Source organism: Oryctolagus cuniculus, chromosome 16 (assembly GCF_051225735.1).
Source record: "Oryctolagus cuniculus isolate XC-2025 breed Fujian yellow rabbit chromosome 16, ASM5122573v1, whole genome shotgun sequence".
Taxonomy (NCBI): Eukaryota; Metazoa; Chordata; class Mammalia; order Lagomorpha; family Leporidae; genus Oryctolagus; species Oryctolagus cuniculus.
The window spans coordinates 17,567,551-17,784,172 of NC_142882.1; the positions used below are offsets into that span (position 1 = coordinate 17,567,551).

The 216,622-nt window shown below is 42.1% G+C and overlaps 8 protein-coding genes, 2 long non-coding RNA genes and 3 pseudogenes across 26 annotated transcripts; 2 read left to right on the forward strand and 11 right to left on the reverse strand.

The window, feature by feature from the left end:
- Positions 1-27,558: 27,558 nt before the first annotated feature.
- Positions 27,559-32,068, reverse strand: LOC100343359 (olfactory receptor 7E178-like). Its single transcript, XM_089315592.1, has 2 exons — positions 31,960-32,068; positions 27,559-28,595 (listed from the first exon to the last, which is right to left on the reverse strand). Exons 1-2 carry the CDS (start codon positions 32,066-32,068, stop codon positions 27,559-27,561), a joined length of 1,146 nt encoding a protein of 381 aa, XP_089171718.1.
- A 4,125-nt stretch (positions 32,069-36,193) lies between these two features.
- LOC149121558 (olfactory receptor 7E178-like) lies at positions 36,194-37,249 on the reverse strand. Its single transcript, XM_089315593.1, has one exon. The coding sequence runs from the start codon at positions 37,133-37,135 to the stop codon at positions 36,194-36,196; it is 942 nt and encodes a 313-aa protein (XP_089171719.1). The 5' UTR covers positions 37,136-37,249.
- Positions 37,250-46,130: 8,881 nt separating this feature from the next.
- On the reverse strand, positions 46,131-51,937 carry LOC100346077 (olfactory receptor 7E178-like; annotated as a pseudogene).
- An 11,701-nt stretch (positions 51,938-63,638) lies between these two features.
- LOC149121559 (uncharacterized) lies at positions 63,639-103,709 on the forward strand. 13 transcript variants are annotated; one of them, XR_016223345.1, is made up of 5 exons: positions 63,639-64,054; positions 67,941-68,009; positions 84,867-84,924; positions 94,596-94,676; positions 103,528-103,709. It is a non-coding gene; the product is annotated as an uncharacterized LOC149121559 (long non-coding RNA). The 13 variants fall into 13 exon arrangements; XR_016223340.1 differs by lacking the exon at positions 84,867-84,924 and having other exon boundaries at positions 63,641-64,054; positions 94,593-94,676; XR_016223342.1 differs by lacking the exon at positions 84,867-84,924 and having other exon boundaries at positions 63,641-64,054.
- Positions 68,816-72,037, reverse strand: LOC149121560 (olfactory receptor 7E24-like). The gene has a single exon (XM_089316349.1). It carries the CDS (start codon positions 71,819-71,821, stop codon positions 70,841-70,843), a length of 981 nt encoding a protein of 326 aa, XP_089172475.1. The 5' UTR covers positions 71,822-72,037; the 3' UTR covers positions 68,816-70,840.
- On the reverse strand, positions 96,076-99,281 carry LOC100347372 (olfactory receptor 7E178-like; annotated as a pseudogene).
- Positions 103,710-108,048: 4,339 nt separating the features above from the next.
- On the reverse strand, positions 108,049-108,987 carry LOC138845728 (olfactory receptor 7C2-like). Its single transcript, XM_089316019.1, has one exon. The coding sequence runs from the start codon at positions 108,985-108,987 to the stop codon at positions 108,049-108,051; it is 939 nt and encodes a 312-aa protein (XP_089172145.1).
- Positions 108,988-122,138: 13,151 nt separating this feature from the next.
- On the forward strand, positions 122,139-195,469 carry LOC149121561 (uncharacterized). Of its 5 annotated transcripts, none has more exons than XR_016223352.1 (5): positions 122,244-122,786; positions 184,668-184,748; positions 193,157-193,350; positions 194,087-194,156; positions 194,972-195,469. It is a non-coding gene; the product is annotated as an uncharacterized LOC149121561 (long non-coding RNA). The 5 variants fall into 5 exon arrangements; XR_016223350.1 differs by having other exon boundaries at positions 122,246-122,786; positions 184,665-184,748; XR_016223353.1 differs by lacking the exons at positions 193,157-193,350; positions 194,087-194,156; positions 194,972-195,469 and adding an exon at positions 188,933-189,230 and having other exon boundaries at positions 122,260-122,786; positions 184,665-184,748.
- On the reverse strand, positions 130,900-131,880 carry LOC149121562 (olfactory receptor 7E24-like). The gene has a single exon (XM_089316282.1). The coding sequence runs from the start codon at positions 131,878-131,880 to the stop codon at positions 130,900-130,902; it is 981 nt and encodes a 326-aa protein (XP_089172408.1).
- Positions 143,054-143,944, reverse strand: LOC100343862 (olfactory receptor 7E178-like). The gene has a single exon (XM_017338775.4). It carries the CDS (start codon positions 143,942-143,944, stop codon positions 143,054-143,056), a length of 891 nt encoding a protein of 296 aa, XP_017194264.4.
- On the reverse strand, positions 178,692-183,878 carry LOC138845729 (olfactory receptor 7E178-like). Its single transcript, XM_070059227.2, has 3 exons — positions 183,852-183,878; positions 182,728-182,890; positions 178,692-179,737 (listed from the first exon to the last, which is right to left on the reverse strand). Exons 1-3 carry the CDS (start codon positions 183,876-183,878, stop codon positions 178,692-178,694), a joined length of 1,236 nt encoding a protein of 411 aa, XP_069915328.2.
- On the reverse strand, positions 186,602-189,844 carry LOC149121563 (olfactory receptor 7E178-like; annotated as a pseudogene).
- Positions 195,470-204,192: 8,723 nt separating the features above from the next.
- LOC100342849 (olfactory receptor 7C2) lies at positions 204,193-205,140 on the reverse strand. Its single transcript, XM_089316020.1, has one exon. The coding sequence runs from the start codon at positions 205,129-205,131 to the stop codon at positions 204,193-204,195; it is 939 nt and encodes a 312-aa protein (XP_089172146.1). The 5' UTR covers positions 205,132-205,140.
- Between the last annotated feature and the right edge of the window lie 11,482 nt (positions 205,141-216,622).

Here is a 216,622-nt window from a genome sequence, read left to right on the forward strand (position 1 = left end):
AATTCTCTTTCAGTGCTGCATCTTTTCCCAGCTTAGGAATTAAGGTGATGCTGGCTTCATAGAAAGAATTTGGGAGGATTCCCTCTTCTTCGATTGTTCTGAATAGTTTGAGAAGAATTGGAGTTAGTTCTTCTTTAAATGTCTGGTAGAATTCAGCAGTGAATCCATCTGGTCCTGGGCTTTTCTTTGTTGGGAGGGCCTTTATTACTGTTTCAATTTCTGTCTCAGTTATGGGTCTGCTTAGGTTTTCGATGTCTTCCTTGTTCAATTTAGGTAGGTTGCATGTGTCCAGGAATCTATCCATTTCTGATAGGTTTCCCTGTTTGCTGGCATACAAGTCCTTGTAGTAATTTCTGATGATTCTTTTTATTTCTGTGGTGTCTGTTGTTACGTTTCCTTTTTCATCTCTGATTTTATTGATTTGGGTCTTTTCTCTTCTTGTTTTAGTTAGTTGGGCCAATGGGGTGTCAATTTTGTTTATTTTTTCAAAAAACCAGCTCCTCGTTTGGCTGATTTTTTGGAATGTTTTTCTTGATTCAATCCTGTTGATTTCTTCTCTGATTTTAATTATTTCTCTTCTCCTACTAGATTTGGGTCTGGTTTGCTGTAGGTTTTCTAGATCCTTGAGGTGAATTGAAAGCTCATCTATTTGGTGCCTTTCCAATTTCTTGATGTAGGCACCTATTGATATAAACTTTCCTCTTAACACTGCTTTTGCTGCGTCCCATAAGTTTTGGTATGTTGTGCTGTTATCCTCATTTACTTCCAGAAAGTTTTTGATTTCTCTTTTGATTTCTTCTATGACCCATTGTTCATTCAGGAGCATGTTGTTCAATCTCCATGTGTTTGCGTATGCTCTAGGGATTCCTGAGTTGCTAATTTCCAACTTCATTCCTTTATGGTCTGAGAAGCTGCATGGTATGATTCTAATTCTTTTGAATTTGCTGAGACTTGCTTTATGGCCTAGTATGTGGTCAATCCTAGAGAAGGTTCCATGTACTGCTGAGAAGAATGTAAAATCTTTAGCTGTAGGATTGAAAGTTCTGTAGATATCTGTTAGATCCATTTGGGCAATAGTGTCATTTAAATCTACTGTATCCTTGTTGATCGTCTGTCCTATTGATCTGTCTATTTCTGAGAGTGGAGTATTGAAGTCCCCCAGTACTATTGTATTGGGGTCTAAGTCTCCCTTTAAGTCGGTTAACAAATCTTTTAGATAAACCGGTGCCCTGTAGTTAGGTGCATATACATTGATAATTGTTATATCTTCCTGTTGAATTGATCCCTTAATCATTATGTAGTGTCCCTCTTTGTCTCTCTTAACGGTTTTTGTGGTAAAGTTTATGTTGTCTGAAATTAAGATGGCTACGCCCGCTCTTTTTTCATTTCTGTTGGCATGGTATATCTTTTTCCAGCCTTTCACTTTCAGTCTGTATGGATCTTTGTTGGAAAGATGTGTTTCTTGTAAGCAGCAAATAGATGGGTTTTGTTCCTTAACCCAATCAGCCAATCGGTGTCTTTTAACTGGACAGTTCAGGCCATTTACGTTCAATGTGACTAATGATAAGTGGTAACTTTGCCCTGCCATTTGCCAAAGATAAGTTCTAATATATGCTTTGAATTCCCTGTGATCTTTTGCTGTGAGCTTTCCTTCCTTGGTTTCCTTCCTTTACCTTCTTTCATATTGATGACCGTGTTTCTTTGTTTCTGTGTGTAACACATCTTTAAGCATCTTTTGCAGGGCTGGACAAGTGGCAACAAATTCTTTCAATTTCTGTTTGCTATGAAAAGTCTTTATTTCACCTTCATTCACAAATGATAGCTTTGCAGGATATAATATTCTGGGCTGGCAGTTGTTCTCTCTTAGTACCTGGGCTATATCTCGCCATTCCCTCCTAGCTTGTAGAGTTTCTGATGAGAAGTCAGCTGTGAGTCTGATTGGAGATCCTCTGAGAGTAATCTGACGTTTCTCTCTTGCACATTTTAGGATCTTTTCTTTATGTTTCACTGTGGAGAGTTTAATTACCACGTGTCATGGTGAGGATCTCTTTTGGTCGTGTTTATTAGGGGTTCTGTGGGCTTCCTGTACTAGGATTTCTCTGTCCTTCTCCAAACCTGGGAAATTTTCTGCTAATATCTCACTAAAAAGGCCTTCTAATCCTTTCTCCCTCTCCATGCCTTCAGGAACTCCTAGAACCCGAATGTTGGTTTTTTTAATAGTATCCTGAAGATTCCCGACAATATGTTTTAGATTCCTTTCCTCTTCTTTTCTTTGGTCTGACTGTATCCTTTCCTGTTCTCTGTCTTCTAAGTCCGATATTCTCTCTTCTGCTTCACCCATTCTGTTTGTAAGGCTCTCTATTGTGTTTTTCATTTGATCTATTGAATTCTTCACTTCAGTCACTATCCCAGTTTCCTGTTGTACTAGTTGTTTCGTTTCATTTTGATTCCTCCTTAATATTTCATTTTCACGAGAGAGATTTTCTATCTTGTCCATTAAGGATTTCTGTAGTTCAAGAATTTGTTTTTGAGAACTTCTTAATGTTCTTATCAATTTTTTGAGATCTGCTTCTTGCATTTCTTCTATGTCATCATCCTCATAATCTTGAATTGGGGTGTCTTTTTCATTTGAGGGCGTCATGGTGACTTCCTTGTTTTTTTGTTTTTTGGTTTTTTGGTTTTTTTTTGTGTGTGTGTGTGTATGAGTAGCCATTAGCAGGTGCATCTTCTTTTTTTTTTAACTTTTATTTAATGAATATAAATTTCCAAAGTACGATTTATGGATTACAATGGCTTCCCCCACATACCGTCCCTCCCACCCACTACCCTCCCCTTTCCCACTCCCTCTCCCCTTCCATTCACATCAAGATTCATTTTCGATTATCTTAATATACAGAAGATCAGCTTAGTATACATTAAGTAAGGATTTCAACAGTTTGCTCTCACACAGAAACATAAAGTGAGAAATAATAGATGATTTTTTTTAAATGATGATGAAATCAGATCAGACCTATTGTCATGTTTAATCCCAGTGAGAGTCAAATTGGGAGTTGATAATTTCTTTCTTTCTTTTTTTTTCCAGAGGATCAGTTTAGTATGCATTAAGTAAAGATTTCAACAGTTTGCACCCCCATAGAAACACAAAGTGAAATATATTGTTTGAGTACTCGTTATAGCATTAAATCTCAATACACAGCACATCAAGGACAGAGATCCTACATGAGGAGTAAGTGCACAGTGACTCCTGTTGTTGACTTTACCAATTGACACTCCTGACTTCCTTGTTTTTATTACCTCGGTTTTTGCGTTTGTTATTTGGCATATTGGAGATATTTGGTTTCTTCACTGTGGTGCTTTTTCTTGTTATACTATGACTCTAGATTAAGTGGACTATCTGTTTTTGATGGAGCCTTAGGGCTTGAGATGGGTGTGGCCTGAGAGCTCTGTTTGGTGTGCCAAAGGTGACACTCCCAGGTTAGGCGTGGTAAATCTCTCTCTCTCTCTCTTTTTTTTTTTTTTTTTTTTGATTCAAAAGCTGAACGAAGTTGGAGGTAGTTAGCAGGCAAATGATATACCCACAGGAGCCAGAGATCAGAAGCTCTTTCCCAAGGACCACACAGGGAATCTGTTCTGCCCTCAGAGTGGGCTCAAATTCTCCTTCAGTCTCCCACTGGGTTGCCAAAGTTACGGAATTGTAGCGTCTCTGGAGAGTGCTCACGTGAATTCCGTGAGTTCTCTCCCCCACCGTCTCTTTTTTCACAGTCTCAGTTCAGTAGCTCCACAAATTTACTAGGTCCTAATCTCCTGTTAATTCGCCCCACCCAGAGTCAGGTTTTTCTGCTAGGCTCAGGGCCGGTGCAGACCTGAGGTCGCTCTGCTTATGACATATGTCTAAGATGGCGCCTGCTCTTTGTCTTGCTCGCCCTTGAGAGGTGAGCGGAGAGAGAGAAACCCGTGTCCGTACCAGTCACCTTTTTTTTTCCTCTCTCTCTCTTCCAGTTAGCCTGGTGAAGTCCCCCCCCCCGGGGGTCGTTCCCTCTAGTCTCCTCTCTCCGCTTGCCTGCCGGTGTCTCGGTCTATTGAGGTTCGGCTCACCTCGCGTTCCAGCGCTGGTGTGTTGAGTCTGCCGCTGGTGTCCCGAACTGTGGGCTCCCACGCTCTCCACGCAGGTCCGCTCCCCTTCCAGCGCCGATGTGTGGGCTCGGAGCCCTGGACATCCCAAGTCTCCCGCTGTTGTCTGTGTGGCACCCGTTCCCATATTTGGCAGTAGAAATGGAACCCAAGACCCCAATCTTGTCTCTCTTTGAGATCAAATGAGGTGATTACAAGAGTTGGGGAGAAAATGGATGACTGAAGTGTGGGGTGGGGTGGAGAGAGAGAGACTCTGATCCCATGTCTGCTCTCTCTGTGAGCTCAGTCACCTTGTCCCACTGCTGCCTGCTGTGATTTACCAAGAAACCCCAAAGACAAAGCACGGTGAGCAGGGCCGTCAGCCTGGAGTGACAGGAAAGAGAGATGAATGGATGGGTTGTCAGGGGGAGACTGGGCATGCTCGTGTCTGCAGTCAGACAACCTGACTCGGTTGTGGTTTCACCCATTTCTACATCACAGCCTGGTACAAGTTGCAAAAAACATTGTGCTCCTCTCCTCTTCTGTAAAACAAAAGTAGCATCTGCAACATAATGTGGGGGAGTACATAGATGAGAAGAAGCAGGTTGAATAGGACATAGAATTCAGAGCCTGGCCCATAGGAAGCCCTCAGTAAGGTTGGAGACTTTATGGTTACTGCATCCTCCTCCTCCTCACCTTCATGATTACGTGTGAGTGCTCGGAAATTCAGAGACTCCTTTGCTCCTATCAAGAAGAAGAATCTAGTGGGAAGAATCAGTGTGGAAGGAAAGAAAAATGCTCAATAAGTTGAGACCCTTGAGAACCAAGAACATGAACTTCACAATTATCTAAGCTGGAACTTTGCCCACTGGTTCCTTCCCATCCATCTACTCCAATTGTTCTGTTTGTCCCAAAGATGTGGAGATCAAGGCTGATATTCCCACCTCCTTCCACTGTGTCCCTCAGCACTCACTGAAGCATGGCAGAAAGAGCTGGGTCCACTGCTTGCTTCTTGCATGGTATGCGGAAAAGCCTCAGGTTCTGTACTCAGGGGTGGAAGGAAGACAGACAGGTTGGGCCTCCTGACACACAGATGTTCAAGAGGACCAGACATGAGTAGAGAGCCACTGCGTTTGGCAAGTCAAGTTCTGAAGTCACTGGCTCATTATTTGCACTTGTAGGACTCGGGGTGGGGGTGTGCACAAGGCACAGAGCTCCTAATTAGCCCATAGGTCCATGTCACCCTCATCTCTGAGGACTTTCTGATATCATTGGAAGAGGAAAAGGAGAAAAGCAAGTGTACCCAGAACCTGTTCACAGAGAGCTCACCCATTGGTGCTCCTTGCTGCTGACTTCCAAGTTGTAGGATCTTTACATCAAATTCAGTTTCTGGTTTACATTTTCACACCTCAATGTAATATTATATAAATTATAAAAGTAGGATAATTGGGTTTTCTGTGCCAAGAATCTGATGCCTTTACCATTTTCTTAGTTTCAAAACACAAATTCCTACTTTTATTTCCTAAGCCGTTGCTTGGATTGATATTTCATGTCTGGGGACCTCTGGGCCTTTTACCAGTTTGATTTCGTCTTCATTTCTGAGTTGTGTCTCTTATGGAAGTAAATTGATATATTATAAAACTATTGATAATCACATATTTACTTGTTATTTTATACTTAAGTAATATAGGAGCAACAGGAAGAACAGATACTTCAAAATGTTTGTTTCAAAAATTAAAACTAATGTTCATGATATCTGTCTTCTGTAAAATTTTTGAGAGACCCCATGTATATAAAATATCTTCAGTTATTTTTGAGGTGTAGCAAATGGTTGTGTAAACGTGATGACTAGCCCTATAAAGAGAAAATGTTAAAGAAAATCAGAATTCTCACTTATGGTTTAGGAAGTCCCTCTAAAAACCTAGATTATACACCTCATGCTTTGGGGCTGAGACTTTTCATATTGATCCTGGTCAATCTGGTTACCCCAACCACATTGCTGGTCCTAAAGTCAAGGAGACAAGTTTTCCAACATTCCCTCCTGCATCCTCTGTGTCCCAGAGGACTCATGGGACTGGGCTCCCTTGCTGAGGGGCATGACTGGGGGGTGAGGGTCCACTACCCCATAATGCCCAGTGAGCAATGAGGACTGAGGCTTTCTCTTCAAGACTGTCAGGAAAACAGCCAGGCCTGGGCCTCCTAATGCATGTGCGTCTTGGAGAAAGACATACACATACTATTTTACTGGCCTGGGACCAACATTCTTTTTAATATCTAATTATTCTTTTAGTATTTATTAATATTTAAGTGGCAGAGAGAGACAAAGAAATACAAAGAACTTCCATCTACTGTTCACTCCCCAAATGCTCACAACAGCTGGTTATGGCTCTGGCTTAACCCTGGATCTAAAAACTCAACCCAATTCCCCACATGGGTGGCAGGAACCCAACTGCTTAAGCTCTCAACTGCTACCCTGCAGTGTGTCGATTAGTAGGAAGTGGGAATTCGAACTGGGGCTGTGGCTGTAACCCACACACTCTGCTTAAGGTTGCAGGCCTCTCACTGGGCTCCCTTGCTGTGGGGCATGACTGGGGAGTGAGGGTCCATTTCCCTTTCATGTCCATTGGGCAATGCAGGCTGAGGCTCTCTCCTCAGGACCGCTAGGAACACAGCCAGGACTTGGCTTCCTCTTACAGGTGACTCAGGGGAGAGACACCAGTACAATTTTTACTAGACTGGAAACAGTGTTCTTATTTAAAATATGTTTCATTTGAATGGCAAAATGAGACAAGGACAGAGAGGGAGAGAATTTCCATTGACTGATTCACTCCCCCAACGTCATAAGAGCCAGTGCTAAGCCAGGCAAACCCAGGAATTCCCATGTAGGTGGCAGAGACAGAAATATCTGAGCCATTGTCTGCTTCACCTCAGGGTGCATATTAGCATGAAGCAGAGTTAGGGCTCAAATCCAGGCACTCAGTTATGGGATGCATGCATCCCAAGTGGCATCTTAACTGCTGTGCAAAACACCTTCTCCTGGGACCAGCATCTTAAAGACTGATTATACAGGTTGATATCTTTCTCATAGGTTCTTTTTTTATTTTTATTGCTTTTTAAAAATTAAGGTATATAAATTTCATATATACAGATTTAGGAACATAGTGATACTTCCTAGCCTGCCCTCATTCCCACCCACACTCCCACCCTTCCTCTTCCTTCTTCTCCTAATCCTTTTCTTAATTTTTACAATGATCTACTTTCAGTTTACTTTATATTCATAAGATTATATGTTCAACAAATAATAAGAAAAAAACCTGTTCCTCAACAGTAAATACAAGGGCTGTAAACAATTGTTGAAGCTCAAAATGTCAATTTCTTTCCTATACATTACATTTTTGGTACTCTAATACTACAGTTCATGGAAAATACATGTATTTGTATTTTTGGGACTAGTTATTTCACTAAGTATAGTGGTTTCAAGTTGCATCCATTTTGTTGCAAATGATAGAATTTCATTCTGTATTACAGCTGAATAGTACCATAGTGGATATTTACCATAATTTCTTTATCCAGTCATCAGTTGATGGACATCTGGTTGATCCGATATCTTATTGTGAATTGAATTGCAATAAACATAGGGTACAGAAAACTTTCATATGCTGATTTCATTTCATTTGGGTAAATTCCCAGCAGTGGGACTGCTAGGCCATAAGGCATATCTGTTTTCAGCTTTCCGAGGTATCTCCATACTGACTGTCACATGGCTGTACTAGTTTACATTCTCAGCAACAGATTAGGGTACCTTCTCCCCTACATCCTCACCAGCACTTACTGTTTGTTGATTTCTGTATGAGAACCATTCTAACAGAGCTGAGGTAAGGCCTCACTGTGGTTTTGATTTGCAATTCCCTGATGGTTAGTGATCCTGAACATTTTATTTCATGTGTCTGTAGGCCATTTGAGTTTCCTCTCTTGAAAAATTCCTGATCCAGTTCTTTGACCATTTCTCAACTGGATTGCTTTGTTGTTGAGGTTCTTGAGCTCTGTGTAGATTCTGGGTATTAATCCTTTATCAATTTCATAGTTTGCAAATTGTCTCTCCCCCTCTTCATGGAGGAACGACACAAGACCCTGCACTGTTCTTTTGTCTGCTCGGCCCTCCCCGGGTTTGCTGCTGGTTTTTCCCGGGTGGGCTACTGTCCCTTCCACCTCCGTGGAAGGGCGGTTCCCCCTGGCCGCTTTCCCCACTTCCGCAGGGGAGCAGCACACAGCCGGCCGGCTCTCTCGGGGGCTGCACAGGTGTTCCCTTAGATGTTCCCCTTAGATGTTCCTCTTAGATGTTCCTGTTGCATGCCATCTCTCTCCTCCTTTATAGTCCTCCTCTGCCAATCCCAACTCGGCTGCCCACACGCCGAGCACGCTGCTCTCCTCCAATCAGGAGCAAGTCCTACAGTTTATTGGCTGAACTGGAGGCAGCTGTGTAGAAACTGTTTTCTCCTCTCCCAGCGCCACACTGTGGGAGAGCAGATGCATAGAATAAGTCTTAATTCCAGTAGCAGTCTAGTCCGGGTTGCTCCCCACAGCAAATGTTTTCTTCCATTCTATAAATTCCCTCTTCACTTTGTTGTTTCTTCTGCAGTGGAGAAGCTTCTCAGCTTGATGCAATCTCATTTGTCTATTTGGCTGTGATTGCCCGTGCTGTTCTTGAGCACTTTAGAGACTAAAGATTACTTTTGATGTTCTAGAAGCACGACAAGATTGTATATATATTTTTCTTCTTCCCAGCATGTTACACAACCCATAAACCATCTGCTCTCAGCCAAATGTTCCTACAGAAGAACTGCCAGATGAACAGATGTTTCTCTGTATTGTGTAGTTACACAGTGTCTATCATACTGCTCCATGGTGTATCCATGATCATATAGTCCAAAGGAGGAACCATGGTTTCCCTTCTTCCCACACAATCTATGATGTCACAGACAGTGTTAGCCATTCTGTGTCCAAAGGAAACACATGTTCCCACTGGCTTCCAGTGTTTGCTCATCAAGTAAGTGCTCATTTCCCATCAGAATGTATTTTCTTTAGATATTTTTCATGTGTGTTATCAGTTCATTATGTCTTCAATGTAATATACTTTGGGCCACAGTGATATCAGGAAGGTGATGGAATAGGAAGCTCCAGGTCCTCACTTCCCCCATTGACGCAGGACTTAGCAACATATATGGACCCAATTGCCTTTGTGAGAATGCCACAAACACGTTAAGAGATTGTATCATCCAGGTAGTGCAAAGCCAAGGAGAACTGTGTCAAAATGGATAAGAACATTTATTGCATTGGCCCACCAAGATCCTCCAAGTCCCTGAAACAGCTAGGCAGAAGAAAATATCCAAATACTACAGTCTGTCTTGGAAGGGGCAGAGAAGGTAGAGTGTTCTTCTGTATTCTCGGGGCTGCCTGAGGAACTGGTTGATACCCTGGCTGACTTGGGCACTAAAGTGCCCAGATCGCTAGATCCCCGCAGATTCCCCCAGAGAGTCAATCACACCAAAATGCAAAAGCAAGGTTTATTCGGGAGTACAAGCCGCAGCCAGGACCCCATCCAACCTACCAGCACAACAGAGGCAGGATGGAGGTCCCGGCCTTTGTTTTAGGAGTGCTTTTAAAGGAAAAAACCACAGGGTTACATCAGCGGGGGCTTACAGTATGGGGGCTTTTGGTGATTGGACAGGGCTTTTCTGGGTTGTTCTTAGTGGAAGGGGGGGCTCCATTTGGCTTGGGTTCAGGGAGTTACTTTATTTAGCAATCTCTACTGAGCTGTCCTTGGTCTACTGAACTGCCCTTTGTTAAGCTTTGATATCTCCGGAATGCCTGCTTTTACAAGGACTCGGGTCTGCTATGGGAAACAGAGACTGCTTTTTATTGTTTTAAAATGGAGTCACTTTGGCTCTTCAGGCACTAATGGTAGTTACAATGTTAGGTGGGTACAAGTTCAAGAGCCACTGAGAATAATAGAAGGCCCCTAGTTACATACCTTAGAGGAATTACTGTACCACAGACACCAGCTAAAGGAAGAGATGATAAGCCCTTGAGAATTATGGCAGACCTCTTTAAAGGAAAAGTACAACACAAGCCCAGAGAAGATGCCTCCCCCAAAAAGATTTGAGGGTCCCCCAGAATCTCTGAAAAATCTAGCGGCAAAGGCCTCTCCGTGCATAAAGCCAATCCATAGGGACTAGGAGAACCTGATTTTTTTTAACTTTTATTTAATGAATATAAATTTCCAAAGTACAACTTATGGATTACAATGGCTTCCCCCCCAATACCGTCCCTCCCACCCACAACCCTCCCCTTTCCCACTCCCTCTCCCCTTCCATTCACATCAAGATTCATTTTCTATTATCTTAATATGCAGATCAGCTTAGTATACATTAAGTAAGGATTTCAACAGTTTGCTCCCACACAGAAACATAAAGTGAAAAATAATAGATGATTTTTTTTCAAATGATGATGAAATCAGATCAGACCTATTGTCATGTTTAATCCCAGTGAGAGTCAAGTTGGGAATTGATAATTTCTTTTTTTTTTTTACAGAAGATCAGTTTAGTATGCATTAATAAAGATTTCAACAGTTTGCACCCCCATAGAAACACAAAGTGAAATATATTGTTTGAGTACTCGTTATAGCATTAAGCCTCAATGTACAGCATATTAAGGACAGAGATCCTACATGAGGAGTAAGTGCACAGTGACTCCTGTTGTTGACTTTACTAATTGACACTCCTGTCTATGGCATCAGTAATCTCCCTATGCTCCAGTCATGAGTTTCCAAGGCTATGGAAGCCCTCTGAGTTCTCCGACTCTTATCTTGTTTAGACATGGTCATAGTCAAAGTGGAGGTTCTCTCCTCCCTTCAGAGAAAGGTACCTCCTTCTTTGATGACCTGTTCTTTCCACTGGGATCTCACTCGCAGAGATCTTTTGCCAGAGTGTCTTGGCTTTCCATTCCTGAAATACTCTCATGGGCTTTTCAGCCAGATCCGAATGCCTTTAGGGCTGATTCTGAGGCCAGAGTGCTATTTAGGACATCTGCCATTCTATGAGTCTGCTGAGTATCTCACTTCCCATGTTGGAACACTCTCCCCTTTATTCCATCAGTTAGTGTTAGCAGGTACTAGACTTGTTTATGTGCTCCATTTGACTCTTAGTCCTTTCATTATGATCAATTGTGAACTGAAATTGATCACTTGGAGTAGTGAGATGGCATTGGTACATGCCACCTTGATGGGATTGAATTGGAATCCCCTGGTATGTTTCTAACTCTACCATTTGGGGCAAGTCAGCTTGAGCATGTCCCAAATTGTACATCTTTTCCCTCTCTTATTCCCACTCTTATGTTTAACAGGGATCACATTTCAGTTAATTTTCAACACTTAACTGTATTAATTACAGAATTAAACCAGTCATATTAAGTAGAATAGACAAAAAAAACTACTAAGAGGGATAACGTATTAAGTTGTTCAATAACAGTCAGGGCTATGCTGATCAAGTCACCGTTTCCCTAGTGTCCATTTCACTTCAACAGGTTTCCTTTTTGGTGTTCAGTCAATTGTCACCGATCAGGGAGAACATATGGTATTTGTCCCTTTGGGACTGGCTTATTTCACTCAACATGATGTGTTCCAGATTCCTCCATTTTGTTGCAAATGACTGGATTTCGTTGTTTCTTACTGCGGTATAGTATTCTAAAGAATACATATCCCATAATTTCTTTATCCAGTCTACCGTTGATGGGCATTTAGGTTGGTTCCAGGTCTTAGCTATTGTGAATTGAGCTGCAATAAACATTAGGCTGCAGACCGCTTTTTTGTTTGCCAATTTAAATTCCTTTGGGTAAATTCCAAGGAGTGGGATGGCTGGGTCAAATGGTAGGGTTATCTTCAGGTTTCTGAGGAATCTCCAGACTGACTTCCATAGTGGCTTGACCAGTTTGCATTCCCACCAACAGTGGGTTAGTGTCCCTTTTTCCCCACATCCTCGCCAGCATCTGTTGTTGGTAGATTTCTGAATGTGAGCCATTCTAACCGGGGTGAGGTGAAACCTCATTGTGGTTTTGATTTGCATTTCCCTGATTACTAATGACCTTGAACATTTTTTATGTGCCTGTTGGCCATTTGGATTTCCTCTTTTGAAAAATGTCTATTGAGGTCCTTGGCCCATCTCTTAAGTGGGTTGTTGGTTTTGTTTTTGTGGAGTTTCTTGATCTCTTTGTAGATTCTGGTTATTAACCCTTTATCTGTTGCATAGTTTGCAAATATTTTTTCCCATTCTGTCAGTTGTCTCTTCACTCTCCTGACTGTTTCTTTTACAGTACAGAAACTTCTCAATTTGATGCAATCCCAATAGTTAATTTTGGCTTTGACTGCCTGTGCCTCCCGGGTCTTTTCCAGAAACTCTTTGCCTGTGCCAATATCTTGAAGGGTTTCTCCAATGTTCTCTAGTAACTTGATGGTGTCAGGTCGTAGATTTAGGTCTTTAATCCATGTTGAGTGGATTTTTGTGTAAGGTATAAGGTAGGAGTCTTGCTTCATGATTCTGCACGTGGAAATCCAATTTTCCCAGCACCATTTATTGAATAGACTGTCCTTGCTCCAGGAATTCGTTTTAGATCCTTGATCAAATGTAAGTTGGCTGTAGATGTTTGGGTTGATTTCTGGTGTTTCAATTCTGTTCCATTGGTCTATCCATCTGTTTCTGTACCAGTACCATGCTGTTTTGATTACAACTGCCCTGTAGTATGTCCTGAAATCTGGTATTGTGATGCCTCCGGCTTTGTTTTTGTTGTACAAGATTGCTTTAGCTATTCGAGGTCTCTTGTGCCTCCATATGAATTTCAGCACCAATTTTTCCAGATCTGAGAAGAAGGTCTTCGGTATCTTGATTGGTATTGCATTGAATCTATAAATTGCTTTTGGGAGAATGGACATTTTGATGACGTTGATTCTTCCAATCCATGAGCATGGAAGATTTTTCCATTTCTTGGCATTCTCTTCTATTTCTTTCTTTAAGGTTTTGTAATTTTCATTGTAGAGTTCTTTAACGTCCTTGGTTAAGTTTATTCCAAGGTATTTGATTGTTTTTGTAGCTATTGTGAATGGGATTGATCTTAGAAGTTCTTCCTCAGCCATGGCATTGTCTGTGTATACAAAGGCTGTTGATTTTTGTGCATTGATTTTATATCCTGCTACTTTGCCAAACTCTTCTATGAGTTCCAATAGTCTCTTAGTAGGGTTCTTTGGGTCCCCTAAATAAAGAATCATGTCATCTGCAAAGAGGGATAGTTTGAGTTCTTCCTTCCCAATTTGTATCCCTTTAATTTCTTTTTCTTGCCTAATAGCTCTGGCTAGAACCTCCAGAACTATATTGAATAGCAGTGGTGAGAGTGGACATCCCTGTCTGGTACCAGATCTCAGTGGAAATGCTTCCAACTTTTCCCCATTCAATAGGATGTTGGCTGTGGGTTTTTCATAGATTGCTTTGATTGTATTGAGGAATGTTCCTTCCAAACCCAGTTTGCTTAGAGTTTTCATCATGAACGGGTGTTGTATTTTATCAAATGCTTTCTCGGCATCTATTGAGATAATCATGTGGTTTTTCCTCTGCAGTCTGTTAATGTGGTGTATCACATTGATTGTCTTGCGCACATTAAACCATCCCTGCATACCAGGGAAAAATCCCACTTGGTCTGGGTGGATGATCTTTCTGATGTGTTGTTGCATTCTATTGGCGAGAATTTTATTGAGGATTTTTGCATCTATGTTCATCAGGGATATTGGTCTGTAATTCTCTTTCAGTGCTGCATCTTTTCCCAGCTTAGGAATTAAGGTGATGCTGGCTTCATAGAAAGAATTTGGGAGGATTCCCTCTTCTTCGATTGTTCTGAATAGTTTGAGAAGAATTGGAGTTAGTTCTTCTTTAAATGTCTGGTAGAATTCAGCAGTGAATCCATCTGGTCCTGGGCTTTTCTTTGTTGGGAGGGCCTTTATTACTGTTTCAATTTCTGTCTCAGTTATGGGTCTGCTTAGGTTTTCGATGTCTTCCTTGTTCAATTTAGGTAGGTTGCATGTGTCCAGGAATCTATCCATTTCTGATAGGTTTCCCTGTTTGCTGGCATACAAGTCCTTGTAGTAATTTCTGATGATTCTTTTTATTTCTGTGGTGTCTGTTGTTACGTTTCCTTTTTCATCTCTGATTTTATTGATTTGGGTCTTTTCTCTTCTTGTTTTAGTTAGTTGGGCCAATGGGGTGTCAATTTTGTTTATTTTTTCAAAAAACCAGCTCCTCGTTTGGCTGATTTTTTGGAATGTTTTTCTTGATTCAATCCTTTTGATTTCTTCTCTGATTTTAATTATTTCTCTTCTCCTACTAGATTTGGGTCTGGTTTGCTGTAGGTTTTCTAGATCCTTGAGGTGAATTGAAAGCTCATCTATTTGGTGCCTTTCCAATTTCTTGATGTAGGCACCTATTGATATAAACTTTCCTCTTAACACTGCTTTTGCTGCGTCCCATAAGTTTTGGTATGTTGTGCTGTTATCCTCATTTACTTCCAGAAAGTTTTTGATTTCTCTTTTGATTTCTTCTATGACCCATTGTTCATTCAGGAGCATGTTGTTCAATCTCCATGTGTTTGCGTATGCTCTAGGGATTCCTGAGTTGCTAATTTCCAACTTCATTCCTTTATGGTCTGAGAAGCTGCATGGTATGATTCTAATTCTTTTGAATTTGCTGAGACTTGCTTTATGGCCTAGTATGTGGTCAGTCCTAGAGAAGGTTCCATGTACTGCTGAGAAGAATGTAAAATCTTTAGCTGTAGGGTTGAAAGTTCTGTAGATATCTGTTAGATCCATTTGGGCTATAGTGTCGTTTAAATCTACTGTATCCTTGTTGATCGTCTGTCCTATTGATCTGTCTATTTCTGAGAGTGGAGTATTGAAGTCCCCCAGTACTATTGTATTGGGGTCTAAGTCTCCCTTTAAGTCGGTTAACAAATCTTTTAGATAAACCGGTGCCCTGTAGTTAGGTGCATATACATTGATAATTGTTATATCTTCCTGTTGAATTGATCCCTTAATCATTATGTAGTGTCCCTCTTTGTCTCTCTTAACGGTTTTTGTGGTAAAGTTTATGTTGTCTGAAATTAAGATGGCTACGCCCGCTCTTTTTTCATTTCTGTTGGCATGGTATATCTTTTTCCAGCCTTTCACTTTCAGTCTGTATGGATCTTTGTTGGAAAGATGTGTTTCTTGTAAGCAGCAAATAGATGGGTTTTGTTCCTTAACCCAATCAGCCAATCGGTGTCTTTTAACTGGACAGTTCAGGCCATTCACGTTCAATGTGACTAATGATAAGTGGTAACTTTGCCCTGCCATTTGCCAAAGATAAGTTCTAATATATGCTTTGAATTCCCTGTGATCTTTTGCTGTGAGCTTTCCTTCCTTGGTTTCCTTCCTTTACCTTCTTTCATATTGATGACCGTGTTTCTGTGTTTCTGTGTGTAACACATCTTTAAGCATCTTTTGCAGGGCTGGACAAGTGGCAACAAATTCTTTCAATTTCTGTTTGCTATGAAAAGTCTTTATTTCACCTTCATTCACAAATGAGAGCCTAGCAGGATATAATATTCTGGGCTGGCAGTTGTTCTCTCTTAGTACCTGGGCTATATCTCGCCATTCCCTCCTAGCTTGTAGAGTTTCTGATGAGAAGTCAGCTGTGAGTCTGATTGGAGATCCTCTGAGAGTAATCTGACGTTTCTCTCTTGCACATTTTAGGATCTTTTCTTTATGTTTCACTGTGGAGAGTTTAATTACCACGTGTCATGGTGAGGATCTCTTTTGGTCGTGTTTATTAGGGGTTCTGTGGGCTTCCTGTACTAGGATGTCTCTGTCCTTCTCCAAACCTGGGAAATTTTCTGCTAATATCTCACTAAAAAGGCCTTCTAATCCTTTCTCCCTCTCCATGCCTTCAGGAACTCCTAGAACCCGAATGTTGGTTTTTTTAATAGTATCCTGAAGATTCCCGACAATATGTTTTAGATTCCTAATTTCCTCTTCTTTTCTTTGGTCTGACTGTATCCTTTCCTGTTCTCTGTCTTCTAAGTCCGATATTCTCTCTTCTGCTTCACCCATTCTGTTTGTAAGGCTCTCTATTGTGTTTTTCATTTGATCTATTGAATTCTTCACTTCAGTCACTATCCCAGTTTCCTGTTGTACTAGTTGTTTCGTTTCATTTTGATTCCTCCTTAATATTTCATTTTCACGAGAGAGATTTTCTATCTTGTCCATTAAGGATTTCTATAGTTCAAGAATTTGTTTTTGAGAACTTCTTAATGTTCTTATCAATTTTTTGAGATCTGCTTCTTGCATTTCTTCTATGTCATCATCCTCATAATCTTGAATTGGGGTGTCTTTTTCATTTGAGGGCGTCATGGTGACTTCCTTGTTTTTATTACCTCGGTTTTTGCGTTTGTTATTTGGCATATTGGAGATATTTGGTTTCTTCACTGTGGTGCTTTTTCTTGTTATACTATGACTCTAGATTAAGTGGACTGTCTCTTTTTGATGGAGCCTTAGGGCTTGAGATGGGTGTGGCCTGAGAGCTCTGTTTGGTGTGCCAAAGGTGACACTCCCAGGTTAGGCGTGGTAAACCTCTCTCTCTCTCTCTCTCTTTTTTTTTTTGATTCAAAAGGGAAGTAATTCCACACAGCTGAACAAAGTTGGAGGTAGTTTGCAGGCAAATGATATACCCACAGGAGCCAGAGATCGGAAGCTCTTTCCCAAGGACCACACAGGGAATCTGTTCTGCCCTCAGAGTGGGCTCAAATTCTCCTTCAGTCTCCCACTGGGTTGCCAAAGTTACAGAATTGTAGCGTCTCTGGAGAGTGCTCACATGAATTCGAGAACCTGATTTTTTAAATACTCAAATCTCAGCAGAGAACACGGTAATGCATACAACAGGGAAATATAGCCCAGTCAAAGGAAACCTTTACATCTCCAGAAATAAATTAGAAAACCTTCCTAAAAGATATGGAGTTATTGAATCTACTCACAACTAAATAAAAAAAATCCTCTTTAAAATGGTCAAAAGCTGAGGCCAGTGCTGTGGTGCAGTGGGTAAAGCCCTAGCCTGAAGCACTGGCATCCCATATGGGTGCCAGTTCTAATCCTGGATACTCCTCTTCCAATCTAGCTCCCTGCTATGGCCTGGGAAAGCAGGAGAAGATGGCCCAAATCCCTGGCTTCCCTGCACCCACGTGGGAGACCAGGAAGAAGTTCCTGGCCCCTGGATACAGATCAGCATGGCTCCAGCCATTGCGGCCATCTGTGGAGTGAACCAGTGGGTGGAAGACCAATCTCTCTCTTTCTCTACCTCTCTCTCTAACTCTGTCTTTCAAATAAATAAAATAAATCTTTAAAAAATAAATAACATAAAAACTAGTCAAAAACTAAAAGATGACACAGATAGACAGCTTAAAGCCAACAGGAAAACATGAATCAAATGAAAATAAAAATAAAGACACAGGGCCAGTACTGTGGCATAGTAGACTAAGCCTCTGCCTGCAGTGCCAGCATCCAATATGGGTGCCAGTTGGTGTCCCAGCTGTTCTTCATCTGATCCATCTCTTTTCTACGGCCTAGGAAAGCAGTAGAAGATGGTTCAAGTGACCCCTGCAGCTAAGTGGGAGACCTGAAATGAGCTACTGGCTCTTGGCTTCAGATTGGCCCAGTTCTGGTCATTGCAGCCATTTGGGGAGTGAACCATTGGAAGGAAGACTTCTGTTTCTGTCTCTTCCTCTAACTCTACCTCTCAAATAAATACATAAACTCTTTTTTTAAAAAAAAAAAAAGACACTTAACAAAGACAGAAACAGAAATAGTGCAGATGAAGAATAACCAAACTAGAACATTAGATAGAGTGGTCAACAGCAGACTTTTCAAGTAGAAGAAAGAATCAGTAAACTATTTTACTTTTCAAGTAATTTATTTATTAAGTTATATCATTCTTTTTTAACACTGTGTTTCAAAATAGCTTTAACAGTGGAGGATGGCCCAGGTCCTTGGGCCCCTGCACCCACATGGGAGACCTGGAGGAAGCTCCTGGCTCCTGGCTTTGGATTGGCACATCTCTGGCCATTGCGGCCATCTGGGGAGTGAACCAGTGGTTGGATGACCTCTGTGTGTGTGTGTGTGTAACTCTGACTTTCAAATAAAATAAATAACGTAAAAAAGCTTTAAAATTACAAAAATAAAAATGTGAGGTAGTAAGAGGCCCCAAGTACCCCTCACCCCGTAACCCCTATTACCTCTCATATTAACATCCTCATTACAATTAATGAACCATACCAAGATTCCCCTATTTTTTAATCCAAAAACCTTTTATTCTCTCCATCTTCATAGCCTCTAGTAATCAACATTCTATATTCCTATTGAATTGGGTTTTTTTTTTTTCACATGAAATTTTCAAGTAAAAGGAATACAGAGTAAGAATGAAGAGAAGTATAGCAGAGAACCAATTTGAAGAAATAATGACTGCAAATTAAAACTTCCCAAATTTGAGGAAGGAACTGGACATACACATTCAAGAAGCTCATTAAACTGCAATATTAATAAAGCCAAAAGACTACCACAAAAAATTATAATGAAACTGTCCAAAGTCAAAAAAAGGTGAAAATCTGAAAGCAGTGAGTGAAAAGTGACATTACATAAAATGAAGCTGCTTAAAAACCAACAACAGAGTTTTTTTATCAGCATAGTTTTCAGCACATACCTACAGTGCTTTAAAAATTCTTAACTCAGTCTTAACACCAGTTCAAGAAATGAGAATCTCTGGTGGTGAGACACAGACCTGGATTTGTTAAAGCTCCCTGGGTGATTCCCTAAAGATGAGCAGCAATGTGCATCCCCACAGACACTAGCACAGATAAAGAAAATAGATAAAAACTGTGTATGGAAAGCACATATGAATTATGGTAAAGAGGCAAGCATTAAGGATACAAAAAATTGTTTATCCAAGATACCTGGATTATTAATTACATACTGAAGAAGGCTCCATAATATAAAAAAAAACTCAGGCATGAACTGGTTAAGATGTGCAAAGTTTTTTTTTAAGATTTATTTATTTATTTATTTGAAAGAGTTAAACAGAGAAAGGAGAGGCAGAGAGAGAGAGGGAGACAGAGAGAGAGGTCTTCCATCCTGTGGTTAACTTCCCATTGGCTGCAATGGCCAGATCTGTGCTGATCCAAAGCCAGGAGCCGAGATTTTCTTCCAGTTCTCCCATGCGGGTGCAGGGACCCAAGGACTTGGACCATCTTCTGCTTTCTCAGGCCATAGCAGAGAACTCGATCAGAAGAGGAGCAGCTGGGTCTAGAAATGGTGCCCATATGAGGTGCCGACACTTCAGGCCAGGGCATTAACCCGCTGTACCACAGCACCAGTCCCTAGATGTCTAGTTTTGCTGCCTTGTCCAAACTCCCATCCAATGGAGGGCACAGGGACTGAAATTAGACTTTTATTGAGGAGCCTCTGCATAGTGCTCTCGATGTCCCTGCTCCTTAGACTGTGGGAGTGACCACACTGTACACCACTGAGGCCACTGCACACTTCCAGAGAGAAAGTGACAAAACTGAAATCAGGTACACCCCAAGGCCTGTTCCATAAAGCAAGGAAACAACCAACAGGTGAGAGTCACAGGTGGAGAAGACTTTGGACTTCCCACCTAGTGATGGGACTCTCAGAATGTAGGAAACACGTTCATAGTAAGAGTAAAGGATCCCTGAGGGGAAAAAAAAACCTACATGATACCAGCAAAATAAACAAATGGGTGATGGTGTCAAGGCAAGTGAGGTTGAGAAGGTGAGAAGGGTCACAGAGAAAAGAGAAATTTCAACATCCTTGAAGCAGGTAACTTGCAAGACCATCAAACTGTGCAGCAGGGAATCCAAAAGGCTGGCCACAACTGACACTGAAACTAAGAAGCCACAGCATTGGGGGTTCATGATGATCTGGTAAGGCAATGGGTGACCGATGGTGACAAACTGGTCATAGGCCATGACAGTCAAAATCAAATCATCCATGCAACCTTAGATGATGAAGAAAGACGTCTGTGTCAGGCCGCCCACATAGGAGTTGACTGTGCTATGAGTGTGAACACCCACAATCATCTTAGGAACTGTGGAGGAGCTGAAACCCATGTTAGCCAAGAAGAGGCTACAAAGGAAGAAGTACATGGGGGTGTGCAGGTGGGAGTCTGAGCTGATGGCCAGGATGATGAGCAGGTTCCCAAGCACCGTGATCAGGTACATGGATAGGAACAGCAAAAGACACTGAGGGGCTGCAAGTCTCAATCCTCTGTGAAGCCCATGAGATGGAAATCTGAGACATGTGTGAGATTTTGTTTTCCAATGTAACCCATACTCCTTCTGGAAAAGAAAACAGTATTGGTAAAATGATGCAGATGAATGGTCACATAGCACTTGTATATATTTTCATTTCAGCTGGTCATGGGTATAACACAAAGGTAACTCGTAGGTGTGTGGAATAAATGAAATGAAAAGTTTTCTTGCTGCAGTGTGATTTTGAAATTCCTATTTTGATTCATGATATGTATCTTCCACAAAGTTTTTTTAATTAATTTATTTATTTGAAAGAGTTACAGCCTTTGCAGCTCATGACAAGAGCCTAGGGTGATTACTGATGCAATAACCAAGAGTGTCAATTTGTTAAGTCAACAACAGGAGTCACTGTGCACTTACTCCTCATGTAGGATCTTTGTCCTTAGTGTGCTGTACATTGAGATTTAATGCTATAACGAGTACTCAAACAGTACATTTCACTTTGTGTTTCTATGGGGGTGCAAACTGTTGAAAGCTTTACTTAATGTATGCTAAACTGATCTTCTGAAAAAAAAAAAAGAAAGAAAGAAAGAAACTATCAATTCCCAACATGACTCTCACTGGGATTAAACATGACAATAGGTCTGATCTGATTTCATCATCATTTAAAAAATCATCTATTATTTTTCACTTTATGTTTCTGTGTGGGAGCAAACTGTTGAAATCTTTACTTAATGTATACTAAACGGATCTTCTGTATATTAAGAGAATCGAAAATGAATCTTGATGTGAACGGAAGGGGAGAGGGAGTGGAAAGGGGAGGGTTGTGGGTGGGATGGACGGTATGGGAGGGAAGCCATTGTAATCCATAAGCTGTACTTTGGAAATTTATATTCATTAAATAAAAGTTTTTAAAAAAAAAAGAGTTACACAGAGAGGAGAGGCAGAGAGAGAGAGAGAGAGAGAGAGAGAGAGAGAGAGAGAGAGAGAGAAAGGGGTCTTCAATCCTATGGTTCGCTCCCCAATTGGCCACAACAGCCGGAGCTGTGCTGATCTGAAGCCAGGAGCCAGCGGCTTCTTCCTAGTCTTCCACCAGGTACAGGGGTTCAAGGACCGGGACCATCTTCTACTGCTTTCCCAGGCCATAGCAGAGACCTGGATTGGAAGTGGAGCAGCTGGGTCTTGAACCAGCGTCCATATGGGATGCCGGTGCTTCAGGCCAGGGCATTAACCTCCTGCACCACAGTGCCAGCCCCATTTTAAAACAGATTTTATTTATTTGAGAGGTACAATCACAGACACAGAGGGAGAGACAGAGAGAAAGATCTGTTATCCTCTGGTTTACTCCCCAAATGGCCACAGCAGCCAGAGCTGAGCTGATCTGAAGCAAGGAGCCAAGGGCTTCTTCCAGATCTCCCATGAGGGTAGCAGGGGCCCAAGCACTTGGGTCATCCTCCACTGCTTTTCCAGGCCATAGGCAGAGAGCTAGATCAAAAGTTGAGCAGCCAGGACACTAACCAGCGCCCATATAGGATGCCAGCTCTACAGGTGGAGACTTACCCTACTACACAATAGCACCTGCCCCCACAAAGTTTTTGAAGACCTCCTCGTATTTACACTTTGGACTGTTCGACGTCTGTTACCTCTCTCAGTGATTTCAAACTCAGTCTTCTTAGGGATCATCCATGATTGGCTTCTGTGTTATTCAGCTCCTTTTATACTCAACCTGCTTCAGAGAAACTCAACTGAACAATGTTAGGCAACCAAGAACATTTGGAACTGACAAATATATGAACATAAAGGAAATTAGCAGCAAAACACCTTAATTTTCTAAACAATGGTGCATATTCCCTTGATTCAGAATGTTTATAAATATTCTATAAGAGCTGCCAGTGCTTTTTCTAAACACTAAATTGAAATAGACAGTTCACAATTAGGAAATGTTTGTGTCCATTGTCATCCAAGTTCATTTGTATTTGGTTTTTTCTGTTCCGTGCTGTGTAGATGTAAGTGCTCATTCAGATACTGTTTATCTGCTTTTTTGAGGGGCAGAGACAGGGCCTGAGAAAACTCTCATCCACTGGTTCATTCCCCCCAAAGCTGCAGTGTCTGTGGCTGGTCCAAGACAGATCTAGGACTTGGAATTCAATGCGGATTTATTTCCCACATGTGTGGCAGCAACCCAGTTACTTTGCCCATCCCTGCTACATTCCGTTGTCTGCATTAGTAGGAAGCTGCAGTCAGTAATCAGAGCCAGGAATCAAACCTCAGTACTCCACAGTGGGGGAGATGGACATCTTCACCACCAAGCTATGGGCCAAATCCTGTTTGTCCTATACAATCATTCAATATGTAACTCCTCACCTTGTCTTTGGTGGGTTTCACATTTTGATAAACAGTATCTTAGCTGCAAACACATAGTCATGAAATCAACACCTATAAATATAGCATTACTATGTTCTGCATTTGTCAATGATTGGAAATAAGGCACTTTGAAGTTAACATTATTCTCCCAAGATGGGTTCCTGTTTTCAGTTCCTAAGCCCTTGCTTGGGTTGGTATTTTATGGATTGGAGATTTATGGGCATTTTAAATAGATTTGTTTTTAATTTTAATAATTTATTTATTTACTTAGGAAGGCAGAGTGACAAAGAGAAAAAGAGACAAAGAGCGATTGATCTTCCATCCATTGGTTCACCCCCAAAATGGCCACAGTGGTTGGGAATGGACCAAGCCAGAGCCAGGAGCCAGGAGCTTCTTAAATATCCAAGTTTCTGAGCCATCTTCTGCTACTTCTCCAGGTGCCTTAGCTGGCTCGGAAATGGAGCAGCTGGAACTCAGAGTCTCACATGTGGGATGCTGGTGTCACAGGCAGCAGCTTAACCCACTGTGCTACAATGTCAGTCCCACTTATCTATATTTTAATCTTTTAAATGAGTCTTCTTCTAAATTGTGTCTTTACTGAATTATTTTGATGTATTGTAAGACTATTATTACATATTTATTTAGCACCTTATGATTAGTTACTTAGGAACAGCTGAAAGAAAGACAAGGAATAATTTTTAAAAGTTCATAGGAAATAGAATTGAAAGAAAAGATCAAAATAGGTATTTCTTTGTTTTTTTGAAGGACCCCATACATGTAAACATATATGCATTTAACCTTGTGATGCAGTAAATAGTTATGTAAACATGATGAGTTACTCTTGAAAGCAGCACTATAAAAGGAAAGCAGAATTTTCACTGAGTTCAGAATTCTACCCATGCTTCCAATAGTCCGTCTTGCAAGCTCTCTTACAGAACTCACAGTATGGGCTCCCTTGCTGTGGGGCATGAGTAGAGAGTGAGGGTCCATTTCCCATTCCTGCCCAGTGAGCATAGAGGGCTGAGGCTCTCTCCTCGGGACTGTTGGATGACGTGCAGCCCTGCCTGCTCTAATACACATGATTCTGGAAGGAGAACACACAGGTACAGTCTTCTGTGTGCTGAGACTAGTAGTCTTTTTATTTATTTGTATTCACTTGAAATGCAGAGAGATGAGACAAACAGGGAAAGATTGCTGGATCACTGCCCAAATGCCCACAACAAATGTTCCCAGCAATTTCTTTTTTCTGCTTACCAAGGTAGTACCCATTTCACTCCATAATGCATTTTCTTTGGATTTTTAATGAGTGTTGTCAGCTCATTAAGATTGAAAAATATGAATTTGGCCACAGTGATATCAGTGACATACAGAATAGGAAGCCCAGGTCTTCATTTCCCACATGATGGCAAGACTTAATATACAGGGACAAAATGCCTGTGTCTGGCCTCTAACAAACCAGCTAAGAGACTGCATCACCCTAGGTGTGCACAAAACCAGCAAGAGCTGTGTCCAAGTTTGTAAGAGAGCTCCCTGCATGTGTACAACCAGGCCCTCCCTGCCCCAGAGGCAGTATGGCAGAGAGAAAATCCTCAACTCCTAACATCTCTCATGGAAGAGAAAGAGCAGGTGGAGTGTTCAAAGTCCTGTCTTCTCAGAAATGCCTGAGGAAGGAGTTGATACCTGGCCTGACTTGGGCACTTTTGGTAATGACAGTGCTACATGGGAAACAGTGAACAAGGAAGGGCACCTAGGGACAACCCCCATAGGAATTGCAGTGCCACAGGCAGACACCAACTGGAGGAGGAAATGACACACTCTTGAGGACAATGGCAAAACTCTCTAACTGCAAAACCACATACACACACAAGCCCACAGATGATGCCTCCCCAGAGAAGGCTTGAGGGTTCCCCAGGATGTCCAACATGTCTACCAGTAAAGGTCTTTCCCTTCATGAGGCCAATCTGTAAGGAACTGGACAGCCTCATTTTTCTTTTCTTTTTTTTTAAAAGATTTATTTTATTTGAAAGAGTGACACAGAGAGAGGAGACACAGAGAAAGAGAGAGAGAGGTCTTCCATCCACTGATTCACTCCCTGATTGGCTGCACTGGCTGGAGCTGTGCCGATCCGATGCCAGGAACTTCTTCCAGGTCTCCCACACACATGAGAGACCATCTTCTGTTTTTCCAAGCCATAGCAGAGAGCTGGATCAGAAGTGAAGCAGCCAGGACTTGAACTGGCACCCATATGGGATGCTGGCACTGCAGGTGGCTGCTTTACCCATTACACCACAGTGCCAGCCCCTCCTGATTTTTCTAAGACTCCAGTCTCAGCAGAGAACACAAGCAATGCATAGAAACAAATAAGGCATGAAGGAACAAATTTCATCTGCAGAAATAAACCACCTACCCTTCTTTAAATAAATGGAGATATTTGATTATCCCACAGCAAGTTCAAAATAACCATCTTAAATATTGTCAGCATGTTAAGAGATAACACAGACAAATCATGAAAACTATGTATGAACAAAATGATAATAAAGAGACATAAACTATAAAAAAAACAAATACTGGAGATAAAGAATAACTAAATGGGAGTAAAGAAATACAATGTTCAACAGCAGACTGTATCAAGGAGAAGAAAGGTTCTGGCAATTTTTTACCATCCAAATTATTTTTACTGACAGTTATACCTTTAAAGTTTTTATATCCGAATAGATTTAAATGTACAAAACAAATTATGAGGTAATAATATAGGGCATGCCCATATGCCCCTCATGCCTTTTCCTTCACTAACATCTCATATTAGTTGCTTTGTCCCAATTAATGACTCATACCCAGCTTCCCCTGTTTTTAACTCCAAAAAGTGTTTAGTTTACACTCACTGCTAGACTCAGCTAATCAAAACTTTTTCAGACTGAGTTGTTTTTTTTTTCCAACTATTATCAAAAGAATGGAGGAAAAAAGAATGAAGAGAAGTAAAGAGGCAGAGAGATTTAAGGGATAGTATGGGTAGACCAAGTATACGTTCTGGGAGTTCCACAATAAGAAGATGGAGAGCGTGTGGCAGAGAACCAACATGATGAAATAATGACTAAAATGTAAAACTTCCCAAATTTGAAGAAGGAAGTAGACAAACATTCAAGAAGCTCAATGAACTCCGATTATAATAAATCCAAAAGACTTAACACCAAAACAAATTATAATCGAACTGTGCAAAGTCACACAAAGAAAGAAAATCCTGAAACAGTGAGAGAAAAGTAGCTCATCACCTACAATGAAGCTCCTAAAGAATTGTTGTCAGTTTTCATCATACACTTAAGATCCTTAGAAATTCTCTTCTCAGTATTCATACACTTGAAGAAATCAGAATCTCTGGTGGAGAGGCCCAGGCCTGAGTATTGCTAAAGCTCCCTGGTGTTCCCTAAAAATGAGCAGCACTACATATTCTCACAGATAATGAAGGGTGACACACATGTGTGTAAGATACATATGAATTTTGGAAAATATGGAAACTTTAAAAACACAAAAGGAGGGGCTGGAAATGTGGCAAAACAGGCAAAGCCACCACCTGGAGTGCCAGCATCCCATGTGGGCACCAGTTCTAGTCCCAGCTGCTCCACTTCCAATCCAGCTCTCTGCTGTGGCCTGGGAAAGCAGTGGAGGATGGCACAGGTGCTTGGGCCCCTGCACCCATGTGGGAGACCTGGAAGAAGCTCCTGGCTCCTGGCTTTGGATTGACACAGCTCTGGCCATTGTGGCCAACTGGGGAGTGAACCAGCGGATGAAAGACACATCTCTCTCTCTCTCTCTCTCTCTGTCTCTTTCTCTTTCTCTTTCTCTTTCTCTTTCTTTTTCTCTTCTCTTTTTCTCTTTCTCTTTCTCTTTCTCTTTCTCTTTCTTTCTCTTTCTCTTTCTCTTTCTCTTTCTCTTTCTCTTTCTCTTTCTCTTTCTCTTTCTCTTTCTCTTTCTCTTTCTCTTTCTCTTTCTCTCTCTCTCTCTCTCTCTCTCTCTCTCTCTCTCTCTCTCTTTCTCTTTCTCTTTCTCTTTCTCTTTCTCTTTCTCTTTCTCTCTCTTTCCTGCCTCTCCTCTCTTTGTGTAACTCTGACTTCCAAGTAAATAAATCTTAAAAAAAAAAAAAATGAAGCCAGCGCCATGGCTCACTTGGTTAATCCTCTGCCTGCAGCACTGGCATCCCATATGGGCGTCGGTTCTAGTCTCGATTGCTCCTCTTCCAATCCAGCTCTCTGCTGTGGCCTGGGAAAGCAGTGGAAGATGGCCCAAGTGCTTGAGCTCTGCACCCTTATGGGAGACCGGGAGGAAGCTCCTGGTACCTGGCTTCAGATAGGTACATCTCCAGCCATAGAGGCCATTTGGGAAGTCAACCAATGGAAGGAAGACATTTCTCTCTCTCTCCTCTCTCCCTCTCTCCCTCTATCCCTCTCTCGCTCTCTCCCTCTCTAAGTTGCCTGTCAAATAAATAAATTAAAAAAAAGAGTTGTTCATCTGTCTAGGATGTCTGCATTAGCAACAGGAACCTATAGTATCATAGGATTCAGACATCCTGTGGTTAACATGAACAAAAATTCTATAATGCTCTCCAGCAAAAACACCAAAAGAGGCCACTTTAAGGCACACGTATGGAGAGAAAAGAGCCTCAAATGCCATGGAATGAGGGAGGTGAGATGTGTAGTTCTAGAACTAAGCTTTGCTGCTTTTCCAACCAGTACTCCAAATGCACGGCACAGAGACTGTGTTGCTGAGGAGCCTCCATATGGCCCTCTTGATGTCCCTGTTCCTCAGGCTGTAGATAAAGGGATTGAGCATGGAGGTGACCAGAGTGTACACCACTGAAGCCCAGGCACCCTCCCCCAGAGAAAGTGAGAAATTTGAACTGAGATAGACCCCAAGGCCTGTTCCATAAAATAAGCAAATGACTGACACGTGAGAGCTACAAGTAGAGAAGGCTTTGTACTTCCCACCTGGTGATGGGACCCTCAGAATGGAGGAAACAATTTTATAATAAGAGAAGAAGAGTGCTGACATAGGGAGAAAAGCATATACGACACCAACAAAACATACGAATATGTCATGAATGATGGTGTCAAGGCAGGTGAGGTTGAGAAGCTGAGAAGGGTCACAGAAGAAACTGGAAATTTCAACATCCTTGAAGCAGGTAACTTGCAAGACCATCAAACTGTGCAGCAGGGAATCCAAAAGGCTGGCCACCACTGACACTGAAACTAAGAAGCCGCAGCATTGGGGGTTCATGATGACCTGGTAATGAAGAGGGTGGCAGATGGCAACAAACCTGTCATAGGCCATCACTGTCAGAATCAAATCATCCATGCATTCAAAGATGATGGAAAAAGACATCTGTGTCAGACAGCCCACATAGGAGATGACTGTGCTGTGAGTGTGGATGTCCACAATCACCTTGGGAACCGTGGTGGAGGTGAGACCCACATCAGCCAAGGACAGGTTGACGAGGAAGAAGTACATGGGGGTGTGGAGGTGGGAGTCTGAGCTGACAGCCAGGATGATGAGCAGATTCCCGAGCACCGTGACCAAGTACATGGACAGGAACAGCCCAAACAGGAGAGACTGCAGGGTTGGATCCTCCGAGAATCCCAAGAGATGGAATTCTGAGACACGTGTAAGATTTTGTGTTTCAATATAACCTGCATTCCTTCTGGAAAAGAAAATAGTGTTTGTAAAAGGAAACTGATGAACAGGCACTCAGCACTCTGTATATGTTTTCAACTCAACTAGTCATGTAGATAGTTCAAGAGTACCTCTAAGGTTTATACAATAAACAGAATTAAAAGAAAATGTTAACCTGGTGCTATACAGTTTTGAAATTCATAATTTTTATGATGTGTTTTGCCTTCTTATTTACCCTGGTAAGCATACAATTTCTTCCAGTCTTCTCAAGCGTAACACACTCAGGCTTCTTAGGGTGCTTACATGATTGGTTTTCATGTTATTCAGCTCCTTCCATGCATATCTACTTTAGAGACACTCAAATGAAAAATTTTAGAAGACCATAAACATTAGAAGGACTAAGTCCATGATCACAGTCAATTGTAACTTATTCTTTGAATTCATTTTTAGTTTATTAGTTTTTAGCGGATTTAATTTAGTTCATAGATACAATATAATGATATTCACTCTTCATTCCCTCCTCGCTCACTTTCTTTCCTTTTTGAGATAATATATTTTTAATCTAAAATATGTTATTCTATACTTTCAATGATCAGTGATTACTTTAACATTTACTATCTATGGGTGAAATGGTCATCTTTCCATTCAATTACTATTTATATCACTTGCCTATATTTCTGTAGAACTAGGGTCTTTGTGCTTTTCTACTTGCTAAATTTTCATTTGGTGAAGCACTGTTTGCTTTTAAAAAGGAAGAATAAGGCTGGTGCCGCGGCTCACTAGGCTAATCCTCCGCCTAGCGGCGCCGGCACACCGGGTTCTAGTCCCGGTCGGGGCACTGGATCCTGTCCCAGTTGCCCCTCTTCCAGGCCAGCCCTCTGCTGTGGCCCGGGAGTGCAGTGGAGGATGGCCCAAGTGCTTGGGTCCTGCACCCCATGGGAGACCAGGATAAGCACCTGGCTCCTGGCTCCTGCCATCGGATCAGTGCGGTGCGCCGGCCGCAGTGCACTGGCCGCGGCAGCCATTGGAGGGTGAACCAACGGCAAAGGAAGACCTTTCTCTCTGTCTCTCTCTCTCTCTCACTGTCCACTCTGCCTGTAAAAAAAAAAAAAAAAAAAGGAAGAATGAAAAGTGTCCCTATTTGGAAAAACATTCTTGCTAACAGTGTGCTGTGTACCTTATTTTCTTGTAACCAACAGTATAGTTTACTTGACTTGAAATAATTATAATACCCTTAATAGCTACAACTGCATTATCTAATCACCAAATTAAAGTTGGGTATTCACAATCAGGAAATATTGCTGGGTATCAGTTGCCCTCTAGGGTTTTTATCATTCTTAGCTCTTCTGATTGCCCTCCTTTGTAGATGGAAGTAGTCATTCAAGTATTGTGTGTCTGCTTATTTTGAGAGGCAGAGACACAGACAGATAGAGATTTGAGAATTTCCCTCCACTGGTTCACTGCCCCAAATGACTACCATGGCTGTGATTTCTCCCATGAAGAATCTTTGTGAGATGGAATTCAATCCAGGCCTTCCACATGTGTGGCAGTAGCCCAAATATTTGATCATCACCACTACTTCCTATCATCTGCAGTAGCAGGAAGCTGGATTGAGGAGCCAGATCTGGGAATCCAACCCAGACATGCCAGTGTGGGAGGTGGGCATCTTAACCACAATGCTATATGCCCACTCCCATTTGTCCTTTAGCATCATTTACTATATAACTCCTTTCATTTGTTTTGTGGACTTCAAATATTGATAAAAGTAGTTTATCTCTGTACACATAACCACATGACATCAGTGACTTCCAATGTAACACTACTACACTAGGCACCTGACAGTGATGTAAAATAAGGAACTTTAAGGGCCATCGGCATTTTTCAAATATTTTAATATGCAACCCTTATAACCTCAGTTTTTTTTTTCTTAAAAAAATGCTATATAGATGATGTTTGCTTTAAACTTGTTTAAAGCTTTTATTCTGTTTCTTTTCATGGCCTGGTCATTCTGCTTTTGGTTTTTCTGATCAAAAACCTTCTTGCCTGTAGTTGAAGTAAGGGAGCTCAGGGAAGACCCAGCACCAGCTTTGAGTTCCCATCATCCTATGTAGAATTCAAAGATTTTCATGACGCCATTTCCTGATGGTTGGATTACAGTTCTCTAACTTCAGCTGCCTAAAGGCAATGCTAATGCATTCCTTGGTCTTGGAACCCAAGACCCAAACCGCATGCCTCTTTCTCAGATTAAGTGAGTGATTTCAAGAGTTGGGGACAAAGTGGATGGCTGAGGTGAAATCTTGAAATGAAAGGGAGAGAGAGAGAAAATGAGAATGAAGCCCCAGAATGACCCTGTGCTTGTTCTTTCTCTTATCTGTGCATTTGAACTCAGCCATACTTTACCTACTGCTGCTCACTCTGCTCTACCAAGAAACCCCATGGTAAGATCACAATGAACTGGGGTCCCTTCCTGGAGTGACAGGAAAGAGAAAGAGATGGCTGCTATATCAGTGGGGAATATTGGACATGCTCCCCGTGTCTACAAACTACCCACGTGTCTCAAACATGACTTCACCCTTTTCTACCCCACAGCTTTCGACAAGTTACACAAAAACTCAGGGCTCCTCACCTCTTCTGTAAGATAACAATAAATGTGGGCAACAGAACATGGTTTTATGTTGATGCAATGAAACAAGCTACTTAGAACCTAGGGTTCAGAGCCTGGCACTTAGGAAGCCCTCAATAAACTGTGTGATGTTAGGGTCACGGCATCCTCCCCCTCCTCCTCACCATCACCTTCATGACATTGCTGAGTGCTCAGGGGACAGTTTTAGGTATGCACAGGCTGCTGTCATGAAGAGACATCCAGTGGTTCTGAGAATCACTGTGGGAGGGAAAAATTCAAAATGAGAAATCTCAGACCCTGATGAGAACCAAGAACATAAACTAGCACAGGCCTCTGAGCTGAAACTGTCTATGGTTTCCCTCCCAGCTGTCTACCCCAGCTGTCCTGCTTGTCCTGATAATTAGGAAACAGTGTTCCTGACAGCCCCATCAACTTCCACTGTCTCCCTCGGCACTTACTGGGCTGTGCTGAGTCTCAGCAGAGGCATGATCAATGGTGCTGGTTCCATTGGTGCTCTTCTGCCTGGAGTTCAAGGGAGCCTCAGGCTTTGGACTCAGGACAGGGAAGGAGACAGACTCAGTCTGGGGCTTCGTGATGCAGACACTCACATGGGGAGGAGTGGCCATTATATTTCCACTGCAATGTCATTGTCTGTAGGCTGTGGCTCATTGCTTGCGCTGAGAGGACCTTGGGGGCTCAATGCACAGAGCTCCTAATTAGCCTGTAGGCCCATGTAGCCCAGACTCTGATGACTTGCTGATGCTAATGAGAGACATAGGAGAAAAGTAAGTGCACCTGGAATGTTCTCCAAGGACCGCTCACCTCAAATTCTTGCTGCTGAATTCCAAGATGCAGGATCTTTACATAAAATTCAGACTTCTGTCCTCCATGTTCACAAATCCCAATGTGATTCTTTGAGTCCATTGCAGCAATATGAAAAGCATGGAGAATTCCATTTTCTATGCCAAGAATCTGAGACTATCTGCATTTTTTCAGTTAACATTAGTCTCTAAAGACAATTCCTATATTCATTTCCTAAACCCTTGCTTTTGCTGGCATTGAATGTGTTGAAGATTTGTGGGCATTTTAATCATTTAAATGGCTTTCTCTCAATTGTGTCTATGGTTGAATATATATTACCAAGTAATTGATAATTACACATTTATTTGATATTTTATGCATGGAGCTGCAGTATGAAAGGCTGGATATACTTCAAGAATTTGTAGAAATGCAGGATTAAAACAAATTTCAAAATTTTTCCCTCACACTTTTGAAGGGCCCCATATGTATAAAAATATCTTCATTTAACCTTGTGATACAGTAAATAGACATGTAAACATTCAGACTAAGAAACATTGTAGGGGCCAGAGCTGTAACATAGCGGGTCAAGTCACAGCCTGCAGCACCAACATCCCATTTGGGCACCTGTTCAAGTCCTGGCTGCTCCACTTGTGATCTGGCTCCCTGCTAATGCACCTGGAAAAGCAGTAGACTATGGCCTAAGTGGCTGAGCCCTGTCACATGTGGGAGACCCAGAGGAAGCTGCTGGCTTCAAGCTCAGGCTGGCCCAGCACTGGCCATTTTGGCCATTCAGGGAATGAACAAGCATATGGAAAATATTCTCTCTCCCTCTCCCTCTGCTGCCCTCCCTCCCTCCCTCCCTCCCTCCCTCTTCATCTCTTCCTCTCTTCCTGTCTTCCTCTCTTCCTCTCTTCCTCTCACTCTCTCTCTCTATCACTTCTTCTCTTTCTTTAACTCTGTCTTTTCAAATAAATAATCTTTTTTTTTTTAAAAAAAAAGAAACACTGGAAAAGGAATGCAGAATTCTTACTGATAGTTCCTGAATGCTACCCATGAACCAAGATTTAGAATTCAGGTGTTTGTACTGATACTTTTCTTTTGGGTGACTAGTCAGTCTAATTATGTCAATTGCCCTGCCCATGAGGAAAACATACTTCCTACAGTACCTCTTGCATCCACTGTGTCCCACAGATCTCACCTTCTGGGCACCCCTGCTGTAGGACATGTCTGGGGAATGAGGGTCCATTGACTTGTCTTCCCAGTGAGCGATGAGGGCTGAGCTATCTCCTCAGGACAGTTAGGAAGACAGCCAGGTCTGGGCATCCTAATACAGATGACTCTGGAAAGAGAAGACACAGGCACAGTATTTCCTAGTCTGGAACCAGTATTCTTATTTAAAAAGTCATTCTTTGTATTTGAATGACAAACAAGAACAGAAAGACAAAGGGAGAAAACTTCTATTGACTGATTCACTCCCCAGCCCACAAAACCCAGTGCTGAGTCAGGCAAAGCCAGGAACTGATGATTCATCCTGGGTCTGCCATGTAGGTGGCAGAGCCAGAAATACTTCACCCATCATCTGATGCATCCCAGGGTGAACAGTAACAAGAAGTAAAAACTGGAAGCAGAGCAAGGACTCAAACCCAGGCACTCAAAACTAAGATGCCTGCATCCCCAGTGGCATCTTAACTGCCCTGCCAAATGCTTGCCCCATGCACTAACATTAAGATTGCACAGGATATTTTCTCAGAATTTCTTGAGCACTTAAGCACTGAACAGTGGGTCTCTGACGTTGGTGTGTAAGCACCACAAGGCTGTGCATCTATCTATCTTCTCCCCAGCACATTACACAACCCATAAAATGATCTGCTCTCAGCCACATCTTCCTGCAGAACTGTCAGTTGGGTGGGTGTATCTCTGCATCTTGTAGTTACACAGTTTACCATACTGCTCCATGGTGTATCATCAGTCATGTAGTCCAAAGAAATAACCATGATTTCTCTTCTTCCAGCAGAATCTCACTATGATGTCACAAACAGATGTAAGCATTCAACAAATGCTGCCAGTACAGAGGCCTCTGATGTTTGCTCTCCAAGTAAATGATCATTGCACACCAGAATGTATTTTCCTTAGGTATTTTAATGTGTGTTATTATGTCATTAAGGCTTTAATGCAGTATACTTTGGAGATTAGTGACATCAAGAAGGTGATGATATAGGAAACTCTAGCTCTTCATTTCCCTCATTGGGATTGGATTTACCAACATTTTGGACCAAATTGCCTTTGTTAGAACTCCACAAACAGTTAAGAGATTGTGTCAGCCTAGATGAGTGCAAAGCCAGGGAGAAGTGTATCAAAATATGTTTGTTCAGCACTCTGGCCTCAGAATCAGCCCTTAAAGCATTCAGAACTGGCTGAAAAGCCCATGAGAGTATTTCAGGCATGGAAAGCCAAAACACTCTGGCAAAAAGAAAATGACCTAAGTGAAAGATCTCTGTGAGTGAGATCCCAGTGGAAAGAACAGGTCATCAAAGGAGGTACCTTTCTCTGAAGGAAGTAGAGAACTTCCACTTTGACTATGACCTTGTCTAAATACAATGAGAGTCGGTGAACTCGGAAGGCCTCCATAGCCTTGGCAACTCATGACTGGAGCCTAGGGTGATTATTGACACCATACACAAGAGTGTCAATTTGTTAAGTCAACAACAGGAGTCACTGTGCACTTACTCCTCATGTAGGATACTTAATGTGCTGTATATTGTGAGTTAATGCTATAACTAGTACTCAAACAGTATTTTACACTTTGTGTTTCTGTGTAAAATGTTGAAAGCTTTACACTTTGTGTTTCTGTGCAAACTGTTGAAAGCTTTACTGAATATATGCTACATTGATCTTCGGTATATAAAGAGAATTGAAAATGAATCTTGATGTGAATAGAAGGGGAGAGTAAGGGGAGAGGGGAGGGTTGTGGGTGGGAAGGAAGTTATGGGGGGAAGCCATTGTAATCCATAAGCTGTACTTTGGAAAATTATATTCATTAAATAAAAGTTGAAAAAAAACACGTTTGTTGCATTTTCCCACTACAGAGCTCCCTGTCCCAGAAACAGCATAGCAGAATGAGAAGAATCCCAGCTCCTGGGAGGGAGTTCCAATCTCTCATGGAAGGGAAAGAGAAGGTGGAGTGTTCATCCCAAGTTCTGTCTTCTCAGGGCTGCCTGAGGAACTGGTTCATACCTTGCCTGCCTTGGAGCTCCCATGGTAATGGCATTAAATAGTACTAACTGCCCTGAGAGGTAGTGCAGTACCACAAACAGACACTAGGGAGAGGTTGAGGCAATGAGCTCTGGAGAACAAAGGCTAACCCCTTTAATTGCACAAATCTCACACAGAAGCCCAGGGAAGTTTTGGGTGTCACCCACAATCTTTAGACATTTGTTGTGAAGGTCTTTCCCTGTTGGAAGCTCATACATAAGGACTGGGAGATGCTTTTTCCCCCAATGCTCAAATATCCATGGAGAGTACGAGAAAGCATGGAAACAGGGAAATCTCACCTAATCAAATTAACAAACTGCATCTCCAGAGATAAAGTACTACATCTTCCTAAAGGAATGAAGATATTTCATCATCCCACAGCAAACTCACAATAACCACTTAAATATTATCAGTATGCTAACAGATAACACAGATGAAACATAAAAAAAAGCAATCAAGAAAATGATGAACTAGCAAAATGGTAATAAAAATACAGAGACATAAACTCTAAAAGGAAAAATGAGCAGAAATACAGAAGATGAAGAACACCATACCTTTATTGGGATATTCAGTGGAGTGTTCAGCAGGTATCAAGAAGAATCAGTGGCTTTTTTAACTTTTCAAATAAGTTTTATTGACAGTTGTACATTTTTAACATTTTATTTCAGAATAGGTTTAAATTTATACAACATAGATTGTGAGGTAGTCATACGAAGAATTCCCCTACACCCCTCAGCTCATCATTTCCTGTATTAATAGTTCATTAATGTCTTTGTCACAATTATGGATCCACACACAGCTTCTCTTAGTTTTTCTCCAAAAGCCTTTTATCGCTTCATTCCTCCCACTCTCTGGTTATGTATGAAAAATATATAAAAAATCTATAATATGCCTCATTAAAAGGACCAAAAGAAACAATAACCAGACACAAAATCTGCAGAGCACCAGCCTCACACATCATGTATGGAGAAAAGTGAGATTTATAGGTCGAGAGCTTCATTTTGCTGCAGCTCCCACCAAGAGTCCAGACGCATGGAGCAGGGACTGAGATGAGCCTGTTTTCCTGAGGAGCCTCCACAGGGCCCTCTTGATGTCCCTGTTCCTCAGGCTGTAGATAAAGGGGTTGAGCATGGGAGTGACCACAGTGTACACCACTGAGGCCAAGGCACCCTTTCCGGGAGAAACTGAGAAAGCTGAGCTGAAATACACCCCAATGGCTGTTCCATAAAATAAGCAAACGACCGACAGGTGAGAGCCACAGGTGGAGAAGGCTCTGTACCTCCCACCTGGTGATGGGACTCTCAGAATGGAAGAAATGATTTTATAGTAAGAGAAGAGGATCCCTGAGATAGGGAAAAAACCATATATGATGCCAACAAGATACCTGACTATGTCATTGGTGAAGGAGTCAGAGCAGGCAAGACTGAGAAGTTGAGAAGGGTCACAGAAGAAATTAGAAATTTCTACTTGCTTGAAGCAGGTAACTTTTAATACCATCAGATTATTCAACAGAGAATCCAAAAGGCTAGCCACAAAGGACGCCAAAACTAAGAAGCTACAGCGGCCAAGATTCATGATGGCCTGGTAATGCAAGGGGTGACAGATGGCGACAAACCGGTCATAGGCCATCACGGTCAGAAGCAAATCATCCATGCATGCAAAAATGAGAAAGAGAGACAACTGTGTCAGGCAGCCCACATAGGAGATGACTGTGCTGTGAGTGTGGACATCCACAATCATCTTGGGAACCGTGGTGGAGGTGAAACCCACATCAGCCAAGGACAGGTTGACGAGGAAGAAGTACATGGGGGTGTGGAGGTGGGAGTCTGAGCTGACGGCCAGGATGAGGAGCAGGTTCCCGAGCACCGTGACCAGGTACATGGACAGGAACAGCCCAAAGAGGAAGGACTGCAGTTGTAGATCTTCTGAGAAGCCCATGAGATGGAATTCTGTGACACGTGTGATATTTTGTGTTTCTATATATCCTGGAATCCTATTGGAAAAGAAAACAGTGTTGATAAAAGGAAGCACACAAGCAGGCAATCAGCACATTTTATTATTTTCAGTTCAACCAGTTATGTGTATAGCACATGGGTAACTCTAAGATTCTTAGAATAATTGAATTAAAGAGACAAATTTTGGTGAAATACAATTTTTTAAAGATTTATTTGTTTATTTGAAAGGCAAAGTTATAGAGAGGCAGAGACAGAGAGAAAAAAGAGAGGTCTTCCATCCACCAGTTGTTCCCCAGATGGCTACGACAGCCAGAGCTACACGAATCCGAAGCCAGGAGCTTGGAGCTTTTTCCAGGTCTCCCATGCAAGTGCAGGGTCCCAAGCACTTGGACCATCTTCTACTGCTTTACCAGGCCATAGCAGAGAGTTGTATCAGAAGTGGAACAGCCGGAACTTGAACTGGTGCCCATATGGGATGGCAACACTGCAGGCAGTGGCTTTTACCCGGTACACTGCAGTGCCAGCCCCCATAATAATTTTTTGACAGTGATGAACTCAATCTTCTTACAGCTTTTTCATGATCTGTTTTTTAAATTTTTATTTGAAAGTCAGAGATTGTGAGCCCAGGGAGGCTCTATTCAATATGAAGCAGAGATTTTTTTTTTTTATGCCTCCTCTGTGCCAAGCAAATAATAGGGTCTGAAGAACCAAAAAAGGTGGGGGGGGATGTCATTATTCCCAAAATACACTGCTTATATGTTTACGAGGGTATATTTGTACTCTAAAAGGTTTTGTAGGAATGGAATTAAAACTATCAATTAATTTTAATAGAATTGAACTTTGGGGTATAAAAGTCTTGTCGTAATATGGGGAAATGTATATTATGAAAAACTTGTCATGATTTATTTTAGGCATGGAAAGCCAAGACACTCTGGGGAAAAAAAAAAAAAAAAAAGAAGACCTAAATGAAAGATCTCTGTGAGTGAGATCCCAGTGCAAGAATGGGGCAATCAAAGAAGGAGGTACCTTTCCTGAAGGGAGGAGAGAACTTCCACTTTGACTATCAGCCAGTGAGAAAAAGATTGAATCAGCAAACTCAAAAGGCTTCCATAGCCTTGGCAACTCATGACTAGAGCCTAGGGAGATTACTGACGCCGTAAACAAGAGTGTCAAATTGTTAAGTCAACAACAGGAGTCACTGTGTACTTACTTCTCATGTGGGATCTGTCCTTAGTGTGTTGTCCAATGTGAAGTAACGCTATAACTAGTACTGAAACAGTATTTTACACTTTGTGTTTCTGTGTGGATGCAAACTGTGAAATCTTTGCTTAATATATACTAAATCGATCTTCTGTATATAAAAGTAATTGAAAATGAATCTTGATGTGAATGGAATGGAGAGGGAGATGGGAGGGGTGCGAGTGTGAGGGAAATTATGGGGGGGGGCATTGTAATCCATAAACTGTAATTTGAAAATTTATATTTACTAAATAAAAATAAAATAAAATAATAAAAATAAAAAAATTGGGGACAAAATAAATTCTAATTTTTCATTCCATTTTTCCATGAATGTTTTAAAGTTCTAGTACAAGGATAGCAGTAACAAGTCCTGCTACAGAAATAGGAATGAGCAAGGTCAAGCAGCTTATATTTTAGTGAGTGAAATGAAGATCAACCTTAAAATGGGAATAACAATATCTAAATTTTCTTTTGTCCACTTTTGATTCATCTATTGCATATACATCACATAAGAAGCTTCTATAAATCCATTCATTACTTAAGGTATCAACTCAGGTACAATGCCCGTGTCAAAGATCCTGGGAACATCCTCTATGCACAGGAATAATCAGTGGATTGGTCAGGATTCAAAACTGCATGGTCATTGGATCTGATGCATCTCCATTATCTCCCAACCATCAGAATGTATTAAGCAGAGTTCCCTAAGTTACAACATCAGGTACCTTTGAAGTTGGTTGTCAATCTCTTCACAGACTCTGCATGGGAAATGGGACCTAACCCCTCATCTTAATGTCTCATATTGATAGTAAGTGGCAAGAATAACGAGAACTGGAGGAAGTTGAAAGCTGAAGTGAACTCTCAAGAGAAAGATCTTCCCTGAGTTACCCTGTGCCTGTTCATCTGTGATCTTTGCCTTTGAACTCAGCACCCTTCCCTGGCTGCTGCCCACTATGGTCTACAAAGAAACCCCAAAAGAAGAGCACAGCAAACAGGAAGTCTCTCCCTGGAAGGACAGAAAAGGGAAATGACTTCTTGGGTCGTCACAGGGGAATACCCGCCACGTTCCTTGTGTCTGAAATCAGACCACCTGATTCAGAATTGCCCGCTGCTGCTGCTACCTGACAACCGGATGTGAATTCTATGAGAGTGTGTAGCCCCTCTCCTCCTCTATAAAATAAAAATGTGGGCTATGTGATGAAATGAAACAAGCTATTCAGGACGTAGAGTTCAGACAATGGCACTTAGGGCCTGTGATGCTTTGGTTACTGATATCCTCATCCTGAAACTCATGTTCACGTTGGGTGTTCAGGGGTAATTTGTACAGACTCATTTGCTGCCATCATGAAGGAGATGCTGGTGGGAAGAACAATCGGTGTGAGAGGAAAGAAAAACACTGTCTGACCCCCTTGAGAACCAAGAGCATAAACCTCACAACTTCCTGAGCTGAAACGTAGCCTGTTGGTTGCTTCCCGTCTGTCTTTCACAGCAATCACTTCATCCTAGTGATGAGGAAACTGGTCCCGACATTCCCAGATCCTTGCACTGTCTCCCTCTGTACATACCAGGCTGGGCTGAGTCTCTGAAGCATGACCAAGGGTGATGGGACCCCTGCTCCTCTTCTTCAGGGAGTGCAATGGGAGACTTGCGTCCTTTACTTGGGACTGGAAAGGGGACAGTCAGGCCGTGCCCTCCTGATGCTGATGCTCCCTGTGGTAGGAATCAGCATGGAGCTACTAGAATTCCCCTGGCAAAGTCAAGGTCTAAAGGTGCTGGCTCATTATTTATACTTGGAAGACCCTGGGGACTCAGTGCACAGAGCTCCTCATTAGCCATGGTCCATGTTATCCCAGTCTCTGAGGCCTTGCTGATATTAATGAAAGAGGAAAAGTTAAGTGTACCTGGAAACTTTTCAGAGTGAAAGCTCGCCTGTGCTCCTTGCTGCTGATAAGTTACATGATCTTTATGTAAAATTCAGACTTCCATTTTGAATTCCACAACTCAGCGTGTGATTGTTATGTCTGTAAATTCATTGTATTAAGGATGATACCTGAGGAGAATTCACTCTTCTTTGCCAAGAATCTGATTCTAGGTCCTCATTAGTCTCTATAGACAAGCTTCCTATGTTCATTTCCTAATCACTTGCTTGGGTTGGTATTTTGTGTCTTGGCAACTTATAGCTTCTTACTGATTTGAATGAGTATGTCTAAGTGTGTCTCTTATAAAATTACATTGACATAAATTATTGATGCTTCCATGTTTATTTGGTAACACACCTCAGTACTTTAGAAGCAGCAAAAAAAGGGTACTTCAAAAAGTTTTTAGAAAAAAATGTAATTAAGGGGTGGGCACTGTGGAATAGCGGGTAAAACTGCCACCTTCAGTGCCAGCATCCCATATGGCACTGGTTCGAGTCCTGGCTGCTCCACTTCCTATCCAGCTCTCTGCTAATGCCTGGGAAAGCAGTGGAAGATGGCCCAAGTGCCTGGGCCCCTGCACCCACATGGGAGACCCAGAGGAAGCTCCTGGCTCCTGGCTTCGGATCACCACAGCTCCGCCCATTGCAGCCATTTGGAGAGTGACCTCTCTCTGCCTCTGCCTCTGCCTCTGCCTCTTTGTAACTCTGCCTTTCATATAAATAAATAAATCTGGGGGGAAAAAAAGAAAAACACAATTAAAAGAAATGTTCATAATATACATTTTGCATGAAATTTAAAAATTGCATATGTATAACAATGTCTTCTATTGTTCCTGTTGTATGGTAAATAGTTGTGTAAATGCACTGAGTCACTCTGTAAGGAACCAGGGTAAAAGGAAAGCAGTATTTCCACTGGTTCTTGTCACCTGGATTATAAAATTTGGAGCTCATCTGTCCAGCTGTCCAAACTACCCTGCTGGCCCACATATGAGGAAACAATGATCCCAGCAATCCCTCCTGCAGCCTCTGCATCCCACAAAATTCACTGGGCAGGGCTCTCTCGCTGTGGCCCATGACGGGCAAGTGAGAATGCATTTCCATTCCATGCTCAGTGAATAGTGAGGTCTGAGGCTGTCTCCTCAGGACTTTTCAGAACACAGTTGGGCCTTGACCTCCCAAAACAGATGCATCTGGTAATGGATACACATCTATGATTTTTCTTGGACTGGGACCAGCAGTCCTTTTAAAATTTTTCATTCCGTTTTATTTATCTGCAAGGCAGAGAGAGGCAAAGGTAAGATAATGATAAATTATCAGACAATGATAAAACCCATCTTGTAGCCTCCTCCCCAGGTGCCCCCAATAGCTAGGACAGGGCCAGGACTAACCCAATGCATACAAGTTAGTATGGGTCTCCCACATAAGTAGAAGGAACCCAAATACTTGAGCCATCATCTGCTGCCTCCCATGAAGTGCATTTGCAGGAAGTGGATTAAGAAGCAGATCTGGAACACAAATTTATCACCTCAGTACAGGATTCAGGCATCACTTTGCTAAATGCCCACCCCTGGGAGCAGAATTCTGAAAGTCTAAAAGCACAGGCTGATATTTGACACTCATGTGATCTTGAAAACTTTAAGTGCTAACATCTGTATGCACCAAGGTTATGCAATGACCAAGCTGCCTTTCAGCTGAACCCCCATCAAATTGTCATGCTCTCAGATTCTCCTGCAGGACAACTGTCTCTGTGTTTGTACTGATAGAGTTTCCACCCATACTGCTTCATGATGTATCCACAGCCAACTAGTCCATAGAGGTGATCCTGGTTTCTCTTTATCTGCCAATGTCACAACATTTTGTGGCAAAATTCACAAGTGATTCCAGTAGTGTATGATTTTTGTGCATCATGTAGTGTTCATTTTGCTCCAGAATGTATTTTCTTTAGATTTTTTTTATGAGTGTCATCAATTCATTAGTGGTTAAAAAATACAATGTTGGCCATGCTGATATCAGTAAGACAAAGGAATAGGAAGTCAGTCCAAGTTCTTCATTTCACCCACAGAGTCCTGACTTAACAACATCCATGGACCAAATTCTCTGTAAGAACTCCACAAGCCGGTTAAGGCTTTACATCAAGCCCCCAGGAGCACAAAGCCAAAAGGAACTACCTCAGAGTGAATGGCAGCATTCTTTGTGTTTGTCAGCCAAGGCCCTGCCAGGCCCAGAAACACCATCTCAGGATAAGCAGAAAACCCCCAACTCCTAGCATCTGTCTTGGAAGGGAAAGAGAAGATGAGTTATCATCTCAGGGGCTACCTGAGGAAGTGCGTTATACCTTACCTGACTTGGAGTTCTAATGGAAACGGCAGTGGCCTATGGGTACCAGATTAGGAGCAACTGAGAACTATGGAAAACACCTAGTTATCCTCCCAGAGCAACTTCAGTACCAGAAGCAAGACACCAGGCAGAGATGATGATGTGCTCTTGACAAAAACTATAAACTCACACACAGCCCAGAGAAGATGCCTCCCAGCAAAGGTTTGAGAGTCCCCAACAATCTCCGTGAAGGTCTTTCCCCATATGAATCCAGTCCAGAAAACTTGGGGAAGGTGTTTTCCCCAGTGATCACATCTAACCAGAGAACAAAAGGAATGCATAGAAACTGGGAAATATGACCCAAAGGAACAAATGCTTCACCAGAAATAAGTTACTAAACCCTCTTTAAAGATATGGAGAAGGGGAGGCATCGTGGCGCACTAGGTTAAACCTCTGCCTGTGGCACTGGCATCCCATAAGGGTGCCGGTTCTAGTCCCGGTTGCCCCTCTTCTGATCCAGCTCTCGGCTGTGGCCTTGGATAGCAGTACAAGATGGCCCAAGTGCTTGGGCCCCTGCACCCACATGGGAGACCAGGAAATAAGCACCTGGCTTCTGGCTTCAGATCGGTGCAGCTCCAGCCGTTGCAGCCATGTGGGGAATGAACCAACAGAAGGAAGACCAGTCTCTTTCTCTCTCACTGTCTGTAACTATACTTGTCAAATAAATAAAATCTTTTTAAAAAATAAAGATTGGAGATATTTGATTTTTATTTTTTTTAATCTTTTATTTAATGAATATAAATTTCCAAAGTACGACTCATGTGTTACAATGGCTTCCCCCCCATACCGTCCCTCCCACCCACAACCCTCCCCTTTCCCACTCCCTCTCCCCTTCCATTCACATCAAGATTCATTTTCGATTATCTTAATATACAGAAGATCAGCTTAGTATACCTTAAGTAAGTATTTCAACAGTTTGCTCCCACACAGAAACATAAAGTGAAAAATAATAGATGATTTTTTTTAAATGATGATGAAATCAGATCAGACCTATTGTCATGTTTAATCCCAGTGAGAGTCAAGTTGGGAATTGATAATTTCTTTCTTTTTTTTTTTTTTACAGAAGATCAGTTTAGTGTACATTAAGTAAAGATTTCAGTCGTTTGCACCCCCATAGAAACACAAAGTGAAATATACTGTTTGAGTACTCGTTATAGCATTAAGCCTCAGTGTACAGCACGTTAAGGACAGAGATCCTACATGAGGAGTAAGTGCACAGTGACTCCTGTTGTTGACTTTACCAATTGACACTCCTGTTTATGGCATCAGTAATCTCCCTATGCACCAGTTATGAGTTTCCAAGGCTATGGAAGCCCCTTGAGTTCTCCGACTCTTATCTTGTTTAGACACGGTCATAACAACAAATTCAAAATAATCATCTCAAAGACTGTCAGCTAGCTAAAAGATGACACAAAGAGATCAACTGTGCAACCAGAAAAAAAAGGAATAAATGAAAATAAAGGTAGCAAACTATAAAAAAGAAATAAATTTTGGAGATAAAGAATACAATAACTCAGTTGGAATATTCTATAGAGATTCAACAGCAGGTTCAAGTACAACAAAGAATCAGTGTACTTTTGGACTTTTCAAATAATTTATTTACTAACAGTTATATCATCATTTTTTAACACTTTATGTCAGAATAGTTTTAAATATACAAAAAATTGTGAGGTAGTAATACATAGAGTCCCCATATACCCCTCATCCTATGTACCTTATTACATCACATATTGATATCTTTGTTACAGTGAACCACACCCGTCTTCCAAATTATTATAAAGACTATTTATTTATTTATTTGAAAGAGTTAACAGAAAGAGGTAGAAAGAGAGAGAGCGAAAGAGAGAGAGAGAAATCTTCCATTCACTGGTTGGCTTCCCAAATGGCTGCAATGGCTGGAGCTGGGACAGGCCAAAGCCAGGATTCAGGAGCTTCTTTCAGATCTCCCATATGGGCACAGGGGCCCAAGCACTTGGGCCCACCTCCACTGCTTTCCCAGGAGCATTAGGAGGGGGCTGGACTGGAAGTGGAGCAGCCAGGGCTGAAACTGGCACCCATGTGGGATGCTGGTGTTGCAGGCAGCAGCTTTACTCGCTGTGCCACAGTGCTGGCCTTGTCCCCTATCTTTTCATCCCAAACACTTTCACTTATTCCATGACTCCCAACCTCCAGTAATCAATATTTTCATGTTCAGATTCAGATTTTTTTATTTGAAATTATCTAGTCACAGGAGCAAAAGAAAAATAATGAAGAAAAGTGAATAAAACTAGAGGGATGTATGGGATAACATAAGGAGATATGCCCTATATTCCATATGCCTTATGGAAATTACACAATAAGAATAAAGAAATGGAGTATGGTAAAGAGCCATTTTTAAGAAACAGTGACTCCTATTTGGAGGTTCCTACATTTCAAGAAGGAAGTCCATATACACATTATAAAAGCTCAGTTAACTCCAACTAAAATAAATCCAAAGGACTACCACTAAGCCAAATGAGAATCAAAATATCCATGTTGCAGAAAAAAAGAGAATCCTGAAAGCAGCAAAGGAGAATTCACTTATCACATACAATGAAGCTCCTAAAACACTACAGACTTTTCAGACTATCTCTAGGATACCTTAAAAATTCTCACGCCAAGGGCTGGAGCTGTGGCAAAGTGGGTTAAGCTGCTGCCTGCAGCCCTGGCAACCCATATGGGTGCCAGTTCAAATCCTGGCTGCTCCACTTCTGTTCCAGCTCCCTGATAATGCACCTGGGAAAGCAAAGGAGGATGCCCCAAGTGCGTAGGCCCCTGCCACTCATGGAGGTGACCTAGAAGAAGCTCCTGACCCTGGCTTAGGCCTGGCCCATCCCTGGCCATTGCAGCCATTTGGGGAGTGAGCAAGTGGATAACAGATCTCCCTCGCTTTCTCTAACCACCCCGCACCCCGTGTGTGTGTGTATGTCTGCCTTCCAAATAAATCTCACTTCATTCTTCACAGAAGTCAAAAAAATCAGAATCTCTGGTGGCAGGACCCAGGCCTGATGTTCGGTGAACAACCCTGCTGAAACAGGAGCAAAGACAGGGGTCCACACTGAAAACCAGCACAAATAAGTTACATAGGATCAAAATGTGATGAAAAGTATAGAAGAATCATGGAAAAGATGTAAACTAGAAAAATGCAGAAAGGGTTGTTCATTTGCCCAGGATTCCTGGATCATCAATAATAAACTGCAGAGAGTTCTGCAGAGCTAAAGTAGGATTCAGGCATGCAATGGTTAAGATGTATAAAAAATCTGTAATACTCTCCATTCAAAAGTGCAAAAGAAGCATTATTCAGACACAAAATTTAGGGAGACGAGAGCCTCATACATCATGTAGTTAGAGGTGAGACTTGTACTTCTAGATGCTTAGTTTTGCTTCCTTTTTCAACCTGCAGTCCAAACGCATGGCGCAAGGACAGAAATTAGGCTGTGTTGCTGAGGAGCTTCTGTATGGCTCTCTTCAAGTCCCTGTTCTTCAGGCTGTAGATAAAGGGGTTGAGCATGGGGGTGACCAGAGTGTACACCACTGAAGCCCAGGCACCCTCCCCCGGAGAAAGTGAGAAAGTTGAATTGAGATAAACTCCAAGGCCTGTTCCATAAAATAAGCAAACGACTGACACGTGAAAGCCACAGGTAGAGAAGGCTTTGTACTTCCCACCTGCTGAGGGGATTCTCAGAATGGAGGACACAATGTTATAGTAAGAGAGGAGGATCCCTGTGATAGGGAGAAAACCATAGATGATGCCAACAAGATATCTGAATACGTCGTTGGTGAAGGAGTCGGAGGGAGTCAGGCTGAGAAGCTGAGTAGGCTCACAGAAGAAATTAGAAATTTCCAGTTTCTTGAAGCAGGAATCCCTTAAGACCATCAAGTTCTGCAGCAGGGAATACAGAAGGCTGGCCCCAAAGGACATCAAAACTAAGAAGCCACAACGGCCGGGATTCATGATGGCCTGGTAATGCAGGGGGTGACAGATGGCAACAAACATAGGCCATCACAGTCAGAAGCAAAGCATCCATGCATCCACAGATAACAGAGAGAGACATCTGCGTCAGGCAGCCCACATAGGAGATGGCTGTGCTGTGAGTGTGGATGTCCACAATCATCTTGGGAACCATGGTGGAGGTGAAACCCACATCAGCCAAGGACAGGTTGCAGAGGAAGAAGTACGTGGGGGAGTGGAGGTGGGAGACTGAGCTGACAGCAAGGACAATGAGCAAATTCCCGAGCACCATGACCAGGTACATGGACAGGACCAGCCCAAAGAGGAGGGGCTGCAGCTCTGTCATCTCTGAGAAGCCCATGAGATGGAATTAGGAGACACATGTGACATTGTGTGTTTCAATATAACCTGGGAATCTTTGAAAAGAAAATAGCATTAGTATAGGAACAAATGGCTCATGGCCCTTGCCTATATTTTCAACTCAACCCATTATGGGTATAGCACATGAGTAACTCTAACGTTCTTAGAATAAATTGAATTTAAAAATTTGGGGGGACAATACAATTTTGAAATTCTTAATCTTTTGAGGTGTGTTTTACATCTTTTTCAAGACCACCACCTCTGTTTCACACTTGGAGACATGCAACCTCTGCCATCTTCCTCTGAAGTGACAGACTCAGTCTTCCTGGAGCTCCTTCTGATTGGTTTCTGTGTTCCTCGTCTCCATCTATGCACACCTGCTTTAGACACTCACCTGAGTTGAGCACTGTCTGTGATCACAACCAAATGCAACCAAGTCTTCTCTAACAGAAAAGAATAACAAGTGCATTTTCCCCCTGCAGGACATCATTCTAATTCAAGGAAATGAAGAGCAATCGAATATATCTTATTTTCTTCTCAGGCCATGACAAAAGCTCATTTGACTGAAAATATTTATAAATACTCTATAAAGTTAGGACTGCATTATCTAGACTCTAAATTGCACTTGCTTTTCGTGATTGGAAGCTATCGTTGTGTGTCAGGGTTTCATAATTTCTGGTTTCCCTCCATTGTCTCTTTTGCTCTAAAAGGCTGACACACAGGGAGACTCCCCAGATGCCTGCACTGTGTGTGGCAGACCAATGCAGAGGCTGGGAGCTGGAACTCAATCCAGGTCTCCCACATGGGTAGCAGGGGCCTGATTGCTTGTGCTGTCACCTCTTCCTCTCACAGTCTGCACTGGCAGGAAGCTGAGTCACAGCCCAGAGCCAGGAATCCAACCCAGGTACCCCAGGTGGGAGGAGGACATCTTAATCACTCCTGTTTGTCTCTTTAAAGTCATCAAGTACATCCATCCTCATCACCAGTGGATGGCAGACGTTCATAAGTATGCTTTAACTAAATGCACATGACCATATGAAACCACTGACCACAAATGTTATATTAGTGTATTCTTATCTGTCCAATATTTAGAAATAATGGACTATTTAGAAATACCTGAATTTTTAAAATTTTATTCATGTTTTTATCTATCCCCTTTGCTCTCATGCTCTCATCTACCCTGTATGATCTGCTATGTAAGAGCTATATCTTCCTCAAATATTGTTTCCATTTTTCCACTCTTTTCTATAGAGACCTGGTAAGACTGCTTTATAGTTTTTATGATCATAAGTGCCCTTATTTAAGTTGAGATATTTGGTATCAGAGAAGGCCAAGGCCATTGGAGTCCCAAACTTCCTGTGCATAATTCAAATATTTTCATTTTATACCTTTTTGATTCATTGGTTGTAATTCTCTAATTCTGGCTGCCTAAAGGAAACTCAACTTTATTATATTAATAGTCCATACTGTCATTGAATCAAGAAAAGAATTGTAAAACAAAGAATGCCAGAAAAGAATGTAAATGCACTTGAGCAGTTTCCTTATCTATAAATGAGGAACAATAATTGTTCACATTATAAGTCTGTGGGAAAGGAGCTTCTGTAAGTATTTTACTACATTCTTTTTCATTTTTCATTTTATTTGAATCTGGGCTGCCTCCAGGGTACACATGAGCAGGAATTGGATCAGAAGTGAAGTGGTGGAGACCTGAACCAGGTACTGTGACACTTGTTGCAAGCTTCCCCACCTGAGGCTTCATTTTCTGCAGCAAAATACAAGCTCCTTGTGCCAGTACTGATTTAGGGATCCTTAAATAGTTTTCTTTAAAACTTACCTGTTAAGTATTATGGGGCTCAGTGGAGTAGTGTGCTATATCTGCTGCTCCTGAAATATACTAGTGTGAATTGATGTTCTGTTTTATTTTCTCTGTGAAGTACATTGGTCTCCTTCAAACACTTCAAACACTGTCCAATCCTCACTTGAGAAGTCAACATTTAATCTGTCTACATGTTAGTATGACCATGTTTCCAAAATTTCTGTGCTTCTCTCCATACCACACATAGGAATATTTCTCGAAGATGTGTGTGTGAGATTGTTTGAGTTTCAAATTTGATGAAATTTCAATCTTATTAATAATCAGCTGCATCTGCTGTTCTAATACAATATCAATCATTATGAACTCTTTCCTCTTTAGATAGACCGTCAAATATTTCCTTGTCTAATGTCTGGTAGTAATTCTTCCATGAAAACTCACTAAGAAATTTCATCTTGTGAGGGGAATAATAATTCCACTTGGTTCAAGTGGAGAATACGTGGCCCTGGGAAGTGATTGGAAAAATCGGCGTTTTAGTCCTGTGTCAGTTACCTACAACACTCAACAATGTGTATAAATCTCTCCACCTCTTTGTAATTGTGTTGTCCACTAGACATAGGAAGAATACACCCATATCTGTGACAGGTTAGCACCAAGGGGAAGTTGGAGCTAAAACACATCACTGTTGTGCTTCTTCTAAATACAGATTCTGTCTTTACAGAAATAGCAGCTTTGTTGATAGATGTCATCCTCAAAGGTCAGCTGAGGCTGCAATGATGACAACTCTAACAGGGGTCTCACCTTGGGCAAAAATGTCTCCCTCCTCCCTTCTCTCTCTACGTTTTCCTTTTATTATAGATCAGACCATCTCCGCCTTAATTTTTCAATACTCATAAACAATGGTTATGCTATAGATTCTATTAACTGAAATTGCATGTGTCCTTCACAGAGACAAAAAGTGCATAGTATTCTGAGTTTCTATATCTATTTCACATTCCTGAAAGGGGAGAAGGTAATGACAAGAAAGCACCAAGTGTATTGAAGCCACACAATTATACCCAATGATTATGAGCCAGGCAAGGCTTTCCTCTATATGTTGCAGAGATTTTTTTATGCCTCCTCTGGACCAACCAACAAATGGGATCTGAGGAATCAAAAATGAAAGATTGCCATTCTTCCCAAAATGCACAACTTATATATACATTTGTGAGGATATACTTACACTGTAAAATTTTTTGTCAGAATGAAAATTATTTTGGGTTCATGTTAATGCAAAAATAGTTTTGGATATAAAATTTTTGATAATATGTGGAAAATGTGTATTATGAAAAACTTGTGCATGGATTTAAAAAACAGGTTTGGGTCAAAATGAATTCAAATATTTCATTCCATTTCTCCATGAATGTTTTGAAGTTCTCAAACAAGGACAAGAGCAGCAAATCCTGGTACAAAAATAGGAAGGCACAGTATCAAGCAGGTTATATTTTAGTGAATGATATGATTATCAACCTTAAAATAGTAGGAACAGTATCTAAAATTTTGCTCCCCTTTGATTCATCTATTGCATATAGATCACATAGGAAGCTTCCATTATAAGTTCATTCATTACTCAATGAAGTATCAACTCAGATGACAATGCCCCATGTCAAAGATCCTGAAAACATCCTCTACACACATGAATAATCAGCAGATTGGACAGTATTCAAAACTGCATGCTCTCTGGATCTGATGATTAAAGGTCTACACTGTCTCCCAGTCATCAGAATGTGTTAAGCAGAGTTCCAGAGGTTAAAACATTAGGTACCTCTGAGATCCATTGTTATTCTCTTTCATTTTCTACAGTAGAAATAAAATCCTCATACCTCATATTAATGTCTCTTTTTGAAATTAAGTAGGATGATTTATAAGAGAAGTAGAGGAAGTTGAATGCAAAGTGAAATGACTCGAGAGATATCTTCCCTGAATGACCCTGTGCCTGCTCTGCCTGTGATCTTTGCTTTTGAATTCAGTCACATGTCATTGGCTGCTGCCTGCCATAATCTACAAAGAAACCCAAAAAAAAAGAGTAAAATTAACAGGCGGTCTCTTCTTTGAAGGGACAGAAAAGTGAAATGACTGCTTGAGTCATCAGAGGGGAATATGGATTACATTCCTTGTCTGAAATCAGCCCAACTGATTCAGCATTGGTTCCTCCTTCTTCCCTGACAACTCTTGATTCAAGTCCAACAAAAGTGCTGACTCCTCTCCTCTTCTATAGAATAAAAGTTTGTGCAGCGTAACTTGGGAGATTGTATAATGACATGAAACAAGTGACTCAAGATGTAGAGTTCAGACACTGGCAGTCATAAAGTTTTCAATAAAATTTCAAGATGCTTTGGTTACTGCCACCCTTCCCATCACCTTAATGATCTTGTTTGGGTGTTCAGGGATAGTTTATACAGACTCATGTGCTACCAACATGAAAGAGATAGCAGTGGGAAGAAGAATAACTCATTTCAAGAAAAACTCTGAATTAGAGCTTTGAATCCCTCTGAGAACCAAGAACATAAACCTCACAAATTTCTGAGCAGAAATTTTGCCTGATTCCTTCCCATCTGTCTATCCCAGCAGTCATTTTCATCCTGGTGATGAGAAAGCAATGTTCCTGACATTCCCAGATCCTATTCCTTCTCACAAGAACCAGCAGGCCACAGAAACGGGGATTCATGATGACTGGGTAGTGCAAGGGGTGGCAGATGGCCACAAAGCGATCATAGGCCATCCAGGTGAGGAGAAGTGTGTCCATGCCCCCAAAAACCATGAAGAAGTACATTTGAGTGATGCAGCCTGCGAAGGTGATGGAATAGCTTTGAGTCTTGATGTACTGCAGCATCTTTGGGATGGTTGTAGAGATGAAACAGATGTCAGCCAAGGACAGTTTGGAGAGGAAGAAGTACATGGGCGTGTGGAGGCGGGCATGGGACCCAATGGCCAGGATGATGAGCAGGTTTCCAAGCACTGTGACCACAAGCATGAGCAGGAACAAACCAAATAACAGAGGTTGGTGCTTTGAGTCTTGAGAAAAGCCCAGGAGTAAAAATCCTATAATACTTGTTCAATTTCCAGTTTCCATGTAGTTGACACATCAGCTAAACAATTCAGGAAGAGAAGGCATGTGAAATAGACAATGAGCAGCCTCTCAATTCTCTCTGAATTTTCAATTCTTGAGGTGAAGAATTGAGAAAAACAAGCTTACTGTTACAAAACTTAGGAATTCTATAGTCTGTCACTTGTTATAGGCAACATTTTGTAATCTCTGTCCGTTAGCCTCTGGGACACTCATCTATTTCCTTTGGTTTTGTGTGTCTGTGTTGTTTTATTTTAGAGGCAGAGTTATGGAGAGGCAGAGGCAGAGAGAGAGGTCTTCCATCCACTGGTTCACTCCCCAGATGTCCACAACTGTCAGAGCTGTGCTGATCTGAAGCCAGGAGACAGGAGCTGCTTCCTGGTCTCCCACATGGGTGCAGGTGCTCAAGCACTTAGGTTATCTTCCACTGCTTTCCCAAGCCATATCAGAGAGCTAGATGGGAAGTGGAGCAGTCGGGACTCGAACCGGTACCCATATGCAATCTGGCGCTGCAGGTGGTGGCTTTAGTCACTATGCCACAGCACTAGGCTCTCACCTATTCCCTTTATCTCTGACTTAGAGTCAAGGACTACAAACAGCAACTTTAGATCTTAGGAATAAAATAGTCCACATCTTTGCTAACACATAAGAGGCCCAGTGATCTAAAGGAAAGTTATAGGCCATCTTGCTTGTTTGGGGCACATCTGAAACCAGAAAACCACATCTGGGTATTAAGAAAACGTGAGAGCAAGGACAACATCTAGATAAAATATTGCAGGATAAGTAGGATGATGACTTACTTCCCAAGGTAAAGAAAGGAAGAAAAGGAAGGGAGAGGAAAGGAACATGCATATTAGCAGGAAACTAGGATTAGGAGCAGAGCCAGAACTCAGCCCAGGCTCTGTGATATAGGATGCAGGCATCCCAAAAAGCATCCTAACTAATCAACTCATCAAATGCCCACCTGGCTTACTTATTTTAGTGAGCACACATGCAGAGATCCTATGGGCCATGGCCAGGATTCTGGTGTTCCCTGGAACGTAATCTGCATCTTAATATCATCAACAGCATTGCAAAATAAAGCAATTCCATTCCCTACTAGGTCTATTGCAGGGACTTCCTTCCAAGTGTCAATCCTGATAACACCTCTTTCTGAAATGAACATCAAGCTGCATCACTCTCCTCCTACAACCTTGAGATGTCTTTCTGGTGCTGCCTTTCTGATTCTGTTCAGGATTTTATAGGAAAAAAAAAATCACTAACAAGGTGGCTGGCTTACAAATGACAGAAATTGCATGTGAGATTTCTAAGAGTCAGGGAGCCCTCTCTTATTTATTCTATTTCCTTAAGCACTTGTAGATCCACACAAAAATAAATTTATCCTTTATTTCCATGAAGTTATAAAGTTTCATTATATAGTCCATGTGAACATTCAGGTTTTAGAACTGTTTTCATGAAAGTAATCATTTGGCCAGAAAAAGGTTCTATTTCTGGGATAATCAAATACTGTTCTTTCAGTCTACATTAAAAAGTTGAGACAATGAAAAATGTACAGTGGAAAATATAATTGTGCAGTGCAGCACTGTAGCACAACACTTGCATTTCATCATCCATTCTGGCTGCCCTGCTTCCAATTCAGCTCCCGGCTAATACACCTGAGAAAGCTCTGCCACCCACGTAGAAGACCCCTATGGAATTCCTGGCTCCTGGCTTTGGTGTAGCCCAGCCTTGACTATTGCAGCCATTTGGGAAGTGAACAAATGGATATACAATCCCTCTCTCTCTCTTTCTGTGCACGCTCCTGTGTCTCCCCCCGCCTTTGTCACTATGCCTATCAAATCAATGAATCTTGGTATATATTTAAAAATAGCACCAGCCAAATGATGATTCAAATGAGTCATGACATTAGGGTTAGCAATGTTTATCTTAAGTTGCCCATGTATTAGAAACTTTCTGCCTACATTCAGATCAAAGGTTAGACATCAGAAGCTGGAAGGTTAGTCATCTTTGTTCATACTAGCCCCTTTGTCCACGCACCAAACAAGTATGCCCTATTCTACTTCTACTGCCTAGAGTCCGAGGGCAGTTGTGCTGAACTATGTTGGGAATTACAAAAGAATGAATGCAGCAGCTTGTCAGTCACTGAAAAAGTCCTGGAAACCATTCTGCAAGAAGGGAGTCTTGGGCCAGGCTATGTGGAGGCTGTTGGGATATGAAGATTAAGGGTGTGTGCCCTTTGTATTCATGGTCCGGCCTCCCAGGTGTAAAGATAGATGCAGAAAACAGTAATTGTAACATAGAAAATTAAGTGCTAAGGGGGATTATAGTGTGGAATACAGAGAGGGGCTCTAAATTGAGCCTGGGGCTATGGAGTCATGGAAGCATTCCTGGAGGAAGGGCTACCTGGGAAAGTAGCTATTCAGAGAAGGGTTGAGTCAGGACTCCCTGGAAGAGAGAAGAAGAATGGGAGATGTTTGAAAAAGGAGGCAGTAGAGGCCAGAGGGTTCTGGCAATTTGCTCTTGCTTAAGTAGAAAGTGGTAGATGAGAACGATAAAGAATGATGTTGGATAGATGGGCAGAAATGACATCTCTAAGAACCTGGAAAGAGAAATTGCACAGAGAATGGTGATGTGAAGAGAGTACAATTAAGGGGGAGGGGACAGAGAGAGAGAGAATGAATGAATACAATCAAGGGACTAATGTGATATGAATTACAATTATTGCTGGTACCTGGAGGGAAAGATGAGTTTGGGGCAGACATAACATTTGGGGAGTCCTCACATCATTTGAGTTGAAGGGACCCACTGAAGAATTATGTTGCCTAAGAAAGACAAGCACCAAGAGAGGTGCACAAGGAAATCAAGGGAAATCATGGGAAAGGGATATTGTGGGTTCCAGTGCACCCCTGCCATCCCCCAAGAATTAAGGCAGGGGATGTCAAGAGGGAAGGTGGTGTTAGGCTTACCTGTGTCCTTCCCTTTCCCTCCCTCACACCCCAACCCAAGAATTTCTATGCCACAGTCCAAGATGCTAGGGAATTCAGCCTCTGCTTTCTTGAAGGAATCTAATAAGAGCCCTGGATAAGAGTTAAGAGGGAAGGGGAAGCACAGATCGTTCTGGAAAGCAGGAAATGTCCCTAAGCAAGTGTGGGTCACAGAATTCAGAAGGCTTGGGTAGGGTAATTGATGAACAACTTAATATGTTATCCCTCTTAGTATTTTTTTTGTTCTACTTAATACTTTTGGTTGAATACTGTAATCAATACACAATTATTCTTAAGTGCTGAAACTTAACTGAAAAGTGATCACTGTTAAATATAAGAGAAGGAATAAGAGAGGGAAGATATGTGCAATTTGGGACATGCTCAAGCTGACTTACCTCAAACGGTAGAGTTAGAAACATACCAGGGGATTCCCATTCAATCCCATCAAGGTGGCATGTACCAATGCCATCTCTCTAGTCCCAATGATCAATTTCTGTTTACAATTGATCATAGTGATAGGACTAAGAACCAAAAGCATCACATAAATAAGAATAGTGTCTGCAAATACTAGCTGATAGAATAAAAATGGGAGAGAACGATCCAACATGGGAAGTGAGATACACAGCAGACCCATAGAATGGCAAATGTCCTAATAGCACTCTGGCCTCATAATCAGCCCTTAAGGCATTCGGATCTGGCTGAAATGCCCATGAGGGTATTTCAGGCATGGAAAGCCAAGACACTCTGGGGGAAAAAAAAAAAACCTAAATGAAAGATCTCCGCGAGTGAGATTCCAGTGGAAAGAATGGGTCATCAAAAAAGGAGGTACCTTTCTCTGAAGGGAGGAGAGAACTTCCACTTTGACCATAGCCTTGTCTAAATATGATCAGAGTCAGTGAACTCAGGGGGCTTCCATAGCCTTGGCAGCTCATGACAAGAGCCTAGGGTGATTACTGATGCCATAAACAAGAGTGTCAAATTGTTAAGTCAACAACAGGAGTCACTGTGCACTTACTCCTCATGTAGGATCTCTGTCCTTAGTGTGCTGTACATTGAGATTTAATGCTATAACAAGTACTCAAACAGTATTTTTCACTTATGTTTCTGTGTGGGAGCAAACTGTTGAAATCTTTACTTAATGTATGCTAAACTGATCTTCTGTATATAAAGAGAATCAAAAATGAATCTTGATGTGAATGGAATGGGAGAGGGAGTGGGAAAGGGGAGGGATGCAGGTGGGAGGGACGTTATGGGGGGAAGCCATTGTAATCCACAAGTCGTACTTTGGAAATTTATGTTCATTAAATAAAAGTTTAAAAAAAGAGAGAGAGAATAGATCTAGAAGGGTCCAAGACTTTGCTGTTAAAAATTTACAGTTCTATCAGGACCTTGGGGCATCCATCTGTGCAACTTGGACTGGAAATCATAACACTAGACCATGTGGTCCAGGGTAGTGAAGTGGCCAACAAATTCTAGCACCTCTCGTCATCTTCCTAACCATGCCCACTAACAAAACAAAACCAAAGAGAAAACTCACTACACAATGGCAGCTATTACCAAGCAGTCTAATCATTCTTCCTTCCCAGAAATTACTTTCAGCAAGTCTTTCTCCATGAACATTACAGATTTTACCTTACCTTATACTTAACAAAAGGCAATGCCCTTTCCCCTCCCATAGTTTCCTCAACACTTACCAGGCTATGCAGGCTCGGCAGCATGAGCCCACACAAAGCCAAATGTCTAGAATCTCTTTCTTTCATAGAGGGTGGATGATAGACAGAAGGTCTGGCCCCCAGAAAAGTGGAAGACAGAGCCAGGCATGTGCCATAGGGCCTGGATCACTTCTTCTGGAGATGATGTGAGTATCTTCTGTGTGGGACCTTGAAGACTATAAGTTAGTGAGTTCCAAGTTGTGTCCTGGAGGCTGTATCCCCTCTGAAGCTAATTAGACAAATTGATCAGTGATGTGTTCATTCTCTGATTATTTTGGCTCCACAAAGACAGGGAATCTAACCTGCCAATTCATTATCCCTGGGAGACTAACACTGAAGACATCTGTAATTTCTCTCTCCTACGTTCTTCACCTCTGGGAAAAATTAATCTTACTTGGATCACTTCTTTGTGACAAATATGGCAGCATTTTTTGGCTTGTAGATTCCTAATAAGATGATGGTTGAGTAGAAAAAGTTCCAGGATTCACTGGAGCAGTGATGTCAAAATCTAGCCTAAACCAGGACTGCCTCAATATTTGTGGTTTTTTAAAGATTTATTCATTTATTTGAAAGTCATGGTTACACAGAGAGAGACGGATAGCCGGGGGCGGGGGGGGGGGTGTATTCCATCTGTTGGTTCACTCCTCAATTGGCCAGAATGGCTAGAGTTGCACCTATCCAAAGCCAGGATCCAGAGCTGCTTCCAGTTTTCTCACGCAGGTGCAGGGACCCAAGGACTTGGGCCAACTTTTACTGCTTTCCCAGGCCATAGCAAAGTGCTGCATCGGAAGTGGAGCAGCCAGGACTCAAACCAGCACCTATATGGGATGCCAGCACTGCAGGTGAGGGCTTTACCCGCTATGCCACAGCGACACCCCCTCAACATTTTTTATACATAGATCTTTAAGGCCCACTCCAAAGTTTCTGTCTCAGGAAATCTCAACTTGAGTCCATCAAGTTTTATGTTGGACAAGTTTCAAATTTGATGGTTCCAACGACAATCCTTTGAGAACCACCATCACAAATTTAGGTTTATCAAAAATAGCAACTAGGGCTCTGTCAACATATGGCTTCCCACTCAATCCCAGACTTATCTTGTCAAGTTCTTCAGAAGACCTAAGAGTCTATTTGTTTAAAAATTACAATAGGTATGGGCAATGTGGCCTAGTAGGTTAAGCCACCACTTTGGAAACCAGCATCCCATATTGGAGGGCCTGGGAATTGAGTCCCAACTCCATTTCCATCCTGCTTCCTATTAATGCACACACTGGCAGGCAACTGATGATGGCTCAAGTGCCTTGGTCCATGCAATCCACGTGGGACCACAGAATGAGTTCTGGCCTCTTGGCTTCATCCTGGCCCAGCTCCAGCTCTTGTAGGCATCTAGGGAATGAAATAGCAGATCCAGGATTCTCTCTCTCTCTGTCTCTCTAACTTTTAAATAGATAATGTTATTTCTTTTAATTTTTATGTAACAAGGTTGTTATTTTCCTTTATTTCTTTTTTTAGTGTTTGTATTTTAATTTTCAATTAGTTTTTAACAGATTCAGTGTGATTTGTAGATAGTTCTAATAACAATGATATTCCATTCCTCCCTCCATCCCTCCCTAACCATCCCATACATCCTTCTCCCTATCTCTTAATTAGTTTTTGAGATAACATCTTTAAAATTTACATTACAGTAAAAAGCCTTAATACTTCATCAAAGAAGAAGTTTAACAAGTACAAAGCAAAAAGACACTAGTGGGAATATAGACAATGACTATAAATAATAACTGGAAAAATGAACATTTCACCCATATAGAGTAAATGTTAAACACAAATAAAAATTAGATGTTTTATTTCTTGAACTTTTGGTTAACACTTTTAACACTTTTCTATGGTTATATGTGTGTGTTTGTGTACACAGATATGTAACAAAATGCAGCATTTTAACCATTTTCAAAAATGTTTCTTGGGAGCCAGTGCTGTGGTGCAGTGGGTTAAAGCCCTGTCCTGAAGCCTCAACATCACATATGGACACTGGTTCTAGTCCTGGCTGCTCCTCTTCCAATCTAGCTCTCTGCTATGGCCTGGGAAAAAAATGGGGGATGTTCCAGGTCCTTGAGCCCCTGCATCCATGTAGGACACCTGGAGGAAGCTCTTGGCTCTTGACTTCAAATCGGTTCAGCTCCAGCTGCTGCGGCTGTCTTGGGATTGAACCAGCAGATAGTGGACCTCTGTCTCTTCCTCACTCTAACTCTGTCTTTCAAATAAATACAATGAATCTTTTTAAAAAAAGTTTTGTGAGTTATTTTGATTTACTTGCACAGCAGTATGACAAAGAGAAATCTTCCATCCACTAATTGACTCCCCAAAATGCCTACAACAGCCAGAGCTGGTCCAGACTGAACCCAGGGGCCCAGAATTCCATCCTGGTCTCCTGTGTGTATGGCAAGGGCCCAAGCACTTGGACTATCATCTGCTGCCTCCCAGGTTGTATTAGCAGGGAGTTGGATGAGAAATGGAATAGCTAGGGCTTGAATAGGCACTCCACAATGCAGGCACCCAAGAAACTGCTGAACCAGCTTTGCCACAATGCCAGCCCCTATTGTAACCATTTCTTAGTGGATAGTTCAGTGGCACTAGACACATTCCAATGTTGTACACTGTTGCTGTGGATTCATTCTGGGAGGAGAAGCACAGTGGGGGCAAGAGGCGTGGAGTCACAACACAGACCCCGGGAGTCAGGTGAAAGTGGGCTAGAGGTAAGCAGCTTGCAGACTCATTTATTTCAGTTGGTGCAGCAGCTTCTATAGCCAAGGCAGCCAATCTGGTCAAGGGGTGGTTTATGCCCTAACCAATCACTGCCTATTGCCAGGCATGCTCCTTTGCCAGTTGGGTTCTGAAGCCATTCCTGAGTAACTGACACTCACTTGCCAGTGGCCATCTTGGCACAGCCTTCTCATTCCACCACATTTCCCCCTTTTTGTTTATTTTTGAACAATGGGAGGCACAATCCTTGGCCATACCATTGTTGACCCCGTTTCTATGTGGTCTCCTCATTTGGCTGTGCCTGTCTTAGGTTGTACCCCAGGGGATCTTACCTGTTGTTGACTAACCAGCCCTCAAATTGGGAGACCACAGGAGTGCTTGCTCAGATGGGGGTAGGAATGAGGAACAATGGTAATCAGGAATGGCAAGACTGCACGCAGGCTGTGGGCTTTTCTAGTGGCTGACTGGAGCTAAGTGGGGTATAAAGCAGTAGCAGATTTGGCTGTGGGCAGTTCCTCAGGGCAGGATGATAGGGCAGCAGCTTGACAATCAGTAGCAGGTGCATCCACTAACAAGGCGGACTCTCAGTCTTGTTCAGTTGGTCTGGTTGACTGTAAGTTACAGGCTTGATGTTTCTGGCTGGTAGCCAAATGGGCTGTCCCACATTCTCTGGAAAGACACAAGCATATCCTCGGCCCTTGGTTAGCAGAAGCCTTTTTATGGGTGTTGTAATCCAGGGCCTGAATTGCGAATCCACTCTGACATTAATGGCAAACATGTGGGTGGGATGGGGTCTAGTGGCTGCCCTGAGAGCCCGGGGTACCCGGGGACTGCCACAAATGTGGGGATCCTGACTGGTTGCAGATGGGATGACCTCACATGGCTTAGCACTTTGAGGTTTTCTAAGTTCATCCCATGGATATTTGGGGGATGGCTGGCTAGGCATTGCGACATTTTCTGATGGCATGTCATTTTCACTGTCAGAGCTCTCTCTCCCTAAGTTATCAACTGGTGCCTGTGAGGCAGCAGCCTGGAGGGGCAGGCTCTTATCACTCATGTATTCATTATGTTTGGTAATCTGTGTGGATTTCTGAGAGGGGGGTATCTTTCCCATGTTTGAGTACTTAAGAGTGGTGCACCACACCAACTCTAGCCAAAGGAAAGACACACACAGCACTGCTGCCATAATAAAACAAATTCCTAGCACCTCAGTGGCTGATGGCATTATGCAGGGGGGTCCCTACATTAGATGAACAGACAGTGGTGTATCAGATCGTAAGTATGTCCAGTGCTTAGAGGGGAACTCCTTGATTCGTTTGGTCAAGGCCATATGCCCACGCAGTGTATCAGGAGCTCACCTCTCTCGAGTGAGGGAAGATGACTTGGCTCCAAATTCTGGGATGATCAGTCCCTTATGTGAATTCGCCGGGTGAACCAAAAGTAAAAGAAGGAACCGAGGGGCCGGTGCCATGACTCACTTGATTAATCCTCCACCTGCGGTGCTGGTATCCCATATGGGCACCAGTTCTAGTCCTGGTTGCCCCTCTTCCAGTCCAGCGCTCTGCTGTGGCTCTGGAAGGCAGTGGAGGATGCCCAGTGCTTTGCCCCCACACCCACATGTGAGAATAGGAGGAAGTACCTGGCTCCTGGCTTCAGATCGGTGTGGCATGCTGGCTGTATCGGCCATTTGGGGAGTGAACCAGCAGAAGAAAGACCTTTCTCTCTGTCTCTCTCTCTAACTCTGCCTGTCAAAAAAAAAAAGGACGATCCGAGAAGTGGCGTTACACTTCTGGGTGGTGTGTACCTAACCTAGGTACACAACTGAGGACAAGGGCAAGGAAATGGGCATAGGAGGGGGTTCACCCTCACAGAACTGAACAGCACACAAAACACCGAGGGGCCTACTTGCTGAAATCAAGGGGGGACCTCGCCAAGTCCGACACACTGTCTCTCATTCATGTTGGGTGCCAGATGTTGCTGTGGATCCGTTCTGAGAGGAGTAGCATGGTGGGCACAAGAGGCATGGAGTCATCACACAGACCCCAGGAGTCAGGTAAAAGCAAGCCAGAGGTGAGCAGCCCACAGACTCCTTTATTTCAGTTGGTACAGCAGCTTACATAGCCAAGGCAGCCAATCCGGTCAAGGGGCAGTTTATGCCCTAACAATTCACAGCCTGTTGCCAGGCAACCTCCATTGCCAGGTGCTTTCTGAAGCCATTCCTGAGTAACTGACACTCACTTGCCAGTGGCCATCTTGGCATGGCCTTCTCATTCCACCACAGTACACTGTCCTCTATCCAGTTCTTTTAGCTTTTCATCATCCCAAGCAGAAGTCTGTACACCTTACAAAAAACAACTGCCCATTCTCTAACTCCAGCCTCAGGGCAGCCTCTGTTCTACAGTAGTGTCTGAGAATTCTCTATCTGGGTTCCTCACTGAAGTGGAATCATACAATATCTGACATGTTGTGTCTGTTTTATTTCAGTTCCATCATGTTTTCAAGGTTCAACTATGGTACTGTATGTATCAAAATGCCACTCTTTCTAAATTTTTTGTTTCATTATGATAAAATTCACATCAAATCTCTCAAGATACTAATTTTTCAAGCTTTACTGAGGTATAATTAACAAATAAAAATCATAGATTTTGATGTTGTAATATACCTATAAGTTGTGAAATTATTATTACAATCAAGTGGACACCTCACATGAAGACCATTTGTGTGTGTGTGGTGAGAACATGGAAGATGCAGCAGAGTACCTGTGTCCAGCACTTGACTCTGGCTCCTGACTCCAGAGTCCTGCAAATGCAGACCCTGGCGGGTAGCAGTGATGGCTCAATTGATCAGGTTCCTGCCACCACATGGGAGACCTGGATTCAGTTCCTGACTGCTGGCTCCTCCTCCAGCTGGGCTGGTGCAGCCATCGGGGGAGTAAACAGAGTTGATGGCAACTTTCTCTGTCTCTGTCTCTCTCTCTCTCTCTCCTTCTCACGTGAACAATAATTTAAATTTTAAAAAAGGAAGCTCTCCCTACCCCAATTAAACATTTATAAGTACACTTTTTTTTCTCCTCAAATACCACAAGGAAGCAGCTCCACTAAAAAGTAAATTTTCAGTAACTGGTGCTCTCAAGGGATGAATCTAGAACTCCTGAGGTTGTTTTAGTCCATCACTGAGGAAAAGAAAAAAGATAACAAGGACAGAGAGAAAAAGCTGTTTCTCCATATACATCTGTTTCTCGCATGTCCTAGAGCTAAAAAGGGAAAATCATCTAAAATTTGCTTTATATAATCTTCATAGAAACTCGTAAAATTAATTTTATTTTAATTGGCAGTTATATGTTTATGGGAAAGAGTGCAATGTTTCAATGCACATATCCATTGTGGAATAATTAAATGGGGCTAATGAATGTATCCATCAGCTTATTTCTTTGTGGTGTTGTAACCAGGCAGAAAATCCATGGGTTCTTGTCAACTGCTTTTGCCAATGGAACATACCTGCAATGGTTTGCTCTTGGAGTAGAGAAGATTATATTTAAATCTGCACAATACAGCCAGCACTGCAGCTCACTAGGCTAATCCTCCACCTGCGGTGCCGGCACCCAGGTTCTAGTCCCGGTTGGGGCGCCGGATTCCGTCCCGATTGCTCCTCTTCCAGTCCAGCTCTCTGCTGTGGCCCAGGAAGGCAGTGGAGGATGGCCCAAGTGCTTGGGCCCTGTACCCATATGGGAAACCAGGAGGAAGCACCTGGCTCCTGGCTTCAGATCAGCACAGTGCGCCAGCCGCAACGCACCAGCCGTAGCGGTCACTTGGGGGGTGAACCAATGGAAAAAGGAAGACCTTTCTCTCTGTTTCACTCTCACTGTCCACTCTGCCTGTCAAATAAATAAATAAACAAATAAATAAACAAATCTGTACAATTCAGGCACAAGGCCGATAACTAAATACTAGGCTCCCAGAGGAGCTGGAAGTTACAGGTCCTGGGGCTTACTTCTAAGGAAGTTATACATATTCATTAAGTTTAGGGAAGTTCCAGGCAGAGTTATGCACTTCAGAAAGGAGTAGGCACACATGCCTGCCAAGGTGTCATGTGTGTTACATTATTTCATGTTCATCTGGTGTTGAAGATTTAACATAAAGAGAGGGGTTAGCTTCATATCAGGAAGGTGATGGTGAGGGGCCAAGCCCGGCTTCAGCACAGGTGCCACAAAGCGGCCACAGCTGAATCAGACTTGCATGCTTCTCCTGCATGAAATGTGTTAACCACTGAGTTTGGCTGCATCCAATCAACGGCCTCCCCCTGATCCTTCCCACCCCTTTATTTGCAAGAACACCTGGTTATTCTCAGCAAGCATTTAGCCAACGCAAGGCTACTTGTTTTGCTTCTGTGGGGGCAGAAGTGTGTTGAGCTCTCCTGCAGTTTATAACTGATGGAATCAAAAGGGGGAAAGGGGGTCACTGTCGTCTGGCTACTTCCGGCTTCATTGGGGTCATGAGCCCTAAAGGGCTTCAAGCAGGATGCAAATGAACTTTAAGGACTGGGGAGCAGGTTCCCATGGAAACGAAAGGTCTTGCAATAGGAGGTCCGGCTCGGGCTTTCTTGGCTACAAATGAAAATGGTTGGAAAACAAAGAAGATGGAGACCAAATAAGCAGAGAACAGGAAAGCAGATGGGTAAGTCAGCCAAACCCAGCAGAAGCTGGAGAACTCCATCCACCAGTCGCATGAGGTTTCAGTAGTCCTTACTCCCACTTGTTGACTGTCCAGTTGGTCGGTCGACTTCATGGCTGGACATGTTTACCCAAACTCAGCAGGGCTGTTGGGTCACACAGACTCCCCTTGTTTCTGCCTGGAGAAAGCTCTAAGGTGATCTTAACTTGTGGGATGGCTGCATATAATGCTGGCCAGTGGTCGCCCTCAAGGAGGCCAAACCTCGGGATGATGTGGTTAAGTCTTTTTTTTTTTTACTGAATTCCGTAGCTTTTTTAGATTTGATTCAAGTATGCTTCCAGCTGACTGGTAAAAATATCCAGAACTATTACCAAGTACTTAAGTCCCCTGGCTTGTCAACATCACAGTAAAATCAGTTTGCTGACCCCCAGGTAGTTGTCCCCAGAACTGTGAGCCTGGGACTTGGGGCACTTATGTTTTGGGCTTTAAAAAAAAAAGATTTATTTAGAAGGTAGAGTGACAGAGGGAAGGGGAGAAAGAGAGAGGTTTACTATCTGCTGGTTAACTCCCCAAATGTCCACAACTTCTGGTGCTGGGCCAGACTGGAACTGCCTCCAGATCTCCCACATGGGTGCAGGAACCCAAAAGTTGAGTCATTGTCCACTGTTTCCCAGGTGCATTAACAGGCAGCTGGATTAGAAGCAGAGCAGCCAGGACACGAACTGGAACTCAGATATGGAATGATGGCATTGCTAGCCACAGCTTAACCCTCTGCACAACAATGCCAGCCCTACTCCCATCTCTTTGGGGTGGTTGTTGGTGTTTGCACACAACATACACTTTTGGGTGATTCCTTGTTTCCAGTCAGATTGTTTGAGAGTCATTGAAATACAACTCCTTTCCATAATGAGTATGGTCACATGTAGCCTCAACAATTTGAAAGGCACAATTGTCAGGTATAGAAAACATGTTTGTCAGGATTATAATACCAACTTTTCTACACTGATGGAAGCCCATATGATTCTCTTCAGTGAGTGTCTGAATTAGTATCAGTAGGGGCAATTGTTAGACAAGCTAAAAATTGGAATGAGTGCCATCTACAGGTAGGAGATTTATATAGGAACATGTTGGCTGCTTCATCTGCTGGCTGATTGCTGCCCCTGACAACACATAACTGCTGCTTCAGTGAGCCCTTTACTATCACCAGTAACTTCAGTATTAGAGTCCCCACGTGTTGTTTCTTTATTGTCTGCCATTAGAAGTCCCACTTGCCTTCCAAATAGCTTCTTAAGCATGTGGAACCAGAAACGCACACCTGGAATTGGGCTAAATGTGTATGTTTCTCCCTGAAGGCCAGTCCAAGGGCACAATCTCTATTCATACTCCATGCCCATTCCGTAACTGGATTTTTTGTTTTCTAATTAGGTTTTCTGGGTTCCTTATATATTCTGGATAGTAATCCTTTGTCAGAAGAATAGCTTAAATATTTTCTCACCTTATGTTGGTTGTTTCTTCATTTTGTTGATTGCTTCCTTGATTGTGCAGAAGTTTCTTTCTTTGATACAATCTGATATGTTTTTGCTTTTCTTTTTTGTGCTTTTGGGATCTTATCACCCCCCCAAAAAAAACATTGCCTGTGGTATTATATTGAAGTGTTTCCCTTTTCTTTCTAGCAGTTTGATAGTTTTGGGTCTTACATTAAGATCTCTGATCCATTTTGAGTAGATTTTTGTATAGGAGGAAGGGAACATCTTAGTTCAATTAACTGCATATGGATATACAGTCTTCCCTTGCCAGTAACTGAAGAGACAGTCCATGCTCCAATGTGTGTTTTCAACAACTTTGTCAAAGTTGACTATAGATTCATGGATTCACTTTTTTGATCTCCATTCAGTCCCTTTGTTCTACATGACTGTTTTAATGCAAGTTCCATGCTGTTTTAGTTGAAATAGCTCTGTGGAATGTCCTGAAATCTAGTATTCTGGTTCCTCCCTCTTTGTTGTTTTTGTTCAAGATTGAATTTTATAAATTTTTAATAGTTGCATGAAAAATGTAGTTGGTATTTTCATGGAGACTGCATTGAATCTGGAAACCTCTTCAGAAAGTATGGACATTTTAATTATATCTTGCAAATCTTTTTTGTTTTGTTTTCTTTACCTCTTTCAGTAGTGTTATGTAATTTTCATAGTAGAGATCTTTCATACCCATGGTTAAATGGATTGCAAGGCATAACAATTTTTTGTAATTACTTCTTTCTGGTGCAGTTCATTATTGGTATATAGAAATGCTACTGAGTTTTGCACACTGAATTTGTACCATGCAACTGAACTTCTTTTTCAGTTCTACTAGTCTCCTGGTGAATGTATTCAGCTTTATTTCCCTACAAACAGGGGCAATTTGATGTCTTCCTTTCCTATTTGTCTGCCTTTTATTTCTTTCCCTGGCCTAGCTGTTTTGGCTAAAACTTCCAATGCTATATTGAATAAGAGCAGTGAAGGTTGACAGCCTTTTCTGGTTCCAGATCTTAGAGGACATGGTTTCAGCTTTGCTCCTTCCAGGATCACGTTGGCTATGGGTTTGTCCCATCTGGCCTTTACTGTGTTGAGGTGTATTCCTTCTATACTTAATTTATTTAAGATCTTCAGTCACGAGTGGATGCTGAATAGTGCCAAATGCTCTCTGCATCTACTGAGGGGATCATATGAATTTTGCCTTTTTTTCTGTTGATGTGATATATTAGTTATTGACTTGCATAGGCTGAATATTTCTGAATCCCTGATAGAACTCATACTTCATCATACTAAAGGACTTTTGTTGGTGTGTGTATTGAATGCCAATTGTTAGTATACAGCTGAGAAATTTTGCATCTGTGTTCATCAGGGATATTGACCTAGAGTTTTTTTTTCTGTTGTGTGCTTGACTGGTTTTGAAATCAAGGTAATTCTAGCCTCATAGAATGCATTTGGAAGGGTTCCCTTCCTTTCAATTACTTGGGAGTACTTTGAGATTAATTGCCTTTTGTTCTTCCTTAGGAGTTTGCTAGCATTCAGCAGTGAAACCATCTGGTCCTGGGATTTTCTTTGTCCAGAGACTTCTTGTTACACTTCCATCTCACTACTTTTTATTGATCCATTCAGGTTTTCTTTGTTGTTCAATCCTGGTCAGTTATAGGTGTAGAAATCTGTCCTCCTCTTCAAAGTTTTCCAATTTGTTGGTGTGTAGTCATTCATAATAGTCTGTAATGGCTCTTTATACTTCTGTGGTGTCATTTGTAATGTCTCCTTTTCCATCTCTGCTTTTATTTATTCAAGTCTGCTTTCTGGTTTTACTCTAGCTAAAGATATATGTTTTATCTTTTCAAAAAACCAAATTTTTTACTTCATTAATCTTTTCTATTTTAGTTTCCTATTTTATTTATTTCTGCTCTGATGTTTATTTCTTTCCTCCTAACTTTGGGCTTGGTTGTATCTTGCTTTTCAAGGTCCTTAAGATGTAGTTAGGTTGTGGTATTTGTGTGTGTGTGTGTGTGTGTGTGTGTGTTGGTGCTTACTGTTATAAACTTTTCATTAGAATTGCTAGAATTGCTTCTGATATGTCATAAGTTTTCAGCTGTTGTGTTTCTATTTTCATAAGATTCAAGGAATTTTTAAATTTTCCTTATTTTTCAAGGACCCACTTTTCATTTAGATGCAAGATGTTCCATTTCCATGTATTTGGATAACTTCTAGAGTTGTTTTCTCTTTGGCTGACCATTTCTAGTTTTACTCCATTGTGGTCAGAGAGGATAATGTGATAGGATTTTGATTTTTTTGAATTTGCTGGGATTTGTTTTGTGGCCTAATCAATGGTGTGTCCTAAAGACTATTCTTTTTTTTTTTTTTTTGGACAGGCAGAGTGGACAGTGAGAGAGAGAGAGACAGAGAGAAAGGTCTTCCTTTGCTGTTGGTTCATGCTGGTGGTAAGAGGATGTATCCTGTTGTGGTTGGACTTAATGTGCTATTTTTGTAAGAATCATTTGGTCTATAGTATAGTTTAATTCTGATGCTTGTTTTCCAATGATCTGTACACTGACAAAAGTGGGGTGTTGGAGTCCCCTCAAAGTCAGGGCAGGCTCAGAAGGATCCACAGTACGGCTGGGCGGGAGTTTGGGACAAACATGCAGCACTGCTCACACCCACCAAAACCAGAGCTTGCACTGCCCTGGTGGGGGTTGAGGAAGTAGGGGACATGGTCCTGTATCCACAGAGGTGATCACTCCTTCTTAAGGTTTTGGGAATAGGACCCACTTTGCTGTGCAGAACCACCTGACCAGTGTAGTGCAGGACACTGCTTAGGCTAAAATGTTGGTCGCTGCTGCTGCAGGGTCTAGCTAGGTTTATGAGGCTGTGCTCCTCTTGCCTGAATGGTGGAGTGACTGTGGATGCCCAGGGATGAGGATATACAGGGGTTTCTATCTCCTACAGCAGTACAGATTCCAACTGTGGCTCCTTTCTCAAGATGGTGTCATGGAGCAAGCATTTGGTACCAGTTGGATTCTCAAATTCCCAGCAAGACTGAAAAGCATAAACATTACAGACCTCTGAGCTGAAAGCTGGCAGCCAGTCTTGCTTTCCCACCCATCTGATGTGAACTGATACTGGGGAAATATGTTCCTGACAATCCTTCACACCCAGCATCTCCCAAAGCACCCTGCAGTCCGTGCTGCCTTGCTCAGGGGCACGGCCAAGGAGCACAAATCTGTTCTCCCTCCTGTGTGCAGGGACCCATGGGGGCTGAGGCTCTGTCCTGAGGACTGGCAAGAAGACAGGCACGGGAATGGACCAGCTAACACCTGTGGTGGCTCCGGTGATGGGCCGGCTAACACTCATGGCACCTCCGGTGATGGAAAGCACAGGAACCATTCCCGCTGGATGGACTGGAAACCTGAAGAGTGGGAGGCACGTGCTATTGCCTCATTCAGTGTTTGGACAGGAATGGCATTGTGGTGTAGCAGGTTAATCTGCCTGCCACCTGGTATCTCATCTCAGTACCAATCAAGTCCAGGCTGCTCCACTTCTGATCCAGCTCCTTGCCCGTGCACCTGGGAAAGCAGTGAATGATGGTCTGAATGCCTGGGCCCGTGACACTCACATGGGAGACCAGGATGGACTTCCAGGCTACTGGCTCTGGACTGACATAGCCCAGCCATTGCAGCCTTTTGGGCAGTGAACCAACAGACAGAAGATCTCTCTCTCTCACCCTCTCTCTCTCTCTCTCTCTCTCTCTCACTCACTCTCTCTCTTTCTCTCTCTCTTTCTCTCTCTCTTTCTCTCTCTCTTTCTCTCTCTCTTTCTCTCTCTCTTTCTCTCCCTCTTTCTCTCCCTCTTTCTCTCTCTCTTCCTTTCAAATAAGCAAACCTTCTTTTAAAAAAATTAAGGTTCTCACCTGCCAGACATACTATGTCTGGAGAGTTATGTTTGCACAATGAAATAGGACATTTGCTGTTTTTCCCTCACATGAAGAATGTTCCTTTTTTTAGTTGTAAAAATTTATTTTATTTGAAAGGAAAATACTGAGAGATTGAGAGAGCAATGTTCTCCATCCACTGGTTCACTCCCTAAATGCCCACAGCAGCCAAGGCTGGGCCAGGCCAAAGCCAGAAGCTAAGAATTCAGTCCACATCTCCCACGTGTGTGGCAGGGACCCAACTGCTTGAGCCATCACCTGCTGCCTCCAAAGATGCACATTAGTAGGAATTCAGAATCAGAGTGGAGCTAGGATTCAAAACCAGGCCCTGCAGTACAGGCATCCCAAATGGCACTAACACCCACCTCAAAAGATGAGTGTCATCAACAGAAATGAGAAGACCCTAAATTCTGCCTCGTTTGTGTTTATGAGAAGACTGATATTGAAAACTGGCTTGATTTCTTGAACACATGAAAAAAATTATTTTATTCAAAAGGCAGAGTTACAGAAAGAGAAGGAGTGACAGATCTTCCATCCACTGATTCACTCCCCAAATGGCTGCAACAGCTGGAGATGGGCTAATCCAAAGCCAGGAGCTAAGCACTTCTTCTGGGTCTCCAACATGGGTGCATGGGCCTGAGCATTTATGCCATCCACCGCTGATTTCCCAGGCCATTAGCAGGAAGCTGCATCAGAAGTGGAGCAGCCAGGACTCGAACCAGCACCCTATGGGATGCCAGTACTGCTGGCAGAGGCTTAACCTAACATGCAACAGTGCCGCCCCCTTGTGCACATTTTTAAATACTCCTATCACAGCTCATCCTCTACCTTTGCCCCTTGTCATGATGTATTCATCAGTCAAGAAACAGAAACAAATCCAGTTCTCATAATGGAGAGAACGGAATATGGGCAATGGGTCCAATAGCTACTGCAGGACAGAGGTAAAGAGGGAAAAACATGTGAACAGAAATGGTAACTAAAGGGACTCTCTCCAACAATGAGGCCTGAGTGGGGAGAGAAGAGATGAGTGAAATGTACCACACTTCATATGTAGTTAAGGTTAGTGACCATGAGTGACCTTTTATTAAAGAAAGGTGGAAAGTAGAGTAGTGATTTTTTTAAGAGCTCCAACCTGGGGCCTGCACAGTGACACAGCAAGTTAAAGCCCCAGCCTACAGCGTTAGCTTCCCATATGTTGAGAGGAAAGGTTGTGGTAAGAGAAGCCCAAAAGACATGGAGATGATGATAGATGCCTTCACATGCTGTGACCTGAGGACTGATTCTAGACATCTTGAAGCTGCCCATTTCAGTTCTAGGAACACAAGGATGGCAAGGGCAGTGAGATTAGCTAATTCTGTTGAGAGTTCTCTGCAGAGCTCTCTTGATGTCCCTGTTCCTCAGGCTGTAGATGAAGGGGTTCAACATAGGGGTGACCAGGGTGTACATCAGTGAGGCCACAGCACTCTCTCTGGAAGAGGTGGAGAATGATGCACTGAGATACACGCCTAAACTTGATCCATAAAATAAGCAAACGACCAACAGGTGTGAGCCACAGGTGGAGAAGGCTTTGTACTTCCCGTCTGGGGATGGGACTCTCAGAATGGAGGACACAATTTTATAGTAAGAGAAGAGGATCCCTGAGATAGGGAAAAACCCAAATACAATACCAATAAGATACATGACTATGTCATGGTTGAAGGTGTTATCACATGTAAGATTGAGTAGCTGAGAAGGGTCACAAAAGAAATTAGAAATTTCAACTGCCTTGAAGCAGGTAACTGGTAATAATATCAAGTTGTGCAGCAGAGAATCGAAAAGGCTGGCCACAAAAGACACAGAAACCAAGAAGCCACAGCGGCGGGGGTTCATGATGACCTGGTAATGCAGTGGATGACAAATGGCTACAAACCGGTCATAGGCCATCACAGTCAGAATCAAATCATCCATGCATCCACAGATGAGAAAGAGAGACATCTGTGTCAGGCAGCCCACATAGGAGATGACTGTGCTGTGAGTGTGGATGTCCACAATCATCTTGGGAACCATGGTGGAGGTGAAACCCATGTCAGCCAAGGACAGGTTGCAGAGGAAGAAGTACATGGGGGTGTGCAGGTGGGTGTCAGAGATGATGAGCAGGATGATGAGCAGGTTCCTGAGCACTGTGACCAGGTACATGGACAAGAACAGCCCAAACAGGAGCGACTGCAGGGCTGGATCCTCTGAGAAGCCCACGAAATGGAATTCTAGGACACACGTCAGATTTTGTGTTTCAACAGAGCCTGTGCTCCTTCTGGAAAAAGAGAGAGGGATGGAAAAAGGAGACATGGGCCCACAGTGTTTGCATATAGTTATTCTACATATAGTTTTAATTCAGCTAATCATGGGTATAACATCAGGGTAACTCTAAGGTCCACAGAAGAAATATAATTAAAAGAATGTTTTTTAGAGCAACTTTAAAAAGTTAAGAAACCCAGAACATTAGACATAACTAGTCCATGAACATAGTCAAATGCAACCAAGTCTTTTAATAAAAAAGAATAGGAAATGCCCTTTTGTCTTCAAAGATAATATTCTAAATAAGCGTAATTAAGAAGCAGTTAAATATACTTTATTTTAACAATAATACAAATTTCATTGACTTATTTGTGCTCTAAATGCCAGGACTGTGTTATGTCAACACTAACTTAATGTTGATCATTCATGATTGGAACATACTGTTGTGTGTTAGTTATCTTTTAGAGGTTTCATCATTCTCCAGTTTTCTGCTTTCCCTTTTGTATCTCCTTTTTGTTTAATAGGGAAACACACAGAGAGACATGGATAGGGAGGGAGAGGGAGAGAGAGAAAGAAAGCAAGCACACCCATCCATTGATTCACTCCTAAATGCTTACAATGTCTTTGGATGGACTACTACAGAAGCTGGGAGCTGGAAATTGATCCAGGTCTCCTACATGGGTTACAGTCACCCAAGTACTTTAGTCATCACCACTGCCTCCCACAGTCTGGGAGGAAGCTGAGTAATCAACAATAGCCAGGAATCAAGCTCAGACACTCCCTTGTGGAGGGGGTATCTTAACCATGTTGTGGGCACACTGTTGTGTGTCTGTCTGCCATGTGATCCATAACTTCTATCCTAGTCACTGGTGGGGGTCAAATTTTGATAAATGTGGTTTAGTTAAGTGCACATAATCATACAAAAATCAGTGATCAAGTGTAACTTTAGTGTATTCTGCACCTGTCAGTGAACAGAAATAAGGATTTTTTAAAAGAAATGTCTGAATTTTCAAAAGCTTAAACAGGTAATTTTTGTATTTTCCTCAAGATATCAGTAAATTATCTTGTGTTTGAGAGGTGTATCTTATTTAAATATTTTTTAAATTTTTCTTTTTTCATAACAACCTGGTAATGCCGCTTTACAGTTTTTATGATCATAAACCTTCCTATTTGCCGTTGAAGTGTTTGGTATCAGAGAGCACACAAAGTCAACTTTGAGTCCCAATCTTCCTATGCATAAAGAAAATATTTTCATATTGACCTTTCCTTATTCATGGGTTGTAATAACATAACTTTATCTGCCCTAAGACAACTGTAGTTCATTACTGTAGCAGGAGAAGCTGATTGAACTGAGAAATATATAAAAGAGAATTCCAGGAAGTAATGTAAACATACTTGTGCAGATTCTTCATCCGTGAAATGGATGTTTGCCCTACAAGACTGTTGGAAGGAAGTTTTCTTCAATCTTTTTATCTTTCTTTCTTCATTTTTCATCCTATTTGACAAAGAGGTATCTTTCCCCCACTGCTTCACTCCCCAAATGCCCACAAGAGCTCAGGCTGAGGCTGGAGCCCAGAACTCCATCCAGATCTCCTAAGTGATGTCAGAAACCTGAGTACTTGGGTCATCATCCGAGTCTGTCATGCATGTTAGTAGAAAGCTTGGTCAGAATCAGTAACTGGGACTCGAACCAGGTACTTCTCTAGGAGAGACGAGTTTCCCAAGCTGAGGCTCAACCAAGTGCACCACAACGCATGAACCTTCTTGTCAGTATTAGTTTGTGCATCTCTAAGTAGATTTCTTTAAACCTCACCTGAAAAGTACGTGAAGGTATCTAGTATACACACCTACTACCCCTGAAACAGACTAGGGTGCACTGAAGTTGGGTTTTAAGCCCCTCTGGGATGTACATTCACTTCAAACATTTCATCTGCTTCACGTCTTTAGCTGGGAGGGGGCATCATCTAATTAGTCCGTGCATTATTATGACAAGCTTTTGAAAATATATGCCCCTCTCTTCATATCACACAAGTGAGGATTTCTGGATGAGTAGCAAAATTGGATGCATGTATGGTTTTGTCCAACACCTGTTTGATATTCCAAAAAAAAATCAAGTACATCTTTGATAAACCAACTAACTATATATTTGATACACCATCTATCTATCTGTATATCTATATCAACTCTATATTAGTATCATCAAATGTTTTTCTGTGTAATATCTAGTAGTAATCCTTTCCTAATAACAAGAAATTTCATGTTGTGTGGGAATGTTATTTCTACTTGGCATAACATTATTTCTGCTTGCTGTATGGAGGGAGTAAGGAAATCAGCATCATTCACCTACAATACATGCCAACACATGTGTAAATCTCTCCACCTCCCCGTGATTGTATTGTCCACTGGACACAGGAAGAATAACACCCATATCTGTGACAGGTTATCATCTAGGAGAATGGAGAGCACAAGCATTGCCTGTCCCCTTCTCCTGTGCATTTGTGCTATCTGTGAAACACAGTTCTGCCTTGATTTTTGAATACTCAGAAACAAAAGATTTTGCTGTAGATTACATTAATTGCCATTACAGGATCCATGTGTCCTTCACAGAGATGCAAGCACAAGCTATTCCATGGTCTCTAGTTCTGTGGGACTTTCCTGAAAGTGATCTTCAAGAAAGCACCAGTGTGTTAAAGCCACACTGATGACAGCCAGTTATTGCGAGCCATGGAAGGGTCTACTGAACGTGTAACATAGATCTTCATTGCTGATGCCTCCACTCTGCCAAGGAAGGTACAGCATTAGGGCATTAAGAAAGGAAAGGGAGTGGCTGGCACCATGGCTAACTAGGCTAATCCTCCACCTTGCGGCAGCGGCACACCAGGTTCTAGTCCCGGTCGGGGCACCAGATTCTGTCCCGGTTGCCCCTCTTCCAGGCCAGCTCTCTGCTGTGGCCAGGGAGTGCAGTGGAGGATGGCCCAAGTGCTTGGGCCCTATACCCCATGGGAGACCAGGATAAGTACGTGGCTCCTGCCATTGGATCAGCGCAGTGCACCGGCTGCATGGCGGCCATTGGAGGGTGAACCAGCAGCAAAAGTAAGACCTTTCTCTCTGTCTCTCTCTCTCTCTGTCCACTCTGCCTGTCAAAAAATAAAAAATAAAAAAATTTAAAAATGAAAGTTTCATTCTTCTCAAAAATACATGTTCACATCCATATTGAAGTTTCAAAGCCTTTTTAGATAAAAATGTGTTTATTTTACAAAAAAAGCATCTGTAAAAATTATAATGTATGGAAAATAATGTATTATGAAAAAAATCTATGTGGATTTCAAAAGCAGTAATTCATACTTTTCATTCCATTTTTCCATGAATATTCCGAAGTCCTCTCATTGGAGGACAAGAGCTTTGTTGGCTCTGTAGATGAGGTCCCAACTCAAATGACAATGCTAACTCTCAGAGATGCCAACAACTTGGAGTGGAGCAGATAGGATTCAACACTACATTGTCAGCATCTGAAATCTGATGTATTCAACTTCTTCATTATCTCTTCCTGCTCAGAAGGACTTAAACAGAGCTCCAGTGATCTAAACTACAGGAAACTCTGAGGACCGTTGGTAATCTCTTTCCAGTTCTGCAGTCAGAAATGGAAACCAACACCCCATTTTATGTCTCTGATTGAGAAGACTTTAGTGATTACAAGAGTGGTGAGCAAGTAGGCAGAAGAGAAACCCAGGTGTGGGGTCAGGAGAGCCATTTCCTCTGAGTTATCGTGGGCCTGGGCTCCTGTGATCTTAGCCTTTGAGCTCCGCCACACTTCACACAAGACTGCCCACAATCGACAGAGAAGCCCATGCAAAGAACACAGTGGAAGGAAAGTGAAACTGCTGCTGGGGTCACCAGAGGGGTAGAGTGGCCATGTGCCCTGTGTCTGATTCAGATGTGGTTTCAGGAGCCAGTGTATTGACTAAAGCTGCAGCCAGTAGCCCTGGCATCCCATATGGGCCACAGTTCAAGTCCTGGCTGCTTCACTTCCAATCCATTTCCCTGCTAACACACCTGGCAAAGCAACATAAGATGATCCAAGCCCTTGGGCCCCTGCACCCACAAGGGAAAGCTGGATGGACTTCCGGACTTCAGCCTGGTGCAGCCCCAGCTTATGTGGCCATCTCATGAGTGAATCAGTGGATGGAAAACTTTCTCTCTCTGCCTTTCCCTCTCTGTAACTTTCAAATATAATAACTTTTTTTTACAAGGTGGCTTCAATTCTTTGTACTTGACTATCAGATACAAGTCACAAAAAAGTGCTGAGCTCCTCTATGCAACAGAAATTGGGAGATTGTGCAGATGTAGTGAAACAGCCTACTTGCAACAGAGTTCAGAGCCTGATACTTAGGAAGCCCTCTTAACGCCCATGATGTTATGCTCCCTGGCATCTTCATCATCACCTTTATGATCATGTTTCTGTGTTCAGGAGACAGTTTAGAGATGCATTTGCTTCTGTCACGGAGAGGACTGCGAGGGAGAGAGAGTTAATACAGGAGGAAAGCCAAACTTGGAAAGAGATATCTGGGACTCCTGTGAGAAACAAGAACATAGACTTCACAGTCCTCTGGGCTGAAGCTTTGCTTATTGGTTCCCTCCCACAAGTCTACCCCAACTCTCACTTTTCTTCTGATGAGGAGAAAACAATGTTCCTAAGAGTCCAACCTCCTTCCCTGCTATCCCTCCGCACTTACTGGGATGCACTGGGTCTCAACTGAGGCATGACCATGGGTGATGGCTCCACTTCTCCTCTTCTGCCTGGACTGCAATGGAGGGAGCCTCAGGTTCTGCACTCAGGACTGGAGACAAACTTGGGCAGGGTCCTTGTGCAGATGCTCACAATGGGAGTGCAGCCACTATATTTCCACCAGGAAGGCCAAGGTATGAATGTGCCAGTTCATTATTAGGACCTTGGGTGCTCAATGCACAGAGCTCCCAATTAGCCAGCCAGGCCATGAACCCTAGTCCCTGAAGACTTGCCTATATTCATGGAAGAGGAATAGGAGAAAATAAGTCCACAAGGAAGGTCACCTGTGCCCTTTGGTGCTGACATCCAAGTTGCAAAATCTTTACATAAAACTCAGCCTTCTGTTTTCAATTTCACAGCTGAATATGTGATTTTCTTTGTCTCCCAATCCATTTTATTCATCATGAAACCTCAGGAGAATTGTATGTTGTATACCAATAATCAAATACTTTTCTCACTTTCTCGGTTAGCATTAGTCTCTAAATAGAGCTTCCTATTTCATTTCCTAAGACTTTGCTTGGGTTTGTATTTTATGTCTTGGGAACTCACATGCTTTTTACTAATTTGAATTAGTCTTCATCGCCAGGTTGTGACTCTTATTGAATTATACTCAAGATTACAAAACTATTGATAGTTACATATTTCTTTGTCCTTATACTTCAATACTTCAGAAGCAGTAGGTGAAAAAGCATACTTCAAAAAGTTTGCAGAAAAATGTAATTAACTGATAAGTTGATAATATGTATTTTGTGAACTTATGAAAGATCCTACATATGTACAAAAGCATTTCATTTTGGGGCTGGTCAGTCTAGTTATTCCAACCATCCTACTGGTCTGGTATAGGAGGAAAAATGTTTCAACAGTGCCTCATGGGTCATCTGTATCCCATAGAACACACTGAGCTGAGCTCTCTTGCTGTGGGACGTGACTGGGGAATGAGGTCCCATTGCCACATCATTCCCAGTAAGCAATAAGAGCTGAGGCTCTCTCCTTAGGACTATTGGGAAGACAGACAGCCCTGGGCCTCCTAATGTGGATGAATCTGGGAGGAAGAGACAGAAGTACAATTTTTACTGCATTAGTATCAGGAGATTTTAAAAATTATCACTTTTATTTAAATGTAGAGGGACAAAGGGAGACAAAGAGTTCTTCTATTCACCAGGTCACCCCAAAAAACCCATAGAACTTGGCCAGGAAAAAGCCAGGAGCTAAGAACTCAACATGAGTCTCCCACACAGGAGGCAGGAATGAAATTAATTGAGCTAAAATCTGCTGCCTCTCTATGAGCACTTTAATGGGAAGAGGGAACTGACAGAGGAGCCAAGAGACAAACTCAGGTTCTTCAGTACGGGATGTGGGCATCCCAAGGGGAATCCCAACCACTCTGCCAAATGCCTGCCCTTGGCACCAGCATTCTGTAAGGCTGAAGACAGGCTGATCTGTCCTCCTGTGTGGTCTTGAGCACTCTGAGATGTACAGTGCTTTTGGTGGTGGTCTATGAGCACCACAGACTGACTACATCTCTCCAGCATATCAGACAACCTAGCAAACCATCATGCTCTCAGCCAAATTGTCCTGCAGGAGAGCATTCCGAAAGGCAGGTTTTGTCTGCCTCCTGTATTTATTCCTATTCCACCATACTTCTCCATGGGGGATCCATGGTCATCTAGCCGAAAGAAGTGACTCTGCTTTCTCATCTTTCAGCAGAATCTCTCCAGTGCCATCACAACCAGGGGCAGCCATTCTGGGTCCAAATGCACCAGATGTTCCCAGCGGCTTCTGATGTTTTCTTATCACTTAAATGCTCATTTCACTCCCAATTGTATTTAGATTTTTGCAAAATTTTATTTAAGGTCTACAACTTTCATGTATTTGCTGTATACAGATTCATAAACATAGTGATACTTCCCAACCTAGCCTTCTTCCTGCGCACACTCCCACCCTTCTCTTCCCTCTCCTGTTCCCATTTTTACTTTTTACAAAGATCTATTTTCAGTTAACATTATACTCATAAGATTTACTCTACACTCTGTAAAGAGTTCAGCAAATAGTATGAAGAAAAAATCCACTGTTCCTCAACAGTTGAGACAAGGGCTGCTCAAAATCATTGCCTCTCAAAGTGTCAGTTTCACTCCTATAGATTACATTTTAGGGGCTCTCCTAGTTAACAGAGATCAGGCAGAATGTGGTATTTGTCTTTTTGGGACACCCTCATTTCATTAAGTATAATGGTTTCTAGTTGTATCTGTTTTGTTGTGAATAACAGGATTTTAGTATTTTTTTAACCACTGTGTTGTATTTCATAGTGTGTACACACAATAATTTCCTTATTGAGTCTTGTGATGATAGACATCTGGGTTGATTCCATCTCTTAGCTGTTGTGAATTGAGCTGCAGTGAACATGAGGGTACAGGTAATTCTTCCATATGCTGATTTCTTTTGGTTTGTTTAAATTCCCAAGAGTGGAATGGCTAGATCATATGGTAGGTCTATATTCAGATTTCTGATGTATCTCCATACTGTCTTCCACAGTGGCTATACCAGTATATATTCCCACCAGCAGTAAACAAGGATGCCTTTTGCCCACATCCTCACCAGCATTTGTTGTTTGTTGATTTTTGTATGAAAGCCATTCTAGGCTGGCGCCATGGCTCAATAGGCTAATCTTCCACCTAGCGGTGCTGGCACACTGGGTTCTAGTCCCAGTCGGGGCACCGGATTCTTTCCCGGTTGTCCCTCTTCCAGGCCAGCTCTCTGCTGTGGCCCGGAAAGGCAGTGGAGGATGGCCCAAGTGCTTGGGCCCTGCACCCCATGGGATACCAGGAGAAGCACCTGGCTCCTGCCTTCAGATCAGTGCAGTGCACCGGCCACAGCACGCCAGCCGTGGCAGCCATTGGAGGGTGAACCAACAGCAAAAAGTAAGACCTTTCTCTCTCTCTCTCTCTCTCTCTCTCTCTCTCACTGTCCGCTCTGCCTGTCAAGAAAGAAAAAGAAAGAAAGAAAGAAAGAAAGAAAGAAAGAAAGAAAGAAAGAAAGAAAGAAAGAAAGAAAGAAAGAAAGCCATTCTAACTGGGGTGAGATGGAACTTCATTGTGGTTTTGATTTGCATTTCCCTGATGGCTAGTGATCATGAGCATTTTTTCAAGTGTCTGTTGGCCATTTGAATTTCCTCTTTTAAAACAAATGCCAGTCTAGGTCCCAGCGCTGTGGCACAGGAGATTAATCCTCTGCTTGTGGTGCCAGCATTCCAAATTGGTTCTGATTATAGTCTCGGCTGCTCCTCTTCCAATCCAGCTCTCTGCTATGGCCTGGGAAAGCAGTAGAAGATGGCCCAAGTCCTTGGGCCCCTGCACCCACATGGGAGACCTGGAAGAAACTCCTGCCTTCAGGCTTTGGATTGGCACAGCTCTAGCCATTGCGGCCATTTGGGGAGTGAACCAATGGATGGAAGACCTTTCTCTGTGTCTCTCCCTCTCACTGTCTGTAACTCTACCTGTCAAATAAATAAAAAATCTTGAAAAAAAAAAAAAAAGAAAAATACCAGTATAAGCCCTTGCCCATTTCTTAGCTGGATTGTTTATTTTGTTGTTATTAGGTTTCTTGAGTTCTTTAAAATTCTGAATGTTAATCTTATCTGTTGCATATTTGCAAAGAATGTCTCCCATTCTGCCAGTTGCCTCTTCATGTCGTGGAGTGTTTCTTTTGCAGGGTCAAATTAGTCTATTTTTGCTGTGATTCCCTGTGTTTCTTGTGTCTTTTCCAAGAAGTCTTTGCCTATGCCAATGTCATGCAGAGTTTCCCCAGTGATCTCTAGTAATTTGATGGTATCAGGTCATAGATTTAGGTGTTTGATCTATTTTGAGTGAATTTTTGTGAAAGTGTCTAGTTTTTGTGTAAGGGGGTCTAGTTTCATAATTATGCACGTGAAAATCCAGTTTCCCCAGGACCATTGTTCAAGAGACTGTCCTTGCTCGAGAGATTAATTTTAGTTCCTTCATCAAAGATGTTGGTTGTAGATGCATGGATGATGTCTTGAGTGTCTATTCTGTTCCATTGGTATACACATCTATTTTCTTTTCCAGTACCAGGTAGTTTTGATAATAACTGCCCTGTAGTATGTCTTGAAATCTGGTATTGTGATGCCTTCAATTTGTGTGTGTCTTATAAAATTGCTTTAGCTATTCAGGGTCTCTTTTGTTTCCATATGAATGTTAGCATCATTTTTTCTAGTTCTGAAAAGAATTTCCTTGGTATTTTCATTGGTATTGCATTGAATCTGTAAATTGCTCTTGGTAATATGGACATTTTGATGATACTGATTCTTCCAATTCATGAAAATGGAGGTTTTTCCATTTTTTATCTCCTTCCATTTCTTTCTGGAAGGTTTTGTAATTTCTATCATAGAGGTCTTTAACCTCCTTGTTTAAATTTATTCCAAGGGATTTAATTTTTCTCCTATCTATTGTAAATGGAATGATCTTAGAAGTTCTGTCTCAGCCATGACATTCTCTTCATATAGAAAGGCTATTCATTTTTGTCTGTTAATATAGTATCCTGCCACTTTACAAACTCTTTTATGAGTTCCAATAGTCTCTTAGTGATTCTTTGCTTCCCCTATCTATAGAACCATGTCATCTGCACATAGGTATAGTTTGACTTCTTTCTTCCCAATTGGCATCCCTGTAATTTCTTTTTCTTGGCTAATGACTCTGGTTGAAACTTTATTGAATAGCAGTGGTGAGAATGGGCATCCTTATGTTTCCAGACCTTAGTTGCAATGCTTCCAACTTTTCCCCATTCAATAAAATGCTGGCTGCGGATTTGTCATATATTACCTCGATTCTGTTGAGGAGTGTTCCTTCCATACACAATTTGCTTAATGTTTCCATCAAGAAAGGGTGTTGTATTTTATCAAATGCTATCTGTGCATCTATTGAGATAATCATATGGCCTTTGTTTTTCAGGTTGTTAATGTGATATATATCACACGTATTCATTTGTATATTGAACCACTCCCTGCATACCAGGAATAAATCCCACTTGATCTGGGTGATTGATCTTTCTGATGTGTTGTTGGATTCAATCAGTATTTTGTGGAGGACTTTTGCATCTATGTTCATCAAAGATATTGATCTATAATTCTTTTTTTATTTTTTTATTTAGTAAATATAAATTTCCAAAGTACAGTTTATGGGTTACAATGGCTCCCTCCCCATAATTTCCCTCCCACTCGCACCCCTCCCATCTTCCGAACCCTCTCCCATTCCATTCACATCAAGATTCATTTTCAATTATCTTTATATTCAGAAGATCAATTCAGTATATATTAACTAAAGATTTCATCAGTTTGCACCCACACAGAAACACAAAGTGTAAAATACTGTTTCAGTACTAGTTATAGCGTTACTTCACATTGGACAACACACTAAGGACAGATCCCACATGAGAAGTAAGTACACAGTGACTCCTGTTGTTGACTTAACAATTTGACACTCCTGTTTATGGCATCAGTAATCTCCCTAGGCTCTAGTCATGAGTTTCCAAGGCTATGGAAGCCTTTTGAGTTCGCCGACTTCGATCTTATTCTGACAGGGTCATAGTCAAAATGGAGGTTCTCTCCTCCCTTCAGAGAAAGGTACCTCCTTCTTTGATGGCCCCGTTCTTTGCACTGGGATCTCACTCACTGAGATCTTTCATTTAGGTCTTCTTTTTTTCTTTTCCAGAGTGTCTTGGCTTTCCATGCCTGAAGTACTCTCATGGGCTCTTCAGCCAGATCTGAGTGCCTTAAGGGCTGATTCTGAGGCCAGAGTGCTATTTAGGACATCTGCCATTCTATGAGTCTACTGTGTATCCTGCTTCCCATGATGGAGCATTCTCTCCCTTTTTGATTCTATCAGTTAGTATTAGCAGACACTAGTCTTGTTTGTGTGATCCCTTGGACTCTTAGACCTATCAGTGTGATCAATTGTGACCTGAAATTGATCACTTGGACTAGTGAGATGGCATTGGTCCATGCCACCTTTATGGGATTGTATTGGAATCCCCTGGCACGTTTCTAACTCCACTTTTTGGGGCAAGTCCGATTGAGCATGTCCCAAATTGTACATCTCCCTCTCTTATTCCCACTCTTATATTAAACAGGGATCACTTTTCAGTTAAAATTTAAACACCTAAGAATAATTGTGTGTTAATTACAGAGTTAAACTGATAGCTAGTGATCCTGAACATTTTTTCATGTGTCTGTTGGCTGTTTGGATTTCCTCTTTTGAAAAATATCTATTGACGTCCTTGGCCCATCTCTTAAGTGGGTTGTTTGTTTTGTTGTTGTGGAGCTTCTTGATTTCTTCATAGATTCTGGTTATCAACCCTTTATCTGTTGCATAGTTTGCAAATATTTTTTCCCATTCTGTCGGTTGCCTCTTCACTCTCCTGTTTCTTTTGCAGTACAGAAACTTCTCAATTTGATGCAATCCTAATAGTTAATTTTGGCTTTGACTGCCTGTGCCTCCAGGGTCTTTTCTAGGAAGTCTTTGCCTATACCTATATCTTGCAGGGTTTCTCCAATGCTCTCTAATAATTTGATGGTGTCAGGTCGAGGCTTGCAATCCCGTGGGGGAAAACAAAAAAGTTCACCAGGCTAACTAGAAGAGAGAAGGAAAAAAAAAAGTGACCGATACGGACACGAGTTTCTCTCTCTCCACTCACCTCTCAAAAGGCGAGCAAGACAAAGAGCATGCACCATTTTGGACTTATGTCATAAGCAGGGCGACCTCAGGTCTGCACCAGCCCAGGAGTGGAATGGCTAGATCATATGGTAGGTCTATATTCAGATTTCTGAGGTATCTCCATACTGTCTTCCACCTTGGCTGTACCAGTTTACATTCCTACCGACAATGGACCAGGATACCTTTCTGCCCGCATCCTCACCAGCATTTGTTGTTTGTTGATTTCTGTATGAAAGCCATTCTAACTGGGGTGAGATGGAACCTCATTGTAGGTTTGATTTGCATTTCCCTGATGGCTAGTGATCCTGAGCATTTTTCAAGTGTCTGTTGGCCATTTGTTTTCCTCTCTTGAAAAATGCTAGTCTAGTTGCCGGTGCCATGGCACAGTACATTAACCCTCTGCTTGAGGCACCGGCATCCCAAATGGGCGCCGGTTCTAGTCCCAGATGCTCCTCTTCCAATCAAGCACTCTGCTGTGGCTTGGGAAAGCAGTAGAAGATGGTCAAGTCCTTGGGCCCCTGCACCCACATGGGAGACCTGGAAGAAGCTCCTGGCTTCTGGTTTGAGATTGGCAAAGCTCCGGCCATTGTGGCCATTTGGGGAGTGAACCAATGAACAGACGACCTTTCTCTCTGTCTTTCCCTCTCATTATCTGTAATTCTGTCAAATAAATAAATAAAAAATCTTTAAAAAAAAAAAAAAGAAAAATGACAGTCCAAGTCCTCTGCCAGTTTCTTAACTGGATTGTTTGTTTTGTTTTTATTAGGTTTCTTGAGTTCTTTAAAAATTCTGGATATTAATCTTTTATCTGTCACATAGTTTGCAAAGAATGTCTCCCATTCAGTCAGTCGCCTCTTCATGTAGCTGAGTGTTTCTTTGGCAGAGGAGAATTGGTCTATTTTTGCTGTGATTCCCTGCGCTTCTTGTGTCTTTTTCTAAGATGTCTTTGCCTATGCCAATGTCATGCAGAGTTTCCCCAGTGATCTCTAGTAATTTGATGGTGTCAGGTCATAGATTTAGGTGTTTGATCTATTTTGAGTGGATTTTTGTGTAAGTTGTCTAGTTTTTGGGTAAGGTGTCTAGTTTCATAATTCTGCATGTGGAAATCCAGTTTCCCCAGGAATATTTGTTCAAGAGACTGTGCTTGCCCCAGGGATTGATTTTAGTTCCTTCATCAAAGATGTTGGATGTAGAAGCATGGAGGATGTCTATAGTGTTTATTCTGTTCCATCTGTATACACATCTACTTTTTCTCCAGTACCAGATAGCTTTGATAATAACTGCCCTGTAGTATGTCTTAAAATCTGATACTATGATGCTTTCAAATTATGTGTGTCTCGTAAGATTGCTTTAGCTATTCAAGTTCAAGACATCAGAACCTCTGGTAGTGAAATCCAGCCATCAGAATTTTTAAAGCTCCTTAGAGGGTTTCATAAAAAGGAGCAGTCATATGCATCCTCATGGATAATGAGATCAAATAAGTTAGAAGGATATGAATGGAAATGTGCATGGAAAGTACATACAAATTATAGAAAAGATATCAATTTTAAATAACAAAAAATCAAAGTATATTTTCTTTTTCCAGGATACCTGGATCATCCATAATGAACTAGAGAAGGCTCCATAGGTACAATATGAGTCAGGTATGCAAGGGTAAATATATAATTTTTCCATAAACAGAGAGAAAAACAGGAAATCTCAGTTACAAAAGAAGATGAATGAAAGCCATGAGAGCCTCAAGTGTGATGTGATGAACCAGGTGAGATATTAGGGTCTGGATGCTGAGTTTTGCTGCCTTTCCAATCTGTGCTCTAAATAGCTTGCTGACTGAGAAGTCTCCACATGGCCCTCTTGATGTCCCTGTTCCTCAGGCTGTAGATAAAGGGGTTGAGCAGTGGGACGACCACAGTGTACATCACTGAGGCCACTGCACACTTCCTGGAAGAAAGTGAGGCTGCTGAACTGAGATACACCCCGAGGGGTGTTCCATAAAATGAACATACAACGTGAGAGCCACAGGTGGAGAAGGCTTTGTACTTCCCACCAGCTGATGGACTCTCAGAATGGAGGAAATGATTTTGTAGTAAGAGTGGAGAATCCCTGAGATAGGGAGAAAACCATATATGATGATGCCAACAAAATCTATGGCTGTGTCATGAGTGAAAGTGTCAGAGCAGGTAAGGGTGAGAAGCTGGGAAGGTTCACAGAAGAAATTAGAAATGTCAGCAACTTTCAAGCAGGTAGCTCTTAATAGCATCAAATTCTGCAGCAGGTATTCCAAAACACTGGCCACAAAGGACCTGGAAAGTAAGAAGCCACAGCGGCAGGGGTTCATGATGACCTGGTAATGCAGTGGATGACAAATGGTGACAAACCGGTCATGGGCCATCACGGTCAGAAGCAAATCACCCATGCACCCAAAGATAATAAAGAGAGACATCTGTGTCAGGCAGCCCACATAGGAGATGGCTGTGCCGTGAGTGTGGATGTCCACAATCATCTTGGAAACTGTGGTAGAGGTGAAACCCACATCAGCCAAGGACAGGTTACAGAGGAAGAAATACATGGGGGTGTGGAGGTGGGAATCTGAGCTGATGGCCAGGGAAATGAGCAGGTTCCCAAGCACTGTGACCAGGTAAATCAAAAAGAACAGCCCAAAGATGAGATGCTGCAGGGCTGGATCTTCTGAGAAGCCCATGAGATGAAATTCTGAGACTTGTGTGAGATTTTGTGTTTCAAAACAACCTGGACTCCTTTTGGAAAGGAAAATAGGATTGGTAAAAGGAAACAGATAAACAGGCACCCAGCACTCCATATGTCTTCAAGTCAAGTATGTATGGATATAGCATGAGGGTAACTCTAGTTTTCACAGAATAAGTTGAATTCAAAGAAAAGGGTTTTCTTGTTGTAATACAGTTGTGAAATTCATGCATTTTTTGCTTGATACAAACTTTCCCTGTAGCTTCTAGAACTCCACTTTCATATTCACACTCAGCAACCAAATTCTGTCTCCTTTCTCAGTGGTGACAACTCAATCTTCTGAGAGATATTATGATTGGTTTCTGTGCTACCTCTCTCTATGCAAAAGCTTTAAGGAGTCTCACAAATATTAGAAAGCCAAGAACATTAGACCTCACAAGTCTATGACCATAGTAATATGCAATCTAGTATTTATGAAAAAAGTCTAATTAAAGGAACTTTAAAAACAGTTAATTTTTTTTTATTTTAAGACAATGGTACAAATTCAATGCATTCACAATTTTTATAAGTCATCTATAAAGCTATGAGTGTATTGTCTGAACCCCAAACTAAGGTTGATTCTTCACAACTAGGAAATACTGTTGTATGCCTGTTGTCTTCCAGGGATCTACTCATTCCTGGCTTTTATGACATTCCTCCCTTTTTGGATGTGTGTGCTCACTCTAATATTGTTTTTAGCTCATTTTTTTTTTGACAGGCAAAGTTAGAGAGAGACAGAGAGAAAGGTCTTCCTTCCATTGGCTCATCCCCCAAATGGCCACTACAGCCAGTGCACTGCACCGATCCGAAGCAAGGAGCCAGGTGCTTCCTCCTGGTCTCCCATGCAGGAGCAGGGCCCAAGTGCTTGGGCCATCCTCCACTGCCTTCCCAGGCACAGCAGAGAGCTAGACTGGAAGAGGAGCAACCGGGACAGAATCCAGCACCCAGACCAGGACTAGAACCTTCGGTACTGGTGCCGCAGGTGGAGCATTAGCCTAGTAAGCCATGGCACCGGCCTTTAGCTCATTTTCTTAGAGAGCATGCTCTCATTCACTGCTTCACTCCACAGATGCCTGTGATGGCTGTGGCTGGAACAAGGTAGAGATTGCGAGTTCTTATACTCATCTCAATCCAGGTCTCCCCTGGTAGAGACTCAACCATTTGACAACTGCCTGCCAGAATCTGTATTCACAGGAAGAAAGAGTCAGGAACCAGGGCCAGTAATCAACCCTAAGTACTGTGTGGGAGCTGGCACCTTAACCACTATGCTATTTACACTCACTCCTTTTTGCCTCTTAGTGCCATTTAATATATAACTCCAGTGCTTGGCTTTGGTGGACCTCGAATTTTTGTAAAAGTCATGGACAAATACACATAGTCATATGAAATCAATGACCACCATTGGAACATTAGTGCGTTCTGTACCTGTCAATGATTAGAAACAGAGAACTGTTAAGAACTACTTGATTTTTAAAATTTTCTGCAGGTTTCCTGTATATTCCCCTTAGAATCTTAATAAATGCCTGATATGAGAGCTGATTACTTTAAACATTTCTGAATTTTTATTATGTGTTACTTAATGGCCTGGCAATACTGCTTGATTGTTTTTCTGATCATAAACTATTTGAAGTGAGTGATATCAGGAAAGCTCCAAAGGCAGCTCTGAGTCCCAGACTTCCTATGAATAATTCAAGAATTTTTATCTCACCACTTCCTGGTACATGAATTTTTCTAACTTCAGCTGCCTAAAGACAATGCTAGTTTATTATTTTGCTAGGTTATACTGTCTTTGAATGGTGAAAAAATGTGAAACAGAATTCCAGAAAATAATGTAAAGACACTCAATAGTTACCGCCTCTGCAAAATAGCAATAATAATTATCTCCCTTATAGAGCTTCAGTTATTCTTGAGGTATAGCAAATGGTTGTGTAAACATGATGATTAATCCTATAAAGAGAAAATGTTAAAGAAAATCAGAATTCTCACTTATGGTTTAGGAAGTCCCTCTAAGAACCTAGATTATACACCTCATACTTTGGGGCTGAGACTTTTCATTTTGATCCTAGTCATTCTGGTTACCTCAACCACATTGCTGGTCCTACACTCAAAGTGACAAGGTTTCCAACATTCCCACATTCCCTCCTGCATCCTCTGTGTCCCTGAGAACTAATGGTGCTGGACTCCCTTGCTGAGGGGCATGACTGGGGAGTGAGTGTCCATTGCCCCTTCATGCCCACTGGGCAATGCAGCCTGAGACCCTCTCCTCAGGACAGACTTTGTTTCATTTGAATGGCAAAATGAGACAAGGACAGAGAAGGAGATAATTTCCATTGACTGAATCACTCCCCAAACGCCCATAAGAGCCAGGCTGAGCCAGACAAACCCAGGAATTCCCATGTAGGTAGTGGAGACAGAAATACCTGAGCCATTCTGTGCTTTACCTCAGGGTGCACGTTAGCAAGAAGCAGACAATGGAAGTAGAGCTAGGGCTCAAATCCAGGCACTCAGTTATGGGTTGCCCGCATCCCAAGTGGCATCTTAACTGCTGCGCAAAACATCTTCTCTTGGGACCAGCATCTTAAAGACTGATTATACAGGTTGATGTCTTTCTCATAGGTTCTTTTTTATTTTTATTGCTTTTTAAATTTTGCTTAAGGTATACACATTTCATATATACAGATTTAGGAACATAGTGATACTTCCTAGCCTGCCCTCCCTCCAACCCATACTCCCACACTTCCTCTTCCTTCTTCTCCTAATCCTTTTCTTAATTTTTACAATAATCTACAGTTTACTTTATATTCATAACATTGTATTTCAACCAATAATAAGAAAAAAAACCTGTTCCTCAACAGTAAATACAAGGGCTGTAAACAATTGTTGAAGTTCAAAATTTCAATTTGTTTTCTATACATTGCATTTTTGGTACTCTATTACCGCAGATCAGGGAAAACATGTATTTGTCTTTTCTGGGACTAGCTTATTTCACTAAGTATAGTGGTTTCAAGTTGCATCCATTTTGTTGCAAATGACAGAATTTCATCCTGTATTACAGATGAATAGTTCTCCATAGTGGATATTTACTATAATTTCTTTATCCAGTCATCAGTTGATGGACATCTGGTTGGTTCGCTGTCTTATTGTTAATTGAGCTGCAATAAACATAAGGTACAGATAATTCTTACATATGCTGATTTCATTTCATTTGAGTAAATTCCCAGCAGTGGGGTTGCTAGGTCATAAGGCATATCTGTTTTCCGCTCTCTGAGGTATCTCCATACTGACTTTCACATGGCTGTACTAGTTTACATTCCCACCAAGAGATTAGGGAACATTTTTCCCTACATCCTCACCAGCACTTACTGTTTGTTCATTTCTGTAGGGGTACCATTCTAACAGAGCTGAGGTAAAGCCTCATTGTGGTTTCGCATTTCCCTGAATGCTAGTGATCCTGAGCATATTTTTCATGTGTCTGTTGGCCATTTGAGTTTCCTCTCTTGAAAAATGCATGTTCAAGTTCTTTGACCATTTCTCAACTGCATTGCTTTATTGTTGAGAGGTTCTTGAGCTCTGTGTAGATTCTGGGTATTAATCCTTTATCAGTTTCATAGTTTGCAAATATTTTCTTCCATTCTATAAGTTCCCTCTTCACTTTGTTGTTTCTTCTGCAGTGGAGAAGCTTCTCAGCTTGATGCAATCCCATTTGTCTATTTGGCTGTGATTGCCTGTGCTGTTGTTGAGCACTTTAGAGACGAAAGAGTACTTTTGACGTTCTGGAAGCACCACAAGGTTGCATATATATTTTTCTTCTTCCCAGCATGTTACACAACCCATAAACCATCTGCTCTCAGCCAAATGTTCCTACAGAAGAACTGCCAGATGGACAGATGTTTCTCTGTATTGTGTAGTTACACAGTGTCTATCGTACTGCTCCATGGTGTATCCATGATCATATAGTCCAAAGGAGGAACCATGGTTTCCCTTCTTCCCACACAATCTATGATGTCACAGACAGTGTTAGCCATTCTTTGTCCAGACTGGCTTCCCACTGGCTTCTGGTGTTTCCTCATCAAGTAAGTACTCATTTCCCATCAGAATGTATTTTCTTTAGGAAATGTGGAGAATGATGAAAGCCACGAGAGTCTCAGACATGAGAGAGGTGAGATTCTTGTGTCTAGATGTCTAGTTTTTTTAAGATGCATTTATTTGAAAGAGTTACACAGAGAAAGGAGAGGCAGAGAGAGAGAGGTCTTCTATCCTATGGTTCACTTCTCCTTGGCCACAATAGCCAGAGCTATGCCAATCAGAAGCCAGGATTTAGGAGCTTCTTTTGGATCTCCCATGTGGGTGCAGGGGCCCAAGCACTTGGGCCATCATCTACTGCTTTCCCAGCCCATGGTAGAGAGCTGGATGGGAAGTGGAGCAGCTTGGTCTCAAACCAGTGCCCATATGAGGTGCCAGCACTTGAGGCCAGAGCAATAACCTGCTGCAACACAGCGCCAGCCCTTAGATGTCTAGTTTTGCTTTCTTTTCCAACCTCCCATCCAAGGTAGGGCACAGGGACTGAAATTAGACTGTTTTATTGAGGAGCCTCTGCATAGTGCTCTCGATGTCCCTGCTCCTCAGACTGTGGGAGTGACCACACTTTACACCACTGAGGCCACTGCTAGGGAGAAAGTGAGAAAGCTGAAATCAGATACACCCCAAGGCCTGTTCCATAAAGCAAGGAAACAACCAACAGGTGAGAATCGCAGGTGGAGAAGACTTTGTACTTCCCATCTAGTGATGGGTCCCTCACAATGTAGCAAATACGTTCATAGTAAGAGTAAAGGATCCCTGAGTGGGGAAAAAACCTACATGATGCCAGTAAAATAAACGTATATGTCCTGGTTGATGGTGTCAAGGCAGGTGAGGTTGAGAAGCTGAGAAACGTCATAGAAGAAACTGGAAATTTCAACATCCTTGAAGCAGGTAACTTGCAAGACCATCAAACTGTGCAGCAGGGTGTCCTTTTCACTTTAACAAGTTTCCTTTCTGGTGCTTGGTTAGTTGTCACAGATCAGGGAGAACATATGATATTTGTCCCTTTGGGACTGGCTTATTTCACTCAGCATGATGTGTTCCAGATTCCTCCATTTTGTTGCAAATGACCGGATTTCATTGTTTTTCCTGCTGTATAGTATCCTATAGAGTATCCCTTTAATTTCTTTTTCTTGCCTAAAAGCTCTGGCTAAAACTAACAGAACTATATTGAATAGCAGTGGTGAGAGTGGACATCCCTTTCTGGTATTCAATGGAAATGCTTCCAACTTTTCCCCATTCAATAGGATGTTGGCCGTGGGTTTTTCATAAATTGCTTTCATTATATTGAGGAATGTTCCTTCCATACCCAGTGTGCTTAGAGTTTTCATCATGAAAGGGTGTTGAATCTTATCGAATGCTTTTTCTGCATCTATTGAGATAATCATATGGTTTTTCTTCTGAAATTTGTTAATGTGGTGTATCACATTGATTGATTCGCGAACATTGAACCATCCCTGCATACTAGGTTAAAATCCCACTTGGTCTGGGTGGATGATCTTTCTGATGTGTTGTTTCATTCTATTGGCCAGAATGTTGTTGAGGATTTTTGCATGCATGTTCATCAGGGATATTGGTCTATAATTTTCTTTCAGTTCTGCATCATTCTATGGCTTAGGGATTAAGGTGATGCTGGCTTCATAGAAAGAATTTGGGAGGATTCCCTCTTTTTCAATTGTTCTGAATAGTTTGAAAAGAAATGGAGTTAGTTCTCCTTTAAATGTCTAGTAGAATTTAGCAGTGAATCCATCTGATCCTGGGCTTTTCTTTGTTGGGAGGGCCTTTATTACTGTTTCAATTTCTGTCTCAGTTATGGGTCTGTTTAGGTTTTCGATGTCTTCCTGGTTCAATTTAGGTAGGTTGCATGTGTCCAGGAACCTATCCATTTCTGATAGATTTCCCTGTTTGCTGGCATAAAACTCTTTGTATTAATTTCTAATGATTCTTTTTATTTCTGTGGTATCTGTTGTTACATTTCCTTTTTCATCTCTGATTTTATTGATTTGGGTCTTTTATCTTCTTTTTTTTAGTTATTTGAGCCAATGGTATGTCAATTTTATTTTTTCAAAAAACCAGCTGCTTGTTTGGTGGACTCTTTTGTAATTTTTTTTTGGATTCAGTCCTGTTGATTTCTTCCCTGATTTTAATAATTTCTTTTCTCCTACTAGATTTGGGTCTGGTTTGCTGCAGTTTTTCTAGATCCTTGAGATGAATTGAAAGCTCATTTATTTGGTGTCTTTCCAATGTCTTGATGTAGGGACCTATTGCTATAAACTTTCCTCTCAACACTGCTTTTGCCATATCCCATAAGTTTTGATATCTTGTGGTGTTATCCTCATTTACTTCCAGAAACTTTGTGATTTCTCTTTTGATTTCTTCTATGACCCAGTGTTCATTCAGGAGCATGTTGTTCAGTCTCCATGCATTTGCATACTCTCTAGGGATTCCTGAGTTCCTAATTTCCAGCTTCTTTCTGCTGTGGTCTGAGAAGCTGCATGGTGTGATTCTAATTCTTTTAAATTGGCTGAGACTTGCTTTATGTCCTAGTATGTGGTCTATCCTAGAGAACGTTCATGCACTGTGGAGAAGAATGTAAAATCTTTAAATGTCGGATGGAAAGTTCTGTAGATATCTGTTAGATCCATTTGGGCAATAGTGTCGATTAAATCTGCTATTTCCTTGTTGATCTTCTATCCGGATGATCTGTCTATTTCTGAGAGTGGAGTATTGAAGTCCCCCAGTACTATTGTATTGGAATCTAAGTCTCCCTTTAAGTCCCTTAACATACCTTTTAAATAAACTGGTGCCCTGTAATTAGTTGCATATACATTTATAATAGTTACATCTTCCTGTTGAATTGAACCCTTAATCATTATATAGTGTCCCTCTTTGCCTCTCTTAACATTTTTTTGTGTTAAAGTTTATTTTGTCTGATATTAATATGGCTACACCTGCTTTTTTTTGGTTTCTGTTGGCATGGAATATCTTTTTCCAGCCTTTCACTTTCAGTCTGCATGCATCTTTTTTGAAAAGATGTGTTTCTTGTAGGCAGCAAATAGATGGGTTTTGTTCCTTAATCCATTCAGCCAGTCTGTGCCTTTTAACTGTAGTGTTGAGTCCATTAACGTTCAATGTGACTATTGATAAGTAGTGACTTTGCCCTAGGAATGCAGAATTCTTACTGTTAGTTCCTGAATGTTACCCATGAACCAAGATTTAGAATTCAGGTGTTTGTACTGATACTTTCCTTTTGGGTGACTACTCAGTCTAATTACCCCAAGTGCCCTGCCAGTCCTGCCCATGAGGAAACCTTGCTTCCTACAGTACCTCTTGCGTCCACTGTGTCCCACAGAACTCACTGGGCTTGGAGCCCTGCTCTAGGACATGTCTGGGGAATGAGGTTCCATTGCCTCTTCATGCCCAGTGAACAATGAGGGCTGAACTCTCTCCTCGGGATGATTAGGAAGACAGCAGGTTTGGGCATCCTAATACAGATGACTCTGGAAGAAGACACAGTCACAGTTCTTCCTAGTCTGGAACCAGTATTCTTATTTTAAAAGTCATCCTTTATATTTGAATGACAAAAAGAGACAAGAACAAAAAGACAAAGGGAGAGAACTTTTGTTGACTGATTCACTCCCCAAAGGCCCACAAGACCCAGTGCTGAGTCAGGCAAAGCCAGGAACTGAGGATACAATCTGGGTCTCCCATGTAGGTGGCAGAGCCAAAAATACTTGAGTCATTATCTGCATCCCCGGATGAACAGTAACAAGAAGTAAAAATTGGAAACAGAGCAAAGACTCAAACCCAGGCACTCAAAATAAGATGCCTGCATCCCAAGTGGCATCTTAACTGCCATGCCAAATGCTCGCCCCTCAGACTAGCATTAAAGACATCACAGGCTGGCTGGTGCTGCAGCTCACTAGGCTAATCCTCTGCCTGCCTCACCAATACTCCGTGTTCTGTCCTGGTTTCTCCTTTTCCAATCCAGTACTCTGCTGTGGCCTGGGAGGGCAATGGAGGATGGCCCAAGTGCTTGGGCCCTGTACCCACATGGGAGACCATGAGGAAGCACCTGGCTCCTGGCTTCGGGTTGGCACAGCACACCAGCCATAGCCACCATTTAGGGAGTGAACCAAGGGAAGGAAGACCTTTCTCTCTGTATCTCTCTCTCACAGTATACCACTGCCTGTCAAATAAAAAAAAAGACTGCACAGGCTATTTTCTATGAATTTCTTGAACACTTTAGGTACTGAAGAGTGGGTCTCAATATTGGTGTGCAAGCACCCCAAGATTGTGCATATATCAGTCTTCTCCCAGCACGTTACACAAACCATAAAATGATCTGCTCTCAGCCACATTTTCCTGCAGAACTGTCACTTGGGTGGGTGTATCTCTGCATTGTGTAGTTATACAGTTTCTACCACACTGCTTCATGGTGTATCATCGGTCATGTAGTCCAAAGGAATAACCATGATTTCTCTTCTTCCAGCAGAATCTTCCTATGATGTCACAAACAGCTTTAACCATTCAACAAATGCTGCCAGTAGAGAGGCCTCTGATGTTTGCTCTCCAAGTAAGTGATCATTACACACCAGAATGAATTTTCCTTAGATATTTAATGTGTGTTACCATGCCATTAAGTCTTTAATGCAGTATAGTTTGGAGATTAGTGATATCAAGAAGGTGATGGAATAGGAAACTCTACGGCTCATTTCTCCCATTGAGATTGGATTTACCAACATTTTGGACCAAATTGCCTATGTTAGAACTCTACAAACAGTTAAGAGATTATATCACCCTAGCTGAGTGCAAAGCCAGGAAGAAGTGTATCAAAATGGGTTTGTTGCATTTTCCCACTACAGAGCTCCCTGTCCCAGAAACAGCATAACAGGATGAGGAGAAAACTTCCCCCTGCTGGAAGGGAGTTCTAATCTCTGAGGGAAGGGAAAGAGAAGGTGGAGTGTTCTTCCAAAGTTCTGTCTTCTCAGGGCTGCCTGAGGAACTGGTTCATACCTTGCTGGCCTTGGAGTTCCAATGGTAATGGCATTGAATGGTACTGGCTGTAGAGAACAATGGAAGGCACCTCTGTGCAGCCCTCAGAGGAAATGCAATTCCACAAAGTGACACTAGGGGGAGGAAGAGATGCTGGCTCTGGAGAACAAAGGCTAACCCCTTGGACCCCTGCACCCATGTGGGAGGAAGCTCCTGGCTCCTGGCATTGGATTGGCTCAGCTCTGGCCATTGCAGCCATTTGGGGAGAAGCCAGTGGAATGGAAGACCTTTCTCATTCTCCCTCTCACTCTCGCTCTGCCTCTCTCTGTAACTCTGTCTTTCAAATAAAAATAAATCTTTAAAAAAAAAGTGTAGCCCCTTTAACTGCACAAATCACACATACAGAAGCCCAGGGAACTTTGGGTGTCACCCAGAGTCTCTAGACAGTCTGCTGTGAAAGTCTTTCCCTGTAGGAAGCCCATCCATAAGGACTGGGAGATGCTTTTTCCCCCCAATGCTCAAATATCCATGAAGAGTACGAGAATTAATGGAAACAAGGAAATCCCACCTAATCAAATTAACAAACTGCATCTCCAGAGATAAGGTACTACATCTTCCTAAAGGAATGAAGACATTTGATCATCCCACAACAAACTCAAAATAACCACTTAAAGATTATCAGTATTCTAACAGATAACACAGATAGAAACAAAGCAATCAGGAACATGATGAATTAGCAAATTGGTAATAAAAATACAGAGACATAAACTCTAAAAGAAAAAAATGAGCAAAACTGTAGAAGATGAAGAAAACAATAACTCTATTAGAATATTCAGTGGAATGTTCAGCAGAATATCAAGAAGAATCAGTGGCTTTTTTAACTTTTCAAATAATTTTTATTGACAGTTGCATATTTTTTAACATTTGATTTCAGAATAGGTTTAAATTTGTAAAACATAAATTGTGAGGTAGTCATAAGAAGAATTCCCCTACATGCATCACCACATCATTTCCTGTTTAATATCTCATTAATACCTTTGTCACAATTATTGATCCACAACCAGATTCTTTTATTTTTTGTCTAAATGCATTTTATTGCTTGATTCCTCCCAGCCTCTGGTTATGTATGAAAAATGTATAAAAATCTAAAATATGCCTCATTAAAAAGACCAAAGAAAAAATAACCAGACACAAAATCTGGAGAACACCAGCCTCACACATCATGTACAGAGAAAAGTGAGATTTGTAGGTCTAGATGCTTCATTTTGCTGCAGTTCCCACCAAGAGTCCAGACGCGTGGCACGGGGACTGCGATGAGCCTGTTTTCCTGAGGAGCCTCCACAGGGCCCTCTTGATGTCCCTGTTCCTCAGGCTGTAGATAAAGGGGTTGAGCATGGGGGTGACCAGAGTGTACACCACTGAGGCCAAGGCACATTTTCCAGTAGACACTGAGAAAGCTGAACTGAAATACACCCCAATGGCTGTTCCATAAAATAAGCAAACAACTGACAGGTGAGAGCCACAGGTGGAGAAGGCTCTGTACCTCCCACCTGGTGATGAGACTCTCAGAATGGAAGAAACAATTTTATAGTAAGAGAAGAGGATCCCTGAGATAGGGAAAAAATATACATGGTGCCAACAAGATACCTGACTATGTCATTGTCGAAGGAGTCAGAGCAGGCAAGACTGAAAAGTTGAGAAGGGTCACAGAAGAATACTATACCGCAGTAAGAAACAACGAAATCCAGTCATTTGCAACAAAATGGAGGAATCTGGAACACATCATGCTGAGTGAAGTAAGCCAGTCCCAAAGGGACAAATACCATATGTTCTCCCTGATCGGTGACAACTGACTGAACACCAAAAAGGAAACCTGTTGAAGTGAAATGGACACTATGGGAAACGGTGACTTGATCAGCATAGCCCTGACTGTTAATGAACAACTTAATACATTATCCCTCTTAGTAGTTTTTTTGTCTGTTCTACTTAATATGACTGGTTTAATTCTGTAATTAATACACAGTTATTCTTAAGTGTTGAAAATTAACTGAAATGTGATCTCTGTTAAACATAAGAGAGGGAAAAGATGTACAATCTGGGACATGCTCAAGCTGACTTGCCCCAAATGGTAGAGTTAGAAACATACCAGGGAATTCCAATTCAATCCCATCAAGGTAGCATGTACCAATGCCATCTCACTACTCCAAGTGATCAATTTCAGTTCACAATTGATCATAATGAAAGGACTAAGAGTCAAAGGGAGCACATAAACAAGTCTAGTACCTGCTAACACTAACCGATAGAATAAATAAAGGGGAAAGTGATCCAACATGGGAAGTGAGATACTCAGCAGACTCATAGAATGGCAGATGTCCTAAATAGCACTCTGGCCTCAGAATCAGCCCTAAATGCATTCGGATCCGGATGAAAAACCCATGAGAGTATTTCAGGCATGGAAAGCCAAGACACTCTGGCAAAAGATCTCTGTGAGTGAGATCCCAGTGGAAAGAACGGGGCCATCAAAGAAGGAGGTACCTTTCTCTGAAGGGAGGAGAGAACCTCCACTTTGACTATGACCTTGTCTAAACAAGATAAGAGTCGGAGAACTCAGAGGGCTTCCATAGCCTTGGAAACTCATGACTGGAGCATAGGGAGATTACTGATGCCATAGACAGGAGTGTCAATTGGTAAAGTCAACAACAGGAGTCACTGTGCACTTACTCCTCATGTAGGATCTCTGTCCTTAATGTGCTGTGCATTGAGATTTAATGCTATAACGAGTACTCAAACAATATATTTCACTTTGTGTTTCTATGGGGGTGCAAACTGTTGAAATCTTTACTTAATGCATACTAAACTGATCTTCTGTAAAAAAAAAAAAAAAGAAATTATCAATTCCCAACTTGTCTCTCACTGCGATTAAACATGACAATAGGTCTGATCTGATTTCATCATCATTTAAAAAAATCATCTATTATTTTTCACTTTATGTTTCTGTGTGGGAGCAAACTGTTGAAATCCTTACTAAATGTATACTAAGCTGATCTTCTGTATATTAAGATAATTGAAAATGAATCTTGATGTGAATGGAAGGGGAGAGGGAGTGGGAAAGGGGAGGGTTGTGGGTGGGAGGGACGGTATGGGGGGGAAGCCATTGTAATCCATAAGTCGTACTTTGGAAATTTATATTCATTAAATAAAAGTTAAAAAAAGAAAAGTTGAGAAGGGTCACAGTAGAAATTAGAAATTTCTTTTTTTTTTTTTACAGGCAGAGTGGACAGGGAGAGAGAGAGACAGACAGAGAGAAAGGTCTTCCTTTTGCCATTGGTTCACCCTCCAAAGGCCGCCGCGACCACAGTGCTGCAGCCGGCGCACCTTGCTGATCCAAAGGCAGAAGCCAAGTGCTTCTCCTGGTCTCCCATGGGGTGCAGGGCCAAAGCTCTTGGGCCATCCTCCATTACACTCCCAGGCCACAGCAGAGAGCTTGCCTGGAAGAGGGGCAACCAGGACAAAATCCAGTGTCCCAACCGGGAATAGAACCTGGTGTGCTGGCACAAGGTGGAGGATTAGCTTATTGAGCTGTGATGCCAGCCAGAAATTGCAACATCCTTGAAACAGGTAACTTTCAAGACCATCAAACTGTGTAGCAGGGAATCCAAAAGGCTGAACACAAAAGACACTGAAACTAAGAAGCCACAGCGGCAGGGGTTCATGATTACCTGGAAATGCAGGGGGTGACAGATGGCGACAAACCAGTCATAGGCCATCACGGTCAGAAGCAAATCATCCATGCACCCAAAGATAATAGAGACATCTGTGTCAGGCAGCCCACATAGGAGATGACTGTGCTGTGAGTGTGGATGTCCACAATCATCTTGGGAACCGTGGTGGAGGTGAAACCCACATCAGCCAAGGACAGGTTGCAGAGGAAAAAGTACATGGGGGAGTGGAGGTGGGAGTCTGAGCTGACAGCAAGGACGATGAGCAGGTTCCCAAGCACCGTGACCAGGTACATGGACAAGAACAGCCCAAAGAGGAGGGGCTGCAGTTCTGTCATCTCTGAGAAACCCATGAGATGGAATTCGGAGACACATGTGACATTTTGTGTTTCAATACACCCTGGAATCCTTCTGAAAAAAAAGTGTTGGTAAAAGGAAGCACACAAACAGGCAATCAGCACATGCACATGTTTTCAGTTCAACCAGTTATGTGTATAGCACATGCTTTAATGTTCTTAGAATAATTGATCTAAAGAGAAAAATTTTGGTGCAATACAATTTTTTATAAGATGTATTTGTTTATTCGAAAGGCAAAGTTATAGAGAGGCAGAGGAAGAGAGAAAAAGAGTTCTAAGAGTTCTTCCATCCACCAGTTCCTCCCCAGATGTCTACAAGGGCCGGAGCTGCCTCGATCCAAAGCCAGGAGCCTAGAGCTTTTTCTGGGTCTCTCATGCAGGTGCAGGGGTCCAAGCACTTGGGCCATCTTCTACTGCTTTCCCAGGCCATAGCAGAGAGCTGTATCAGAAGTTTAACAGCCTGAAATCAAACCAGCTCACATACGGGATGCCAGAACTGCAGGCAGTGGCTTTTACATGCTACACTGCGGGATTTAGGCATTGCTGTGCTAAATGCCCACCCCGGGAGCAGAATTCTGAAAGTCTAAAAGCACAGGCTGATATTGACACTCATGTGATCTTGCACACTTTAAGTGCTAACATCTGTACGCAATAAGGTTATGTAATGACCGGGCTACCTTTCAGCTGAACCCCCATCAAATTTTTGTGCTCTCAGATTCTCCTGCAGGACAACTGTCTCTGTGTTTGTACTGATAGAGTTTCCACTCATACTGCTTCATGATGTATCCACAGCCAACTAGTCCAAAGAGGAGATCCTGGTTTCTCTTTATCGACCAGAATCTCCCAACATCACAAAAGGCTGTAGCCATTTTGTGGCAAAATTCACAAGTGATTCCAGTAATGTATGATTTTTGTGCATCATGTAGTGTTCATTTTGCTCCAGAATGTATTTTCTTTAGATTTTTTAATGAGTGTCATCAATTCATTAGTGGTTAATAAAATACAATGTTGGCCATGGTGATATCATTAAGAAAAACGAATAGGAAGTCTCAGGTATTCATTTCACCCACAGAGTCCTGACTTAACAACATCCATGGGCCAAATTCTCTGTAAGAGCTCCACAAGCTGGTTAAGGCTTTACATCATGCCCAGATGAACACAAAGCCAAAAGGTTCTTCCTCAGAGTGGATGGCAGCATTCTTTGTGTTTGTCAGCCAAGGCCCTGCCAGTGCCAGAAACACCATCTCAGGATAAGCAGAAACCCCCCAACTCCTAGCATCTGTCTTGGAAGGGAAAGAGAAGATGTGTTGTCCTCTCAGGGGCTACCTGAGGAAGTGCATTATACCTTGCCTGATTTGGAGTTCTAATGGAAATGGCAGTGGCCTATGGGTACCAGATTAGGAGCCACTGAGAACTATGGAAAACACCTAGTTATCCTCCCAGAGGAACTTCAGTACCAGAAGCAAGACACCAGGCAGAGATGAAGATGTGCTCTTGACAACAACTATAAACTCACACACAGCCCAGAGGAGATGCCTCCCAGCAAAGGTTTGAGAGTCCCCAACAATCTCCGTGAAGGTCTTTCCCCATATGAATCCAGTCCAGAAAACTTGGGGAAGATGTTTTCCCCAATGATCACATCTAACCAGAGAACAAAAGGAATGCATAGAAACTGGGAAATATGACCCAAAGGAACAAATTGTTTCACGAGAAATAAGTTACTAAACCCTCTTTAAAGATACGGAGAAGGGCAGGCATTGTGGCACACTAGGTTAAACCTCTGCTTGTGGCACTGGCATCCCATAAGAGTACCGGTTCTAGTTCCAGTTGCCACTCTTCTGATCCAGCTCTCGGCTGTGGCCTTGGATAGCAGTAGAAGATGGCCCAAGTGCTTGGGCCCCTACACCCACATGGAGGGCCAGGAAATAAGCACCTGGCTTCTGGCTTCAGATCGGTGCAGCTCCAGCCGTTGCGGCCATTTGGGGAATGAACCAACAGAAGGAAGACCTCTCTCTCTCTCTCTCTCTCTCTCTCTCTCTCACTGTCTGTAACTCTACTTGTCTAATAAATAAAATCTTTTTAAAAATAAAGATTGGAGATATTTGATTTTTAAACAACAATTTCAAAATAATCATGTCAAAGACTGTCAGCTAGCTAAGAGATGACACAAAGAGATCAACTGTGCAACCAGAAAAAAAGGAATAAATGAAAATAAAGGTAACAAACTATAAAAAAATAAATTTTGGATATAAAGAATAAAATAACTCAGTTGGAATATTCTATAGAGATTCAACAGCAGGTTCAAGTACAACAAAGAATCAGTGAACTTTTGGACTTTTCAAATAATTTATTTACTAACAGTTATATCATCATTTTTTAACACTTTGTGTCAGAGTAGTTTTAAATATACAAAAAATTGTGAGGTAGTAATACATAGAGTCCCCATATACCCCTCATCCTATGTCCCCTATTACATCACATATTGATATCTTTGTTACAGTGAACCACACCCATCTTGCCCAATTATTATAAAGACTATTTATTTATTTATTTATTTATTTGAAAGAGTTAACAGAAAGAGGAAGAAAGAGAGAGAGAGATCTTCCATTCACTGGTTGGCTTCCCAAATGGCTGCAATGCCTGGAGCTGGGGCAGGCCAAAGCCAGGAGTCAGGAGCTTCTTTCAGATCTCCCATATGGGCACAGGGGCCCAAGCACTTGGGCCCACCTCCACTGCTTTCCCAGGTGCATTAGTAGGGGGCAGGACTGGAAGTGGAGCAGCAAGGGCTGAAACTGGCACCCATGTGGGATGCCGGTGTTGCAGGCAGCAGCTTTACTCACTGTGCCACAGTGCTGGCCTTTTCCCTTATTTTTTCATCCAAAACACTTATTCCATGACTCCCAACCTCCAGTAATCAATATTTTTACATCTTTTTCAAGACTACCACCTCTGTTTCACACTTGGAGACATACAACCTCTGCCATCTTCCTCCACAGTGACAGACTCAGTCTTCCTGGAGCTCCTTCTGATTGGTTTCTGTGTTCCTCTTCTCCATCTATGCACACCTGCTTTAGACACTCACCTGAGTTGAGCACTGTCTGTGATCACAACCAAATGCAACCAAGTCTTCTAACAGAAAGAATAGCAAGTGCATTTTCCCCCTATAGGACAACATCATTCTAATTCAAGGAAATGAAGAGCAATCGAATATATCTTATTTTCTTCTCAGGCCATGACAAAAGCTCATTTGACTGAAAATATTTATAAGTACTCCAAAGTTAGGACTGCATTATCTAGACTCTAAATTGCACTTGCTTTTCATGGTTGGAAACTATTGTTGTGTGTCAGGATTTCATCATTCTTAGGTTTTCTGGTTTCTCTCTGTTATCTCTTTTTCTCTGAAAGGCTGACATACAGGGAGACTCCCAAGATGCCTGCACTGTGTGTGGCAGACCAATGCAGAGGCTGGGAGCTGGAACTCAATCCAGGTCTCCCACATGGGTAGCAGGGGCCCAACTGCTTGTGCTGTCACCTCTTCCTCTCACAGTCTGCACTGGCAGGAAGCCGAGTCACAGCCCAGAGCCAGGAATCCAACCCAGGTACCCCAGGTGGGAGGAGGACATCTTAATCACTCCTGTTTGTCTCTTTAAAGTCATCAAGTACATCCATCCTCATCACCAGTGGATATCAGACGTTCATAAGTATGCTTTAACTAAATGCACATGACCATATGAAACCACTGACCACAAATGGTATATTAGTGTATTCTTACCTGTCCAATATTTAGAAATAATGGACTATTTAGAAATACCTGAATTTTTAAAATTTTATTCATGTTTTTATCTATTCCCTTTGCTCTCATGCTCTCATCTACCCTGTATGATCTGCTATGTGAGAGCTGTCTCTTCCTTAAATATTGTTCCAGTTTTTCCTCTCTTTTCTATAGAGACCTGGTAAGACTGCTTTATAGTTTTTATAATCATAAGTGCCCTTATTTAAGTTGAGATATTTGGTATCAGGGAAGGGCAAGGCCATTGGAGTCCCAAACTTCCTGTGCATAATTCAAATATTTTCATGTTATACCTTCTTGATTCATTGGTTGCAATTCTCTAATTCTGGCTGCCTCAAGGCAACTTGACTTTATTACATTAATAGTTCACACTGTGATTGAATCAAGAAAAGAATTGTAAAACAAAGAATTCCAGAAAAGAATGTAAATGCACTTGAGCAGTTTCCTCATCTGTAAATGAGGAACAATAATTGTTCATGTTATAAGTCTTTGGGAAAGAAGCTTCTGTAATTATTTTACTGCATTCTTATTCATTTTTCATTTTATTTGATTCTGGGCTGCCTCCAGGGTGCACATGAGCAGGAATTGGATCAGAAGTGGAGTGGTCGAGACCTGAACCAGGCACTGTGACACCGGTTGCAAGCTTCCCCACCTGAGGCTTCATTCACTGCAGCAAAATACAAGCTGCTTGTGCCAGTACTGATTTAGGGATCCTTAAATAGTTTTCTTTAAAACTTACCTGTGAAGTGTTTTGGGGCTCATTGGAGTGGTGAGCAGAATGTGAATAACAATAAAGAGATATAAAAAGCAAACAGAGGGGCTGGCATTGTGACATAACAAGTTAAGCTGCCACCTGCAACACTGGCATCCATATAGGGGCAGTTCAAGTCCTGGATGCTCCATTCCCCATTCAGCTCCCTGCTAATGTGCCTGGGAAAGCAACAGAAAGTGGCCCTAGTAGTTGGGTTCCTGCCACCCATATGGGACACCTGGATGAGGTTCCTAGATCCTGGTTTAGGCCTGGCCCAATAATGGCCATTGTGGCCATTTGGGGGAGTGAACCAGCAGATGGAAGATTTCTCTCTCTCTCTCTCTCTCACTCACTCTCACTCTCCTTCTCTCTCTCTCTCTCTCTCTCTCTCTCTCTCTCTCTCTCTTTCTTGCTCTCCTATCTCTGTAATTCTGCCTTTCAAATAAATAAATCTTTTTTTAAAGCAAATGGAGAAATAGTGATAAATAACACGGTGGGTATGTGAAGTGTTCAGTATAGTGCTCAGGAGCACTCTATGAGAGAGGAAACGTCAGTCAGCTTAAGGACTGAGCCCCTGGAATTACAAAATCAAAGGAACCAAAGGGAAAGAATGAAGATAAGTAGAGAGCACAAGAGGGTCTCACAGGAGACTGTCAGCAGAGCAATATATTCATAATGCAAGTTCCACAATAAAAAGAAAAGGAAATAAGCATCCAGTACCCAGCCCTGTGTCTATGTTTTGGATTAGAGCAATTTACAAGTGAGGTTTCTATTCTTGAGATCCATACATTTCAGCAATATTTCTTAGTGGCAAAAAAATCAACCTTCTTAGCATTGTTTCATTGTTCATTTTCTTTCCTGTATATAGTTAACTTTAGAGTCACTCAGCTAAAGAGTGTTAGAAGAACAGGAATATGTGTGATAAGTTCATGATTGCAGTAAAATGTTTAAGACAAAATATAAACAGCGTCATTCCACCTTTCATCCTAATCAGAGGAAAATAACTTTCAGCCCTGTTTTATTCAAATACTATGCAAAAAATCCCAAATATAAAATATTGATCATTTCTATTGATTGCTGGGGGTGCGTTATCTGGACTTTATAAAATTCAGGGGCCAGTGCTGAGGCATAGCGGGTAAAGCCAACGCCTGCAGTGCCAGCATCCATATGGGCGCTGGTTCGAGTCCTCGTTGCTCCACTCCTAATCCAGCTCTCTGCTGTGTCTTGGGAAATAGTCGAAGATGGCCCAGGTGCTTGGGCCCCTGCACCCATGCGGGACCTGGAAGAAGGTCCTAGGTCCTGGCTCCTGGCTGCAGATCAGTGCAGCTCCAGCCATTGCAGCCGACTAGGGAGTTAACCTGCAGATGGAAGACCTAACTCACTCTCTCTCTCTCTCTCTCTCTCTCTCTGCTTCTGCCTCTCTATAATTCTGCTTTCCAAATAAATAAATCTTTAAAAATATATTAAATGCAGTGTTCATAATGAGAAAGTTTTTTTATGCTCCATTCATCTTCATAAATTTTCAACATTTTTCTAATTTTGTGCTTTTATGAAACGAGATGCATACTCAAAAAAGCAGGCTACCTTTTAAAATTCTTGTCCAATATTGATCCTAACCAGGACCTGGTCTACTTTAAATTTTAATAAGTGGCCGGCACCCTGGCTCACCAGGCTAATCCTCCACCTTGTGGCGCCAGCACCCCGGGTTCTAGTCCCAGTCGGGGCACGGATTCTGTCCTGGTTGCCCCTCTTCCAGGCCAGTTCTCTGCTGTGGCCAGGGAGTGCAGTGGAGGATGGCCCAAGTCCTTGGGTCCTGCACCCCATGGGAGACCAGGAGAAGTACCTAGCTCCTGCCATCGGATCAGCGTGGTGCTGCCACGGCCATTGGAGGGTGAACCAACGGCAAAAAGGAAGACCTTTCTCTCTGTCTCTCTCACTGTCCACTCTGCCTGTCAAAAAAAAGATTTAATATGTATACTTGGACCAAATACACAAAATCATACATTATCACTGATCCCATAGATGGCATTAGTGCATGGTGCTATCTGAATCATTAAAGAATAACTAGCACTTAGGAGGTATTTTCTATTTTTCATTTTTCTGAAAAAATTATTTATTTGAAAGGCAGAGTTACAGAGAGGCAGAGACACAGACAGGGATCACCCATCCCCTGGTTCACTCCCCAAAAGGCCACAACTGCTAGAGCTGGGCCAGGCCAAAGCCAGGAGCCTGGAATTCCATCCAGGTCTCCACACTGATGGCAGGAGCCCAGGCACTTGGGTCATCACCCACTGCCTTCTCAGGTACAGTTGCACAGAGCTGGACCAGAAGTGGGCAGCAAGGACAGGAACCTGCAGTCACATGAGATGCTAGCATTGGGGTTGGTGATTTAACCTGCTGTGCTACAATACTGGCCCCGGCATCACTGTGTTGAATGATGTTTGTGGATGATAGAAAGCTTGGGAACTGAATCTGGGTCCAGATGAGGACTCTGAAGTGACTGGGAGGCCCTCAGAGACATCACTGGCTTGGCCAAGGCTAAGAGCTCCAAGCTTCTAACCTGGTGACCTTGCAGAGAGGCCTAATCAAGAAGAGAGAAATCTCTGGCTGTAGCCAGAGTTCTCCATTGCTGCCTGGAGGCACTGTGGAAATTTCCCTTCATTGAGGCCAGAATCTGTAACCCTGAAGTTTCCTAATTCTCGGGAAGGTCCTTCAGAAGCATTTTCTGCTTAGCCTAAAGCTCTCCTGTGGTCAGATCACCCAAGGGTCTCTATCCTAAAGCAGATGAGAATTTCTTGTTGAATAAACAGAACCATGAGGTGTCATCTAAATGGAAAATGTCATCTTATGAGCCTATGCTCATGGGTATATTGGAAGGTGAGAAAGTGGAGGGAGGTAAAGTGAGTCATGGTAAGACTTCAAAGGTCTTTTATTATGTTCATTTTAATTTTAATTAATTTTAACAGACTCAATATGATTTGTGGATGTAAGTCTAAGAATATAATGAAATTCCCCTCCCTCCCTCCCTCCATTTCTCGCTCCTTCCTACCGTCCTTCCTTTTACCTTTCTTCTTTTTAGTTTTTGAGATGACATATTTTAAATTTACATTACAGTACACTGGCTTACTACTTCACTGAATATGAACCTTAAGTAAAAAGCAAAAAAATCTGGCTTAGTAGGAATGTAGATAATAGCTTTAAACAACAATTGAATGGAAACATGACCATTTCACCCATATTCGCGGTTTTTTGTCATTTAATCATTCATAATTTTTTCAGTAAAATAAAACCAATGACAAAGTAACACCTAAATATTTCCTGTGTGTTTATAAAATAATTAAGTTCATTTAGACTTTAAGCCATTTCCTCCAAACAGTTTATGTACATGAATAATTTTATGCATATTGCAATGCAAATAATCATACATACATTTTGTGTACTATAATAGTTATCACAGATCATGAAACACATATGTATTGGTCTTGTGGGGACAGGCTTATTTCACTAAGTATGATGATTTCCAGTTGCATCCATTTTGTTGTGAAAGACAGAATTTCATTCTTTTTTACAGCTGAGTGATATCTGGCAGTGTATACAACATCCACATTAGCAGGGAGCTGGATCAGAGTCAGGATTCAAACCCGCACCCACGTGGGACACCAGCACCACAGGCAACAGCTTTACCCACTACACCACTGCACCAGCCCCAAGTATAATGTTTAATTCATATAGACAACATGCTCACATAAGGTAGCTAGGTTTCCATTGCCTTATGCTTTCTTTGTATTTGGAACCTATAAGCTCCTGTGTTCTACTCCTTCATAAAATGCTGTTGTGAATGATAGTCACCCCACTGTAATGTAGAGCACTAGAATTTCTTACTTCTCTCTCACTATATTTTGGTACCCAGTATCCAATCGCCCAAATTTTCTCACAGCTGTATCCCAGGTACCTAGAAGATCTGGTACACTATAGATTCCAGTAAATATTGTCGAGTGAATGAATTTGGTAAGAAACAGCTCTGGTTAATGGTAAAGTGAATTCACTTAAAAGCAGTAGTTTCTGAATCTCACTTGAGTGATTGTATTAATATGTAGGAGTGCAAACTCCAACCAAGGTGTAGTAATGTAAAAATGTAAAGGGAAGGGAAGAAGTGAGTAGAATAAGGGTAACAGGAATCATCATACGCTTCACACCAAGTACTCACAGGGTACTTTTGACCAAAGATGGAGAACAGAGTGGGTAAGCATCAAAACTCTGTACAGTTCAGAGGCGGCATATTTTTGTCCCACTGGTGTGACTTCCGGCAGCTCCCAAATCCAGGAACAATGTTCCCATCACTGAACATGGAGTTTGAACCCGAGAAGACTTTGTAAAGCTCTCTTAATGTCCGTGTTCCTCAGGCTGTAGATGAAGGGGTTCAACATGGGAGTGACCACAGTGTACATCACCGAGGCCACCATGCCCTTCCAGGAAGAGGACGAGGCATCAGAACTGAGATACACCCCAAGGCCTGTCCCATAGAACAGAGAAACCACAGTTAGATGAGACCCACACGTGGAGAATGCCTTGTATCTTCCACCAGTCGACGGAATTTTCAGAATGGAGGAGACAATTTGCATATAGGAGAAAAGGATCCCTGAGAGGGGAACAAAGCCAAGAAGAGCAGTCACCACGTAGAGCAGGGTGTAATTGATGAACTTGTCAGAGCAGGCAAGTACCAGGACCTGAGCAAGTTCACAATAAAAGTGTGCAACTACCCTTCTGGTGCAGAAGGACAGCCTCAGCATCAACAGGGTCTGGATCAGGGCACACGACAGACTTATGCACCAGGACACAAGAACCAGCAGACCACAGAGACGGGGATTCATGATGACTGGGTAGTGCAAGGGGTGGCAGATGGCCACAAAGCGATCGTAGGCCATCCAGGTGAGGAGAAGTGTGTCCATGCCCCCAAAAACCATGAAGAAGTACATTTGAGTGATGCAGCCTGCGAAGGTGATGGAATAGCTCTGAGTCTTGATGTCCTGCAGCATCTTTGGGATGGTTGTAGAGATGAAACAGATGTCAGCCAAGGACAGGTTGGAGAGGAAGAAGTACATAGGCGTGTGGAGGTGGGCATGGGAGCTGATGGCCAGGATGATGAGCAGGTTTCCAAGCACTGTGACCACAAGCATGAGCAGGAACAAACCAAATAGCAGAGGTTGGTGCTTTGAGTCTTGAGAAAAGCCCAGGAGTAAAAATCCTAAAATACTTGTTCGATTTCCTGGTTCCATGTTGTTGACACATCAGCTAAACAATTCTGGAAAAGAAGGCATGTGAAATAGACAATGAGCAGCCTCTCAATTCTCTCTGAATTTTCAATTCTTGAGGTGAAGAATTGAAGAAAACAATCTTACTGTTAAAAAACTTAGGAATTCTAGTCTGTCTCTTGTTATAGGCAACATTTTGTAATGATGACCAATCTCTGTCCATTAGCCCCTGGGACACTCATCTATTCCCTTTGGTTTTGTGTGTGTGTTGTTTTATTTGAAAGGCAGAGTTACAAAAGGCAGAGGCAAGAGAGAGGTCTTCCATCCACTGGTCCACTCCCCAGATGGCCACAGCTGCGGGAGCTGTGCCGATCCGAAGCCAGGAGACAGGAGCTTCTTCCAGGTCTCCCACATGTGTGCAGGGGCTCAAGCACTTGGGCTACCTTCCACTGCTTTCCCGGGCCATATCAGAGAGCTAGATGGGAAGTGGAGCAGTTGTGACTTGAACCAGTGCCCATATGCAATCTGGCACTGCAGGTGGTGGCTTTAGTCACTATGCAACAGCACTGGACCCTCATCTATTCCCTTTATCTCTGACTTAGAGTCAAGGACAACAAAAAGCAATTTTAGATCTTAGGGATAAAATAGCCCACATCTTCACTAACACATAAGAAGCCCAGTGATCTAAAGGAAAGGTATAGGCCATCTTGCTTGTTGGAGCACATCTGAAACCAGAAAACCACATCTGGGTAGTAAGAAAATGTGAGAGCAGGGACAATATCTAGATAAAATATTGCAGGATAAGTAGGATGATGACTTACTTTCCAAGGTAAAGGAAGGAAGAAAGGGGAGGAGGGAGGAGAGAGGTGTGCATATTAGCAGGAAGCTAGGAATAGGAGCAGAGCCAGAACTCAGCCCAGGCTCTGTGATGTAGGATGCAGGCATCCCCCCCAAAAAAACATCTTAACTAACTACTGCATCAAATGCCCACCTGCCTTACTTATTTTACTGAGCAGGTGGGCCATGGCCAGGATTCTGGTGTTCCCTGGAATGTACTCTGCATGTTCATATCATCAACAGCATTGCAAAATAAAACAATTCCATCCCCTGCTAGGTCTATTGCAGGGACTTCCTTCCAAGTGTCCAGCCTGATAACACATCTTTCTAAAGTGAACATCCAGTTGTATCACTCTCCTCCTAAAATCTTTTTTTTTATCTTTTATTTAATGAATATAAATTTCCAAAGTACGTCTCATGGGTTACAATGGCTTTCCCCCCATACCGTCCCTCCCACCCACCACCCTCCCCTTTCCCACTCCCTCTCCCCTTCCATTCACATCAAGATTCATTTTCGATTATCTTAGTATACAGAAGATCAGCTTAGTATACCTTAAGTAAGGATTTCAACAGTTTGTTCCCACACAGAAACATAAAGTGAAAAATAATAGATGATTTTTTTTTAAATGATGATGAAATCAGATCAGACCTATTGTCATGTTTAATCCCAGTGAGAGTCACGTTGGGAATTGATAGTTTCTTTTCTTTTTTTTTTTTTTACAGAAGATCAGTTTAGTGTACATTAAGTAAAGATTTCAACAGTTTGCACCCCCATAGAAACACAAAGTGAAACATACTGTTTGAGTACTCGTTATAGCACTAAGCCTCAATGTACAGCACATTAAGGACAGAGATCCTACATGAGGAGTAAGTGCACAGTGACTCCTGTTGTTGACTTTACAAATTGACACTCCTGTTTATGGCATCAGTAATCTCCCTATGCACCAGTCATGAGTTTCCAAGGCTATGGAAGCCCCTTGAGTTCTCCGACTCTTATCTTGTTTAGACAAGGTCATAGTCAAAGTGGAGGTTCTCTCCTCCCTTCAGAGAAAGGCACCTCCCTCTTTGAAGACCTGTTCTTTCCACTGGGATCTCACTCACAGAGATCTTTTTGCCAGAGTGTCTTGGCTTTCCATGCCTGAAATACTCTCATGGGCTTTTCAGCCAGATCCGAGTGCCTTTAGGGCTGATTCTGAGGCTCACAGAACACAACCCAACTATTTGTTGCCTACAAGAAACACATCTCTCTAACAAAGAGGCATGCAGACTGAAAGTGAAAGGTTGGAAAAAGATATTCCATGCCAACAGAAACCAAGAAAAAGCAGGTGTAGCCATATTAATATCAGACAAAATAAACTTTAATACAAAAACTGTTAAGAGAGACAAAGAGGGACACTATATAATGATTAAGGGTTCAATTCAACAGGAAGATGTAACTATTATAAATGTATATGCACCTAATTACAGGGCACCGGTCTATTTAAAAGATATGTTAAGGGACTTAAAGGGAGATTTAGATTCCAATACAATAGTACTGGGGGACTTCAATACTCCACTCTCAGAAATAGACAGATCATCCGGACAGAAGATCAACAAGGAAACAGCAGATTTAATTGACACTATTGCCCAAATGGATCTAACAGATATCTACAGAACTTTCAACCCTACATCTACAGACTTCACATTCTTCTCAGCAGCGCATGGAACCTTCTCTAAGATTGATCACATACTAGGCCATAAAGCAAGTCTCAGCAAATTTAAAAGAATTAGAATCATACCATGCAGCTTCTCAGACCACAGCGGGATGAAGCTGGAAATTAGCAACTCAGGAAACCCCAGAAAGTATGCAAACACATGGAGACTGAACAACATGCTCCTGAATGAACACTGGGTCATTCAAGAAATCAAAAGAGAAATCAAAAACTTTCTGGAAGTAAATGAAGACAACAACACAACATATCAAAACTTATGGGATACAGCAAAAGCAGTATTGAGAGGCAAATTTATAGCAATAGGTGCCTATATCAAGAAATTGGAAAGGTACCAAACAAATGAGCTTTCAGCGCACCTCAAGGACCTAGAAAAACTGCAGCAAACCAAACCCAAATCTAGTAGGAGAAGAGAAATAATTAAAACCAGAGAAGAAATTAACAGGATTGAATCCTAAAATCTTGAGATGTCTTTCTGGCACTGTCTTTCTGATTCTGTTCAGGATGCTGTTGGGAAAAATTACTAACAATGTGGTTGGCTTACAGATGACAGAAATTGCATGTGAGATTTCTAAGAGTCAGGGAGCCCTCTCTTATTTATTCTATTTCCTTAAGCACTTGTAGATTCACACAAAAATAAATTTGTCCTTTATTTCCATTTTCCATGAAGTTATGAAGTTTTATCATATGGTCCATGTGAACATTCAGGTTTTAGAACTATTTTCATGAAAGTAATTATTTGGCCAGAGAAAGGTTCTATTTCTGGGATAATCAAATCTTATTCTTTTAGTCTACATTAAAAAGTTGAGACAATGAAAAATGTACAGTGGAAAACATAATTGTGGAGTGCAGCATTGTAGCACAACACTTGCATTGCCATCATCCATTCTGGCTGCCCTGCTTCCAATTCAGCTCCCAGCTAATACACCTGGGAAAGCTCTGCCACCCACATGGAAGACCCCTATGGAATTCCTGGCTACCAGCTTTGGTGTGGCCCAGCATTGACTATTGCAGCCATTTGGGAAGTGAACTAATGGATGGAAGGTCTCTCTCTTTCTCTCTCTTTCTCTCTCTTTCTCTCTCTCTCTTTCTCTCTCTCTCTTTCTCTCTCTCTCTCTCTCTCTCTCGTGTGTTTGTGTGTGTGTGTGTGCACGTGCACGTGCCCCTCTCCCTCTGACACTCTGCCTTTCAAATCAATGAATCTTGGAAAGGGGAGGGTAGTGGGTGGGAGGGACGGTATGTGGGGAAAGCCATTGTAATCCATAAATCGTACTTTGGAAATTTATATTCATTAAATAAAAGTTAAAAAAAAAAAAAAAACAAATAAAAATAGCACCAGCCAAATGATGATTCAAATGAGTCATGACATGATGGTTAGGAATATCTTAAACTGCCCATGTATTAGAAATTTCTGCCTACCTTTGGACCAAGGGTTAGACATCAGAAGCTGGGAGGATAGTCACATTCATCCTAGTCCCTTTGTCCATGCATCAAATGAGTATGCCCTATTCTACTTTTACTGCCTAGAGTCAGAGGGCAGTTGTGCTAAACTATGTTAGGAATAACCAAAGAATAAATGAGGGCTAGCGCTGTGGAGCAGTGTGTTAATACCCTGGCCTGAAGCGCCAGCATCCCATATGGGTACCGGTTTGAATACCAGCTGCTCCGCTTCCCATCCAGCTCTCTGCTTTGGCCTGTGATAGTAGAAGATGACCCAAGTCCTTGGACCCTTGCATTCACATGGGAGACCCGAGGAAGCTCCTGGCTCCTGGAGCTCGCTCGCTCACTCTCTCTCTGCCTCTCCTTTTTCTGTGTAACTCTCACATTCAAATAAATAAATAAATCTTTAAGAAAAAGAATGAATGAGGCAGCTTGTCAGTCACTGAACAAGTCCTGGAAACCATTCTGCAAGAAAGGAGTCTGGGCCAGGCTATGTGTTAGCTGTTGTTATATGAAGATTAAGAGTGTGGCCTTTGTATTCATGGTCCAGCCTCCAAGGTGCAGAGATAGTTGCAGAAAACAGTAATTGTAACACAGAGAATTAAGTGCTAAGGTGGATTACTGTGTGGAATACAGAGAGGAGCTCTAAATTGAGAAGAGGGATGAGAGATGTCTGAATGCAAGAAGCAAGAAGCAAAGTGTTCAGGCACTTTGCTCTTTTTTTTTTTTTTTTTTTTTGACAGGCAGAGTGGTCAGTGAGAGAGAGAGACAGAGAGAAAAGTCTTCCTTTGCCATTGGTTCACCCTCCAATGGCCGCTGCGGGCAGCATGCTGCAGCCAGCGCACCGCGCTGATCCGATGACAGGAGCCAGGTACTTATCCTGGTCTCCCATGGGGTGCAGGGCCCAAGGACTTGGGCCATCCTCCACTGCACTCCCTGGCCACAGCAGAGAGCTGGCCTGGAAGAAGGGCAACCGGGACAGAATCTGGCGCACCGACCGGGACTAGAACCCGGTGTGCCGGCGCTGCAAGGCGGAGTGTTAGCCTAGTGAGCTGTGGTGCTGGCGCACTTTGCTCTTAAGTAGAAAGTGGTAGATGAGAACAATCAAGAATGATGTTGGAGAGATGGGCACAGATGACATCTCAGAACCTGGAAAGGGAAATTGCACAGAGAATGGGGCTGTGAAGGGAATACAATACAGGGAGGGCTGGAGAGAGAATGAATGAATGAATACAATCAAAGGACTAATGTGATATGAATTACAATTATTGCTGGTACCTGGAGGGAAAGATGAGTTTGGGGCAGACATAACATAGGGGGAGTCTTCACATCATTTGAATTGAAGGGACCCACTGAAGAATTATGTTGCCTAAGAAAGACAAGCATCAAGAGAGGTGCACAAGGAAATCAAGGGAAATCACGGGAAAGGGATATGGTGGGTTCCAGTGCACCCCTGCCATCCCCAAGAATTAAAGCAGGGGATGTCAAGAGGGAACATGGTGTTGGGCTTGCCTGTGTCCTTCCCTTTTCCTCTCACAGCCCAACCAAGGATTTCTGTACCACAGTCCAAGGTGCTGGGGAATCCAGCCTCTGCTTTCTTGAAGGAATCTAATAAGAGCCCTGGATAAGGGTTAAGAGAGAAGGACAAGGACAGGTCTTTCTGGAAAGCAGGAAATGTTCCTAAGCAAGTGTGGGTCACAGAATTCAGAAGGCTTGGTCTGGGGGTGGTAGAGAATGGAGGATTTGGAGTTCTCGGGTCAGGTAATAAGAGAATAGATCTAGAAGGGTCCAGGACTTTGCTGTTAAAAATCTACAGTTCTATCAGGACCTTGGGGCATCCATCTGTGCAACTTGGACTGGAAATCACAACAGTAGACCATGTGGTCCAGGGCAGTGAAATGGCCAACAAAGACTAGCACCTCTCATCATCTTCTCAACCATGCCCACAAACAAAACACAACTCACTACGCAGTGGCCGCTATCACCAAGCAGTCTAATCATTCTTCCTTCCCAGAAATTACATTCAGCAAGTCTTTCTCCATGAACATTACAGAGTTTACCCTACCTTATACTTAACAATAGGCAATGCCCTTTCCCCTCCCCTAGTTTCCTCAACACTTACCAGGCTATGCAGGCTCAGCAGCATGAACCCACCAAATCAAATGTCTAGAATCTCTTTCTCTTGTAGAGGGTGGACGATAAAAACAGAAGGTCTGGCCCCCAGCAGAGTGTGAGATAGAGCCAGGCATGTGGTACAGGGCCTGGATCACTTCTTCTGGAGATGATGTGAGTGTCTCGAGTGTGGGACCTTGATGACTATAAATTAGTGAGTTCCAAGTTGTGTCCTGGAGGCTGTATCCCCTCTGAAGCTGATTAGAATAACTGATCAGTGATGTGTTCAGTCTCTGATCATTTTGGCTCCTCAAGGACAGGGACAACACAAACAGGAGTCTTTAACCTGCCAATTCATTATCCCTGGGAGACTAACAGTGAAGACATCTGTAATTGCTCTCTCCTACATTTTTCACCTCTGGGAAAAATGAATCTTCCTTGGATCATTTCTTGGTGACAAATATGGCAGCGTTTTGACTTGTAGATTCCTAATAAGATGATGGTTGAGTAGAAAGAGTCCCAGGATTCACTGGAGCAGTGATGTCAAAATCTAGCCTAAACCAGGACTGCCTCAATATTTGTATTTTTTAAAGATTTATTTATTAAGTTGAAAGAGTTAATATATATCACATTATAATATATTACTATATAATATATATTATATATAATATATTCTTATATATTTTATAATATAAAATATAATATAAATTATATATAATTATATATTATATAATTTTTATAATTTGAGACAACATCTTTTAAATTTACATTACAGTAAAAAGGCTTAATACTTCATCAAATAAGTTTAACAAGTAAAAAGCAAAAAGACCCTAGTTTAGTTTGAATATAGACAATGATTATAAATAATTAAATGGAGAAGTGACCATTTCACACATATACACCAAATGTTAATCACAAATAAAAAATTACACATTTTAATTCTTCAACTATTTGTTAACACTTTATAATGGTTTTTTTATTTGTGTGTGTGTGTGTACATACAGATACATAACAAAATACAGCATTTAACCATTTTCAAAAAATGTTCCTTGGGAGCTGGCGCTGTGGTACAGTGGGTTAAAGCCCTGGTCTGAAGCTTCGGCATCCCATATGGGCACCAGTTCTAGTCCTGGCTGCTCCTCTTCGAATCCGTCTCTCTGCTATGGCCTGGGAAAGCAGTGGGGGATGTCCCAGGTCCTTGGGCCCCTGCACCCATGTGGGAGACCTGGAGAAGCTCTTGGCTCTTGACTTCGAATCAGCTCAGCTCTGGCTGCTGCAGCCATCTTGGGAGTGAACCAGCAGATAGCGGACCTCTCTCTCTGTCTCTTCCTCATTCTAACTCTGACTTTCATATAAAAAAAAATGAATTTTTTTTTATCTTTTATTTAATGAATATAAATTTCCAAAGTACGACTCATGTGTTACAATGGCTTCCCCCCCATACCGTCCCTCCCACCCACAACCCTCCCCTTTCCCACTCTCTCTCCCCTTTCATTCACATCAAGATTCATTTTCGATTATCTTAATATACAGAAGATCAGCTTAGCATACCTTAAGTAAGTATTTCAACAGTTTGCTCCCACACAGAAACATAAAGTGAAAAATAATAGATGATTTTTTTTAAATGATGATGAAATCAGATCAGACCTATTGTCATGTTTAATCCCAGTGAGAGTCAAGTTGGGAATTGATAATTTCTTTTTTTTTTTTTTTACAGAAGATCAGTTTAGTGTACATTAAGTAAAGATTTCAATCGTTTGCACCCCCATAGAAACACAAAGTGAAATATACTGTTTGAGTACTCGTTATAGCATTAAGCCTCAGTGTACAGCACGTTAAGGACAGAGATCCTAAAATGCCTGCAACAGCCAGAGCTGGTCCAGGCTGAACCCAGGAGCCCAAAGTTCCATCCTGGTTTCCTGTGTGTATGGCAAGGGCTCAAGCAATTGGACTATCATCTGCTGCCTCCCAGGTTGTAATAGCAGGGAGCTGGATGAGAAATGGAATAGCTGGGGCTTGAATAGGCACTCCACGATGCAGGCACCCAAGAAAATGTTGAACAGCTTTGCCACAATGCCAGCCCCTATTGTAACCATTTCTCAGTGTATAGTTCGGTGGCACAAGATACACTCCAATGTTGTATACTGTTGCTGTGGATTTGTTCTGAGAGGAGAAGCACGGTGGGGACAAGAAGTGTGGAGTCACGACACAGACACCGGGAGTTGGGTGAAAGTGGGAAAGAGGTGAGCAGATTGCAGACTCACTGATTTCAGTTGGTGCAGCAGCTTATAGAGCCAAGGCAGCCAATCCACTCAAGGGACAGTTAATGCCCTAGCCAATCACAGCCTGTTGCCAGGCAAACTCCTTTGCTAGTTGGGTTCCAAAGCCATCTAATCACAGTCTGTTGCCAGGGAGGCTCCATTGCCATGTGGTTTCCAAAGCCATTCCCGAGTAACTGACACTCACTTGCCAGCAGCCACCTTGGCACGACCTTCTCATTCCACTACATTTCCCCCTTTTCATTTATTTTTGAGCACCGGGAGACATGATCCTTGGCCATTACATTGCTGACCCCGTTTCTACGTGGTCTTCGTATGCAGCTGTGCCTGTCTTAGGTTCTCGTCTAGGGATCTTACCCATCATTGACTAACCAGCCCTCGAAATGGGAGACCACAGGAGTGCTTGCTCAGATGGGGGTAGGAATGAGGGACAATGGTAATCAGGAATGGCATGACTACACGCAGGCTGTTGGCTGTTCAAATGGCTGACCAGAGCTGGTGGGGTAAAAGACAGTAGCAGATGTGACTGTGGGCAGTTCCTCAGGGCAGGATGCTAGGGCAGCAGCTTGACAATTGGGAGCAGGTGCATCTGCTAACAAGGCGGACTCTCAGTCTTGACCAGCTGGTTCTGGTTGACTGTCAGTTGCAGGCTTGATGTTTCTGGCTAGTACCCAAATGGGCTGTCCCACATTCTCTGGAAAGACACAAGCATATCCTTGGCCCTTGGTTAGCAGAAGCCTTTTTATGGGTGTTGGAATCCAGGGCCTGAATTGTGAATCCACTCTGACATTAATGGCAAACATGTGGGTGGGATGGGGTCTAGTGGCTGCCCTGAGAGCCTGGGGTGCCTGGGGACTGCCACAAAGAGGGGATCCTCACTGTGTGCAGATGGGATGACCTCACATGTGTTATCGCCTCAAGGTTATCTAAGTTCATCTCACGGATATTTGGGGGGTGGCTGACTAGGCATTGCTGTGTTGTCTGCTGTCATTTTCACTGTCAGAGCTCTCTCTCCCTAAGTCATCAACTGTTGCTTGTGAGGCAACAGCCTGGAGTGGCAGGCTCTGATCACTCACACATTCATTATATTTGGTAATCTGTGTGGGTTTCTGAGAGGGGGGTAACTTTCCCACGTTTGAGGGCTCAAGAGGAGCATACCACGTCAATTCTAGCCAAAGGAAAGACACCCACAGCACTGCTACCATAATAAAACAAATTCCTAGCACCTCAGTGGCTGATGGCATTACGCAGGGGGTTCCCTATGTTAGACGAACAGACAGTAGTGTATAAGATCGTAAGTATGGCCTGTGCTTAGGGGGGATTTCCTTGATTTGATAGGTCAAGGACATATGCCCACATGGTGTCAACAGGGTGTCACCTCTCTCCAGTGAGGGAAGATCACTAAGTTCCAAATTCTGGGATGATCAGTACCTTATGTGAATTCGCCAGGTGAACTGAAAGTAAAAGGAGCCAAAAAGCAGTGTTACACTTCTGGGCAGTGTGTGTATAACCTGGGGTCTCTTCGACCAAGGACAAGGACAAGGAAAGGGGCATACGAGGGGGTTCTGTGCTCACCCTCACAGAACCAAACAGCACACAAAACACTGAGGGGCCTACTTGCTGAAATCAAGGGGGGACCTCACCAAGTCTGACACACTGTCTCTCAGTCACATTGGGTGCCAGAAGTTGTGGATTCATTCTGAGAGGAGGAGCGTGGTGGGAGCAAGAGGCATGGAGTCACCACATAGTCCCTGGGAGTCGGGTGAAAGCAGGCCAGAGGTGAGCAGCCCGCAGACTCATTTATTTCAGTTGGCACAACAACTTAAATAGCAGAGGCAGCCAGTCCGATCAAGGAGTGGTTTATGCCCTAACAATTCACAGCCCGTTGCCAGGCAACCTCCATTGCCAGGTGCTTTCTGAAGCCATTCCTGTGTAACTGATGCTTGTTTGCCAGTGGCCATCTTGGCATGGCCTTCTCATTCCACCACAGTACACTGTCCTCTATCCAGTTCTTTTAGCTTTTCATCATCCCAAGCAGAAATCTGTATGCCTTACAAAAAACAACTGCCCATTTTCTAACTCCAGCCCCAGGGCAGATGTTGTGTCCAGATAAGTAGATCCCCAAGAAGCTATCAGCAACCCAATCACACCAAACTGCAAAAGCAGGGTTTATTCAGGAGTATAAGCCACAACAGGGACCCCATCCAACCAACTGGCACAGCGGAGGAAGGAGTGAGGCCTCGGTCTTGTTTGGGAGAGTTTTTAAAGCAAAAAAGGGCTACATCAGCAGGAAAAAAAGAGTTGCATCAGCGGGGGCTTACAGCATGGGAGCTTTGGGTGCAGGCAGTTACTTTGGCCTTGGTCTACTGAGCTAGCTATCCCTGGTAAGCTTTGATATCTCCGGAATGCCTGAATGCCTGCTTCTACAAGGACTCGGGTCTGCTATGGGAAACGGAGGCTGCTTTTTTATTGTTTTAAAATGGAGTCACTTTGGCTCTTCACAGCCTCTATTCTTCAGTAGTGTCTATGAATTCTCTATCTGGGTTCCTCACTGAAGTGGAATCAGACAATGTCTGACATTTTGTGTCTGCTTTATTTTAGTTCCATAATGTTTTCAAGGTTCAACTATGGTATGTTTCTAAATTTCTTGTTTCATGGTGATAAAATTCACATCAAATCTATCAAGTTAGTAATTTTTCAAGCTTTACTGAGATATAATTAACAAATAAAAATCATAGATTTTGATGTTGTAATATACCTATAAGTTGTGAAATTATTATTACAATCAAGTGGACACTTCCATCACCTCACATGATTACCATTTGTGTGTGTGTGTGTGTGTGTGTGTGTGTGGTGAGAACACGGAAGATCTACTCACCGGGGAAAACATTTGGCACAGAGGTTAACACACCAGTTGGGACATCTGCAACCCATATCAGAGTAACTGGGTTTGAGTCCCAACCCTGCTTCTAATTCCAGATTCTTGATAATGTGTACCCTGAGAGGCAGCCAGCAATGGCTCAATTACTTGGGTCCCTGCTAGATTAAATTCCTGGTTCATGGCTTCAGCCTGGCTCAGCCTTGGCTGTTGTAGATATTTGGAGTGTGAATCAATGGATGGATGACCTCTGTCAGTCTTTCTCTGTTTGTCTCCCTGCCTTTCAGAATAAATAAATACTTTTTAAATATACTCAGCAATTTATAAGTATACAATAGTTATAAATTTAGTATTGAGTCTATTTACATTGTTGCATAACCACCACCAATGTCTATCTCCAAAACATCTTTCATCTTCCCAAACTGAAGCTCTGTACCCACCAAACACTAACTCCCAGTTCTTCCACCTCCCCTGACAACCTCTGGCACCCACCATTCTACTTTCTCTATGAATTTGACTACTGTAAGTTCCAGATACAAATGCAATCATACAATATTTGTTCTTTGGGGACTGACTTCTTTTATTTAGTATAATGTATATTCATAGTTCACTCACATTGTAGCATGTGTGTGAAATTCCATCCTTTTCCAGGGTGAATAATATTCCATTGTAGCTATAGGCTGTATTATTTCATATGCCCAAGGATGCCATATTGCTCCACTTTTGGTCATTGTGGATAATGCTCCTATGAACATGAGTGCACAAGTGTTTCTTCCAGTCCCTACTTTATACTACTCCAATTTTTTTGCCTTAGCACTTTCTACACTTGAAATGTTACTGGGTCACCTTTTTGTGAGCAACCATGGCTCCCAGAACTGGAACCATTGTAGTTTCTCAATAGATATTTACTGTTAATACCTAAGATTTAAGGAAGAAGAAGAGACTGAAAATGAAATAAACAGGACCGGGGTGAAAATTTAGCCTAGTCTGAGACGCAAGCTCAGAAGCCAGCTTCCCACAGCAGAGTACCTGCGTCAAGCACTTGACTCTGGCTCCTGACTCTAGTGTCCTGCAAATGCAGACCCTGGGAGGTGGCAGTGATGGCTCAATTGATCAGGTTTCTGCCACCTACATGGGAGACCTGGATTGAATCCTGACTGCTGGCCCCTCCACCAGCTGGGCTGGTGCAGCCATCTGGGGAGTAAACAGAGTTGATGGCAACTTTCTCTGTCTCTCTCTCATTCCCTCCTTCTCACGTGAACAATAATTTAAATTTTAAAAATGGAAGATCTCCCTACCCCAATTAAACATTTAAAAGTACACTATTTTTTCTCCTCAAATACCACAAGGAAGCAGCTCCACTAACAAGTAAAGTTTAAGCAACTAGTGCTCTCAAGGGATCTAGAACTCCTGAGGTTGTTATAGTTCATCACTGAGGAAAAGAAAAAAGATAACAAGGACAGAGAGAAAAAGGTTTTGCTCCTTATACATCTGTTTCCCACATGTCCTAGAGCTAAAAGGGGATAATAATCTAAAACTTGGCTTTATATAATCTTCATGGAACCTTTTTAAATTAATTTTATTTTAATTGACAATTATATTTATATGCTTGTGTGGAAGAGTGTAATGTTTCAATGCATATATACATGGTGGAATAATTAAATGGGGCTAATTAAAGTATCCATCATATTATTTCTTTGTGGTGTTATAACAAGACAGAAAATCCATGGGTTATTGTCAGCTGCCTTGGCCAATCAAACTCACCTGCAATGATTTGCTCTCGGAATAGAAACGATTATATTTAAATCTGCACATTTCAGGCGTGAGGCCAGTAACTACATACTAGGCTCCCAGAGGAGCTGGAAGTTACAGGTCCTGGGGCTTACTTCTAAGGAAATTATACATATTCATTAAGTTTAGGGAAGTTTCAGGCAGAGTTATGCATTTCAGAAAGGAGTAGGCACACATGCCTGCTAAGGTGTCAGGTGTCTTGCATTATTTCATGTTCATCTGGTGTTGAAGACTTTAACATAAAGAGAGGGGTTAGCTTCATATCAGGAAGGTGATGGTGAGGGGCCAAGCCCGGCTTCAGCACAGGTGCCACAAAGCGGCCACAGCTGAATCAGACTTGCATGCGACTCCTGCATGAAATGTGTTAACCACTGAGTGTGGCTGCATCCAATCAACGGCTTCCTCCTGGTCCTTCCCGCCCCTTTATTTGCAAGAACACCTGGTTATTCTCAGCATTTAGCCAATGATAGGCTACTTGTTTTGCTTCTGTGGGGGCAGAGAGGTGTGTTGAGCTCTCCTGCAGTTTATAACTTATGGAGTTAAAAGAGGGAAAGGGCATCACTGTCATCTGGATACTTCCTACTTCACTGGGGCCATGAGCCCTAAAGGGCTTCAAGCAGGATGCAAATGAATTTTAAGGACTGGGGAGCAGGATTCCATGGAGGTGAAAGGTCTTGCAGTAGGAGGTCCAGCTCGGGCTTTCTTGGCTACAAATGAAAATGGTTGGAAAATGAAGAAGATGGAGACCAAATAAGCAGAGAACAGGAAAGCAGATGGGTAAGTCAGCCAAACCCAGCAGAAGCTGGAGAACTCCATCCACCAGTCACATGAGGTTTCAGTAGTCCTTACTCCCGCTTGTTGGCTGTCCAGTTGGTCGGTCGATTTCATGGCTGGACATGTTTACCCAAACTCAGCAGGGCTGTTGGGTCACACAGACTCCCCTTGTTTCTGCCAGGAGAAAGCTCTAAGGCAATCTTAACTTGCTGGATGGCTGCAGATAATGCTGGCCAGTGGTTGCCCTCAGGAAGCCAAATTTCGGGATGATGTGGTTAAGTCGTGTTTTACTGAATTCTGTAGCTTTTTTTGGTTTGATTCAAGTATGCTTCCAGCTGACTGGTAAAAATATCCACATCCTTTACCAAGTACTTAAGTCCCCTGGGCTCTCAACATCACAGTCAAATCAGTTTGTTAACCCCCAGGTAGTCGCCCCTAGAATTGTGAGCCTGGGACTTGGGGCACTCTCGTTATTTTGAGTTTCAGGCTTTTTTTTAAAAATAAACATTTATTTGAAAGGCAGAGTGACAGACAGAAGGGGAGAAAGAGAGAGGTTTACTATCCGCTGGTTCACTCCACAAGTGCCCACAACAGCTGGTGCTGGGCCAGACTGGAACTGCCTCCAGATCTCCCACGTGGGTGCAGGAACCCAAAACTTGAGTCATCGTCCACTGTTTCCCAGGTGTATTAACAGGCACTTGGATTAGAAGCAGAGCAGCCAGGATGTGAACTGGAACTCAGATACGGAATGATGTCATTGCTGGCAACAGCTTAACCCTCTGTGCAACATTGCCAGCCCCACTCCCATCTCTTTGGGGTGGTTGTGGGTGTTTACACACAACATACACTTTTGGGTGATTACTTGTATCCAGTCAGATTGTTTGAGAGTCATTGAAATACATCTCCTTTCCATAATGAGTATGGTCACATGTAGCCTCAGCAACTTGAAAGGCACAATTGTCAGGTATAGAAAACATGTTTGTCAGGATTATAATACCAACCTTTTCTACACTGATGGAAGCCCATATGATTCTCTTCAGTGAGTGTCTGAATTAGTATCAGTAGGAGCAAGTGTTAGACAAGCTAAAAATTGGAATGAGTGTCATATACAGATAGGAGATTTATATAGGAAAACATTGGCTGCTTCATCTGCTGGCTGATTGGTGCCCCTGACAATACATAACTGCTACTTCAGTGAGCCCTTTACTATCACCAGTAACTTCAGTATTAGAGTCCCCACGTGTTGTTTCTTTATTGTCTGCCATTAGAAGTCCCACTTGCCTTCCAAATAGCTCCTTAGGCATGTGGAACCAGAAAGGCACACCTGGAATTGGGCTAAATGTGTACGTTTCTCCCTGAAGGCCAGTCCAAGGGCACAATCTCTATTCATACTCTATGCCCATTCCGTAACTGGATTTTTTGTTTTCTAATTAGGTTTTCTGGGTTCCTTATATATTCTGGATAGTAATCCTTTGTCAGAAGAATAGCTTAAATATGCTCTCACTTTATGTTGGTTGTTTCTTCATTTTGCGGATTGTTTCCTTGACTGTGCAGAAGTTTCTCTCTTTGATACATTCTGATATGTTTTTGCTTTTCTTTTTTGTGCTTTTGGGATCTTATTAAAAAAAAGCATTGTCTGTGGTATTATATTGAAGTTGTTCCCTTTTTTTTCTAGTAGTTTGATAGTTTTGGGTCTTATATTTAGATCTTTGATCATTTTGAGTAGATTTTTGTATAAGAGGGAGGGAACATCTTAGTTCAATTAACTGCATATTGATATACAGTCTTCCCTTGCCAGTAACTGAAGAGACAGTCCATGCTCCAATGTGCTTTCAACAACTTTGTCAAAGTTGACTATAGATTCATGGATTCACTTTTTTGATCTCCAATTAGTCTCTTTGTTCTACATGACAATTTTTATGTAAGTACCATGCTGTTTTAGTTGAAATAGCTCTGTAGAATGTCCTGAAATCTAGTATTCTGATGCCTCCCTCTTTGTTGTTGTTCAAGATTAAATTTTATAAATTTATAATAGTTCCATGAAAAATGTAGTTAGTATTTCCATGGAGACTGCATTGAATCTGGAAATCTCTTCGGGTAGTATGGACATTTTAATTATATCTTGCAATCTTTTTTGTTTTGTTTTCTTTACCTCTTTCAGTAGTGTTATGTAATTTTCATGGTAGAGATCTTTCATACCCATGGTTAAATGGATTGCAAGGCATTACAATTTTTTGTAATTACTTCTTTCTGGTGCAGTCCATTAGAAATGCTGCTGAGTTTTGCATATTGAATTTGTATCATGCAACTTTACTGAACTTGTTTTTCAGTTCCACTAGTCTCCTGGTGAATGTACTCAGGTTTATTTCCGTACAAACTCATGTCATCTACAAACAGGGGCAATTTGATTTCTTCCTTTCCTATTTGTCTACCTTTTATTTCTTTCCCTTGCCTAACTGCTTTGGCTAAAACTTCCAATGCTATATTGAATAAGAGCAGTGAAGGTTGACAGCCTTTTCTGGCTCCAGATCTTAGAGGACATGGTTTCAGCTTTGCTCCTTCCAGGATCATGTTGGCTATGGGTTTGTCCCATCTGGCCTTTACTGTGTTGAGGTGTATTCCTTCTATACTAATTTATTTAAGGTTTTTGGTCACAAGTAGATGCTGAATATTGCCAAATGCTCTCTGCATCTGCTGAGGTGATCACATGAATTTTGCCTTTTTTTCTGTTGATGTGATATATTAGTTATTGACTTCCATAGGCTGAATATTTCTGAATCCCTGATAGAACTCATACTTCATCATACTAAAGGACTTTTGTTGGTGTGTGTGTTGAATGCCAATTGCTAGTATACAGTTGAGAATTTTTGCATCTGTGTTCATCAGGGATATTGACCTAGAGTTTTTTTCTGTTGTGTCCTTGACTGGTTTTGAAATCAAGGTAATGCTAGCCTCATAGAATGCATTTGGAAGGGTTCCCTTCCTTTCGATTACTTGGGAGTACTTTGAGATTAATTAGTGTTAGTTCTTCCTTAAGAGTTTGCTAGAATTCAGCAGTGAAGCCATCTGGTCCTGGGCTTTTCTTTGTCCGGATACTTCTTGTTACACTTCCATCTCACTACTTTTTATTGGTCCATTCAGGTTTTCTTTGTTGTTCAATCCTGGTCAGTTACAGGTGTAGAAATCTGTCCTCCTCTTCAAAGTTTGCCAATTTGTTGGTGTGTAGTCATTCATGATACTCTGTAATGCCTCTTTATACTTCTTTGGTGTCATTTGTAATGTCTCCTTTTCCATCTATGCTTTTATTTATTCAAGTCTGCTTTCTGGTTTTACTCTAGCTAAAGATGTATGTTTTATCTTTTCAAAAAACCAAATTTTTTACTTCATTAATCTTTTCTATTTTAGTTTCCTATTTTATTTATTTTGCTCTGATGTTTCTTTCTTTCCTCCTAGCTTTGGGCTTGGTTGTATCTTGCTTTCTAGGTCCTTAAGTTGTAGTTAGGTTGTGGTGTGTGTGTGTGTGTGTGTGTGTATAGGTGCTTACTGTTATAAACTTTTCATTAGAATTACTAGAATTGCTTCCGCTATGTCATAAGTTTCAGGTTATTGTGTTTCTATTTTCATAAGATTCAAAGAATTTTTAAATTTTCCTTATTTTTCAAGGACCCGTTTTTCATTCAGAACCAAGTTGTTCCATTTCCATTATTTGGATAACTTCTAGAGTTATTTTCTCTTTCGCTGACCATTTCTAATTTTACTCCATTGTGCTCAGAGAGGATAATGTGATGATTTTGATTTTTTTTTGAATTTGCTGGGATTTGTTTGTTTTTGTTTTTGTTTTTTTTTTTTAGTCATTAAAATTAGGAAGATTTATTTTTTTAACTTTTTTATTTGAGGAATATAAATTTGCAAAGTACAGCTTATAGATTACAATGGCTTCCCCCCCATAACTTCCCTCCCACCCGCAACCCTCCCCTTTCCCTCTCCCTCCCCCCTTCCATTCACATCAAGATTCATTTTCAATTCCCTTTATATACAGAAGATCAGTTTAGCATATATTAAGTAAAGATTTCAACAATTTGCACCCACATAGAAACACAAAGTGAAAAATACTGTTTGAGTACTAGTTATAGCATTAACTCACAATGTACAGCACTTTAAGGACAGAGATCCTACATAAGGAGTAAGTGCACAGTGACTCCTGTTGTTGACTTAACAAATTGACACTCTTGTTTACGGCATCAGTAATCACCCTAGGCTCTTGTCATGAGTCACCAAGGCTATGGAACCTTTTGAGTTCAACAACTCTGATCATATTTAGACAAGGTCATAGTCAAAGTGGAGGTTCTCTCCTCCCTTCAGAGAAAGGTACCTCCTTCTTTTCACTGGGATCTCACTCGTGGAGATCTTTCATCTAGGGTTTTTTATTTTTTTTTCCCCCAGAGTGTTTTGGCTTTCCATGCCTGTAATACTCTCATGGGCTTTTCAGCCAGATCCAAATGCCTTAACGGCTGATTCTGAGGCCAGAGTGCCATTCAGGACATCTGCCATTCTATGGGTCTGCTGTGTATCTCGCTTCCCATGTTGGAATGCTCTCTCCCTTTTTTATTCTATCAGCTAGTATTTGCAGACACTAGTCTTGTTTATGTGCTCCCTTTGGCTCTTAGTCCTTTCATTATGATCAATTTTGAACAGAAATTGATCACCAGGACTAGTGAGATGGCCTATCCTAAAGACTACTCTATGTGCTGGTGGAAAGAGGATGTATCCTGCTGTGGTTGGATGTAATGTTCTATTTTGATAAGACTCATTTGGTCTATGGTACAATTTAATTCTGATGCTTGTTTTCCAGTGATCTGTACGCTGACAAAAGTAGGGTGTTTTAGTCCCCTCAAAGCCATCGCAGGCTCAGAAAGATCCACAGTACAACTGGGCAGGAGTATGGGACGAACATGCAGCACTGCTCACACCCACCAAAGCCAGAGCTTGCACTGCCCTCGTGGGGTCAAAGTTGAGGAAGTAGGGGAGATGGTCCTCATTCCGCAGAGGTGATCACTCCTTCTTAAGGTTTTGGATATAGGACCCACTTTGCTGTGCAGAACTACGTGACCAGTGTAGTGCAGGGCACCGCTTAGGCTAAAATGTTGGGGTCACAGTTGCTGCTGGGTCTAGCGAGGTTTATGAGGCTGTGGTCCTCTTGCCTGAACAGTGGAGTGACTGTGGATCCCCAGGGATGAGGATATACAGGGGTTTCTATCTCCTACAGCAGTACAGATTCCAACTGTGGCTCCTTTCTCAAGATGGTGTCATGGAGCAAGCATTTGGTACCAGTTGGATTCTCAAATTCCCAGCAAAACTGAAAAGCATAAACATTACAGACCTCTGAGCTGAAAGCTGGCATGTCGGGGCAGCTAGTCTTGCTTTCCCACCCATCTGATGTGAACTGATGCTGGGGAAATATGTTCCTGACAATCCTCCACACCCAGCATCTCCCAAAGCACCCTGCAGGCCATGCTGCCTCACTCTGGGGCATGGCCAAGGAGCACAAATCTGTTCTCCCTCCTGTGTGCAGGGACCCATGGGGGCTGAGGCTCTGTCCTGAGGACTGGCAAGAAGACAGGCACGGGAATGGGCCAGCTAACACCTGTGGTGGCTCCAGTGATAGGCTGGCTAACACTCATGGCACCTCCAGTGATGGAAAGCACAGGAACCATTCCCGCTGGATGGACTGGAAACCTGAAGAGTGGGAGGCACATGCTATTGCCTCGTTCAGGGACAGCATTGTGGTGCAGCAGGCTGCTGCCTGCCACCTGGTATCTCATTTCAGCACCAATAAAGTCCAGGATGCTCTGTTTCTGATCCAGCTCCTTGCCAGTGCACCTGGGAAAGCAGTGGAAGATGGCCTGAATGCCTAGGCCCATGGCACACACATGAGAGACCAGGATGGACTTCCAGGCTCCTGGCTCTGGACTGATGCAGCCCAGCCATTGCGGCCTTTTGGGCAGTGAACCAGCAGACAGATACAGGCATGCCAAAGGCCACTAACACCCACCTCAAAAGATGAGTGTCCTTAATAGAAATGGGAACACCCTAAATTCTGCCTCTTTTGTGTTTATGAGAAGACTGATATTGAAAATGGGCTTGATTTCTTGAGCACATGAAAAAAAATTAACATTTATTTATTTTATTCAAAAGGCAGAGTTACAGAAAGAGAAGCAGCAACAGATCTTCCATCCACTGATTCACTCCCCAAATGCCTGCAATAGGTGGAGATGGGCTAATCCAAAGCCAGGAGCTAGGCACTTCTTCTGGGTCTCCAACATGGATGCATGAGCCTGAGCATTTAGGCCATCCACCGCTGATTTCCCAGGCATTAGCAGGAAGCTGCATCAGAAGTGGAGCAGCCAGGACTCAAACCAGCACCCAATGGGATGTCAGTACTGCTGACAGAGACTTCACCTACCACGAAACAGTGCCGCCCCCTCATGCATTTTTTTTCTTCCCTCCCACAACGTCCCTCCTACCCACAACCCTCCCCTTTCCCACTCCCTCTCCCCTTCCATTCACATCAAGATTCATTTTCGATTATCTTAATATACAGAAGATCAATTTAGCATACATTAAGATTTCAACAGTTTGCTCCCACACAGAAACATAAAGTGAAAAATAAGATGATTTTTTAAATGATGATGAAATCAGATCAGACCTATTGTCATGTTTAATCCCAGTGAGAGTCAAGTTGGGAATTGATAATTTCTTCTTTTTTTTTAACAGAAGATCAGTTTAGTATACATTAAGTAAAGATTTCAACAGTTTGCACCCCCATAGAAACACAAAGTGAAACATACTGTTTGAGTACTCGTTATAGCACTAAGCCTCAATGTACAGCACATTAAGGACAGAGATCCTACATGAGGAGTAAGTGCACAGTGACTCCTGTTGTTGACTTAACAAATTGACACTCCTGTTTATGGTATCAGTAATCTCCCTATGCACCAGTCATGAGTTTCCAAGGCTATGGAAGCCCCTTGAGCTCTCCGACTCTTATCTTGTTTAGACAAGGTCATAGTCAAAGTGGAGGTTCTCTCCTCCCTTCAGAGAAAGGTACCTCCTTCTTTGAAGACCTGTTCTGTCCACTGGGATCTCACTCACAGAGATCTTTCATTTAGTTTTTTTTTTTTTTCACCAGAGTGTCCTGTCTTTCCATGCCTGAAATACTCTCATGGGCTTTTCAGCCAGATCGGAATGCCTTTAGGGCTGATTCTGAGACCAGAGTGCAGTTTAGGACATCCGCCATTCTATGAGTCTGCTGAGTATCTCATTTCCCATGTTGGATCACTCTCCCCTTAATTTATTCTATCGGTTAGTGTTAGCAGGTACTAGACTTGTTTATGTGCTCCCTTTGACTCTTAGTCCTTTCATTATGATCAATTGTGAACTGAAATTGATCACTTGGACTAGTGAGATGGCATTGGTACAAGCCACCTTGATGGGATTAAATTGGAGTCCCCTGGTATGTTTCTAACTCTACCATTTGGGGCAAGTCAGCTTGAGCATGTCCCAAATTGTACATCTCTTCCCTCTCTTATTCCCACTCTTATGTTTAACAGGGATCACATTTCAGTTAAATTTCAACACTTAAGAATAACTGTGTATTAATTACAGAATTAAACCAGTCATATGGACAATGGGTCCAATAGTTACTGTAGGACAAAGGCAAAGAAGGAAAAACATGTGAACAGAAATGATAACTAAAGGGGCTCTCTCCAATACTGAGGCCTGAGTGGGGAGAGAAGAGATGAGTGAAATGCACCACACTTCCAATGTAGTTAAGGTTAGTAACCATGAGTGACCTTTAATAAAGAAAGGTGGAAAGTAGAATAGTGATTTTTAAGAGCTCCAACCTGGGGCCTGCACAGTGACACAGCAAGTTAAAGCCCCAGCCTACTTCGCTAGCTTCCCATATGTTGAGAGGAACGGTTGTGGAAAGAGAAGCCCAAAAGACATGGAGATGATGATAGATGCCTTCACATGCTGTGACCTGAGGACTGATTCTGGACTTCTTGGAGCTGCCCATTTCAGTTCTAGGAGCACAAGGATGGCAAGGGCAGTGAGATTAGCTTATTCTGTTGACAATTCTCTGCAGAGCTCTCTTGATGTCCCTGTTCCTCAGGCTGTAGATGAAGGGGTTCAACATAGGGGTGACCAGAGTGTACATCAGTGAGGCCACAGCACTCTTTCTGGAAGAGGTGGAGAAGGATGCACTGAGATACACACCTAAACCTGATCCATAAAATAAGCAAACGACCAACAGGTGAGAGCCACAGGTGGAGAAGGCTTTGTACTTCCCGTCTGGGGATGGGACTCTCAGAATGGAGGACACGATTTTATAGTAAGAGAAGAGGATCCCTGAGATAGGGAAAAACCCAAATGTGATACCAATAAGATACATGACTATGTCATGTTTGAAGGTGTCATCACATGTAAGATTGAGAAGCTGAGAAGGGTCACAAAAGAAATTAGAAATTTCAGCTGCCTTGTAGCAGGTAACTGGTAATAATATCAAGTTGTGCAGCAGGGATTCCAAAAGGCTGCCAAAAAAAGACACTGTAACCAAGAAAGCACAGAGGCAGGGGTTCATGATGACCTGGTAATGCAATGGATGACAAATGGCGACAAACCGGTCATAGGCCATCACGGTCAGAATCAAATCATCCATGCATCCACAGATGAGAAAGAGAGACATCTGTGTCAGGCAGCCCACATAGGAGATGGCTGTGCTGTGAGTGTGGATGTCCACAATCATCTTGGGAACCGTGGTGGAGGTGAAACCCACATCAGCCAAGGACAGGTTGCAGAGGAAGAAGTACATGGGGGTGTGCAGGTGGGTGTCAGAGATGATGAGCAGGATGATGAGCAGGTTCCTGAGCACCGTGACCTGGTACATGGACAGGAACAGCACTAACAGGAGGTACTGCAGGGCTGGATCCTGTGAGAAGCCCACAAGATGGAATTCTGGGACACACGTCCGATTTTGTGTTTCAACAGAGCCTGCGCTCCTTCTGGAAAAAGAGAGAGGGATGGAAAAAGGATACATGGGCACACAGTGCTTGCTTAGTTTTTTTTTTTTCTATAGTTTTAATTCAGCTAGTCAAGGGTATAACATAAGGGCAAGTCTATGGTCCATAGAATAAATAAAATTAAAAGAACTGTCGTTGGAGCAACTGAAAAATGTTAGGAAATCCAGAACACTAGACCTACCAAGTCCATGAACACATCAAATGCAACCTAAACGTTTAATAACAAATGCAAAATGCCCTTTTGCCTTCAAAGATAATATTCTAAATAAGGGTAATTAAGAAGCAGTTAAATATATCTTATTTTAGCAAAGGTACAAATTCCATTGACTTAAGTGCACTCTAAATGCTAGGACTGTGTTATGTCAACACTAACTTAATGTTGATCGTTCATGATAGGAAAATACTGTTGTGTGTTCTTTATTTTTCAGAGGTTTCATCATTCTCAGGTTTTCTGGTTTCCCTTCTGTATCTCCTTTTTGTTTGATAGGGAGACACACAGACAGGGAAGGAGGGAGGGAAGAAGGGAAAGAGAGAGAGCAAGCCAGCCAGCCAGCCAGCCCATTGATTCACTCCCAAATGCCTACAGTGTCTTGGATGGACTACTGCAGAAGCTGGGAGTTGGAATTTTTTTAACTTTTATTTAATAAATATAAATTTCCAAAGCACAGATTTTGGAATACAGTGGCTTCCCCCCCAATAACTTCCCTCCCACTCGCAACCCTGGGAGCTGAAACTTGATCTGGGTCTCCTACATGGGTAGCAGTCACCCAATTACTTGAGTCATCACCACTGCCTCCCACAGTCTGGAAGGAAGCCGAGTCATGAATGATAGCCTGAAATCAAACTCAGACACTCCTAAGTAGGAGGGGGGATCTTAACCATGTTGTGTGCCCACTCCTGTCTGTCTGCTGTGTGATCCATAACTTCTATCCTGGTCATTGGTGGGGGTCAAATTTTGATAAATGTGGTTTAATTAAGTGCACATAATCATACAAAAGCAATGACCACAAATGTAACTTTAGTGTTTTCTACACCTGTCAGGGATCAGAAATAAGGATTTTTATAAGAAATGTCTGAATTTTCAAAAGCTTAAACAGGTAATTTTTTTATTTGCCTCAAGATCTCAGTAAATTATCTTGTGTTTGAGAGGTGCACCTTATTTAAATATTTTCAAAATGTTCCTTTTTTCATAGCAACCTAGTAATGCTGCTTTACAATTTTATGATCATAAACCCTCTTATTTGCAGTTGAAGTGTTTGCTATCAAACAGGGTCCAAAGTCAACTTTGAGTTCCAATCTTCCTATGCCTAAAGAAAATATTGTAGTATTAACCTTTCCTTATCCATGGGTTGCAATTCTCTGTCTGCCCTAAGACAACTGTAGTTCATTATGGTAGCAGGAGAAGCTATGATTGAACTGAGAAAAAATGCAAAACAGAATTCCAGGAAATAATGCAAGCATACTTTTGCAGATTCTTCATCCATGAAATGGATGTTTTCCCTATAAGACTGTTGCAAGGAAATTTTCTTAATTCTTTTTATCTTTCTTTATTCTTTTTTTTTCATATTTGAAACAGAGGTATCTTCCATCTACTGGTTCACTCCTCAAATGCCCACAAGCACAGGCTGAGGCTGGAGCCCAGAATTCCATCCAGATTTCCTATCTGATATCATAAACCTGAGTAACTGGGCCATCACCTGCTGTCTGACATGCATGTTAGTAGAAAGCTTGGTCAGAGCAGAGTAACTGGGTCTTGACCCAGGTACTCCTCTATGGGATGTGAATTTCCCAAGCTGAGGCTCAACCAACTGCACCACAATGCATGCTCCTTCATGTGAGCATTAGTTTGTGCATCTCTAAGTAGATTTCTTTAAAACTCACCTGAAAGTTACATGAATGTGTCTAGTATACATACCTACTGCCCCTGAAACAGACTAGGGTGCACTGAAGCTGGGTTTTCAGCCCCTCTGGGATGTACACTCACTTCAAGCATTTCATCTGCTTCACATCTTTACCTGGGAGGGGGACATCATCTAATTTGTACGTGCATTGTTACGACAAGCTTTTGAAATCTTTGTCCCTCTCTTCATATCACACAAGTGAGGATTTCTGGCTGAATAGCAAAATTTGATGCATGTGTAGTTTTGTCCAACACCTGTTTGCTATCCCAATAAAAACAATCAAATATATCTTTGATATACCAAATATATACTAACTATATATTTGATATACCATCTATATATATACATCACCTATATATTTGATGTATCATCAAATGTTTCTCTGTTTAATATCTAGTAGTAATCCTTTCCTAATAAGAAATTTCAAGTTGTGTGGGAATGTTATTTCTACTTGTCATAATATTTCTGCTTGCTGTATGGAAGGAGTCAGGAAATCAGCATCATTCACCTACAATACGTGCCAACAGGTGTGTAAATCTCTCAACCTCCCCGTGATTGTATTGTCCACTGGACATAGGAAGAATAACACCCATATCTGTGACAGATTATCATCTAGGGGAATTGAGAGCTTAAGCATGTGGTCATATGATTTTTCAAAATAAAGATTCTGTAATTGGAGAAACAAGAAATTGTTGATAAATGATGCTGGCAAAGGGTACTCTAGAACATGCCTCAGCTCGGGCACAAGGATTGCCTGCCCCCTTCTCTCTGTGCATTTGTGCTAGATGTGAAACACAGCTCTGCCTTGATTTTTGAATACTCAGAAACAAAGATTTTGCTGTAGATTACATTAAGTGTCATTACAGGATCCATGTGCCCTTCACAGAGATGCAAACACGTGCTATTCCATGGTCTCTAGTTCTGTGGGACTTTTCTGAAAGGGATCTTCAAGAAAGCACTGAGTGTGTTAAAGCCACACTGATGACGGCCAGTTATTGCAAGCCATGGAAGGGTCTACTGAACCTGTAACAGAGATCTTCATTGCTGATGCCTCCACTCTGCCAAGCCAGGAATAGGGTCAGGGGAATCAGAAATGAAAGGGAGTGCATCATTCTTCTGAAAAATACATGTACATGGCCGTATTGAAGCTTAGAAGTCTTTAGACAAAAAAAAAGTGTATTTTCCAAAAAAAGCATCTGTAAAAAATTGATAACGTATGGAAAATAATGTATTAGGAAAAAAATCTATGTTCATTTCAAAAGCAGTAATTCAATCCCATCAAGGTGGCATGTGCCAATGCCATCTCACTACTCCAAGTGATCAATTTCAGTTCACAATTGATCATAATGAAAGGACTAAGAGTCAAAGGGAGCACATAAACAAGTCTAGTATCTGCTAACACCAACCGATAGAATAAATAAAGGGGAGAGTGATCCAACACGGGAAATGAGATACTCAGCAGACTCATAGAATGGCGGATGTCCTAAATAGCACTCTGGCCTCAGAATCAGCCCTAAAGGCACTCGGATCTGGCTGAAAAGCCCATGAGAGTATTTCAGGCATAGAAAGCCAAGACACTCTGGCAAAAAGATCTCTGTGAGTGAGATCCCAGTGGAAAGAACAGGTCTTCAAAGAGGGAGGTGCCTTTCTCTGAAGGGAGGAGAGAACCTCCACTTTGACTATGACCGTGTCTAAACAAGATAAGAGTCGGAGAACTCAAGGGGCTTCCATAGCCTTGGAAACTCATAACTGGTGCATAGGGAGATTACTGATGCCATAGACAGGAGTGTCAATTGGTAAAGTCAACAACAGGAGTCACTGTGCACTTACTCCTCATGTAGGATCTCTGTCCTTAACATGCTGTACACTGAGGCTTAATGCTATAACGAGTACTCAAACAGTATATTTCACTTTGTGTTTCTATGGGGGTGCAAACGACTGAAATCTTTACTTAATGTACACTAAACTGATCTTCTGTAAAAAAAAAAAAAAAAATTATCAATTCCCAACTTGACTCTCACTGGGATTAAACATGACAATAGGTCTGATCTGATTTCATCATCATTTAAAAAAAATCATCTATTATTTTTCACTTTATGTTTCTGTGTGGGAGCAAACTGTTGAAATACTTACTTAAGGTATACTAAGCTGATCTTCTGTATATTAAGATAATCGAAAATGAATCTTGATGTGAATGGAAGGGGAGAGGGAGTGGGAAAGGGGAGGGTTGTGGGTGGGAGGGACGGTATGGGGGGGAAGCCATTGTAACACATGAGTCGTACTTTGGAAATTTATATTCATTAAATAAAAGATAAGAAAAAAACTACTAACTACAAACATTAAATATGTGAATCAAATGATAGGTGAATTATACCTTAATAAAACTACTCAAAATGTATCACCACTAAAAAAAAAAAAAAGGCAGTAATTCATACTTTTCATTCCATTTTTCCATGAACATTCTGAAGTCCTCTCATTGGAGGACAAGAGCTTTGTCAGCTCTGTGGATGAGGTCCCAACTCAAATGACAATGCTGACTCTCAGAGATGCCAACAACTTGGAGTGGAGCAGATAGGATTCAACACTACACTGTCAGCATATGAAACTGGTGTATTCAACTTCTTCATTATCTCCTCCTGCTCAGAAAGACTTAAGCAGAGCTCCAGTGATCTAAACTACAGGAAACTCTGAGGACCGTTGGTTATCTCTTTCCAGTTCTGCAGTCAGAAATGGAAACCAACACCCCATTTTTATGTCTCTGAAAAGACAGGAGTGATTACAAGAGTGGTGAGGAAGGAGGTAGAAGTGAAACCCAGGTGTGGGGTCAGGAGAGGCATTTCCTCTGAGTTATCATGGGCCTGGGCTCCTGTGATCTTAGCCTTTGAGCTCCACCACACTTCACACATGACTGCCCACAATCATCAGAGAAGCCCATGGAAAGAGCACAGTGGACAGAAAGTGAAACTGCTGCTGGGGTTACCAGAGTGGCCATGTGCCCTGTGTCTGATTCAGACGTGGTTTCAGGGTCCAGTGCTGTGGTGTATTGACTAAAGAGAGCCTGCAGCCCTGGCATTCCATATGGGCAACAGTTCAAGTCCTGACTGCTTTACTTCCAATCCATTTCCCTGGTAACACACCTGGGAAAGCAACATAAGATGACCAAGTCCTTGGGCTCCTGCACCCACAAGAGAAACCTGGATGGAGTTCCTGGCTTCATCCTGGCACAGCCTCAGCTGTTGTGGCCATCTCAGGAGTGAACCAGTGGATGGAAGACCTTTCTCACTCTTTGTCTTTCCCTCTCTCTAACTTTCAAATGAAATAATTCTTTTTTTAAAGATGTGGCCTCAATTCATTGTACCTGATAACCAGATACAAGTCACAAAAATTTCCTGAGCTAATCTGTGCAACAAAACTTGGGAGATTGTGCAGATGTAGTGAAACAGCCTACTTGCAACAGTTCAGAGCCTGGCACTTAGGAAGCCCTTAATAAATGCTCACAATGTTATGGTCTCTGGCATCCTCATCATTGCCTTTATGATCATGTTTCTGAGTTCAGGAGACAGTTTAGAGATGCATTTGCTGCTGTCATGAAGAGGATTCCAAAGGAGTAAGACTTAATACAGGAGGAAAGCCAAACTCTGAATGAGATATCTGGGACTCCTGTGAGAAACAAGAACATAGACTTCACAGTCCTCTGGGCTGAAGGTTTGCTTATTGGTTCCCTCCCACAAGTCTAGCCCAACTCTCACTTTCCTTCTGATGAGAAAACAATGTTCCTAAGAGTCCAACCTCCTTCCCTGCTATCCCTCCACACTTACTGGGCTGCGCTGAGTCTCAACTGAAGCATGACCAAGGGTGAGGGCTCCGCTGCTCCTCTTCTGCCTGGAGTGCAATGGAGGGAGCCTCAGGTTCTGCACTCAGGACTGGAGACAGACTCAGGCAGGGGCCTCCTGGTGCAGATGCTCACAATGGGAGTGCAGCCACTATGTTTCCACCAGGAAGGCCAAGGTATGAATGTGCCAGCTCATTATTAGGACCTTGGATGCTCAATGCACAGAGCTCCCAATTAGCCAGCCAGTCCATGTTACCCTAGTCCCTGAGGACTTGCCGATATTCATGGAAGAGGAATAGGAGAAAATAAGTGTACCTGGAACCTGTCCACAAGGAAGGTCACCTGTGCCCTTTGGTGCTGACATCCAAGTTGCAAAATCTTGACATAAAACTCAGACTTCTGTTTTCAGTTTCATAGCTGAGTATGTGATTTTTTTTATGTCTCCCAATCCATTTTATTCATCATGAAACCTCAGGAGAATTGTATGTTGTATACCAATAATCAGATACTCTTTTCACTTTCTTGGTTAGCATTAGTCTCTAAATAGAGCTTCCTATTTCATTTCCTAAGACTTTGCTTGGGTTTGTATTTTATGTCTTGGGAACTCACGTGCTTTTTACTAATTTGAATTAGTCTTCATCTCCAGGTTAAGATTCTTACTGAATTATACTCATAGATTACAAAACTATTGATAGTTACATATTTCTTTGTCCTTATACTCCAATACTTCAGAAGCAGTAGGTTAAAAAGCACACTTTAAAAGTTTGCAGAAAACTGTAATTAACTGATAAGTTGATATTATGTATTTTCATGAACTTGTGAAAGATCCTACATATGTACAAAAGCATCGCTAGTTTGTGTATTGTCATATAGTAGATAGCAGTAGTGTGAAGGCAAAGCAGATTTCTGAGTTAGATTTCTTGAATTGCCTCCAATGAACCAAGACTATAAAATTCAGGTAGACACTTTTCATTTTGGGGCTGGTCAGTCTAGTTATTCCAACCATCCTACTGGTCTGGTATAGGAGGAAAAAATGCTTGCAACAGTGCCGCATATGTCATCTGTATCCCATAGAACACACTGGGCTGAGCTCTCTTGCTGTGGGGCATGACTGGGGAATGAGGTCCCATTGCCCCATCATTCCCAGTAAGCAATAAGAGCTGAGGCTCTCTCCTTAGGACTGTTGGGAAGACAGACAGCCCTGGGCCTCCTAATGTGGATGACTCTGGGAGTAATTGACACAAGCACAATTTTTACTGCATTAGTATCAGACTTTTTAAAAATTAACTCTTCACTTGTATTTAAATGTAGAAGGACAAAGGCCGACAAAGAGAGAGTTCTTCTATTCACCAGGTCACTCCCCAAATACCCACAGAACTTGGCCAGGCAAAAGCCAGGAGCTAAGAACTCAACCCGAGTCTCCCACACAGGAGGCAGGAATGAAATTGCTTGAGCCAAGATCTGCTGCCTCTCTACAAGCACTTTAATGGGAAGAGGGAACTGACAGAGGAGCCAAGAGTCAAACTCAGGTTCTTCAGTATGGGATGTGGGCATCCCAAGGGGAATCCCAACTGCTCGGCCAAATGCCTGCCCTTGGGACCAGCATTCTGTAAGGCTGAAGACACAGGCTGATCTGTCCTCCTGTGTGCTCTTGAGCACTCTGAGATGTACAGTGCTTTTGGTGGTGGTCTATGAGCACCACAGACTGACTAATCTCTCTCTCCAGCATATCAGACAACCTAGCAAGCCATCATGCTCTCAGCCAAATTGTCCTGTAGGAGAGCATTCAGAAAGGCAGGTTTTGTCTGCCTCGTGTATTTATTCCTATTATTATCTGTACCCATGAAGTACAGATAATTCTTTCATATGCTGATTTCTTTTGGTTTGTTTAAATTCCCAAGAGTGGAATGGCTAGATCATATGGTAGGTCTATATTGAGATTTCTGAGGTATCTCTATACTGTCTTCCACAGTGGCTATACCAGTATATATTCCCACCAACAGTGGACAAGGATGCCTTTTGTCCATATCCTCACCAGCATTTGTTGTTTGTTGATTTTTGTATGAAAGCCGTTCTAACTGGGGTAGGAGATAGAACCTCATTGTGGATTTGATTTGTATTTCCCTGATGGCTAGTGATCCTGAGCATTTTTTCAAGTGTCTATTGGCCATTTGAATTTCCTCTTTTGAAAAATGACAGTGTAGGGCCCAGCGCCATGGCACAGTAGGTTAACCCTCTGCTTGCGGCACCAGCATCCCAAATGGGTTCTGGTTATAGTCTCGGCTGCTCCTCTTCCAAGCCAGCTCCCTGCTATGGCCTGGGAAAGCAGTAGAAGATGGCCCTAGTCCTTGGGCCCCTGCACCCACATGGGAGACTTGGAAGAAGCTCCTGACTTCTGGCTTTGGATCGGACAGCTCTGGCCATTGTGGCCATTTGGGTACTGAACCAATGGATGGAAGACCTTTCTCTGTGTCTCTCCCTCTCACTGTTTGTAACTCTACCTGTCAAATGAATAAATAAAATATCTTGAAAAAAAAAGAAAAATGCCAGTCTAAGTCCTCTGCCCATTTCTTAGCTGGATTGTTTATTTTGTTGTGATTGAGTTTCTTGAGTTCTTCAAAATTCTGGATATTAATCTTTTATCTGTTGCATAGTTTGCAAAGAATGTCTCCCATTCTGTCAATTGCCTCTTCATGTCAATAGTGTTTCTTTGGCAGAGGAGAATTAGCCTATTTTTGCTGTGATTCCCTGTGTTTCTTGTGTCTTTTCCAAGAAGTCTTTGCCTATGCCAATGTCACACAGAGTTTTGCCAGTGATCTCTAGTAATTTCATGGTATCAGGTCATAGATTTTTGTGTTTGATCTATTTTGAGTGGATCTATTTTTGAGTAAGTGTCTAGTTTTTGTGTAAGGGTCTAGTTTCATAATTCTGAGTGTGAAAATCCAGTTTCCCCAGGACCATTGTTCAAGAGACTGTCCTTGCTCAAGAGATTGATTTTAGTTCCTTCATCAAAAATATTGCTTGTAGATGCATGGATGATGTCTTGAGTGTCTATTCTGTTCCATTGGTATACACATCTTTTTTTTTTCCAGTACCAGGTAGTTTTGATAATAACTACTCTGTAGTGTGTCTTGAAATCTGGTATTATGATGCTTTCAATTTGTGTTTGTCTTATAAAATTGCTTTAGCTATTCAGGGTTTCTTTTGTTTCCATATGAATGTTAGCATCATTTTTTCTAGTTCTGAAAAGAATGTCCTTGGTATTTTGATTGGTAGTTCATTGAATCTGTAAGTTGCTTTTGGTAGTATGGACATTTTGATGATATTGATTCTTCCAATTCATGAAAATGGAGGTTTTTACATTTTTTTTATCTCCTCTTCCATTTCTTTCTTGAAGGTTTTGTAATTTCTGTCATAGAGGTCTTTGACGTCTTTGTTTAAATTTATTCCAAGGGATTTAATTGTTCTTGTACCTATTCTAAATGGGATTGATCTTAGAAGTTCTGTCTCAGCCATGACATTGTCTTCATATAGAAAGGCTATTCATTTTTGTGTGTTAATTTAGTATCCTTCCACTTTACAAACTCTTTTATGAGTTCCAATAGTCTCTTAGTGAGTCTTTGCTTCCCCTATATACAGAAACATGTCATCTGCATGCAGGGATAGTTTGACTTCCTTCTTCCCAATTGGCATCCCTGTGATTTCTTTTTCTTGGCTAATGGCTCTGGTTGAAACTATTGAATAGCAGTGGTGATAATGGGCATCCTTATCTGTTTCCAGATCATAGTTGGAATGCTTCCAACTTCTCCCCATTCAATAAGATGCTGGCTGTAGATTTGTCATATATTGCCTTGATTCTGTTGAGGAGTGTTCCTTCCATACACAAGTTGCTTAATGTTTCCATCATGAAAGGGTGTTGTATTTTATCAAATGCTATCTCTGCATCGATTGAGATCATCGTATGGCTTTTGTTCTTCAGTTTGTTAATGTGACATATATCACATTTATTCCTTTTTGAATATTGAACCAGCCTGCATACCAGGGATAAATCCCACTTGATCTGGGTGAATGTTCTTTCTGATGTGTTGTTGGATTCATTTAGTTAGTATTTTGTCGAGGACTTTTGCATCTACATTCCTCAAGGGTATTGATCTATAATTTTTTGTTGTATCTTTTTCTGGTTTAAGAATTAAGGTGATGTTGGCCTCATAGAAGATGTTTGGGAAGATTCCCTCCCTTTCAACTGCTTTGAATATCTTGAATAGATTTGGGATTAATTCCTCATTAAATATCTGATAGAATTCAGCAGTGAAGCCATTTGGTCCTGGGCTTTTATTTATTGGAAGGATCTTATGGGATAACACAAGCAGACAAGCATATGTATTGTGGGAGATCCACAGAAAGGAGAGAGAGAGTGCAAGTGCACCAGTTTGAAGAGATAATGACTGCAATTGGAAACTTCCCAAATTTGAAGAAAGAAGTGGACATACACATTTAAGCTCCATGAACCCCAATTATAACACATTCAACACAATTTATAACTAAACTGTAAAAATATCAAAGAGAAAATCATGGAAATAGCAAGGGAAACATGACTCATCACATAAAATGAAGTTACTAATGAACTGTCAGCAAATTTTTCAGCTTATCCTGGGTGCTTGGAAATTTCCATACTCAGACCACACATCACTTCAAGACATCAGAACCTCTGGTAGTGAAATCCAGGCATCAGAATTGTTAAAGTTCCTTAGAGGGTTTCATGAAAAGGAGCAGTGATATGCATCCTCACGGATAACGAGGTCAAATAAGTTACAAGGATAAGAATGCAAATGTGAGTGGAAAGTACATTCAAATTATGGAACAGATATCAATTTTTTTTTATTTTTTTATAAAGGTCTTCCTTTTTGCCTTTAGTTCACCCTCCAATGGCCACTGCAGTTGGAGTGCTGCAGCCGGTGCACCGCACTGTCCAAAGGCAGGAGCCAGGTGCTTCTCCTGGTCATTCATGGGGTGCAGGACCCAAGCACCTGGGCCATCCTCCACTGCACTCCCTGGCCACAGCAGAGAGCTGGCCTGGAAGAGGGGCAACCAGGACAGAATCCAGTGCCCCGACTGGGACTACAACCCAGTGTGCCGGCGCCGCAAGGTGGAGGATTAGCCTGTTGAGCCACAGGGCCGGCCCAGATATCAATTTTAAATAACAAAAAGGCAAAGTATATTTTCTTTTTCCAGGATAACTTGATCGTCCATAATGAACTAGAGAAGGCTCCATAGGTACAATATGAGTCAGGTATGCAAGGGTAAAGATATAATGTTTCCATAAAGAAAGAGCAAAACAGGAAATCTCAGTTACAAAAGAAGATGCATGAAAGCCATGAGAGCCTCATGTGTGATGTGATGAGCCAGGTGAGATTTTAGGGTCTGGATGCTGAGTTTTGCTGCCTTCCAATCTGTGCTCTAAATAGTTTGCTGACTGAGAAGTCTCCACATGGCCCTCTTGATGTCCATGTTCCTCAGGCTGTAGATAAAGGGGTTGAGCATGGGGATGACCACAGTGTACATCACTGAGGCCACTGCACACTTCCTGGAAGAAAGTGAGGCTGCTGAAGTGAGATACACCCCAAGGGATGTTCCATAAAATAAACATACAACAGTCACGTGAGAGCCACAGGTGGAGAAGGCTTTGTACTTCCCACCAGCTGATGGGACTCTCAGAATGGAGGAAATGATTTTGTAGTAAGAGTGGAGAATCCCTGAGATAGGGAGAAAACCATATATGATGCCAACAAAATATATGGCTATGTCATGAGTGAAAGTGTCAGAGAAAGCAAGAGTGAGAAGCTGGGAAGGTTCACAGAAGAAATTAGAAATGTCAACATCTTTGACGCAGGTAGCTCTTAATAGCATCAAAATCTGCATCGGGGATTCCAAAAGGCTGGCCACAACTGACACTGAAACCAAGAAGCCACAGCGGCAGGGGTTCATGATGACCTGGTAATACAATGGATGACAAATGGCGACAAACCAGTCATAGGCCATCACGGTCAGAAGCAAATCATCCATGTACCCAAAGATAATAAAGAGAGACATCTGTGTCAGGCAGCCCACATAGGAGATGGCTGTGCTGTGAGTGTGGATGTCCACAATCATCTTGGGAATCGTGGTGGAAGTGAAACCCACATCAGCCAAGGACAGGTTGCAGAGGAAGAAATACATGGGGGTCTGGAGGCGGGAGTCTGAGCTGATGGCCAGGGCGATGAGCAGGTTCCCAAGCAGCGTGATCAAGTACATGGACAGGAACAGCACAAAGAGGAGAAGCTGCAAGGCTGGATCTTCTGAAAAGCCCATGAGATGAAATTCTGAGACCTGTGTGAGATTTTGTGTTTCAAAACAACCTGGACTCCTTTTGGAAAGGAAAGTAGGATTGGTAAAAGGAAACAGATAAACAGGCACCCAGCACTCTCTATGTCTTCAAGTCAAGTTTGTATGGGTATAGCATGAGGGTAACGCTAGTGTTCACAGAATAAGTTGAATTCAAAGAAAAGGGTTTTCTTGTTGTAATACAGTTGTGAAATTCATGCATTTTTTGCATGATACAAATTTTCCAGTAGCTTCTGGAACTCCACTTTCATATTCACACTCGGTAACCAAATTCTGTCATCTTTCTCAATGGTGACAAACTCAGTCTTGTGAGAGATCTTTTGATTGGTGTCTGAGCTACCTCTCTCTATGTAAAAGCCTTAAAGAGTCTCACAAATTTTAGAAAGCCAAGAACATTAGAACTAACAAGTCTATGTTCAGAGTCTAATGCAATCTAGTATTTATGAGAAACAGTCTAATTAAAGGAAATTTAAAAACAGTTAAATATGCCTTTTTTATTTTAAGACAATGGAACAAATTCCTTTCAGTCACAATTTTTATAAGTCATCTATAAAGCTACAAATGTATTGTCTGAACCCCAAACTAACATTGATTGTTCACAACCAGGAAATACTGTTGTGTGTCTGTTGTCTTCCAGGGATCTACCCATTCCTGGCTTTTCTGACTCCCCTCCTTCATGGATGTATGTGCTCACTCTAATATTGTTTAGCTCATTTGCTTAGAGAGAAAGAATACTCTCATCCACTGCTTCACTCCACAGATGCCTGTGATGGCTGTGGCTGGAACAAGGTAGAAATTGTGAGTTCTTATTCCTATCTCAATCCAGGTCTCCCCTGGGTAGAGACTCAACCATCTGACCACTGCCTGCCAGGATCTGTATTCACAGGAAGCAAGAGTCAGGAACCAGGGCCAGTAATCAACCCTAAGTACTGTGTGGGAGCTGGCACCTTAACCACTATGCTATTTACACTCACTCCTTTTTGCCTCTTAGTGCCATTTAATATATAACTCCAGTCCTTAGCTTTGGTGGACTTCAAATTTTCATAAAAGTCATTGTCTAATACACATAGTCATGTGAAATCAATGACCACCATTGGAACAATAGTGTATTCTGGACCTGTCAATGATTAGAAACAGTGAACTATTAAGAACTATTTGAATTTTTAAAATTTTCTACAGGTTTCTTTGTATGGTCCCCTGAGAATCTTAATAAATGCCTGATATATGAGAGCTTTTTACTTTGAACATTTTTAAATTTTTTCTTATGTGTCACTTAATGGCCTGGCAATACTGCTTGGTTGTTTTTCTGATCATAAACCATTTGAGGTGAGTGATATCAGGAAAGCTCCAAAGACAGCTCTGAGTCCCAGACTTCCTATGCATAATTCAAGGATTTTTATGTCACCACTTCCTGGTACATGAATTTTTCTAACTTCAGCTGCCTAAAGGCAATGTTAGTTTATTATTTTGCTAGGTTATACTGTCATTGAATGGTGAAAAAATGTGAAACAGAATTCCAGAAAATAATGTAAAGATACTCAATAGTTACCACCTCTGTAAAATAGCAATAATAATTATCTCCCTTGTAGAGCTGTTGTAAGAAAAAGTTTTAAAATATGTTATTAAATTTCTGTTATTTTATTTGAAAGGCAGAGAGATCTGGAGAAAAAATGATAGAGAGACTGATCTTCCATCCTCTGGTTCATTCCCCGAATCCCTACAACAGCTGGGGCTGTGCCAGGCCAAAGCCAGGAATAAGGAACCCCATCCATGTCTCCCACACAAGTAGCAGGAACCAAAGTACTTGGACCATCATCTGCTGCCTCCCAGGCATATTAGCAAGAGGCTGAATTGGAAGAAGAGTAAGCCAAGTCTGGAACCGGGCAATGTAATATGGATGAAGCAGCTTAACCTACTTTATCACAATGCCTGCCCCTCTGAGTCAGCAGTAATTTCTGCATCCCTAAATAGTTTTCTCTAAAACTTACCTGCAAAGTGCTTGAAGCTCATCTGAGTAGAATTCTATACCTCTTGCCCATGAAATGTACAAGTATACATTGATGCTTGGGTTTAAGCCTCTCTGTGAAGTGCTCATGTCTCCTTCATATACTTTGATTGTTTCCTGTCCTTACCTGAGAGAGGAACATCATTTCATTTGTCTATTTATTCTGACAATCTTTCAAAAATTCTTGTCTCCATATCACACAAATGAGAATAGCTATAAGATATGTGCATGGAATAGAGTTGTTTGAGTTGCAATATTCAGTGCACAGGCAATTTTACTATTAATCATTTACATCTGCTGCCCCAATAAAACAATTGTAATCAACTTACATCCTCTTATTAAGATATACCATTGAATATATATCCCTGGGTTATATCTAGTCATAATCCCCCCATGATTACTCACTGAGATGTTTCATCTTGTAGACAGAATAATATTTCCATTTGACTCCAGTGAAGGAGACAGTGCTCTGAGAAGGGGTGAGGAAATCAATGTTTCCATCCCAGATCATTCACCCACTAGAGGCACAATGCGTGTGGATCTCTGCACCCCTGTGTACTTGTATTGTCTACTGGATACAGGAAGAAGAACACACATATCTATGACAGGCGTAGCATCTAAGGAAGTTTAGAACCAAAATATTTGGTCACTGTGACATTTTAAAACACAGAATTTGGTGCTGGCACTGTGACAGAGTAGACTAAGCCTCTGCCTGTGGTGCGAACATCCCATTTGGGCACTGGTTCAAGTCTCAGCTGATCCTCTTCTGATTCAGCTCGCTGTTCTGGCCTGGGAAGGCATAGAAGGTGACCCAAGCACTTGGGACCCTGTGTCCATATGGGAGGCTCCTGGATTTTTGGATTGGCCCAGCTCTAGCCATTGTGACAGTGCACCAGCAGATGGTAGACCTTTCTCTGTCACTCCCTCTCTGTCGGTAACTCCGCCTCTGAAATAAATAAATATTTTTTAAAAATACAAAATACACAATTCTCTCATTATGGAGATAGAAAGTTTGTCAGTGTATACCATTGTCCAAGGCACGGGAAGCTACAATGATATCCAACTCAAAAATGAGTCTCACCCACACAAAATGTTTGCCGCGTCTCAGGGTTTTTTCATTCTATATAAAACAACCTCTGCCTTGATTTTTGAATAACTATAAACAATAGTAATGCTGCAGATGCTACTGATGAGATTATAGGACCCATGTTACTGAGTATGGCCAGCTATTGTGAGCCAAGGTAAGGTCTATTCATTATTTAACATTTTTTTTTAAACTTTAATTTAATGCATATAAATTTCCAAAGTACGACTTATGGATTACAATGGCTTTCCCCCCATACCGTCCCTCCCACCCACAACCCTCCCCTTTCCCACTCCCTCTCCCCTTCCATTCACATCAAGATTCATTTTCGATTATCTTAATATACAGAAGATCAACTTAGTATACATTAAGTATGGATTTCAACAGTTTGCTCCCACACAGAAACATAAAGTGAAAAATAATAGATGATTTTTTTAAATGATGATGAAATCAGAGCAGACCTATTGTCATGTTTAATCCCAGTGGGAGTCAAGTTGGGAATTGATAATTTCTTTCTTTTTTTTTTTTTTTTACAGAGGATCAGTTTAGTATGCATTAAGTAAGGATTTCAACAGTTTGCACCCCCATAGAAACACAAAGTGAAATATATTGTTTGAGTACTCGTTATAGCATTAAATCTCAATGTACAGCACATTAAGGATAGAGATCCTACATGAGGAGTAAGCGCACAGTGACTCCTGTTGTTGACTTTACCAATTGACACTCCTGTCTATGGCATCAGTAATCTCCCTATGCTCCAGTCATGAGTTTCCAAGGCTATGGAAGCCCTCTGAGTTCTCCGACTCTTATCTTGTTTAGACAACGTCATAGTCAAAGTGGAGGTTCTCTCCTCCCTTCAGAGAAAGGTACCTCCTTCTTTGATGACCTGTTCTTTCCACTGGGATCTCACTCGCAGAGATCTTTTGCCAGAGTGTCTTGGCTTTCCATGCCTGAAATACTCTCATGAGCTTTTCAGCCAGATCCGAGTACCTTTAGGGCTGATTCTGAGGCCAGAGTGCTATTTAGGACATCTGCCATTCTATGAGTCTGCTGAGTATCTCACTTCCCATGTTGGATCACTCTCCCCTTTATTTACTCCATCAGTTAGCGTTAGCAGGTACTAGACTTGTCTATGTGCTCCCTTTGACTCCCAGTCCCTTCACCATGACCAACTGTGAACTGAAACTGATCACCTGGAACAGTGAGATGGCATTGGTACATGCCACTTCGATGGGATTGAATTGGAATCCCCTGGTATGCTTCCAACTCCACCACTTGGGGCAAGTCAGCTTGAGCATGTCCCAAATTGTACATCTCTTCCCTCTCTTATTCCCACTCTTATGTTTAACAGGGATCACATTTCAGTTAATTTTTAACACTTAAGAATAACTGTGTATTAATTACAGAATTACACCAGTCATATTAAGTAGAACAGACAAAAAAAAATACTAAGAGGGATAATATATTAAGTTGTTCATTAACAGTCAGGGCTATGCTGATCAAGTCACCGTTTCCCATAGTGTCCATTTCACTTCAACAGCTTTCCTTTTTGGTGTTCAGTCAATTGTCACCGATCAGGGAGAACATATGGTATTTGTCCCTTTGGGACTGGCTTATTTCACTCAGCATGATGTGTCCAGATTCCTCCATTTTGTTGCAAATGACTGGATTTCGTTGTTTCTTACTGCGGTATAGTATTCTAAAGAATACATATCCCATAATTTCTTTATCCAGTCTACAGTTGATGGGCATTTAGGTTGGTTCCAGGTCTTAGCTATTGTGAATTGAGCTGCAATAAACATTAGGCTGCAGACCGCTTTTTTGTTTGCCAATTTAAATTCCTTTGGGTAAATTCCAAGGAGTGGGATGGCTGTGTCGAACGGTAGGGTTATCTTCAGGTTTCTGAGGAATCTCCAGACTGACTTCCATAGTGGCTTGACCAGTTTGCATTCCCACCAACAGTGGGTTAGTGTCCCTTTTTCCAAACATCCTCGCCAGCATCTGTTGTTGGTAGATTTCTGCATGTGAGCCATTCTAACCGGGGTGAGGTGAAACCTCATTGTGGTTTTGATTTGCATTTCCCTGATTACTAATGACCTTGAACATTTTTTCATGTGTCTGTTGGCCATTTGGATTTCCTCTTTTGAAAAATGTCTATTGAGGTCCTTGGCCCATCTCTTAAGTGGGTTGTTGGTTTTGTTTTTGTGGAGTTTCTTGATCTCTTTGTAGATTCTGGTTATTAACCCTTTATCTGTTGCATAGTTTGCAAATATTTTTTCCCATTCTGTCGGTTGTCTCTTCACTCTCCTGACTGTTTCTTTTACAGTACAGAAACTTCTCAATTTGATGCAATCCCAATAGTTAATTTTGGCTTTGACTGCCTGTGCCTCCCGGGTCTTTTCCAGAAACTCTTTGCCTGTGCCAATATCTTGAAGGGTTTCTCCAATGTTCTCTAGTAACTTGATGGTGTCAGGTCGTAGATTTAGGTCTTTAATCCATGTTGAGTGGATTTTTGTGTACGGTGTAAGGTAGGAGTCTTGCTTCATGCTTCTGCACATGGAAATCCAGTTTTCCCAGCACCATTTATTGAATAGACTGTCCTTGCTCCAGGAATTCGTTTTAGATCCTTGATCAAATGTAAGTTGGCTGTAGATGTTTGGGTTGATTTCTGGTGTTTCAATTCTGTTCCATTGGTCTATCCATCTGTTTCTGTACCAGTACCATGCTGTTTTGATTACAACTGCCCTGTAGTATGTCCTGAAATCTGGTATTGTGATGCCTCCGGCTTTGTTTTTGTTGTACAAGATTGCTTTAGCTATTCGAGGTCTCTTGTGCCTCCATATGAATTTCAGCACCAATTTTTCCAGATCTGAGAAGAAGGTCTTCGGTATCTTGATTGGTATTGCATTGAATCTATAAATTGCTTTTGGGAGAATGGACATTTTGATGACGTTGATTCTTCCAATCCATGAGCATGGAAGATTTTTCCATTTCTTGGCATTCTCTTCTATTTCTTTCTTTAAGGTTTTGTAATTTTCATCGTAGAGTTCTTTAACGTCCTTGGTTAAGTTTATTCCAAGGTATTTGATTGTTTTTGTAGCTATTGTGAATGGGATTGATCTTAGAAGTTCTTCCTCAGCCATGGCATTGTCTGTGTATACAAAGGCTGTTGATTTTTGTGCATTGATTTTATATCCTGCTACTTTGCCAAACTCTTCTATGAGTTCCAATAGTCTCTTAGTAGGGTTCTTTGGGTCCCCTAAATAAAGAATCATGTCATCTGCAAAGAGGGATAGTTTGAGTTCTTCCTTCCCAATTTGTATCCCTTTAATTTCTTTTTCTTGCCTAATAGCTCTGGCTAGAACCTCCAGAACTATATTGAATAGCAGTGGTGAGAGTGGACATCCCTGTCTGGTACCAGATCTCAGTGGAAATGCTTCCAACTTTTCCCCATTCAATAGGATGTTGGCTGTGGGTTTTTCATAGATTGCTTTGATTGTATTGAGGAATGTTCCTTCCAAACCCAGTTTGCTTAGAGTTTTCATCATGAACGGGTGTTGTATTTTATCAAATGCTTTCTCGGCATCTATTGAGATAATCATGTGGTTTTTCCTCTGCAGTCTGTTAATGTGGTGTATCACATTGATTGTCTTGCGCACATTAAACCATCCCTGCATACCAGGGAAAAATCCCACTTGGTCTGGGTGGATGATCTTTCTGATGTGTTGTTGCATTCTATTGGCGAGAATTTTATTGAGGATTTTTGCATCTATGTTCATCAGGGATATTGGTCTGTAATTCTCTTTCAGTGCTGCATCTTTTCCCAGCTTAGGAATTAAGGTGATGCTGGCTTCATAGAAAGAATTTGGGAGGATTCCCTCTTCTTCGATTGTTCTGAATAGTTTGAGAAGAATTGGAGTTAGTTCTTCTTTAAATGTCTGGTAGAATTCAGCAGTGAATCCATCTGGTCCTGGGCTTTTCTTTGTTGGGAGGGCCTTTATTACTGTTTCAATTTCTGTCTCAGTTATGGGTCTGCTTAGGTTTTCGATGTCTTCCTTGTTCAATTTAGGTAGGTTGCATGTGTCCAGGAATCTATCCATTTCTGATAGGTTTCCCTGTTTGCTGGCATACAAGTCCTTGTAGTAATTTCTGATGATTCTTTTTATTTCTGTGGTGTCTGTTGTTACGTTTCCTTTTTCATCTCTGATTTTATTGATTTGGGTCTTTTCTCTTCTTGTTTTAGTTAGTTGGGCCAATGGGGTGTCAATTTTGTTTATTTTTTCAAAAAACCAGCTCCTCGTTTGGCTGATTTTTTGGAATGTTTTTCTTGATTCAATCCTGTTGATTTCTTCTCTGATTTTAATTATTTCTCTTCTCCTACTAGATTTGGGTCTGGTTTGCTGTAGGTTTTCTAGATCCTTGAGGTGAATTGAAAGCTCATCTATTTGGTGCCTTTCCAATTTCTTGATGTAGGCACCTATTGATATAAACTTTCCTCTTAACACTGCTTTTGCTGCGTCCCATAAGTTTTGGTATGTTGTGCTGTTATCCTCATTTACTTCCAGAAAGTTTTTGATTTCTCTTTTGATTTCTTCTATGACCCATTGTTCATTCAGGAGCATGTTGTTCAATCTCCATGTGTTTGCGTATGCTCTAGGGATTCCTGAGTTGCTAATTTCCAACTTCATTCCTTTATGGTCTGAGAAGCTGCATGGTATGATTCTAATTCTTTTGAATTTGCTGAGACTTGCTTTATGGCCTAGTATGTGGTCAATCCTAGAGAAGGTTCCATGTACTGCTGAGAAGAATGTAAAATCTTTAGCTGTAGGATTGAAAGTTCTGTAGATATCTGTTAGATCCATTTGGGCAATAGTGTCATTTAAATCTACTGTATCCTTGTTGATCGTCTGTCCTATTGATCTGTCTATTTCTGAGAGTGGAGTATTGAAGTCCCCCAGTACTATTGTATTGGGGTCTAAGTCTCCCTTTAAGTCGGTTAACAAATCTTTTAGATAAACCGGTGCCCTGTAGTTAGGTGCATATACATTGATAATTGTTATATCTTCCTGTTGAATTGATCCCTTAATCATTATGTAGTGTCCCTCTTTGTCTCTCTTAACGGTTTTTGTGGTAAAGTTTATGTTGTCTGAAATTAAGATGGCTACGCCCGCTCTTTTTTCATTTCTGTTGGCATGGTATATCTTTTTCCAGCCTTTCACTTTCAGTCTGTATGGATCTTTGTTGGAAAGATGTGTTTCTTGTAAGCAGCAAATAGATGGGTTTTGTTCCTTAACCCAATCAGCCAATCGGTGTCTTTTAACTGGACAGTTCAGGCCATTTACGTTCAATGTGACTAATGATAAGTGGTAACTTTGCCCTGCCATTTGCCAAAGATAAGTTCTAATATATGCTTTGAATTCCCTGTGATCTTTTGCTGTGAGCTTTCCTTCCTTGGTTTCCTTCCTTTACCTTCTTTCATATTGATGACCGTGTTTCTTTGTTTCTGTGTGTAACACATCTTTAAGCATCTTTTGCAGGGCTGGACAAGTGGCAACAAATTCTTTCAATTTCTGTTTGCTATGAAAAGTCTTTATTTCACCTTCATTCACAAATGATAGCTTTGCAGGATATAATATTCTGGGCTGGCAGTTGTTCTCTCTTAGTACCTGGGCTATATCTCGCCATTCCCTCCTAGCTTGTAGAGTTTCTGATGAGAAGTCAGCTGTGAGTCTGATTGGAGATCCTCTGAGAGTAATCTGACGTTTCTCTCTTGCACATTTTAGGATCTTTTCTTTATGTTTCACTGTGGAGAGTTTAATTACCACGTGTCATGGTGAGGATCTCTTTTGGTCGTGTTTATTAGGGGTTCTGTGGGCTTCCTGTACTAGGATTTCTCTGTCCTTCTCCAAACCTGGGAAATTTTCTGCTAATATCTCACTAAAAAGGCCTTCTAATCCTTTCTCCCTCTCCATGCCTTCAGGAACTCCTAGAACCCGAATGTTGGTTTTTTTAATAGTATCCTGAAGATTCCCGACAATATGTTTTAGATTCCTTTCCTCTTCTTTTCTTTGGTCTGACTGTATCCTTTCCTGTTCTCTGTCTTCTAAGTCCGATATTCTCTCTTCTGCTTCACCCATTCTGTTTGTAAGGCTCTCTATTGTGTTTTTCATTTGATCTATTGAATTCTTCACTTCAGTCACTATCCCAGTTTCCTGTTGTACTAGTTGTTTCGTTTCATTTTGATTCCTCCTTAATATTTCATTTTCACGAGAGAGATTTTCTATCTTGTCCATTAAGGATTTCTGTAGTTCAAGAATTTGTTTTTGAGAACTTCTTAATGTTCTTATCAATTTTTTGAGATCTGCTTCTTGCATTTCTTCTATGTCATCATCCTCATAATCTTGAATTGGGGTGTCTTTTTCATTTGAGGGCGTCATGGTGACTTCCTTGTTTTTTTGTTTTTTGGTTTTTTGGTTTTTTTGTGTGTGTGTGTGTGTATGAGTAGCCATTAGCAGGTGCATCTTCTTTTTTTTTTAACTTTTATTTAATGAATATAAATTTCCAAAGTACGATTTATGGATTACAATGGCTTCCCCCACATACCGTCCCTCCCACCCACTACCCTCCCCTTTCCCACTCCCTCTCCCCTTCCATTCACATCAAGATTCATTTTCGATTATCTTAATATACAGAAGATCAGCTTAGTATACATTAAGTAAGGATTTCAACAGTTTGCTCTCACACAGAAACATAAAGTGAGAAATAATAGATGATTTTTTTTAAATGATGATGAAATCAGATCAGACCTATTGTCATGTTTAATCCCAGTGAGAGTCAAATTGGGAGTTGATAATTTCTTTCTTTCTTTTTTTTTCCAGAGGATCAGTTTAGTATGCATTAAGTAAAGATTTCAACAGTTTGCACCCCCATAGAAACACAAAGTGAAATATATTGTTTGAGTACTCGTTATAGCATTAAATCTCAATACACAGCACATCAAGGACAGAGATCCTACATGAGGAGTAAGTGCACAGTGACTCCTGTTGTTGACTTTACCAATTGACACTCCTGACTTCCTTGTTTTTATTACCTCGGTTTTTGCGTTTGTTATTTGGCATATTGGAGATATTTGGTTTCTTCACTGTGGTGCTTTTTCTTGTTATACTATGACTCTAGATTAAGTGGACTATCTGTTTTTGATGGAGCCTTAGGGCTTGAGATGGGTGTGGCCTGAGAGCTCTGTTTGGTGTGCCAAAGGTGACACTCCCAGGTTAGGCGTGGTAAATCTCTCTCTCTCTCTCTTTTTTTTTTTTTTTTTTTTGATTCAAAAGCTGAACGAAGTTGGAGGTAGTTAGCAGGCAAATGATATACCCACAGGAGCCAGAGATCAGAAGCTCTTTCCCAAGGACCACACAGGGAATCTGTTCTGCCCTCAGAGTGGGCTCAAATTCTCCTTCAGTCTCCCACTGGGTTGCCAAAGTTACGGAATTGTAGCGTCTCTGGAGAGTGCTCACGTGAATTCCGTGAGTTCTCTCCCCCACCGTCTCTTTTTTCACAGTCTCAGTTCAGTAGCTCCACAAATTTACTAGGTCCTAATCTCCTGTTAATTCGCCCCACCCAGAGTCAGGTTTTTCTGCTAGGCTCAGGGCCGGTGCAGACCTGAGGTCGCTCTGCTTATGACATATGTCTAAGATGGCGCCTGCTCTTTGTCTTGCTCGCCCTTGAGAGGTGAGCGGAGAGAGAGAAACCCGTGTCCGTACCAGTCACCTTTTTTTTTCCTCTCTCTCTCTTCCAGTTAGCCTGGTGAAGTCCCCCCCCCCGGGGGTCGTTCCCTCTAGTCTCCTCTCTCCGCTTGCCTGCCGGTGTCTCGGTCTATTGAGGTTCGGCTCACCTCGCGTTCCAGCGCTGGTGTGTTGAGTCTGCCGCTGGTGTCCCGAACTGTGGGCTCCCACGCTCTCCACGCAGGTCCGCTCCCCTTCCAGCGCCGATGTGTGGGCTCGGAGCCCTGGACATCCCAAGTCTCCCGCTGTTGTCTGTGTGGCACCCGTTCCCATATTTGGCAGTAGAAATGGAACCCAAGACCCCAATCTTGTCTCTCTTTGAGATCAAATGAGGTGATTACAAGAGTTGGGGAGAAAATGGATGACTGAAGTGTGGGGTGGGGTGGAGAGAGAGAGACTCTGATCCCATGTCTGCTCTCTCTGTGAGCTCAGTCACCTTGTCCCACTGCTGCCTGCTGTGATTTACCAAGAAACCCCAAAGACAAAGCACGGTGAGCAGGGCCGTCAGCCTGGAGTGACAGGAAAGAGAGATGAATGGATGGGTTGTCAGGGGGAGACTGGGCATGCTCGTGTCTGCAGTCAGACAACCTGACTCGGTTGTGGTTTCACCCATTTCTACATCACAGCCTGGTACAAGTTGCAAAAAACATTGTGCTCCTCTCCTCTTCTGTAAAACAAAAGTAGCATCTGCAACATAATGTGGGGGAGTACATAGATGAGAAGAAGCAGGTTGAATAGGACATAGAATTCAGAGCCTGGCCCATAGGAAGCCCTCAGTAAGGTTGGAGACTTTATGGTTACTGCATCCTCCTCCTCCTCACCTTCATGATTACGTGTGAGTGCTCGGAAATTCAGAGACTCCTTTGCTCCTATCAAGAAGAAGAATCTAGTGGGAAGAATCAGTGTGGAAGGAAAGAAAAATGCTCAATAAGTTGAGACCCTTGAGAACCAAGAACATGAACTTCACAATTATCTAAGCTGGAACTTTGCCCACTGGTTCCTTCCCATCCATCTACTCCAATTGTTCTGTTTGTCCCAAAGATGTGGAGATCAAGGCTGATATTCCCACCTCCTTCCACTGTGTCCCTCAGCACTCACTGAAGCATGGCAGAAAGAGCTGGGTCCACTGCTTGCTTCTTGCATGGTATGCGGAAAAGCCTCAGGTTCTGTACTCAGGGGTGGAAGGAAGACAGACAGGTTGGGCCTCCTGACACACAGATGTTCAAGAGGACCAGACATGAGTAGAGAGCCACTGCGTTTGGCAAGTCAAGTTCTGAAGTCACTGGCTCATTATTTGCACTTGTAGGACTCGGGGTGGGGGTGTGCACAAGGCACAGAGCTCCTAATTAGCCCATAGGTCCATGTCACCCTCATCTCTGAGGACTTTCTGATATCATTGGAAGAGGAAAAGGAGAAAAGCAAGTGTACCCAGAACCTGTTCACAGAGAGCTCACCCATTGGTGCTCCTTGCTGCTGACTTCCAAGTTGTAGGATCTTTACATCAAATTCAGTTTCTGGTTTACATTTTCACACCTCAATGTAATATTATATAAATTATAAAAGTAGGATAATTGGGTTTTCTGTGCCAAGAATCTGATGCCTTTACCATTTTCTTAGTTTCAAAACACAAATTCCTACTTTTATTTCCTAAGCCGTTGCTTGGATTGATATTTCATGTCTGGGGACCTCTGGGCCTTTTACCAGTTTGATTTCGTCTTCATTTCTGAGTTGTGTCTCTTATGGAAGTAAATTGATATATTATAAAACTATTGATAATCACATATTTACTTGTTATTTTATACTTAAGTAATATAGGAGCAACAGGAAGAACAGATACTTCAAAATGTTTGTTTCAAAAATTAAAACTAATGTTCATGATATCTGTCTTCTGTAAAATTTTTGAGAGACCCCATGTATATAAAATATCTTCAGTTATTTTTGAGGTGTAGCAAATGGTTGTGTAAACGTGATGACTAGCCCTATAAAGAGAAAATGTTAAAGAAAATCAGAATTCTCACTTATGGTTTAGGAAGTCCCTCTAAAAACCTAGATTATACACCTCATGCTTTGGGGCTGAGACTTTTCATATTGATCCTGGTCAATCTGGTTACCCCAACCACATTGCTGGTCCTAAAGTCAAGGAGACAAGTTTTCCAACATTCCCTCCTGCATCCTCTGTGTCCCAGAGGACTCATGGGACTGGGCTCCCTTGCTGAGGGGCATGACTGGGGGGTGAGGGTCCACTACCCCATAATGCCCAGTGAGCAATGAGGACTGAGGCTTTCTCTTCAAGACTGTCAGGAAAACAGCCAGGCCTGGGCCTCCTAATGCATGTGCGTCTTGGAGAAAGACATACACATACTATTTTACTGGCCTGGGACCAACATTCTTTTTAATATCTAATTATTCTTTTAGTATTTATTAATATTTAAGTGGCAGAGAGAGACAAAGAAATACAAAGAACTTCCATCTACTGTTCACTCCCCAAATGCTCACAACAGCTGGTTATGGCTCTGGCTTAACCCTGGATCTAAAAACTCAACCCAATTCCCCACATGGGTGGCAGGAACCCAACTGCTTAAGCTCTCAACTGCTACCCTGCAGTGTGTCGATTAGTAGGAAGTGGGAATTCGAACTGGGGCTGTGGCTGTAACCCACACACTCTGCTTAAGGTTGCAGGCCTCTCACTGGGCTCCCTTGCTGTGGGGCATGACTGGGGAGTGAGGGTCCATTTCCCTTTCATGTCCATTGGGCAATGCAGGCTGAGGCTCTCTCCTCAGGACCGCTAGGAACACAGCCAGGACTTGGCTTCCTCTTACAGGTGACTCAGGGGAGAGACACCAGTACAATTTTTACTAGACTGGAAACAGTGTTCTTATTTAAAATATGTTTCATTTGAATGGCAAAATGAGACAAGGACAGAGAGGGAGAGAATTTCCATTGACTGATTCACTCCCCCAACATCATAAGAGCCAGTGCTAAGCCAGGCAAACCCAGGAATTCCCATGTAGGTGGCAGAGACAGAAATATCTGAGCCATTGTCTGCTTCACCTCAGGGTGCATATTAGCATGAAGCAGAGTTAGGGCTCAAATCCAGGCACTCAGTTATGGGATGCATGCATCCCAAGTGGCATCTTAACTGCTGTGCAAAACACCTTCTCCTGGGACCAGCATCTTAAAGACTGATTATACAGGTTGATATCTTTCTCATAGGTTCTTTTTTTATTTTTATTGCTTTTTAAAAATTAAGGTATATAAATTTCATATATACAGATTTAGGAACATAGTGATACTTCCTAGCCTGCCCTCATTCCCACCCACACTCCCACCCTTCCTCTTCCTTCTTCTCCTAATCCTTTTCTTAATTTTTACAATGATCTACTTTCAGTTTACTTTATATTCATAAGATTATATGTTCAACAAATAATAAGAAAAAAACCTGTTCCTCAACAGTAAATACAAGGGCTGTAAACAATTGTTGAAGCTCAAAATGTCAATTTCTTTCCTATACATTACATTTTTGGTACTCTAATACTACAGTTCATGGAAAATACATGTATTTGTATTTTTGGGACTAGTTATTTCACTAAGTATAGTGGTTTCAAGTTGCATCCATTTTGTTGCAAATGATAGAATTTCATTCTGTATTACAGCTGAATAGTACCATAGTGGATATTTACCATAATTTCTTTATCCAGTCATCAGTTGATGGACATCTGGTTGATCCGATATCTTATTGTGAATTGAATTGCAATAAACATAGGGTACAGAAAACTTTCATATGCTGATTTCATTTCATTTGGGTAAATTCCCAGCAGTGGGACTGCTAGGCCATAAGGCATATCTGTTTTCAGCTTTCCGAGGTATCTCCATACTGACTGTCACATGGCTGTACTAGTTTACATTCTCAGCAACAGATTAGGGTACCTTCTCCCCTACATCCTCACCAGCACTTACTGTTTGTTGATTTCTGTATGAGAACCATTCTAACAGAGCTGAGGTAAGGCCTCACTGTGGTTTTGATTTGCAATTCCCTGATGGTTAGTGATCCTGAACATTTTATTTCATGTGTCTGTAGGCCATTTGAGTTTCCTCTCTTGAAAAATTCCTGATCCAGTTCTTTGACCATTTCTCAACTGGATTGCTTTGTTGTTGAGGTTCTTGAGCTCTGTGTAGATTCTGGGTATTAATCCTTTATCAATTTCATAGTTTGCAAATTGTCTCTCCCCCTCTTCATGGAGGAACGACACAAGACCCTGCACTGTTCTTTTGTCTGCTCGGCCCTCCCCGGGTTTGCTGCTGGTTTTTCCCGGGTGGGCTACTGTCCCTTCCACCTCCGTGGAAGGGCGGTTCCCCCTGGCCGCTTTCCCCACTTCCGCAGGGGAGCAGCACACAGCCGGCCGGCTCTCTCGGGGGCTGCACAGGTGTTCCCTTAGATGTTCCCCTTAGATGTTCCTCTTAGATGTTCCTGTTGCATGCCATCTCTCTCCTCCTTTATAGTCCTCCTCTGCCAATCCCAACTCGGCTGCCCACACGCCGAGCACGCTGCTCTCCTCCAATCAGGAGCAAGTCCTACAGTTTATTGGCTGAACTGGAGGCAGCTGTGTAGAAACTGTTTTCTCCTCTCCCAGCGCCACACTGTGGGAGAGCAGATGCATAGAATAAGTCTTAATTCCAGTAGCAGTCTAGTCCGGGTTGCTCCCCACAGCAAATGTTTTCTTCCATTCTATAAGTTCCCTCTTCACTTTGTTGTTTCTTCTGCAGTGGAGAAGCTTCTCAGCTTGATGCAATCTCATTTGTCTATTTGGCTGTGATTGCCCGTGCTGTTCTTGAGCACTTTAGAGACTAAAGATTACTTTTGATGTTCTAGAAGCACGACAAGATTGTATATATATTTTTCTTCTTCCCAGCATGTTACACAACCCATAAACCATCTGCTCTCAGCCAAATGTTCCTACAGAAGAACTGCCAGATGAACAGATGTTTCTCTGTATTGTGTAGTTACACAGTGTCTATCATACTGCTCCATGGTGTATCCATGATCATATAGTCCAAAGGAGGAACCATGGTTTCCCTTCTTCCCACACAATCTATGATGTCACAGACAGTGTTAGCCATTCTGTGTCCAAAGGAAACACATGTTCCCACTGGCTTCCAGTGTTTGCTCATCAAGTAAGTGCTCATTTCCCATCAGAATGTATTTTCTTTAGATATTTTTCATGTGTGTTATCAGTTCATTATGTCTTCAATGTAATATACTTTGGGCCACAGTGATATCAGGAAGGTGATGGAATAGGAAGCTCCAGGTCCTCACTTCCCCCATTGACGCAGGACTTAGCAACATATATGGACCCAATTGCCTTTGTGAGAATGCCACAAACACGTTAAGAGATTGTATCATCCAGGTAGTGCAAAGCCAAGGAGAACTGTGTCAAAATGGATAAGAACATTTATTGCATTGGCCCACCAAGATCCTCCAAGTCCCTGAAACAGCTAGGCAGAAGAAAATATCCAAATACTACAGTCTGTCTTGGAAGGGGCAGAGAAGGTAGAGTGTTCTTCTGTATTCTCGGGGCTGCCTGAGGAACTGGTTGATACCCTGGCTGACTTGGGCACTAAAGTGCCCAGATCGCTAGATCCCCGCAGATTCCCCCAGAGAGTCAATCACACCAAAATGCAAAAGCAAGGTTTATTCGGGAGTACAAGCCGCAGCCAGGACCCCATCCAACCTACCAGCACAACAGAGGCAGGATGGAGGTCCCGGCCTTTGTTTTAGGAGTGCTTTTAAAGGAAAAAACCACAGGGTTACATCAGCGGGGGCTTACAGTATGGGGGCTTTTGGTGATTGGACAGGGCTTTTCTGGGTTGTTCTTAGTGGAAGGGGGGGCTCCATTTGGCTTGGGTTCAGGGAGTTACTTTATTTAGCAATCTCTACTGAGCTGTCCTTGGTCTACTGAACTGCCCTTTGTTAAGCTTTGATATCTCCGGAATGCCTGCTTTTACAAGGACTCGGGTCTGCTATGGGAAACAGAGACTGCTTTTTATTGTTTTAAAATGGAGTCACTTTGGCTCTTCAGGCACTAATGGTAGTTACAATGTTAGGTGGGTACAAGTTCAAGAGCCACTGAGAATAATAGAAGGCCCCTAGTTACATACCTTAGAGGAATTACTGTACCACAGACACCAGCTAAAGGAAGAGATGATAAGCCCTTGAGAATTATGGCAGACCTCTTTAAAGGAAAAGTACAACACAAGCCCAGAGAAGATGCCTCCCCCAAAAAGATTTGAGGGTCCCCCAGAATCTCTGAAAAATCTAGCGGCAAAGGCCTCTCCGTGCATAAAGCCAATCCATAGGGACTAGGAGAACCTGATTTTTTTTAACTTTTATTTAATGAATATAAATTTCCAAAGTACAACTTATGGATTACAATGGCTTCCCCCCCAATACCGTCCCTCCCACCCACAACCCTCCCCTTTCCCACTCCCTCTCCCCTTCCATTCACATCAAGATTCATTTTCTATTATCTTAATATGCAGATCAGCTTAGTATACATTAAGTAAGGATTTCAACAGTTTGCTCCCACACAGAAACATAAAGTGAAAAATAATAGATGATTTTTTTTCAAATGATGATGAAATCAGATCAGACCTATTGTCATGTTTAATCCCAGTGAGAGTCAAGTTGGGAATTGATAATTTCTTTTTTTTTTTTTACAGAAGATCAGTTTAGTATGCATTAATAAAGATTTCAACAGTTTGCACCCCCATAGAAACACAAAGTGAAATATATTGTTTGAGTACTCGTTATAGCATTAAGCCTCAATGTACAGCATATTAAGGACAGAGATCCTACATGAGGAGTAAGTGCACAGTGACTCCTGTTGTTGACTTTACTAATTGACACTCCTGTCTATGGCATCAGTAATCTCCCTATGCTCCAGTCATGAGTTTCCAAGGCTATGGAAGCCCTCTGAGTTCTCCGACTCTTATCTTGTTTAGACATGGTCATAGTCAAAGTGGAGGTTCTCTCCTCCCTTCAGAGAAAGGTACCTCCTTCTTTGATGACCTGTTCTTTCCACTGGGATCTCACTCGCAGAGATCTTTTGCCAGAGTGTCTTGGCTTTCCATTCCTGAAATACTCTCATGGGCTTTTCAGCCAGATCCGAATGCCTTTAGGGCTGATTCTGAGGCCAGAGTGCTATTTAGGACATCTGCCATTCTATGAGTCTGCTGAGTATCTCACTTCCCATGTTGGAACACTCTCCCCTTTATTCCATCAGTTAGTGTTAGCAGGTACTAGACTTGTTTATGTGCTCCATTTGACTCTTAGTCCTTTCATTATGATCAATTGTGAACTGAAATTGATCACTTGGAGTAGTGAGATGGCATTGGTACATGCCACCTTGATGGGATTGAATTGGAATCCCCTGGTATGTTTCTAACTCTACCATTTGGGGCAAGTCAGCTTGAGCATGTCCCAAATTGTACATCTTTTCCCTCTCTTATTCCCACTCTTATGTTTAACAGGGATCACATTTCAGTTAATTTTCAACACTTAACTGTATTAATTACAGAATTAAACCAGTCATATTAAGTAGAATAGACAAAAAAAACTACTAAGAGGGATAACGTATTAAGTTGTTCAATAACAGTCAGGGCTATGCTGATCAAGTCACCGTTTCCCTAGTGTCCATTTCACTTCAACAGGTTTCCTTTTTGGTGTTCAGTCAATTGTCACCGATCAGGGAGAACATATGGTATTTGTCCCTTTGGGACTGGCTTATTTCACTCAACATGATGTGTTCCAGATTCCTCCATTTTGTTGCAAATGACTGGATTTTGTTGTTTCTTACTGCGGTATAGTATTCTAAAGAATACATATCCCATAATTTCTTTATCCAGTCTACCGTTGATGGGCATTTAGGTTGGTTCCAGGTCTTAGCTATTGTGAATTGAGCTGCAATAAACATTAGGCTGCAGACCGCTTTTTTGTTTGCCAATTTAAATTCCTTTGGGTAAATTCCAAGGAGTGGGATGGCTGGGTCAAATGGTAGGGTTATCTTCAGGTTTCTGAGGAATCTCCAGACTGACTTCCATAGTGGCTTGACCAGTTTGCATTCCCACCAACAGTGGGTTAGTGTCCCTTTTTCCCCACATCCTCGCCAGCATCTGTTGTTGGTAGATTTCTTAATGTGAGCCATTCTAACCGGGGTGAGGTGAAACCTCATTGTGGTTTTGATTTGCATTTCCCTGATTACTAATGACCTTGAACATTTTTTATGTGCCTGTTGGCCATTTGGATTTCCTCTTTTGAAAAATGTCTATTGAGGTCCTTGGCCCATCTCTTAAGTGGGTTGTTGGTTTTGTTTTTGTGGAGTTTCTTGATCTCTTTGTAGATTCTGGTTATTAACCCTTTATCTGTTGCATAGTTTGCAAATATTTTTTCCCATTCTGTCAGTTGTCTCTTCACTCTCCTGACTGTTTCTTTTACAGTACAGAAACTTCTCAATTTGATGCAATCCCAATAGTTAATTTTGGCTTTGACTGCCTGTGCCTCCCGGGTCTTTTCCAGAAACTCTTTGCCTGTGCCAATATCTTGAAGGGTTTCTCCAATGTTCTCTAGTAACTTGATGGTGTCAGGTCGTAGATTTAGGTCTTTAATCCATGTTGAGTGGATTTTTGTGTAAGGTATAAGGTAGGAGTCTTGCTTCATGATTCTGCACGTGGAAATCCAATTTTCCCAGCACCATTTATTGAATAGACTGTCCTTGCTCCAGGAATTCGTTTTAGATCCTTGATCAAATGTAAGTTGGCTGTAGATGTTTGGGTTGATTTCTGGTGTTTCAATTCTGTTCCATTGGTCTATCCATCTGTTTCTGTACCAGTACCATGCTGTTTTGATTACAACTGCCCTGTAGTATGTCCTGAAATCTGGTATTGTGATGCCTCCGGCTTTGTTTTTGTTGTACAAGATTGCTTTAGCTATTCGAGGTCTCTTGTGCCTCCATATGAATTTCAGCACCAATTTTTCCAGATCTGAGAAGAAGGTCTTCGGTATCTTGATTGGTATTGCATTGAATCTATAAATTGCTTTTGGGAGAATGGACATTTTGATGACGTTGATTCTTCCAATCCATGAGCATGGAAGATTTTTCCATTTCTTGGCATTCTCTTCTATTTCTTTCTTTAAGGTTTTGTAATTTTCATTGTAGAGTTCTTTAACGTCCTTGGTTAAGTTTATTCCAAGGTATTTGATTGTTTTTGTAGCTATTGTGAATGGGATTGATCTTAGAAGTTCTTCCTCAGCCATGGCATTGTCTGTGTATACAAAGGCTGTTGATTTTTGTGCATTGATTTTATATCCTGCTACTTTGCCAAACTCTTCTATGAGTTCCAATAGTCTCTTAGTAGGGTTCTTTGGGTCCCCTAAATAAAGAATCATGTCATCTGCAAAGAGGGATAGTTTGAGTTCTTCCTTCCCAATTTGTATCCCTTTAATTTCTTTTTCTTGCCTAATAGCTCTGGCTAGAATAGCAGTGGTGAGAGTGGACATCCCTGTCTGGTACCAGATCTCAGTGGAAATGCTTCCAACTTTTCCCCATTCAATAGGATGTTGGCTGTGGGTTTTTCATAGATTGCTTTGATTGTATTGAGGAATGTTCCTTCCAAACCCAGTTTGCTTAGAGTTTTCATCATGAACGGGTGTTGTATTTTATCAAATGCTTTCTCGGCATCTATTGAGATAATCATGTGGTTTTTCCTCTGCAGTCTGTTAATGTGGTGTATCACATTGATTGTCTTGCGCACATTAAACCATCCCTGCATACCAGGGAAAAATCCCACTTGGTCTGGGTGGATGATCTTTCTGATGTGTTGTTGCATTCTATTGGCGAGAATTTTATTGAGGATTTTTGCATCTATGTTCATCAGGGATATTGGTCTGTAATTCTCTTTCAGTGCTGCATCTTTTCCCAGCTTAGGAATTAAGGTGATGCTGGCTTCATAGAAAGAATTTGGGAGGATTCCCTCTTCTTCGATTGTTCTGAATAGTTTGAGAAGAATTGGAGTTAGTTCTTCTTTAAATGTCTGGTAGAATTCAGCAGTGAATCCATCTGGTCCTGGGCTTTTCTTTGTTGGGAGGGCCTTTATTACTGTTTCAATTTCTGTCTCAGTTATGGGTCTGCTTAGGTTTTCGATGTCTTCCTTGTTCAATTTAGGTAGGTTGCATGTGTCCAGGAATCTATCCATTTCTGATAGGTTTCCCTGTTTGCTGGCATACAAGTCCTTGTAGTAATTTCTGATGATTCTTTTTATTTCTGTGGTGTCTGTTGTTACGTTTCCTTTTTCATCTCTGATTTTATTGATTTGGGTCTTTTCTCTTCTTGTTTTAGTTAGTTGGGCCAATGGGGTGTCAATTTTGTTTATTTTTTCAAAAAACCAGCTCCTCGTTTGGCTGATTTTTTGGAATGTTTTTCTTGATTCAATCCTGTTGATTTCTTCTCTGATTTTAATTATTTCTCTTCTCCTACTAGATTTGGGTCTGGTTTGCTGTAGGTTTTCTAGATCCTTGAGGTGAATTGAAAGCTCATCTATTTGGTGCCTTTCCAATTTCTTGATGTAGGCACCTATTGATATAAACTTTCCTCTTAACACTGCTTTTGCTGCGTCCCATAAGTTTTGGTATGTTGTGCTGTTATCCTCATTTACTTCCAGAAAGTTTTTGATTTCTCTTTTGATTTCTTCTATGACCCATTGTTCATTCAGGAGCATGTTGTTCAATCTCCATGTGTTTGCGTATGCTCTAGGGATTCCTGAGTTGCTAATTTCCAACTTCATTCCTTTATGGTCTGAGAAGCTGCATGGTATGATTCTAATTCTTTTGAATTTGCTGAGACTTGCTTTATGGCCTAGTATGTGGTCAGTCCTAGAGAAGGTTCCATGTACTGCTGAGAAGAATGTAAAATCTTTAGCTGTAGGGTTGAAAGTTCTGTAGATATCTGTTAGATCCATTTGGGCTATAGTGTCGTTTAAATCTACTGTATCCTTGTTGATCGTCTGTCCTATTGATCTGTCTATTTCTGAGAGTGGAGTATTGAAGTCCCCCAGTACTATTGTATTGGGGTCTAAGTCTCCCTTTAAGTCGGTTAACAAATCTTTTAGATAAACCGGTGCCCTGTAGTTAGGTGCATATACATTGATAATTGTTATATCTTCCTGTTGAATTGATCCCTTAATCATTATGTAGTGTCCCTCTTTGTCTCTCTTAATGGTTTTTGTGGTAAAGTTTATGTTGTCTGAAATTAAGATGGCTACGCCCGCTCTTTTTTCATTTCTGTTGGCATGGTATATCTTTTTCCAGCCTTTCACTTTCAGTCTGTATGGATCTTTGTTGGAAAGATGTGTTTCTTGTAAGCAGCAAATAGATGGGTTTTGTTCCTTAACCCAATCAGCCAATCGGTGTCTTTTAACTGGACAGTTCAGGCCATTCACGTTCAATGTGACTAATGATAAGTGGTAACTTTGCCCTGCCATTTGCCAAAGATAAGTTCTAATATATGCTTTGAATTCCCTGTGATCTTTTGCTGTGAGCTTTCCTTCCTTGGTTTCCTTCCTTTACCTTCTTTCATATTGATGACCGTGTTTCTGTGTTTCTGTGTGTAACACATCTTTAAGCATCTTTTGCAGGGCTGGACAAGTGGCAACAAATTCTTTCAATTTCTGTTTGCTATGAAAAGTCTTTATTTCACCTTCATTCACAAATGAGAGCCTAGCAGGATATAATATTCTGGGCTGGCAGTTGTTCTCTCTTAGTACCTGGGCTATATCTCGCCATTCCCTCCTAGCTTGTAGAGTTTCTGATGAGAAGTCAGCTGTGAGTCTGATTGGAGATCCTCTGAGAGTAATCTGACGTTTCTCTCTTGCACATTTTAGGATCTTTTCTTTATGTTTCACTGTGGAGAGTTTAATTACCACGTGTCATGGTGAGGATCTCTTTTGGTCGTGTTTATTAGGGGTTCTGTGGGCTTCCTGTACTAGGATGTCTCTGTCCTTCTCCAAACCTGGGAAATTTTCTGCTAATATCTCACTAAAAAGGCCTTCTAATCCTTTCTCCCTCTCCATGCCTTCAGGAACTCCTAGAACCCGAATGTTGGTTTTTTTAATAGTATCCTGAAGATTCCCGACAATATGTTTTAGATTCCTAATTTCCTCTTCTTTTCTTTGGTCTGACTGTATCCTTTCCTGTTCTCTGTCTTCTAAGTCCGATATTCTCTCTTCTGCTTCACCCATTCTGTTTGTAAGGCTCTCTATTGTGTTTTTCATTTGATCTATTGAATTCTTCACTTCAGTCACTATCCCAGTTTCCTGTTGTACTAGTTGTTTCATTTCATTTTGATTCCTCCTTAATATTTCATTTTCACGAGAGAGATTTTCTATCTTGTCCATTAAGGATTTCTATAGTTCAAGAATTTGTTTTTGAGAACTTCTTAATGTTCTTATCAATTTTTTGAGATCTGCTTCTTGCATTTCTTCTATGTCATCATCCTCATAATCTTGAATTGGGGTGTCTTTTTCATTTGAGGGCGTCATGGTGACTTCCTTGTTTTTATTACCTCGGTTTTTGCGTTTGTTATTTGGCATATTGGAGATATTTGGTTTCTTCACTGTGGTGCTTTTTCTTGTTATACTATGACTCTAGATTAAGTGGACTGTCTCTTTTTGATGGAGCCTTAGGGCTTGAGATGGGTGTGGCCTGAGAGCTCTGTTTGGTGTGCCAAAGGTGACACTCCCAGGTTAGGCGTGGTAAACCTCTCTCTCTCTCTCTCTCTTTTTTTTTTTTGATTCAAAAGGGAAGTAATTCCACACAGCTGAACAAAGTTGGAGGTAGTTTGCAGGCAAATGATATACCCACAGGAGCCAGAGATCGGAAGCTCTTTCCCAAGGACCACACAGGGAATCTGTTCTGCCCTCAGAGTGGGCTCAAATTCTCCTTCAGTCTCCCACTGGGTTGCCAAAGTTACGGAATTGTAGCGTCTCTGGAGAGTGCTCACATGAATTCGAGAACCTGATTTTTTAAATACTCAAATCTCAGCAGAGAACACGGTAATGCATACAACAGGGAAATATAGCCCAGTCAAAGGAAACCTTTACATCTCCAGAAATAAATTAGAAAACCTTCCTAAAAGATATGGAGTTATTGAATCTACTCACAACTAAATAAAAAAAATCCTCTTTAAAATGGTCAAAAGCTGAGGCCAGTGCTGTGGTGCAGTGGGTAAAGCCCTAGCCTGAAGCACTGGCATCCCATATGGGTGCCAGTTCTAATCCTGGATACTCCTCTTCCAATCTAGCTCCCTGCTATGGCCTGGGAAAGCAGGAGAAGATGGCCCAAATCCCTGGCTTCCCTGCACCCACGTGGGAGACCAGGAAGAAGTTCCTGGCCCCTGGATACAGATCAGCATGGCTCCAGCCATTGCGGCCATCTGTGGAGTGAACCAGTGGGTGGAAGACCAATCTCTCTCTTTCTCTACCTCTCTCTCTAACTCTGTCTTTCAAATAAATAAAATAAATCTTTAAAAAATAAATAACATAAAAACTAGTCAAAAACTAAAAGATGACACAGATAGACAGCTTAAAGCCAACAGGAAAACATGAATCAAATGAAAATAAAAATAAAGACACAGGGCCAGTACTGTGGCATAGTAGACTAAGCCTCTGCCTGCAGTGCCAGCATCCAATATGGGTGCCAGTTGGTGTCCCAGCTGTTCTTCATCTGATCCATCTCTTTTCTACGGCCTAGGAAAGCAGTAGAAGATGGTTCAAGTGACCCCTGCAGCTAAGTGGGAGACCTGAAATGAGCTACTGGCTCTTGGCTTCAGATTGGCCCAGTTCTGGTCATTGCAGCCATTTGGGGAGTGAACCATTGGAAGGAAGACTTCTGTTTCTGTCTCTTCCTCTAACTCTACCTCTCAAATAAATACATAAACTCTTTTTTTAAAAAAAAAAAAAAAGACACTTAACAAAGACAGAAACAGAAATAGTGCAGATGAAGAATAACCAAACTAGAACATTAGATAGAGTGGTCAACAGCAGACTTTTCAAGTAGAAGAAAGAATCAGTAAACTATTTTACTTTTCAAGTAATTTATTTATTAAGTTATATCATTCTTTTTTAACACTGTGTTTCAAAATAGCTTTAACAGTGGAGGATGGCCCAGGTCCTTGGGCCCCTGCACCCACATGGGAGACCTGGAGGAAGCTCCTGGCTCCTGGCTTTGGATTGGCACATCTCTGGCCATTGCGGCCATCTGGGGAGTGAACCAGTGGTTGGATGACCTCTGTGTGTGTGTGTGTGTAACTCTGACTTTCAAATAAAATAAATAACGTAAAAAAGCTTTAAAATTACAAAAATAAAAATGTGAGGTAGTAAGAGGCCCCAAGTACCCCTCACCCCGTAACCCCTATTACCTCTCATATTAACATCCTCATTACAATTAATGAACCATACCAAGATTCCCCTATTTTTTAATCCAAAAACCTTTTATTCTCTCCATCTTCATAGCCTCTAGTAATCAACATTCTATATTCCTATTGAATTGGGTTTTTTTTTTTCACATGAAATTTTCAAGTAAAAGGAATACAGAGTAAGAATGAAGAGAAGTATAGCAGAGAACCAATTTGAAGAAATAATGACTGCAAATTAAAACTTCCCAAATTTGAGGAAGGAACTGGACATACACATTCAAGAAGCTCATTAAACTGCAATATTAATAAAGCCAAAAGACTACCACAAAAAATTATAATGAAACTGTCCAAAGTCAAAAAAAGGTGAAAATCTGAAAGCAGTGAGTGAAAAGTGACATTACATAAAATGAAGCTGCTTAAAAACCAACAACAGAGTTTTTTTATCAGCATAGTTTTCAGCACATACCTACAGTGCTTTAAAAATTCTTAACTCAGTCTTAACACCAGTTCAAGAAATGAGAATCTCTGGTGGTGAGACACAGACCTGGATTTGTTAAAGCTCCCTGGGTGATTCCCTAAAGATGAGCAGCAATGTGCATCCCCACAGACACTAGCACAGATAAAGAAAATAGATAAAAACTGTGTATGGAAAGCACATATGAATTATGGTAAAGAGGCAAGCATTAAGGATACAAAAAATTGTTTATCCAAGATACCTGGATTATTAATTACATACTGAAGAAGGCTCCATAATATAAAAAAAAACTCAGGCATGAACTGGTTAAGATGTGCAAAGTTTTTTTTTAAGATTTATTTATTTATTTATTTGAAAGAGTTAAACAGAGAAAGGAGAGGCAGAGAGAGAGAGGGAGACAGAGAGAGAGGTCTTCCATCCTGTGGTTAACTTCCCATTGGCTGCAATGGCCAGATCTGTGCTGATCCAAAGCCAGGAGCCGAGATTTTCTTCCAGTTCTCCCATGCGGGTGCAGGGACCCAAGGACTTGGACCATCTTCTGCTTTCTCAGGCCATAGCAGAGAACTCGATCAGAAGAGGAGCAGCTGGGTCTAGAAATGGTGCCCATATGAGGTGCCGACACTTCAGGCCAGGGCATTAACCCGCTGTACCACAGCACCAGTCCCTAGATGTCTAGTTTTGCTGCCTTGTCCAAACTCCCATCCAATGGAGGGCACAGGGACTGAAATTAGACTTTTATTGAGGAGCCTCTGCATAGTGCTCTCGATGTCCCTGCTCCTTAGACTGTGGGAGTGACCACACTGTACACCACTGAGGCCACTGCACACTTCCAGAGAGAAAGTGACAAAACTGAAATCAGGTACACCCCAAGGCCTGTTCCATAAAGCAAGGAAACAACCAACAGGTGAGAGTCACAGGTGGAGAAGACTTTGGACTTCCCACCTAGTGATGGGACTCTCAGAATGTAGGAAACACGTTCATAGTAAGAGTAAAGGATCCCTGAGGGGAAAAAAAAACCTACATGATACCAGCAAAATAAACAAATGGGTGATGGTGTCAAGGCAAGTGAGGTTGAGAAGGTGAGAAGGGTCACAGAGAAAAGAGAAATTTCAACATCCTTGAAGCAGGTAACTTGCAAGACCATCAAACTGTGCAGCAGGGAATCCAAAAGGCTGGCCACAACTGACACTGAAACTAAGAAGCCACAGCATTGGGGGTTCATGATGATCTGGTAAGGCAATGGGTGACCGATGGTGACAAACTGGTCATAGGCCATGACAGTCAAAATCAAATCATCCATGCAACCTTAGATGATGAAGAAAGACGTCTGTGTCAGGCCGCCCACATAGGAGTTGACTGTGCTATGAGTGTGAACACCCACAATCATCTTAGGAACTGTGGAGGAGCTGAAACCCATGTTAGCCAAGAAGAGGCTACAAAGGAAGAAGTACATGGGGGTGTGCAGGTGGGAGTCTGAGCTGATGGCCAGGATGATGAGCAGGTTCCCAAGCACCGTGATCAGGTACATGGATAGGAACAGCAAAAGACACTGAGGGGCTGCAAGTCTCAATCCTCTGTGAAGCCCATGAGATGGAAATCTGAGACATGTGTGAGATTTTGTTTTCCAATGTAACCCATACTCCTTCTGGAAAAGAAAACAGTATTGGTAAAATGATGCAGATGAATGGTCACATAGCACTTGTATATATTTTCATTTCAGCTGGTCATGGGTATAACACAAAGGTAACTCGTAGGTGTGTGGAATAAATGAAATGAAAAGTTTTCTTGCTGCAGTGTGATTTTGAAATTCCTATTTTGATTCATGATATGTATCTTCCACAAAGTTTTTTTAATTAATTTATTTATTTGAAAGAGTTACAGCCTTTGCAGCTCATGACAAGAGCCTAGGGTGATTACTGATGCAATAACCAAGAGTGTCAATTTGTTAAGTCAACAACAGGAGTCACTGTGCACTTACTCCTCATGTAGGATCTTTGTCCTTAGTGTGCTGTACATTGAGATTTAATGCTATAACGAGTACTCAAACAGTACATTTCACTTTGTGTTTCTATGGGGGTGCAAACTGTTGAAAGCTTTACTTAATGTATGCTAAACTGATCTTCTGAAAAAAAAAAAGAAAGAAAGAAAGAAACTATCAATTCCCAACATGACTCTCACTGGGATTAAACATGACAATAGGTCTGATCTGATTTCATCATCATTTAAAAAATCATCTATTATTTTTCACTTTATGTTTCTGTGTGGGAGCAAACTGTTGAAATCTTTACTTAATGTATACTAAACGGATCTTCTGTATATTAAGAGAATCGAAAATGAATCTTGATGTGAACGGAAGGGGAGAGGGAGTGGAAAGGGGAGGGTTGTGGGTGGGATGGACGGTATGGGAGGGAAGCCATTGTAATCCATAAGCTGTACTTTGGAAATTTATATTCATTAAATAAAAGTTTTTAAAAAAAAAGAGTTACACAGAGAGGAGAGGCAGAGAGAGAGAGAGAGAGAGAGAGAGAGAGAGAGAGAGAGAGAAAGGGGTCTTCAATCCTATGGTTCGCTCCCCAATTGGCCACAACAGCCGGAGCTGTGCTGATCTGAAGCCAGGAGCCAGCGGCTTCTTCCTAGTCTTCCACCAGGTACAGGGGTTCAAGGACCGGGACCATCTTCTACTGCTTTCCCAGGCCATAGCAGAGACCTGGATTGGAAGTGGAGCAGCTGGGTCTTGAACCAGCGTCCATATGGGATGCCGGTGCTTCAGGCCAGGGCATTAACCTCCTGCACCACAGTGCCAGCCCCATTTTAAAACAGATTTTATTTATTTGAGAGGTACAATCACAGACACAGAGGGAGAGACAGAGAGAAAGATCTGTTATCCTCTGGTTTACTCCCCAAATGGCCACAGCAGCCAGAGCTGAGCTGATCTGAAGCAAGGAGCCAAGGGCTTCTTCCAGATCTCCCATGAGGGTAGCAGGGGCCCAAGCACTTGGGTCATCCTCCACTGCTTTTCCAGGCCATAGGCAGAGAGCTAGATCAAAAGTTGAGCAGCCAGGACACTAACCAGCGCCCATATAGGATGCCAGCTCTACAGGTGGAGACTTACCCTACTACACAATAGCACCTGCCCCCACAAAGTTTTTGAAGACCTCCTCGTATTTACACTTTGGACTGTTCGACGTCTGTTACCTCTCTCAGTGATTTCAAACTCAGTCTTCTTAGGGATCATCCATGATTGGCTTCTGTGTTATTCAGCTCCTTTTATACTCAACCTGCTTCAGAGAAACTCAACTGAACAATGTTAGGCAACCAAGAACATTTGGAACTGACAAATATATGAACATAAAGGAAATTAGCAGCAAAACACCTTAATTTTCTAAACAATGGTGCATATTCCCTTGATTCAGAATGTTTATAAATATTCTATAAGAGCTGCCAGTGCTTTTTCTAAACACTAAATTGAAATAGACAGTTCACAATTAGGAAATGTTTGTGTCCATTGTCATCCAAGTTCATTTGTATTTGGTTTTTTCTGTTCCGTGCTGTGTAGATGTAAGTGCTCATTCAGATACTGTTTATCTGCTTTTTTGAGGGGCAGAGACAGGGCCTGAGAAAACTCTCATCCACTGGTTCATTCCCCCCAAAGCTGCAGTGTCTGTGGCTGGTCCAAGACAGATCTAGGACTTGGAACTCAATGCGGATTTATTTCCCACATGTGTGGCAGCAACCCAGTTACTTTGCCCATCCCTGCTACATTCCGTTGTCTGCATTAGTAGGAAGCTGCAGTCAGTAATCAGAGCCAGGAATCAAACCTCAGTACTCCACAGTGGGGGAGATGGACATCTTCACCACCAAGCTATGGGCCAAATCCTGTTTGTCCTATACAATCATTCAATATGTAACTCCTCACCTTGTCTTTGGTGGGTTTCACATTTTGATAAACAGTATCTTAGCTGCAAACACATAGTCATGAAATCAACACCTATAAATATAGCATTACTATGTTCTGCATTTGTCAATGATTGGAAATAAGGCACTTTGAAGTTAACATTATTCTCCCAAGATGGGTTCCTGTTTTCAGTTCCTAAGCCCTTGCTTGGGTTGGTATTTTATGGATTGGAGATTTATGGGCATTTTAAATAGATTTGTTTTTAATTTTAATAATTTATTTATTTACTTAGGAAGGCAGAGTGACAAAGAGAAAAAGAGACAAAGAGCGATTGATCTTCCATCCATTGGTTCACCCCCAAAATGGCCACAGTGGTTGGGAATGGACCAAGCCAGAGCCAGGAGCCAGGAGCTTCTTAAATATCCAAGTTTCTGAGCCATCTTCTGCTACTTCTCCAGGTGCCTTAGCTGGCTCGGAAATGGAGCAGCTGGAACTCAGAGTCTCACATGTGGGATGCTGGTGTCACAGGCAGCAGCTTAACCCACTGTGCTACAATGTCAGTCCCACTTATCTATATTTTAATCTTTTAAATGAGTCTTCTTCTAAATTGTGTCTTTACTGAATTATTTTGATGTATTGTAAGACTATTATTACATATTTATTTAGCACCTTATGATTAGTTACTTAGGAACAGCTGAAAGAAAGACAAGGAATAATTTTTAAAAGTTCATAGGAAATAGAATTGAAAGAAAAGATCAAAATAGGTATTTCTTTGTTTTTTTGAAGGACCCCATACATGTAAACATATATGCATTTAACCTTGTGATGCAGTAAATAGTTATGTAAACATGATGAGTTACTCTTGAAAGCAGCACTATAAAAGGAAAGCAGAATTTTCACTGAGTTCAGAATTCTACCCATGCTTCCAATAGTCCGTCTTGCAAGCTCTCTTACAGAACTCACAGTATGGGCTCCCTTGCTGTGGGGCATGAGTAGAGAGTGAGGGTCCATTTCCCATTCCTGCCCAGTGAGCATAGAGGGCTGAGGCTCTCTCCTCGGGACTGTTGGATGACGTGCAGCCCTGCCTGCTCTAATACACATGATTCTGGAAGGAGAACACACAGGTACAGTCTTCTGTGTGCTGAGACTAGTAGTCTTTTTATTTATTTGTATTCACTTGAAATGCAGAGAGATGAGACAAACAGGGAAAGATTGCTGGATCACTGCCCAAATGCCCACAACAAATGTTCCCAGCAATTTCTTTTTTCTGCTTACCAAGGTAGTACCCATTTCACTCCATAATGCATTTTCTTTGGATTTTTAATGAGTGTTGTCAGCTCATTAAGATTGAAAAATATGCATTTGGCCACAGTGATATCAGTGACATACAGAATAGGAAGCCCAGGTCTTCATTTCCCACATGATGGCAAGACTTAATATACAGGGACAAAATGCCTGTGTCTGGCCTCTAACAAACCAGCTAAGAGACTGCATCACCCTAGGTGTGCACAAAACCAGCAAGAGCTGTGTCCAAGTTTGTAAGAGAGCTCCCTGCATGTGTACAACCAGGCCCTCCCTGCCCCAGAGGCAGTATGGCAGAGAGAAAATCCTCAACTCCTAACATCTCTCATGGAAGAGAAAGAGCAGGTGGAGTGTTCAAAGTCCTGTCTTCTCAGAAATGCCTGAGGAAGGAGTTGATACCTGGCCTGACTTGGGCACTTTTGGTAATGACAGTGCTACATGGGAAACAGTGAACAAGGAAGGGCACCTAGGGACAACCCCCATAGGAATTGCAGTGCCACAGGCAGACACCAACTGGAGGAGGAAATGACACACTCTTGAGGACAATGGCAAAACTCTCTAACTGCAAAACCACATACACACACAAGCCCACAGATGATGCCTCCCCAGAGAAGGCTTGAGGGTTCCCCAGGATGTCCAACATGTCTACCAGTAAAGGTCTTTCCCTTCATGAGGCCAATCTGTAAGGAACTGGACAGCCTCATTTTTCTTTTCTTTTTTTTTAAAAGATTTATTTTATTTGAAAGAGTGACACAGAGAGAGGAGACACAGAGAAAGAGAGAGAGAGGTCTTCCATCCACTGATTCACTCCCTGATTGGCTGCACTGGCTGGAGCTGTGCCGATCCGATGCCAGGAACTTCTTCCAGGTCTCCCACACACATGAGAGACCATCTTCTGTTTTTCCAAGCCATAGCAGAGAGCTGGATCAGAAGTGAAGCAGCCAGGACTTGAACTGGCACCCATATGGGATGCTGGCACTGCAGGTGGCTGCTTTACCCATTACACCACAGTGCCAGCCCCTCCTGATTTTTCTAAGACTCCAGTCTCAGCAGAGAACACAAGCAATGCATAGAAACAAATAAGGCATGAAGGAACAAATTTCATCTGCAGAAATAAACCACCTACCCTTCTTTAAATAAATGGAGATATTTGATTATCCCACAGCAAGTTCAAAATAACCATCTTAAATATTGTCAGCATGTTAAGAGATAACACAAGCCGGCGCCGTGGCTCAATAGGCTAATCCTCCACCTTGCGGCGCCGGCACACCGGGTTCTAGTCCCGGTTGGGGCGCCGGATTCTGTCCCGGTTGCCCCTCTTCCAGGCCAGCTCTCTGCTATGGCCAGGGAGTGCAGTGGAGGATGGCCCAGGTGCTTGGGCCCTGCACCCCATGGGAGACCAGGAAAAGCACCTGGCTCCTGGCTCCTGCCAGGATCAGCGCGGTGCGCCGGCTGCAGCGGCGGCCATTGGAGGGTGAACCAACGGCAAAGGAAGACCTTTCTCTCTCTGTCTCTCTCTCTCACTGTCCACTCTGCCTGTCAAAAAAAAAAAAAAAAATAAAAAAAAAAAAAAAAAAAAAAAAAAAAAAAAAAGAGATAACACAGACAAATCATGAAAACTATGTATGAACAAAATGATAATAAAGAGACATAAACTATAAAAAAAACAAATACTGGAGATAAAGAATAACTAAATGGGAGTAAAGAAATACAATGTTCAACAGCAGACTGTATCAAGGAGAAGAAAGGTTCTGGCAATTTTTTACCATCCAAATTATTTTTACTGACAGTTATACCTTTAAAGTTTTTATATCCGAATAGATTTAAATGTACAAAACAAATTATGAGGTAATAATATAGGGCATGCCCATATGCCCCTCATGCCTTTTCCTTCACTAACATCTCATATTAGTTGCTTTGTCCCAATTAATGACTCATACCCAGCTTCCCCTGTTTTTAACTCCAAAAAGTGTTTAGTTTACACTCACTGCTAGACTCAGCTAATCAAAACTTTTTCAGACTGAGTTGTTTTTTTTTTCCAACTATTATCAAAAGAATGGAGGAAAAAAGAATGAAGAGAAGTAAAGAGGCAGAGAGATTTAAGGGATAGTATGGGTAGACCAAGTATACGTTCTGGGAGTTCCACAATAAGAAGATGGAGAGCGTGTGGCAGAGAACCAACATGATGAAATAATGACTAAAATGTAAAACTTCCCAAATTTGAAGAAGGAAGTAGACAAACATTCAAGAAGCTCAATGAACTCCGATTATAATAAATCCAAAAGACTTAACACCAAAACAAATTATAATCGAACTGTGCAAAGTCACACAAAGAAAGAAAATCCTGAAACAGTGAGAGAAAAGTAGCTCATCACCTACAATGAAGCTCCTAAAGAATTGTTGTCAGTTTTCATCATACACTTAAGATCCTTAGAAATTCTCTTCTCAGTATTCATACACTTGAAGAAATCAGAATCTCTGGTGGAGAGGCCCAGGCCTGAGTATTGCTAAAGCTCCCTGGTGTTCCCTAAAAATGAGCAGCACTACATATTCTCACAGATAATGAAGGGTGACACACATGTGTGTAAGATACATATGAATTTTGGAAAATATGGAAACTTTAAAAACACAAAAGGAGGGGCTGGAAATGTGGCAAAACAGGCAAAGCCACCACCTGGAGTGCCAGCATCCCATGTGGGCACCAGTTCTAGTCCCAGCTGCTCCACTTCCAATCCAGCTCTCTGCTGTGGCCTGGGAAAGCAGTGGAGGATGGCACAGGTGCTTGGGCCCCTGCACCCATGTGGGAGACCTGAAGAAGCTCCTGGCTCCTGGCTTTGGATTGACACAGCTCTGGCCATTGTGGCCAACTGGGGAGTGAACCAGCGGATGAAAGACACATCTCTCTCTCTCTCTCTCTCTCTTTCTCTTTCTCTTTCTCTTTCTTTTTCTCTTCTCTTTTTCTCTTTCTCTTTCTCTTTCTCTTTCTCTTTCTCTTTCTCTTTCTCTTTCTCTTTCTCTTTCTCTTTCTCTCTCTCTCTCTCTCTCTCTCTCTCTCTCTCTCTCTCTCTTTCTCTTTCTCTTTCTCTTTCTCTTTCTCTTTCTCTCTCTTTCCTGCCTCTCCTCTCTTTGTGTAACTCTGACTTCCAAGTAAATAAATCTTAAAAAAAAAAAAAAAACGAAGCCAGCGCCATGGTTCACTTGGTTAATCCTCCGCCTGCAGCACTGGCATCCCATATGGGCACCGGTTCTAGTCTCGATTGCTCCTCTTCCAATCCAGCTCTCTGCTGTGACCTGAGAAAGCAGTGGAAGATGGCCCAAGTGCTTGGGCCCTGCACCCTTATGGGAGACCGGGAGGAAGCTCCTGGTACCTGGCTTCAGATAGGCGCATCTCCAGCCATAGAGGCCATTTGGGAAGTCAACCAATGGAAGGAAGACCTTTTGTTCTCTCTCCCTCTCTCCCTCTCCCTCTCTAAGTTGCCTGTCAAATACATAAATTAAAAAAAAGAGTTGTTCATCTGTCTAGGATGTCTGCATTAGCAACAGGAACCCATAGTATCATAGGATTCAGACATCCTGTGGTTAACATGAACAAAAATTCTATAATGCTCTCCACCAAAAACACCAAAAGAGGCCACTTTAAGGCACATGTATGGAGAGAAAAGAGCCTCAAATGCCATGGAATGAGGGAGGTGAGATGTGTAGTTCTAGAACTAAGCTTTGCTGCTTTTCCAACCAGTACTCCAAATGCACGGCACTGAGACTGTGTTGCTGAGGAGCCTCCAGATGGCCCTCTTGATGTCCCTGTTCCTCAGGCTGTAGATAAAGGGGTTGAGCATGGGGGTGACCAGAGTGTACCCCACTGAGGCCAAGGCACCCTCCCCCAGAGAAAGTGAGAAAGTTGAACTGAGATAGACCCCAAGGCCTGTTCCATAAAATAAGCAAACAACTGTCAGATGAGAGCCACAGGTGGAGAAGGCTTTGTACTTCCCACCTGGTGATGGGACCCTCAGAATGGAGGAAACGATTTTATAATAAGAGAAGAAGAGTGCTGACATAGGGAGAAAAGCATATACGACACCAACCAAACATACGAATATGTCATGAATGATTGTGTCAAGGCAGGTGAAGTTGAGAAGCTGTGAAGGGTCACAGAAGAAACTGGAAATGTCAACATCCTTGAAGCAGGTAACTTGCAAGACCATCAAACTGTGCAGCAGGGAATCCAAAAGGCTGGCCACAACTGACACTGAAACTAAGAAGCCACAGTGTTGGGGGTTCATGATGACCTGGTAATGAAGAGGGTGGCAGATGGCAACAAACCTGTCATAGGCCATCACTGTCAGAATCAAATCATCCATGCATTCAAAGATGATGGAAAAAGACATCTGTGTCAGGCAGCCCACATAGGAGATGACTGTGCTGTGAGTGTGGACATCCACAATCACCTTGGGAACCGTGGTGGAGGTGAGACCCACATCAGCCAAGGACAGGTTGACGAGGAAGAAGTACATGGGGGTGTGGAGGTGGGAGTCTGAGCTGACAGCCAGGATGATGAGCAGATTCCCGAGCACCGTGACCAAGTACTTGGACAGGAACAGCACAAAAATGAGGAGCTGTAGGTCTGGATCCTCCGAGAATCCCAAGAGATGGAATTCTGAGACACGTGTAAGATTTTGTGTTTCAATATAACCTGCATTCCTTCTGGACAAGAAAATAGTGTTTGTAAAAGGAAACTGATGAACAGGCACCCAGCACTCTGTATAAGTTTTCAACTCAACTAGTCATAGATATAGTTCAAGAGTAACTCTAAGGTTTATATAATAAACAGAATTAAAAGAAAATGTTAACCTGGTGCTATACAGTTTTGAAATTCATAATTTTTATGATGTGTTTTGCCTTCTTATTTACACTGGTAAGCATACAACTTCTTCCAGTCTTCTCAACCGTAACACACTCAGGCTTCTTAGGGTGCTTACATGATTGGTTTTCGTGTTATTCAGCTCCTTCCATGCATATCTACTTTAGAGACACTCAAATGAAAAATTTTAGAAGACCATAAACATTAGAAGGACTAAGTCCATGATCACAGTCAATTGTAACTTATTCTTTGAATTCATTTTTAGTTTTTTAGTTTTTAGCGGATTTAATTTAGGTCATAGACACAATATAATAATATTCACTCTTCATTCCCTCCTCGCTCGCTTTTTTCCTTTTTGAGATAATATATTTTGAATCTACAATATGTTATTCTATACTTTTAATCATCAGTGATTACTTTAACATTTACTATCTATGGGTGAAATGGTCATCTTTCCATTCAATTACTACTTATATCACTTGCCTATATTTCTGTTGAACTAGGGTCTTTGTGCTTTTCTATTTGCTAAATTTTCATTTGGTGAAGCACCGTTTGCTTTTAAAAAGGAAGAATAAAAAGTGTCCCTATTTGGAAAAACATTCTTGCTAACAGTGTGCTATGTACCTTATTTTCTTGTAACCAACAGTATAGTTTACTTGACTTGAAATAATTATAATACCCTTAATAGCTAGAACTGCATTATCTAATCACCAAATTAAAGTTGGGTATTCACAATCAGGAAATATTGCTGGGTATCAGTTGCCCTCTAGGGTTTTATCATTCTTAGCTCTTCTGATTGCCCTCCTTTGTAGATGGAAGTAGTCACTCAAGTATTGTGTGTCTGCTTGTTTTGAGAGGCAGAGACACAGACAGATAGAGATTTGAGAGTTTCCCTCCACTGGTTCACTGCCCCAAATGACTGCCATGGCTGTGACTTCTCCCATTCAGAAGCTTTGGGAAATAGAATTCAATCCAGGACTTCCACATGTGTGGCAGTAACCCAAATATTTTATCATCACCACTACTTCCTATCATCTGCAGTAACAGGAAGCTGGAGTGAGGGGCCAGATCTGGGAATCCAACCCAGGCATGCCAGTGTGGGAGGTGGGCATCTTAACCACAATGCTATATGCCCACTCTCAGTTGTCCTTTAGCATCATTTACTATATAACTCCTTTCATTTGTTTTGTGGACTTCAAATATTGATAAAAGTAGTTTATCTCTGTACACATAACCACGTGACATCAGTGACTTCCAATGTAACACTACTACACTAGGCACCTGACAGTGATGTAAAATAAGGAACTTTAAGGGCCATCGGCATTTTTCAAATATTTTAATATGCACCCCTTATAACCTCAGGTTTTTTTTTCTTAAAAAAATGCTACATAGATGATGTTTGCTTTAAACTTGTTTAAAGCTTTTATTCTGTTTCCTTTCATGGCCTGGTCATTCTGCTTTTGGTTTTTCTGATCAAAAACCTTCTTGCCTATAGTTGAAGTAAGGGAGATCAGGGAAGACCCAGCACCAGCTTTGAGTTCCCATCATCCTATGTAGAATTCAAAGATTTTCATGACGCCATTTCCTGATAGTTGGATTACAGTTCTCTAACTTCAGTTGCCTAAAGGCAATGCTAATTCATTCCTTGGTCTTGGAACCCAAGACCCAAACCACATGCCTCTTAGATTAAGTGAGTGATTTCAAGAGTTGGGGACAAAGTGGATGGCTGAGGTGAAATCTTGAAATGAAAGAGAGAGAGATAGAGAATGAAGCCCCAGAATGACCCTGTGCTTGTTCTTTCTCTTATCTGTGCATTTGAACTCAGCCATACTTTACCTACTGCTGCTCACTCTGCTCTACCAAGAAACCCCAAGGTAAGATCACAATGAACTGGAGTCCCTTCCTGGAGTGACAGGAAAGAGAAAGAGATGGCTGCTATATCAGTGGGGAATATTGGACATGCTCCCCGTGTCTACAGACTACCCACGTGTCTCAAACATGACTTCACCCTTTTCTACCCCACAGCTTCACACAAGTTACACAAAAACTCAGGGCTCCCCACCTCTTCTGTAAGATAACAATAAATGTGGGCAACAGAACATGGTTTTATGTTGATGAAATGAAACAAGCTACTTAGAACCTAGGGTTCAGAGCCTGGCACTTAGGAAGCCCTCAATAAACTGTGTGATGTTAGGGTCACGGCATCCTCCCCCTCCTCCTCGCCATCACCTTCATGACATTGCTGAGTGCTCAGGGGACAGTTTTAGGTATGCACAGGCTGCTGTCATGAAGAGACTGCCAGTGGTTCTGAGAATCACTGTGAGAGGGAAAAATTCAAAATGAGAAATCTCAGACCCTGATGAGAACCAAGAACATAAACTAGCACAGGCCTCTGAGCTGAAACTCTATGGTTTCCCTCCCAGCTGTCTACCCCAGCTGTCCTGCTTGTCCTGATAATTAGGAAACAGTGTTCCTGACAGCCCCATCAATTTCCACTGTCTCCCTCGGCACTTACTGGGCTGTGCTGAGTCTCAGCAGAGGCATGATCAATGGTGATGGTTCCATTGGTGCTCTTCTGCCTGGAGTTCAAGGGAGCCTCAGGCTTTGGACTCAGGACAGGGAAGGAGACAGATTCAGTCTGGGGCTTCGTGATGCAGACATTCACATGGGGAGGAGTGGCCATTATATTTCCACTGCAATGTCATGGTCTGTAGGCTGTGGCTCATTGCTTGCACTGAGAGGACCTTGGGGGCTCAATGCACAGAGCTCCTAATTAGCCCATTAGCCCATTAGCCCGTAGGCCCATGTAGCCCAGACTCTGATGACTTGCTGATGCTAATGAGAGAAATAGGAGAAAAGTAAGTGCACCTGGAATGTTCTCCAAGGACCGCTCACCTCAGATTCTTGCTGCTGAATTCCAAGATGCAGAATCTTTACATAAAATTCAGACTTCTGTTCTCCATGTTCACAAATCCCAATGTGATTCTTTGAGTCCATTGCAGCAGTATGAAAAGCATGGAGAATTCCATTTTCTATGCCAAGAATCTGAGACTATCTGCATTTTTTCAGTTAGCATTAGTCTCTAAAGACAACTCCTATATTCATTTCCTAAACCCTTGCTTTTGCTGGCATTGAATGTGTTGAAGATTTGTGGGCATTTTAATCATTTAAATGGCTTTCTCTCAATTGTGTCTATGGTTGAATATATATTACCAAGTTATTGATAATTACACATTTATTTGATATTTTATGCATGGAGCTGCAGTATGAAAGGCTGGATATATTTCAAGAATTTGTAGAAATGCAGGATTAAAACAAATTTCAAAATTTTTCCCTCACACTTTTGAAGGGCCCCATATGTATAAAAATATCTTCATTTAACCTTGTGATACAGTAAATAGACATGTAAACATTCAGACTAAGAAACATTGTAGGGGCCAGAGCTGTAACATAGCAGGTCAAGTCACAGCCTGCAGCACCAACATCCCATTTGGGCACCTGTTCAAGTCCTAGCTGCTCCACTTGTGATCTAGCTCTCTGCTAATGCACCTGGAAAAGCAGTAGACTATGGCCTAAGTGACTGAACCCTGTCACATGTGGGAGACCCAGAGGAAGCTGCTGGCTTCAGGCTCAGGCTGGCCCAGCACTGGCCATTTTGGCCATTTGGAGAATGAACAAGCATATGGAAGATATTCTCTCTCTCTCTCTCTCTTCCTCTCTTCCTCTCTTTCTCTCTCTCTCTCTCTCTCTCTATCACTCCTTCTCTTTCTTTAACTCTGTCTTATCAAGTAATCTTTTTTAAAAAAAAAAAAGAAACACTGGAAAAGGAATGCAGAATTCTTACTGATAGTTCCTGAATGCTACCCATGAACCAAGATTTAGAATTCAGGTGTTTGTATTGATACTTTTCTTTTGAGTGACTAGTCAATCTAATTATGTCAACTGCCCTGCCCATGAGGAAACCATACTTCCTACAGTACCTCTTGCATCCACTGTGTCCCACAGAACTCACCTTCTGGGCACCCCTGCTGTAGGACATGTCTGGGGAATGAGGGTCCATTGACTTGTCTTCCCAGTGAGCAATGAGGGCTGAGCTGTCTCCTCAGGACAGTTAGGAAGACAGCCAGGTCTGGGCATCCTAATACAGATGACTCTGGAAAGAGAAGACACAGGCACAGTATTTCCTAGTCTGGAACCAGTATTCTTATTTAAAAAGTCATTCTTTGTATTTGAATGACAAACAAGAACAGAAAGACAAAGGGAGAAAACTTCTATTGACTGATTCACTCCCCAGCCCACAAAACCCAGTGCTGAGTCAGGCAGAGCCAGGAACTGATGATTCATCCTGGGTCTGCCATGTAGGTGGCAGAGCCAGAAATACTTCAGCCATCAACTGATGCATCCCAGGGTGAACAGTAACAAGAAGTAAAAACTGGAAGCAGAGCAAGGACTCAAACCCAGGCACTCAAAACTAAGATGCCTGCATCCCCAGTGGCATCTTAACTGCCATGCCAAATGCTTGCCCCGTGCACTAACATTAAGATTGCACAGGATATTTTCTCAGAATTTCTTGAGCACTTAAGCACTGAACAGTGGGTCTCTGATGTTGGTGTGTAAGCACCACAAGGCTGTGCATCTATCTATCTTCTCCCCAGCACATTACACAACCCATAAAATGACCTGCTCTCAGCCACATCTTCCTGCAGAACTGTCAGTTGGGTGGGTGTATCTCTGCATCTTGTAGTTACACAGTTTACCATACTGCTCCATGGTGTATCATCAGTCATGTAGTCCAAAGAAATAACCATGATTTCTCTTCTTCCAGCAGCATCTCCCTATGATGTCACAAACAGCTGTAGCCATTCAACAAATGCTGCCAGTACAGAGGCCTCTGATGTTTGCTCTCCACGTAAGTGATCATTGCACACCAGAATGTATTTTCCTTAGGTATTTTAATGTGTGTTATTATGTCATTAAGGCTTTAATGCAGTATACTTTGGAGATTAGTGACATCAAGAAGGTGATGATATAGGAAACTCTAGCTCTTCATTTCCCTCATTGGGATTGGATTTACCAACATTTTGGACCAAATTGCCTTTGTTAGAACTCCACAAACAGTTCAGAGATTGTGTCAGCCTAGATGAGTGCAAAGCCAGGGAGAAGTGTATCAAAATATGTTTGTTCAGCACTCTGGCCTCAGAATCAGCCCTTAAAGCATTCAGAACTGGCTGAAAAGCCCATGACAGTATTTCAGGCATGGAAAGCCAAGACACTCTGGCAAAAAGAAAATGACCTAAGTGAAAGATCTCTGTGAGTGAGATCCCAGTGGAAAGAACAGGTCATCAAAGGAGGTACCTTTCTCTGAAGGAAGGAGAGAACTTCCACTTTGACTATGACCTTGTCTAAATACAATGAGAGTCGGTAAACTCAGAAGGCCTCCATAGCCTTGGCAACTCATGACTGTAGCCTAGGGTGATTATTGACACCATACACAAGAGTGTCAATTTGTTAAGTCAACTACAGGAGTCACTGTGCACTTACTCCTCATGTAGGAGTCCTTAATGTGCTGTACATTGTGAGTTAATGCTATAACTAGTACTCAAACAGTATTTTACACTTTGTGTTTCTGTGTAAAATGTTGAAAGCTTTACACTTTGTGTTTCTGTGCAAACTGTTGAAAGCTTTACTTAATATATGCTACATTGATCTTCTGTATATAAAGAGAATTGAAAATGAATCTTGATGTGAATAGAAGGGGAGAGTAAGGGGAGAGGGGAGTGTTGTGGGTGGGAGGGAAGTTATGGGGGGGAAGCCATTGTAATCCATAAGCTGTACTTTGGAAAATTATATTCATTAAATAAAAGTTGAAAAAAAAACACGTTTGTTGCATTTTCCCACTACAGAGCTCCCTGTCCCAGAAACAGCATAGCAGAATGAGAAGAATCCCAGCTCCTGGGAGGGAGTTCCAATCTCTCATGGAAGGGAAAGAGAAGGTGGAGTGTTCATCCCAAGTTCTGTCTTCTCAGGGCTGCCTGAGGAACTGGTTCATACCTTGCCTGCCTTGGAGCTCCCATGGTAATGGCATTAAATAGTACTAACTGCCCTGAGAGGTGGTGCAGTACCACAAACAGACACTAGGGGGAGGTTGAGGCAATGAGCTCTGGAGAACAAAGGCTAACCCCTTTAATTGCACAAATCTCACACAGAAGCCCAGGGAAGTTTTGGGTGTCACCCACAATCTTTAGACATTTGTTGTGAAGGTCTTTCCCTGTTGGAAGCTCATACATAAGGACTGGGAGATGCTTTTTCCCCCAATGCTCAAATATCCATGGAGAGTACGAGAATGCATGGAAACATGGAAATCTCACCTAATCAAATTAACAAACTGCATCTCCAGAGATAAAGTACTACATCTTCCTAAAGGAATGAAGATATTTCATCATCCCACAGCAAACTCACAATAACCACTTAAATATTATCAGTATGCTAACAGATAACACAGATGAAACGTAAAAAAAAAGCAATCAGGAAAATGATGAACTAGCAAAATGGTAATAAAAATACAGAGACATAAACTCTAAAAGGAAAAATGAGCAGAAATATAGAAGATGAAGAACACCATACCTTTATTGGGATATTCAGTGGAGTGTTCAGCAGGTATCAAGAAGAATCAGTGGCTTTTTTAACTTTACAAATAAGTTTTATTGACAGTTGTACATTTTTAACATTTTATTTCAGAATAGGTTTAAATTTATGCAACATAGATTGTGAGGTAGTCATACGAAGAATTCCCCTACACCCCTCACCTCATCATTTCCTGTATTAATAGTTCATTAATGTCTTTGTCACAATTATGGATCCACACACAGCTTCTCTTAGTTTTTCTCCAAAAGCCTTTTATCGCTTCATTCCTCCCAGTCTCTGGTTATGTATGAAAAATATATAAAAAATCTATAATATGCCTCATTAAAAGGACCAAAAGAAAAAATAACCAGACACAAAATCTGCAGAGCACCAGCCTCACACATCATGTATGGAGAAAAGTGAGATTTATAGGTCGAGAGCTTCATTTTGCTGCAGCTCCCACCAAGAGTCCAGACGCATGGAGCAGGGACTGAGATGAGCCTGTTTTCCTGAGGAGCCTCCACAGGGCCCTCTTGATGTCCCTGTTCCTCAGGCTGTAGATAAAGGGGTTGAGCATGGGGGTGACCACAGTGTACACCACTGAGGCCAAGGCACCCTTTCCGGGAGAAACTGAGAAAGCTGAGCTGAAATACACCCCAATGGCTGTTCCATAAAATAAGCAAACGACCGACAGGTGAGAGCCACAGGTGGCGAAGGCTCTGTACCTCCCACCTGGTGATGGGACTCTCAGAATGGAAGAAATGATTTTATAGTAAGAGAAGAGGATCCCTGAGATAGGAAAAAAATATACATGGTGCCAACAAGATACCTGACTATGTCATTGTCAAAGGAGTCAGAGCAGGCAAGACTGAAAAGTTGAGAAGGGTCACAGAAGAATACTATACCGCAGTAAGAAACAACGAAATCCAGTCATTTGCAACAAAATGGAGGAATCTGGAACACATCATGCTGAGTGAAATAAGCCAGTCCCAAAGGGACAAATACCATATGTTCTCCCTGATCGGTGACAACTGACTGAACACCAAAAAGGAAACCTGCTGAAGTGAAATGGACACTATGGGAAATGGTGACTTGATCAGCATAGCCCTGACTGTTAATGAACAACTTAATACATTATCCCTCTTAGTATTTTTTTGTCTGTTCTACTTAATATGACTGGTTTAATTCTGTAATTAATACACAGTTATTCTTAAGTGTTGAAAATTAACTGAAATGTGATCCCTGTTAAACATAAGAGTGGGAATAAGAGAGGGAAGAGATGTATAATTTGGGACATGCTCAAGCTGACTTGCCCCAAATGGTAGAGTTAGAAACATACCAGGGGATTCCAATTCAATCCCATCAAGGTGGCATGTACCAATGCCATCTCACTACTCCAAGTGATCAATTTCAGTTCACAATTGATCATAATGAAAGGACTAAGAGTCAAAGGGAGCACATAAACAAGTCTAGTACCTGCTAACACTAACCGATAGAATAAATAAAGGGGAGAGTGATCCAACATGGGAAGTGAGATACTCAGCAGACTCATAGAATGGCAGATGTCCTAAATAGCACTCTGGCCTCAGAATCAGCCCTAAAGGCATTAGGATCTGGATGAAAAGCCCATGAGAGTATTTCAGGCATGGAAAGCCAAGACACTCTGGCAAAAGATCTCTGTGAGTGAGATCCCAGTGGAAAGAACAGGTCTTCAAAGAAGGAGGTACCTTTCTCTGAAGGGAGGAGAGAACCTCCACTTTGACTATGACCTTGTCTAAACAAGATAAGAGTCGGAGAACTCAGAGGGCTTCCATAGCCTTGCAAACTCATGACTGGAGCATAGGGAGATTACTGATGCCATAGACAAGAGTGTCAATTGGTAAAGTCAACAACAGGAGTCACTCTGCACTTACTCCTCATGTAGGATCTCTGTCCTTAATGTGCTGTACATTGAGGCTTAATGCTATAACGAGTACTCAAACAGTATATTTCATTTTGTGTTTCTATGGGGGTGCAAACTGTTGAAATCTTTACTTAATGCATACTAAACTGATCTTCTGTAAAAAAAAAAAAAAAAAGAAATTATCAATTCCCAACTTGACTCTCACTGGGTTTAAACATGACAATAGGTCTGATCTGATTTCATCATCATTTAAAAAAAATCATCTATTATTTTCCACTTTATGTTTTTGTGTGGGAGCAAACTGTTGAAATCCTTACTTAATGTATACGAAGATGATCTTCTGTATATTAAGATAATCGAAAATGAATCTTGATGTGAATGGAAGGGGAGAGGGAGTGGGAAAGGGGAGGGTTGTGGGTGGGAGGGACGGTATGGGGGGGAAGCCATTGTAATCCATAAGTCGTACTTTGGAAATTTATATTCATTAAATAAAAGTTAAAAAAAAAAAAAGAAAAGTTGAGAAGGGTCACAGAAGAAATTAGAAATTTCTTTTTTTTTTTTTACAGGCAGAGTGGACAGGGAGAGAGAGAGACAGACAGAGAGAAAGGTCTTCCTTTTGCCATTGGTTCACCCTCCAATGGCTGCCACGACCACAGTGCTGCAGCCGGCGCACCTTGCTGATCCGAAGGCAGGAGCCAAGTGCTTCTCCTGGTCTCCCATGGGGTGCAGGGCCAAAGCTCTTGGGCCATCCTCCATTACACTCCCAGGCCACAGCAGAGAGCTTGCCTGGAAGAGGGGCAACCAGGACAAAATCCAGTGTCCCAACCGGGAATAGAACCTGGTGTGCTGGCACAAGGTGGAGGATTAGCCTATTGAGCTGTGATGCCAGCCAGAAATTTCAACATCCTTGAAACAGGTAACTTTCAAGACCATCAAACTGTGTAGCAGGGAATCCAAAAGGCTGAACACAAAAGACACTGAAACTAAGAAGCCACAGCGGCAGGGGTTCATGATTACCTGGAAATGCAGGGGGTGACAGATGGCGACAAACCAGTCATAGGCCATCACGGTCAGAAGCAAATCATCCATGCACCCAAAGATAATAGAGACATCTGTGTTAGGCAGCCCACATAGGAGATGACTGTGCTGTGAGTGTGGATGTCCACAATCATCTTGGGAACCGTGGTGGAGGTGAAACCCACATCAGCCAAGGACAGGTTGCAGAGGAAAAAGTACATGGGTGTGTGGAGGTGGGAGTCCGAGATGATGACCAGGGTGATGAGCAGGTTCCTGAGCACCGTGACTAGGTACATGGACAGGACCAGCACAAAGAGGAGGGGCTGCAGTGCTGGATCCTCTGAGAAGCCCATGAAATGGAATTCTGTGACACATGTGATATTTTGTGTTTCAATACACCCTGGAATCCTTCTGAAAAAAAAGTGTTGGTAAAAGGAAGCACACAAACAGGCAATCAGCACATGCACATGTTTTCAGTTCAACCAGTTATGTGTATAGCACATGCTTTAATGTTCTTAGAATAATTGAACTAATGAGAAAAATTTTGGTGCAATACAATTTTTTATAAGATGTATTTGTTTATTGGAAAGGCAAAGTTATAGAGAGGCAGAGGCAGAGAGAAAAAGAGTTCTAAGAGTTCTTCCATCCACCAGTTCCTCCCCAGATGTCTACAAGGGCCGGAGCTGCCTCAATCCAAAGCCAGGAGCCTAGAGCTTTTTCTGGGTCTCTCATGCAGGTGCAGGGGTCCAAGCACTTGGGCCATCTTCTACTGCTTTCCCAGGCCATAGCAGAGAGCTGGATCAGAAGTGGAACAGCCTGAAATCAAACCAGCTCACATATGGGATGCCAGAACTGCAGGCAGTGGCTTTTACATGCTACATTGCGGGATTTAGGCATTGCTGTGCTAAATGCCCACCCCGGGAGCAGAATTCTGAAAGTCTAAAAGCACAGGCTGATATTGCCACTCATGTGATCTTGCACACTTTAAGTGCTAACATCTGTACGCAATAAGGTTATGCAATGACCAGGCTACCTTTCAGCTGAACCCCCATCAAATCGTCATGCTCTCAGATTCTCCTGCAGGACAACTGTCTCTATGTTTGTACTGATAGAGTTTCCACTCATACTGCTTCATGATGTATCCACAGCCAACTAGTCCAAAGAGGTGATCCTGGTTTCTCTTTATCCACCAGAATCTCCCAACATCACAACAGGCTGTAGCCATTTTGTGGCAAAATTCACAAGTGATTCCAGTAATGTATGATTTTTGTGCATCATGTAGTGTTCATTTTGCTCCAGAATGTATTTTCTTTAGATTTTTTAATGAGTGTCATCAATTCATTAGTGGTTAATAAAATACAATGTTGGCCATGCTGATATCATTAAGAAAAATGAATAGGAAGTCCCAGGTCTTCATTTCACCCACAGAGTCCTGACTTAACAACATCCATGGACCAAATTCTCTGTAAGAGCTCCACAAGCCGGTTAAGGCTTTACATCATGCCCAGATGAACACAAAGCCAAAAGGTACTTCCCCAGAGTGGATGGCAGCATTCTTTGTGTTTGTCAGCCAAGGCCCTGCCAGTGCCAGAAACACCATCTCAGGATAAGCAGAAACCCCCCAACTCCTAGCATCTGTCTTGGAAGGGAAAGAGAAGATGTGTTGTCCTCTCAGGGGCTACCTGAGGAAGTGCATTATACCTTGCCTGATTTGGAGTTCTAATGGAAACGGCAGTGGCCTATGGGTACCAGATTAGGAGCCACTGAGAACTATGGAAACACCTAGTTATCCTGCCAGAGGAACTTCAGTACCAGAAGCAAGACACCAGGCAGAGATGAAGATGCGCTCTTGACAACAACTATAAACTCACACACAGCCCAGAGAAGATGCCTCCCAGCAAAGGTTTGAGAGTCCCCAACAATCTCCGTGAAGGTGCTTCCCCATATGAATCCAGTCCAGAAAACTTGGGGAAGATGTTTTCCCCAATGATCACATCTAACCAGAGAACAAAAGGAATGCATAGAAACTGGGAAATATGACCCAAAGGAACAAATTGTTTCACGAGAAATAAGTTACTAAACCCTCTTTAAAGATACGGAGAAGGGCAGGCATTGTGGCACACTAGGTTAAACCTCTGCTTGTGGCACTGGCATCCCATAAGAGCACCGGTTCTAGTTCCAGTTGCCTCTCTTCTGATCCAGCTCTCGGCTGTGGCCTTGGATAGCAGTAGAAGATGGCCCAAGTGCTTGGGCCCCTACACCCACATGGAGGACCAGGAAATAAGCACCTGGCTTCTGGCTTCAGATCGGTGCAGCTCCAGCCGTTGCGGCCATTTGGGGAATGAACCAACAGAAGGAAGACCTGTCTCTCTCTTTCTCTCTCTCTCTCTCTCTCTCTCTCACTGTCTGTAACTCTACTTGTCTAATAAATAAAATCTTTTTAAAAATAAAGATTGGAGATATTTGATTTTTAAACAACAATTTCAAAATAATCTCAAAGACTGTCAGCTAGCTAAGAGATGACACAAAGAGATCAACTGTGCAACCAGAAAAAAAGGAATAAATGAAAATAAAGGTAACAAACTATAAAAAAAATAAATTTTGGAGATAAAGAATAAAATAACTCAGTTAGAATATTCTATAGAGATTCAACAGCAGGTTCAAGTACAACAAAGAATCAGTGAACTTTTGGACTTTTCAAATAATTTATTTACTAACAGTTATATCATCATTTTTTAACACTTTATGTCAGAATAGTTTTAAATATACAAAAAATTGTGAGGTAGTAATACATTGAGTCCCCATATACCCCTCATCCTATGTCCCCTATTACATCACATATTAATATCTTTGTTACAGTGAACCACACCCATCTTCCCCAATTATTATAAAGACTATTTATTTATTTATTTGAAAGAGTTAACAGAAAGAGGAAGAAAGAGAGCGAAAGAGAGAGAGAGAGATCTTCCATTCACTGGTTGGCGTCCCAAAAGGCTGCAATAGCTGGAGCTGGGACAGGCCAAAGCCAGGAGTCAGGAGCTTCTTTCAGATCTCCCGTATGGGCACAGGGGCCCAAGCACTTGGGCCCACCTCCACTGCTTTCCCAGGTGCATTAGTAGGGGGCAGGACTAGAAGTGGAGCAGCCAGGGCTGAAACTGGCACCCATGTGGGATGCCGGTGTTGCAGGCAGCAGCTTTACTCACTGTGCCACAGTTCTGGCCTTTTCCCTTATTTTTTCATCCAAAACACTTAAACTTATTCCATGACTCCCAACCTCCAGTAATCAATATTTTTACATCTTTTTCAAGACTACCACCTCTGTTTCACACTTGGAGACATACAACCTCTGCCATCTTCCTCCACAGTGACAGACTCAGTCTTCCTAGAGCTCCTTCTGATTGGTTTCTGTGTTCCTCTTCTCCATCTATGCACACCTGCTTTAGACACTCACCTGAGTTGAGCACTGTCTGTGATCACAACCAAATGCAACTAAGTCTTCTAACAGAAAGAACAGGAAGTTCATTTTCCCCCTCTAGGACAACATCATTCTAATTCAAGGAAATGAAGAGCAATCGAATATATCTTATTTTCTTCTCAGGCCATGACAAAAGCTCATTTGACTGAAAATATTTATAAGTACTCCAAAGTAAGGACTGCATTATCTAGACTCTAAATTGCACTTGCTTTTCATGGTTGGAAACTATTGTTGTGTATAGGGTTTCATCATTCTTAGGTTTTCTGGTTTCTCTCTGTTATCTCTTTTTCTCTGAAAGTCTGACATACAGGGAGACTCCCAAGATGCCTGTACTGTGTGTGGCAGACCAATGCAGAGGCTGGGAGCTGGAACTCAATCCAGGTCTCCCACATGGGTAGCAGGGGCCCGACTGCTTGTGCTGTCACCTCTTCCTCTCACAGTCTGCACTGGCAGGAAGCCGAGTCACAGCCCAGAGCCAGGAATCCAACCCAGGTACCCCAGGTGGGAGGAGGACATCTTAATCACTCCTGTTTGTCTCTTTAAAGTCATCAAGTACATCCATCCTCATCATCAGTGGATGGCAGACGTTCATAAGTATGCTTTAATTAAATGTGCATGACCATATGAAACCACTGACCACAAATGTTATATTAGTGTATTCTTACCTGTCCAATATTTAGAAATAATGGACTATTTAGAAATACCTGAATTTTTAAAATTTTATTCATGTTTTTATCTATCCCCTTTGCTCTCATGCTCTCATCTACCCTGTATGATCTGCTATGTGAGAGCTGTATCTTCCTTAAATATTGTTTCCATTTTTCCTCTCTTTTCTATAGAGACCTGGTAAGACTGCTTTATAGTTTTTATGATCATAAGTGCCCTTATTTAAGTTGAGATATTTGGTATCAGGGAAGGGCAAGGTCATTGGAGTCCCAAACTTCCTGTGCATAATATTTTCATGTTATACCTTCTTGATTCATTGGTTGCAATTCTCTAATTCTGGCTGCCTAAAGGCAATTCCAGTTTATTATATTACTAGCTCATATTGTGATTGAATCAAGAAAAGAATTGTAAAAGTAAGAATTCCAGAAAAGAATGTAAATGTACTTGAACAGTTTCCTCATCTGTAAATGTGGAACAATAATTGTTCACATTGTAAGTCTGTGGGAAAGAAGCTTCTGTAAGTATTTTACTACATTCTTATTCATTTTTCATTTTATTTGAGTCTGTACTGCCTCCAGAGTGCACATGAGCAGGAATTGGATCAGAAGTGGAGTGGTCGAGACCTGAACCAGGTACTGTGACACCAGTTGCAAGCTTCCCCACCTGAGGCTTCATTCACTGCAGCAAAATACAAGCTCCTTGTGCCAGTACTGATTTAGGGATCCTTAAATAGTTTTCTTTAAAATTTACCTGTGAAGTATTTTGGGGCTCATTGGAGTAGTATGCTATACCTACTGCTCCTGATATATACTAGTGTGAATTGATGTTCCGTTTTATTTTCTCTGTGAAGTACATTGGTCTTCTTCAAACACTTTGTCTGTCCATTCCTCACTTGAGAAGTCCACATTTAATCTGTCTACCTGAGTGTATGACCATGTTTCCAAAATGTCTGTGCTTCTTTCCATACCACACATAGGAATATTTCTCGAAGATGTGTGTGTGAAATTGTTTGAGTTGCAAAACTTGATGAAATTTCAATCTTACTAATAATCAGCTGCATCTGCTGTTCCAATACAATATCAATCATTATTAACTATTTCCCCTTTAGATAGACCATCAAATATCTCCCTGTGTAATGTGTGGTAGTAATCCTTCCATGAAAACTCACTAAGAAATTTCATCTTGTGAGAGGAATAATAATTCCACTTGGTTCAAGTGGAGAGTACGTGGCCCTGGGAAGTGATTGGAAAAATCAACGTTTAGTCCTATGTCAGTCACCTACAACACTCAACAATGTGTATAAATCTCTCCACCTCTTGGTAATTGTGTTGTCCGCTAGACATAGGAAGAATATACCCATATCTGTGACAGGTTAGCACCGAGGGGAAGTTAGAACTAAAACACATCACTGTTGTGCTTCTTCTAAATACAGATTCTGTCTTTACAGAAATACCAGCTTTGTTGATGGATGCCATCCTCAAAGGTCAGCTGAGGCTGCAATGATGGCAACTCGAACAGGAGTCTCACCTTGGGCAACAATGTCTCCCTCCTCCCTATTCTCTGCATTTTCCTTTTATTGTAGCTCAGACCATCTCCGCCTTAATTTTTCAATACTCAAACAATGGTTATGCTATAGATTCTATTAACTGAAATTGCATGTGTCCTTCACAGAGACAAAAAGCACATAGTATTCTGAGGTTCTGTTTCTATTTCACATTCCTGAAAGGTGTGAAGGTAATGACAAGAAAGCACCAAGTGTATTGAAGCCACACAGTTACACCCAATGATTATGAGCCAGGCAAGGCTTTCCTCTATATGTTGCAGAGATTTTTTTTATGCCTCCTCTGGGCCAAGCAACAAATGGGATCTAAGGATTCAAAAATGAAAGATTGCCATTCTTCCCAAAATGCACAACTTATATATACATATACATTTGTGAGGATATACTTACACTGTAAAATGTTTTGTCAGAATGAAAATTAAATTTTGAGTTCATTTTAATGCAAAAATAGTTTTGGATATAAAATTTTGATAATATGTGGAAATGTGTATTATGAAAAACTTGTGCATGGATTTAAAAAACAGGTTTGGGCCAAAATGAATTCAAATATTTCATTCCATTTCTCCATGAATGTTTTGAAGTTCTCAAACAAGGACAAGAGCAACAAATCCTGGTACAGAAATAGGAAGGCACAGTATCAAGCAGGTTATATTTTAGTGAATGATATGATTATCAACCTTAATATAGTAACAAGCATACCTAAAATTTTTCTCCCTTTTGATTCATCTATTACTTATAGATCACATAGGAAGCTTCTATTCTAAGTTCATTCATTACTCAATGAAGTATCAGCTCAGATGACAATGCCCCATGTCAAAGATCCTGAAAACATCCTCTACAACACAGGAATAATCAGCAGATTGGACAGTATTCAAAACTGCATGGTCTCTGGATCTGATGATTAAAGGTCTACACTGTCTCCCAATCAGCAGAATGTGTTAAGCAGAGTTCCAGAGGTTAAAACATTAGGTACCTCTGAGATCCATTGTTAATCTCTTTCAGTTTCTACAGTGGAAATAAAACCTCACACCTCATCTTAATGTCTCTTTCTGAGATTAAGTAGGATGATTATAAGAGAAGTAGAGGAAGTTGAAAGCCAAAGTGAAATCACTGGAGAGAAATCTTCCCTGAATGACCCTGTGCCTGCTCCGCCTGTGATCTTTGCCTTTGAATTCAGTCACATGTCATTGGCTGCTGCCTGCCATAGTCTACAAAGAAACCCAAAGAAAGAGTAAAATTAACAGGCATTTTCTTCTTTGAAGGGACAGAAAAGTGAAATGACTGCTTGAGTCATCAGCGGGGAATGTGGGTTACATTGCTTGTCTGAAATCAGCCCACCCGATCCAAAATTGGCTCCTTCTTCTACCTGACAACCCCTGATTCAAGTCAAACAAAAGTTCTGAGATCCTCTCCTCTTCTATAGAATAAAAGTGTGTGCATCGTAACTTGGGAGATTATGTAATGACATGAAACAAGTGACTCAGGATGTAGAGTTCAGACACTGGCAGTTATAAAGTTTTCAATAAAATTTCAAGATGCTTTGGTTACTGGCACCCTTCCCATAACCTTCATGATCTTGTTTGAGTGTTCAGGGATAGTTTATACAGACTCATGTGCTATCAACATGAAAGAGATCACAGTGGGAAGAATAACTCATTTCAAGAAAAACTCTGAATGAGAGCTTTCAACCCCTCTGAGAACCAAGAACATAAACCTCACAAATTTCTGAGCAGAAATTTTGCCTGGTTCCTTCCCATCTGTCTATCCCAGCAGTCATTTTCGTCCTGGTGATGAGAAAGCAATGTTCCTGACATTCCCAGATCCTATTCCTTCTCCCTCAGCACTTACTGAGCTACGCTGCCTCTCGGCTGAAGCATGCTAAGTGGTGACTGCTCCTCTGCTCCTCTTCTGCCTGGAGCGCCGTGGAGCCTCACATTCTTCACTAAGGACTGGGAAGGAGACAGACTCAGGCCATGTCCTCCAGATACAGATGCTCACAATGGTACGGATCATTGTATGGAGCTACTGGAATTCCACTGGCAAAGTCAAGGTCTAAAGGTGCTGGAAGATCTTGGGGAAAGGTGCTGGAAGAAACCTGGAAGACCCTGGGGGTTCAATGCACAGAGCTCCTCATTAGCCAGTGGGTCCATGTTACCCAGTCTGAGGACTTGCTCAAATTAATGGTGTTGATTAGGGAAAAGTAAGTGTACCAGGAGACTTGACACAAAGAAGCTCACCTGTTTTCCTTTGCTTTCAAGTTGCAAGATCTTTACATATATTTCAGAAATCTGTCTCTCGATTCCACAAAACAGTGTGTAATTTTTATATCTGTCAATCCTCTGGATTAATCATGTAGGGAAAATTAGATTTTCTATGCAAAGAATATGATTTCCTGTTTCTCAGCACTAGTCTCTCAAGTCTGCTTCCCATTTCACTTGCTAAGCACTCGCTTAGGTTGCTGTGTCATCACTTGGTACCTTGGCTTTTTACTAACTTGAATGAGTATTTTTTTGAAGTTATGTCTCTTCTGTCATTACATGGAAGTATTACAAAACTATTATTTTTTACATATTTAATATACATTGTACTTCAACTTAGGAGTAGCAAATAAAGAGGGTACTTCAAAAAGATATAGAAAAGTGGAAATAAAAGAGTACTTCATAATATACATTTTCCACGAAATTTAAAAGACCCACCTTGTATGCAAACTTGTCTTCAGTTGTCCTTGTAGTGGGGCACGTAGCTGTGGAAATGTGCTGACTCTGGAGAGTACCAGGGTGGAAGGAAAGCAGAATTTCTTCTGGTGGTTCTCAATTCCCCCATGAACCAAGATAATAAAATTCTTGCCTTTGGGCTGACACTTCTCACTTTGGGGCTGGTAAATCTACTTATCCCCACTACCATGTTAGTCCTGGATTTGAGGAAATAATTCATCCAACAGTCCCTCTTGTATCCACTGTGTCCCACAGAACCTGCTGGGCTGGACTTCTTAGCTGTGGGGCATTACAGGAGAGTGAGCGTCCATTACACTTTGATGCCTAGTGAGCAGTAAGAGTGGAGGTTGTCTTCCACAACCAGTCATAGGGTTCCCCATCTCAGTGACTCTAGAGGAGGAGATACAGGGACAATTTACTTTACTAATGCCAGCATGGTATTTTTTATAATTTTTTTTCATTTATTTTTTATTTGAATGACAGAAACATACAAAGAAAGACAGAGAGATATTACATCATTGATTCCCTCCTCATATGCCCACAGAGCCAATGCTGAATCAGGAGGAAGTCAGGAGCTGGAATCAACCAGGATCTCCCTTGTAGGTGGTAGGGACTAAATTACTGAGCCATCATCTGCCATCTCTCAGGGTGCACATTAACACGACTCAAATCCAGGCACTCAAATATGGAGCACATGCATCCCCAGTGGCATCTTTACTGCTGTGCAGAATGTCTGTCCCTGGAACCAGCATCTGGAAGTCTGAAGGCATAGGCTGATATTTCTTCTTATTGGTTGAGCACTTTAGGCATAAACAGTACTCTTGATGTTGGTCTGTAAGCAGCACAAGAATGTACATATATCCCTCCTTTTCCCAGAATATTATAAAATACATAAAACCATCACACTGTCCACCAAATTTCCCACTCAGAGAACTGTCAGATGCGCAGATCCATCTCTGTATTGTGTGTATATTTAGATTCCACCATAGTGCTCCATGGTGTATCCATAGTCATGTAATCCAAGGAGTGACTCATTGCCTTTCTACCACAGAATCTCTCCAATGATGTCACTATCAGCTGCAATCATTCTGTGTGGAAGGTCAACTTCTGCACATTCTGTGTAGAAGTTGGCTTCAGATTTTTGCTCATCATTTCATTCCTGACTACATTTTCGTTTGATGTCTAGCATGTGTTATCAGCTCAGTAAGTCTTTAATGAAATACACTTTGGGCCATAGTGATATCTGTGAGGAAGGTGGAAGAAGACGACCCAGATCTTCATTTCCCTCACAAACCTATGCTGTCACAACATCCATGGACCAAATTGCCTTTCTGACAACCCCACAAACCAATTAAGAGATTGCACCTCCCCAAGGGGCACAAAGCCAAGGAGAGCTACGTCAACAGATAAGAGCATGTGTTGCATTTACCCACCACATCCCTCTATACCAGGAACCATGGGGCAGAAGAAGAATTAAATTCCCAAGTCCCTGGTTTTCTCTTGGGAGATAAAGTGAAGGTGCCGTGTTCATCCACGGTTCTGTCTTCTCAGGAGCTTCCTGAGGAGCTGGTTCATGACTTTCCTGACTTATAAAACTAAAGTGATGGCAATGCAGTGTGGGGACCAGATCAGGGGCCCCTAAGAACAGTGGCAGTACATCTTGTTACAGAAACTGCAGGACCACAGAAGATCACCAAGGGGAGCAAGAGAGGATGAGTCCTTGAGAACAAAGTCAAACTCCTCCATCTACAAAATCACACACACACACACAAGCGCAGAGAAGATGCTCCCCAGAAAACCTTAGGCTGTCCACCACAATCTCTAGCCAGTGTATTGGTGAATGTCTTTCCCTGTATGACACCAATCCATAAAGACTGGGAGAAGCCTTTTTTTTCAATATTCAGATCTCAACAGAGAATACAGAGAATGCATAGAAACAAAGAAATATGGCCCAGTCAAAGGAACAAATTAAATGCCCATAAATAAGCTACTCAGTCTGCCTTAAAGAAATGGAGATATTGAAGGTCTGACAACACATTTGAGTATCTTAAAGATGGTCAGTAAGCTAAAAGAGGACACAGATAGATGACTGAAAGGATTCAGGAAAGCAACACCTGAGCAGAATGTGAATAACAATAAAGAGATATAAAAAGCAAACAGAGGGGCTGGCATTGTGGCATAACAAGTTAAGCCACCACCTGCAACACTGTAATCCATACAGGGGCCAGTTCAAGTCCTGGATGCTCCATTCCCCATTCAGCTCCCTGCTAATGTGCCTGGGAAAGCAACAGAAAGTGGCCCTAGTAGTTGGGTTCCTGCCACCCATATGGGACACCTGGATGAGGTTCCTAGATCCTGACTTAGGCCTGGCCCAACACTGGCCAATGTGGCCATTTGGGGAATGAACCAGCAGATGGAAGATTTCTCTCTCTCACTCTCACTCTCCTTCTCTCTCTCTCTCTCTCACTCTCGCTCTCCTATCTCTGTAATTCCTGCCTTTCAAATAAATAAATCTTTTTTAAAAAAGCAAATGGAGAATTAGTGATAAATAACACGGTGGGTATGTGGAGTGTTCAGTATAGTGCTCAGGAGCACTCTATAAGAGAGGAAACATCAGTCAGCATAAGGACTGAGCCCCTGGAATTACAAAATCAAAGGAACCAAAGGGGAAGAATGAAGAGAAGTAAGAGCACAAGAGGGACTCATAGGAGACTGTCAGCAGAGCAATATATTCATAATGCAAGTTCCACAATAAAAAGAAAAGGAAATAAGCATCCAGTACCCAGCCCTGTGTCTATATTTTGGATTAGAGCAATTTACAAGTGAGGTTTCTATTTTTGAGATCCATACATTTCAGCAATATTTCTTAGTGGCAAAAAAAAGCAACCTTCTTAGCATTGTTTCATCATTCATTTTCTTTCCTGTATATGGTTAGCTTTAGAGACACTCAGCTAAAGAGTGTTAGAAGAACAGGAATATGTGTGATAAGTTCATGATTGCAGTAAAATGTTTAAGACAAAATATAAACAGCGTCACTCCACCTTTCATCCTAATCAGAGGAAAATAACTTTCAGCCCTGTTTTATTCAAATACTATGCAAAAAAATCCCAAATATAAAATATTGATCATTTCTATTGATTGCTGGGGGTGCAGTATCTGGATTTTATTCAATTCAGGGGCCAGTGCTGAGGCATAGCGTGTAAAGCCAACGCCTGCAGTGCCAGCATCCATATGGGCGCTGGTTCGAGTCCTCGCTGCTCCACTCCTAATCCAGCTCTCTGCTGTGTCTTGGGAAATAGTCAAAGATGGCCCAGGTGCTTGGCCCCTGCACCCATGCAGGAGACCCAGGAGAAGCTCCTGGCTCCTGGCTGCAGATCTGCAGGTCCAGCCATTGCAGCCAACTGGGGAGTTAACCTGCAGATAGAAGACCTAACACTCTCTCTCTCTCCCTCTCTCTCTCTCTCTCTCCTTCTGCCTCTCTATAATTCTGCTTTCCAAATAAATAAATCTTTAAAAATATATTAAATGCAATGTTCATAATGAGAAAGTTTTTTATGCTCCATTCATCTTCATAAATTTTCACCTTTTTTCTGATTTTGTGCATTTATGAAACAAGATGCGTACTCAAAAAAGTGGGCTACCTTTTAAAAGTCTTGTCCAATGTTGATCCTAACCATGACCTGGTGTACTTTACATTTTAATAAGTGGCCGGCGCCGCGGCTCCAGCACCCCAGGTTCTAGTCCCAGTCGGGGCACCGGATTCTGTCCCGGTTGCCCCTCTTCCAGGCCAGCTCTCTGCTGTGGCCAGGAAGTGCAGTGGAGGATGGCCCAAGTCCTTGGGCCCTGCACCCCATGGGAGACCAGGAGAAGTACCTGGCTCCTGCCTTTGGATCAGTGCAGTGCGCCGGCCACAGCGCGCCAGCCGCCGCGGCCATTGGAGGGTGAACCAACGGCAAAAAGGAAGACCTTTCTCTCTCTGTCTCTCTCTCTCACTGTCCACTCTGCCTGTCAAAAAATAAAAAAAAAATTTTTTTAATATGTATACTTGGGCCAAATACACAAAATCATACATTATCACTGATCTCATAGCTGGCATTAGTGCATGGTGCTATCTGAATCATTAAAGAATAACTAGCATTTAGGAGGTATTTTCTATTTTCCATTTTTCTGAAAAATTTTATTTATTTGAAAGGCAGAGTTACAGAGAGGCAGAGACACAGACAGGGATCATCCATCCTGTGGTTCACTCCCTGAAAGGCCACAACTGCTAAAGCTGGGCCAGGCCAAAGCCAGGAGCCTGGAATTCCATCCAGGTCTCCACACTGAGACCGATGGCAGGAGCCCAGGCACTTGGGTCATCACCCACTGCCTTCTCAGGTACATTTGCACAGAGCTGGACCAGAAGTGGGCAGCAAGGACAGGAACCTGCAGTCACATGAGATGCTAGCATTGAGGTGGTGATTTAACCTGCTGTGCTACAATACTGGCCCCAGCATCTGTGTGTTGAATGATGTTTGTGGATGCTAGACAGAAAGATTGGCAACTGAATCTGGGTCCAGACAAGGACTCCTAAGTGACTGGGAGGCCCTCAGAGCCATCACTGGCTTGGCCAAGGCTAAGAGCTCCAGCTTATAACCTGGTGACCTTGCAGAGAGGCCTAATCAAGAAGAAGAGAGAAGTCTCTGTCTGTAGCCAGAGTTCTCCATTGCTGCCTGGTATCACTGTGGAAATTCCCCTTCACTGAGGCCAGAATCTGTAACCCTGAAGTTTCCTAATTCTCAGGAAGGTCCTTCAGAAACCTAAGCATTTTCTCCTTAGCCTAAAGCTCTCCTGTGGTCAGATCTCCTGATGGCCTCTATCCTAAAGCAGATGAGAATTTCTTGTTGAATAAACAGAACCATGAGGTGTCATCTAAATGGAATATGTCATCTTATGAGCCTATGCTCATGGATATATTGGAAGGTGAGAAAGTGGAGGGAGGTGAAATGGGTTATGGTAAGACTTCAAAGGTCTTTTATTATGTTCATTTTAATTTTAGTTAATTTTAACAGATTCAATATGATTTGTGGATGTAAGTCTAAGAACATAATGAAATTCCCCTCCTCTCTCCCTCCCTTTCTCCTTCCTTCCCACCGTCCTTCCTTTGATCTTTCTTGTTTTTTAGTTTTTGAGATGACATTTTAAATTTATATTACAGTACACTGGCTTACTACTTCACTGAATATGAAACTTAAGTAAAAAGCAAAAAGAATCTAGTAGGAATATAGATAATAGCTTTAAACAACAATTGAATAGAAAAATGACCACTTCACCCATATTTGGGTTTTTTTGTTCAATTAGTCATTCATAATTTGTTTCAGTAAAATAGAACCAAAGACAAAGTAACATTTAAATATTTCATTTAGACTTTAAGCCATTTCCTCCCAACAGTTAAGTACATGGATAATTTTATGCAGATTGCAATGCAAATAATCATACAATACATTTTGTGTACTATAATAGTTATCACAGATCATGGAACACATATGTATTGGTCTTGTGGGGACAGGCTTATTTCACTAAGTATGATGATTTCCAGTTGCGTCCATTTTGTTGTAAAAGACAGAATTTCCTTATTTTTTACAGCTGAGTGATATCTGGGAGTGTATACAACATCCACATTAGCAGGGAGCTGGATCAGAGTCAGGATTCAAACTTGCACCCATGTGGGACGCCAGCACCACAGGCCACAGCTTTACCCACTACACTACTGCACCGGCCCCAAGTATAATGTTTAATTCATATAGACAACACGCTTACATAAGGTAGCTAGGTTTCCATTGACTTATGCTTTCTTTGTATTTGGAACCTATAAGCTCCTGTGTTCTACTCCTTCATAAAATAGTGTTGTGAATGATAGTCACCTCACTGTAATATAGAGCACTAGAATTTCTTACTTCTGTCTCACTATATTTTGGTACCTAGTATCCAATCACCCAAATTTTTTCACTGCTGTATCCCAGGTACCTAGAAGATCTGGCACACTATAGATTCCAGTAAATATTGTCGAGTGAATGAATTTGGTAAGCAGCAGCTCTGGTTAATGGTAACGTGAATTCACTTATAAGCAGTAGTTTCTGAATCTCACTTAAATGGTTGTATTGACCTGCAGGAGTGTAAACTCCAAGCCGAGGTGTAGTAATGTAAAAATGTAAAGGGAAGGGTAGAAGGGAGTAGACTGAGGGTAACAGCAATCACCATACGCTTCACACCAAGTACACACAGGGTAGTTTTGACTGAAGACAGAGAAACAGAGTGGGTAAGCATCAAAACTCTGTACAGTTCAGAGGCAGAATATTTTTGTTCCACTGGTGTGACTTCCGGCAGCTCCCAAATCCAGGAACGACGTTCCCATCACTGAACATGGAGTGTGAACCCGAGAAGACTTTGTAAAGCTCTCTTAATGTCCCTGTTCCTCAGGCTGTAGATGAAGGGGTTCAGCATGGGAGTGACCACAGTGTACATCACCGAGGCCACCATGCCCTTCCAGGAAGAGGACGAGGCGTTAGAACTGAGATACACCCCAAGGCCTGTCCCATAGAACAGAGAAACCACAGTTAGATGAGACCCACAGGTGGAGAATGCTTTGTATCTTCCACCAGTCGATGGAATTTTCAGAATGGAGGAGACAATTCGCGTATAGGAGAAAAGGATCCCTGAGAGGGGAACAAAGCCGAGAAGAGCAGTCACCACGTAGAGCAGCGTGTAATTGATGAATGTGTCAGAGCAGGCAAGCACAAGGACCTGAGCAAGCTCACAGTAAAAGTGTGCAACTACCCACCTGGTGCAGAAGGACAGCCTCAGCATCAACAGGGTCTGGATCAGGGCATATGACAGACTGATGCACCAGGACACAAGAACCAGCAGGCCACAGAGATGGGGATTCATGATGACTGGGTAGTGCAAGGGGTGGCAGATGGCCACAAAGCGATCGTAGGCCATCCAGGTGAGGAGAAGTGTGTCCATGCCCCCAAAAACCATGAAGAAGTACATTTGAGTGATGCAGCCTGCGAAGGTGATGGAATAGCTCTGAGTCTTGATGTTCTGCAGCATCTTTGGGATGGTTGTAGAGATGAAACAGATGTCAGCCAAGGACAGGTTGGAGAGGAAGAAGTACATGGGCGTGTGGAGGCGGGCATGGGAGCCGATGGCCAGGATGATGAGCAGGTTTCCAAGCACCGTGACCACAAGCATGAGCAGGAACAAACCAAATAGCAGAGGTTGGTGCTTTGAGTCTTGAGAAAAGCCCAGGAGTAGAAATCCTAAAATACTTGTTTGATTTCCTGGTTCCATGTTGTTGACACATCAGCTAAACAATTCAAGAAGAGAAGGCATGTGAAATAGACAATGAGCAGCCTCTCAATTCTCTCTGAATTTTCAATTCTTGACGTGAAGAATTGAGAAAAACAATCTTTTTTATTTAATAAATATAAATTTTCAAAGTACAGTTAATGGACCACAATGGCTCCCCCCCCATAATTTCCCTCCCACTCACACCCCTCCCATCTCCTGCTCCCTCTCTCATTCCACTCACATCAAGATTCATTTTCAACCATCTTTATACACAGAAGATCAATTCAGTATACACTAAGTAAAGATTTCATCAGTTTGCACCCACACAGAAACACAGAGTGTAAAATACTGTTCAGTACTAGTTATAGCATTACTTCACATAGGACAACACACTAAGGACAGATCCCACATGAGAAGTAAGTACACAGTGACTCCTGTTGTTGACTTAACAATTTGACACTCCTGTTTATAGCGTCAGTAATCTCCCTAGGCTCTAGTCATGAGTTGCCAAGGCTATGGAAGCCTTTTGAGTTTGCCGACTTCGATTTTATTCCAACAGGGTCATAGTCAAAGTGGAAGTTCTCTCCTCCCTTCAGAGAAAGGTACCTCCTTCTTTGATGGCCCCGTTCTTTCCACTGGGATTCACTCCCAGAGATCTTTCATTTAGGTCTTCTCTTTTTTTCCAGGGTGTCTTGGCTTTCCATGCCTAAAATACTCTCATGGGCTCTTCAGCCATATCCAAATGCCTTAAGGGCTGATTCTGAGGCCAGAATGCTATTTAGGACATCTCGCATTCTATGAGTCTACTGTGTATCCTGCTTCCCATGATGGATCATTCTCTCCCTTTTTGATTCTATCAGCTAGTATTAGCAGACACTAGTCTTGTTTGTGTGATCCCTTTGACTCTTAGACCTATCAGTGTGATCAATTGTGAACTGAAATTGATCACTTGGACTAGTGAGATGGCGTTGGTACATGCCACCTTGATGGGATTGTATTGGGATCCCCTGGCATGATTCTAACTCCACCATTTGGGAGAAAAACAATCTTACTATTATTAAATTAGGAATTCTATAGTCTGTCACTTGTTATAGGCAACATTTTGTAATGCTGACCGATCTCTGTCCATTAGCCTCTGGGAGACAAATCTATTCCCTTTGGTTTGTGTGTGTGTGTGTGTTGTTTTATTTGAAAGGCAGAGTTACGGAGAGGCAGAGGCAGAGAGAGAGGTCCTCCATCCATTGGTCCACTCCCCAGATGGCCACAGCTGCGGGAGTTGTGCCGATCTGAAGCCAGGAGACAGGAGCTTCTTCCAGGTTTCCCACATGTGTGCAGGGGCTCAAGCACTTTGGCTACCTTCCACTGCTTTCCCAGACCATATCAGAGAGCTAGATGGGAAGTGGAGCAGTCGGGATTTGAACCAGTGCCCATATGGAATGCTGGCACTGCAGGTGGTGGCTTTAGTCACTATGCCACAGCACTGGACCCTCACCTATTCCTTTTATCTCTGACTTAGAGTCAAGGACTACAAAGAGCAACTTTAGATCGTAGGGATAAAATAGCCCACATCGTCCCTAACACATAAGAGGCCCAGTGATCTAAAGGAAAGGTATAGGCCATCTTGCTTGTCTGGGGCACATCTGAAACCAGAAAACCACATCTGGGTAGTAAGAAAATGTGAGAGCAAGGGCAATATCTAGATAAAATATTTCAGGATAAGCAGGATGATGACTTACTTCCCAAGGTAAAGGAAGGAAGAAAGGGGAGGGGGGAACATGCACATTAGCAGGAAGCTAGGAATAGGAGCAGAGCCAGATCTCAGCCCAGGCTCTGCGATATAGGATGCAGGCATCCCCCCAAAAAAACATCTTAACTAACCACTGCATCAAATGCCCACCTGCCTTACTTATTTTAGTGAGCAGATGTGCAGAGATCCTATGGGCCATGGCCAGGATTCTGGTGTTCCCTGGAATGTACTCTGCATGTTAATATCATCAACAGCATTGCAAAATAAAACAATTCCATCCCCTCCCCTGCTAGGTCTATTGTAGGGACTTCCTTCCAAGTGTCCAGCCTGATAACACATCTTTCTAAAGTGAACATCCAGTTGTATCACTCTCCTCCTAAAATCTTGAGATGTCTTTCTGGCACTGTCTTTCTGATTCTGTTCAGGATGCTGTAGGGAAAAATCACTAACAAGGTGGCTGGCTTACAGATGACAGAAATTGCATGTGAGATTTCTAAGAGTCACGGAGCCCTCTCTTATTTATTCTATTTCCTTAAGCATTTGTAGATCCACACAAAAATAAATTTGTCCTTTATTTCCATTTTCCATGAAGTTATGAAGTTTCATCATATAGTCCATGTGAACATTCAGGTTTTAGAACTATTTTCATGAAAGTAATTATTTGGACAGAGAAAGGTTCTATTTCTGGGATAATCAAATCTTCTTCTTTCAGTCTACATTAAAAAGTTGAGACAATGAAAAATGTACAGTGGAAAACATAATTGTGGAGTGCAGCATTGTAGCACAACACTTGCATTGCCATCATCCATTCTGGCTGCCCTGCTTCCAATTCAGCTCCCGGCTAATACACCTGGGAAAGCTCTGCCACCCACATGGAAGACCCCTATGGAATTCCTGGCTCCCAGCTTTGGTATTGCCCAGCCTTGACTATTGCAGCCATTTGGGAAGTGAACAAATGGATGGAAGATCTCTCTCTCTCTCTCTCTCTCTCTGTGTGTGTGTGTGTGTGTGTGTGCACATGCACGTCCCCCTCTCCCTCTGTCACTCTGCCTTTCAAATCAATGAATCTTTGTATATATTTTAAAATAACACCAGCCAAATGATGATTCAAATGAGTCATGACATTATGGTTAGGAATGTTTATCTTAAGCTACCGATATATTAGAAACTTTCTGCCTACCTTCAGACCAAAGGTTAGATATCAGAAACTGGGAGGATAGTCACCTCCTTCATCCTAGTCCCTTTGACTATGCATCAAATGAGTATGCCGCTCCACTTTGGCCTGGGATAGCAGTAGAAGATGGCCCAAGTCCTTGGGCCCCTGCAATCACGTGGGAGACCCAAAGGAAGCTCCTGGCTCCTGGCTTCAGATCAGTGCAGCTCTGGCCATTGCAGCCAATTGGGGAATGAACCAGCAGATGGAAGAGCTCTCCCCCCCCCCGCCACTCCTGTCTTTGTGTAACTCTGACTTTCAAATAAATTAATAGATCTTTAAAACAAAATAATCAATGAGGCAGCTTGTCAGTCACTGAAAAAGTGCTGGAAACCATTCTGCAAGAAGGGAGTCTTTGGGCCAGCCTATGTGGTAGCTGTTGGGATATGAAGATTAAGGGTGTTTGGCCTTTGTATTCATGTCTGGCCTCCAAGGTGTAGAGACAGATACAGAAAACAGTAATTGTAACACAGAGAATTAAGTGCTAAGGTGGATTACAGTGTGGAATACAGAGAGGAGCTCTAAATAGAGCCTGGGTCGATGGAGTCATGGAAGCATTCCTGGAGGAAGGGCTACCAGGGAAAGTAGTTATTCAGAGAAGGGTTGAGTCAGGACTTTCTGGTAGAGAGAAGAGGAATGGGAGATGTTTGAAAGCAAGAGGCAGTAGAGGCCAGAGTGTTCTGGCACTTTGCTCTTGCTTAAGTAGAAAGTGGTAGATGAGAACGATAAAGAATGATGTTGGAGAGATGGGCACAGATGACCTCTCTGAGAACCTGGAAAGCGAAATTGCACAGAGAATGGGGATGTGAAGAGAATACAATTAAGGGGGAGGGGAGAGAGAGAGACAGACAGACAGAGAAAATGAATATAATCAAGGGACTAATGTGATATGAATTACAATTATTGCTGGTACCTGGAGGGAAAAATGAGTTTGGGGCAGACATAACATATGGGGTATCCTCACATCACTTGAATTGAAGGGACCCACTGAAGAATTATGTTGCCTAAGAAAGACAAGCATCAAGAGAGGATGTTCAGGTGAAATCAAGGGGAATCACGGGAAAGGGATATCATGGGTTCCAGTGCACCCCTGATGTCCCCAAGCACTAAGGCAGGGGATGTCAAGAGGGAACATGGTATTGGGATTCTCTGTGTCCTTCCCTTTCCCTCTCTCACACCCCAACCCAAGAATTTCTGTGCCACAGCCCAAGATGCTAGGGAATCCAGCCTCTGCTTTCTTGAAGGAATCTAATAAGAGCCCTGGATAAGAGTTAAGAGGCAAGGGGAAGCACAGATCTGTCTGGAAAGCAGGAAATGTTCTTAAGCAAGTGTGGGTCACAGAATTCAAGAAGGCTTGGTCTGGGGGTGGTGGAGAATGGAGGATTTGGAGTTCCTGGGTCAGGTAATAAGAGAATAGATCTAGAAGGGTCCAAGACTTTGCTGTTAAAAATCTACAGTTCTATCAGGACCTTGGGGCATCCATCTGTGCAACTTGGACTGGAAATCATAACACTAGACCATGTGGTCCAGGGCAGTGAAATGGCCAACAAAGACTAACACCTCTCATAATCTTCTCAACCATGCCCACAAACAAAACACAACCAAAGAGAAAACTCACTACACAGTAGCAGCTATCACCGAGTAGTCTAATCATTCTTCCTTCCAAGAAATTATCTTCAGCAAGTCTTTCTCCATGAACATTACAGAGTTTACCCTACCTTATACTTAACAATAGGCAATGCCCTTTCCCCTCCCCTAGTTTCCTCAACACTTACCAGGCTATGCAGGCTCGGCAGCATGAACCCACACAAAGCCAAATGTCTAGAATCTCTTTCTTTCGTAGAGAGTGGGTGATAAAGACAGAAGGTCTGGCCCCCAGAAGAGTGGGAGACAGAGCCAGGCATGTGGCACAGGGCCTGGATCACTTCTTCTGGAGATGATGTGAGTGTCTTGCATTGGGACCTTGATGACTATAAATTAGTGAGTTCCAAGTTGTGACCTGGAGGCTGTATCCCCTCTGAAGCTAATTAGACAAATTGATCAGTGATGTGTTCATTCTCTGATCATTTTGGTTCCTCAAGAACAGGGAATCTCTAACCTGCCAATTCATTATCCCTGGGAGACTAACAGTGGTGACATCTGTAATTTCTCTCTCCTATGTTCTTCACCTCTGGGAAAAATTAATCTTCCTTGGATCACTTCTTGGGGACAAATATGGCAGCATTTTTAGGCTTGTAGATTCCTAATAAGATGATGGTTGAGTAGAAAGAGTTCCAGGATTCACTGGAGTAGTGATGTCAAAATCTAACCTAAACCAGGACTGCCTCAATATTTGTGGTTTTTTAAAGATTTATTTATTTATTTGAAAGTCATGGTTATACAGAGAGAGACAAATAGGAGGGGAGGGGGGTGTATTCCATCTGTTGGTTCACTCCTCAATTGGCCAGAATGGCCAGAGCTGCACCAATCCAAAGCCAGGATCCAGAGCTGCTTCCAGTTTTCTCACACAGGTGCAGGGGCCCAAGGACTTGGGCCATCTTTTACTGCTTTCCCAGGCCATAGCAGAGAGCTGGATCAGAAGTGGAGCAGCCAGGACTCAAACTGGCATCTATATGGGATGCCAGCACTGCAGGTGCTGGCTTTACCTGCTATGCCACAGTGACAGCCCCTCAACATTTTTTTATACATAGATCTTTAAGGCCCACTCCAAAGTTTTGGTCTCAGGAAATCTCAATTGAGTCCATCAAGTTTTATGTTGGACAAGTTTCAAATTTGATGGTTCCAACGACAATCCTTTGAGAACCACCATCACAAATTTAGGTTTATCAAAAATATCAACTAGGGCTCTGTCAACATATGGCTTCCCATTCAATCCCAGACTTATCTTCTCAAGTTCTTCAGAAGACCTAAGAGTCTATTTGTTTAAAAATTACAGTAGGTATGGGCATTGTGGCCACTTTGGAAACCAGCATCCCATATTGGAGGGCCTGAGTTTGAGTCCCAATTCCATTTTCCATCCTGCTTCCTGTTAATGCACACACTGGTAGGCAACTGATGATGGCTCAAGTGCCTTGGTCCATGCAATCCACATGGGGGACACAGAATGAATTCTGGGCTCTTGGCTTCATCCTGGCCCAGCTCCAGCTCTTGTGGGCATCTAGGGAATGAAATAGCAGATCTGGGATTCTCTCTCTCTCTCTAACTTTTAAATAATGTTAATTTTTTTATTTTTATGTAACAAGGTTGTTATTTTCCTTTATTTCTTTTTTTAGTGTTTCTATTTTAATTTTCAATTAGTTTTTAACAGATTCAGTGTGATTAGCAGATAGTTCTAATAACAACAATATTCCATTCCTCCCTCCGTCCCTCCCTCACCATCCCATACTTCCTTCTCCCTCTTTTAATTAGTTTTTGAGATAACATCTTTAAAATTTACATTACAGTAAAAAGGCTTAATACTTCATCAAATAAGAAGTTTAACAAGTACAATGTAAAAAGACAGTAGTGGGAATATAGACAATGACTACAAATAATAATTAACTGGAAAATGAACATTTCACCCATATACAGTAAATGTTAATCACAAATAAAAAATTAGATGTTTTATTTCTTGAACTTTTGGTTAACACTTATCTATGGTTATATATGTGTGTGTGTGTGTGTGTGTGTGTACACAGATATATAACAAAATGCAGCATTTTAACCATTTTCAAAAATATTTCTTGGGAGCCGGTGTTGTGGTACAGTGGGTTAAAGCCCTGGCCTGAAGCCTCAGCATCACAGATGGGCACCGGTTCTAGTCCTGGCTGCTCCTCTTCCAATCCAGCTCTCTGCTATGGCCTGGGGAAGCAGTAGCAGATGCCCCAGACCCTTGAGCCCCTGCACCCATGTAGGAGACCTGGAGGAAGCTCTTGGCTTTTGACTTCAAATCGGTTCAGCTCCAGCTACTGTGGCCATCTTGGGAGTGAACCAGCAGATAGTGGACCTCTCTCTCTGTCTCTTCCTCACTCTAACTCAGTCTTTCAAATAAATACAATGAATCTTTAAAAAAAAAAAAGTTCTGTGAGTTATTTTGATCTACTTGAACAGCAGTATGACAAAGAGAAATCTTCCATCCACTAATTGACTCCCCAAAATGCCTGCAACGGCCAGAACTGGTCCAGACTGAACCCAGGAGCCCAGAATTCCATACTGGTCTCCTGTGTGTATGGTAAGGGCCCAAGCATTTGGACTATCATCTACTGCCTCCCAGGTTGTATTACAATAAATAGTTATAAGTTTACTATTGAGTCTACTTACATTGTTGCATAACCATCACCAATGTCCATCTACAAAACATCTTTCATCTTCCCAAACTGAAGCTCTGTACTCACCAAACACTAACTCCCAGTTCTTCCATCTCCCCTGCCAACCTCTGGCACCCACCATTCTACTTTCTCTATGAATTTGACTTCCGTAAGTTCCAAATACTAGGGCAATCCTACAATATTTGTTCTTTGGGGATTGACTTCTTTCATTTAGTATAATGTATATTCATGGTTCACTCACACTGTAGCTGTGTGAGAAATTCCATCCTTTTCCAGGCTGAATAATATTCCATTGTAAGTGTAGGCTGTGTTGTTTCACCTGCCCAAGGATGCTGTGTTGCTCCACTTTTGGCCATTGTGGATAATGCTCCTATGAACATGAGTGCACAACTGTTTCTTCCAGTCCCTACTTTATACTACTCCAATTTTTTTTGCCTTAGCACTTTCTACACTTGAAATGTTACTGGGTCACCTTTTTGTGAGCAACCATGGCTTCCAGAACTGGAACCATCATAGTTTCTCAATAGATATTTACTGTGAATACCTAAGATTTAAGGAGAAGAAGAGATTGAAAATGAAATAAACAGGACCAGGGTGGGAATTAAGCCTAGTCTGAGACACGAGCTCAGAAGCCAGCTTCCCACAGCAGAGTACCTGCATCCAGCACTTGACTCTGGCTCCTGACTCCAGCGTCCTGCAAATGCAGACCCTGGGAGGTAGCAGTGATGGCTCAATTGATCAGGTTCCTGCCACCCACATGGGAGACCTAGATTGAGTTCCTGGCTGCTGGCCACTCCTCCAGCTGGGCTGGTGCAGCCATTGGGGGAGTTAACAGAGTTGATGGCAACTTTCTCTGTCTCTCTCTCTTTCCCTCCTTCTCATGTGAACAATAATTTAAATTTTAAAAAAGCAAGATCTCCCTACCCCAATTAAACATTTATAAGTACACTACTTTTTCTCCTCAAATACCACAAGGAAGCAGCTCCACTAACAAGTAAAGTTTAAGCAACTAGTGCTCTCAAGGAATCAGTCTAGAACTCCTGAGGTTGTTTTAGTTCATCGCTGAGGAAAAGAAAAAAGATAACAAGGACAGAGAGAAAAAGGTGTTTCTCCTTATACATCTGTTTCCACGTGTCTAGAGCTAAAAGGGGAAAATTATCTAAAACTTTCTTTATATAATCTTCATGGAACCTTTTTTTTAACTTTTATTTAATGAATATAAATTTCCAAAGTACGATTTATGGATTACAATGGCTTCCCCCCCCCATACCGTCCTTCCCACCTGCAACCCTCCCCTTTCCCACTCCCTCTCCCCTTCCATTCACATCAAGATTCATTTTTGATTATCTTAATATACAGAAGATCAGCTTAGTATACATTAAGTACAGATTTCAACAGTTTGCTCCCACACAGAAACATAAAGTGAAAAGTAATAGATGATTTTTTAAATGATGATGAAATCAGATCAGACCTATTGTCATGTTTAATCCCAGTGAGAGTCAAGTTGGGAGTTGATAATTTCTTTTTTCTTTTTTTTACAGAAGATCAGTTTAGTATACATTAGGTAAAGATTTCAACAGTTTGCACCCCCATAGAAACACAAAGTGAAATATATTTTTGAGTACTCGTTATAGCATTAAGTCTCAATGTACAGCATGCTAAGGACAGAGATCCTACATGAGGAGTAAGTGCACAGTGACTCCTGTTGTTGACTTTACAAATTGACACTCCTGTCTATGGCATCAGTAATCTCCCTATGCTCCAGTCATGAGTTTCCAAGGCTATGGAAGCCTCTTGAGTTCTCCGACTCTTATCTTGTTTAGACAAGGTCATAGTCAAAGTGGAGGTTCTCTCCTCCCTTCAGAGACAGGTACCTCCTTCTTTGAAGACCTGTTCTTTCCACTGGGATCTCACTCACAGAGATCTTTCTTTTTTTTTTTTTTTTTTTTGCCAGAGTGTCTTGGCTTTCCATGCCTGAAATACTCTCATGGGCTTTTCAGCCAGATCCGAATGCCTTTAGGGCTGATTCTGAGGCCAGAGTGCTGTTTAGGACATCTGCCATTCTATGAGTCTGCTGTGTATCTCACTTCCCGTGTTAGATCACTCTCCCCTTTATTTATTCTATCGGTTAGTGTTAGCAGGTACTAGACTTGTTTATGTGCTCCCTTTGACTCTTAGTCCTTTCATTATGATCAATTGTGAACTGAAATTGATCACTTGGACTAGTGAGATGGCATTGGTATATGCCTCCTTGATGGGATTGAATTGGAGTCCCCTGGTATGTTTCTAACTCTACCATTTGGGGCAAGTCAGCCTGAGCATGTCCCAAATTATACATCTCTTCCCTTTCTTATTCCCACTCTTATGTTTAACAGGGATCACATTTCAGTTAATTTTCAACACTTAAGAATAACAGTGTATTAATTACAGAATTAAACCAGTCATATTTGTCGCTCCCCCTCTTCGTGGAGGAACGACACAGGACCCTGCGCTGTTCTTTCATCTGCTCGGCCCTCCCCGGGTTTGCTGCTGGTTCTTCCCGGGTTGGCTACTGTCCCTTCCACCTCCGTGGAAGGGCGGTTCCCCCTGCCACATTCCCCACTTCGGCAGGGGAGCGGCACTCCGCCGGCCGGCTCTCTCGGGGGCTGCACAGGTGTTCCCCTTAGATGTTCCTGGTGCATGCCGTCTCTCTCCTCCTTTATAGTCCTCCTCTGCCAATCCCAACTCGGCTGCCCACACGCCGAGTACGCTGCTCTCCTCCAATCAGGAGCAAGTCCTACAGTTTATTGGCTGAACTGGAGGCAGCTGTGTAGAAGCTGTTTTCTTCTCTCCCAGCGCCATATTGTGGGAGAGCAGATGCATAGAATAAGTCTTAATTCCAGTAACAGTCTAGTCCGAGTTGGTCCCCACAGATCCCCCTTTCTTTTTATTTTTTGGCGTTGATACGCGCCTGTCTTCGGTGTCCCGCGGCACACACTCTGCTCTGCTTGCTAGAGTTGCCACAGGTTCTTACAAGTCCTATCAATCAGGCAAACCGAATCCGGGTCCTCTCTTCGCCATTTTGTGAGGAGGTTTTTAGGCGCTGATGCGTGCCTGTGTTCGGTGACCTGCGGCTCATACTCTGGTCAAGCCGCCTGCTGGTGCTTATCGCCCTAATCAGGCAGACCTAATCCAAGCTCTCTCATTGCCATGTTGTGGGGTGACTTATTGGTGTTGATTCATGCCTGTCTTCGGTGACCTGCGGCGCATAAGCTGCTAGCCGCCCGCAGGTGCTCATCGCCTCACTAATCAGGCAGACCGAATCCAAGCCTTCTCATTGCAGTATTGTGGGGAGGCCTTTCTATTTCTCTATTTCTCTATCTCCGGGCATTCCTATTTCTCCCATTTTACTTCTGTCTGCCAACATTCCTATTTCTCTCATTTTACTTCTAAACTTCTGTTTCTCTTATCCCTGCGGCTTCCCGGCGCTCACCCTGAGGCTGCTTCTCGGCGGCTTTCCGGCTCTGAGCCACTTCAGCCCGCGCCTCTCTCATCTGCGCGGCTCGGCTTTGCGCGCACACTCCGCGGTCTCGCACTTAGCCCAGCGTTCCCTATCTACTTGTGCCCCGCACGCTCTGTCTGCACGCGGCAGCCTCCGCGAGTCACACAGCGTAGCTTACGTCTCCGCCACTAGCATTCAATCTAAGTTTCCCGGGCTAACCTGGCGAATTCAACCCAGCTCACGTCTCCGCCCCACGATTTGGCTTCCCGTCCTTTGCTCCCCGGGCTAATCAGACGGATCCCAATCTGGCTTACGTTTCCGCTTCTGGTTTCAACTTTTCGCCCCTTATTCCCAGGCTAACTTGAGAATCCCAAAGTGGCTTTCGTCTCCGCCTCGGCCTGCCCCCCGCGGCTTCAATTTCCCTAACATTTTTCTCTACCCGGTATGTTTCCCTAAGTTTTCTTCCAACAATATTCCTCCCTCATTTCTCCTGGCCTCTCCCCACAGTCTGCATCCGAGTCTGTTTGTTCTAGCTTTCACTTTTGCTTTCGACCTTAGAGATTTCTCCCAGCTTCCCCCCGTAGTCCGTATCCGAGTCTATGCCTAGGCTTTCAATAACTTCTTCTGGCACCTTTTTCGTCCGGCTTTTCCCTAGGCTGTTTGCTAGTCTCTCTCTCCGGTATTTTCCCAGATCTTCCCGTTTCTTCCCTCCTAGGTTTCCTAATCCGTCCTAGGTTTCCTAT

Bases quoted from the DNA above. Each gene is read 5' to 3' on its own strand.
- LOC100343359 (XM_089315592.1), bottom strand. From the start codon at position 32,068: ATGGACTCAAAGAATCACATTGGGATTTGTGAACATGGAGGACAGAAG. The intron at 28,596-31,959 runs GTCCTTGGAGAA...CAGAGTGCTGAG, and splicing joins GCAAGAATTTGAGGTGAGCG to TGCCTGTTCATCAGTTTCCT.
- LOC149121558 (XM_089315593.1), bottom strand. From the start codon at position 37,135: ATGGGCTTCTCAGAAGATCTACAACTGCAGTCCTTCCTCTTTGGGCTG.
- LOC149121560 (XM_089316349.1), bottom strand. From the start codon at position 71,821: ATGTCTCCTTTTTCCATCCCTCTCTCTTTTTCCAGAAGGAGCACAGGC.
- LOC138845728 (XM_089316019.1), bottom strand. From the start codon at position 108,987: ATGGAACCAGGAAATCGAACAAGTATTTTAGGATTTTTACTCCTGGGC.
- LOC149121562 (XM_089316282.1), bottom strand. From the start codon at position 131,880: ATGTATCCTTTTTCCATCCCTCTCTCTTTTTCCAGAAGGAGCGCAGGC.
- LOC100343862 (XM_017338775.4), bottom strand. From the start codon at position 143,944: ATGGGCTTTTCAGAAGATCCAGCCTTGCAGCTTCTCCTCTTTGTGCTG.
- LOC138845729 (XM_070059227.2), bottom strand. From the start codon at position 183,878: ATGTCCTACAGCAGGGGTGCCCAGAAG. The intron at 182,891-183,851 runs GTGAGTTCTGTG...AAATGCAGATAG, and splicing joins ACAGCAGGGGTGCCCAGAAG to TCTCAGATTCTTGGCATAGA. The intron at 179,738-182,727 runs GTCCTTGGAGAA...AAACTTATACAG, and splicing joins GCAAGAATCTGAGGTGAGCG to AGTGCTGGGTGCCTGTTCAT.
- LOC100342849 (XM_089316020.1), bottom strand. From the start codon at position 205,131: ATGGAACCAGGAAATCAAACAAGTATTTTAGGATTTCTACTCCTGGGC.